Source organism: Molothrus ater, chromosome Z (genome assembly GCF_012460135.2).
Source record: "Molothrus ater isolate BHLD 08-10-18 breed brown headed cowbird chromosome Z, BPBGC_Mater_1.1, whole genome shotgun sequence".
In the NCBI taxonomy this organism is placed as follows: Eukaryota; Metazoa; Chordata; class Aves; order Passeriformes; family Icteridae; genus Molothrus; species Molothrus ater.
Window position 1 is genome coordinate 58,401,971 of NC_050511.2, and position 251,553 is coordinate 58,653,523.

General features: G+C 39.5%; 3 protein-coding genes and 1 long non-coding RNA gene across 20 annotated transcripts; 3 read left to right on the forward strand and 1 right to left on the reverse strand.

The window, feature by feature from the left end:
• Positions 1-11,407: 11,407 nt before the first annotated feature.
• TMEM161B (transmembrane protein 161B) lies at positions 11,408-221,669 on the reverse strand. 9 transcript variants are annotated; one of them, XM_054517962.1, is made up of 14 exons: positions 221,056-221,669; positions 183,742-183,797; positions 182,637-182,736; positions 45,315-45,418; positions 40,756-40,836; positions 36,278-36,375; positions 34,450-34,606; positions 29,521-29,672; positions 28,945-29,005; positions 27,085-27,225; positions 23,909-24,022; positions 22,663-22,837; positions 20,533-20,629; positions 11,408-19,663 (listed from the first exon to the last, which is right to left on the reverse strand). In XM_054517962.1, exons 4-14 carry the CDS (start codon positions 45,386-45,388, stop codon positions 19,386-19,388), a joined length of 1,428 nt encoding a protein of 475 aa, XP_054373937.1. In that variant the 5' UTR covers positions 45,389-45,418; positions 182,637-182,736; positions 183,742-183,797; positions 221,056-221,669; the 3' UTR covers positions 11,408-19,385. The 9 variants fall into 9 exon arrangements, with proteins under 9 accessions (XP_054373937.1, XP_054373939.1, XP_054373938.1 ...); XM_054517964.1 differs by lacking the exon at positions 221,056-221,669 and adding an exon at positions 208,948-209,654; XM_054517963.1 differs by lacking the exon at positions 221,056-221,669 and adding an exon at positions 208,871-209,654.
• LOC118699851 (cyclin-A1-like) lies at positions 95,505-98,143 on the forward strand. Its single transcript, XM_036404042.1, is given in 2 exon segments — positions 95,505-96,174; positions 96,176-98,143. Coding segments are annotated over 2 exon segments (1,116 nt in total). The 5' UTR covers positions 95,505-95,956; the 3' UTR covers positions 97,074-98,143.
• On the forward strand, positions 141,908-200,398 carry LOC118699074 (uncharacterized). Of its 4 annotated transcripts, none has more exons than XR_004982023.1 (6): positions 141,908-142,272; positions 148,382-148,538; positions 153,614-153,763; positions 156,675-156,869; positions 162,304-162,396; positions 198,516-200,398. It is a non-coding gene; the product is annotated as an uncharacterized LOC118699074 (long non-coding RNA). The 4 variants fall into 4 exon arrangements; XR_004982021.1 differs by lacking the exon at positions 198,516-200,398 and adding an exon at positions 176,292-178,754; XR_004982022.2 differs by lacking the exon at positions 198,516-200,398 and adding an exon at positions 162,563-164,500.
• Positions 213,620-231,970, forward strand: LOC118699073 (uncharacterized). Of its 6 annotated transcripts, XM_054517969.1 has the most exons (5): positions 213,628-213,874; positions 214,615-214,694; positions 214,953-215,020; positions 215,213-215,866; positions 227,582-228,856. In XM_054517969.1, the coding sequence occupies exons 4-5, from the start codon at positions 215,693-215,695 to the stop codon at positions 228,014-228,016; spliced, it is 609 nt and encodes a 202-aa protein (XP_054373944.1). In that variant the 5' UTR covers positions 213,628-213,874; positions 214,615-214,694; positions 214,953-215,020; positions 215,213-215,692; the 3' UTR covers positions 228,017-228,856. The 6 variants fall into 6 exon arrangements, 5 of the variants coding, with proteins under 5 accessions (XP_054373945.1, XP_054373944.1, XP_054373942.1 ...); XM_054517967.1 differs by lacking the exon at positions 214,953-215,020 and having other exon boundaries at positions 213,631-213,874; positions 215,098-215,866; XM_054517968.1 differs by lacking the exon at positions 214,953-215,020 and having other exon boundaries at positions 213,631-213,874.
• The last annotated feature ends 19,583 nt before the right edge of the window (positions 231,971-251,553 follow it).

Here is a 251,553-nt window from a genome sequence, read left to right on the forward strand (position 1 = left end):
CCCAGCTTCAAACTAAATGGGTAAAACAGCAACAAGTGAGGTTGCTGTGAAGGCATATGCCCCAGAGTTCAAATTGCTAGGGAACAGCTTCATGCAGCTCTAACCAATTTTTAAATGTGCTTACTCTTGGTTTTTACAAGTGAGTTTAAAACCACATATTGAGCACTAATTTCTGAAATATATCTTTTGATTCATCAGGGACTAAGAGAGCATCTGTCTTGGTTTGAAAGACAAGTGTCAGCTAAGGAAGGCAGGAGCCTCCCTTGAAATGGAAAATGTAAACCCCTTCTCACCAAATTACTGTAATTTTGAAACCAAGGGGCTATCAGGCAAAGATACGGGAAAAAGGAGTAACAGTTATTTACTAGTATGTGTAACAAGGCAAACAAACAACAACAATGGCAATGAAAAATAACAGGGCACTTTCCCCTTTGGTGTAGTTACGGTCACAGCCGGCAGGAATGAGCAAAACTCCCGGGGTGGTGGGACGATTTATGGGAAGCACCGCAACTGTAGCTGGAACCACGGGGCGTCTCAGCAGGCAGGGGGTGCAGGGCTACAGTCCAGCAAAGCTCTGAGCACTGGCAAAGTGGCGGGGCGGAGCAGCAGGCAGGGCAGGGAAAGGTGGGCTCAGGATCCGGCCACCCCAGCCGATTATGAGAAGTCCTTTTTTCAGTGAGGCAGCTGTCAATAAGGTCCCAGTTCAGTGGCTGCTTTCATGAGCGGAGGCTCACCCCACAGCAGAGAGAGAGAGAGACAGAGAGAGAGAGAGAGAGAGGGAGAAAGGGAGAGGATATCTCTGCCCTACGCTGGAAACCTCAGGTAAAGAATGAGTAGCCAGCTTCTGAGTAGTACAACTTCTTTTCTATTTATTATGTATCCAGTCATTAATGTCTCCTAGCGGCATGTATGAGGGAAAATTCCTTAAGTGGAAAAATCCCTTAAGTGGAAAAATCCAAAAGGAAAACTCCTAAAACCCCAACAGCATCTGTGCCCAGATTCCCTTAAAAGCTTTTCACACATGAAATCTGTAAAATGTGTGTCTTTATTGGTGAAACACAAGTTAAAAAGAAACAAAAACCCCCAAAATAATGAAACCAAAACAAACCAGAAAAATCAAACAAAAAAAAATGCTGTAAGTACATGGCAATTCTCTCAAAGAGTAAGAAAAAGTATGGAATAAAGGAAGACAAGAACAGGAATTTTTCAGAAGGTTGCACACAAAAAGAAAATACCTGCAAAAGTAAACTACATGACATTCCTCAACTATACGACAAAACCAGTTCTGTGAAAAGGAACCGCATGTGCTACATGAAACAAATGAAGTAACTCTCATGTAGAGATGGATCTCATACTCATCTTTGTCCAGAGCATAGAAGGGGAACCTGCTGCCTCCCCGATTGTTCGTCACCCCTGGGGCAATATCCAGCCCTCATATAAAGGGTGACTGTTCATGGGGGAAAATAAAGGAGAATTCAATTGTGATTTGCAATGGGCTAAACACTGCTACATGTAAATCCAGTATCAATGTGCTTCTACTTAACCAACAGAAGACCAGTTAGACACATGCCTGAGTATAAATGTCTGTGGTAATCACATATTCTTTGAACAGAGAGAGACATAGCTGTCCCAGTATTTTCTTGGGAAGCTGTGAGAAGCTGTGAGAAAGCTCAGAGAAATAATTTAAACAATTATTATCTCTCTTTCTGTAACTGTTGTTTATAGATGTGATTCTCCAGAGTGTGCTATTCATAGTTCACCAATAGTGTGAGAGAAGATTCCTAAAGGCCAATCAGGTCTTAGGTCCAGCATTGTTTCTAGATGAACCGTAGATTTCTAATAATAAATTTTTTTTTCATGCCTTCTGATGATGGGGTCTCTGTATCACCTTTGTCTGTCCCCCAGTACCCCTTCGGTGATAAACGTCTTAGCAAAACAAGACCAGGGCTTCCACAAACATTTAAGAACTCACTCTGAGGTGGACAGGCTTGAACACTTCACTCTGTAAAACTCTCTCTCCGTGTTTCTAACCATGTAATGGTCTAACATTTACCCACTAAACAATTTAGTTTTGTTCCTCACACAGTGGGCACCAATTGTTCAGGATACAGAAAGATGGGGTCAACTGACTAGGCAATAAAAGAAGGTTTATTGGAAAATCAGTTTCATGGAAGGGTGAGGCTGTAAGGTTGTTACATCCAAAGCCATCACATCAGAAGCCATTCTGATAGTACAGCGTACAATTCATTGTAATTCTAGTTACAATGTCTTTTATAAATTTCTTGTCCAATCAGCTACTTCCACAAAACTCCCTAGCATCTTCATAAATCAATTGCTAATTGCTACGTTTTACACAATTTGCTGCAATGCATATTTTTCTATCCAATCATATAACTCTACAAAAACTTATTGCTGTATCTTCTACTTTTTACCACCTCTATAACAAGTTCTATAGGTAGACTTTAAAACTATTTTTTTGATTTACAAATTTATTTGCTTACATGAGGCATATTTCTACTTGCTTAAAACATTTCTGCTTAAACTACAAATCTTTATTCGTATTTTATGCTTGTTTGACTATTCTATTTTAAACCTTCAAGCCTTCTCCAAGGTCTTAGGTGAAACTCTGTATTCATTCTATCTCTGAGCTTGTAAGTCTGAGGCCTTAGGAATTCTCTGTTCTTGCTCCTTCTCACACATTGCTAGTTCAGATTCATTGCAATATTGCTTGTTCAGGAAATTTAATGTAAAAACCTTTTTAATTGAATGACCTGCTAGAAGGATATTAAAGTGATCTCATTATTTTAAAATTTCTTAAAAGAAAGGTTATTTGCATAGTGATAATTTTTCACATGCAAGACCAGTGGCTTTTTTCAGCATTCAGATTCCACATCTTCTTTCTCACCTTACATTTAATTTTTACAGCCAGTAGCAGACAGGTTAAAGAGACACCACAACCATGAAATACAGTCAAGTAATTTTAAAAGACTTTAAAATACAGCTTAAAAGCTAATTTTATATTTTAAGTCTATGAGGCACTTGTATGTTGTCATTTTCTCAGATGACAAGATATATATATATAGTACAAGATATATATAGAAAGATATATATAGTACATTGTATCTATATCTATAAATATACATATGTATATACACAATATATATATATATATAGTACGTTGCCATTTTCTCAGATATATGTATATATGTCTCCCAATAAAGACTTTGCCAAAAATAAAACCATTACTCTTCTATGTAGTTGAATCAAAAGGTACAGAAGATAGAAGTAAAAACAGGATTGTAGAGACTGAATGCAAAATGAGGAAATAAATTTTATTTAAGCAGCATATCCTGCCCACTTCAAAACTTACTCTTCAGTATTTCAGGTTGATGTTTACATACCTAATTGATTTGTTAAAAAACAGAAATACTACTAAATCCACGTAAGCAAAGAAACCAATTTGCAGGGCACTTCTTCTGTCCTGCTGAAGAGCTGCTCTATTTAGCATAGCTGGGCATCAAAGGCATCAGCAGCTGACATTTGAGCGCATTTATCTCTAATGCGCATCACAGATACTGCATTCTTGGCAAATGCCGCCTTCCTTGGTACAGCTCTGCAGTGGAGAGAAAATACCTAGAATTTTTTATGTTGATTAGCAAGTTAAGAGAACACAGACTGAAAGCACTGTGTTAATCAAAATCTGGTAAAAATAATGGTAAAGCTGAAATTAACTATTAATTTTGTAACAAAAATTCTTTTTCTGTGAGTTTAGAATAACTGTGTTTTGTATAGATGCAAACATCAGGAACTTATGGAGCTGCCAGAGATGGGAGGTTTTTACAAAAGGCAGCAAGCCTGGACTTAATACAATTTCCCAAAATGATTAATTCATGCTTGTGGTAGTTTGACAGGAAATGTGTTTTTTGGGATGCTGTGTTTCTGGCCAATGGATATTCAGACTTTAATATTGGCATTTAACCTAGCCATTGGGACATGGACACGCCTCTGAGAACACGGGGTTAAAAGCAGAGCTCTCCCCTGGGAGGGTCCTCTTGGGTTTCCGGCGGGAAAGAGTTCGGGTCTCTCCCCCGGCCCAGCTGCTGGCTGGGCAGGGGGAGGGGAAAACCATGTGGCCGAGAGAGGTAGGCCTGAGCCTGGAGGTGGAAGGGTGGAAGAGAGAGAGAGAGAGAGAGGCACCGGGAGCCATCGGGCAGCCCCCCCTGAGAGACACAGAGAGTGAGAGAAAGAGAGCCGCTGCCTGAGACTGTAACCTTGAGACTTGATAAACATGGGCCTGTGCCGGCAGCACGGCTGGGACGGAGAAGAGAGGGGGGTTCAGCCGGCTGCTTGTAAGAGCTTTTAACCCCTTTTTGGAGAATGAGAACTTTACAGATCATTGACTTTTTCTAGAAGATAGAGTGGAAGATGAGGAAGGAAATGAGCCAGTGTGAGAGAAGTCTGGGCGAGTGAGAGATAGTAGAAGAATAGAGAAGAATCCTAGTAGGAAGAGATGATGGAGTGGCTTTTGCTAGACTCTTTTTGTATAGCCATGGACAGAACCATGTTCCTTGTGATACAGAGACTGCATTCTAGGAGGAGGCAATGGCCTCAGAACCAAGAGGGTTCAGTGTTGGTGCCCCTCGGCCCCAGGGAGTGAAAATATGGGGGGGACAGGTGTCCCAAAAGAGAGATTGTGAGGACAGGTGTCCCAAAGGAGAGACTGTGCCTTTTTTAGAACGGAACAGAGCATCCTTAAAAAAGACAACCCTAGAAGCAGTTCTGGTCCATGTTCAGTGGTGAGAGCACTGGACATGGAAAGGAAGAAGTCACGACAGCAGATGTACTCCGGGCGGTGCCACGAGTGACACAGAAACACACGAGGCTTCAGCTGTGTTTCCAGGGGAAGCCCATGGCACAAGAAAGACTCCTCTCCTCTTGATAAACTGAAGATTGATTGTCTAAAAAGTGGTGCTGGACCGAGAGTTAGTGATTTGAAGAACCAAATGTATTGTGTTAGAAATTTGGTGGGGGGAGGAGGAAATGCATTTGTGAGGTTTTCATTTTCCCTGTGTGTGTTCCTTTTTATCTGTAGTTGTAGAGTAGTTAATAAAGTTCTGGTTCTTTTTCCCTAAGTAAGAGCCTGCTTTGCTTATTCCTGGTCACATCTCACAGCAGAAACCAGAGAGAAAGTATCTTCATAGAAGCACTGGCATTGTGCCAGTGTCAAACCATGACATTTTTGGTTCCCTGACCGGGAATCGAATTTTGAAGGAATGATAAGATAAAGTTGTGAATAAAGCTGTGAAATGGGACCAAAGAAGAATAAGAACAAAGCATGTATTGAGTTAAGGTAGATGCATAGTAAAATCTGGGGATGAAAGTTTTCTTGTTTTGTAGAAGTGTTGAAGTGTTTTGTAATTTTGTTAATAATTTTAGAAAGTGTGTTCTCAGAGGCGAAGGGTGGAATGTGGTAGTTTGACAGGAAATGTGTTTTTTGGGATGCTGTGTTTCTGGCCAATGGATATTCAGACTTTAATATTGGCATTTAACCTAGCCATTGGGACATGGACACGCCTCTGAGAACACGGGGTTAAAAGCAGAGCTCTCCCCTGGGAGGGTCCTCTTGGGTTTCCGGCGGGAAAGAGTTCGGGTCTCTCCCCCGGCCCAGCTGCTGGCTGGGCATGGGGAGGGGAAAACCATGTGGCCGAGAGAGGTAGGCCTGAGCCTGGAGGTGGAAGGGTGGAAGAGAGAGAGAGAGAGAGGCACCGGGAGCCATCGGGCAGCCCCCCCTGAGAGACACAGAGAGTGAGAGAAAGAGAGCCGCTGCCTGAGACTGTAACCTTGAGACTTGATAAACATGGGCCTGTGCCGGCAGCACGGCTGGGACGGAGAAGAGAGGGGGGTTCAGCCGGCCGCTTGTAAGAGCTTTTAACCCCTTTTTGGAGAATGAGAACTTTACAGATCATTGACCTTTTCTAGAAGATAGAGTGGAAGATGAGGAAGGAAATGAGCCAGTGTGAGAGAAGTCTGGGCGAGTGAGAGATAGTAGAAGAATAGAGAAGAATCCTAGTAGGAAGAGATGATGGAGTGGCTTTTGCTAGACTCTTTTTGTATAGCCATGGACAGAACCATGTTCCTTGTGATACAGAGACTGCATTCTAGGAGGAGGCAATGGCCTCAGAACCAAGAGGGTTCAGTGTTGGTGCCCCTCGGCCCCAGGGAGTGAAAATATGAGGGGGACAGGTGTCCCAAAAGAGAGATTGTGAGGACAAGTGTCCCAAAGGAGAGACTGTGCCTTTTTTAGAACGGAACAGAGCATCCTTAAAAAAGACAACCCTAGAAGCAGTTCTGGTCCATGTTCAGTGGTGAGAGCACTGGACATAGAAAGGAAGAAGTCACGACAGCAGATGTACTCCGGGCGGTGCCACGAGTAACACAGAAACACACGAGGCTTCAGCTGTGTTTCCAGGGGAAGCCCATGGCACAAGAAAGACTCCTCTCCTCTTGATAAACTGAAGATTGATTGTCTAAAAAGTGGTGCTGGACCGAGAGTTAGTGATTTGAAGAACCAAATGTATTGTGTTAGAAATTTGGTGGGGGGAGGAGGAAATGCATTTGTGAAGTTTTCATTTTCCCTGTGTGTGTTCCTTTTTATCTGTAGTTGTAGAGTAGTTAATAAAGTTCTAGTTCTTTTTCCCTAAGTAAGAGCCTGCTTTGCTTATTCCTGGTCACATCTCACAGCAGAAACCAGAGAGAAAGTATCTTCATAGAAGCACTGGCATTGTGCCAGTGTCAAACCATGACAATGCTGTGGGGTAACTTAGGTATGTTTTAAATCTTGCAACAGCTCTTTCTCTAAAATGTCTAAGAAAAGTGACTTTTCTAGTGGGAATGAAGAGAGGTGATAAATAACAGTGGATAGGAGAAGTAGTAACATGGAAGGAGAAAATTAATGCAAGAAGAAAGCTGTATTTCTTTCATAACCAAACTCAAAATGAAAGCGGACAAACAGTACACAAATAAGAGGAAGTATAAGAAGAATCTACCACATGAAGACAGGGGAAAAAGCTAAGAAAGCTGAGAATGTCTAGGGGACAACAGAAATAAGAAAGTTTATAGCTGTCATTTAAGAGAGATTAAACAAATAAGCTGCTATGATGCCAGGATGATTTTCTGCCTTTTCTTTTATATACCTTTTATGTTGCTTTCATGTATCCTCAGTATTCTTATATGCATATTTGTAATTCCTTAAGTCTGATAACAGCATAGTCCTAGTATTTTGTTAGGCCAGGAGACCAAACATCCTAAAGGTCTTGTAGTATAAGGCCAGAAACCCTTACATTATCTTGAGAAACTGAGGCCCCCTCTAGAACACATCCTGTAAACTAGAGATTTGGCACATCCAGGAGGGTATTCCTCGGACGGGGGAGTATTATGCCATTCATCCAGGCCTTCCACTGGGGCATCCTTGTTAGATATGCTGATTTGTAAGGTCTATAAATTGTACATGCAGTCTATAGTGTCTGTGCTTTGCAGCACATGTCACCTTGGTGAAACAGAGCACCGTAAGTATGCTTACTAAAATACAGAGGTAAAAACCCATTATTCCCTAAACCATGTCTGGCTTTCAAATTTTTTCAGACCAGGATGAGGCATTAGCTGGAATACTCTTGTTTGTTTTTCAAAATGGCAGGCCAGGATACAGGAAAAAAACTAGGGAATATTAAGACAAATTAAATGTATAGACATAATCAGGAATGCTTGAGGAAACTCACTGGGTACCATGGAGTTGGTGGTTATATCTTAAAAGACGTATATGTAAACTTACACACAATGCATGTGTGCATGCACTTCTGTGATGACAACACATTTCAGTGTTTCCTTAAGATCTTGGGGACTGGACTGGATGACCCTTAAAGGTCCATTTTAGCGCAAACTATTCTATGACTATAAGATCCTAGTATGTTTCTGTAGAAAACAAACAAACAAAAAAAGTTAAAGTAGTTTGAATTGAAGTAACTTTGATGCATTGGAGAAATGGTCTAAAATTAGTATTTCTTTAGAAAGAAACACAACAAAGTACTAAGTACTAAATTTAATAAAAATGAAAACACATATATATACAAAATATGGGAAACAATTGTTTTGCAATTAGTACTGTCTAAAAGGAGCTGAGAATTATCAAATATCCATGAAAGAATCAGAGCTTCAAAGTTGTTGCAAGACAACAAGTAAAATTAATTGTGATTTGCATTAATAAGGCTACCTTATTAGCACTTGAGAGGTTATTATCTTGGTGGGTAGCATAAGGGGTCGCATGAAAAGACCATGAACACAGCATTCACCAACATCTTCAACAGTACTATTTTGTATGAGTATACACAGCGTGAGTAATAGTTTTGTAAATCTGTAATTACAAATTCATGTAGGAGCATTTGTGCCTGGTGGACTTCTTTGTCGGAGACGATGACAAAGGCATGGGATGCAAAGAGAAATGGTAAGTATATACCTGGGCTGCCTGGCCCACTGTGTCTGTGGGAGGACACAGCTGGCACCTTTGGAGATTGCTCCACTGAAAGCAACACTCCTCACCTAAAAACTGTGGTCAATAGAGTTGAATTCAGCAGCATTTAGAAAATGAGTTTTCATAGAAAGTTTTGCCTTTTAAGATATCATGGTCTTTAGAGCAAAACTTTTGTATTACCTTACTTTATATTTATTTTCAAATTTGTATTTATTTTCAAATTTATATTACCTTTTTACTAGACGCCAGAAACATTTTAAAATCTCTTACCACTAAAACTTTTTGAAAGCATTAAAAGCAATGCAGTATAAAAAAATGATGATGCATGGTCTGTGTTAAAGAAATTAGATTTGTGCCTTTAGTGTGGCAAACCAGCCACAGTTGTGCCAATCCAAAAGTTCGAAAATTCCAATCCTAAGAATAGAAATTGATTAAATAGTCATTTATTTGTTGATCGCTGGTGCCCTAGTTTTCCTAGAAAAACACATGAAAAACAATACACACCACCTCATCCTACAGTTTTACAGCATTAGTCCTACTTGTTCTGCAGTACACAACATCTACTCCTGCTTGCCCCTTGTGTTTTTTAGTAACTCTCATTCCTCACATAGAGATGATGTCTAACAGCATGCACTGAAATGACAGATAACCACATCGTATTTTCCTGTGGAAAACAAATCCCGGTCCAGAACAACTGTTTTCATTTTGTAAATTGCAGCCCAAATTTCTTGATATATAACTCAGCTGATGTCCCTTTTCTGTGAGCTCATGCTCTCTGTGGAATGGCAGCAACAGCTTAATCCCACTCCATGAAAAGAGGAAATGGCAATCCAGAAAATATACAGATGTTAGGGCTGAAGATTTTTGTCTTTTTCTCTTCTTGTCAGGCTGATACCTAGATTTCACTCAAAGAAAAAAACAGATTATATGACCAAATCTTGAAGGTTTGTCCTACTCACAATATAAGCCAAATGAATAGGAAGCAAATGGACATTGCTGATGCTTGAAGACCAACCTAACTCCAACTAAGAGCCTGGATTCTTTTAGTTTCTGACAATGCACAAATTCTACACAGTATATTTCTATATATCTATAGAAATGACAACGTTGGGAAATCATACAAATTTTATACTTGTTAAAAAGCTGCTTTAAAATCTGACAGTTGAGAGGAATGAGAGGCTGGTTATCCAGAACCACTGAAAGTAGCTTGTAAAGCTCAAAATTCAGAGAGAAAAATTCTTTATTTTCCTGTCTGCTTTAAAAAGAGACATATCATGCTCCCATTTCATAAAAAGCTGACCTTCCCTCAGAGTCAATGGTGCTGCACCCCCTGGAAAACAACACTTTAATCTCAACTCCAGAGTTATGTATAAAAACTACTTTCTTTTAATATGGAATGGAGCATGAATACTCCTCTAAAAGAGGCTTTTCTGGTCCATTTCACGGTTCACCAGGTAACAGCCTATTAAGGATGCAAGCAACAATAATTGTGTTTCATATTCTTTAAAAAATTGTCATAAAATCCAAATCAAACCACCAACATCTTCAACATTTTCTCAGCCCTACCTAGACCAGACAGCACAGGACAGGTGCCAGATGCTTACCCTTTTGCCTGGAGGATACTTCCAAGCTTTCCTCTTCCATGGCACATACTCAGCTAAAATAAACATTTCAAAAATTTGAATACTCCCTATGGAACTACACTGAATCATGCATGTTTGCACACGACAGCAGAGGTCAGCTGAAGACCTTTTAAGTCCTTTGAGTTACAGAGTCTGGACCTGGTGGATTCAAAAGCAAGATTTCATGTGACCCTTGAAATCCAAGGCTTGCTTTTATCCCAGAAGCATACTGCCAAAGCTTTCACTCTTGTATTTTGGGCTAAACCATTCTACTGCCTTTGGATTCCAAAGGCAGCCTGAAGCTTCAGGCTGCATGGAGAAAGCAGAAGGCTAAGCTGCCTTCTGAGACATAACCAGATCTCCCACTATAGTTCTGTTCTTTCCTCTTAACCATCACTAAAAACCATTTTTACACTTTCAGGAAAGGGTCCCACAGCTCAAATGCCTTGTAGACTTTCAAATTCCCATCCCAAATGGCAACACTGGCTCTTCTCAGCACCACACCACACTTGGCTTCTGCAACACAACTGATGGCTATTGCTGAAGGGGTCTTTGGTACCACTTTGGGTTTAGGCTAAAGAAGGATGTTTCCTTAAGGATTTATTTTTTGCAACTGTGGAACTATTTGAGCAATTTTGGCATAATTCACCTGCATTTGTTGCATACACAGAAAGAAAATACATGCATAACCAAATCTGGTATTCCAAAAATCAAATTCAAGATGGTTACAAGATTATTAAGATTATTAAGTATACTCTTTCTTAGTGCTGCTATGATCAAACAAATAGGAGAGACAATATAATGTTTTTAAATACATTTCTTTTTATAAGATGCAAACACAACCCCTTTCTAAGCGCTAGGAAGGGCAACAGTCAAGAAGGGTGACAAATCCTTTGAGTGTAAAACCCAGAATTTCCTCCACTTATCATGGTGTACCACGAATCTTTCTCTAGAAATGGATCAAAAATTTAAATACTTAAATACACAAAAATAGAACCACTCATATGAAATCTGTAATGGTTGTGATTAAACTGCTGTCCACATGAATAAGACACTACCTGCATTGAGACTCAAAAAGTATTTATTCTGCTACGCCCAAAAGGAGGAGGGAATAAATAGCCTACTCAATTACTTCTATAAGAAGTAAAAAATTTACACTCATAGAAAAACTGATAAGAAGCCTGGTTATTACATGCTCTTTGGAGATTTTGCAAGCTGATAAAGAGTAGTATATATCACAAAAAGTAGGAAAAAAGCACACTGGTAGACAATAAACATTTATTGATCTTTGGCTTTAGAAATTGTCTTATCTTGGATATGGGAAAACCTATGTAAAAACTGAGTTTTTTTTAATTCTTTACAGTGCACAAGTGCAAGGCATGCAGAGTACATGTAAGGATACTAAAATACTATAGGAACATTACTGCAGTAGATATTATATGTCCAACATGGGTTAACGCTTTACAAAGGCAAACAAGTTGATGGAGCCACTTGATAAACAGCAGATAACATAGTTTCTCTTAGATTTGCTGTGGTATTACCATGAGCAACTAATAGACATAAATTTCATTTTAATAATGTATGCATTATAAAAGCGGAGTTAAGCTGTAACATTTCAACAAAATGAATAGGGAATAAGAAAGTACAACCTTGCTTCAGTTTTGTGAAATTAAGTGTTGTTAAAGAAATTTAGGCATTTAAAAGACAAACCAATTCTTATTATTTTCACATTAATACAAAATGAGCAAGGCAAAACTAGCTTCTTAAATGCTCTACAGTAAAAAATGTAATGTAACTTCTTACAAGTGGTGTAAGGAAATATTTAGCAAGCTTACTGTACCAGGTTTTCCCAAAGAGTCTACTATATACAGTACGGATTTCTATAGCCACTTTTTAGAGCTAAAAGCTCAACATGCTGTGACAAGCCTTCCTCAGAAGAAGGCTTCCTTTGGTAGATTTGAATCAGCAACACCATCTCAACTTAAAAGCACTTCACATGCAGAATGTATCATTAACGCAGGAGCAGGGGCCTGTTGTTTCCTCACTTTTTTAACCTCCTTGCTGTAGGTTCTACCTTCAGCTCTTGCATTCCTGAAGGTGGACAAGCAGTTTTAGAGTAAGGGTGGTTTCACTATTGAATACTCTCTAACAGAATTCTACAAAATTCTACAAGGTTCAACTTTTGGAAGCTTGGTGTCAGTCAGCAGTATCACAATTGGTACTATTTGTGCTCCAAATCCATAAGGATTCAGCGACCTTCAATGCTGCCTTTCTGAGCCCAAGCAGGACTACTTACCTGGCTGAAATCACCCATGTACCTGGGGTATAATTAACACCCAGGAGTCACTACAGAACTTTGTAAGTCAAACCATTCCAAATCTTGTAAATATTTGCCCTCAGTCATATAGAAAACATTGCAGATGTGGCAGAGGGAGGGGTGTTAATTTAAATTAGGGGTGTTCAATTATCAGTCATATATGGGCAAAATTGTTAGATTACCACTTAAGTAAGAGGAAAGGAAAAGATTTCTTCAAAATCTTATTTGTTTCCAATATGTAATAGCAAAAAACCACACATGGATATTACATAAGCCAAAAACTGTATGAAAAAAATACTTTCATAGCAAATCCTATTTCAAGGGCAATCAGAATCACCCACGATTAGGCACTTTACAGTATACAAAAAGAATATTGGAGGTTGTTTATTTGCTGTAGTAGTTGTAACCAAGTATTATCCACACCACTAAAAAAACCCAAATATAACCAAAAAAACACCCCAAAGTGACATTTTTCAACTTGTGCTGTGCTTTTCTGATCACAGATTCTGATGAACATTTAAAAGCATAGAAGCCAATATGTTTTTAAACAACAGGTAACGCAGCACCATATCCATTTAACGCAAACACCACTTGACACCATCCTCATTGTGAAGCATGACAGTCTTAATACTTGTAAAGCTGTAACTATAAAAATCATTTTAACAGTATTATAGCAGTAAGAGGAAGCTAAAATTTACATATATAACACCAGAGTCTTCTCCATTTAGCAAATACTGAAATGCAGGTAGGGGAATCTTTTTGTCTCAGGTCTTTATTCTAGAGTAGAAAGTATTATGTGCTTTTCACTTAAAGACAAAAATAAAAAACACTATTTACCGATAAACAACATTGAGTTTGTGTGTTCCCAGTAACAGTGAGACAAGTAGAAGATTTAAAGTAAAATATTTACAACTTGGAAGATGTTCCCTGTGCAATGTGTAATATGTCTACCTTATGAGAAATTTTAGGCTGAAATTATTCAATAGCATCTTTGCATTAATATTTGCTCACATAAATGGGAAGACTGAAACATTAGACAGCTTTCAGTATCTTCTATTACAGAATTTTTTCCATGTATATTCCTCCTAGAAAGCCTTACATACTGTTAACAATGGAACAAAGAAATGACCAAAGATAGGAAAAATAAAAACTGTTGGCACATCATGACATGGGTATGAACTGCAGTTATGAAATATAATTTTTGGTGCCTTTTTCTTTGTCCTATGCTTTTATGAAAAATACTGTGAATATGTATTCTGGAAGCTTGGAGCACATAAGGGAGGCAGAGTTACTATGAACAGAAGAAGAGAGAGTAAGTCTGACTTTAAGGAATTTTAAGCCAGGTTTTAAAAAATATAACGCAGCACAATAAAAGAAGAATGACTTACTACTAAGGAGTTTGTAAAAAGCTATTCAAACTATTTTGAGAAATGTATTTTATAGACAGCAGGGTCATATGGATAGTATGTTGTTGTGAAAAAATGCTGCAAGTACACATTCTAAGGGCTCTTGACTGATGTGTAATCACATGGAAAAAATCTGGTATTTACAGGTGGATTTTGGACTTTACTATAAAACTGCATACCTGTTAATACGTCAGCCAAAGCATCAAGCTTTAAAAAAACAGTGTAGAAGTTTTTGACTTCTAGTTGCAGGCACCGATAATAATTTTAAAAAATGAAAATATGAGCCATGGTATTAGGATTAAAAATAATTTCCATTAAAAACACCATTGAAATCAAAGGTATAAAAATACATATACACTGGCATGCAAAAACAACATCCAGTGCAATATTACCCTCCTGGCAGTCCACAGTGAGAGAATGGAAAAGTTAAGTGCAGCATATACAGATGTCAGTAAAAGCAGCCTGGAAATGACATGTTGGCTTCATGATCTCACCTAGAGGTGGAAGACCTTTCAGTCTAGTACTCAGGAATGCCAATGAGACATGCCATCTACTTCATCATACAGCACATGACTGTATGTGCCGCACAGGTCACAAAGCATGGCAGGCCTTCCGAAAAAAGTAGTTGCACAAAAATCACTCTGAAGCACAGACACCAATCTGAATCAGCCTGCTTAGTGAGATCAGACATCTGCCTTCTAAGCATCTGTTGCCTAGATGCTCTTTAGAGTAGGTATCTGCAAGGTCAAAATATTGCGATTTCTTTACCATTTTGGATTTAGGCTGTAGATGCTAAAAATAACAGTCTTACTCATAATTCACATTTAATATTTTATTTCAGATACAAGTAAACTGCTGCTGCCTTCCTCCATTAAGATTTTGCTCAGGCATACAGATTCCTCCAAGAGAACACAGAGTATTCTTTGGCCTTGTTCTTGTTCAATGTCTCCATTTTGTCTGGGCACTCAATTCTTAAACTTTTAGTTGAAGTATCTAGGAACTTTATAGTGACAACATTAACTGTGGGGTTAAGTCTGAGTGTAGAGGTGCTGTGTGGAACACATTAATGTGCAAAATGTGTCATGAGAAAAATCATGAAGCATAGTATTTAAAAACTGATCAAAATTATCTCTGTGAAAAGCACAGATATTTGAGAATAAAGAAACATAAGGCCTTTTACCTTGGAGAACCTTCCAACAGCTTTAATACTTTAATAATCAGATATGCTCAATTTTCTATTTCATACATCCCAAATGCCTATTACCACTTAGGTGTAGTTATTGTAAGGAAGCACAGCTCTTTGAATTGTTCCTTGAAAGTTAGCTGAAATTTCTGTGCTTGCTAACCCTACACAGAGTGAGGTGATGCTGCCTAAATGTTGTGTTGATGTCTTGGTAGCATTTTTGTTCTTAAGACAAATTTGACTTTACAATCCAGGGAAGAACGCATCTCTGTTTAAACACCTTGCAGTACTTGTGATCAAAATGAGAAGAACAACTGCAACAGAAATTAATTTTCTGTAAGTATCTTCTGTACAAGGATGTTCTCTTGTACTGATGCTACTATTTAACCTGTGGATCCTTTATGCAGGCAAATTCTGGAGGAGGGAAAGACTGTGCAGCTAAGAAAACCTCAAAAACTGGCATAACCTACAGTTTGAGAAGGAATTAAAAGAGGACAAGTGCAGCCTGAGAATGTCACCTACAAAGTGTAAGAATAGGCTTTCTATAGTCTACTCTCCTGTTCTTAATCAATGTCTCTTAGCTCAAAAATAGCCCAAGTGTTATGTTTGGACCTCTCTGAACTTGCTGGAAGACTTGGATTTTTTTGCTGTCTTAACCTTTTGTCTAAAGGGACCCACATAATAAAAGTGCAGAGTTGAAACAAGTAAGAACAAGTTTGTTCATGTTTCAGATGGAATTTTAAGTTATTTGAACTATTTAATGGAACTAATCCTTCAAAAATAGATAAATTTAAACTAAACAGAAGTCAAAATACAATCTTGAACTAGTTTAGCCTACTTGGTTCTGAGAAGGGAACACAGGGACAGTACTGTAGATCGCCAATGGAAGTCACATCACTAGGAGAGGAAGGGAGATCAGAATTTAAGAAGAAACAGACATGGACTCTTTGCCAAAGGAACATTTCCTTCTAAAATCTCTCAGAAACTAAGGGAGATCTCACTGTGGCCTCCCAGTACTTAAAGGGGGCTTATAATAAAGAGGGAGAATGATTTTTTGCACAGGCAGGAAGTTATAGGACAAGGGGGAACACTTCTAAACTAGGAGAAATTTAGATTAGGTATTAGATGGAGACTCTTGCCTGTGAGGGTGGTGAGGTATTAGATAAGGTTACCCAGAGAAGCTATGGCTGCCCATCTCTGGAGGTGTTCGAGGCCATGTTTGATGAGGCTTGGAGCAACCTGGTCTGGTGAGAAGTGATCCATTCCAGATTCATTCCAACCCAAAACATTCTACAATTTTTTTATTAAGTAGTGGGCAAAAAGCAAGACAAAATGTTTAAGAAACCTGAGTAACACCTACCAACCTTTCAGTCACATTTTATTGCTTTTCCATTTCTGCAAGATGCTTTCCCCCCATTGCCAGGTGCCGCTAAAGGTCTTCATGAAACAAACAAAAAAAAGCATTTGCCAGCTGCTGTTTCAAAGGAACTTACTACAGCAGTAAGCAGATATTCCTTTGACCCTTACACAATATATATGGAAGTCAGGACTATCAGGGTTGCTACTTTACTTTAAAACACATTTTTGATCATATCACATACTTGTCTGAAGCACTGCTCACAACCTTAGCAATATGGTCTCTCTGGTTTCACTGTCACCACATGTTTCAAAGGCTTTTATTATCATATTTAGGTTTTCATAAGCCTTCTGGACTCATGTCAGGATTAAATGGATCCAAAGAAAGACCATCTCCCACTCACTGCTGACCAGAAGGTCAACCATTCAATTCTGCACAACATTGGTTTGTAGAAAAATGGAACAGCTCAGTGGCTACAAGCACTGATCTTCATGTTTGTAACACTAGGTGCCTATTTTTCACTGTGATCAGTGTAATGTCTGAATAGTAAGCATGAGCTCTTAGCAAAAGCTTTGTGCAGTTCAGCTACATGATCCTTATTACTTTGCTGAATGCATTATTATATAACTACAGTTCACTTTTGCTTATAAGCTTCCAGAATGACTATGTCAGCAAAAACTGTTGCTTAACATTATTTTGAAGTATTCTCAAGTATCCAAAATTTAATCCTTCAGACTTCAACAACAGGTTACATCTCCTATACAGTGAGCTTCATCATGCAAGTTCATGATCAGAATCAAACTGTTTTGCATTGTTTTATTTTTCTGAACAAAAGATTGGCATTGAACACCTAACTCTAACTTAAAAGCTGGCCTTACTAATTCTGTAAGTAATGATGTATCTTGTAATGATATATCTCGAACTAATGTGAAAGTGGGTGCAGTATTATTGGACCTGTCATTTTTGTCATTCAATTATTCATGTGAAAAATACTTCCAAGGAATGATTGAAATTTGAAACTATGAGGTCAAATATTATTCTTTAGGCCAATTCACAGTTAAGCGCTTGTCCCTATTAGTTACAAAAAGTTGGTGTGAAAATAACAAAGCTTGCAGTCCCAGTCGCACTGAAATACTGCAATGAAACCAGTAGCATCATGCAAGGTGTTCTCAGATGTCCCAAACACATGCAGTAGGTACTATGCTGGTGTACACAAATCTTTCTCCAGTAAATGCAACTTAATAAACTAATAAATAACTTTAAAAGCTTTCAACACAGCAAGATAGTTTATCACCAGCTTAAAATCTTGACTTTCTGCATTCATTGAGTTTGTTCTCCCATATGGTAGGTTTGCTACATATTAAAAAATTAGTTAAGCTTTTCCATTTATAAATGCTTATTATATGCCAAAGCTGTACACAAATTCAAGAGAAAAAGAACAGTAACATAAAACCAGCTAGTATTAGCTAAAAAACCCACTGACCTCTGTGAAGTTTAATATTAACTGTTTAAAAAAGCTACGGCATATAAATCCCCATTCCTGTTTTGCAAATACATAAAACATCTGAAAAACTGTAAATAATTTTATGACTGGAATATATCTATCCAGTTAAGCAAAAATTGTAAAGTTAATACTTTGCTCTTTTTCTTATTACACGGCTGTTTTATTATACAGAAAATCTATTTCTGAAGCCAAGATATCTTAATTGTCATTATATGGTCAAGTTAGCACAGATTAAAGTGGCAAAAGATGATGATTTGACAGAACAGAAATTTTAAGATTAACAGTTTAGGTAGATCTTTTCTTCCAAGACATAGTAAGTTCTTTAGTATAGCTAAGTACCTCTAAAGAGGCACAAAAACCAAATAGCCCTTTCAACTGAATTGAAAAAAAAAAAAGAAAAAAAAAAAAGAGAAAAATTTAAAAGTTTAATTTCAAAAGGGAATCTTGAAATTATTAGATACATATACACCCTTCTCCTATAGCACTGTAAGATACATTCAGGAATTTAAAAGAAAGATTCCATATTTCATACCTTCATATATATTATATATTTAATATATAATATACATGTACATTACACATATACATACACTATCAGTCAGCAGGATTAAACTGTTTGGTTTTGAAATACTTGACTGGTGTCACTGATTATTTTCTATTCTTTTGTAAACTCAATGGAACTTATCTACTACCTCAAAAGAAGAAATTTAAAAGATCCAGACACAATGTGTGGATCAATACTAGCACCAATACAGATGGCCATTATTTCAAAATGACTGCAGGGACTGAAATAATATAATTGTTGTAACTCTCTTCTTACTGCACAAGCACTCCTGCAAAATACGTAGGCAGCAATACTTGTCAGGTACATACATCTACTCCTGTTAAATTTATATTTTATACAACTTTCCTTACTGTAATATACAGTATCTCTTTTGTCCTGTTGGATTTTTAATTTTCCAAGGAGAAAAGTGATCAATAGCTATCCAACAGATTTTTTTTTTAAATCCCCTCTCTCTCCTTTCACTTGTATGGCTCAGTTTCAAGACTTAATCGATAGGCAGCCACCATCACTACATCCAGTACCCTTTGAATACAGTTCAGTCAGTGACTGTTGATGCTTAAAAACCAAATTTTTGAGTTTGGCTTGCTGTTTATGGAAACCAAGATACTCAGAGGTCATATCTTTTCAGCATGCTTATCACCATCTACAACACAATAATGTCAGTCAGTCCCAGGACTATAGCTGAATTAGTTACCTACCATTTGGGTAACAAAAATAACCAACCCAGTTGCAATTTTAAACATTTTAAGATTATTCGCCCTGAGAACACCAAGGAAGTCTTTAAAAATAATTCTGATATGTTTTCTCTTCACATATATAGTTTTCTTTTCTCTTCATCTCCTCTTGGGTACCTGGGATACCTTGTATCTAGAATCTGACCTCACACTTGCTCAGTCAGTTGACTTGTTCATGCCACAGTCAAGTACTGGTGATAGAAGAGACCAAAAAGGCTTGTAGAAAAAAGGCAAGCAGCAATCCACCAAGTGAGGAAAGACAGGAGTCCCCGGAACAGGAGAGGAGTGAAAATATTCTTTAGGCTTCCCAGAGCCATTGTTATTTGTACTACAGTTACTTTCATCTTTCCATCAGCAGGTGGAGACTCAGAATAAACAGAATTGGGAAGCAGACTGTTTTCTACTGGAGTGTCAGAATTCAATCCTGGGTAGATGCCCCAAGAATAATTACCTGTTAAAAATAAACAAGTTAACAGATTTTTGTAGAATTAAATTCAAGTTCTGTTAATTCAATCACTCTACAGTCTTTGATGTATATTTTAATACACACACAGAAAATGCTGTTTTTATAACTTAGTAAATACAAAGTATATTCATCTGCATGACTTCCTGGTCATACCAGGAAGTAGGATGAATCAATCCTACTTCATCCTGGGGTAGGATTCATCTTGTATTTTGACATCCTAACATCTACATGTGATATAGCTGCCTTGAAACCTCTGTATGTCCTGGGTATGACTGATCTTACCAGATGGAGACATCTACTCCAAGGCAGGATGAATCACAACTTACTAAAGCCAATCTCTATCCACTGCCTTTTTGCAAACAGAACGATACAACCGCATGGCAGGCTATGAAATACAAGTCTTACAGGAAAGAAAGACCCAAACCAGAGCTACTTCAGATCTCCCACTAACTACATGAACCCCCTATCGCACAATTTCCATTCTAAAAGCCTACTAATGATAAAAAAAACTGAAAAATTCATGTATGAGATGCTAATGAAGTAAAGTCAATCATATTTTATACAGTCCACTTTTAAAATACTTCTAAAAAGACAAATATTTCAACAGAAGTAAACAGTTTAATTGGTTGCATTACACAATCTCTCAGAAATAAATAAAACAAATTAGCATGTAATTGGAAGATATCAAAAGCAGCAACAGAAATAAGTACTTACAAGCCACATATGAATGTTTTAAAGTACATGATCTTTTTCTATTGCAAGTACTCATGAATTCCAATTCTCTTTAGTCAGGTGAAAATAAAAAAAGCCCCATGTAGAACAGAACAAACTACTGTTGATCCAATTTTGCCTACCTAGCGTTTTCAAGAGCAGAGTTGTGTGAAGAAGCATTACCAATGGTGCAACATACTGCAGCGCAATTACACAGAGATAATAGAATACCCGAGCCACCTAGAAAAAAGAAAGAGTATAAGTTCATGATTCCTGGTTGATCAAAGCAGAGTTTTATGAACATGTCTAGAAAAAGCAATTTATTAAAAAAACCCAGTATTTGTGCATTAAAGCTGTTTAAAGAATTTTCTAGTAACTCTTGGCATGTGACATATTGTCTTCAAAAGACCTAATAAAGAAATCCCCATAATGAATTCTAGTTTCAGGACATTTACAGATCTGAGAAGAAGGGCTGAAAGGAAATAATTAAAAGCATCAATTCTGTTAAAAAATAGAGACTCAATTTTGCTTCTGCAGACTGTATGCCATTCATTATTCAATGACTCCTACTTTAGTACACCAGAAACAAAATTAAACATACATGTTTAATTTTTCAAGTTCCCAGCCATTTACAAGCTAAATCCTATTTCAAAAATGAAGTAGTAGTCCAAAGCCCCATAAAAGGTAAATGAAAGCTTTGTTAATATTACAGTCCTTTTTCAAAAGTGAGATATTTTTAAGATTTCCAACTGGAAAACACTTGTATTTTAGAAACAATGATAAGTTGAGTTTTCATTAGATCAATAACAGCATTTAAATGGTCTTTATTTCAGTCATACACTATGTTTCATCCTAGTCCATTCAGATACATCCCTCCCCCTACTCTCTCATAGGTTCCATTTTTCTCAAAATTGTAACAGTACATATTTTTATAAGCTATTGACCTAGAAGATTCAATTAAATAAAGACAGAAAAAAGTGATAAAATAAGAGCAAGCAAGCAGTGAAATAAAACTACCCATGTTTTATAAAAGAAGAGAATGCGGGTTGGCAAAAATGATGAAGATAGATGTGACAGTTTTGGGAATACCTCTCAACAGGCTTCTTAATGAGCATGCATCAAAAAACTAACATGAAAAAGAAAAGTAGTAAGACACTGACAGAAGAAATAGCATGAGACAAAAAAAATTGTCAAAAGATTGATGGAATATGACAAAAATAACAAATTAAAAAGTAACGATCACTGTAGAATGACAGACAGGAAAGAATTCACTGGCAGAAGTTCCTAAAAAAGGTAAAGCAGATATGATTAGTAAAACAAAACAAGACATAGGCCATCTAGTAACTATGGCCTTCTCAAACAGAATATATGAAGATGGAGAAATGGATATAAGAAATGCCACATGGAGAAGACACTAATGTTTAACAGATAGGAAGAAAATTCCCAGTATTAAAATAGCACATTTACAGCAACTGGCACAGTTCCATCCTAACCAGCTGCTGCTACATGTACTCCCTAGATTTTTTTCTGGAGCAAATTCCTAGCCGCTTTGTAAATAACTACTGCACCTTCAGACTATGACATTTAGACACTTAGTGTAACTACATGTAATAATGACAATCCTAGAAGAGGAATTTCTGTCTTACGGCATGCTACAAATATTCCTCCTGCAACAGACCCCAACTCTGCAGAATCATTAGACAGCACGCTCATACAACAATAGAAATATAAGTTTATTTTGCAGACAACACACAACAGCCATTTGTTCAAGGTATGCTTTACAACTTTTCTTTAAAAAAAAGAAACCTCAGAAATTTTGTCTCGTCCACAATATGGTAAGTAATTTTTTAACTAGGCAGGTGCACTTCTAAGAGGTCTGACAGAATTAAACATCTGTCATTTTATTCCAAAATATAAGCACCTTGTCATAAATTTTCCCTCAATTTAAAAATCATAGTTGGTAACAGTATATTACCCTTCCATAAAAATTCACTTTTTTCTTTCCCATGTTGTAGTTACAGATCACCACTCATTGGAAGGGATCTTTTATAAAAACTTCCAAATAACCAAGGAAAAACTACCTGCATAACAGAGATGATACATCTCTAAGTATTTTGGTTTGCAGGATTTTTCTGTATTTTTATAGGAGATATAGTCTAGCAAACTTCATTCAGATTTGAGCTCTGCTGCCACAGAAGACAACAAATTGGAAAAAAAATCATTTCCACAGTCAAAATACTACAAATATATAATCTAAGTGCCACCATACTTACCATTTTCTGTAAATCAACCATACTTATTCTACCAGCTTCCTTTTTCATCTGGTCCACACTTTTCTGGGCTAAATTCAGATAGGCCTGTAAATGATGACGCATCATAGCCAACCGTAAAACACACAACAGGATTATAATCCACAATCTGATGGTATCAAATGTATCTTCTGACATTCTGTGGATAAAGAAAAAGGGTAATGCCGTTTTCCAAAGACCACCTACTACTACAGTTATTTGTTTTTATCATCTGTAAAGTAATTTTGAGACAAATTGTCAAAAACAGTTAACACACAAACTATAGTTATGAAGTTCACATGCAAGTAATGCCTTCTATGTCTCTTTCCCATGACTTCTCAGTAGCCCTACAGCATAGATCCAAATTAGTATTCATTTGTCTGTAAACAATAGCAGTTCTCAACTGCTTAAATTCTAAGAAATGAAGGCTGGACACTAAAACCGAAGGTTGCTCAGATAATTACAGGTTTTTGGACACACAGGACTAGATAGCAAATAGTACTAGATTGTAAATGGGTACTTCAGTTACCTGAGATACCCAGTAAAAGCTCAACCCTCATTTTAAGACAAACTGAGGAACAGAAGACATACAAAATATGTATATCTGTTGTGTTTTATGTAATAGCTCAATGGTCACAGGATCACTTTAGAAGCTTATCTCACCTCTTTCAAGTCTATTTTGAATTAGCAAGACTAATTGTGACAATGACAATCAACTCTACTTATACATCATTTCAAATACCACTCTTCCTGGAAACTCTTTCCCTTTCTATATTTTAAATATTTTACCTATCAATTCAATACCACTTCATCAGTATGTAAATATTAAGACAAACCTCCTAGCTTAGTTCTCATGCCAACATATCTTGACTGTTTTCACTGAAACCAGTTCTCTCCTACACCAATATCCAAGATATAAGGTTCCAGCAGGTAAATAATTAAATAAATAAATACCAGAGAGGTGGTATTCCACCCCTACAAAAAACAACACAATACTGACAAGGAGTCATCAAGAGACAGCAGTTTTTTGGGAACCACCACCTCAACACTCAACATTCTGCTACTCATTCTTTTGAAATAAGAGATGCTCCTTATAATTCAGCTGCACCTTCCACAATAACTCTGACAGCCGATGCTACTAAAGTCTTTCACGTTTCTTCAACTTGCAAAGAGCGCTAAGACAATGTTTTGTTCTCAATACCCCAGAAAGAACATTTAAATGAAATCTTACAAAGGAATGCTCTCTTTGCCCAAAGGTGGGCTCATAATGTAGTCCTTAGTGATTGGTTTTACCCACAGTAGAACCATAAATAAAGGTGCCAAGAAGTTTATATGTAGCAATGTTCTGAAAAAGAAAAAAAACAGGGAACTTAGTAAATGAAAACAATGACCACACTGTTGAAAGTATATACAGATTCAAAACGAGAAATATTAACTTTAAAATAATTGGAAGAAAGATAAATAAGAAAATTTCTTCCCTATTTTATAGGTATGCCTTACATTTCAACAAAACAGTAACATTATATATTGTGAAATCACACTGGATTTTGGCTTTAAAAAGAACAGGATAAACAGTTGTCAGAGGTCAGATTACACAGTTTAATGAAGCATTTTATTTATAAACCCTGATTAAAGTTGGTACTTACATTAAAGATACTCAGACAAAAAAAAATACTGTAGAAAACTGCACAACGAAAATAAAAGTAGTACTCTTTAGTAAACTTTGAGTACAACCTAGCTGAATTTTAAAAGGGGATAATAGTTTTTGGAGTTCTCTCTTAAATTAATATCCTTCTTTATTTCTAAACTTCTGAATCTTATTCTCTATTTCGAAACCCATTTTCCCCAATCATTTTTTGTTACTAAAATGAAATGAGAACAGTGGAAGGGATTGGGTTGTTTTGTTAGTGCAGTGTTTCCTCACTAACAGAATCAGGTTTGTCTCTACCTTCACTACAGTACTTCTGCACTACAGAAAAAATTATGTAATCAAAAATTGTTCTAAAGAACACAAGACCTTCTTGATTACTAACTATCAAGCTTCCTAAAACCACTAAAATGTTTGCATATTACAGAAGCTGTCATCAAACACAAATTTAAATCTTCTGTTTCAGATGAAGAAATAAGCCCTGCTAGCTATTAAGTAGTGCTTGGGAATGCAACAGCACCAAGGATCAGTCCAAAGCATTTAATTAGATTATTAAAGCCTTTTACCTGAGCTTCTACTTATTTAGGAGATCCTACTGAGTTAACGGACTGGAGTGATGGACTGCAATGTGCCAAAGGGTGATGGGAATCTCTATTTTTTTTGTTCTTGTTTTTGTTTTGTTTTTGTTTAATGGAACAGGAGGTAAGGCTGAAATACTCTTGATGCAGACTCTGGCAAAGGAGGAAACGTGTATGAAAATTGTACAACTTTGTTAAGAAGACTCCAAATATATGCAAGTAAGGATACTACTGCCGAAGAAAAAAAATCAAACTAGTTCTCAAAACCAAAAGGGACACCAGATGATTTTTATTCTGTTTACCTAAAAACAATGAACTTACTTCCTACATTCATAAAAGAATCACAATTAAATTTTGAACATATTAGTAAGATGGGTCTTGATCATTAGCCTTTAACTTTTGGGGCTTTTTTTGGTCAGTGCTTCCTGCAAGTTAAGTGTTCCATTCCATTATGGAATAGATTTTGTGTTTGATATTTTTGAGTTGTTTAGTTTTGGTTCTTTTGTTTTAAGAGAGATTTGTGGGTTTTTCGGGCGGCTTAAGGGATGTAGGGGCTTTTAGTTTGATTACCTTTTTTTTCTTTGGTTTTAGTTGTTTTTGTATTTTGTTTAGTTGGTTGGCTTTTTCTTTGCAGTTGTTTTGGTTGGGGTTTTTTAAGTAGAGTATGTATCTGACTGCAAAGACAGACATTGTTTTAGTACCCAACTTAGAGAGCTTTCTATCAGTGACAAGTCATCCTCATTAACAACCCCCCTCTTTAATCCCTGTCAAACAAGTGTAGTCAATAACACTAACAAAAATGCATCAGCAAGGACAAGTTATGTTGTTCAGGTTTATCAGAACCTATCACTTGACAAATATTCTTTATAATGGCTTTATCTAATTATATGGATACCTTATCATGTATCCATTTAATACCCATTTAATGTAATTTTCACATTGTTCCAGTTGAATAGTCAAAATATTGCTAGACTTTCAAAAATAACTTGGTGGTGCTGAACAAAATTATCTTCAACAACCAGTTCCAATACCGTCTAAAGAAGCTAGAGAAGTTTTAATTTTCATAACCACACTTCAGTGGATATTTATTGCCCTTCAGGTCTTAATTAATGGATTTTTGTTTCAGAGGGTTTATATTTCTGCCTAGGATGTTATGTCCATTGATCACGGAAGATGCTGGAATACTTAGAGAAAAGACATAAAGAATTTTAAAATAGTGAGAACTATAGCAATTAAGAACTAAGTAGTTTATCTGTCTGGAAAGAACAGATTAAGAAGTGACTCAGTCACAGTCTACACACAGACAAAAATGTAACAGCAGATAAAACAATCCAATAGCTGGCTGCTACATAGAAAACGACACTGAGTGCAAGTGTACTTGCTTATAAATTACCAAGACTGATGGACTCACTTCAAACAGAATAATTTTTAAGCTGGGCATTCCTGAAGGGAAAGGAAAAAATTGCAATTTGAACAAAAATTATTTTCCTACTGGAAAACATAGTGGTTCTCTTAGGAAATTTACCAGACTGAATACCTAAACTGCCCTATGCTGCAGAATCTGTTATTATCATGTATTAAACATCAACAGTCAAGATCTCTGAAAGCCACTTGGAGTTTCACCCTCTCAACCAGAGAATGCTCAAGAGAAACAGTTAAATTGGACAGAACATTTTACTACCAAATGGAAGGGTGACTGAAAATGAAAATACTCCTTTAAATCGGTATTAGCATATGACCCTAATTAAATATTCTGGGTCATTTTTGCATTTTATCGTATGGTAAATTTATTAAAGGAATAATGCCCATCTGTAAGTGTGGGTGGAAAAAAAACAGTCTGTGGTCATATTTGTACTTCCTGAAGATTATCTTAACTTCTGGAAAGACATGATGGTGGAAAGAAAGCTGGACACGGAGACATTCATGGTGGAGCTTTTGCTGGAGGAAAGGAAAGCTCCTTTAATTGAGACTCTTAATTACGAGGCAAAGAATGTAAGACTGGCAAAGCACAGGTTGAGCAGAAAGTGGCAGGTGGCAAATCTGCTCAAGATACGAAAAGCAGGCAGCAACAGAAGTCTTAAGTCACTACCTTTTTTTTTGGAATAGTTTGCTTAGACATTTTTAGACATAAAAGTTTTAAGACTGAGTAGCATATACCTATTTGCATATATTTTCTCTTACTGTGTTATTTTTTCTGTTGCTAAATTCAGAGCATCCAGATGCATTTGAGCCAGTCGCAAGCCAGGGAATGTCAAAAAAGCACCAATAAGTGAACACAGAACAGCCAGGAACAATTTGAAGGTTAGTTTAGACACAGGACCCCTAAAAGAAAAGAAAGGAAGTAAGCATTTTCTTGGGGAGGACGTTGGGGGAGCGGGGAGTATCAGAGACTACTTTCAATCCAACAGTATCTAATATTTAATAAAAAAAGCCAACAGTATTCTATAGGCTTCCTCCAAAATACTAGCATTATTAAAAACCAATCAGAAATTAAATTTTTTAAAAATACTTTCAAAACCAAACCAATAATCTATTTATTTCCTAGAAAAACAGAAAACCTAATTTACTGACTGTGAGATATTAATTTGTTAGTAGAGAAGAAAAAAAAGAATAATTTTATGTTGTAATTAGCAACAAATTATATAACAGAAATAGCTGAAATAGAATGAATTTCATTATTGTCTTTTTAAGAGGAACCGATGTTTCCTAAGTTTAACTGCTTGAAGACAAAATGGATACTTTAGTCTACCATTATCCATTAAAAATCTCTATCAAACTGTTATTACTGCAACTTTTCACAGATTTATCTGAAATGTACACATGGTCGTTAACATGTCACTTTTAAGTGATTAGTATTGTACATAAGAAAAGCTACAGGAAAGGTATCCATGATCAAAGAAATCACAGAATTAATCACATAATTAACAAATACAGGTTTACACAAAGAAAAAAAGAGAACAAAACAAAACCCTCAAACAAACAATAAAACCATCATAGTTACAGTGAAATGTAACTAGCAGATCAAAGAGAAACAAAACCAAATCTAGTGATTCAAATGAGTTTCAGATTCTTTCTTAATCTATATCACCTAAACTATCAAGCGACACCATCATTAACTCGGGTACTGCTAAAAAAGGCAAAGCACTGCAATAATTTATAACTAAACAAACAACATGAAAGTGAATACAGAAGGTAGTGACTTTGCAATAGTTTAGGAAAGCATATTGAAGAAAGGCTAAGAAACATATGGGGTTCAGTTAATGGTTTCCCATGAGTTTATTCATAAATTACACTGATCTAGTTTGAGGAAGCTTCTGTTCCTCAAAAATAAAGATATGCCATGGCTTCTGCATGATACTTGAGACCTACCAAGCAAGACATTCAATGTGCTCCCAGTGATGAAATGGTCCCTATATTTTAGCACACAAGTATAAGGAACTGTAACAGAAATCCATTTTGCAATATACAAAGCCTGCCTATGACAGTGTTTGTGTATTTATGTAACATCACAAGATACGGCATGCTCCTTTAACAGTCTATATGAGGCTTGGATGTCCTGCAGCAAGCAGATGTTTTTGCATGACCGGAACACAGCTATAACATGAAAACATGAATAACACAATTTATTCCTAATGCAAAATTTAACACAAACTCCGTCTTGTAGCTTTTGCACACTCCTCCTCTTACGTGCCATAGGAATGACAAAAAATACTTCTCTATTTAAACAATCCTTTTTGAAGGGAAATACTGTGGAAAAAGTGTTCACAGTTTTGAACTATATTTTATGAACTGACAATCAAAATGTCAGTAATTATCTCCATATTAAAAAGAAAACTTAAATGCAATTTCAGTTACTTGTGGGTACTTTCAGATCTTTTCATTAATCTCTTTAAAGTGTTGTAGGGATTATAATCATGTACAAAAGCAAAACACGCAAGACAAAGGCTTGCAAAGAAAATCCAAATGGTTCATAAATTCACATATAGACAGACAAGTTGTAAGTTGACATATAAACAGACAAGTGTATTTTCAGAAACTTACTGGGATTCCAAACCTTGTTTTTCGAGAAACTGCATAGCACTTTCTGAGAAATTCGAGAATCCTGCAGGGACATATATATTTCTTTTATTACAGTACAAACAAAGAATCCCTTTTGTGAAATAAAACGCTAGGTAACAAGTAATCTTTTAAACAATTTTTCATATGTGTAACAGGGCTCTTTCGTGTGCTAATTAGTTGGCCACAATAAAGTAAAGCTTAATTAACAACATCTGTAATATTTGAACATTTTGGGAAGATGAAAGAAGATAACTTTTTAAACTCTTTTCCAGTAAGGGAGCTACACTTTACTATGAAAGTCAAAAAGGGCTAAATCTGTAACTGGAGGGCAAATACAATTAACAAAACAAACAACCTAGGCAAAAAATAGACTATTTAAGAGAACGGTAGGAAAATGCACAGGATATTATCTAGAATCTTCATTCCAAAGCAAATTTCCTTAGAAGCACATAACTTACAGCATTCATTTTAACACAGATTTTCTCAATAACTCTGGAAATATTTTATTCAGATCATGCAATCACTACAGCTATTTCAAACACTAAAGAAAGGAGTTACCTGATTCCAATCCAAACTCTAGATAGTTTTCTGTCACAATGAGTATTGCCATGGCTTTCACAAAGAAGAAAAATCCAAAGGTGACACAGACTGATCTTTCACCTCCATCTTCAACTTTGAAATAGTGGGTAGTCAATGAAAACAGTACCTTACTACGTAATAAAAAAGTCAAGGAAAATTAAGTTTGTAAAATAACAAAGAATCTTATAACTAAAAATTTTATTCTGTTCATCTACAGGGTTGTTCTATGATGTGCATTTATTTCTTTGGAAGGTATTATGTATTCAGCTGATTTCAGGTTAAATTACAGAACACATTAAAGCATAATAATCTCATAATGCTTAGCCAGGAGTACTCTGGAGTAGCATTTTGATCTAGGCTTACTTACAGTAAGAAAGAAGACACATGAAAAGATGAACTTATATTTCTCCCCTTTCAGATAAATAATTTTGTTTGGAAAATACTTTTAGGATCAAATCCAACCATCATCCTAAAACCAGGAAGTTCACCACTAAGCCATTTCCTCAAGCATCCTTTTATCTAGCTCTACTGCCACGAAGACAAATATTTAAGACATCACCTGCTCTGTTATCAGGGTGTTTTAAAAATATTTTTAAAGTATTCTTTTTTACACATTTCTAAATCAGTTATCAAGTGTAACAGATTAGGATAAACTTTTCATTATACACTCTTATTACTACGAACTGCAGCTCATTATAATTTAAATGGTATGCAATATCCAGCCCAGATTTAAATAAAGTATTTGGAGATAATTCCAGGCATTACGTGATTTGAAAAAAATACAGACAAAAAGGAAGAAAAAAAGATTTTAAGTGTAATCTGTAGCACTTTTTTCCTCCACTATGCAATAATGCAGTTGAATTTACCTATTTCTAATACTGAAATAATATTAATATGTAGAGTACATGAAAACATTTTTGGTTGTATCTATTTAGTAAAACATTTGAACAGTCATCAATCTCTCAAGAAACGATGATTATGCTTCAACAGGCAGCACACATATACACTGCTGAATTTCATGTATATGCAGAGAGATTCTAATGTGCACAATGCGGTCTAAGGACAGCATCTAGTAATTCTAATCTCATACAGTAATCACCTTCAGACCCCTCTATACTTTACAGAAAGAACTGATACATCAAAAGGAAGACTTAACTCATCCCAAAAAGAAGTACATAATAGATCATACAGACTGTGTTCTGGACATTGTTTCTCTAATAACACATGCTTAAACCAAGGCTCTTTTTACAGCTAGCAGCATTAATCACAAATTGAAAACACCCTGAAGTTATACAAAGGACTTAATAAGTTTGTGACCAACAAACCTAATCTATCATCAGATTTATGACCCCCCAGATACTTTATGACTTCAAGTATGGATTGTGCCTGAAGGATTTGGAAAATTCAAGGAGGAAAAAGAAAGCATGCTAAAATTACAGTGCAGATTCAGAACTCAGTAAATAGATCCATGATTATGCAAACTACACATGACTGAAACCCTCTGTTAGTTAAATAATCACCACTGTTTCTATTTTTGGGTTGGAGAAGACTGAAGCATTATTGCTTGCTTCATCGCTTCCTTCCATTGCAAGACCCAATATTCAGGATGTACTGAATGAATAATTTAGAAGTATTTAGTGCAAAGTTAATAGAATGCCTGCACCAGTTCCCCCCTTCATTTAGTTTTTTTTCTCCCACAAGAGGCATTATAGAATTGTATACTTTGCATATTGTATTTAGTTGCAGGCATTGTAGAAATCATGGTATGCCCTTTTACAAAAATAATTTTATTTTTTAAACTGCTGCGATTATGGAATTCTTTAATTTTATAGTTCATATATTGAAGTGAAAAAGATACATCTTCTGTTCCTACTAAAACACATGAAAACTCTGAATTCACAGAAGCAGAGAACATTCTGAGTTGGACAGGACCCATAGGATCATCCAGCTCCTGGGCCTGCACAGCACCATCCCCAGGAATCACACCATGCGCCTAGCATCACTGTCCAAATGCTTCTTGAACTGTCAGGCTTGGTGCTGTAAGCACTTCCCCAGGGAGCCTGTTCCAGTAATCAACCATCCTCCATGTGAAAACTTTTTCTTAATATTCAATCTAAACTTCCCTGACTTAACTTCAGGTCTTCCCTGGCCTCACTTAACTTCAGGCTATTTACTTGAGTCCTGTCACTGGGCACCACAGAGAAGATATCAGTGTCTGCCCCTTCTCTTCTCTCACAAGAAAGGTGTAGACTGCAATGAGGTCTCCCCTCAGTCTCCTCTTCTCCAGGCTGAACAGTCCCAGTGAGCTCAGACACTCCTCATACAGCTTCCCCTCCTTCATTCTCCTCGTGGCTTATTTAGCCACTCTCTAATAGCTGAATGTCTTTCTTAGCACAGGACAAACTGGCCAAACTTAACGCAGGACAAACTGGCCAAGCTGGTCTCACACTCTTGCACTGATGTCTCACACTCAACTTTCTGTCAACCAGCAGCACCAGGTCCTTTTCTGTGGCACTACTTTCTAGGCTCCTGTTCCATGGTCTGCCCATACAACCAGGGCTGCCCCATCCCAGGTCCAGAATCCAGCACTTTCCCTTGTTGAACTTAGAATAGTTGGTGATTGCCCATATCTCTTTGGGTTTGAATTTGTTGAGGTTACTCTGCAGGGCCACCCTGCCTTCAAGGGAGTCAAAAGCTCCTCCCAGTTTTCTATCATCTGCAAACTTGCTCTGTATCCTCAGTACAACTTTTCATCTCTTAACACACTGGCATGAAACGGAAGAAACCCTTGTCAATAAAACACAAAATTGCTCTATATTTAACAATACCATATCATGTTAACTGCTTTCTGTCAAAAATACGTAGGCAACCAAATTTTTCTGAATCTTCCGTTATCGTAGAATAATTTCTGGTCTCGACATACTGAGATAGTGAGTAGTTGAGTAAGTTTTAAGTATTCTCTGCATCCCAAAAGCCTAATGTCACAACACAGGAATGAACCCCTTCTGAAACCTCATCTAACTAGGTTCCAGTGACCACAGGAATTGTTACCAATACCCTCTGTATTGTACCTCCTCCTACAATATACAATTCACAACCCTGTTTCACCTAGAATTGCAATTACTATAGGGTTGTTTAAATTGATTACTCCTGAGATACAAGAGATGAAGCAAACAAGGCATTGTCACCAATAAATCTAAGAGTACATTGTGGCTTTTGTATTAGAAGCTTTTTTTTCCATTAGTTCTATTAAACTCCCCCTCATCCTTAAAAATCAGAGTGAAAGTGTTGGTGATCTTCTGATTTTTGAAACAGTAGCCACCTCTTTCTCCTTCCTTCTGCAGAAACTAAACTAAAATTCTCAACCTCACACCAAAAAAATAAAACAAAGGATGTGCAGTAACAATTATACATTTATACATTGTTACTGTATACAGTAACAATATATAATATATATAACAATTATACATTGTTACAAATATACATTAACCTATACTATACCTATAATACAATTAAAAGGTGCCCAAGAGCCAAACACTGATTTTCTTCCCACAGCAGACTAGAAAAACACCTTTTGGACCATGGATCTGTTCACTGACATGTCTAAGGGCAAATACCTGATCTGGAAGCATGCTAACTGACATTCTTTTTCCCAAATGTGAGTTGACATTCTCTTCTAGCAAGTTTTTATACATTACAAGGAAAAAATTCTGGAGAAATTCTATGATTTGTGCTCCAGTCTACTTAGAAAAGAACTCCTGTCCATGCTATAAAGGCATCACACATTTTAATAATTATCAAGGACAGGCAAGCATGAAGCATATTCAGAACTCTTAGCCAAATGTAACCAAACATTAGAGTTCAAGATTTTATATAACACCAGCAGCTACTGCTGATATTACAAAGCAACTGACCAAATGACAACACATTAAGAAGCTTTAAAGCTGCCATTTATATAGAGGAAACAATTTTGAATATTCAAGAGGTTTATCAACTGTAACTTCGCATTTTATCTGTTCTCAGCTGCTGAAGGAGCAGAGGAGCTGTAGCAATTCACTTTCCAGTTCACCTTTCTATAATTTGCTCTCTTAAAAGCCCTTTATTCCATTCCACTGCTTTATCTCCGATCGTATCTTTAAACTGCAACTTTCCTCCCTAAAGCACGAGTCTGGATTCATATGGGGTACACAGTTAATTACCATGCAAGCATCTATGAGTGATAATGCCTTCTCCAGTAAAATAAATTTAAAAATTAACTGCCTCCTCCGTAACAAAACAAACATTTTATGGTTTGATAATGCCTGTTTCCTAAATACTCCACTTCTGTTTCCCTCAGTTTCAGAGGTGAGTTTAGCTTTTCACAGAGCTCAGTTTCTACAACTGTTTACATACCTTATTTTCTGTAAGAATACCTTGAATGTATTTTAAAATTATGAATTCACACATGTATTTTTGCAGTAAACTAGTATACACATCACTGTGCTATTCTGATCAAGAAGCATCAGGTTAAACATATAGGAAAAAAAAAAGGCACACTAAATTTCCAAACTTCTTCAAAAGCTGTACTTTCTGTACACATAACCATTTCTGATTGCCAAATTGAACAAAATCAAGTTAGTTTAGAACCACTACATACTACAGATGAACACTAACTATCTTTGCATACATGCATTTTTCTCCTAAATGGTCTGGTATTAATGTTAGCAAGCTAATGATACCAGCATTTGCAAAGAGCACGTACAGCGTATATATTATTCAACAATAACATTAGCTTACAGGATCCTTTTTCCAAATGGCAAATATTTTTGTGTCCTGCCCAACAGTGGCATGGAGATTTATATGAATTGCAGAATTATGTAAACTATTTGGAACCGGTAGAGGGGGATTCAACACAAGAGAAAAGGATACATTGCAAAGCCCAAGACAAGCAGACACCACACTATGCTTATATTCATTTCTTGTGAGGGCTTCATAATGCTGTAGTAGACTTCTGTCACCACATACACAACTGTAGCTGCAACAGTAAAATCCACCAACCACTGATATTCTGGAAAGTAATGCAATGCTGAAAAATATATGTTTGTGAATGTTAAAGGTATGTTTTAAGGCAGTTACTGATATATATGGAATGGAGAAGCAATTAAAAAAGGTTTTAAACTATGTATTAAGTGTATTGAAATGAAATTTAGGTAGACCGACATTGACCAAGTGAAATGTAACAATGAAAAAGTTACTCAACAATGTGAACGTCATTCTTTACTTCTGTCATCCAATACTTCATAACTACTCAAATTTATAAGGCTGTGAGGTTTTACTATTTTATCACCTCAGCTTTTATACATTAACATCCTAAATCCAAAAAGCATACTTAATTTAGATTTCACAACACAGAGAGTAAATGGTTTTCCAGTTGAGTCTGGCTGCAATTCCAGGTAAGATGGTTTGTTTTGACCCTTTGTAAAAGATTGATATCTCACTGGCAATCATTTACTATAATACAAATAAACAGTTCTTTTTATTTTACAAACCCCACTATCTAAGATAACTGATGGATTGCTCATCAAGATTTTGTTAATACGTCCTATAAAGCAATAATCGTTGTGTAAACTTCACTGTAAAAATTCTGGGAATCATACTGTGTTGCATACAGGCTAGATGTTATGGAGAGAGTTCCTTCAGGTGTTGGAAATTCCAAAGAACCATTTGTGACAACACAAATTGTCTCCCCCAAACACCTTCCCTACATGTACACAATTTTAAAGTGAGAAAACACTACTGAACGTTTGACTTGACTACAAGCTACCTGTTGGCAAAGATACGAAACTGGGCAAACTTTAATATTTCCAAGTCCTACGCTTGTTATTTTGAAATAACTATCTGGTTAGATTTACAAACAAATTGTATATATTATTTTTCAAACACAGTCAAACCCTATCATTCAGTTTGACAATTACATGACATAATTTCAGGTAAGTAACACTAATTGAAACTTGTGAATGTTTTGTTTATTTATTTCAAAAACTTCATTTATGTTACACACATGCTGTCTCCTACAATTTAAGCTGAGAATATACATACTTTCTTTCTATATTTATCCAGAGTACACATAAATATAAAAATGTAGGTAGAAAGAAAATATGTATCACATACATACTCATATATGACCTTTCTGTACAGAACGACTGATTATGATTTAATAATCAAAAATTACCATCTAAAAATTATAGTCATACTTTCCATTTCCTTCAAAACACTTAATGCTGCATATTTCTGTACTGTCGCTTGCTATTTTTAAGCATTTTACCTGAATGCTTGAGATGTATGGCTGAAAGGGCTTAGGTTCCAATACGATAGCACATACCCTATGTTAGATGAGCAGAAAGTATGACTTGACATCTACAAATTATTATTTTCTTGTACAAAGTTAAATGCTCTATTTTGAATAGACAATTATGTGATTGTTTCAGTGCTGTCTCATATTGCTATAACTGATAAAGTTGTGCTTTATGTTGGCTTTCATCTACTCATCCTTTTCCACAACACCGCTATTAACTGTCACTCATAGAACAATAAAGGAGACTCAGCCCTACTACGTGCTTTCTCATTTATGACCAGCTGTGCATTCTATTCATTCACATTCTACAAAAAGGACATTTCAGCATTAATTACAAATAAACTCTTGATAGAAAGAATCAGGATATATTCGAAATAATGTATTATTGTTGCATACTCTTACCAATAGTGTCCCTTTCTGTTACAGATTTTGTTTCCAGATGAAGATCAATATCTTTTGGAATGGTTAAGGGTTTGTTTTCAATATGACCATTATATTTTCTGTAAAATAAATAAATAAATAGATAGTACAAGCATGGGTATGACAAAATAATTTTTTTCAATATAGAATGACATTTCAAATTTTAGAAAAATGTAGAATGCTTTTTTTTCCCCAAATACAAGTATTTTTATCTTTTTAACTAAAAGTAGAACTTCAAGTTAAAATCTTGGAAAACAACCAGATATGTCAATGGCTTCCAGCTATAACTTGAAAGACTCTGACATACTACTGTGGTATGGATTTAAATGGCTTCCAGCTCCTTCAATCCGAGCATGCATTGTATCAAGGTCCAGGAGACAGTATTTATTTCAGCCAACTAATTTTATCTATTTAGAGCTACAGGGTGATGTCAAAAAAAAAGAAATAAAAAACTTGCATCAGTCCTTCTTGTCACAACAAGGTACATCACATGAGCTGAGCTAAACTAACCTAGATCTTTGAAAGGTCCAACCTACTAACCATCAAGCAAGGCAATTTAAGGCATCTTTCTAATCTAAAAGGATGTGTATTTAGACCAAAAGGTGCTTTTCATCTGGAGCTCTCAAACTATACCAATATCATGATTTTCACTTCCCTGAAATTAAGTCATACTGGAAGACTTTAAATTTAAAACCCAGCACACTCTTAAAAGAAGATTAACGAAGTTAAAGAATTTAATCTGGGAGTCCAGCATTAGTAACTAGTGTAAAACTTCCTTCTCAAACTATTAAAAAGAAAATCATTAAAGGAGATCAGAAGATGTTTTGCTACATTAAAAAAACATACCTAAAACTTAAGACCTCTAAAAGGCTAGAAGAAAACAATAAACTGCCACATTTTACAATATCACCTCTGAAATTAGAAAAGGAGAGGTGGACTTTCCATAGGAAAACAAATTATTGCAATATAAGCATTAAAAAGAAATCAAATCAATCACAAACTTAGTTTTCAGGAATGCTTTCATCTCAGCTCATATGTGAGAGGAAAATACGAGCAGAAAACAGTAATAAAAATTTTCAGGTTATATTTATGCCTAGGATAACCTGAAGCATAAGAATTTTAATGGACAAACTATATATAGATAGCAATCTAAAGTATTACCCAAAAAATTGAGTTATGCAAATCTACAAAAGAAGTCCCAAACACTGCCCAAGGACTAGACTACCTGCAAGCTCCTGTGTACTTCCATGCCTGCAGCTGTACTCCTGATTTTTTTCCTACTACCTGTATCCAGGAGTACTATCATCTTGAGCCATATCACTGAAGCCATTTCAGATCAACAAAACTTGGTGTTCCTACACTTTAATTATCCCAGGCAATCCAAGAGGCACATACAGAACATACCTAGGATCATTGAATGGTTTAGTTCAAAGTAAAACACAGTAGCTATGGATCTTTTCATAAGCCTAACAATTTTGTATAATATAAACAATTCAGAAGCAGAAAACCCACCTAATATTCTTGTGGTCCTAAAGCCTACAGTATAATACACTGAAGGGTAATATGCACTGAATAAAATTAACTAAAATTTCACACTACAGCTGTTTCTAAGGCAAGTTTTCAAGCAAGCTCCTTGTATCTCCTTTAACCATTTCTCTTTAAATTAGTTCAGACTGAGAGTGTGTGTATTTAAGGAGCTGGTAATGCACTTTGCAAGACTGTGGTCTTGACAAAGCTGATTCTTTATCCTGCAAAGTATTCTTTATCATGGGGAGTATAAACAAGATGGATCTTTATTTCTCTAACACTATCTGTTTCACATCTCCTTGTTGGGATGATTCAGAAGATGTACATTCCATTTTGTGCAACCTGAATCAGTAAATCCAAACCAACTCGACAGGAACAATTCCCACTTAACCATGGCTCTTCACAAACAAGAGTCTCTTCTTTCAAGGACACAGAGGTACACTCATTCATTAAAAAATAAATTATTATTCAGTCAGTGGTTAAACAAGTAAAGCAAACAAAACATCATTTAAGCCCCCACATTACTGCTTCAGTTTCTTTGAAGTTTTATATTCCCCTTTGATTAACATTCACCCTGGTACAAACACGTACTACTACTATTGCAAAAGACTGGCAAGGCTGAGGAAAGGCAATAGGAGCAAAGGCACAATTATTATGTGGCAGTACAATTGTGTTTTTCAGTTTAAGGCTCCTATGGGTGGACTTAAACTTATAATTACATAAATTAAGTTATTTCACATATGAATAAATATCACTGGTTACATGGATAATTATTAATTATGTTCTTATTCACAATTATTTTGCCTCATTTTTGTCACAGAAAACTGTTAAGATAAAATGACATTCTTAATTTTAAGGAATGTTGTAAAAAAACATTACTACTTTACAAGGAACAACTTAACCCAGAGAATGGCGGTGAATGATGCTGCATCAAGTTGACAGCTGGTCACTCATAGTGTTCCATAAGGCTCAGTACTGGGCCCCATCCTGCTCAAGATCTTTATAGATCATCTGGACAAGGGGATGGAGGGCACCCTCAGTCAATTTCCAAACACTAAGTTGGATGGGCATGTTGATCTCCTGAAGGGCAGGAAGGCTCTTGGGAGGGATCTGGACAGGCTGGATTGGGCTGATACCATGGCATGAGGTTCAACAAGTCCAAGTACTGCGTCCTATACCTGAGTCACAACAACCCTATGCAGTGCTACAGGATGGGGCAGAGTCACTGAGTACTGCCCAGCGGAAGAGGATCTGGGGCTGCTGGTTAACAGTGACTGAACATTAGCCAGCATGGGCCTAGAGGACCAAGAAGACCAAGCACATCCTGGCCTGTGTCAGACATACTGTGGGCAGCAGGACCAGGGCAGTGACTGTATTCTGTAGTCAGCACTGCTGAGGTCATACCTAGAATCCTGGGTTCAGTTTTGGGCCCTTCACAACCAGAAAGACATTGAGGTGCTCGAGCAAGTCCAGGGACAGGGAACTGGGGAAGGGTCTGGAGTACAAGTTAGATGAGGAGAAGCTGAAGGAGCTGGGGACTCTCAGCCTGGAGAAAAGGAGGCTCACAGGGAGCCTTTTTGTTCTCTACAACTGCCTGAGGGAAGGCAATAGCTCCGTGTGGGATGGTCTCTTCTCAAGGTTAACTAGTAACAGGATAAGAGGACCTAGCTTCAACCTGTGCCAGGGGAGGTTCAGGATGGACCTGAAGAGGAATTTTGTCATGGTATTGGAATGGGCTGCCCTTCTTGGGCAGTATTTTGTGGAGTCATCATTCCTAGAGGTTTTCAACAAATGACTGGATGTGGCCTTCAGGGCTGTAATTAACGTGTGATCAAAGGTTGATCTCAGAGGTCTTTTCCAACCTAAAAGAGGCAAATACAATTGCTAACCATGCTGCTTAAGAGCTAGGAAACAGGAAGAAAAATTAAATTACAATTAACGTTGTATGAGCAGTGCAGAGATTAATTCAAATCTTAAGATTTATAAGGGAGTTCATACTGGGATAGAAGAAACAGAGCTAGAAAAAACCTCCTGTGTTACTAAAAAGAAAACCACAGTGCATTGTCTGGTTCTAAACAAAGCCAATTTAGACATATTTCATCAACATGAACAGCTCCACCACCTCAAGATGTCTCAGTTCCTGATGCAGCTGTACTTTTGGTACAGTTTGGAACTTCATGTCTGAATACCAGAAATCTATTTCCAGCTTAAGCTGATAGAGAGCTATTCCATCCCCTCAGTTGTCTTTTGATTCAGAAAGCCTAGCTCTTTTAGCCCCCTTGAATAAGACAGACTTTGTTTCCTGGATGATCCCAGCAGCTCTCTTTTCCTGTTCACATACAAATTTTATTTTTCTTGAACACAAGTGATCGGAACTGTATACAGTAATCCAGATAAAGTTCTACATTGGTGTCTTGTCCAAGAGGATTAATATTTCCCTCTCCCTTCAGTAGAAACATTTAATGTAATATATCCTAAGAGCCCATTTGCCTTTATCACAGCTGTGTTAAGAGTGGTGGCTTACAGTAATCCTATGTTAAACTAATATACTCAAATCTTTCTTCTCTCACTTCAAGATGAAAAGCTGCAATCCTAAGATTTGTTTCCACAATTTTTATCTAAATGCATACACTCACTGAAAAAACTTGTCATTGAATTAGCATTTCACAGACCGTTCTGTGGGCAGAAATTAACCAGTTCTGCCCAATTTGGGAATGTCCAACTCTGTTAAACTGATAAAACATGTTTTGATAAAGAACTGTGACAATTAATGCAAGAAGGGCAGTCATATGCAACTAGCAGTTTTTAACTCATGCTAAGACAAAAGTAGCCTGGTGACAGACAAAAGTAGTATGGTTCATTACTAGATGAACCATATAATGCTGAAAAAAACCCAAAAGGTGGGGGAAGACAAGCTTAAAAGGAGTATTTACCTATCTTTTTTACTTTTCCCTCTTTGCTTCCCTGCAAGAATCCGCAGTTCTTCTTCAGTGGGATGTTGATACCACCGTAAGCTAAAGAAAAAGAAAACCTCAAGTAAAACAAGACCATTAGTAGCAATTTAGAGCATGGCTTTCAAAAAATTGTATAACAACACAGATTTATATACTTACTAAGACACCTAATTTGTCACTCCTAAGCAAGACACCTTTGTGTGTCAGTACCAACCCTACCTGAACTGAACAACAGCTAGAGTTCAGTTCTCTACAGCAAATGAGGTATTTATAAATAACTAGAAAGCTTTGCCACTTTGTAATTCACATGAAAGCCCTTCAAGTCTCTGAACAACAACTTTTAAAGATATCATCAAATACAGCAAACACAGTCATACAAGGTGGGAAAGTTCACTAGAATAATTATACCACTACAATTACTCATTAGAACCATATTCTAAACAACTTAATAAAGTATATTATATCCCTGCCAAACCCAGTAATTTCCCAGAATCTGAAATATCTATTATCTAATAATCATTACCAAACATAATCAAATGTTTTTTCTTAAGCAGAGTACATCGTAACCCCTTTCCTTAAACAACTTCTACTAGAAAAAGTGCTATTAAAAAAATCACTAATTTACACATAATTGACCTACAAGTCTTTTCATTTTCATAGATCAATGCAAGTCTTTTCACTTTCATAGATCAATCACTTTCATAGATCAATTAATTGCCCATTCATTTCAAAAGGCAAGAAATGGCATGGAAATTTTGAAGAGGACAAACAGAGATGGTTAAGTGTCTAAAATGGTATCTTTTACCTAAATTTCTAAGTATGGCAAAAATCTTAGTAGCTGAAACAAGCATTTTCCACATTCTGTCCAGATGCGGGAAGTCACTATGATCTCCCCTCTGAAATGCTGCAGTAAAGGAGACCAAGTATTAACAAGGACAGACATGAGAAATGTGTGTGGAAGTAGAAGACCACTAATTGTCACACATGGTGATGCAGGTCAATACATGATAAAGGAATCCTCAACCACCACCTCACATAAAGAAAACTTCACCAAGTAGGACCATTCAAATCCATATTGGTGAATTAGAGATGATGTCAGATGCAATTTCAAAAAGTTAGCAAAGGCAAATTTGGAAGGCATCAAAACTCAAACAATCTCAAGCCATTTAATAACACTTGATTCCCAGCTCCGTTTTAGAAAGGCTGCCTTCATCTTGGGAACTCTTCAAGAGAAAAGAACGCTAATACCAGCCAACAGACCATCAAACCATTGCACACTGCAAATTTCCACTAAAGGAATTCACTGCCAGTTCCAAAAGTGAAAATGGCAAATATTACAAATTTTGCATGAACACAGTTTTGGATGGGGAAAAAAACGAACTCAATTTTGTATAAGTAAGAGTGAAAGTTACTTCGTTAATTTATTTTTATTATGTATAGTACAGTTGAGGGATCTGTGATTTGCAAACTTCGCTGCAAAAAAGACTTTAAGACTGAGACACAAATAAATCAGAGAAACAAGCTTTGCATCCAAGTCAAACTACTCTAGAGATGTTAACTTCTGTCCTTCACATGACCCAAAGCAACTGTGAAAAAGCAGAAATATATTCTCCTGTTTTGTCATTTACCACATCTCCCTGATCTGTACTTGGGATGCTAATGATGAAAGCCACCTATGTGGTAAAGAAACTTTTCAAAATCTTTCCTGCACAGACAGAGAAATGGCACCTTATGCAGCAGAACAAACAAAATTCTTGTTCTGTGTAGCATGCTAACACAAATCAAACCACAAATTATACCACAATTTGCTCCTAATTATACTACAAAATGACATTGCAAGTGATAGCCAATTAGAACTAATAGGATAAAGAGTTTTGGTATTTTTCAGTTGATAAACCCTACACATCTTGCATTTAAAATCTCAAAACCAAAAGACTTGAACAAACATTTTCATAAAGACAGAGATAATAGAAAGTAGTTTATATCTGTTTTAGCTTACATATGCTTAAAACTGAAATCCCACAACTGATTACCTTATGGCTTTGACATATCCAAGTCAGTCTGAATAGCAACCGACACACAGACATGCCCTAGTTAATTTGAATAAAGGTCATTAACGAATCTACAACAAAACATCCATTTTCCCCTGTATCCTGACATGGCCTGAAAACATAGTAGCTGAAATAGCTGAGTAACTTAAAAAGCAATGTTTTGGTAGAGAATGTTTTATTAGTTAAAAATGATGCAAGGCCTATGCAGATATTTAGGCTGCCAAATATTTCAATAAATCTATTTAATTGCATTCAAGTTCTGAAAATAGCACTGATTGAAAAAGTTTGTATTTCTTAACAAATTTATGTAAATTGCTCTTCAAGAATCAATGATAGCTATTTATTCCATTAGTAAGTAACTACCTTAAATCTGTCTATCCTAACAATTCTTTTAGATTTTGAGAAGTCTTTGTTTCCTTTTAACAAACTTCCCATAAACACAAACAGCCATCCTTAAACAAACAAGTCACTTAATGTTTCTGTCTTGTCTGATAACATGTTTATCCTCCCTCCCATTTAGTGAGGACTATCTACAGACATTTCAGATCCGTCTTGCCTGCTAATCCTTTGGAAGCAGGACATTCAAACAAAGTCACTTAAAAACCACTGTTAGATATCAAAGATTAGTTGAAGTTTACAAACAAAGGTTAGGAGGAGCAGGTGATAATTTTTTCTTAGACAGATGGACTGCTTTAGGAGTGTGCCTGTACCTGCATGCTTACGTCTATAAAATCCTCTATAAAACCCACCCCACCCACACAGGTCTGTCAAATATCACTGGGAAAAAGACAATGGAGAAATGGGTTAAAGATAAAAGATAACCTTAGTTATCAGGTTAACTAAGAAAATAACTGCTTTTCTTTCTATCATTAAAATTCAGATTCTTGTTGCAGTGAATCTTCTGACTTATTCTTATTTCTAGACCACAGGATTATTTCTGACTCTTTATACAATTCCTGTATTCAGGGAATTATTCAGAGTGCCTGACATTACAATACACTAAAATAGCTATCAGATATATAAAAGAAAACTGAAAAGCAACAACCAGCTACTAACATGGAAGGCAATAATAAAATTCCCACTGACTTCAATAAGAGCAAAATTACCCAAGCACAAGTGCTGAAATCCTGCTTGAAGTATTTATCAATCTGCAGATGCGCGAAGATAAATTAAGAAATGGATTTGAAAAATATTTGAACAACAAACTTCTCCCTATTGCTGGTACGTGGCATGCCTTAAAACAAGGATACTTGTTTTCACTTGTAAGTGAAAACTTCACAAAAATGAAGAACGTGGGCATAATACTGACAAATTATTTTGCAAGAGCAATTAGATATTTAAATTTTCAAATAAAAGTTTACATCAATCTTAGACATAAAAGGTACAATATGTAATTTGGATAATTGCTGATAAAAAATACTCTCACACTGACACACACTAAAAATAAATGGTAGCCAGTTTCGTATTGATTAGTGTCATGTTCTTTTTGGAGCACAAGAAAGGTGATCAATATCCTGCCAATATGGTTAACAGTGAAACTTCACACAACAATTAAGAGTATGATTCCTGTTTGTGTCATCCACCTGACAATTACTGTTTTCTGTTATATCTAACATACATCTAAACAACATTTACAGTCACTTTTCATTAGCAACTTGATGGGTGATGAAATCTGGAATATTAAAAAGGAACAAGTTGATAATTATGAGATGCAGAGAAAAAAGACAATGCAAAGATTTGTTAATACTCCTATGGAGTACATTATTATTCAAGGATACTCCTTCAGAAAGTAGGCAGTAAGGATCTGATATTCTCAAAATTTTAACAGTTACAAAAGACAGCACACTACCTGCTAATCGTACAAAGTGTTCCTCTTACCAAATGAAATCACACAGTACCTATGATTCTTTTTAATATTTAACATAGTGGTTTATATTCAAAACAGCTGCTGTTTTAAATTGTTATTATGGATACAGCAACACAGGGAATGCTCCCCTAGGAACTCACTATGTCTGTTTGATCTATTGCTACAAGGAAGTAGTGTACTGAAATTTATATTAATCCTGTCCTTTGACGTATTAAAAAGGAATAGAATTTTTAATAAATACCTAAGCACTCTTCATATGCAAGGCTAATCAGAAGGTAGTTTATCAACAACACAGAGACAGTGCAGAGGAAAAGAAAACTCTTTTATTCTTCAGTATATTGTATTGAATTTAGCTTTTTAATATTAAAGGATGCACCTTGTACCTTTAATAGAAGAGTTGAACAACAATTAACTTTGTGACTGATACAATTAATAGCAACAAACAAGTATGTTCTTTTACAGCAACACTGTCATTTTGCCTTGAGACCACAAATCAGGTGTAACAATGCTATGGTAATAAATTTAATAAAAGTCAATTACTTAAAAAAAACCCAAACAAGATCAGTATGTTTTACTTTTACCACCCTGTTGCATAATTACCATATTCACACTTATCTTACCTGCCACTACAGAGAAGCCAACGAGCAAGAGAATAGTGAGGTATGATCTTCTGTATGACACTAGCCATTACCATGGTAACCACCAACTGTACACCTATCACACCCTGTGGAGAAATAAGTTAATAACAAGTCAGTATGTGCTTCAGAAAAGTGTTTAAGTATCTTAAAAAAAAAACAAACCAAACTTATTAACAGTCTGTATAACAGGCATGATAACACTGGGGAGGAATGGGGGGAGTGAGGAGGCAAAATACTAAAGTTGTTAAAAAAAATTCTCTGAAACTTCTACAATAACTTACAAAATTCATCAAAGGGAAAAGGCATTCTCAGGTCACCACAGCTAATCTCCCTGAAGAGGAGATCCTCCCCCTAAGATCCTCCCCCTCATAATGCTGGCCTCATTATGTATGTACAGACATTTCCTCTTTGTTTACCTAAATATGTGGGTTTCTATCTTCTCTGATTAGTCATTTTCAAGGACTCCTCTCCACATCATCATCATCCCTACTATACCAGCTCAGTCCACCACCTTTTCCTCTTGATTTAAGGGTCATCAACTCTTTCCTCTCTAAATCCTAGTCTAAATACCAGTTTGGCCAGACTGCTGGCGAAGATGCTCTTGTCCCACTTCATTGGGTGGATACTGTTCTGTCTTACCAATCCTTGCACCTCAACAGAGTCCCATGGTCACATAAGCCAAATACCTTCTACCAACACCTGCTATGCAATGAGCTGTTAACCTACAACTCTACATCAACCCTCCCCCTCCCTACCAGCAGTATAATCTTTCATCCTAAATAATGCACTAAGGAAAGTACATGCACTCTTTTCTTCCTTTAATGCTTTCTTCCTTAGTAAAACAAAATTGTGCAGATACTGCTTTTATTAAAAAACATAGGCAGATGAAATGTTTTGGATATACATTATTATCTGTAATTCAACACGATTGAGGGAGATAAAGACAGAATAAATTATCCTTTAACTATTTATAAACACTTTCAATATGTTACCATACGTCTCACAAAAAAGTGCCATGTATCAATAAAAGGATGTACTACTTTTTTATACTTTGAAGTAACACCTTTGGAGGGCGTCAGATACCAGCAAGTTTCTTTGGTGCTCAAGAGTCTCCTCACCTCCTCCTTCTTTGGAATTTCTACTGCTTCTACACTTTGGTGCCATCAACTCCTTGAGGTATCTCAAAAAGTAAAACCTCACTTTTGTTTATGTTCTGTTTCACTGATATCAGGATCAGGAGCTGTACATATTTGAACACTCAATCTTTATTAAGGTTATGCAGAGTTCTGCACATAGATTACTCAAACCAATTCCACCAGCTTCCTAGCTAAGACAAGTGCATTCCTAACAAAAAAGTGTTACCAGCTGCATGCATAATATATATGCTATACTTACATTACTAAATTGCTAAGTATATACTCTTTGAGTACAAAACAAACCATTTTAAAAGCAAATGTTTCTTCTGACCATCTTACACTAAGCCCTATAACCACTTCCACCCAATGTAAGCGAGAAATCACTGTCCCTTCATCTAGCCTCTCTACTAAGCCATTATTCTCAGAATTCACTCTCTCAGGGTGAACTTACATTAATATTCCTCTAGAATAATGCATTTATTAGAAGCACAGCCTAATCAGATGCCAATATGTCTCTTCATTTACTCCTAGAGCTTCCTATCTGTAAGGGAAAGAAATTGCCTTAACTCAAGACAAGAGAAGGGAAAAAGATGCAAAATAGGCAGTTTTTTTTATATAGGGCAGCAGGTCCACTAGCTGAGCTAAAATACTTACAATTCAAGAGACTACTTAAAAGTGTACCCATAGAAACTAATTTCCTTACTCAAATAAAGTCTGCACATTGTAACAGAACCCATCAGGAACAATTCCTCTTAGCCACTGAATGCCTTGCTGCACCCTATATACCTGTTTCCAGCAGAAATTTATAGTGCTTAATCCCATAAAGTTACTGATGTATTTGATAAAAATAGAAATACCTGCAAACCTTTCGGTGTACAAATAAAAATAACCTAGCAAGTTTTAAGCCATTTGAAAAAAAAAAAAAAAAAACAACAACCAAACCTAAAACCCCAATGATATCTCTAAACTTAATTTTGACTTTGTGGAGGAAATATCCTAATATCCTTCTGGTATTTTTCTACATTTTAAGCAATTAAAAAATGTATATACATCCATATATACAGATATGCCATATGTGGGCATTTTTCTTGATTCCTGAAAGTTAGTATTTAATCACAAGCAATATACTAATAGAGAAAAGCTGTCACAAGAAATTTTTTAAAAAATCCACTGCATTAATCGTCCTGCAATCTACCAAGAATACTAGTCACAGGAACACATTAGACAATACAATGAGTCAAAATAACACGCTATGTGCACAGCACAACTTTTTGCAAACTCTACCTTTCTGTCTGGATGTGTTTACACTCTACTTGTAGGTTAACTAACACACTCCAGGAAAATCTACAACACCCCAAACTACCCCCATATTACAACACTAGAACACATTTTCCCTCCATCCCCAAATACAGGGTTCAATTCAGGCTCTGTCTAGAGCCAGTCACCCTCAACTTCTGAGTCTTCACTTTACACTAATATCAGTTTAAATTCAAAACAACTAATTTCAGAACCATAAATGAAGATTAGGTGCTGATTTCCACAAATATCATACATCCTCTACTTGCACATTAGAGGACACAGGATTCAGATCTTCATCAGAAAAGTACAACTTTAAAAATCTAGAGTATAAGAAATAGAGTGATAGATATTTGAGGAAGGAGATGCTCAATGTCAAGGCTGACACCGCAGGGGGTTTTGAGGATCTGTGGTAAACAAACCCTGGAACCTACCACTTGATGTATATTGAAGTAATAAACACACAGTTGGTGACTGGGTTGACTCAAAACTAAGAGAAACACTACTCACTGTTAAGAGATGAGGAACTGCTGCACAGATTAAATAACATGTCTGCAGTTACAGAATAGTTTGTGGAATTGAAACCATTTCATAAGGCCTCCAACACTGATTCCACATACATGCATGTCCATAATTATCGTGCTTCAGCTTTGCAGCTTGAAACTTGAAACCAGGTTCAAGACACTAGAGAGAGAGGTCTGCATTCTGCTGATCAAGACATTTTTGTCAATCTCTCTAATACTGGGAAGCATAGGGACTAAGTCAGTTTTTCTGCAAAACACAGGCTGGCAAGCAACCTCCTGGTCAAAAACAAGACTGAAATGGTACAGCCATGCAGCAACAACACAGTCCAATAAACTGCAGTCTGTCTTTCTGCCACAGAGGAAGATCTTTGATGGAGAAGATCTTGAGGTCTATGTTCACTTCCTGACCCTCCAGTAACCATGGCATTCCCACCTTTGTTTGAGTAACATAACACACTTTACATAAAAGCTTTAAATAAAACATAGCAGAGAAAACATTAAGTAGTCCACAAGAATAGTTTCAGCAGTTACTCTAATGTGAAGCTTGACAGATTTCTTAAAATTGGTAGGAAAGAAATGGCAGGCTGAAAATGCAGAAGTGTAAGGTTGAATAAAGTATAACCTGGACTTTGGTTTTCACAGTCTTTTATAGTACATACCTGGAGACAGACTTGCTGATTAGTAGAAGGACAAAAACTAAGAATAAGCAATTAAGATAAATTTACAATACTCTTATCTACACAGTAAGTGTACTTATAAAACACCAACAGCTACCTCACAGTAAGAAAAAAAAACACAACAAATTTTTAAAAGTACTTCTACCTATAGAACATTTTTCTTTTCATCATTACTTGATTTATAGAACATGAAATAAAAAGATAGACAAGGTTGATTGTATTATGCAAAGACACCACTCCAGTCTCCTTATTTTGACCTTGCCCAAGGTTATTCCTCCTTACCTGTAGTAAAAGGGCATGGTTTCCGTCTTTTCTTCCTTTTACCACTTATCTACCTATTACAAATAATTCAAATATCAGCTTTACACAGGACTTTAAAACTACTTGTTCTCATACAGTAACCATTTCCTCCATTACAAGATGAGGGCCTTGAGCTGAAGCCAACTGCTGTATGCACCAGGACTGCAGTAGGGATACAACTGCACAACTGAAAAAAAGCTGGTAGAATCCCATTCACAACTTTACCTTCAGAAATTTAATGCCCACTACTTACTTTCTGAAGTGGCAAGTCTTGTAAAAACAAGATTTTAACACAACTGTACTTGAGTATCCTACAGATGTTAATACAGGGCATAATAATATCTTTCAATGGTAGCACACAAACACACTAATATGGCTGATGATTTTTCAAGTAAGAAACTGAAAAGGTATTGTAATAGTAGTGGCCACCAAGATTTTTAAGAGAATATAACAAATATTCCTATCTCCTGCAATTTTAAAAGTGCGATGGTATTTGTGAAGTCTGGAAGATAAATCCGCTTTGAAATACCATTTAATAGCTGACACATTACTGCTTTTCCTGTAAGTGAGACTTCCCCATATAATTTTTTCTTCATATGAAAATTTTTCTCCTTATGTCCATGCTAAAGCTCCAGCTTGCAAAAGCAAAACAGTGTTCTCCTGAAACATAAATGCAATTCAAAATTGTTTCCTAAATAGTAGAAAATATTATATAGGATGGCCAAGAAAAGTGAGCTTGCTGTACAACATCTTAAAGTGAATGCTTCCTGTGAAAATGACTACTTTCACAGAATACCTTTAGTCATTACGATAATCAGCATCCTGAGGCAGTTCAAATCCTACGGTTTGTAGAAATCAGACATTCATACAGCTAATTTTGAAAAAGAAATCTACACAAAGAGAACTTTTTTAAAAAAAATCAGATTTTTACTGTTTTTTCTATTCTCAGGACCAAGGCTTCCCTGAATTAGAATTTTCACACACCTACCACTGTTTACAAAAAAGTTGCTTAAAGGGGCATAAAGAATATACAAGGTGTTCAATAATATCACCTAACTGCTCACCCTCACAGAGTCTTTCATACCCAAAGGTCACTTCTCTCTTGACCAGTGTCTTTCCACAGAGACAAAGAACAACCATAAACTGCTGCGTGGAAGGACTCAGATGTGCATGACTCCCTTTGAAACAAGGTGATTTGTTTGAAACCAAACAGTTTTAGTCAGTGAACAGCATCTTACCTGACAGTCTTGCTTCATTTACCACTGAGGCTCTCTAAGTACAAGATTACAGAACTAGTGGTCATTAGGCCAACCACGTTATTCTACAGAAATCTTATGGACAGAACAAGGGCATTTATAAAAATGCAAATTTATCATTATTACTGAAGAAGCAATACAGAATACCTGTTGCAGTGAACACCAATATATACAGAATATATTATTAAATTATAACTAAAACTAGTTCAGAGAAATTATGTACTACAGAGGGAAAAGAAGGTTATACTCCATTATTACTTTTCCAAGATTTTCAAAATTTAGTTTGCCCAGTATTTCCACAAATAAGACAAGCAGAAACTACAGGAAGTTCCCACTCTCTAAAAGACTGGCTTTTTAAAGAACAGGCTCTGTCATTACAGGAATTATTCCAAGTATGAAAAGTGAGAAGACTTTAACGCCTCTCCTGAACAGTCTAAAACACCATGGTCTTACAAAGTGTTAAGACACTTGCGCAGAGCTTGAAGTCATGGCCTAACTGGCATTGCAACTGCACAGAAGAGTCCTGACAGTCCCAGCCTGGCAGGTGTTGATGTTTATAACCTGATTTCTAAGCTCTTGGTACAAAAGAAACTGATCTATGTTTCATTCTCCTGTTGCTTTGGAACTGGAAAATACAGCTTCCAAACAGCACAGAAGTAGACTACCATCTTTTGCCTTCGCTTATGTCATGCAATCACACACAAAGATTATTTGCCCACACTGCAAGCACACAGTAAAGAAAACCGGACCTGATCTTTCAACCCCATTAGGCAACACAAGCAAGCACTCAATTACTTTAAATAAGGACCTACACTGAAAGGAAAAACTTTTTTGCTTGCAATTTTCCAAATATAGCTTCCCATACTAGACCACAGCACTCATGGACTCCTACAAATGAGAGGAGCATCTCAAGGCCTTTTGAATAAGTATTCTAACCCCTGCGGAAAAGAAAAAAAAAAAGAAAATAGGAAAAGACTTCATGAGAAAAAAATACAATTTCTTTCATATACAAGAATTTACACTATAAAAACTACTTTAGTGGAACAACATGATTAAACTTCTAAATAGGAGAATAGCTAAAAGGCAAATTTTATCAAAAATATACTTGTAAAGTGCATTTCTTAAGACTTAGATCAATGAACAAACACTGGTGCCATAGCTAAAATGACATATTGACACTTACATTCATATAGTCATATGGAAGAGCAATATATTAATGGCACATGCAAAATACATTTTTATACCTGCAGACTCTGTTCCTTGTATCTCAAATATAAGTACATTCAAGGCTAAGTAAATCAATTCCAGTGTTTTAAATGCTAAGACCTAAATACAAAATTCAGCATACCTCTATAGAAATATATCTTTATATAATTTAGTATTCATTAAATACTTAGCCTGCTCTATTGAAGCAACATATATCCAACAAGGCTACATCGTTAGTAGGAATTAGACCAAACTTCATTCTACTGTGTTACAAGGTCATTTATTGTGCACTACATTTAGCCCAATAAATTCTAGCTGTGCTGAAATACTTGCTGCAAAAAAGCAATTTGAGGTGGGACTCTTTTCATGAGATCCTCTCCAGCCCAAACTGTACTGTGATTCTACGACACTCATGTGCTGCCATAGTACACATGGCTGCTGTGACATGATCCAGGGCACAAAGAGTAAACTTGTGGCAATGAACAACAAAGCATCTGGCAAAGGTTTCTGGATATATCGAAGATCACATACACGCTCCGTTTACAGAGGATTTGAGAAGACCTGACAAAACAGTTATACTCACAGAATCAATGCCTGAAAAGAACTTAGGATCATCAAGACCAAATGTCAACCCAGCACGGCCACTGTAATCCCTGAACCTCTAAAACACACCACCGAGCACCAGGTTCAAACGTTTCTAAAACACTTCCATGGATCGTGACTCCACCACCTCGTTGGGCAACTTATTCCAATGCCTGACCACTCAAACAATGAATTTTCTTTTTACTAGTATGTGTAGAAATTTTTATTTCCAATCTCTTAGCTTGAGGCCATTTCCCTGCATCTCACTGCAGGCAGGGTAGAAGAGACCAGCCCCCACCCCACTACAACCTCTGTCAGGTAGTTATAGAGAGGGAAAAGAATCTTGTGCATTTATACAGACACATCCTAACCCCATTACAGAGCACTAAGTGCAATGGCTCACTCTACTTCCCAACGGAAAAGCAGCAGAGAAGGAAACAACCACTGGTCAGTGGAACCGTATCGGCATTAGACCGCGGAAGGCTGCAGACGCCTCGGTGTTCTGTTCACGAGCGCCAACTGCAACGCTCGATGGTGTCACTCCGCTGCGTCCCTGCCCCCGACGCACCCAAACCCCCGAGCTGTCCCAACAGCCAGGGACCGGGGCCTGCAACAGCTTAGCCCCGATTCAAGGGAGGCGAGCGGACCCAGCCGCCCCGCTCACCATGGTGCCCGCCTCGGCCCCGCCAGCCGCCGCTGCCGTCCAGCTCGGCCCCACTCCCGGCACATAAATCCGCCCGCTCGCCGCTCCCGGCCAGCGGACCCCGAGGTCACACCGCGATCCCGCCGCGACCAAGGCCCGCCAGAGCTGTCCGACCAGCTGCCTGCGCGGGCGGGGCTCCGGAGCGCTGAGACGGCGCCGCGACGGACAGTCCCGGCCTCACCGCTCCATCCTCGCCGGCCAGAGAGAAGCGGAGAAGGTAGAGACGCCTGCCACGGCGCACGGCCCGCGGGCCCCTTGGCGACAGCCCTGTCAGGCGTCGCGGGGCCAGCCTGTTCCGGGCAGCGCACCGCCGCGACCCCAACCACGTGACGCGGGAGGTCGCCCCGAGCGCGGAGTTTCTCCAACTCCCGACCCCCCACGTGAGGCACGGCACCGCTGGAGCACCGGGAGAGGAGCGGGCGGAGCGGAGAGAGGTCTGACACGGAGGCAGCGTGAACGGAGCCCGGCGGAGGAGTGGGGGGAAGCAGGGAGTGCGCATGCGCCGAGGTCACATCGCCCTCTCCCGTGCCGTCGCTGCGCATGCGCAATGGTGCGGCGTGAGGGCGGAAGGGTGGGGGGGCCGGCTTGTACGCGGTCGTGGCTGTGGTTAGCGGTACCCAAGGGAGGCTCTCCGAGGAGCGAGGCGGAGTCGCTTGGCCCGAGGGAAATAGGTGTTCTCCTTGCAGAATACTCAGTACTGCGCACTACCTGGATCTGTCCGAAAGGGATACACCTGGATAGTCCGTCCCAAAACAGCCATGGGGAACAGTCGCGTTGCTCAACAGTTTTGTCGTAAATCGTGCGGTTTTAAATGCGTCGCTGTGGTCCCTTATGCATGAGTTAGATAGGAGCATTCTACTTAAATAGATAAATAGTATTTCTGTAGAAAATACTTAACGTCTGTTCGTATTTTGTCAAGCTTTATCTGCCTCCTGAGAAACCTAGGAGGGTAATTCATAGAATCACAGGATGGTTTGAGCTGGAAGGATCTGTATGGATAATCTCATTCCAAGCCCGTACCATGTCAGGGACACCTTTCATCAGAGCAGGTTGCTTAGAGTCCTGTCCAGCCTAGTCTTCCAGGGATGGAGTGTCCATCCAGTTTCCCTCACCACCCTCACAGTAAGGAACTTCTTAACATCTAATCTAAATCCATCCACTTTCAGTTTAAAACTGCTTGTCCTGGTCCTGTCACTAACTGCCTGTGTAAAAACTCATTATTGCTCTTATAACGCCATCTTTAGGTAAAAGGGCTCTAAGGTCTCCCAGGAGCTTTTTCTTCTCTAGACTGATGATTGCCAACTTTCTCAGCGTGTCTCTTTTGCACAGGTGCTCCAGTCCTGTGATCACCTTTGCAGACCTCATCTGGACTCACTCCAGGAGGTTCCTGCTTTTCTTGTGCTCAGGACCCCAGAGCTGGACACAAAACCCCAGGTGAAGGTCTCAGGAGGTCAGAACAGACCTCCTCATCCTTCAATCCCCCTCCTCCTTCCATCTGCTGACCAGGCTGGTTAGGATGCAGCTTGGGACATGGTTGTCTTTCTATGCTCCACATGTAACTGGTAGGCTCATGTCCAGCTTTTCGTCCACCAGAATCTTGAAAGAAGGATCTCTGCAGGGCTGCTCACAGTGAATCTAAATCTTGCTCCACACACAAATCCCTAGGAAAAGCTAATGTAGTGAAGTCTCAACAACTATCAGGAAGTTACAAACTCTCTAATTCTGACATTTTTAATTCTTCCTTTGAATTATGTCGCAGCTAAAAAAAAAACACCAAAAAACACTCAAAATCACATTTCTAAAACAGTAGAACAAATAGATTGCAAAGAAAATAGTCTCTGATACTAGAGATTATACTGCCAAAGGCAAGATGATTCTGACCTATTCAAACCATTTAATTTTAGTCAACAAGTAGGTCTTTGACCTCCCAATTTATTAATGCTTATTTGGTCACATTTATGGCAAATGTTGCATGTCAAGAAAATAACAAATTCTAAAGGCATTTGTTCTACTCCATGTGTTTCTTGCATGCAGAATACTAAAGAAAATCAATAAGCTCTTTAAAAGGCAAATTTACAAGAAAAAGGTATCAATCTTATTGCAGAGATGGTAAGAGATGAGATGCATTTGGACACCAACTGATTTGAGGCATGTTTACTTGTGGAGGTAAGAGTCTCAAAAGTGTTTTAAACAAAATTCTTAATCTGGAACTCTTTGGCATAAGATATCATCACTGATACAAATTGGTGGCATTTTATGAAAAATAATCAAAATTGGAAGTGAGCAGAACTGTTTAATTAACTGAAACAAGAATTAGTCAGCTTGAACTCTAGCAATCACAATTTCAGAGCTCTAGTATTTTAATTCTAGTGTTGTTTGAATTTGTATTTCACACAAAGACAAGGCCAAAGTTGTTCTAATCACTATGGAAAAATGTATTTTTGGATGGATGTATATGAGCTGAGTGGACCTTTGCAGCAGCGAGGTAAAGAAAACTTCCCCATGCGTTACTGCCAAACACCACTACTGGTACAAACATGACCTGACCTGTGAAGTTACTCTCTTGAGCCCTCTTGTCTCAAAGAGTGAGTAAGTTTTAAGAAAAGCATTAAAGGAGACAGGTTTTTACTGCCTGTGCCAGCTGAATACAAGGCAGTCTTAAGTTGCATGTATATGCCCCATTATTCAGAATATATGAAAGTACGTATTTTTAATACATTGGTTTGCACAGCTAAGCTATGCATACAATATTAATGTATGCATGCACCTCTATATGCATAGAAAACTTAATGCTCTCTAAATGTGCTGTTTCAAATGGAACACAACATAAAACAGACAAATCAAATATATCACTGCTAAAACTAGGCACTCCTCATTTTATCTACTGTGTGACATTTAAGTCATTACTGTTCTGTTCAATTAACTTGAAATATGCTTTCTGATAGCACTTTTTGTTCCCCTAAAAATCATATTACCGAGCAAGTGCCTTCTTGCTGAGCAGTTCATCAGTGCTAAAAGGTGTGTTGTGATTGGATTTAACCACTATTAAAAGTGGATAAAACTACTTGTTAAAAGAATTTTAAAATACATGTCTCTGATGGTAGTATTTCCTTTTAAAAAGCACAGAGAGGTTTTGATGCATTTTTCTCTGTATTGTATCTTGAGGCTTCATGTACATTGTTTTAATATACAGTAAAGTATCTGAAAAACAAAGTCATAACAGCATAATCAGAACATAACTATATCAGCAGTGGGCTGGTACATACTGCAGTGTCCCAGAGTGGCATTTGTGTGTAAAAAATCTTGTCCTGAGTCAATGGGCTACAAATCAGCAAAGCATTCGAGATGTGTAATGCAAAAAAAAGGGGAAGTTCTTTGTTATGTTGGTATTAGAGCCAGCAGTAGATGATGATGAGTGGACTGCAATCTGCAGTGCAGCTGGGGAAAAGATCTTGTGCTTGTGTGCAGGAGCTGGACCACTGAAGGTCTTGCAGGTCAGAACAAGAATTTTAAAATTAATATTCTGCTTCTCAGAGAAGCAGAGTAGTGGGCAGAGTAACTATGGTAAGTTGGAGCCTTGGAAGCAAGCTAGCAATCTGTCAGGAACATTCTTTAAATACTTGGGGATGGTGCCACAAGCCTTTACTCTGTCTCAGTTCCTTGGGCATTAGGAAGTATATCCCAAGCACTTGTAAGTATTACAAACATGTTAAACAAACAAACAAACAAACAAAACACTGACTAGAAGAATATTCTCCTTCTACAAATCAGAACATAAAGGCAGCATTTGTAAGACTCAGGACTAGGAATTCTCCAACCCCTCTTGATGCTCTGGTCAAATGCCTCTCATTCCTCACAAGAATGATGATTTGTGCAGCTCTAAACCATAGCAGAGGCCCCAAATAGACTGACCATGAGTGGGTAGTGATCAGGTAATTACTTATGCTAGTCCCATGCTGTCAAAGGGGAGATGAGGGTCAGAATGCAAGTTCTGCGCCCCCTCCCAGTCCCTCTGACCTCAAGGTCAGTGATGAATTATTTACTTTCCTATGCTTTCAGGGAAGGGAACAGGTGAGGCTTAGTCAGCTTTGTACAGAGGGCTGCATGCACAGAAAACCAAGCAGCCCCTCATTTTTATCTGTTGTTTCTGTCTACCTTTCAATGCATAAACAAATCATATGTGCAATCCTTTCTTCAGAAGAATCCCCAAAAGACTAGCATTGGAAAATCTGTAACACAGTCAGCCCTGAAGAAGTTAGCTGTTGTTATAGTGCAAAGCACTACTGCTGTCTAATAAATGAGAGTTAATAAAATGAAGTGGTAAACCAACATGTGAGTTATGAAGATCATCCTTCTCTAATGGGTGTTATCTAGTGTCCCATAGATGCTCAATATGTGTTGTTTGTATCAAATAATAAAGTCTTGTGTCAGTAGCATTAACTGGAAATGGTTCTCTGTGATCATAGAATAAAAGCTATCAAGGAGTTTTGTTGCCTGTACTTAGTTCTCTCTCCTTTTTTTCCTCACTCTTCTCTGTGCTTCCTGTCAGAATGGTATTTATAGGAGCAATTCTTCAATTAGTTTTAAAAAAAGCTTAAAAACATCTTGATACAGATGAAGACATAGGAATGTTAGTGTAATAGGCCAAGTTAATCCCCATTGTAAATCCATTTTTTCAACGCAGGGTAAATCTGTGTCAAAAATGTCCAAAAAAAATTTAGTCAAGATGTAAAGCTCAAATTAAAAAGTGCAACAGAACAATGCATCTATTGAGTGTTTCAAGTGTGTCTTTGTATGCCTTATTGTGATTCCAACATAGCTCTGTGGTAAAAATGTTAAGAACTCTTCTATTCTTCTGTAATTTGAAGTATCACATTCTTCTGTAATATGAATGCAGAGTTACCATTAGATCTCTGGTATGCAAAGGAGAGATCAATTAATTTTATAAACTGGCTTTGGACAAATGATGCTGAAACAATCAGTGTTTTGGTGTTAACAGGAGTTACACAGTTTTGAATGCCAGGATTCTTAAATTTTGGGACATATTGAAAAAAGCTGAATGTTTTCAATTGTGCCCTACTGTTTCTCTGAGATTAAAGGGAATAATAAATTAAAAGTTGAAAGATATTTATATTAAAAAAAATTACTCTGTCAAACTCTGCTATAGTGCTCTAAAGTGATTCTCTAAAAGCCAAAATACTGTGGGGAACAGGAAGGCTAAAACATACTTAAAGTAAACATGTTTTTATATCCTTTAACATTTTGGTCTATTTGCTAAGGAATTCTGGTGGTTTTAATCATTCTATATTTCCATGTGAGTGTGTGCATGATAATATCATAGTTATTTCACCTGGTTACTTTAGGCCTTGTTGTCCAGTTCCTACCTAAATGCCCCGAAACAAACTAACTTCTTACAAGTCTGATGAAATTGTGAACCCTGGGGATTCTCAAGGAGTGTGTTAGTTTTGCATTACTTGATTTTTTGGTAAGGAGGGAAGAAGCAGGAGGCAGGAGATGCTCTGGTCATCGGAGCTGAGATTCTTCTACAAGCCATGATGAGGACTAATACAACAAATTGTTTCCCTGTAATTCATAAAGTGCATGCGTGGATGCAGAGACCCACCCGCTGCCTTTGAGAAAAGGTGTTCACACTGGAGTGCATGGATCTGGAGCGCATGGATGCTGAAAAGCTGTATTCTAGTAGGAAACTCAGAGAGAAGATAGAGAAGGAGAACCCTTGCTTCCAAACTCATCCTTAAAAACTTACAACAAATCATCCTTAAGAAACTACACCCCATGAACTAAAATGACCCACGCCATGTAGTTAAAGAAGACTATTTTGCCCATGGGAGAGACTCACATTACAGCCAGTTGGAGAGGACTGCTACTCCTAAATATTAGAACCATGCTGGAGAAGTCCATGGAAAGAACCCTATGAAGAGACTCTTCTCCTTAAGTGAACTGAAGAAAGATTCTAGAAGTGACAAACTGACTAAACCCCCATGTTTTGTCTCCCTCCACTATCAGTGGGAAGGAAAGTAGGGCTGGGGAGGGAGGGGAGGCATTCTAATGGTTTATTTTAGCTCTCATTATCCTTTTATTATTTTAATACATTTTTCTTTATACCTATTAGTTTTGAGTTGATTTTGTCCTTAAAGTGTTTTCTCCTAATCCTTATCTCACCCCATGAGCCTTTTGGTTTTTCTTTCCCCCTCCTCTGCTCAACTACAGTAGAGGAGAATGAGTGAATGTTTTTTTGTTGGTCCCTAGCTTCTAGCCAGTGTCAAACCCCAACAAGGGGAGATCCTTATTACTGCTACAAGCAGGGAGAGTGCTACAGTGTGAACTCTCCCTTATTAAAATTTATGTCTAAATGCAGACAAAGCATCAGCTGGCCCACATATCTTATTCAGACAGGAGCAAATCCAAGCACAAGAAACAGATACAAAGCAGATGAGGGCTCGTTAGCTCCACTGCTAATATGACATTTATACTCAATTGAGTTTGAGCCTCTTGTTCAGTAGCACCCTGGACAAGAAAGTTGACTGTTTCAAAGTGTTTCTGACAACTTATGCACTCTCTTTAATGCAATAATCTCTAAAGTGTTCTTCACAATTGTTATACAGGTGGAACCTGGCCGTGCAGATATTCAGAAGTACAGAGAAAGACAGCATAAATAAATATATATCTATATATACACATGTGTGTGTGTGCACTCGTCTATAAATATACATACATTTGAAAGGTCTTTAGATATATGTATATATGTGTGTACACATATCTAATGTGTGTTTGTGTATGAATATGCGAGTCTATATTCTACGAATATCAGTACTTAAAAAAACTTGGTAAAATGGTATTGCGTCATTCTCAATTAACACTCTCAGAATAGTCCTCAATCGAGGACTTCATAGTTAGACTCCAGTGAACACTGGTGAATTTAATATTTTAAAACTCAGCAACTAAGGAGACCAAAAAATACATTTATCAAAATATATTTATCTACCTATGGAGCAAATATTGGACTTCAGGCAGAGGGACAATATCATGCAAGTGCTTCCCTTCCCTTCCCTGAACCTTCCCTGAACCTTCCCTTCCCTGAACCTTCCCTTCCCTGAACCTTCCCTGAACCTTCCCTTCCCGGAACCTTCCCTGAACCTTCTCTTCCCTGAACCTTCCCTTCCCTGAACCTTCCCTGAACCTTCCCTTCCCAGAACCTTCCCGGAACCTTCCCGGAACTTTCCCTTCCTGGAACTTTCTCTTCTCCGAACTTTCCTGGAACCTTCCCGGAACCTTCCCTTTCCTTCCCTTTCCTTTTTCCTTCTATTTTTCCTTTCTTTTCCAAACCTTTCCTTTCCTTTCTGAACCTTTCCTTTCCTTTCCAAACCTTTCCTTTCTGAACCCTTCCCCTTACCTTTCCTCTTTCCTTTCCTTTTTCCTTTTTCTGTTTTTTCTGAGTGGATGCCTGAACAGGGGTTATTATTCTGAACCACTACAGTCATTAATTATCTGTGTTCTCTGATTTGTTAATAATAATTAGCACTTCAATGTGCTTTGCATTCAACAAAAAGCCGATGAAACAAAAGACAAGCCTAATTAGTGTTGTGATTCTATTTTACATTTTAGGCCTTTTCCTTTTTTTCCTTTTTTTTTCCTTTGGAAGGGAAAAGTTTTTAATTTTCAGCAAGTTTTCAAACTAATTTAAACTGACTACGTTCAGACTACTACTAAAAGTTAGTCACTAACTTGCCAATACCAGCTTAATCAATTACATCTGGAGCAGCTACTGCGGAACTGAACAGTATGCATGTTAATGACTGTTGCTGATGGCATTTATTTCATTGACAAATTGCTTTACATTCTTATTTTCAGGTTTCTGATGGCCAAGTTGTGAATATTCAAATTTTACTTTCCTTCTAAAAAAATCTAACCAGGTAGGAACATCATAATACTCATTTATGAAATCTAAATTACAATAAGCAGATTTTTTGGGGGGGGTTTGACATTTTATTTTTGAGCCTACCTCTTTAAACTACACAGTATTTTAAGTACAAAGATAAGAATTGCATTAAATATTTATTTTGTTGAAATATAAGCAACATTAACAAGTATCAAATCTCTTAAACTTTCCACAGTGACAATGTGAACATTTAAAACAGTAATCAGTTTTTTTCAATAAATATTAGCCAGAACAAAGTTAATTTAGGGGAGGGTTCATCCAGGAGATTTCCAGGAGCACTTGTTTTAGTGTTCCTGAATGGCATACCTGCACGTTACTTTGCAGGGAAATTGATCTTGTTTACAATACTAATATTTTGTCTACATATTTGCTTTGTGCAAATACATTTCCACAAAGGGCCACAGAATGCAAGAATTATTAGATGTAATTTCCTTGTAACCACTAGACAGTGCCTGCCTGAAGTGGCAAAGGGGAATACTTTTGCTGCATATGGACCAATTTTTTTTTTTTTTTTTTTTTTTTTTTTTTTTTTTTTTTACATCAAGTACTATCTTTGTGGTCAAACAAGGTAAAAGCAAATACAACAACAAAATAAAAGAAGGGCTCTGTGGAAAAGAACCACAGAGTAAAAGTGCAATATGACACCTACAAGATGGCTGCCTTTTCATTTTTTGTCCATGATTATAGACCACTTTCTATAAGAAACTTAATGGAAAATGTCCATTAACAAATGTCCTAGAGGAACTGCAGCTACATCCCCCTAACACTCTTGCAAAGAGTAACAAAATATATTAAACATATTAAGCTTATATACACAGCAGAACATCACACACATTTGTCTGGAGGAATATCTGCACATGAGTCATCACACTGATATCAACAAGTTTGGGTGCATGAAGAGGACAGAAAGACACAGATGAATATGAATAATATAAAAGAAATCCCTTCACAGATTAATAACATAGAAGAAATCCCTTAAATATAATAGGCAAAATTAGCATAGATTTATCCAACAGTGACACCATTTTAGCAGATGATTAATATTTATATATATGTACGACTAATACATATATAGTGTGTTAAAAAGATCTTTAGGGAGGCTTCTCAAATTTGCATAGAAAATACAACTTTGTATGAGGTATTAACACCTCTGCTCTTGGTTTAAAAGTTATGGAAACAATATGAAGATAATGTTCAACATTGGATCACGAACTTGCTAAAAAAGACCACACAGTCTTACAAAACATTAGATCAAGTCCAGCAACAATTTTGTGGACAAAATTAAGGTTTCTTAAAAACTGTAAATAGTTTGGTTTTTAGTCTATTCAGCAAAAATTGGTAGGTTACAAGGTTACTCAGTGGGCTGAGACTGCAGATGAAGAACAAAGCAAATGGTTCAGTTTCAATGGGAAATATAATAAAAACCCCTTTATCTAAAAGCCATCAGGGACAAGCACTAAATACAAGTTAACAAGCAGGAACTGATAAGATAACATTTATGTGAGGTCAGAAGTCAAATGCCAGTCAAAAGCTTTTAGCCTCTTGGGTTATAAACAAGAATAGATAAAACACAGATAGATACTTATTGGATTTTAAAGGAATCTGATAATCGTGAGTGAATAACTCGATGATTTATGTAATTGGGACTTACAGAATAGGAACTTCATCATTAATATAAAATGCAAAGCTTCTGGTCTGTAATTCTCCTGGGTTTTCGTCTTTTTCTTCTTTTAATTCACTTTTCTCTCTCTTGTTAATCCATACAATCCAAAGCAGACAGGCAATCAAAACGATAATAATTTTCTTAAAACAGGTGCATATTTTGTCAATAAGATAATTGATCTGTGCAATCCAAGGTTTGTCTGAGCATTCAATAGGCTAAATATTTACAGTCAGCATATATAAAAGAACAATAGTCACCCTCCCCATTGGGGTGTTAATACCAATGGAGTTCTGTTTTGTTGATTTTCTTTGAGTCCACTAAAATAAAAAGCAATCTCATTTCACATTAAAGGGATGTCCCTTTAAAGAGATGACAACAAGAAAAAATCAACCAGCATCTGATATTAAAAGAAATCTAGTTTTACATGCATAAATGTTTCATGTGGATTCACAAAAACTTTAATTACACTTCTAATATATCCAGGGAATAGTAACTTCTCCTCTATGTGCTACTTCATGTAGTTTAAATCTTCAAATTCTGTTTATTGCCTGTATTTTTGTCCAAAAGTAATTCTGAAGGTAACGCTAAAAAAAAAAACAAATAAAATGTAATATTCACCATCCAAGAAAGAAACAAGGATTGACGGAAGGCCTTTCTAGGCCTACTTACTGTTTCTTTAAACAGAGTTCACAATTCACTAGGCAAACACTGTGGATTTAAAATGCTTAAAAATATTTATCAGAAGAATTTTATCACCAGATTTAAATGATACCTGGAGCGCATTCACCTTTATTGACAATCTCTGTTCCAAATGTCCATTTGTTCCACAAGAGATCCCAAAGCAAAACAACAAGGACTAACTGTTTTGATTCAGTCAATGTTTAGTAAAAAAACCCAAGCAACCCTAATCAGCATATTGATTGCATTGTCAACCAACAAATCTGAGCATTACATGCCATTAAAGGCTCATTAAATTTTCTGTTCTACAATGGGAGCTTTAGCTTTTGAGCTGCATGCTTTTTGCTCCAAATTATTGCTTAATCCATACTTTTTTCACTTCCTGACTGTCCCCCTGTGTCCCCCCCCCTCCACATCATAGGCAGAAATTTCAATACCTAGATACATGAAAGCAAGGTAAATAGAGCTCAGATTTTTATTTCTTTTCTGAATTCAAGCTGTTTGGGTGTCACGAGTGATCAAGAGTGAAACTACTTTGCTAGATTCTCACTCTGAGTGGTTTAACTTCAGTGAAGCATCCCTCTTCCAAGGACAGGAATAGTAGGTGATTTAGGTATGGGAATGCTTGAACAATTTGGTGGGTTGGGAGAGAAACACTTAAGACAGCAACATTTTGTCCTTTAAATTGGAAGTGATTGCTTAATGAGAGAGAAAAGCAAAAACTTGTCAAAAACCTCCAAACCCTTTCTATTGTATTAATGTAAACACTGAACAAAATAAAGAAACCCACCCTTTAGGTTACAGAGCACAAAATTTCTTGTCTGTCTCAAATATCAAGGACTGCAGTTAGGACACTTTGGTAGGGCTCACAGGGGAGTAAAAAGTTTATCTGCCTCCGCCTTGCATACTAAGGAGCACATAATCATTATTAAAATGCAAGCAAATGTCAGCCACTAAATTAAAATGCATCTTTGGATTGCTAATTGTGCTTATTGCAAATTTGGGTCATTTTGCATGAGTGATGACTCTAATGTGGGGCTGAGATTGCCATGTAGCACAGTGAATTCCTGATTCCCTGCACTAATCCTGAACTCAGTGATTGTGTCAGGTGCAGTTCTGTATGCTCCAGGAGCTGGTTCATCTGTATCAATACAAATAAGGCAACTCCTACAATCAAAGCCTCATGAGTCTAAAGCCTGATTGCTGAGAGCAGGCTTAAGTGCTACACAGGCTGACTTTCAAATCATGCTAACTGGCAAAACAGCTGTAATGTCCCCCCCGGTTTCAAAGCCAGCCTTTTGCCAAAAAAGACCAAACAATGCAGGACAAGCATCGTTTTGGGTGCTTAGAAAATTCATTCATATATATATATATATATATATATATATATAGCCAGTGATTCCTGGCATAGCCCGCCTCTTTTCTCAAGGACGATCCTCTAGGTCTTGTGGTTTCTCCACCCCTGCCCCCCCCCAGGGTGCATTGCACAGGGTGCATTGTCCCTGCCGCCCATCCCAAAGAGGAGCTGTTTTTGTCATGTCTCTCACTCACTCACCTCTTCCTCCTGGCTTTCAAGAAAATCCTAAGGAAACTCCTTACTGAAATCTTCTCTCTGTCTGCTCCCTAGTTTTTAGGCCTTGTTCTGTCTGCCTTTCCATTAAGTCTACGAAACTGGAGAAGAATGCTGCCTTGAAAAAGAATAAGGCAGTGAAGGGGTTATAAAAATCCAAAGGCTGCTCCAGGGGATCTGTATCAACGTATATAATACGTGAGCATACCCTATAAATATAATACACAGAGTACTATAATTGCAAAACAGGAGAAAAAATAGCCTTTCCAGCAAGAGCAAACCCCTTGGGCAGGGCAAAGAGGAGACCTACATCCCAAGTACCCTGCCCAGAAGCTAAAAACTCTGTCACAGCCAACATTGGTTCCAGAAAACCAGAGTTTCAGGCAGCAGGAGCTGCACTGCTTTCCTCACTCCAGGCAGAGAGTGGCCACTTGTAATAATCAATTTGAAGGATTATTTTTTTCAACATTCCACTTCATCCAGAGGCTGGTAACATGGCAGCCCGGGCCTTTGACAAGGCTTCGACATCACTTTTGGATGGGAAACTGAGCAAAACCAAGCAACCTCTATAAAGTATGTGAAAGGAAACACCAGACTTTCACACTTCCCTCCACATCTTACCCCTTCTGTTTACTCTGTTCACAGGTCTTAGGAGGCATGGGCAAGGCCAAAAGTGCGACAAGTAAATCCAACCTCAAAATCCTGTATTCCCACAGTGGCTACAACCAGACACCTGGTCCATGCCCACTAGCGCCTCACCCTCTCCCGTCCCCATAACAGAATTAACAGATATTTTCCTAAGAGCAAATCAGAATTTGGCAAATTGTGTGTGACAGTCAATTTGCTCACAATATCCACTCTTTCCTAGAGTTATAGATGGATAATGAGATGATTGGCTCTCACAATTAAGGGATGAATATTGTGTGAATATTAAGAAAATCTTTAGTGATGTATAGTTATGTTTATTGTACTTTAGATGTCCTCTGTTCTCCCCATAGTTCCCTTTCCCCCCATCCCCGTATTGTTGCCATCAGACAGCCTGGGTTGTCTAGGACGGGTAGAAAGAAGGTGTGCACATGTGGCCCTGGCATGGGGCAGTTGGGAATGGAAAAGCTTGTTGCTTACTTTCTTTTAATTTTATTGGAGATCAGGTGTTGCAGCATGGCAACATGTGATCTCCAATCAAATTAAAAGAAAGCAGTCTCCATTGATAAATGGCAAAGAAGAGCTGACTGACTGACTTTGGGAGAGGCCAGGGCTGGCTGATGCAACCCCCCAGGACTATAAAAGACTAAGCATCCATCTTAAAGATGAGCTAGCCACACAGTAGCCAGCCATAAGGGCAGCTTCCAGGCCTGCTTTTCCTTATGTGGTCATTTTGTTGTATTTTTGTTAAGGTTTAATCAACCCTTTAAATTTTCTAAAGAGCAGTCATTTCTTACAAAATGGGGGCTTGTCTGCGAGCATCTGGAAATGTCAGATTGAGGATCACCAGATTTAAACGGTGTTAGAGTGATGGCGAAAGTCACCATTCAGTAGAAATGGTGTTCGTGTTACGACAATTAGTCACAGCACATGGGGAGGGGAAGGAAACCGCGTAGCTACTCCACTTGGAGGAGCGGGGTGCACAGCACCCAGTGCAGTGAGCTTCTGGTGCACGAGCAGCACAATAACTTCCAGAGCTTACCAGCCAAGACACGCGCCTGCCTGCAGTGACTTCGTGGTGGCTGGTGCCAGCGGGGCCGCTGCTTGGGGTGGGCAAGCAGGGTTTCTCAGGATGCTATGGTGGTTCTCCTGACCCACGGGCATGGAGGAGGCCAGGGGCCAACTCTACACAGAGTCACATTTGTGGCCACACTTGGTAGGGCGGCTTTCATGAGATCAGGGTATTGGGTGGCTGGCAGTGCCCAGAAGTGGTGGAAAACCGTGGGAAGTGGGGAGGCTGCTGGTGGCAACCATTTTGCCAATTATTTTGCTCTTGCCAAGTGCATAGAGTTTCCAAGCCAGGGACCACGTGGGCCCATGTGGCCAGTGGTGTGCTGGGGGAGGTGCCTGGCATGGGGACTTTCGGTGCTGCCAGCCAGTTTGGGGTTGGCTGCAGCAGTTGGGGGCATTGGAGCCTGGAGTCACCAGTGTGGGGCTGCTGGTGGCGAAGGATGCACTCGTGGACCAGAGGAGTTTGGAGGTGTGGGGCCACCAGTGGCAAGAGCTACGGGCACCAAGAGCCTTTGGGCTTGGCGCTGCTGGGGAGTTGGGGCGTTGGAGCCCAGAGCCACTGGTCCATCAGTGCAGGCTGCTGGCGGTGGGGGCTGTGCTCCTGTTGACTGAGAGATAGGGAGGCATGGAGCTGCAGGTGGCGGGGGGTCGCTACTGGGTGCGGCGGGGCATGCAGGGCACTTCATGACGAGCGTTGGGGATGGGCTCGGTTGTGCAAGGACCTTGTGGACACAGGTCACTAGCCCAGCAGCGGTGCCATGGGATGCATTCTGTGTGGAAACTGCTGAGAGTCAAAAACACCTGGTTGTGCAGGGGCTTCTCTGTGACCCATCAGTATTGGGCTGAACTGACCTGGAGCAGGGATGCGTGAAGGTGTGAGAAACGACTGCTCACTTTGAAAATTTAAAAAGGTTTTTTAAACCTTGACAACAAAAGGACTACATAAGGAAAAAGCTGCAGCGCTGGGAACTGCCCCTCGTGCATACCACATGGCTAGCTCATCTTTAAGATGGATGCAAGAGTCTTTTATACCCCTGGGGACTGCATCAGCCAACCCTGGCCTCTCCCAAAGTCTGTCAGCCAGCTCTTCTTTGCCATTTATCGGTGGAGACTGCTTTCTTGTAACTTGATTGGAGATCAGGTGTTGCCATGCCGCATCCCCTAAGCAACAAGCTTTTGCATTTCCAACTGCCCCATGCAAGGGGCACATATGCACGTCTTCTCTCTACTTGTCCTAGACAACCCAGGCTGTCTGATGGCAACAATACGGGGATGGGGGGAAAGGGAACTATGGGGAGAACAGAGGACATCTAAACTACAATAATATAGCTATACATCACTAAAGATTTTCTTAATATTCACACAATATTCATCCCTTAAGTGCGAGAGCCAATCATCTCATTATCCATCTATAACAAGGAGCAGTACCAGCTCAACGGGGAGGGAGCAGCGACTCAAGGATGCCGCTCCTACCGCTCGGGCAGGGCTGGCCTGGGGGCACCAGGCTGCGGAGACTCCCCTGCAATGTTCACCAGCATGCAACTGTGCTGCTACAGGTGGATAACAATATTTGCAACTGATGATCTTTGGTAATTTGGGGTTGGGGGAATGAGACAGGTACATGTAACCAAAATGACACATTAACTTTTGAAACATAAAAAAATAGAGTGACCCACATTTTCTGAATAATTCACAGTGAGATGACAGAGCAGTAGCTCCATAATTTGCAGTTTTGAAGAATGTGGTATAAAGGCTTTAACCATATCTAGTCAGGGGATACAACAGTGCATGATCGTGTCTTTTCAGCAAGGGAGTCCCCCACCAGCAGCAACCTTCTAAATCCATTTGAGGAGATAACAGGTAACTATTCACAACATAACCTGAGAGCTGTATGGCTAACAGCTTTCCAGGACTAGTAAACAGACAGCAAATGAAATAAATTCCTCTCTCTAAGAAACACCAAAAGCTACCTTATACTGATCTCCACAAGTCTCTTAGTAGGCTTGGTAGGCTCCTTGCAGCTTGACCCAGCTCCCAATCTCCCTTCTGACTAGCGCTGAAATAGACACTTAGTTTTCCCTGCTTTTTATACTATCAGCTTAGGATTTCTAACTTGTCCCACAGTAAAGGCCACGTATTACTTTTTCACTGGGGGGGGGGGGGAATGGTGGCAGACATTCATGCCATTGTAAACTCATGAAAACTTATCAAGAGCCTGCTCATGATCAGTGACTGTCCTCAAAGAGGTTACCTGAAGGTATCTTGTTAACCAACCTGTTTTAATAAGGCTCCACATTTGTACACTACTTACCTCTCAGAGCCACCTTATATAGGTGATGTTCATAGCAAAAACTCAGTATGCTCTATTGTGTACTCACACTCCATGACTTATCACAGGCATTACGCTTTAAGAATTGGGATGTCCATTCAGTACAGGCTAAACAAACAAACCAGAGAAACTAAAAAATAGCAATATAGCTAAAAAACCCTCAACAAACCAAAACCAAAAAACCAAAACCACAAATAATGAATATATGAAGATGGCCTAATGTTGAATGTCTCAGTGACACCCTAGCTCTAGATAACAATACCATATTCCATGGTAAGAGTCATTGTTTTGGTCCACACAGGTTATTGAACTGGAGTGAAACATAAACTTGAAGCTAAATTTAAGAAGACAGCTGCCACCCAACCTCTCAGCTAGCAAAAAAAAAAAAAAAAAAAAAAAAAAAAAAAAAAAAAAAAAAATTCAGCCCTGTACAAGAAAAAAGGAGAAAATACATGCCAGAACATAAAGCTGGTTTAGGTATATATTATAATCTTTAAGATTATAATCTTTACAAGTACAGCCACAATCCTTATGTATTCATGGAACTATCTCACTCTTCCAACTGATATTTTCTACTGTTTTGAATTTATCCTACTTGTACACCAAATTTTTATTTGAAATTCAAATAAAAACTGTAAAGTGATCACATAATAACTGTAAAATGATCATAATTTTAAATGTGCCAGTTCTGACCATTAAGTGATAGATACTCTGCTGATAAACAAAGAGGATCAATTCTTGCTATGAAGAAGCAATGTGTCAAATCAGAGCTATGAAATCAATTTCATTTTCCATGATATCCTCATTTTCTGCTTTTCCTTGTACAGACAAATAATGAGTATTTAAAGGAATATGGGATGGTGGAGCTGATTGTGGCATATTTACTCAATGAATATGTATTCGGGTATTGTAATGAACTTGTTTTAAAATATTCGTATTATATAAATGTTAGTTGAAGTTGACACTAAATATTGAATAAACGTATCAAAAGGGCAGTACGTCATCTTCACTTCTCCTGTATTGTGTAACATTTGGGCTGCTGTTTGCTCTGGTTGTATACATTTTCTTATGGAAAATTAATTTTTTAAACTTATACTGAAATGATGATTGAGTATGACAGATGAAGAAAGAAGGAGGGAGTATAACAGAGGGAGTTTAGAGACTGAGCCACCCACAAGAGATTATGATAAACTTCCCAGGGCTACTGTTCTATTTGTCTCAATTAATACTATTTAGTTAATAGGTCTCTTTCTCTGGACATTAGAATGGAAGACACAAGGAAGACTGAGGTTTAAACCTATTCCAATTTTTCAGCACAAGGGAAGAATCAGGAACATGCTGTTACTAAATGTCTTGGTTTGGAAAGACAAGAGTCTGCTAAGGGAGGCAGGAGCCTCCCCTGAAATGGAAAATATAAACCCCCTTTCTCCAAATTGTTCTAAATTTTAAAAATTCAGGGGCTCTCAGGCAAAAATATGAGAGCAGGAATAACAGTTCTTTACTAGGGAAGAAAATAAAAAGATAAAATAATCTAAACAGATAAAATAAACTAAACACTGACAGAGTCAGAACTCAACCTGACGCCCTGTTGGTCAGGGTGTTGGTAGCAGTCCAATTGGAATTGTGGCTGCAGTCCTCCTGGAGTGTCAGGTGTGGTTCTGTTGGAGCCGGGATCCTGTAGAAAAGGATGTAGTCTTCCTCTGAAGATCCAGTGGAAGAAGCAGCTGTTCGTCTGGGAAATCCAGTGGAGAAGCCAAGCTGGTGTTCCAGAATCTCAAGATAATAGCTGGGTAGGAATGCTTGGCTCTTCCCTCTGGGCAGAGCATCTCAAAATGGGATGCTATCATTCTTATCAGTCATGCAGTGACATTCAGTAGCCTGTTATCTGCAGATGGCTCCCCAGAGGGAGGATTGGTTGGGAAAGAGATAAGGAAAACTGCCCACTTAACAGAAGAAAACTGTCATACAAATGGCAAATAGAATACAATTTGCTTAGCAATCCAGGACACTAAAAACCCCAAAAACTTTCATAATTTTTTTTCTTAAGGGCTACATGACAAAGAAGTGTTTCATAAGCATTTGTGCCAACATGACAAAGACTAAAACCAATAGGACTAAAAGCGTTGTGAGAAAGTACCCCAGCTCTATATTTTGTTTATGTCTAAATATGGTATTCTGTGGGAGACAACCAGGGAGCAGATGAACCTGGAATACCGTGGGAGAACACCTCTGTTTAGTTAGGGTGAGAGACTGGCACAATTCCCCATAGTTCTTTGCTTGCTAATGCTAATGTACTGTTGTCAATTGACTGCTGTTCATCCCCCAGTTCCAGAAAGTTCTGTGTTCCCTGTTCCTCCATTGGCTTTCCCTGAGAGACTCCTCCCACTCTGCTCCCCCATTGGTGTATCCTGTCTCACTCCACCTTAACTCCACCCCTGACTCCCTTCCCCATTGGATAAGTTGTGCCCTGTCCCCTCCTACCTTCACACAGTTATATAACCTGGCCCCACCCCTGCTCCTGGCTCTTCAGGCCTGATTCCTTTCAGCAGGGCTTGTGTTCCTGCTTGCTCCTGTTTCTCGCCTCACCCTCACCTCACCTGGACCCTTGGATTTTCCCTTAATAAACCCTGCTGGATCTGCTATGCGAGAAGTCCTCTCACAGGACCATAATTTTCTCTGGTGAGGCGTTGATTACACCATCTGGGCTCAGGTATCTGGTGGGCTGGGGGAGTTCTCAAAGCAGCCTGGAGACATTTTAGGTACTGCAGGCACCCAGACAGCACCTGCCTGGGGAAGCTACTCTGGCCACTTGCAGTATTCTCCAATTCCCTCCCATTTTTTAGAATATGGCTTTTAAATACATTATTTGCCATACTTTCTAGTACTACTTCATTTTTATCTCAGGGAAAAGAATTCTCTCACACTTAAGAGACCTTAGTGTAAAAACATTTACATTCCTAAAGACACTGTGTACAGGAGTGTGAAATAGAGGATGGGTTTACTGGCCTGAAATACAGCTTACGGGATGTGAGCAGACATTTGAAGAGGGAAGAAATAGTGCCATCTAATTTCCTCCTAATTTAGTACTGACATAATTCTGTCTGCTGCTAGAGGGTTACTGCAGCTGGAGTTCATATTCCTCATATTCTTTTACTAATCCTTCAGAATTTATATGGGCGGATTGTATTGAGAATGTTGAAATTCAAGCGCGTGGATCATCAAGTTTCATTGCTACAATACTTTTCATTGTCATTTGGGCTTTACAGACTTGTATATAACTGTTGCTACTATTAACAAAACACTTCCAAATTAATGTCCCATTATGAATGCCTCCTTGTTCTGTAGGCAGGCTGAATTCAAACAATTTTTGTAGAGCACTTAGTTATGGTAGCTTTTTTTCTTATTTTTCATTCTCCTTATTCTTATTTTTCATTTTTCCTTTTCATTCTCAAATAACCTTGAAACCAGACAACCAAACCAAAATACCGTGAAATATTTACAAAACCCTCCCTAAAGGAGGAAAAAAGCCTAAGATGGTTGCAGTTAATAAATGAGTGTTTTGAAAGTCAAAAAGCTATTAAAACATTGTCTTAACTCTTCTTTTTTTCCTACAAAGTCTGCAAAGTTTTACTATAGTAGAATTCTAAAAGAATTCTTCACTCCAAGAACAGTTTTGGTCAGAGACCTGCTATTAACCTATAGTCTTCCAACTGTCTTACACTAAGAGTGGATGTAGAAGCACATACTTGTCAGGAAATAACACATGGAGCAAAAATTATTTGTCCTGGGCAACTCTTGCAAACAGCAATTTAATAATTTTTGAGTGTCAGATTTAAACTATTTCTCAGCTGTTACACATGGTTGTATTCTTTATGCTGTAACTGAGAAAACACACATTCTTTTGTAAGCATTTTCATGCCACAAAATTGCTGGACTCTTCTCCCCTAGCTGACAACATAATGATCCAATTCTCTACTTGCTTAGCCTAGAGGAGATGGAAGATGATGGGTGGGGAGGAGAGTTCTGGGAAGGGAAATCATGGGAAGTTCCAGGGAAGGAAGTGGTGGAAGTGGCAGAAGGAAGTGGTGGAAGGAAGGAAATAGCAGAAGGAAGTGGAGGGAGGAAGGAAGGAAGGAAGGTGCGTGCTTACAGCTGCAGATGGGTAGGTGATGTGAAGGAAAAAGGAAAATGGAATTTATTTCCTATCTAGCAGGAAGATTTGTAGATTGGGTAAAATACCAAGTGACAAACCAATTGTGTAATTGAGATAATAGGAATAAAGCATTCTTTGAAGTTTGTGAGTTGTTGTTACAGGTGCTGTGTAAATAGGTTGTGTTTCATTCACTGTTACCCCTTCAAATTTTGTTTATATAAATTTCCAAAATACATACTCTGCTTCATGTTTTGAATTGATTGAAGCAGGTTTTTTCATTTATATATTTCCTCTGTTGTCAGAGAACATGGAAAAAAACCATTTTCTCATGTAAACCACAAATTTACAAGCAAAAGGAGTCCTGCCAGTGAAATGAAAATCTACAAGCAAAAACAAAGTTCAAATTAAATAATCTTAATTTTTCAAAACTAAAACAGAAATGTAGGGGGAGGGAAAGTGGAAATCACAGAAGTTGCTTTTTTGATTGTCCTCTTTAAAGTTTGTTCGTGTTTCTACTTTCTTCCCTATAATCAATTTGCCTCCCTCCATTACTCATCCTGGTGAACCTCTGTGTTGAGTTCAAGGTATAACATCCATGCAGGACTGTGAGAGGTGTAGGAAAAACAGAGCTTATATTTTTTTATCACCATGGTGGAAAATGTAGCAGACTCTTGAGAAGCAATTAAAGAATTGTATACATTGGAGATGATTAAAATTGTGATCAATAACAATGAATTAGCATCTCTTTTTTACTTAGGATCTCTGATTGATACCTATTGAGATTGACAAAGAGGTTATACAAAAACCTAACTTACTCCAGCAGCACAGTCAATTCCAATGTCTTCCAATTTTTTGCTCTTTCAATAATAATATTGCCCAAGATGGAATTCCATATGTTGCATGCTGAGGTTTAGGAGCTGATAAACATTGAACGATGCTAAGCACTAGAGTGCACACATTGACATGCAAAGCCATTTATGACAGCTTGCTTCTTTTAAATAAAATCAACATGGAAAGTTGAAATATTGCCATATTGACAGTGTCTAAGTAAACTCTTCTATGTTACTGTAAGAAAACAAAAGTGTAAAGAATCAAATGGTGGGAAACATGGTTAAATTGCAGCTATCTGCTGTTTAAACATGACATTGTCATCTGTCTTGAGACTCACTACAATTTTTTTAATATGGAAAAGCAGATTCAAGTCTTACCTTATTTATGTTTAGGTTGAAAGAAGTTCCATTTTTCTCAGCATTTTACTATGCATATTGCACAGGAACGTTTCCATGATATTAGGTAATTCAGTGTCAGATTAATTTGTAATTCCAAATGGAATAGTGAAGTTTGATCTGAATGCAACTATGACAATCACTGCTAAATATGTGTTGGATTATATTTTCCTGCATGATCTATGCAATCAATTCTCCAAATGTACTCTTCAAAGAGTACATCCAGAATGTCTCATCATTAAACATCTTCTTAGTGTTTGTTGTATTTCCCACTTCAAACTGCTGCATTTAGTTGTGAAATGGTCTCATGTAGGAGAGGAATTCTATTAACCCTTCAACCTGATGGTATGGAGATGAAAAAGCCAGTGAAAAGGGAAACATAAAAATGTACAGCTGTGGGCTGGCTCATATGGTAGAATGTAATTGAACAAAAGTAAGTTCTCTGGCTAAGTGATTGCATATTGGTTACTATTGCTGACATAGCTTTCACCCTCCTAGGATGTTCCAGGTCCATATGCATTTCTCTTTTTTCTTTCTGTTAAGTAAAGCGGGACTAATTTTGTCTTCAAGTATGTGATACACCTAATGGTCAAATTTTATGGTTTTTGCCTTTTTGCTTTGTATTGTGCTATATTCGTTACATATATGAAACCAAATTTACATATTTTATTAATTATTCACAAGCAGGCAGGATTAAATGAGTTCCCATGTACAATGCTCTTGAGAGACTATGTGTCACAGGTGCACTCCAGTCCTTGATTTTGTCTCTTCTAAAGTGGAAACGAGACTCAGCAGCCCTTTAGCCAGCTGGTTCTGATGATTCCCTGTTCAGATGATTCCTTGTTCAGTGCTGTGTTGGCATTATTGCAAGCGTTTAGAGGTCAGGGAAAAGATTCTGAATTAATGGAGAGTAGGATAGCTGTCCATGGGCAGATTTTCCACTTTTCTGTGTGGTTACCTGGAATTTGTCTGATATCAACACTGCCTTACATGGAAATGTAGCTGGACCTGCAGCTAAATGCACCAACTGATAACCCCACTCTTAATTTAGGCAAAGAAGCACTGAAAAGCTAAGCTGCTTTGCTACACTCTGAAATGATCACTGAGCAGTTCAGCTCTGCCCTGGGTGTGAAGAAGCAATGCCACAGATATCTTGGATTGAACTATTGCCATCACGCAGATTTAAGCTCTCTTACTCTATGAAGTAAATTCCCAGCTCTCAAAGCTGTGATAAACATAGTATGGTTGCATTGAGAGCCATTCAGGAATGGGAGGTGGAGCTTTCTTTGTTCCTGAGTGACTGATTATAAGAGGCCTCTGGGGAGCGTGGTGAACAGGAACAGACAAACAGGTCACAGCATGGTCACGGCAGTTTGCGTGGCAGTTTGCACAGGCAGGGCAAGCAGGTAGTGTTGTAGATCTTCTTGCTAGTTAGGTGTGCTGTGTGTTGTTTGAGGTGTTTCTGTTGGCTGCTTGATTTCTGGCTTTCTCCTAGTAATGGTTTTAACACAGTCGACAACTGTGGCTGGTACAAGTGTTTGTGACCAAGCCCTCCAAAAAGGATGTGTCTGTACAGACCTGTTACTTCCTGGAGTGTTTGAGCTTATCCATGGTTTCAGGGGTGTTGTGGAGCAGGCTTACCTATGGTGTGAACAGGTGAACAATGTCCTTTCACTGGTAGCTGAGCTTAGGGAGGAAGTTGAAAGATTAACATGTATCAGGGAAAGTGAAAGGGAAATAGACTGGTGGAGTTCAGCCCTTACATCTTTAAGGGAGGCCCACCAAGAGTCAGAGGACTCATATGCCTCTCACTCTCAGGCAATAGAATGGTACCTGGTAGATGAAGGGGAGTGGAAATGGGTCCCTGCTTGGGCAGGTAATAATAAAAATTCCTCCCAACCCCCATCCCCTAGCCAGGTGCCACTTTGGAATAGGTATGAGGCACTGGATCTAGAGAGCCAGAAGATGTAGAAGAAAATTATCTGTCCAGTGAATCTCCCAGTTATGACTCATCTGTAAGACGGATCACCACCTCTAACATCAAGAACAAAAGAAGGGTAATCATGGTGAGTGATTCCCTTCAGAGGGGAACTGAGGGCCCCATATGTTGACCGGACCCATCCCACAGGGAGGTCTGCTGGGATGGGTATAAAATATCTGGTCTGGGACCTAGGTATAAAATATCACTGAGAGACTTCTTAGGCTGATTCAGTCCTCTGATTATTACCCACTGCTGATACTACAGACTGGCGGTGATGAGATTGAAAAGAGTAATATCAAGGCGATTAAAAGGGACTTTAGGGCATTGAGTCAAGTGGCCAATAGGACAGGGGCACAGGTAGTGTTCTGCTCAGTCGCTTTGGTGGCAGAGAAAAATTATGAAAGAAATAGGAGAACTCACATCATTAACAAGTGTCTTAAGGGTTGGTGTCATTGGCAAAATTTTGTATTCTTTGATCATAGGGCAACTTTTATGGCATTTACTCTACTGGAACCATATGGGATACATCTCTCTGTTAAGAGCAGAAGGTTTTTAGCTCATGAACCGGCAGACCTTGTTGAGAGGGCTTTAAACTAGGTTTGAAGGAGGAAGGGGATGCATCTGGGCTGTCTGGAAACAGGCCCAAGGGTGATAAGACTGAGTTAGGAGAGAAATCAGTAGCCCAGCTGAGGTGCATGTATACCAATGCATGCAGCATGGGTAACAAGAAGAACTGGAGGCCGTGGTGCAACAGCAGAGCTGTGATGTAGTCTCCATCACAGAAACATTGTGGGATGACTCACATAGTTGAAGCATTGCACTGGATGGCTACAAGCTCTTCAGAAGAGACAGGAAAGGGAGAAGAGGTGGAGGGGTGGTCTTTTATATTAAGGAGGCTTTTGATGCTATAAGTATTGCAACTTACGGAGTTGAATGCCTATGGGTAAGAATTAAGGATTAAGGGGAAGGCCAACAAGGCTAATACCCTACTAGAGTCTGTTATCATCCACCCAACCAGGAAGAAGAGGTGGACAACTTATTCTACAAGCAACTAGATACTGTTTCAGGATCATCAGCCCTTATTTTCATAGGTGACTTCAACATAGCACACATCTGCTGGGAACTTAATACAGGGGAAAAGAGGCAGTCTAGGAAATTTTTAGGGTGTAGGGAGGACAACTTTTTGTTGCAGCTGGTGGGTGAGCCCATGAGGGGAGGGACTATGTTAGACCTGCTGTTTTCAAATAGAGATGGGCTAGTGGGAGATGTTGTGGTTGGAGGCTGCTTGGGGAAGAGTGATCATGAAATTATAGAGTTCTCGATATTTGGTGAAATGAGGAGGAATACTAATAAGACTTTTACACTGGACTTCCAGAGGGCAGACTTTGGCCTATCTAGGAGACTTATTCAGAGTTCCTTGGGATGCAGCCCTTAAAAGCAAAGGAGTTCAGGAAAGGTGGGCAAGCTTCAAAACAGAGATCTTGAGGGCACAGGAGCAGGTCGTCCCTGTGTGTCGAAAGATGAGTTGATGAGGTAAACGGCCAGCTTAGATAGGCAAGGAGATTTTGAAGGAATTTAAGAATAAAATGGAGGAGGGCCAGGTCTCTCAGGAAGTATTTAAGGGGGCTGCTAGAGCATGTAGGAAAAAAATTAGGGTGGCCAAAGCTTAGTTTGAACTTAAAATGGTGATTTCTATAAAGGACAATAAAAAATGCTTTTACAAATATATTAATGGTAAAAGGAAGGGTGAGACCAACCTTTGTTCTTTACTGGATGAGGGATGGAACTTAGTAACTGCAGATGAGGAGAAGGCAGAAGTGCTTAACACCTTCTTTGCCTCATTCTTTAGTGGGAAGACAGCTTGTCCTCAGGACAACTGTCCTGAGGTTGGCTGATGGTGCCAGGGAACAGAATGGTACCCCCATTATCCAAGAAGAGGCAGTCAGAGAACTTCTGAGATGCTTGGATATTCATAAATATATGGGACCAGATGGGATCCATCCCAGAGTGATGAGAGAGTTGGCAGATGAGCTTGCAAAGCCACCTTCCATCATTTACCAACAGTCTTGGCTCAGTGGTGAGGTTCCAGATGGAAGCTGGCCAGTGTGACACCCATTCACAAAAAGGGTGGGAAGGAGGATTCTAGTAATTACAGACCGGTCAGCCTGACCTCAGTACCTGGCAAGATAATGGAGCAATTTATAGTGAGTGTCATTATGCAGTACCTACAAGATGGCCAGGGTATCAGACCCAGTCAGCATGGGTTTAGGAAGGGTAGGTGGTGTTTGACCAGCCTGGTCTCCTTTTATGACCAGGTGACCCACCTGATGTATGCTGGAAAGGCTGTGGATGTTATCTGTTTGGACTTCAGCAAGGCCTTTGACACTGTCTCCCACAGCACACTCCTGGAAAAGCTGGCAGCCCATGGCTTCAACAGGAGCACTCTTTGCTGGGTTAGGAACTGGCTGGATGGCCAGGCTCAAAGAGTGGTGGTGAAAGGTGCTGCATGCAGCTGGGGCCTGTCACCGGTGGTGTCCCTCAGGGGTCTGTGCTGGGGCCAGTTCTAGTCAATATTTTTATTGATGACATGGATGAGCGTATTGAGTCTTTTATTAGTAAATTTGCAGATGACAATAAGCTGGGAGAATGTGTTGATCTGTTGGAAGGTAGGATGGCTCTGCAGAGAGACCTGGAACACTTGGATAGATGGGCAAAGTCTAACAAGATGAAGTTTAATAAGTCCAAGTGCCAAGTCCTGCATTTTGGCCACAATAACCCCCTGCAATGTTATAGGCTGGGGACGGTGTGGCTGGACAGTGGCCAGGCAGAAAGGGACCTGGGGGTACTGGTTGATAGCTGGCTGAATGTGAGCCAGCAGTGTGCCCTGATGGCCAAGAAGGCCAAAGGCATCCCGGCCTGTATCAGGAATAGTGTGGCCAGCAGGAGCAGGGAGGTCATTCTCCCACTGAACTCGGCGCTGGTGAGGCCCACACCTTAAATACAATATTTTAACTTCTCTATTGCTATAGGATGGTGCTGCACAGACTCTTAGACTTTAACCATCAGCATAATACCCAGACGAAAAGAGATCAAGGTCAAAAAGAGAAGCCTAAGAAGTTTAGAAATGGGAATTTAAAATAATTTAAATATTCTAACCAGAAATCCATGAACTCTTTATTTTATTAGAAAATTTGGAAAAACATACACATTACGTACATCAAAAGTTAAGTTGTATTGGTGGAAGAAGTGTTCTCACCAGACAGAAGAACACAAAAGTATTCTGAGTAGACATGAAAATGATCAGGAGCTGTGTTACGCACACAAGACCAATCTCAAAACTCCATTTTATAATCATTTCAAGCAATATCAACAAAGATTTTGTCTGCAAAGGATCTACAGGATTTCTAAAAGATTATACTTGTTCTGGATACAAAGTGAATGGGGTCAACTAATGAGGTGATTAAAAGACGGTTTATTGCAAAATCAGACTCCACTCATATAACTCTACAGAAACTTACTGCTGCATCTTCTACTTTTTACTAACTCTTTAACAAGTTCTATTGCTAGACTTTAAAATTTTCTACTATCTTGCTTAACATATTTATTCTCTTACATGAGGCATATTTTTACTTGCTTAAAACATATTTCTGCTTAAACTACAAATCTTTATTCTTACTTCATGTCTGTTTCACTTTTCTATTCTAAAGCTTCAAGCCTTCTCCAAGGTCCTAGGTCAAACACTGTATCCACCACCATCTCTGAGCTTGTATGTTTGAGACCTTGGGAGGTTTCTGTGCTTGTATTTCCCACAATTGACTATCAAAATAAATACAGTAATGCACAGCTCTGGGCATATCTGGTGGACTTGTCTGTTTGTGATAGCCTGCTCTACTATTTCAAGAGCAACTTTTGCCTCTGTGGCTAATTTTCTGGGAGAATTTAGATCAGGATCACCTCTTAGGATATTAAATGAGGGTGCTAATTGTGAGATGCTCAATCCTATATAGGGTCTGAGCCAATTTATGGTACCCAAAAGGTTTTTGCACATTGTTTAAAGTTTGAATTTTTGTTAAGACTTGTTGAATTGTTTGTGGCTGTATGGTCTGATCCATTATTTTGAGTCCAGGGTGGTTGCTGCTGCACTTTTCCCCATGCTACTCGCAGCCCAAATGTTCTTAATGCTTGCATCAGGCTTGGCTGAATCTGTGAAAGCTCTTTTTGGTTGGGGTTGCTATCAAGATGTCATCCATGTAATGGTAACAGTATGCCCCTGGAAATTGTTCTCTTACTGATGATAATGCTTGAGCAATGTACCATTGACTAATTGGTGGGGCTCAGTGGCATACGTGGCTCCACTGTTTGATGCAGCTTCGCCGCAGCTAGGTGCAACATCACAGCAGCTTGGCTCAGCTGGTGGCAGTGTGTCCCAGCACAGGCCAGCGGTGCAGCTTCACGTGGCTGCAGGACATTCCTTGGGCGATGTGTGCTGGCACGGGGCAGAGGCAGGGCTTCATAAGGCTGTCTCACCCATCCTCCTCTCCTGCACACCCAGTGCACTGTCCACACCTCCTGCTGCCCCACCCAGTGCCCTGTCCTCACCACTTGCTTTGGCAGGCGGTACCTGTGGCATCGCCTCCCCCATCCTCATGTCACATGGTCTTTACTACCTAATAATTCCAGAATGTGCCTCCTGGTCTTTATTACATTAATGGAGGTCTCATCGTGATCTAAGACAGTTTTAGCTGCCTGTTTTTAGACAATTAAATTCAAACACTTTATCCCATCACTTTCAAGTAGCATAATTAATACATTCAAATTATTTAAAAACTCCTACATCCTAATTGTCTTCGTCATATCCTTATCTGTTTGCACCAGATGGTTCTGTAAAACCATCAGACCAATTAAAAACATAAAAAAACCCTTATATTTTTTCTTGTATCTGTCCCTGCAAAATATAATCTTAGTATAACAAAAATATCTGTTGAAGAAAAGAAAAAATTACTCATGAATTTAAAAATTGCTTTTCTTGAAATTCTGCACTTTACATGATCAAAACAAGAATATGAACAGAAATTTTGGAAAAAACTAAATTAAAATTGCACATCTTTTACGTTTAAGGGTTTGAAAAAGGAAAAATACAATTCTGAACTTAAATGAAGTTCCTTTTAGTCTTTATGAGACTTCTTGAAAAACTGAAACCTAGTTTTTTTTCTTTGCTTAGGTTTGACTTTTTAAATGTGATACTTACATGGATAGCTTGCATCTTTGAAAATGGATCATTAATTATGTATAACGTATTCCGTTCATTCCACAAAAAGGTATAAAGTGAAAAATCACCAGTTCACATTTTTTCTGGTTAATAAGAGATTATATAGTTCTAGATCTGCAACTGCATAACTGCAAGTATTAAGCCAAGTTTAAAAATTCTTTGTTATTTTCTTGCCATGTAAATGTTACAGATGTGCATACAACAAGCAGCTAAATTAACTTCTAGACACTGGTAAAAAATTTTGTTCTCGTCCCTTACCTTTTGAGTACATAACATCAGCTGAGGTGTTTGTCTAATGGGTTGTTATCAAACAAAATCTTATGCACATGCCAACACATTTAGCACACTGTGTTTATTAACTATATTTTTCAGTGAGTAGCAAATGCTCACACTGAACCTTGTCATTAGGATATGTCTAAAAAAAACTTTCTTAAATTGCCCTAACATAGTTTATAGGAGAGAGAAATTCCTATATTTACTGTTTCCACGCTTTGTTATCGCTCCAATCACTATCAGGAATACAAGTACTGAGTTCCTCAATCCTTCTAGTAAAAAGGAACAATATTGATAGGAATAGGCATATATATAAGTCAATGTGTGTTGCCCTGGTTTTTTTTAAGATTTTCTAAGCCTTCTGATGTTTACATTATTGTAATGAACTTTCTCACACACTTTATGTAAATAACTTATTGGTTTGCATTCTTTTATGGAGGAGGAGAAATTTGATGGACCGTTGGTTTGTCCAGTGTCATTGGAGATGTGGCACTGTCATCCTCCAATCCACTGTCACTTTTGGAAATCTATAAATGTTGGAGTCAGAAATTAAAAGTTCTCTTTTTTACCTTGGGAGAGCTGCATGTCCGTGTCGTGTTATTTTGTGTCCTATAGCGACAAATATGCAGCTCAGAGCTCAGAGGTGGGTATAATTGGAAAAATTTGGGTTTTTTACTATGAGAAGGTCTATTCAGCACCTGGTCTATTGACATCTCACAGGATGTCTCAGAACGGAAAAAGGTCTCTTGCACAGGAGGTAGCGAGGCTCATTGACAGTGCTTTTAACTAGCTTGGCAGGAGAAAAGGGACAAAACCACACTCACCCGTGAAGAGCAATGGGTTGCTGTGTCAAAATTTGAGGAAATTAGGGCACTAATGGGATCCCCTAATCTGCTCTAAGAGGTCTTGGCTACAATGTACTACATGTGAAATGTTTCTGTTCTGGCTACTGAATCCCTCTGAGTGCCACTGAGGGAACCCCGGCCAGCCCAGAGAGGGCAGTAAACAGCGGGCGGGGAGTGGGGGGGCACTCTTCCGTGCCCCGGGGGTACAGAAGGCAGCTAGGCCGATCGCCTGAAGAACGGCGGAAGATGAAGGAGCCGACTCTTAGCCAAAGTTAATCCAAAGTTTATTTCAGGAGCTCTGGGAGCCCCTACAACCTTAGGGGCTTCCTGCTGAGAGCCCCGGGGAGAGGTGCCAAGGTTACATTTAAAGGGAGGTGGAAACCTAAAGTAGATTACATTTACTGACCAATAAGAAAGCTTAAGGTATGGATACCGGGGGAATGGACATTTAGGACAGTGTATGGGGTAATACTTGGGGTTGACCCCTAGCCTATAGCTAATCACTCGATGTCCTGGACTGAAAGTTCTAGGTGGAGGGGATGGGATGCTGAGTGACTGACAGAGAGCCAGGGTGGGGATTTGGGGATGATCTCAGCAAAGGAAAGGGATTACACAGGTAGAGGGAGAGGATACAATCTGGGGTAAACCATTTGGGGAAAATAAAGGGATACAAACACAAAACCATTATAAAACATAAAAAAACACTACAACATTTTCTACAATAATGCACAGAGCACGAGGAACACACAAGAGGAGTTCAAGGCTTTTGCTGTGTCCCAGAGATTTGACATCACTGGCATAAGTGATGGAATGAGTCATGTGACTGGAGTGCCCTGTTGGAGAGTTCCAGGCTGTGCAGGAGGGATAGGCAGGGCTGTATGTAACAGAAGGGTTAGAATGTATGGAGTTCACAATTGGCAGTGCAGTTGAGGGCCTCGGAGTTAGAACCAAGGGACAAACAAATAATATGGATGTCCCTGTAAGAGTCTACTATAGACATCCTGGCCAGGACAATGATGCCAAGGAATTATTCTATGAGAAAGTTATGGACAGTTCCAAGTCAACTGCCCTTGTCCTCACGGAGAACTTCAACTTGACAGAAATTAACTGAGAGCATCATACAAGTGGTACAAACCAGGACAGAAGATTCCTAACACACCTGGATGACAACTTTAAGGAATAGATCTTAAGGGAGACAACTTGCAAAGATGCCGTCCTTGATCTTCTTCCTGTCAAAGGATCTTGTGAGCTAAGTGGAGATTGGCCACAGCACCCATGAAGTGGTCAAGTTTAAAATCTCTTGAGAGGAAGAAAAGTGCCAGCTAAACTTTAACCCTGGACATGAGGGAAGCAGACTTGAGGCTGCTCAGGAACTAGTGAGTAAAGTACCCTGGGAAAATATTTTTGCAGTGCTGCTCTCTTTTTAAACATTGCCTCTTAAGGGCAGAGCAGCAGGAAATTCCAAAATATCAGATGTCAAGCAGATGAGGTAGAAGACTGATTTGACTGAACAGGAATCTTCTTTTGCAGATTGGCAAAACCAGAATGTCTATACCCAGTGGAAGCAAGGTCAGGATGTCACTGAAAACTATGCAATAAACTCTCTGATAGAAAGTTGATACTTCTTTATTAGCAGTGCTAGAGGCATGTGGAATTCTCCTGATATCATGGATGCTCAGTAACCTAAAAGACCAGGCTATATTCCTGAAACTAATACACATTTATCGAAATTCCAGAATATCCATATGCATATATGTTGATTTTTTTCTATGGACTTGTTTGGGTTTGGTTCCAGATATTCTGATGAATCTTTTCTCCTTGAAAATATTTCAAATATGTTGTCAAGTCATAATGTACTTCCCTTACCATTCTTTGATGACACATTTCTGTTCTCAAAACTAAGATGTCAGCCAGTATATATGAAACTGATAGAATTACACAGAGAAAAATTAGCCTACAACAAGACTTAATAGTCACAGATGCAGGGAGCTAACATAAAGCCACATTAATCTCTGGCATTTTTACCAAGTACTGTATGGTACAGAACTAACAATGAATATAGGGATCATACACTATTGTGCTAAAGTTTAAAGGGTTTTCCAACATCTCCCCTCACTGCTGTGTAGACTTCTTCTTACAGAAATATAAGCTGTTCAGTAACAAGGTGATTTAAGAAGAATACAAAAATACTGATGCCACTGTACAGAGAAGATTCATATGGCCAAATTGGAGTGGAACTTAGCCAATACTGTGGGGGACAATAAACAGAGGTTTTTTTTCAATTGTGTCAATTACAGAAGGCAATGCAAAAATAATATTGATCCACTTCAGGATGAGGATGGTCACCTCACACACAGAGACAAGGCAGAGGTGTTTAATTTATTCTTCAACATAGTTGATAAACCAGGAGGGTCTCAGTGCCTGAGCTGGAGTACCATGAATATTAACATGGGAAAGCGCTGAATTCTGCACCTAGGATGGGGCAACCCTGGTTGTGTGTATATTCCAGGGAATGAGAGGCGGGAAAACAGCATTGTGGATAGGGATCTGGCAGTCCTGGTTGATGGCAAGATAAATATGAGTCAGCAGTGCCCTGGCAGCTAGGAGGGTCAACCATGTATTGGGGTGCAATCAGGCCCAGCACTGTCAGCCAGGCAAGGGAGGGCATTGCTCTCCTGCTCTGCACTGGATGGCCTCCAATGCTGGGAACAGTTTTGGACACTGCAGTATAAGAAAGACATTAAGCTATTAGAGAGTATCCAAAGGTGGGACATGATGAAGGGTCTAGAAGGCAAGCCGAATGAGGAGCTTTTCAGAACAAGGGGGAACCTCCTTGGGGTCTTCAACAACTTCATGGGAGGAAACGGAAGGGCAGGTCCTGATCTCTGCAATCTCTTGACCAGTGACAGGACTCAACAAAATGGCATGAAGCTGAGTCAGGAAGGTTTCAGTTGGATATTACTAAAAGGTTTTTCACCTAGTGGGTGGTTGGGCACTGGAACAGGATCCTCAGGAAAGTAGTCACATCAGCAAGCCTATGACATTCAAGAAGTGTTCTGACAATCCTCTCAGGCCCATGGTGTGATTCTTTCAGTGTTCTGTGCAGGCCTAGGAATTGAACTTGATGATCCTGAAGGGTTTCTTCAAACTCAACCTACTCTATGAATCTATCATTTTTATCTATGAAACACGTTAGTGGCTGGCATCCTGTGAGGAAACAAGCAGTTAAAAATATTTGATGAGAACTGTAGGCCATACCTACATGTTTTCCATAATTTCCATATCATTTTCTGAACTAGTCAAAACACATTGCAACACATCACAAATCAAAAAGGAAGGTTTGTTATCCACTTGGTTTTTTGTCACTCACACTAGCTATCTCACTTTTAGACAATACAAAGAAAATTTACAGTATTTTATGTAACTTTTCCCTATTCCTATATTTTTATAGAATTCCTAAAACTGCTATATCTTTTTGTGTCTGTATGAATGGAAATAAGTTGAAAATAAAGATTTCATCTTAATTTATTCTTAAAATACATTTCATTTTCAAAAATTAGCTTTGAAGTATCACTTTTAAATTTTAGTTAGTGACTTTTTCACTCTCTTCTAATTTACTGCCTGCTTTCTGCTGGTGGGTTTCCTGCATTTCAATCTATTCTTGAAAAAATATATTTACAAACTATCATTTACTGTCATTGTGCAAGCACACCAGAGATATCTGATTTCAGATGCATAAATATAGCTGAAAGAATGATCAAATCTTGCAGAAGTTGCTAAACAATTAGGTATTTTTTAGAAAAAAATCAATAGCATGCACAAAAGAATTCTGGGCAATTTATTCATGACATAACAGATCTTCAAATATCCCAGCTCAGCTGTAGGAAACAAACCTCCAAAATGCTAATCATGGAGTCGCAGAATAGTTTGGGTTGAAACAAACTTGAAACATCATTTGGTTCCACCCCCATTGCCATGGGCAGGGACAACCATCCTCAAGACCGTGTTGCTCAAAGCACCCTCAAACCTCCCCTTGAACATTTCCAGATGTTCCGCGCATTAGAACTGCACAATATGCCAAAAACCAAAAAGATAACCATGTCTCTTAAAGGGAAAACAAAACCAGGAAAGCAGATGTCAATATAGCCATTTCTTGGAAACCTGCTGCTTCTTTAGTTAACAAATTTTCTGTTTCAGATGTCTTATCCACAACTTGAAAAGTAATCCTATCATCTTTTTTTACCTAGAATCTCAAACTCACTGCACCCAAACCACAAATTTTCTCAGATTAGATGAAAACATATCTAGAAGCTAATTCTCCAAGGGTTGATGATCTCCATGGCCAGAAGAAATAGTTATTTCTGGCCATTCCTGAATGTTTTAAATCATCTCTGCATGCAGAGCCAGGAAATCCAAAATGATATATGAGCTCAGAAGATTAATCTGCCTTTTACACAGTCTGAACCAATTTCAGTAGGGCATCTTACTAAAGTGTCAAGTGAGACAAATTGTTATTGTCTTCATCTACATCCCTCACAGGCTGTAATATTCTTAACCTGCCTCTAAATGGCAATAGGTAAGGTGTTCTTCCCTCTAAAAGGCAAACTTCTCTCAAAAATGGTAAAAATTGCAAAAAATGTCTGAGTCTCTTCCACCTGGTTAAATTCTTGTCAACGAGCATAAAGGAGGGAAAAATCCTGACAGGATTGTCAGGTTAGCCTTAAACCAAGTCAGGTTGGATCATCAGAAATGAACAATCAGTGAAATTACTTGTGTGTGAAATTTGTGCTGTTGTATAAATATATGCTAATATCAGAATGATCAACACTGTCCAAAGGGGACTAACCCCATTGCTCACTCTTTGTGTTATGGGAACAAAAGAGGTCTCTGCTTTCACTAGGTCTCAATTTATACATTTCTAAGGAGTTTTCTCTGACATTTCTGTACAGTAGCATCTCAGAATTATTTGAAGGTGGCAGAAAAATAGTAGTTTGCAAAGTGTCATCTGAAAAAAGAGAAGATCTGGCAAAGAGGAATCTGTATACTAGATGGATGGAAATTTGGCACCCATATGAAAGATAGAATCCTGAAAAATATTTCTAACAACAAAGATGTCACATTAAGTTAGCCTGAAAATAGAAGTTGTCCACTCCTCCACTTCTTTTCGAGCTGAAAATGCAAAGCATTGTCACTCTAGATGGATGCCATTATCACAAGGCTCTTTCTGACCTCGCAGACTGAGTAAATACAAATCCCAAGAGCAATAAGCCCCTGACAAAATTAACAGCTTAATTTGTATAGATGTGGTGGATAACAGCTGGCCTTAAGGCCTCACAGTTATAAATAATCCTAATTTTATACGTGAAATATAACTAATTATATAACTAATTATGTAACTACCTTAATTATATAACTTGACCAGTCTGGACAGCTGGGGAGCAGGTCTAGGCTGTTGGGGACACAGGCAGCTATTGGCCAGTTAGCTGGATGGCAACTAATTCAGCCAATCAGGACTAACTGTGTGGACCTTCAAAACTATATAAGGAGAAGAGCACTCAATAAAAGTTGGCTGTTGTTGCATGAACCTCGGTGTGCTCTGTCATGTACCTGTCTCCAACATCAGAGACAAGTGGTGACTGCTGATGTGACACAACAATCTGCTGTGGGAAATGTGGGGAGACAGAGGGCAGTGGGGATTGCTGCCTGCAGCCTATAGGGCCACAGAGAGCAGTGGGGAGAGCCACCGTGGTAGCCCTGGCAGAGCAGTGGGTATAGATGCGAGCAGTGAAGAGAGTTGCAGAAGGCAGTGGAGAAAGCTGCATTGGTCCAGACCCTTTGTGAATAGAAGACGCTGCCAGGAAATATGGAATCATGGGCTTCGGTACAGGAACATCCTGGTGTCAATGTATGGACTCTTTAAAGAAACGAGGGAAAAATATGATGAACAGGCTTTCCTAGCTTTGCTAATGTGGTCCAAGAACCCTGGATTTAATGCGACTGAAGGAGCCTCCCTGGACTTAAGAACATGGGGGTGGGCTGGCAGATTTATAATTGAAGCAGCCTCCATAGACGATGAGACTTCCATTAATGTAATAAAGACCAGGAGGCACATTCTGGAATTATTAGGTAGTAAAGACCATGTGACATGAGGATGGGGGAGGCGATGCCACAGGTACCGCCTGCCGAAGCAAGTGGTGAGGACAGGGCACTGGGTGGGGCAGCAGGAGGTGTGGACAGTGCACTGGGTGTGCAGGAGAGGAGGATGGGTGAGACAGCCTTATGAAGCCCTGCCTCTGCCCCGTGCCAGCACACATCGCCCAAGGAATGTCCTGCAGCCACGTGAAGCTGCACCGCTGGCCTGTGCTGGGACACACTGCCACCAGCTGAGCCAAGCTGCTGTGATGTTGCACCTAGCTGCGGCGAAGCTGCATCAAACAGTGGAGCCACGTATGCCACTGAGCCCCACCAATTAGTCAATGGTACATTGCTCAAGCATTATCATCAGTAAGAGAACAATTTCCAGGGGCATACTGTTACCATTACATGGATGACATCTTGATAGCAACCCCAACCAAAAAGAGCTTTCACAGATTCAGCCAAGCCTGATGCAAGCATTAAGAACATTTGGGCTGCGAGTAGCATGGGGAAAAGTGCAGCAGCAACCACCCTGGACTCAAAATAATGGATCAGACCATACAGCCACAAACAATTCAACAAGTCTTAACAAAAATTCAAACTTTAAACAATGTGCAAAAACCTTTTGGGTACCATAAATTGGCTCAGACCCTATATAGGATTGAGCATCTCACAATTAGCACCCTCATTTAATATCCTAAGAGGTGATCCTGATCTAAATTCTCCCAGAAAATTAGCCACAGAGGCAAAAGTTGCTCTTGAAATAGTAGAGCAGGCTATCACAAACAGACAAGTCCACCAGATATGCCCAGAGCTGTGCATTACTGTATTTATTTTGATAGTCAATTGTGGGAAATACAAGCACAGAAACCTCCCAAGGTCTCAAACATACAAGCTCAGAGATGGTGGTGGATACAGTGTTTGACCTAGGACCTTGGAGAAGGCTTGAAGCTTTAGAATAGAAAAGTGAAACAGACATGAAGTAAGAATAAAGATTTGTAGTTTAAGCAGAAATATGTTTTAAGCAAGTAGAAATATGCCTCATGTAAGAGAATAAATATGTTAAGCAAGATAGTAGAAAATTTTAAAGTCTAGCAATAGAACTTGTTAAAGAGTTAGTAAAAAGTAGAAGATGCAGCAGTAAGTTTCTGTAGAGTTATATGAGTGGATAAAAAGAGCTGCATTGCGGAAAAATCATATAATACATAGCAATTGATGACTGGTTTATGGAGGTGCTAGTGAGCTTTGTGGAAGTAGCTGATGGGATAAGAAATTTATAGAAGACATTGTAACTAGAATTAGAATGGCTTCTGATGTGATGGTGTGTGTGGATGTAACAACCTTGAGGTCTCACCCTTCCATGAGTCTGATTTTGCAATAAACCGTCTTTTAATCACCTCATTAGTTGACCCCATTCACTTTGTATCCTGAACAGTCAATTTTCATCCTACCAGGATTGTTGGACAGTGGGATATTCAGTGGTCTGAGCCTTTACATGTTTTAGAGTGGCTGCTCCTACCTCACAAATCTAAAAAGACGGCACCTGCCATCTTTGAGTTAATTGCACAATTAATCATCAAATGCCATCAGAGATGCTTACAATTAAGTGCAAGAGATTCTTCCAAAATTATTATACCTGTGCCACAAGAACAATTTGAATGGTGCTTTGCCAGCAGCACAGCCTTGCAAAGTGCCTTGCAAAATTTCTTGGGACAGATTAGTTACCATCTACCAAGCCATAACTTACTGCAATTGAGTGGGACCACTGAATTATCCCTAAAACCACTGAACAGTTGCACATCCCTGAAAGGTGTTACAGTATTTACTGATGGTTCTGGGAAAATGGGAAAAGCCATTGTAACATGGAGAGAGTAAAATGAATTGCAAATATTGGAAGGTTGTGAGAGTGGATCACCTCAACTGGTAAAATGCTGTAGTTATGGCTTTTCAACATTTTCCCCATATTCCTTTAAATATTGTCACTCACTCTGCCTACATTGCTGATATCACATAGAGATCAGACTGAGCCCTGTTAAAATAAATTGACAATGCACAAGTATTTGACCTACTAAAAACTACATGGCATACCATCCAGGCATTAGAAGTCAAACAAATTTACCAGGTTTTATTGCAGAGGGTCAATGCTGAGCAGGTTGCCTAGCTAGCCCTGCTTGGACAGCACCACAGCCTTGCACAAGCAAAAGCATCACATGCCTTCTTCCATCAAGACGTTTGAGCCCTGCAGCAACAATTCCTGCTGTCAAACACAGAGGCTCGTAATATGGTTAACACCTGTACTGACTGCCAAGGCCACACTGCACCACTGCAGATGGGAATTAACCCTCATGGTCTGAGAGCCTTACAAATCTGGCAAGCAGATGTCACACACATCCCTGAATCTGGACATCTAAAATATGTGCATGTGTCAATTGACACCTTCTCATCAGCCATATGGGCTTCAGTACATACAGAGGAAAGGAGTTGGGATACCATCACACATTGGCAATCAGTCTTTGCTGCTTTAGGTATCCCCCATACCATCAAAACACACAATGGCCCTTGCTTACATTTCACAGAATGTGAGACAATTTCTACAACTCTAGGGTGTGTTACACCACACCAGTATTCCCCACTCAGCAACAGGATAGGCCACTGTGGAATGTGCACGTGGCACTTTAAAATGTATACTTGATAAACAGAAAGGGGGAATGAGTGGTGAGACCCCACAGAGTAGAGTGGCTAAAGCTATATATACTTGGAACCATTTAACAGTATTAGAAAATTCCCAGAATCCAGTAATTTTTAATCACTTTTTATCATTGCAGTCATCTAGTGATGCCCAATCACCTAAATCCAAAGTAATGGTGCAAGATATCACTAGGAAATAGGAAGGTCCATGGGATCTGCTTATGTGGGGACGTGGCTACACTTGTGTTTCCACAGACACTGGAACACAATGAGTTTCTGCCAGGTGTGTACACCCTGCTCTACATCCTGCTTGGGACCAGAAGCAGCACCTTCCTGATGGCCCTCCAGCAGATGTCATGGAGCAGTGATTTAAACAATTTGTAGACCTGCTACATGGAGATCTGGGACAATCTATTTAAGGATTTTTTAATCTATTTAAGGATATCAAAATTTTATCTAGTTAAAGATACAAGGACTTAAGGATTTTACCTATTTAAGGACATGAATTGCAAACCCAAACTAAGACAGATTGTTTCTCCTGTTAGTTGGCTTTCTAACGGTTCTACAGAAAGTTGTAAAATTGTAACTTCTAAGTAGTGAGCCTTCACCATGCCATTTTGAGAATTTATATTACTGGTAATCCCATTTGACAGCTCCTGGATATGAATGTTACATCTCCAATGATACATGGGATATATCACTACTTGATAGGGGCTAGGCTTGTTGAGTTGGGTGGAAATCCTCATTCAACCTAGGCTTTTGTTTGTGTCATCATGATTGTTTTGTACACTGTGCTGTATTTGTAATCCTGAATGCAAGGGCCCTGCAGAGGATGACAGACTTTGTATTTAAAAACAAAATGGGGGAACTGTGGTGGATAACAGCTGGCCTTAAGGCCTCACAGTTATAAATAATCCTAATTTTATAAGTGAAATATAACTAATTATATAACTAATTATATAATTACCTTAATTATATAACTCGACCAGTCTGGACAACTGGGGAGCAGGTCTAGGCTGTTGGGGACACAGGCAGCTATTGGCCAGTTAGCTGGATGGCAACTAATTCAGCCAATCAGAACTGTGTGGACCTTCAAAACTATATAAGGAGAAGAGCACTCAGTAAAAGTTGGCTGTTGTCACATGAACCTCGGTGTGTACTGTTGTGTGCCTGTCTCCAACATCAGCAACATGTAGGTACACACCTGAATAGCAGGTGTAAGCAATCTCCTGTCACCCTAAAGTATGATGTTCAAAAACCACTCAACAGAAGATAAAAACCTGTTTTCTAGCTGAGGAGCAGGTACTTTCAGAAGCAGCTATTTACTAAAGCAACTGCTGCTTTGTTTCTTCAAGACATGATTGATCATGGGTCTGTCCAGTGTAGGATAGAAAATAAGAAAAAAACACATTGTCTTTATAAATCTTTAAAAATCCCTATTTTTGCTGTTTTTCTGAAAGTCAGATATTCTATGCAGTTCAGTCAGTGTTTTCTGTATAACTTCCAGAGTTATCACACCCTGATCATCATCTTTTTCACATAGAATGATGAGCTGGCATGAGGAGCCAATTTAGTTTTGAGTTGTCTCAACACTGGTTGTCAGGGATGCACATGTGCCACCTGCAACAGGAAAATAGAATATAGGAGGAAGCCTTGTCTCTGAGGAGATTTTACCTGGCAACAATTCACATGGGGCAAACAGTCAACAGGAGAGTACTTACTCCCCAGAGAGGCTTCTCCAATTAGATGATGATAGGTCTCCACCAATGGACTGCCACTGAAGGTTGGACTGGACCAATAGTCTCCTGTCAGGAGGCAGACTTTGGGAGGGGCCAGGGAGCATAAAAGCAACTGCACGACAAGCTCTGGGGGTTTTTGCACCTTGTGCATTTTGCTTTTTGGCTTGGTGACTGGGGCTTTTTTGTGTCTCATCTTTTGGGCTTTTTGAGTCTTGGGGCCTCTCGGGTCTTGTGTTTTTGCTTTGGCTCCAGCCTGTGGAGGCTCACTTGCTCCTTTGACCTGGCCCTAGCCTGTTTTTTGTCCTTTTAGACCTGGTCCTAGCCTGCCTTTTGGCTCTCCTGCTCTTGCTGGCTCTTGCTTGCCCTCACACCTGTCCTGCCTCCCTGTGTCCCTGACCGCCACTCTGTTGTTTCACCCCTACATCCCTACCCAAGCCATCAGCATCCAACCCCAGCTGCCTCCAATCCAGCCCATCGCCACTATCCCCACTGTGACCCTGTCCAGGGTTCTGGACCTCCTGCCCATGCATGCACTCACCATGCGCCCAGCTGCTCGTCGCCACAGCAGCTGTGCCTGTGGAGCTGTGCATCTCTGAGAGCTGCACAGGCTGAGCAGCAGGCAGAGTGCAGTGCAACCTCCCACCTTGTGGACATTGACAGCACTCCCCAGCCCTGTTAGTGGTAACACCCACTTTTTCCCTCTATCTCCCCTCCCTTTCTCTCTCTCCCCCTTTTTCCTTTTCCATTTTTTCTTCCTCCTGCTCTGTCTTTTCTAGTCCTCTTTAGTAGGGTAACTCCATTTTTTTGTGTTTTATTTTTCAATATCAACAAATGGTACTCAGATACAATGTTTGTCTCAGTTGACTTGGTTTCATTCATGAACATCTATTTTTAAAAGAACTCTTCACAGTTCCCCACAGTGGATGAGGCATTTAAATTCGTGGCAGCAGTGGGGTGGTCTTGAACAAAAGCCTTGTATCTGTTCTAATCATTTTGTATGTATCTTGGGGAGAGATTTCATTTGGGTATTAAAGAAAAAAAAAAGGTGTGACGCTCCCTGAAACCTTGTGCCTGCTGATCTAACTGACTAACATATATCCTTTCAGAAATTGTTTTTTCTCTCTGGCAATTTGGAACTCATTACAGTGTGACCCTTTATAAGAAGAATTTTGTCCTGTTATCTGTAACTGCTGTGATATTTTAACGTCTGTCCTCTCAGAAACTATTTTTCCTTGGGGCAATTTGGGACTTCTATGGTGCAGCCCTGTGGGGAGATATCACGAGGTCTCAAGATATCGCGAGGTCTCAAGATATCGTGATGTTACACTTAGGCGGAACCCCTCCCCTTTTACCGTTAACTGACCGTTACCCCCTGTTATAAATTACCCTGTCTAACTGTTAATAAAGGCCAGTTACTGTCCACCACATTGGTGTATGCGTGTGCTTGGCCCGTGTGGCAGAGGCGCTGCCACTGAACTGTCCTTGACCCGGGACGCCACACCCTAAGCGGTGGCAACAAGTGGTGCCGAAACCCGGGATCGATCTGGGAAGCAGGAATCGCCTGGGCGAGCAAACGGCGGCTGGAGCAGCAGGACTGTCTCCGGTGGGGAGGACGTTCCCAGAGGACTGGCAAGAGGGGACGGTCTCACACTGAGATTCAGCAAAGGAGGAAGGCTCATTCCAGGAGCTGGCGAAGGAGGAAGGTTCGCGCCTAGGACCGATGAAGGAGGAAGTCTCGTGCTGGAAAATTGGCGAAAGAGGAAGGCTTGCGTCGCAGCTGGAGGAAGAGGAGGTCTTGTGTCGCGATTCGGCGAAAGAGGACCTGGTGAAGGAGGAAGGCTCGTGTTGATAGCCAGCAATGGAGAGGATGGAGCCCCTTGCTAAGGTCGTTTTTAAAATTCACAGAGAAAGGGGCATAGATTGTGAGCCGGGAGATTTTTTTCCTCGCAGTGTTGAAGCTCCTGCGCATTGGGGCAATCAGGCATCCGGAGGATATCTTCTGCCCGGAAGTATGGGATAATTGTACTGGGGCCCTAGCGGAGGAGCTATGTCCTCAGGCTTGGGGCGGAGTCTAAAATCATGGGGCAAGGTCATGCGGGCTCTGAAAAAGGCTCAGCCGGTCCAGCGGGAGCGGGGAAAGTGGAAGGCCACCCAGGACTGCTTGTGGGAGGAGCCCCGGCAGGGTGCGGATGATCGTGGGTCCGCTGAGTGTGGGGATTCGCAGCCGTGGGAGCGCTCTTCGCAGCTCCCAAGCCCAGGCACCCCATCTACGGGGAAAAAGCGGTCATTTTGGGACGGACTGCTTGAGGAGGCGCGGAACGCAGCCGTTAACTCAGAGGCGCAGAGCGTGGCCGTCGTTAACTCAGAGGCGCAGAGCGCGGCCGTTGGTTCAGAGGCGCGGGGTACGGCCGTTAGTTCGGAGGCGCAGAGCGCGGCCGTTGGTTCAGACGCGCGGAGCCCCGCCGTTAGCTGGGAGGCAGGGGGGCTGCCATTGACTCGGAGTCTGAGGGAGCCTGGGCGGGGCCTCGGCCTCATGCGCCACAGGGTGACGAGCCCCAGAGCGGCGGAGGGGGTCACCATGGCGACCCGCAGCCGGCAGGGCTGTTGAGGCGGCGCGCCAGGGCTTGAGCCACCGGGCTCCCAACTGGCCGCGCCCAACAGCCGCTGCCTCCAGCGGCTGCGCCTATGCAGGGCCGGTGGGCAGCCTGGGCGGCGCAGGATGGCCAGACCGTTCCGTGGGCTGGTGGCAAGCGGAGCCGGGCAGCGCGGTACCGACATTGGGGCGATGCATCGCACCGGGGAGAAGGGCCGTGCAGGGCGGCGGGAGTCCTGCCCCCCCGCCCTCCGCAGCAGTGGCGGCTGGGCCGTGCTGGGGGTGCTGACGGAGAACAGGCAGCAGCAGCAGCGGCCCAGCGGCCAGGGTGCTGCTGTTAACAAGCTTTTCTGGCTTTGAAAACACTATCACTTCATGTAGAAAAGATGAAGTGCCCAACTGCATCATCAGTGCTGCATCAAAGCAAAGTTTTGCTATCTACATAGATGATTCAGAAGATAAAGAAAACTACAGCTGCCAAGTGTCTGAAGAGCTGGAATTAAGCCACTGTGAACTGGATACCAGTGCAATGACATCCAGTATTCATCGGCGGCTGGATCTGAGTTCAGGCTCTCCTATGGTAGTGGAAGATGTTGTAACTCTGGCTGGAGAGTATGCAGAAGACATTCATCAGTACCTCCAAGAGGCAGAAGTAAGATTTAGGCCCAAGTCCTACTGCATGAAGAAGCAGCCAGATATCACAACAGGAATGTGTGCTATCCTGGTAGACTGGCTGGGGGAAGTAGGGGAAGAGTATAAACTTTGGACAGAGACTTTGTACTTGGCAGTGAACTTCCTGGAGAAGTTTCTTTCCTGCATGTCTGCTCTCAGAGGGAAGTTACAGCTTGTGGCAACAGCAGCAATTCTTCTGGCTGCTAAGTATGAAGAGATCTACCCACCAGATGTGGATGAATTTGTCTATATAACAGATGATACCTACACAAAGAAGCAGCTGCTAAGAATGGAACACTTGCTTCTCAAAGTGCTGGGTTTTGACCTAACAGCCCCAACTGTCAACCAGTTCCTCCTTCAGTATATTCAGAGACGTGGAATCTGTATGAGGATGGAGAACCTTGCAAAGTATCTTGCAGAGCTGAGTCTCCTTCAAGTTGATCCTCTTCTGGAGTACCTTCCTTCACAAATTGCTGCAGCAGCCTACTGTTTGGCAAACTATACAGTGAACAGATCTTTCTGGCCAGAAGAACACCTTAACATTGTGACACTGGGCCACCCGAGCACTTGAGGAAGGCCCACAGGTCATAATTAAAAATTAACTAGGGGAATGGGAATAGGGTTGGAGACTGCTACTCCCAGGGCGAGGGTATGCAGCCATTAAGAAAAATAGTAAGATCAAAAGGTGCCCATTAAGTCGATAAAACCGGACCTTCAGGGCAAAAACTAATGAAATTTGTAAAGTTTGTTTTTGCAGGACTGAATCCTCAGACACCCCTGCAGCCCGTATACCCTGCTTGCTAAAGACTGTGACGAATCATCAAGCAGCCCGATGGCAGACCATACTGGGGTTGTGAAAGAACTCAGTGACCGAACTAAAGGAGAGGCCAGTGCAGAGAAAGACGGGGGGGGGGAAAAAAAAAATAAAAAAAACCACCTCAGCAAAAATGTTGAGAGGTATCCATCAAGTGGAGTTCAAGCTCTGGCCAGGTTCCAGGTTCTGGCTCTACTTGCCAGAATGCCAATTAACCCACAGTTTTTCCTGCGTCAAAGGATCAAAGGGCGATTTGGAGGGGACATAAATCTGTACATGAACTCTCCAAATCCTCTCTAGTTTAAGATCAAACAGGTCACAGACTGTTTGAGAGAATAATTCGGTGCTATGAGGTCAACTAAAAAACTGAGGAGGTCCTGCAGAGATATTCAAAGTCATGGTTCAGTCAGCCCCCATGACTGATCACCTTACATTTTAAACAAGTTTGTGTTGTTTTTTAGAAAAAAACAGTTAGAGATAGTTAGCTTTTTGTTTGTTAAACATTTGCAGATTACAAGTTTATTGCAGTTGTGTTACATTGTTCAAGCTAAGTACATTTTGCCAGTTACACGTTTCCTACTTGTCAGTTTTGTTTTAACCTTAGAATTTTCTATGTTTTTAGTTGGTCATAAAAGGGGGGGGAAATGTGGGGAGATATCGCGAGGTCTCAAGATATCGCGAGGTCTCAAGATATCGCGATGTTATGCTTAGGCGGAACCCCTCCCCTTTTACCGTTAACTGACTGTTACCCCCTGTTATAAATGACCCTGTCTAACCGTTAATAAATAGTTAATAGTTAATAAATAAATAATAGTTACTGTGCACCACATTGGTGTATGCGTGTGCTTGGCCTGTGTGGCAGAGGCGCTGTCACTGAACCATCCTCGACCTGAGACACCATGCCCTAAGCGGTGGCAACACAGCCCTTTCTGAGGAGCATTTTGCCCCCCTTTATGTAACTCTGTGTGCAGCTGCCTTTGTGATTTAAAGTGTGCTCCCTCAGGAAGCATTTGGGGCATTTTTGGGTATTTTTATCGTGTGGCCTTTCCTGGGAAGTAAAATGTCCCATCTCTGCAGCCAGTTGGCTTGTTGCTGTGAAGTGAATACTCCTGGGGAATGCTTTTCAGGGCACCTGGAAGTTTTAATAGTGTGACCCTCTTCAGGAAGCTGTTTTGCCACTTCTCTCACAGTGTGTACTTTTTTAAAAACAACACAAAACCCCCACAACCTTTCGTGTACTTTTGGAGCACATAGAGATTATAAGGTGTTACCCTCCCTGAAAGTTGTTTGCCCGAAAAACAGTTGTGGATATTCTCAGTTAGTCAAAGAAAGAACAGAGATAATTTCTCCCAGGCTAAGCCTGGGAAACTTCGAGAAAATAATTAAAACAATTATTATCTCTCTTTCAATACCTGTTGTTTATAGATATGATTCTCCGGAGTGTGCTATTCATAGTTCACCAATAGTGTGAGAGGTTTTTCCTTTGAGACCAACCAAGTTTCCCCTTAGCGAGTCACATTATAAAAGACACACTAATTTTCATTAAAGCCTTCTGACTGACCTTCTGAAGACTGGAGTCTTTTCTTCCCGTCCCTGACTCAACAGCATCAAACAGTAGTAATAAATGTAAGTGCTGTAAAAGGAGAGTGGGGCAGAAAGCCATCTGCTCCCTTATTGGATTTCTTAGGAGGTTTTAGAGCAAGACTCTCTGTGTCTGGATTAGAGTGGGTTAGGGACCACTGGCACAGCATCCAAAGTGTTATAGACCAGGTCTTGGCTTTGCAGGCAAAAGCAAAATCCAAGCCTGGGAATGAGAAAGCAGCCATGTGTGTGGTATTGGGGGTGCCTCTGATGGCTGCTATACAGGAGAGGACTGCCCAGTGTTGCCAGGAGACGACAGTGATTGAATCACTATGCTAGTGCAATTCTTGCAAATCTGTATTGTGAACTTGCAGAGAAATTTTGAGGAGAAAAAAAAAGCAGAATGACAGCTTGTGGCAGGTTTTGGGGGACGGTTTAGCAAGGGAAGCCACTGGTCCATGCACTGCTGGTCTGTGCACCCTTGGTCTGGTGGCTGCTGGTCCCAGAGCCTTTGGTCCTGTAGCCTCTGATCCCACAGCTGCCAGTCCTGGAGCTGCTGTGGCTCTCCTGAATGATGTCATGGCCAGAGCTGTCACTCCCTCAGAACTCAAAAGAGAGCCCACAGCAGCAGGCCAAGCTGAGCTGGCACCACAGTCTGCGCTTGCCCCTTAATAAAAATGGATTACACATATGAGAATGATCAGGATCAGTCCCCCCTCCTAACAACCAAAGACCTGCCTTTCACAGCTCTGGAACTGGGTAAACTGAAGATGGAATTGGGCTGCCATCCTGGCAAAACTGAAACTGAGTATGTCTTTCGTATTTCCTTAAGCAGAGAAGGCCAAATACTGCTTAAGGAGAAGGAGGCAGAAGGTTACTGGAGTCCAGGTGTTTTACTCATCCCTGAAGGCTGCCGGGAATCATGGAATTTGACCCAGAGGGCTGCATATTGGGCTGGTGGTGTAGATCCCTTGGAAAGAGGTGACCCCCTCACTATAGAAAGGACCAATTACCAGAGACATAAAGCAGCCTGTCTACGAATGATGTAAAATTGCAAAATTCTGCCTTTCCAAGAATCCCCTATCTTGCTCTCAGTAGATCCTGAGAGAATGACTTCTCTAATTTGAGGGCTTCTCAGCTCTCTAAAACTGATAGGAATTCAGTGGCAGGGAAACTTACAGGCTTTGGCCCCCTTAAAGAGAGTAATTGCTGGTCTGAGAGGTACCACCTCCTCCCCTACAGGGGATATCCTGGCCCAGGAACGCAAAGTGTAGGTCTGGGGAGACGTCACCTGGGAATGAATCAATTTTTCTCAAAAATACGGTCCTGTAAAAACAACAGTAGACCAACCAGGAACTTGTGTGGTGAGACATTCCTGGCATAGCCCCAAACTATGATCCAGGATTCCTCTCCCCTCCAGTCTAGGTGGAAGAAAGCAGCCACTGACCAGACAAACTATATGAGCACAAGGTTGGCAGAAGGGAGGACTGAAAAGAGTGATGGACTGTGGAGGTCCAGCAGCCTGGCCTGGCCAGTGAGCCAGCCATAGCTGCGAACAACCCAAGGCCATGGAAAGCAACCCTCTAAGTGTGGGGACATGGTTTCAAGTTAGGGAGCGAGAGTTCAAGTTTGTTTGAAAGGGATCATAGGAGTTACTATGTTAATTTAGGTTATTTTTTTTTTTTTTGTGATTGACTAGAATGTTTCTAGAATGTTCCATAGTAATGTTTATAAGTAGGGATTACCCCTTAGTCTTGGTCTTAGAGGTCGGGTGCATTCAGGAGTGCTCCTGTGATCTCAGCATAGAAGAATAAAGGACCCTCAGATTTTCGATCTAAGACCCACTCTTTCTTCTGCACTGACCCCGTGCTTTGCCTATGCCCGTCCTTGCGGATGTGGACAGAACAACACGAAACATGACAAGTGGCACCTGAACACAGACCCTTGAACAAGGGTCCTGGAAGGCTCTCCAGCGATGGACCTGCAGGACAGCTGTCACTGGACATAAGTCCTGGTCAGGAAGTCTACTACCCTGAGAGCATGAGTCCAAGTTTTATTGGACTTGGCTGCAAGGGTAGACCAAGCTACTTCTGACTGGGGGGAGCCAGTCTGGTCAGCGGGCCCCATAGGACTTTCTAAAAGTGCTGCCAACTGGAGTTGGACAAGGATTGTGATCCACCCTGCAGAGGAGTGCAGGTGAGCTATAGTAGAGGAAATGTATTGTACTTAAATATCTGTATATAGGCTTTGCCCTGGGAGGTCCCGGTTGTCCTTGATGGGCTGCAGCTGCGATGTGCTTAATTGGGCTGCAGCTGTGACTAGTGAAGATAACTGGGATAAAAGGGGGCAGGTTAGCCAATCAGGGAGAGCCTTGAAGGAGCCCTGAACTGAGAAAGAACAACATGCAGAAGAAGGAGTCTGTGAAGATCTGCAGCCATAAGAACATGCTGAGGAGGTATGGACTTTAGAAATCTGATAACAACAGTATGGGACTCTAGAAGTAGAACAACAACAGTGAGCCTACAGGAGAAAGTGTGGTTTTTTGTTTTAGCCATGGGACTAAAGCTGTCCATGGCAGAGTGGGACATATACTTGCAGTTTAAGGGGCTTTTAGTTAAGCATAGGGAAAAATTTTCTAAGAGAAAGCTTAAGGCAATTATTAGGTGTATCTTTTGTAATCTTCCTTCTGTTACAGAGGATATTATTTTTACTGTGGGGTTTTGGAATTCTGTTGGGGACAAGATTTATGATTTAAGTTCCAAAAGGGATTTTGGGGTTTTTTGTTTACTTCCAGTATTCCAGGTTGTTTATAAAGTGGTTGTTAGAGGTTAAGCCCGATCCCCCTGATAACCCCATCTGTTCTCTACCCTTGGTTCCTGGGTATGAGCCAGTCCTTAATTCTTCCCTCAACCCTCCCACATGGGGTTCCGCCTCCAGATTGGGTAATGCCCCTCTGTAGTGTTCCACCCTTTTTGTCACCCTACCTCTTCTTTTTGCACCCCCTCAAGCTTCTTCTTCTCTACCCCTGACTCCTCTGACCCTGGGACTGGTACACCAGAGCAAAGCCTGCTGAGTGCATGGGAGCCCATGCCTTATAGAACTCTCATTCTTTCATGCCCCTATCCTTCTTGTCCTTTGGACTACCCTGGAATGGGATATGGAGCTGATATTGCCAGCATGCTTGGAGGAAGTGTTGGTTTGCTGCATTACTCTATTGCCCCATATCCACCACCAACTCCTCCAGCAAGGGCCCAAGATGGCAATGGTGCTTCCATTTTGAAACTTTCCCACTCTGACCCTCTCCTGCCTGTGCTCTCTCCTGAATTCCCTTCCTCTTCTGCCAACCACCATTTTGCTGCATCCTCTGCCCAAGCCAACACGTTACAACAAAACCAAGGTCCTTCCCCTGTCACCACCTCTTCCACTTCAAGCTCCACTGTGGACCACGACCCTTCCATCTCAGGCCACACCCCTTCCGGGGGAGCCAGATCCATGCCCACCTTGGTTTCTGAAGTGCTGCCTTAAAACATGGCAATGCCTATGCAGCCCAGTTGTCCCTCCTCCTCAGAAAAGGATCTCAAACCTTCTGAAACCAGTGACACTGAAGACCTGTGGGAGAGGATCTGGAAGGAGGCGGTAAAGGAGGGAAACTGGGAGGTGATTTCTAAGTTTACTGCCTTTCTAGTGCAATACAGAGGCGGGGGGGCGCAAACTGTGATAGAAGCCACTTGCATATGGGGAGGTGAAAGAGTTATGCAGTGTGGCCAAAGACTATGGGAGAGGGTCACAACATTTTAATGCAGGCTACCTTCTCTGCACATGCCTTGACACCCCATGACATGTGATATGTGATGACTATGACTATATATTCTGTCCCCCATGGAATACACCCTATAGGAAGGGGGGGTGGAAGAGACAATTGAACCAACTATTGAATAATTGTGCCAGGGACCTAGCAAGAGCACTACTAACCATCAACCACTTAGGAAGAGAAGGACCATATAGCCAGGCTGAGGACCAAGCTGAAATCCTCTGTGGACAAGTGCTAGAGGACATTTAAAACATGGCCAGAAAAGCACTGATTCAGGTGCCTGATGGTAGTACACCAATTCTAGACTTTGCTGACATAAAACAAGGGCCTGATGAACCATACCTGAAATTTGTGGACAGACTCAAAAACAGGTTGCCGATGAAAGGGACATCATTCTAAAGAAGCTGGTGGTGTCAAATGCATCCCCGGAATGCAAAAAGGCATTGTGTGCTCTCCCATTTGAGCCAGAACCATCTTTGACCCAGATGATCGAGACTTGCTATCACCTTGGGACACCAGAACATTTCACTGCCTCACAAGCACAAGCCATTGGACAAGGCATTGCAGAGCCTTAGCCACCATGCAGGTCACCCTACAAGGACATTCATGTCAAGCCCAAAGACTGTGCTTTGAGTGCGGAAAACCAGATACTTTATAAATAAAGACTGCCCTCAGTGAGGAGCAAAACCTGCTTCTAAGACCTGTGGGTGTAAAGGACATTACAAGAATAGCCAGTCTCACCCAAGATAGGGGAGCCACAACAGACACCAGCAGGAAACTTCCATTGAAGCATAGGATGACTCCACATGATGTTACAAATTACCCAGCTATTGATGCCTACCATCATTGAAGGGCAAGTGGCCCAGAGCTTAAGTGCACCATTTCAGGACTCCCATCAATCATGCCCCCAGGTGCCAAACTGGATGTGGCAAGTACCAAGCCAGTAATGTTAACAGATGTTATGGCCCAAACTATATCTATGGGTCAGCTTTGGCCCAAAGATCAGCTTTTAGAACTCCTAATACTAGGTAAATGCAGGTCAACAACTGAAGTATTTTTTGTCCTACTTCCAGTTTTGTCTGTAATGTCTGGACAAGAAATGGCGGTATTGGTTACGTGTCCCGATCCACCTTGCTTCATCCCCAAAGGACTAACAATTGCTCAGGCAATCCTGTTCCCTAAGTATCATCCCTGGTGATGTCAACCAAAATAATTAGTAAAAGTCAGCCTAGATTAACAGTCAAACTAAATAACAAGAAGATCACCCTCACAGGACTCATAGATACAGGCACAGATGTGACAGTAATTTCACAATCTCAGTGGCCTCCTGATTGGATGCTAACACCTGCTACAGGAACATTACTGGAGGTTGGAGGCAACAGTGACAGCCTGAAGAGTGTGCAGCTCATCAAATCTGAGGTACCCAAAGGCTGCGTTGCTACCACCAGACCCTTCGTAGTGAGACCCCCCCAAAATTCCACGGGGAAGGGAAATTCTATCTCAATGGGGGATGAGGCTAGCAATGGGTTTTTAATTGGAGGCATTGAGCAGCATGACACCCCTAAGTTAACTTGGAAAACTGACAAACCCATATGCATAAATCAATGGCCCCTACCTGCGGAAAAGCTTGTCGTGCTCGAGTCTCTAGTCCAAGAACAAGTCCAAAAATGACACATCACTCCCACCATGCCCATGGAACACACCCATCTTTGTGATCCAAAAGCGTGACAGTGACAAGTGGCATCTCTTTCAAGACATATGGAAGATCAATGATGCAATAGAGGACATAGGCATTTAACAACCTGGATTACCGTCACCTGCAATGATTCCCAAAGATTGGAAATTGACTGTCATTGACTTTTTTCATATCCCTCTCTGTGATGTCCTGTTTTTGGTTTGTTCCAATTTTCCCCAGATTGTATGAAATGGTTTGCCCTAAAGTTCCCTCCCTCTGTCAGTTAAATCGCCCCTCCTATGTAACTATGGTTTTTTGAATGTATCCAAGTTTTCCCCACCCCAGTTCCCTTGTCTATCACCCGGCAGTCCAGCCTTTTCTTCTAGATTCTTCTCTCCAGGATGTCGGGTGATTGGGCGGGAGCTGGGGGCCCCTCCTCTGTTCTGTTTTAATTCGCTAGATAAACTTGTCACTCAGGTTAGATATGTTAATTTACATATCCTTATTCGCTGTTTGGGGTTTACACCCCTACCCACCCCCTGCCTTTATAAGTTACTGCATTCCAGTTTTCTCTGGTCTCAGGTAGCTCCCCGCTCCCCTTGTTGTTCCTCCTTGTTCCGGTTTCTCGCCTTGTTGGACAATAAATCCAACGTTTTCCATACCGCTGCCTGAGCCCCTCCTTCCTATCCGCGCGCTCCTTGGCTTCCGCCCTTGTGTGAGGCTGCGACCCACAGGTGCAGACCTGACTCCGAGTCAGGCAGGCACCCTCAACTGCGAGCTGGGCTGTGAGCTGCCGGGTCTCCGATCACTAGCACGGCCGCACCTCTCCAACCTGATGATGGTCCACGGTGTGCATTCTTCATTCCCAGTATCAATCGGCAAGATCTGCTTCAGTGAAACTACTGGACAGTGTTGCGCCAGGGCATGAAAAATTGTCCAACCATCTGTCAGTGGTTTGTAGCCAAAGTTTTAATGCCTGTTTGCAAAGAACATATGCAAACTATCATTTACTGCTACATGGACGACATCTTCATTGCAGCATAAACTGACTCAACCCTAGATGTTGCACTACAACCTACTATCACAGCTGTCCAACACACAGGGCTCACCACTGCAGAGCAAAAATACAACAAACATTGCCTTGGAGATACTTGGGATTTAATATCCTCTCCCAGACCATCCAACCACAACCAATACAATCAAACAATCCAGAGATGCTCTATGACCTATAAAAATTGCTTGAGACTGTCAGTTGGGTTAGGCAAATGGAATGACAAATGGAGATTTGGCACCATTATTTAATCAGCTAGAAGGAGACAGACCTGAATTCACCCACACACCTGACCAATGAAGTAAAAGATGCTTTAGAAAATGTGTCTCAAGCCATTTCAACTTGACAGACTCATTGAATGGATCCAAATTTGTAATTCTTGTTAGCCATTCAATGTGAGAATGTGAGAAATGGATTAGTAAAGGATTCTTAAAACCTGATGGATAGCTCACGCAGTCTTGTACATCTGTATGCAACCTCTGAGATAAAGTGTGCTGACTTAGGAAGGCCATGAAATAGAGATGATAGTGTTGAGAGAGAGATTTAGCTAGAAACAAGTTTCAAAAGCTGGCCTTGCAAAAAGACCAGATATTTTAGAATATTAGAACTGTGAACGATGCATTTTAACAAGATCATATGGGTATAATAATAGGTGATTGATGTTAGAAGTATTAGCAGCATTATGTGGCAAAAGTTAATAGGCTGGAAAACATTTATAAGACATTGTAACAAGAGAATAGGTTGGCTTCTGATAAAATGGCACTGAGTTTTACATCTTTTATGTCTCACCCTTCTGTGAGACTGATAATGAAATAAAATCTTTCAAAACACCTCTCAGTTGCCCCATCTCTGTAGAGCTGTGATTTTCCAACACTCCCAGACCATACAACCACAACCAAAACAGTCAAACAACAATCCAGAGATGCTCCATGACCTACCAAAGTTGCTTGAAACCATCAATTGGTTTAAGACTTTGCTTGGAATTACAAATAGAGATTTGGCACCATTATTAAACTGCTAGGACACACAGACCTGAATTCACCAAGACACCTGACCAATGAAGCGAAAAATGCCTTAGAAAACATGTCTCAAGCCATTTCAACTTGACAGGCTCATCAAATGGATACCAATTGGACATTCTTGTTAGCCATTCTAGGAAAGGAACTCCAACGTTATGCCTTAATTTTTCAGTGAGATCCTGGTTTACCTGACCCTTTATAAATCTTAAGATGAAATTGCTTACCACACAAACTGGGGAAAACGTTTTCTACAAAATTAGAAAATGACCCAACTTGTTATAAGAGCTCAGTCACATCCAAATCTTCTTTCAAAGATTTTTCTATAGTATTTTGAAAGAAATTGAAATTGCGTAGACCCTTTTTATTCTCTCTCTCCCCCTCCCCTTTTCCATTTTTCTTTCTTCTGCTCTGTATTTTCTAGCCCTTTTTAGTAGGATGACTCATTTTTTTTCATGTTTTGTTTCTCATTATCACTAAACAGTTCTCAGATACAATGTTTGTCTCAGTTCACCTAATTTCATTCCTGACCATCTATTTTTAAAAGAACTGCTTGCAGTTCCCCACAGTGGAATGCAATAGCTGGTTCCAGCTAAGGCTTACTAATTTTTTCAGGAAATCATCTCTAATTTTAGTGAATCAACTGACAGATTCAAGTAACATGCTTAATATTAAACCAGAAAACTTCATGCTGTGAACAGAATATAGGTAACATATTAGTCTTGTGTGAGGAGAGATAGGCTAGAATTGAGTTACAGACTGTGGGACGCATCTGCAGAATGCCATGGCACCACAAAGAAACTTATCTCTGCCTGACCTTGGGGGCAACATGGTGCCATGTGGCAGAACCCTGCAGAGAGGAGCTTGGTGGAAGCTGACAGGCCCCTGAACAGTGCGTGATCACCCCATATAAGAACATTAAGAAAGTGTGTTGCTGACGTTGTGATGTGTGATAGATGAGAATTATCATATAAAGAAATACTGAGTCTTAAAGGACTGTACAAAACCAGCTTGTTTCTTTGAATAAAGGATTCAGATTCTTTGCCAGTCTGACTCAATGCCTCTGTCATTCACAGTCTTGTACTTCGATTTTTAGCCTAACTTCAAGTGCTCCTGGGAAAAACAATATACTTGAAGGATATCTGGTGTATCTAATCAAAATCATGTGTCATTTAAAAATCTATGAATACCGGGAAACCTATGCTAGAATTTGTCCATGTTATTTATTAGATGTTAGAAGAAGATTAATCTATTCTGGAGCGTGTTGCTATCTAAGAAATTCCTTCTTTATTGTATAAATTTTCTTGCATAGAATTATTTTATTTAACTTTTCAAAGTGCAGTTCTAAACTTTAAAAGTGAGCAACCTCTCTCAAGACAATGGTAATGCAATCAGGAGTAACAGAAAGAAAATAAATGGCTTATAAAGAATTGAATTTTCATTTTATGTCTAAATTCCACCACATATACAAAATGTGCATCTCAATCATATCAGTCTAACATATCAACACCACAGCTAACACAAACACACTGAGATAATGTACGGATTTATAAATATAAATAGGCAATTACAGTACTATTCCACTGGATCATATAACTATAACATCCTTAATCAAAGCATTTGGCATGAGAACAAAAAATATAAAAGAACCTGTAATACATTCCATGAAAAAAAATTACAGCATTTGAAACAGGTATTTTTAATAATTTAGTAGTGACACTGATGAACTGCAAGGTTTTATGTTTCTTCATATGTTAACATGAAGCATTATTTACAATCAATGGAGGAAACTAATGAAAGTGTTGAAATAGCACAAGTATATTAGTGTGAAAAACTATCATAGGGACCCATAAACTCTGTTTTATCTTGTGAAAAGCTGTGGGAATCCTTAAAATTAGAGGATTTTGGGAAAGTTGCAGAAGGCAGGCCTTAGAGACAGCAGAACTGTGATTGGAGCTAAGCAGTAGCCATAAGATTTGTCAGCAGAAAAATTATATACAAATTAGAAAAATAAGGACAAATAGAACAATGGTCTGTGTATTAATACTTGCCTAGAATAACTCCCTAAGCTACAGAAAAGTATATCTAGCGAGATACTAGGAAGTTCTAAGCTTAATAATGGAGCTCTGTGCATTTTGTTTTAAGGCTCACAAGCAGGTATTGTATTCAAAATAAGCAAGCATTGTTTTAACCAAAGGTAGATGTGCTTGTAGTGGTTGGATAGAACTACTGTCAATATGCTTTTGCTTTGTGTGATTAGTCAAAAAAACTTTTAAATTAAGTTGTAACATTAAGGTCATTGTCTGCAGCTTGGGATGTGAGCTGCTGGCATCTTCCCATTGTCATAAACATGTAATGAGAATGATCCTAGAGAATAAACAGCTTGAGACACGTTCCTCAGCAGTCCCATCCCGTTCGTGATTTGTACATAGACAATAAATGGTTCTCCTCAGTGAGGAGGCCTAAATGAATATAAAAAATTTAAAAAAAAAACCCATTTAATAAGATTTCACTTCTTACTTTCCATCTTATATTGCAGGAGCAAGAAAAGACCTGGCCCTGCTCTGGCTTGTATGCAGTATTGTCATAGATACACTAGCATGGTCCATCACTTCCACCAATAAATAAACAAGATTCTCAAAGACTGCTTGGCAGGATTTACTAGCTTTGTAGTATTGTTAGCTTCATAGATCTTTAAATAAGTAAATGCTTTTTAGCTTAAGAATAATATTCAGGGCTGCACTGAGCATGCATATGTCATATCGCAGAGTCACAGAATCAGCAGGATTGGAATGTACGTATTTTCCATTGGAAAAATCAAAGGGTAAAACTGCTACAAATCTTTACTCTCACCACTTTTAAAGCCAGTTCATCTTTTAATTTTCTTTTTCAGAGGGCATTTGTAAATTACACAAGTGATCATTCTATTATGTAGTAAGGAAATTGATATAGTCACCTGCTAAATGCTACAACAAATGAGTATCATTACATACCTGAGAAATAAAATGCAATTTGTCCCTTAATTAGAAAAGAGGTTCTTTTAATGTGACACCTCAGTGTTTGGTGGTATTGTCAAAGGTGTTACTGAAACAAAATCCTCTCTCAACACAAAGACCATAAAGATGAAATTCAGTCTGAATAACCAGCCCACATGTCTACAGCTACAAAATTTTTAATTCTAAAAAATCAGCATTTATATTGACGAAGAGATGTAGACAAAACCCCCAAGCTTCTGTTTCAAGATGTAAAAGCACAGATAATTAGGAATGCTTAATTTAGTACTTTTTGTTTTCCCTCCTCAGTGACTTCATTACTAATGTTCAAAACCTGTACTGAATTCATCCGTTGCCTGGAGAAGTCATAAACTGCTGTACCTGTTCTTTATTTTTGGAGCTCAAAGGTGTTTGATTTCAGTAAGGGCTAGAGAATATCTCAAGGATCTGGCCCAAAGTACCTTATAATCAAGCACAGGTATTTTCCTGCTGAGTTCAGGACTGTCCAACACCTCCACCAAGGATGGGCACCAAGTTTCTAGCAAGCAGACTTCTTCTCAGTATATGAAATTTGATTTGACAAATATTTTACCATTGGCACTCAACTGTTACAGCATTTACTGAAAGCAAGTAGCAGTAAGACATGAGCTCAGTGAAAGTAGATTGCTATAATGAAAGGCTGTTGGTGAATCTGGGTGTTTGTTTTTACTGGTTGGGCTTTGCTACTTAAGAGGTGGCATCTCAAGTCCCATGTCTTGTGTGTGACAAGCCATATGAGCTCCTACAGGCATTGGCATCTTTCCTGTTCTTAGAAAGCAATTAGCACACTGGAATGCTCAAGGAAATAAAAAATTACAACAATTAGTGCTATCTTCTCTTTTATCAGTAACTCTCCAATATGAGAGGAGTCACAATGCAGTTATACCTCTAAGGATTACCAGTGCAAGTAAAAGCTCTGGGGACATACTCAGCTGTTGCAGGCCATGGTTCTGAAAAATACAAATATCTTATGTTGCTAATTTATGTGTTTAAACATTTGAAGCTCCATTTCAGGGCAAAAAAAAAAAAATTGTGAAGGCAGCCAGAGAGCCAGGGTGTACTTGCAGAAAAAAAACAGCAGCAAGTATTGATTTGCTATTTTTCTCCCAAATTAGAGCTGAAATCATTACCTTTTTTTTTTTTTTAAAGGGAAAGAAAAGAACAGAAGAAAAAAGATCACTGCCACTATGCCTTCTAAGAGAGAACAAAGTATAAAGATACACCTCAGAAATCAACCTTTTTTAGGTAACAGACTACTACTTTTAAGGCCTAATCACAGGTACTATTTCCATCCTTTGCAAAATAACACTACAGCTGGTGAGCAGGCACCACTCCTTCTCCCTCAGACAGTATGTATGGTCTGCAAAGCTATGCTTCAAACTATGCACCCTGTACTGAGAGAGTTAATTTAAATTTGATAACAAATAGCTCTGCTTTTGGAATGAATGTAGCCTGGCAACTTCAACTGAGAACCATTTATAGGGCCTCAATTCTGTATGCAACCTCTTTGCGAAATAGTTTCACGTATCTGACCCAAGGCCTGTGATGCTGTTGCCATGAAATAAAACTGTACATAGGCACTGGTTTATTTCTGTGGAAGCTTCTTGTTTCTGTATTCCCCTGCCCCAGGTATACACATAAAAAGACCACACAAAATTGCTTATTCTGGACTGAAATTTTGCATTTCTTTAATAATCTCATCCACTATCATCTGAATAAAAATTTAACACACCTTATTTTTGTATCAACATTTAACCTGCATGCTCAGGTTTTATTTTTTTAGGAATTCCAGCCAATCTGCCTGGCTACTTTGATCAAAATTGCCACTTGAAACCAGAGAGGAAAACAATGGTTTAAACACCCACGCCATTTCATTTAATTTTTTCCTCTCTCCCCCAAAATGGCTGCTTTGTCTGCGCACGTGCACCAATAGCAAATGTCCCTCTATTATTGTACAACCAATTTGATGTGTCAAGTCTTCATATGCTAATGGGGGTACAATTTCTCCATTTTTCACAGATACATGGCAAGAATTGCTACAGACAGTGAAACACAAGAATAAACAGCTTTTATTTCAGATGTGATAAATTACTTTTCATTCAAATAACATGCCACACATGCTATTGATCATTATTAATTGTTTCTATTAATTGCAAGTTAGCCTTCTGTTTTTCTGTAAGAATGGTTAGAAAATGTTTAGCAGATATAGCTAGAGTTGATGAAAATAATTTAATTTCCTTATTTTGCATCATGATGCAAAGATAATTTTTCTTCAGTGTTCACTGGTTATGAAAGTTTTTGGGCATAATCATTTTTCCCTGTGAAGCATATATAATTTTTTAAAGTGCAATAGATGAGGTTTTGAAACTTGGCTATTTCCCTTTATGTGTCAACAAAATATGCTATAGTATGGATGCCTAGAATCCATTACTTTGAAATAATCCTGGCAAAGGATTCCCTACACATAGCACAAAGCATGAAGAAAGAAAATAGCACCCAACATCTTTTTATTCTGTTGAAAGATCAATATCTATTCAGAACCCCAAAAAATTATAATTTAATTATAATTATATAAATTATTATTTGTAAATTATAATTAATTATAATTTATATCTAAATTATAATTTGTATCTTACACCTGGAGTAAAAAAGTAAAATTTGTATTTTATACCTGGAATAAAATACAGCCTCAACTGTTTTTAGAGTCTGTATTTTATAAATATAGAAAAAATATTTGGCATGGGAAAAAACCAAACATGTTTGTTAAGCAAAGACTATTATTTAAAATCATAAATATTGGTTTGCATTTTTACAATTAAATATATGTGGGTTTATGTAATATAGTGAAGGATTACATCTGTGTCCTTGATTTGGAAATGAAAATACATTTATATAATTATGTTGTTCCACAGTCAATCCATAAATGTAAGGAAATTCTGAGTTAAACACAAGTGAGAGTCCAGATGAACATCCTTAATTTAATTAGCCACTGTCAGATACCTGTGCCACCCCACTGAAGTCCATTCTAAGTCAGTGTACCCTGCCCCAGCCCAGAGACAAGAGTATGGTCACCTGCAAATAAATGACATGCCTAGGAGCTGTGTATGTTGGGAATTTTCCTTGCCTAGGAGCTTTGTGTGTTGGGAGGTAGAAGGTAAAATATCAATTCCAGCTAAATGTTCACAACATTAGGTCACTGAAGACATAGAATAAGGAATTAGGCAATGCAGAAAATAAGGTCCTTTTATATGCCATCAGATAATTTATAACATGTCACTCTGTGTACTTATGGAATAATTTTAATCAAAGACTAACTTTACATTGGATCATTTCTTTGAAATACAAAGCAGTGTGAAATCCTACCAATTCATAACAAGCAACTGTTTGCTGGGAGTTTGTGCAGAAAAACTTCATTTAAAAATACATGAAATATTTAAAATAAGAAATACATTTCTTATTTTAAATGCACTTTATTAAGATTGCACTAATCTTGAGGATCAGGTACTTCATAAAAGAAGTTATGGACAGGAGTTGGTCAATGTGGTAACTGAAGAGGGATATTTCATATCATACTTCAGGCAAAAGTATTAAACTGACAATCATGAAAACTGCAAAATTACAAGAGAAATGAGGATGAAAGCCTTTGCTGATCAGTTGACATGTAAGTCACTCCTTTTCTGCTTCATAACAAAGCAATCCTTACAAAAAATCATTGCCCAGGCAGAACCCTCAAAATTAAATGTGTATTTGTGGAGAGATGCATCCATGTACTTTTAGCCTTCCAGAAGTACAGACTCTCAGAGTAAGCTCTCCTGTTCTGCCTGCCCACAACTGGACTTTTTATAAATACTTTGGTGTTGCTGATATCCTCCAGGTGTTACCCAAAAAGAGTAATTTTCTGCAACTTCCTTTTACAAAGCAATTGTGCTGATGTATGTGGATGCCAGACTGAAAAACTAATTAACCAGACCACTCCTAATTTCCTCTGAGAAATTTTACAGGTGTCTGAAACCACAATGGTCAGAGCACAAAGAAATGTCATAATGTCAGGAAATGTGAGGAAACTGAAGAGAAAAGGGCATTTGGAATTTTGGTGTCTGACCATGTTCCAAGTAGCAGCTGCAGAGCTATCTACACTGCCCTCAGGGTGTAGATATGACTCATTTTTTCATTCCATGCTCTTGCAGTCAAGCTTATTAAAGGGCCTGGTTCTGCAAACACTTTTGCACTTGCTTGACTTTGAGTATGCAAGCAATTTTATTGGGGTAGGTAACTAGTAGTTACTGTAGGTAATTAATTTGGGGAGCAACAAGATTGCCAACATTTTGAGACTAATACGAGAACAAGAATGAAAATCTTAAAGCCTCAAAACTATGTTGAAAACTGCTTTTCAGCACTTGGAGTTTGGTTCCCAGCTGGTGTTAAAAGAAGAACAGTTACAAATTGATTTTTAAACTCATGCTGAAACTTTTTATTTTATTAAGATGTGAGCATTAACAGTAATGCTTACAGTAAAAGCAGTAACTAGTGATACGAATACCATGGATAATATTTTTTTCTGGAACTGGTGAGGGATCAGCTCTAATTATTAGGTAACAATTAAACAAAGTAGCACATGCAAGAAAATATTTTAAAATCATTAAATTTTAGTTAAAACTTCAATTAGCTATTACATAACAACATGAAATACCATAAATTCAAATTTTCCAATTTACTATGTAAGATGAATTAAAAGCTTCCATTTTTCTTAACTTTTTTTTCTGCTAGTAACTTCTTGTTATCTATTCAAACGCAATTTCATACAGTCCATAGTTTTGAACTCAGTTCTCTGTGTTCAAATTCCTGCTTCATTGCAATTAGCCTCTTATTGAAAATATGTAAATGTGCACTTTATTTCCAAATACAGCAGTTGTCTTCTATTCTAAATCTTTTTATCTCTTAACATTCAAGGAAAAATTTGTTGGCTGTTGGGACTACCTTTTAAAAGGAATAGTTTAATATGTTATATTGAACATGAAACAGTGGCTATGAGGTATCTTGAGTCATCTCTATGAGCTATTTGATCTCCCATATTTAACTAATGTATATGAAAACCAAGCAAAGTGATCTGTGTTCATGTAACAACACTCTGTCCTCAGCAACAATATTTTTGTTAAAAGTAAGGTCTCAATTAAAAGGAAATAAATTGAGACCAAAGTGTACCAAAAGACGGGTAATGGACTGCAGCCTTTAGGCCTTCATTCTTTTTTCAAAAAGGCGCCGGTTCTGCGTGTCAATTACAAAACATGAGAAACTTACCTTGGAAGTAAAAGTTTCCACTCATTGCTAAATACAAAAAAGAAAAAATACAAGAAAGACATATGGTGTTGGATGGCCTTAGAGAGTCTTTCACCTGAATTCAGATTTTATAAACCATACATCTCATAAAACAAGAACCAAAGTTTTCATCTGACTTCAGACATAGTAATGCCACATGTGACAAGAAAGAAAAGAAATGAAAGACAGGATGTTAGAATGGGAAATGAGAAACACTGAACCTCTGGGTCTCCCCAGGAGAAATCATTCTCCTTGAAATGTGACCCCTGTTAGCATCTCCCCCACTGCTCTGTAAGTGAGGAGAGAAGACAAAGGACTCCCGCATGATTCAATGTGAATCAAGCAAAGGCCATTTATTGTGCTTCTAAACATTGTTTATATTTACTTCTTATCTTGGTCTACACAATCACGCATTGTTTCATTGGTAGCTCCACTTTGTCCACATGTCTCTTGATTGGCTCTGCTTTGTCCATGAGGCAAACATACATCTTTTTCTTAATCTAATTAGTAGATGCTGTAAGTGTCATTTTACTCAGGTTGACACCCCTATGTTTGTCAGCAACTTTTCTACTTCTTTCTTCTTGCAACATCAGCTTTTTTATCCACAAAAATGACCTCATTCCTTAGTTCCAGAAGGTTAGGCCAGTTCATTTAGTACATGACCACTGTCCTGTAAATATGATCCTACCCTGTAGCATGTAAGGATGCTACCTGAATGATAGGTAAGTTCTCTTAGATTACTTGTATTCACCTTTAATTTTGTAAGCGAAGATCTTTGGCATACTTTTGAATAACAAGAAAACTAACAAAAAACCCAGTGCACTACTTTCCTGAAGGCCAGACATGAAAGGGGCGAACTTATGATTCTAGACTTTTAATATTGCTTTTTCCTAAGCAACAGGAAATAGTGCTAAATTGTACTTCTCAGTATTTCTCTAGCATGTAAAACCATTGGTGTAATATTTATAAATTACTGGCAAAATTATTAACTTGGTCTTTCCAAGTGAAAATATGAACCATCTAAAGTAATTTTCCTCAATTTCTTCTAAACAGTATTTACACTGTTTGGCTTTAGAAAATTAGTTTGGATGCTTTAAATCAACCCTATAGATATTTAACACTTTTCATTGACTGCAGAATCAAAATACTGCTATGTTAGGTGTGTTGATTTATGTCTGAACCTCATGCTGTATGAGGCCTTTTCTTCAGAATCTACCAGCAGTGTACCCCAATAATTCTGTCTCTTTGTTTTTTTATTTAGTAGATTTAAATCCAAAATTCAGATGACCACAACAACCAGGACACATAGTATCTGCTTGAGATACAGACCTCAATGAGGATCTGGAGCCTGACCCTAAGAGGTGAGTGGACCTAGTCTGCCGTAATGATTTGGGACCCATTCTTAACCCGTTTCACAACCCACAGTAGATTTTTTGTACTTCAGTCATCTCAAGCTTGGTGCCAGTGGAAAGGCTTGTGGTATGCACCTTCTGTAACCCACCAGGAAAATGTCTCCAAGGGTACCATTTGGTGAGACTCAAAATAATTAGTTTCATTTTCTGTTTGCACTTGCACTGCAGCTGCTGGAAGAATGGTAGCATAACTTACCTAAGATTGAGACCATCAGCACTTGCTTGGCAAGTGCTCTTACTATATATACTAATAGGTTGCTTTTCAACCAATTACTAGAGTCTTGTTATTGGAGATGAGTAAATAAAAATGTGTATATAGCATGTTCATATGGGAAGTGCAATATTCCTTTTTTAATGACTATAAGTGAAACTATTTTGTGTGTGTGCCTGATTTAGCTCATTGATTATTCTTATAATGTGCTTTACTGTGTTTCCATGATGGTTTTTTTTTTAAAGAAAGAAAAATACCCCCCCCTGTTTGATGATTTACAATTTCATCTTTTGCTTAGAAGCTGCTGGTGCTGTTGGAGTACACGGGTCCTAGGCGACAACTGTTACAGATCATCCTCAAATGAATGAAACTTGGGACTGTGCAAGGTATATCTTGCAACAGCAGTATACCTGCTAGGTCACTCCTCAACAAAGTCCTCATTTATTTGTATTTACTCAATACAAGTAACATTTTTGCACAAGCTGTCTCAATATTTGCTGTATATATTATGAAAAGCTTTTGCCAAACACATCTGTTCTGTCACATTATCAAGTTGCTCTCCTCTCAGTCAAAAATGATGACATTTCCAACTTAAACATCCCATAGTTGAGGGTCTCCTCCTGGGAGGAAGCAGACACTTTGCCCATAGATTGTCCAGGAGTAATTGCAATATGCAATTAATACTGCTGTCATGAAAAAGGCCATAATTAAGCAACAAAGTCAGAATTCCATTAAAATAATTGCAGAACCTCACTCCTTTTATAGTGGTGTTGTGACAATTCTGGTATAGGAAATATATCCAATATAATCTGAGTATGTAATTTTATGTTGTAAAGACTAATTTCAAAGAAGAAAATCAGAACTTTTTTCCCCAAATCTTCTCCTAAGCTTCATCTTATAATATTTCCTGCATTGTATTCATACCTGAATTTTATTATTTCTGTATTTAGATCCATTTCTTTGTTCATATTCATGGGTGGCAATGGAAGATCAAAAGGTGAATATTTTGAAATACTCATTTTTCTCGCTGCTGACAAATGGAGTCTTTAGCAGACTGCAGTATGATGTAAATTTCATGAGCCAGTTCGTCCCATCAGAGTAGTTTGAATCTAGCCTAATCTAAGCTAAGCTAAAGCATCCCACATAGCTTCATTTGTTCTCTACTGGCAGAAAACCTTAATGCTTACAAGGACAGTCAATGTACAATACGCTTCAAAAAAAAAAACCCAACATGGTTAGTATAATGGTTAATATAATGGTTAGTATAATGGAATCTCTGAGCATGACACCATAACTAAAGATATTAAAACATTTATGAAGTGGAGGTAGTTCTTCATCTATGCATAATTTTCTGACCCAAATTGTTACCAGACACTTGAGTGCTGTAGAGAGAGGGGAAGGAAAGAAAGAAGGAAAATAATGTCATTTTGCTCTATTTATCTTGATCTACTTTTATTTTTCTTATATATACAGAATGTACATTTTCCTAGCTATAGAATATCAACTCTGCAAATTCTGGATGGAAAAATAATTTCCCATTTTTATTTAGTTCCCATGCAATAACATTCACTGTATAAGGTCTGGAGCTGAGACCAAAACATTCAGGAATTCTGGAAGGACCAGAAAGGTAGATGGAGAAAATCCTCTCCAGCAACATCTCCAAGACATGTTTTGCTGCCACTATGTAGAATGTTCAGCCTCTGAAAACAGAGAATAGTACATACAGTGCAATGATATCACACTGGGTACTTGCAGATGAAAAAAAAAGAAGAGATTTTCAGCACTGTCATCCTTGTTATGACCCACTTCCATGAAAAAGGAATCAGGATAAACCAACAAAAAAGTGAATTACTAAGTTTCACAGGAAGTCTGTGTAATGTTTTTAATCTTATTTCTTCAGTTTCAGAAAACCACATAATTGTAGTTCTTCATGTTTCTATAAAACTGCACAGTTGTCTTTAAAAAAATCATTTTGAAATTGAATCTTCCTTTTCATTGGAAATATCAATTCTGCTGCTCACTACACAATTGTCATGGTTAAGTGACAGAAGGAATTACCTGGAAAAATTGAGTGATTCTTTGCTTCAGCTGACAGTGCACCTTTGCTATTGAAAATCTAGATTTTATCTTCCTGAAAAAATCACATTTTTCTACCACAGGCAATCTAGAAATGGAGCTCCTGAGTCTACCCTGGCTGAACGCTTCCATTATGCAACCTATGGCTTAAATTTTATTTGCTAAGCTTCTCTGCAGTTACATTTTATTTTCCTTTAAATCTTTTCTTTATCCAGCTGGTGTACATATGATATTAAATTAATATAGAAAATTATGTTGCTATCTCTGCTATTTTGTATATATATGTCCAAAGAAAAGTAAGGCATGACAACTCTAACAAAAGACCTGTCCCTGAAAAAACTGTGTTTCACCAGATAAGTTCTCCTGGTCCCTGGCATTTTGTGGGATGCACTACTCCTTTTAGGTGGTATTGGAAAAAGGAAATAAAAATATATGTTATACATTTGTGAGGCAAAAAGACAACTCTTTCCTTCCAAGAAGATTCATAATTATTCCAGATTACGTGTTTCCTACTTCACTTTATTCTCTGGTCAAAATACCCCTCATCTTGCTGGATTAAATTTCAGAGATGTGTTTACTTACCTGTGTAGTGATATCACTTTGTTTCATGAGCTCAATAGGAATGGAAACACTGATTCCTGAAGTGAGAGGAGAGATGTAGATGAGCTGGGGATGGGGACAACATGCATTCTCGACTTTTGGACTGCATCTGGAGCTAAATGGTCCTTATTGTTTTCTTCAGCATGGCCAACTGATGTTAAATGTTTCCAGTAACCTGACACTACCGTAAGTTCAATTATCCCATGGCAGCAGGATTTATCCCCTGGTCTGCACATGGCCAGGGAATGCAAGGTGATCTCTGTGCCAGACTTGATCTGTGATTTAGTGGAAGATTGGAAGATTACAATGTATGATCTATCCATATTGATCATATTCATATAGATTTTAACCAAGAGCCTGATTTGTGATGTGCCCGACTCTCATGATTTGGCTGGCTTTGGACAATATTTCAGGCACTGTAGAAAGAAGTGCAATTCTGGAAACCAAGTGACTGTATGAAAATAAGAACTTTGGAAATTACCAGAAGAGACAACCCTTTTTTTATCTTAAAAAAAAGGGTTTCTAGTCTTTATGGCTGCAAGGAAGAGCTGGATAATGTACCCAGATACAGTCTAGTAACTTGAACTCTAGATAGAAAAAAAATTGAATTATATTTTTAATTCTAAATTAATCTTTAAGATCTTATAATAAGGAATTAAGAGATAACTGATTCCTGAATTTCAAAGTATCCATTACCACTATTGGCATGTTTTCTCCACTCCACAATTTTCCAGAGACTACAAGAGGATTTGAAGAATCTGCTGCAGACTTTCATTAAAAACTTTTCCAGTCAGTGGAGAAAGATGACCCAGTTTTAAGTGTGTCCTTGCTCTGAAGCACCTCCCACATCCAGGGCACAGTCAAAACCAACAAAGGCCCTATAACAAACAAACAAACAAATAAACAATAAATAAATAAACACACACCCACTCCCAAAGTTATAATTCTGAAAAGAGTGGGAAACCCCAATATTTCAGATTGGGTTTACTTGTTTTAAAGCACTTCTATGCACATATTGTCATCGATGAACCAGCAGAAGACAGATGTCTTTATAGCCTCCAGAGAGAGGATGGTATTGACTCTTAAGAATGTCACAGACATCTTTTCATGAAAATCCTTTCCTTAGGATTTTTTCCTCCTAAGAAGCTGAGAGGCCTCAGGAACAAAATGTAAACAATGGTTATCTGCTGCTGTGGAATGCAACAGGTGGATCTTTGACTGGCCCATCTTGGATGTTTATAATTAATGGCTAATCACAGCCCAGCTGGCTCGGACAGAGAGTCTGGGACAGCTGCCTTTGTTATCATTCTTTCTTTTCTATTCTTAGCCTAGCCTTCTGATGAAACTTTTTCTTCTATTCTTTTAGTATAGTTTTAATGTAATATATATCATAAAATAATAAATCAAGCCTTCTGAAATATGGAGTCAGATCTCCGTCTCTTCCTTCAACATAAGACCCCTGTGAACACCATCACATAAGAATTAAGTGCAGGGAACTAGATGTCCTTTGCCTGATCACCTGGCTTGACCCACAAAGTTTCAGGAGGCTTGCCAAGGCTGTGCTGTAGGTAAGGAGAACTAGACTGAACTGAACATGAGCAGTCTCCATGACACAAAATTACATCTAGATTTCTTATCACTGGGGAAAAATTGAACTTCATCACCCACAGCACCAGATCAAATAAGAGCATGTAGCCATGCTAGCCATGTAGCTCTCATCAGAGAGCTGAAATTGCTCTACGGAAAAGGTAAGAAGGACTGTGATTTTTGTCTCCTCAGTATCACTACTGATGATCCTCAAGGACTAGACCCTTCATGAGAGAAGCAGTGGATGTCCTGGCTTTTCAGGACATGGGGAACTGTGGGAATCCTTAAAATCAGAGGGTTTTGGGAAAGCTGCAGAAGGCAGGCCTCAGAGACAGCAGAACTGTGATTGGAGCTAAGCAGTAGCCATAAGATTTGTCAGCAGAAAAATTACATACAAATTAGAAAAATAAGGACAAATAGAACAATGGTCTTTGAATTAACGCTTGTCTAGAATAACTCCCTAAGCTACAGAAAAGTATATCTAGCAAGATATTAGAAAGTTCTAAGCTTGATAATGGAGCTCTGTGCATTGTGTTTTAAGACTTACAAGTAGATATTGTGTTTGAAATAAGCAAGCAGTGTTTTAACCAAAGGTAGGTGTGCTTATAGTGATTGGATAGAACTACTGTCAATATACTTTTGCTTTGTGTGATTAGTCAAAAAAACTTAGTAAGTTGTAACATTAAGATCTTTGTCTGCTGCGGGGATGTGAGCTGCTGGCATCTTTCCATTGTCATAGCCATGTAATGAGACTGATGCTAGAAAATAAAACAGCTTGAGACACGTTCCTCAGCAGTCCCATCCCGTTTGTGATTTGTACATAGCCTCCCTGGCCGGCTGTGATAACATATTTTAAGAAGAGAAAAAAATTATTGTGCAGTTACAGATATGCTGAGATAAGAGCAGAATGAGAATATATGAGAGGAAAAACTCTGCAGACATCAAGGTCAGTGAAGAAGGAGGGGGAGGAGGAACTCCAAGCACTGGAGCTGAGATTCCTCTGCAGCCCATTGTGCAGCCCATGGTGAAGCAGCTGTGCCCCTGCAGCCCATGGAGATCCACCTGCAGCTGGTAGAGGAGCCCCACATTGGAGCAGGTGGATGCCTGAGAGGAGGCTGTGAGCCTCTGGGAGGCCTGTGCTGGAGCAGATTCCTGGCAAGGACATGCAGACCTGTGGAGAGAGGATCCCACACTGGAGCAGGTTTCCTGGTAGGACTTCTAATCACATGGGGAACCCAAGCTGGGGCAGGCTGCGTCTGCAGGACTGCACACTGTGGAAAGGGACCCATACTGGAGCAGTTCATGAAGACCTCCTGTGGAAAGGACCCCATGCTGGTGCAGGGAAATGACTCCTCTCCCTGACCAGTGGCAGAAACAACCTAGGATGAGATGAACATAACCCCCATTGCTGTCTCCCTGTGCCACTAGCAGGTGTGGAAGTGAGCCCTGGAAGGATGCAAGGGTTGGGGGAAAGGTGATTTTAAGATTTGCTTTACTTCTCATTTCCTGTTCTGATATTGATTGGTAATTAATTCAGTTAATATCCCCAAGTCAAGTCCATGACAATAATCTGTATGTGAATCTCTCCCTGTCCTTAGCTCAAGTCAGGAACACATTTTTCCTCTCTCCTGTCCACTTGCAGAGGGGAGCCTAGAGTGGTTTTGGTGGGTATCTGGCATCCAGCCAGGGTCAGCCTACCACACCAAGGCAATTACACCCTCAAAAACAAAAAAAGAAAATCCCCACTTGTGAGTTTTACTTTGCAATGGATTTCAGAAGGTCCAACTTCCAGTGAAAGATACTAAACTTGAAACTAGCTCCAGTTTTAGCATAATTCCTCTGTGGGTAGTTAGATATCTCAAAAACACAAGCCCAAATTACTTCCCCATGTAATAATTGAAAAGCGTGCCTTTCCTCTGACGTTGCTTTATCTGTGATTAAAAAAGAGCTTTTCACTCTAACATAGAGTATCAAATATTTTAGTTAAGCATCTGGTTACTTTCTTAACAACAGTGTACTTTCTCAACACAGACATGGTTCAATCACCTTACCCCACTTCCCTTTTTAAAAATCTAAAGAACAGTAAATATTTGGAAAAATAAAGAACTATGCACAAACTGAGGAGAAGGAGAGGAACCAACAACAAAAAATTAAATATGTTTCATGTAATTAACAAAGTTATCCTCCTGAAAAGTTTTTAACTAGCTAAAGATAAATGTTTCCTCTGAAATACCATTTTTATTTTTGACAGAATAGTAATTCTTTTCCAGTAAAACAGAAAATAGTACTCAATCTCAATCATCTGTTGTTTTCTGACCAAAAAGTTAAGAAAATAAGTTGCTTTTTCATGTGCATGATCATTCATAGTACCTCTAAAAAAGTTCATATGAACTATGACAAGAAGAAGAAAATATAAACAATTTATAAGATTGTGGAAATAAAAAAGATTACCCCATTCAGACAAATTTCAATTAAAATCTTTTTGAATAGAAAGGGAAATTGTCGTTTCTGTATATTTTGCATAATAGAGAAATGCTATTATACCTAGGAAAAAAGTTGTAGTTCATATGGAATAAACAATTTATTTTTAAAAGTTTAATAATTCAGGAAAAAGTATACAAAGCTTTAAATTTTGCAACTAAAAATTTCACCCAGAAGTAATTATTTTAAAAGGTACAGAGACCTCACTGTATACCTCGGCATGTATAGATTACCTCGCAAAAAATCGAGCTGTCTACTGTGTAGGTGATACCTCAATTGCTTTCTTTTTGTTTTAACAACTACTTGAAGGATGCTGAAAAAAAGTTTAAAAATACCCTCTTCTACATGGCTCAAAGAGTTATTGCAAATTAAACATTATTTAAAGAATTTATCAGAAGCATGAAAAGATTTCAAGATTTTTTTCATTTTGACTTCACTATCTTTTCATGGGGAAATATGAACTCATAGAGGAAATACCAAAATATAGGCAATTTTATGATATTTAAGAGTAGCATCTATTACAATTTTAATGTGCTCACTAGTTGTTCGGGGGGTGGATGGGTTTCTTTCTTTTTTTACTTATAGATTTTTTTTCCCATAAGTTGCTGGGAAACTAACTACTGGGTACTTATGGGTACTGAAGAAAAAAGAAGTGGTCAAGGTTGGGAGGAGAGTGTAGCATCTGGCTACACTTCTTTTTCTCTGGGAGCTTCTCTCCGAGGAGTAAGATACCACAAGATTTGGGGCAGATAAAGGATGGAACTGGGGGCAGCTGAAGTCTCATTTTCTCTGGGCTTCAGAGGATGATGGTCGGACGTGCGGCTTGGGGAAAGGAATTTGCTGTCACCACCATAACCCAGCTGAGAGCTGCCTTTCTTCTCTTGCTGGGCCCTGCATCCCCTGCCCTGCCAGGACGCCCCACAATTCCAATTACTGCCACGGAGTTTCTGATAGATCTTGTCCACCAGCCAGGGATTTCTCCTCATTCCTGCCGACCCAGCTTGCTGCTTCTGAGAGTCCTGCTGGGGCACTGGGATCGACTGCCCCAGGGGGTTTGGGAAGCAAAGCCTCTCCTCCATCCCTTTCTTTTCTAGGACAAAGCTGCCATTAACACGTCCCTCCCAAGCCCGCACTGGAGTGCCTCCTGCAGCCATGTGGGGATCACTGCACCTGCCCTGCCCACCGGGAGCCACCAGCGCCCCTGTCGTCTGTGACCGGAATTGCACCAATGGGGAAAGTGCCGGTGGCCAAGAAGGACACTGTTACTGGGTTTCTGGTTCTGTTTGTTGTTAGTGACATAGTCATTGTTGTTTTGTTTGCCTTCTTATACATACTAGTAAAGAATTGCTATTCCTATCCTCATATCTTTGCCTGAGAGCCCTTTAATTCAAAATTATAATTCAGAGTGAAGGGGTTTACATTCTCCATTGCAAGGGAGGCTCCTGCCTTCCCTAGCAGACAAACCAAGACAGATTTTGGCACCCAATGTGAGGCCCAAGGGCACTGAGAGAAAAAGGGTGACAAAGGAGTAACAGTTCCTGAGTAACCTATTTTTTTGTGTGCTGGATATAGAAATCTTGTTAGGTGGAACCATGTGGTCTAGCTTACCCTGGTTTGGGTAGCATCTGATCACGGCTGTATTTCTCCCATTTGCAGCCCCTTATCTAAATATGGGTCCTATAACTAAGGCCAGTGTGGCTGTTATCAATTTTGTTTTATGGTTGATAAGGTGAGGAATTTGTGAATTTTTAACTTCCTCTGGAAGATGGGCATATAGATACATGGCTGCAGACTAAGTGTGTGTTTTTGGGATCAATTAAAGACTGGTACCTACTGTGAGGAAATGACAGTGGGGAAGTTTTCTCCCAACCCTTCAAACACTTCTTTGTGCCTACTCCACCAGCTTTTGAAGGGTTTGATTTTCCTCTAGATACTAACCAAGTGTTGCTGATAGGCCTAGTCTATTTAGCATTCAGAGATAAGGTGAGGTCGACTTGGATAACTACACAGACATGTTTTGACTATTTAGAATTCAAAGAAGAAAAATAATAGAATATAGGAGACAATTGTATATCAGGTAAAGGACATAAAATCTTTCGCACATAAACAGTTTTATCTAATCCCACTTAACGTAAAATCGTAAAATCCAAAAATTGCTTGGCCTATTGAAACATGGGGAATGATCAACACCTAGGCACAGAAACAGTTTTATCTAATCCCACTTAACGTAAAATCGTAAAATCCAAAAATTGCTTGGCCTATTGAAACATGGGGAATGATCAACACCTAGGCACAGAAAAACATCTGCAGTTTTTGTGAAACATATGCTGAGCCATTATCTGTCCTTATATGTGATGAAACACCTACAACAGAAAAGGCATGGCAAAAATGATGAATAATATCCTAAGCTGTTTCACCTGCCAATGCTAATGCAACCCATGACATGAGCAAAGATGTCAACTGCAGCATAAACAGAATTTAAATGGCCAAACTCAGGTATTTTTATAACATGTTTGCCCTTCTTACAAAAGGAGTAGGTCTCTAAGACTGGTACCATAATATTATAAAATATGAGTCATATAACAATCAGGACAAGAAGAAATAATTGATTTTTTTCACTTTGTGACAACTTAAGTTATTGCCATGGTGCCTAAGCACCTTGGAAAAAAATTGACAAAATAACACATTAGGTACCATTTTTATTGCCAAAGCAGCCATTAGGGAATCCACATTGATCAATTAAGGAGATCTTTGTGAATCATAAATTCATATTCCCAACAATCATCCTTGTTCCAAGGTACAGCAACTTTTCTAGTTTTTCCCCAATCCATCTGTAAAAACTGTTGTACCTTCCACTGGAACAGGAGAACAAATTTGTTTCCCCTAAAAAGGAATGTCCCTAGTCAAAGTCAAAATAGGATGAGAAGGTAAATGATACATTATTTAACCAGTAAAATAAGATAAAGCAGATTGCAATTTATTATTATTTTGAAGACCCCATTCAAAATACTATTATTATACAGATATCACAATATTTACAGGATCATGGCCTAAGATTTTATCACAACATCTGACCCTTGATAATGATATCTGCAAAAACCTCATAATCCTGAAACTGTTTTTCAAGATCTGAAAGATAAATATACCCATTCTAAAATATATAATTTATCTTCCCAATCATCATTCCATTGACACAATAGACCACATTATATTTTTGTTCTTTCACAATAAATAATTACACACCAACAGAAGTACTTATCCTGCCAACAAGTTTTCATGGCAAGGCTATTTCAACTTTTTTCATGACCTTTTTTTACTATATCAATCAAATATCTCTCATCAGTAGAAGTAATCCCTGACAATAATTCAAACCGAGGTTGCATCTGATAATAAGTTATTCCTAAATATGACCTAATCCAAGCTATTGCATCAACCAATTTTTATACATCAGTAACAGTTTTTACTTCAATGTCTAATTTTACAGATTGAGACATAATCCAAGTATTTGTTATTATCAACCCCAAGTATTTCCAGGGCATCTATTTTCATACATTCTCTGAGGCAATAATGAAATCTAAAAGTTTTCAAATTCCAAATTTGTTACAGCACATTGTTCAAGATCTCACAGCTGTTATTTATTATCAGAACCCAACAAGACATCATCCACGTAATGATTGCAATAGTAATTACTAAATTGCTCTTGCACCTTTGATAGGCCTGTGCCACAAACCATTAGAACTTTCTATTGATGTTTTTTATTAGATTCAGCATGATTTAAACAGGCATGGTAAAAGCAAATTTTTCCTTATCTTGTTCAGCCAATGGAATGGTAAAAAAGCAATCTTTTAAATCAATGATAATCATCTCCCATCCCTGTGGAATCATTGTAGGTGTTAGAGGACCTGGTTGTAAAGGTCCCATTGTAACCATTACAGCATTTATCTGCTGTAGATCATGCAAAAGTTTCCATTTTCCTGATTTCTTTTTTATCACAAAAACAGGGGTATTCCATGAGCTAAATGACTCTTCAATATGTCCTCACTCTTCGATATGTTCTGCTACTAATGCTTGCAGGGCAGTAAGCTTTTCAATAGGAAGCGGCTACTGGTCAATCCAGACAGGTTTACCTGTTAACCATGTCGAGGTTACAACTGGACGCTTAAGGCCTTGCATCACAGCGGTCCCTACTAAAAATCCATAGTAATTTGAACACCCCATTGGGATAAACAATCTCATCCCCATAAGTTACATGGGGCATTGGAAACATAAGGCCTGATGTTAGCTTGTTAGCCATAAGCATTTTTTACATTAATCACAATGGCAGACAGACCTCCTGTAGCAGAGCCACTGAGCCCCATGATTCCAAAACCTGCTTGAGTGAGAGGCCATGGCCGAGGCCAAAAAAGTTGTGAAGGTCTAGTTACATCTGCTCCCATGTTATTAAAACCTGTTATTATTGTGGTATCTGGATAATGTTCCTTGGCTGTAATAATGCATTCCTTTTCCAAGCATTGATCTGTCACTTTTTGAGTCCTAAATACTTGAGGTAGCCCTGTAGATCAAAGACCTCCTTGGTCCAGGTTCTTCTATGTGGAGCAGCAACACAGAGCTCTGAGCAGCTCCCAACACTTTTGAGAGATCTGAGAGAGGTCAAAGGCAGCCATCAGCCAATGCGGGGGGCGGGGGTTGGGGAGGTGGGGGTGGGTAGAGAAAAGGCACAGGATGGCTCCAGCCCTCCCCACGGACTTCCTCCAACTGCAGCAGACATGGCCCCCCCCATCAAGGTGCAGCTCCCACCCCCTTTGCACAGCTTCTGGAAGGGCAGCAAGGATGAGGGAGAGGTCCCGGGGGTTTTGAGGGGGGCCCGAACAGTGTTGTCTCTCCCTCACACCCACAGCACCCTGTCTTGGGTGTCGGCAGCCGCTCATCGCAGGGTGGGGAGAGGGAAGGGTAGAGGCTTCTCCAGGAAATCTTATCACCGGCATTTCAGGCAACAAAAAATTACAGATTTAATTAGTCCATTCTTCAGTTCAGCAGGGAGTGGGGGGGACAAACATCTCAGCTTGTTCTTCAACTTGTCTCTTCTGTGAATGCATTTTGGTAGAAGTAACATGTTTTAACTTAGCATTCAGTTCGATTAATTGTTGTGCCAAAGAAAGACACACAGGCTTAATATAGTCCTTCAGAGACATACCGAGGAGCACCACCTGTCTCCCATGACAACAGACCCCAGAAAAATCCCCACAAAAGCAACTCCATCAGACTCCTCTGGGAAAAACACATTCTCAAGCTGAATCCCATCTTTCTGCTGTTCCCCATTAACTCCCATTTCTTGTTCTGTCTTCCATATTCTGACACTTAATATTAAAGGCAATACTAGCATCACTTTAAAAGTCCTATGATTTTTCCACAACAACACACCATGAAGGGCACGATTAAAAGCTTGAAAATCCTTCTTCTTCAGCAAAACTTTGAAGCAGTTTCTCTTCTCTTATTAACTGATTCTCCATTATGTTCCCCAGTGGCTCACTTTTATTACAGGTATCAAAGTTCGGTCTGGACCTACAGCAGCTCCCCATGCTGCTTTACAGTTTACTGGAGATCCCCATTGTTCCCAGTGGCTTACCTGCATTCCAGGTGTCAAAATCAATTTTGTCCAGACTAACAGCATCTTCCTGCTGCTCTCAAAAGCTACACTGGGGGCCTGTCTCCGGCTGTGCCTCACCCCACAACCCAGCTGTTGCAGCTCTCCCAGATGCCATCAGCCCTTCTCAGCTGCTCCCCCATCACTTTGGCTGTCACCATTTGTTGTAGTTGAGACAGTCATAGTTGACATGGAGACAATACAAAGCAACACTCCATTTCCAGAAGGCTTCAAACCTGCTTTTGTTCTAGCATGCATGCTTTTTATACATTCTTAAAAAAACTCCTAAGTTTGCACTTTACTCATTGGTCAGAAGAGACAAAGTGCTTATTGGAATAGACAGTTGCAGGTTTCTCTTATTTACCCTTCTTTCTTGGTTTCTATGTCAACAACATTGGTAGGAAATTCTTTCAAGGGTAAACATGGATCCTCTTACCAAACTTCTTTCTGGCTCACAGAAGTCGTTGTAAAACCTCTTTATACACCTGGATTTGGTGGGGGTTCTGCTGAAGGAGATACATGAGATGGGACTTCAGCAGGTCGTGGGAAATCCTCCCCTTGCCTCAAAGAGGGAGAGTGTAATGGTGGAGCAGTGGAACCCACAGACACTATAACCATACAGGTTCCACCTGTCCCGCAAGAGCAGTCGCAGCCAGCTGCAGTCGCTCCTGTGGAAAAGCAGAAGTCTAAGATCAAACCAGCACATCCAGTTAATAATGATGGGAAACGAGGGAGCTCACAACCCACAGGGGAGCAGGAGTCTGAGATCATCATCGGGTCCCTGTTGTATGACAGTCCCAGTAGTATGTGAAAAGACATTGTACAATGGGGACGTGAGGCTTATTCAACCTGGTTACTTCAGGTCTGGGACCTTATGGATACAGGTGGGCAACTGAATGGTGGTGAGGTAAAGAATTTGGGACTCTTGACCCAGGACTCAGGTATGAATCAGATTTCTGTAAGGGAGCCAGGCTCCCTCTCCCTCTGGGAGTGGCTTTTAATGAGTGTAAGAGAGAGGTTTGTCTACAGGGAGAGAATGCAGGAGCACCATCATAGAATGTGCTGGAAGACCCTTGAGGAAGAGATCCAACAGCTGAGAGAAGTGGCAGTATGGGAGGTACTCTTTGGGAGGAACAGGCAGCATGATAATGACCCTGACAAAGTCAAGTCACAACAGGGCAAATGTTGTGTAACCTGGCAAAGCTTAGGGCCATCCCAATACACCACTTCAACAATTACAATTAATGCCAAGGACAACTGAGAGACAGTGGATTCTGTCACCAACAGGCTCAGAAATTATGGGAGTATGATCAATGGCCCGATATAGGTTCATGTCTCTGCTGTGGTTAAAGGACTTCAAAGCAAAGATGAGGGAGATGCGAGAGGAGATGAGGGAGATCAGTGCTGCACCAGGGCAAGTTACAGGCCCCAAAGTCAGAGCCCAACATTCCCCAGCTAGAGACACAGGGTACACCTCACAAGCTGACCTGTGGTTCTATCTGCGCAACCATGGGGATGACACGAGAAGGTGGGATGGGAAACCACTTCTATCCTGAAGCACAAGTGTGTCAACTCAAGGAGGGAAACAGTAACCAAGAGAATTCCACTAAAGTGAAGGTAGCCTCCGCCTCCCATGACTGAGCTGCCAGGTATTACAGAAGGGAGGATGATCTGTTGGATCCCCTTGAAGGAACCTCTTGAATGAATGTTGGAAGTTGAGGTGAGCCTGACTGGGAAGGAGTGGCAGAAACATCCTATTGTGACCGGCCCAGAGGCCCCATGTATTCTGGGCATAGGCTTCCTCTGGAATGGCTATTACAAAGACCCAAAGGGACTTAGGTGGGCTTTTGGAATAGCTGCTGTAGAGGCAGCATTTAGCAGTTGAACACCTTGCCTGGACAATCAGAAAACCCATCTTCAGTAGGACTCCTGAAGATGGAGGAGCAACGAGCACCAATTGCCACCTGAATAGTGCATCACTGGCAGTACTGGACAAATTGAAATGCGGTGATTCCCATGCACAAAACGATCTGTGAGCTGGAGAGCCAAGGGGTGGTCAGCAAAACCCACTCTCCCTTCAACAGTGGAATTTGGCCTGTGCACAAGTCTGACAGAATGGAGACTGACTGTGGAATATCATGCCTTGAATGAAGTGACTCCACTGCTGAGTACTGCTGTGCTGAACATGATGGAACTCCAGTACAAGCTGGACTCCAAGGCAGTAAAGTGGTATGCCACTATTGACATTGGTAAAGCATTTTTCTCCATTCCTCTGGCAGCAGAATGCAGGCCTTAGTTTGCTTTCACCTGGAGCGGCATGCAGTACACCTGGAACTGACTGCCCCAGGGGTGGGAACACAGCCCCACCATCTGCCATGGACTGATCCAGGCTGGACTGGAAAAGGGTGAAGGTTCAGAATATCTGCATTACATCATTGTGTGGGGGAATGCCATAGATGTTGTTGTTTTTTTACCTTGCTATACATACTAGCAAAGAACTGTTATTCCTATCCTCATATCTTTGCCTGAGAGCCCCTTAATTTCAAAATTATAATAATTCGGAGGGAGAGGGTTTACATTCTCCATTGCAAGAGAGGCTCCTGCCTTCCGTAGGAGACATCTGTCTTTCAAACCAAGACACTGGTGTAAGTTTACCAGGATTTCTTTTGAAAGGTTGTCTTTTCAAAGATTCTTTGTTCAGAAATAATACTGGATTTGTAGTGTGTCTTGGACATGATATATTATAGCACTTTTGTAGACCATAATGTTCTTAGTTATATATTGAAAGCTTGATTTCTTTTTGATAGTTTGACAGTGATACTACATTTTTATATTATTCCTAGTATTTCACAGATTTTTTTCCTGGAGCTGCCTAAATGCAAGCAACTCAAATCACTGGATCAGAGCAAAATTTTTTGAGCTAAAAAGCTAAGATACTCAGGCATGAATTCAAGATTTATTTTTCAATTCCAAAGCAGAAAAGGCACACAAAATGAGCATAAAAACTGCAGGAAATGTTTCACTTTCATAACCCTTTGTTAGATCCCTTCACAATTTAGATTGCTGCATGTCTTGCCTCCATGAACCAGCACTTAACAAATTCAAACAAGTTTTGCTTGTGATCCTTAAAAGCTTTCTACTGTGTTTTCTACAGGCTTTTTTTGTCTCCCTCCCTATCATGCCTTTCTGCATATTTCAGGTTCAGACCTGGTTCACTGGGGCAAATGGAAGAGTTCAGTCACATGGAAGCTGTTGCACAGTAGTTCCCTTATTTCCCTCACTGTTTGAGCTAGGCTGGCTTAAAAAGGAGCACACCTTAGCTTTTCAGAAAAAGATAATTGAAGTTCACCTGTTTTTTTTTTTTAATATAACTGGACCCACCCCAACTTTTCATTTTAGACCATCTTAAAAACGCACTTACACTGTAATTTCTACATCAGAAGATGAAAGCAGTAGTTTTCACTCGTGTCACATTTATTCCTATTTTTGTGCTGTTTTCCAGGAGAGTATGCTGTATTTTATTATCAGTGATACCAGTTAATAGAAAGGATTCCTTTATTGTAGGTCAATTAACATGCTGTCAATTTTAACTAAGCAAAAAAAAGTTACGCAACAGTGAGAAAATAGGTTTTCAGGGATCTCCCGAAATTAAATTCTTCCTTGAAGCAAAGCTATCTTCATCCATGTCACTGGTGAATTTTTGTTGCACAGAGAGCCTGTACAACATCCTGAACACTTACATACTCCTTATTTTCTTCAGTAATATGTTTATTTATATTTTGTCTTTGACATTACCTAAGTTTCTTTAATCATTTTTCCAGGTGAGATTCCTTGTGATGTTTCATGGCCAGATCACTGAAGCCTTATGAGTCAAGGACTGCTCTGCTCCAACTTTACCTCTGAAGGAATACTGTCATTCTCAGCAGGCTAGATAAATACAACAATTTTTTCACCTACTTTTTACTTTAGGTTTCACAATTTCTTCTTCCCTTCTCAAAGAGAAGATGCCCAACAGCCCACGACCTTCTGTTCTTTCTCCTCTTCCTTGTGTGAAGAAACCTTAATTCCCAGTCCATTCCTGAACTAGATCTATGAATTTTAACAGAGGTACTTTCTCTCCTCAGCACCTGTCAGAATAGCCTGATGCAAGAAAGCTGAGACTCATACAGAAAACGTGAGGTACATGTGCATCTGTGTTCTGGTAGGATGCTGAAAGTAGGAGGTCATATTCTTATTAATTGCATTTATAGCAAAATGATCATTACTGAGCAAAATTATTATTAAATAGTCATGTTCCACAAGTCTGTCCGCAGTGATTTTGTGTTTATCAGGGCTTGACATTGGCTAGAAGACAGGGACCCATGAAAAACCAGTCACTCATTCTCCTCTGCAATAGCTGAGCAGAGAAGGGGGAAAGAAAAACCAAAAGGCTTATGGTGTGAAATAAGGATTAGGAGAAAACGCTCTAAGGGCAAAACAGGCTCAAAACTTAAAAGGTATGAAGCAAAATTTATTAAAAGAATTCAAAGAGGATAATGAGAACTAAAATAAACCTTTAGAACACCTCCTCCTCCTCCCCCCCCCACCCCCCACCCCCCAGCCCTTCTTTCTTTCCCACTGGCAGTGCAGGGAGAGAGACAAAGCATGGGGGTTTTACTCAGCTTGTCACTTCTAAAAATCTTCAGTTTGCTTAGGAAGAGGAGTCTCTTCTGTTATATTGTGGAGAGACATGGGAGACAGTTCTTTGAGAGCTTCTCCAACGTGGTTCTAATTTTCAGGAGTAGCAGTCCTGCTCAACCTGCTATAACGTTAGTCACTCCTATTGTATTGTATTTTTGTATGTTTCAGTTGTAATGGTTTTTACTTTGGTTTGTTCCACTTTCCCCCTGTTATAATGGTTCTGCCCCTGTTGCATCCACCCTCTTTAGTGTCAATCACCCTGCCTCCTCCCCCTGTTCCCTATAAACTGCGTGTCACTCCTTCAACCCCTCCCCAATGTCCTGTCTGTCACTTGACAGCCCATCCCCTCCCTCTAGAAACTTCTACCAAGGGCATCAAGTGATAGGTTCTGGCACTGGGGCCCCTCCCCCAGATTATCCCCATTGGTTTCCCTAAATGCCTGTTCCCCTGCTTCCCACACCCTCCTGTAACCCCATTAGCAGATGGGTGAGTCCCTCCCCTGTTTACTCCCCCCTTTATAATATCGTGCACAGCCCAGTCCAGCATCTATTGTTGACTGGACTCCTTGGGTTGTGGATTGATTTGGTGCTCTTCCTCAATAAACCCAGACTGAACCCTCAACAGAAGTCCACTCCTTCTACCTTTCGTTGCACAGAGCCTCGCCTGTGCAAGGCGAAAACCTTAGTCGGCCTCCCGAGGAATGGGAGAGTGTCCCTGCTGCTTCCTGTGTTGGAGCAAGCCAGGGTGACTCCAAGGGGACACTCAGAGGGCCGCAGTGACACACTCTCATGGGCAAAATAGTCTTTTCGAACTACGTGGTATGGGTCAGTTCATGGGGTGTAGTTTTTTAAGGATGAATTGTTCTGTTTTGGAAGCAAGGGTTCTCTTTCTCTTCTCTCTCTCTGAGTTTCCCACTAGATTACAGCTTTTCAGCATCCACGTGCTTCAGCATGAACACCTTTCCTCACGGGCTGTGAGTGTACCTCTGCATCCCCACATGTACTTCACAAATTACAGGGAAATGTTTTGTTATAGTCCTTACCATGACTTGTAGAAGAATCTCAGCTCTGATGCCTGGAGTACCTCCTGCTCCTCTGTCCTTTCGCTGACCTTGGTGTCCCCATGTTGCTCTCATGTGTCTTCACCTTTTCCTTTTCTCTGACATAGGAAAGAATTGGGGTCCGTAGGTTTGGTTGTTATCAAGTTCTGTGAGTTGAAAGATTCTTACAGGGTTGTTCCCATCCAAGCTCTGCATTGGGGAATTGCTTGTCATGACTTTTGCTGCTGGCCATGTGGTCCTTGCCAGCACAGCGCAGGTGGCACCAACCGCCGCAGTGCCAGCTCTGTTCAGCACCTCTCTTCATGTGGGGCACTGAAAGGAGCAGCTGCTGCTGCTGCCTCTGTCCTTATGCCCTCAGCATGGCTAGTTAAAACAGCCAAGCAAGCACAGTTTGCTGTGGACTGTGCTGAGATAGCCCTGGCCACATGGGCGCTCCCAGTGCTGGCTCCAGCTGCATGGTCCAGGCTGTGTGGCAGCTTGCGGCACCAGGATGGCCCCTGTTGGCATGGCCCCTGTGGCCACATTGGGAAGGGCCCTAGTGGCCGCCTCACCACCCCTTGGAGGAGAAGAAAGAAGAATTGCATGTGATTGTTTTCTTTCTTAAGTATGTCATCACAGAGGTCTTACCAACTGCTTTAATTGGGTTAGCAGCATGGTTATTTTCAGAGCCAGCCTGTGACTGACTTTGCCAGGCACGGAGGAAGCTTCTAGCAGCTTCCCACAGAAAAAATTACTTCCATGGTTGGTTTCTTCCCTCCTTGCAAAAAAACCAAGTCATGCAAAACCACAACCAGTGTGCTACACTACCATTTGCTATTTCTTATTGTAGGAGTGGTTGGTTAGGGAGGAATCATGACCAGACAGGTAAGGCAAGGTAAAATACTTAGGTATTTCCTTTTCTTTACCCAATGCAGGGGTTCCCACTGGATAGGCAGAGGTCATTGAGATCATCTTCAGGCTGATCTAAGTCATACCAAACCTATTACAGTCCCCAGACAGTTTGTAGCCGGGGCTGTGCTAGGCTGCCTCATATTTTATTCTAAATTTGCAATTGCTGCAGTTGTGGAGATCATACCCAATTGTTTTGTTTGAAGAAAAGCTGAAATAGGAAGTGCCATTCAAAGTGTGACTTTGAAGGAATCACTATGCAAGTGGTAAAATGGCATTACTTAATGAATTAGGAAAAAGGATTGGAGACCTAAAGTCTACTCCAGGACAGGGAGAGACAGACCATTAGCATTTGGATGTCTTCCTCTTCAATTTTTCATGAGTAAATAGAGGAATTAATCCCAGAGAGTTGAGGTGGTTAGATGTTGAAGTGCGCTGTACCACGGTAAGAGTCCTGGCCTGGAGAGGAGCACAGGAGGATATTATAAACTGTGGAGAGTTTTGTGGATAATTGGCTAGCTGAGAAAGGCCACTTCGATGTGATACCGTTGGATAAGGATAGGGGAAACAAGCTGGGGATTAATTAACCAGTGTCCAATCACTGACAGAGGTCATGGTGACCTTCGCTGAAACAGGAAGATGGGGGAGAAAATCGCTTGCCAGAAAATGAAGATAGCCTAGGTAGAGAAGCTATAAGAATGTAAACATAGAAACAAAATAATCATTAGAGCATAGAAGTAGGTGTGGTTGATCTAAGTGTGCTTTAACCAATAATGAGCTCAGCTTTTGCAATATGTATAAGTTTCATTAATACCAATATAAATATGTGTGAGCTATCAATAAACTTCGGGATTTGCTGTTCACGCATATTGTGTGAGGCAATTCCTCCGCCGATCACAACAATAAACAGCTGAGACAGTCCTCCAGAAACTCCATTCATCTTGTCCATTAACTGCTGCCCATCCTCTACTCCAATGAGAGCATATCATGGGCCTGAAAATGGCAACAGGATAAGAGCAAAGGTTTTAGTAGAGCAAAGATTTTAGAAAACAAGATAAGAGCACAGCAGGGAAGAACATGACTGGGCATGATGGAGAAGGAGGGAAGAACCCCCAGTGGCAGGGGGGTTATACCTAGATGCTCTTTAAGGTCCCTTCAAATTCAAATTATTCTGTGATTTCATAATTCTAAGAACTTGCTGAATCCTCACATGGAGTCAACAACAGAAAGACATGAAGCTGCAGAAAAGGCAGAAAAGACTGTAAAATCAGCACTTGAAAAGGGAACAGAAGCACAGTAATACTAAAGAGGTAAAAAAATAATATTTGAAAAGACATGCAGAAGAGAGAAATCACTTGGCCTTCTTAATTCCATGGCAAAAAGAACATGAGACTTCAGAGACAGAAGATAGCGTTTCTGATCTCACAGAAGGCAAAAACTAATGATGAAATGACCAAGAGTTTACAGTATAAAAGACCCTATAACTGTAGACAATAATCCAAATACATATTACACTGTCAGAAGTAAACAGTAAAAGCATTGCAGAATTGAGAGACACTGTCAAATTGCAAGTCTTGGGAGGGGCACAATTGCCAGGTGGCGATCAACAGGGAAAAGAGATCTGGTGTGGAAAATCACAAAGAAGGATAAGTTCCAACTGGAGGTGAGGTTGAGAGCACATCACTGGAGTAAGATGTGAGAACCAATGAACTATTTTAGGACAAATGATAATATAAGGAGTAGGAAATAAGAGGCATTAAAATGGAAGTGCTAGCTGACTTGATGATTATAAAACTAACAAAGGAGATATTGCAGGACCCAAAATTAAAGGGGGTGTGAGCAAATCAAATCAAAGAGGAGTTAGAATAAAAGATGTGTAGTGATGCCAGCCACAATGGAATACAATCAAAACAATTAAAATTCAGTCTTTACAAAATTATATTTTCTGACTGCTTCTGCAATAAATGTTTTAATCCAAGTCACTCTTTTACATTAACTGAAGATCACAACATCTTATTCTTGTTTGACAGATAGACATCTAACATAGACAGGTTGTCAGAGCTACTTAGAAGGCAGAGAGGTTTGAGGTGAAAGTGGAGACTGGCTGGCTGAAGAACTGAGCACATTGGCCTGGAACTCTCAATTTTCTAAAAACTGCTAAACAGTTTACCCTTGTTAAAAGGAGATAATTTAAAAATATATATGTTTTGTTTTGAAATGCTAAATGTATGCTAATTTTAACACAGTCTTTAAAATTATCCTTATTCTAGGATTTTTACCCTATGCTAAACTCAGATCTAGTATGAGATGCAGAGAATAATAGAGAAATCTAGGTTGGAAGAGGCCTTTAGAAATCACCTGATCCAACTTCTTAGTCTTTAAATTAGGTTATCCAGGGCCTTGTCAAACTAAGACATGAATATTTTTAACAAGGTGGACTCTACCACTTCCCTGAGCAAACCATTCCAATATTTCAGAGTGTTCTTTGTATGTTTTTCTTCTATCCAGGCAGCAGTTTGTACCCTTTCCCTCTTGTCCTGTTACCATGCATCACTGTGAAGCAAGAACAACTTTTACTCTATAAATACCTGTTAGATACAAGATTCTTGGATCTTCTTAACTTCATCATGCCCTGGCAGAGCAAACACAATTCCTTCAACCTTTCACCATATGCCAAGTTCCCCAGCACTATGATCATCTTGTTCCCCCCAAACTGGATCCGCTCCAATTTTCCAGTGCCCCTCAAAACTTCAAAAATCCTTTTGAATGTGAAAGTGGGAACAGATTGTCTGCTGTGAGTTGATGAAGAAAGGATGCCTTTGTATTCTAATCCCAGTAATTCTTTTTGATATCTCCGGTAGCAATCTGCTTCTTCATTTTTACCATCAGCTGTGAAACCCCATAGCTTCTCCATGTCCTTTCTGAGTCTTTTCTCCTCTGATAGCACAGTACATTGAGGTTTCCTGGCACTGAAGTCCCCTCAGTGTTTACTTACATCATCATACCCCATTCTTTACTCAGCTTTGTTTCGCATGTTCAGCTAAGATGCAGCATGTGCTGAGTCTAATGAACATCATGTTAGCTTTCTTATTTCCTAAGGGGTACAGAGTGCTTCTTTTCTTTGCAGAGAACTGTTTGCTTTAAGAGTTTGGAGAAATAAGTTCACACTTGGGAGAAGATTCCTTTCTCAAAAGGTTCTTTATTGGATAAATGTAAAAATGTCGGCAGTCCATGAGAGTTAGAAATTAAAAGGTTAAAGGTGAAAGTAAGAGAAGACAGGAATGGTGGAATTCTAGCAGAAAGCACCATCTGCGTTCATAGCAGCTAAGAGAAATTGTCAGCAAGAATCCAAATCTATAGTTCAAAAAATATGATATCACAGGATACTTGTGTCTATGATACTAGTCATAATCGATTGCTCTTACTGATGACCTAAAGAATATGCAGAAACCAGGGCAAAAATAAAAATAGAAAAAATGGAAGATGGGGGCATGTTCTAGGTTAACCTTCAGCAAGAATTTCTTTTTATTCATTATTTTCAGAGCTGAGATTTAGAAGGAAAAAACTGTGCACTGGGTACTTGAGTGGACTTTGAATGGAAGTAGGTTTTCTTTCCAACTTTTGGGCATCTTTGTTTAAGAGAAGCTGTTACAGCTGTGATTAAGCACAAAATGTAATGCCAATGTATTCACAGGGCTGTTTCCCAAGACAACTGAATGCATTTGTTACCCATATTTGGCACAATTTTAATACAGATAGGAAATCTAGGTTTGTCCTCGTTCAGAGCAAATTTGGGAGAGAATCCCCAAAGGGGCTCCTCTAGGAAAGCAGATTCAATCGGTCCCTCCCCGGGTTGCAGCTGAGCTCACTCAGTCTCTGATCAGTCCCTCCGGTGCTGGAAATGTCGCAGGCCAGGCTCGGCCTGGGCCACAGATGCTAGCTGATGGTGCTCTTCTGGGTGTTCAGTCCAGAGCAGGTTTCAAGAGGTCCAAAGAAAAGGGAAAAAAGAAAAAAACCCACAGTCCAGGGAACTTCTTTGCCTCAGCTAGCTAAACTAACTAAAAGCCAAAAGAGAGCTCTATCCCGCTGTCTTGTCCATCCGCAGACAACACAGTCCAGGAGCAGGATTGTGGAGGAGTGAGTGCAGTGTCTGAAAACAAACTGTGTGCTTCTTCTCTCCCCCCTTCACTCTCCGGAACAAGGCTTAAAGGTGCAAAACTTATTATTCAGCATAAACAGAACAAGATGATTGGGGATAAAAGCATCATATAGTCAACCCAGGACAAGGTTCAATCAACACAAGGTTGTCAGCCTACAGAGGAAACAAGAAGTGATCTGGAACTGGATAATAAAACAGACTAAGATGGAAACGTAGAACTGTGTATATCTGGAATGAGAAAATGTAATTTAAGATATGAAGAACTGAATACAGAGTTTCTTCTTCCTTATAAACGTGTGGTTTTACAGGGAGAGTTACACCACTTTAGTAAGCATACCAGGTCAGAGATCTTCAATGCACAGAGCGATGCTCTTATTTAATACTATGATCTTATAAGAAGTGACTAAAGGCTGCTGTGAAAGTAGGTAAGCCCATATGCTGCCACCAAACTCAAAAAATAGACAATGAAGCTGAAGGCAGCTCCAAAGCCAAAGAGGGACTTACAGACCTCTGATGTCCTGGAACATAGAAGAAGAGAGTTTTCAAGGAGTGTAGAAAAAGGCATTTAGAGTGACTGCCTAGAGAAAAAGAATGAGGGTATTTTTTTCTAGGTTCTAGGAAAAAAACATATCAAAAATAGAAGAATCATGTGAGACAGAACGGTTTTTTTGTGGATTGTTAGCTTTGTGATGAACCTACACTACATATCTGTATTAAAATTCTGCCAAAGCAGAAAAATTTTAAAAGGCTGAAGGTGGAGATGTGAAAGTAATATATTTAGTGTAAACAAGAGTAAAAAAGAAACAAAATTGGAATATATGGTAGGATAATTCATGCTATTAATGTATGGTATAAAAGTTTGTAAAAATCCAAACATATGTCTCTGATCACCTCGGCCGAGAGCAGCTGTCTATTCAGATTACAACAAATTCCCAGACACAAGCTAAGATAACGATCGATGCTTTAATGTAAGAACAGAAGCTTCCAGGGCGATGATCACCGGTATCTTGAGTCGTTGGGAACCACCTAAGAGCGATTATCGCCTTGCCAATTGCATCAATCAAGAGCCAGCAGCGCCGAACTTACACATCTGAATACACAGCTTCCCTGGAGCCCACTAATGCTGACTGCACACCTGGAACCAACCTTTGTCCAGCTCTGCACATTGAAAAGAACAGCGATGAATGTGAAGAGTTACAAAAGAAATTTGGTCACCTTTGCCTCAGGCACAATAAACTGTATAAAACCTCACCATAAGAAGAGGCATTTGTGAACGGGGGAGACTCTGACACACTAGGGGGTCAGGTCCAGGTTCACCCAGCACCGATCCCAGGCTCGATGTTGTCGCTTTGGCTGTGGTGGCATTGGAGACCGAAATTCAGTCGTGCAGATAGATTAATAAATCCTTTTGAAATTTTTGATAATTTGACTCATGATTGATCATTTATAACAAAATGACCACTTTTTACCTCCCAAAACCGGGAAGCAGTAGATTCTGTCCCCTATTCCTGATGGTTAGTAACTTACAGAAGGTTTTCTGTTTAAGTCTTAACTTATCATCCAATGTAAATAAAGATGGCAAAATTAGACCGTACTGCAGTATTTTCCTAGATTTAACCTGCAATCCTGCAACTACTGTACTCATTCAGGTATATGTACTGGTGTATGAAGAGGGCTGTGCTGGTGAAACCATGGAAAGATTTGGTGCATATGAAAATATCTCAGGATTGTTGGTAGAAGGAGAATGAACAATCTTCACAGTGAGGGAAGATAGCTGAAGTGTCTGTTTTAGAAGCTCACTGTGTAGCAGAAGACAAAACATAGGGTACTCTGGATATACAAGCCTGATATTCTAAACTAGGCTTCTGCAAGATCTAAAAATATTTGACTGTGCGCTTGAGTAATATCCGTCTAATATTTTTACCAAACTAGGTAACTGTCTCGGTTTGAAAGACTGTCCGTAAAGGAAGGCAGGAGTCTCCCTTGAAATGGAAAACATAAACCCCTTCCCTCCAAATTACTTTAATTTTGAAATTCAGGGGCTTTCAGGCAGACATATGAGAATAGGAACAACAGTAATTTACTACTATGTTTAACAAGGTAAACAAACAACAACAATGGCAGTGACCACAAACAGAACCAGAAACCCAGTCCCAGCCTTCTCGGCTGCAGGCACTTTCCCCTTGGGGCAGTTCGGTCACAGCTGGCAGGGGCGCTAGTGGCTCCCGGTGGTCAGCGCAGGGGCGGTGATTCCCCCACGCCTGCAGGGGGCGCTGTGGTACGAGCTCATGGAGCACGCTGTAATGGCGGCTTGGCCCAGAGAGGAAGGGACAATGGCGGCTTTGTCCTAGACATGAAAGGGATAGAAGAGAGACTTTGCTTCGCAAATCCCTTGGGTCAGCCGATCCTAGTGCCCCAGCAGGACCCTCAGAAGCAGCAAGCTGGAACAGCAAAAATCCCTGGGGACAGTAGCTGAGATATATCAAACTCCACAGCTGTATCGGGAACCACTGGACGTCTTGGCAAGCAGGGTGCGGGGCTACAGTATAGCGAAAGCCTGGAGCAGTGGCAAAGAAGTGGCGGGGGCTGACCAGCGGCAACCCAGCTCCCAGCAGGGCAGGGAAAGGCTAGCTCTGGATCCCGGGATTTTCCCCTGACGCACCTGAGCAGATGATGGTAAGTCCCTCTTTTAGTGAGGCAGGCTGTTAATAAGGTTCCAGTACAAAAGCTGCTTTTAAGAGCAGAGCTCCGCTCGTGGTAGAAGAAAGGCAGCAGGAGACGGAACCCTGCAGTGGTGACGAATTCTCCCCACAGCGACCGACTGCAGCCTCTCTTCCCTCTGAAAGCTGAGAGCCAAGGGACTGCACTCAACCTCATTTTCCCAGTCCAAATCTCGGGCCTGAGCTCTGACAGCTTCTTTTGTCTCTCTTAAGTATCCAGTCATTATTGTCTCCTAGCAACATGTAGGAGGAAAATTCCTTAAGAGGAAAAAAAAATCAACAAAAGTACAACTCCTGAAACCCAGCAATAACATAATATATGACCACAAATGATTAGGGACTTCTTGAGAAAGGAGTTTCCCCATCTAACCCTGCATTAACCTAAAGTTTGCCTCTCTGGAACTTCTACATACACAGCACCAAACAGTAAAACAAATGCTGTGAAACCGTAGCTGTGCTGGGATTCTGCTGTCCTCCAAGACATACACTGGCATGCATGAACACGTTGACATGTTTAATGTGCTTGTGCTGACACATCCAGGAAAGTGTATGACATCTGTGATTTTAGCCCTCCCTCACCAGTTATTTGCATATCGTTGTCTGAGGTCATCAGGAGTGTGCATGAATTCTATGTATTTGCTGGAATATACAACACACATAAGGCTTCTCAGATGCACAATGGGGAGTTCACCAGCTACACATGATTTTACATTTTTTGTACCAATTTTAGAGTTTCAAATAAAACAAAATGGATTAAATAGGACACTGGATAAATTTGTGACTACAACTGAGGAACCTGGGATCCATAAACCAGTGAATGGATATCCCTCATCCATATGCAAATTCCAATTTCCAAGTTTCTGGGAATATTTCCAATGATAGTCCCTCTTAAATAACAGCAATGCAAGTATTCAATACAGGTCACTAATAGCTACTAGAATTTGCATTATTTTTAACTCTTTCAATTAATTGTTGAGTAATTTCAATTAAAAGTCAAAAGTGGAATTGCTAGGAGAAAACAAAATGCAAGTTTTTCTTTAAAGCAGTGTATCTTTCAGTTAAGAGGAAAGAATCCCATTTCAGTAATGCAGCCTTTACTTCACTGAGCATTAATAATACTTGACAAAAATCCTATGAATCTGATTCAAGTTTTGGGTCATGGATATTAAATCATCTATATATCTGCCAAGTTACACCAGGATAAAAAAAAAATCTCTAAAACACACAGAAGGAGCAAATGTGCTTACAAGGTGCAGAAACATAAAGAAATTGTGTAGAAATCCGATCTTATGAGAGATTTTGATATGCAATGTTATTTCCCAAATAATCGTAAGAAAATTCTGATGCAAATCTGCCATGCTATTCACCTCACTAGAAAATTTAGTCCCTGAAACAAACCAAATAATAATTGTATGTGAATACAAAACAATTGAAATTGTTCACAGATACTTTGCATTTTTTCAAAACAATTTATTGTGAGAAGAGTTAAGATTTTAATTTCTTCTGGACAATAAACTGACCAAATTAACAGACAACGTGACCATAGCGTTCTTTTAAAATGCACGGAAAGATTGGTGACAAATGTATTTACTTGTTCATCTCACATGGTGATGAAATAATTTCAGCAAACACATTTATTCTGAGATATTATGTTGCTTTCAAAGTCAATTTTCATCTATGTTATATCTAATATGCAGAGGACAAGGACCATTTTCCTGGGACTGGACAGATCAAATAATCAGTTCATGAGTGGAACACCAATAATATACAAAGTCTAACAGTGTATGTGGTACACACAGAGAGTTACAGAATTTGGAAGTTCTTCTAGAGCATCAGCAAAACTGACATACTCCATAAATTTCAGCTTTTTTGCACTAGTGCAAATTTTCCTTTCTCTTTAAAGATGTTTACCCTAATAAAAAGCTAAAATTGTATCTTGCTGCTCTGTCATATGCTTATTCAAATGTAAATCAAGCGTTATTACCTCCAAGTTTAGTTTTAAGACAGTAAAAGTGTTGAAAGGAACAGTGAAACTTCCCTAAAAATATTTTTTCTCCATCAATGTGGCAAGGACATTTCTGGAAAAATGATACATTCACATCAGTGAATACAACATTAATATAAAAATAATGTTTTTCTAATAAATCTGGATAAATCTAGACAACATGTATCTATTCAAAGTCTTATCTTTGAAATAATTCTGTAAGGAAAAGTGAATTGACTCCACTTTAAATTAAAAGTTTCTCATGGGAATGGAAATTGATACAGTAAATTGAGGCAGCTTATTGTTGTTGCTCCCCAGTCTTTGACTTACACAACTAGAACTGTTTCTCTGAGCTCATCTCTCAGTGCTTGTGCTTAATAATCTTTCAATGTTAAGGCTTCCTTTTGAAAGTTAAGGCTTCCTTTTCAGTTTTGTGTTCTTTTTAGTATGCATTAGATCAACTAAATGAGAAAAGTCTCTAAATATATTTTATATGGACAAACAAAGCAAAATCAGTTATTACTGAAGTTATTTCCTGTCTCCACCCAGTAAAAAGTAGAGTCTCAGGCTCAAGCGAAAGATGAAAGAAAAATGCACGTTAATCAATTATGAAAAAGAGAATGCTTCTTTGAATGAGGAAAAGCTGATTGGAATTAAGATAGGCTTTGTTCATATCTGCAAGTGGCATGAAGAATACTTTTCAGTGGAACAGAAAAGGGGGATTTGGGAGTGTTTGCCTGCTTAATGCTATAGTTCTTCAGAGCCCATGTGAAAATTTGCTGCTAGCTATTAATCATCATTGTGTCTCTGCAAAGGAGCTGTTACAATGATGACTATATGTCATTATATTTCCACTCTTAAGTAACGAATCAGAGCGCTGGGAAAGTTGGATAAGAGTGGCTGGCAAACTTTTAAGCTGTGGAATCTATTTAAATAAATTTACATCACATTTGCTATTTTTGCTGGTACGGGAATCATACTTAAACATTAAACAATATGCTGTGTTCATAGGTCCTGGTCTTTTATTCTCCTGTCTCTGAGCCTACTTTCCAGGTCAGCTTTTGCCAGTGCTGGCAGCACGTTTTTCTCATAGCCTCTCATTCTCATAGCCTTTAGTTGCTTTCAAGTTAAATTAATCACAATGAAGGTTTTATGCATGACAGTTTGGAGAGCAGAATAGGTGGTGTCTGAGCCTGCTGTGTTGCTGCAAAATGGGTTCATTCTCTGCAAGCCAGCTCAGTTACTGAAGCCTTACTGGTGGGACATTACAGTGAACATCCAGATGATCCCATCAAAATGAAAACAATTAGCTTCAAACTGCAAGAAGCCACAGGGTCACCTTTTGTTTCAGTGAGACTGCACCATTTAATGTGCTGAAGTGGATTTCAAATTTACGTTGATTTATCCTGTTGTACTCTTCTTTTATGGTCTTTATTTATAGATGTGTAAAGCAATTGGGAAAGTTTGAGTCTCAAACAGTTCAGGAATTGTATGAGAATTGTATGAATCTAAACCATTGTCTTATGTTTATTCTACAAAGTACTAGACTTGAAACATGTCAGGCTTAATTCTGTTAGGCTGAACTGCCTAAAACAGCCCTGAGGTTCCTCAAACCAGAACCTGAAAGTTTCTCTTCAGCTAACCATCAGCAACAAGCCAACAATAAATAACCCCAAAAATGTTCAAGATGCCAGTATGGATGTCTATTACAAGAATACTGAAAAGAACTGGTAACCATTTATAAATGGAAAATTATACAACCATTAAAAATTAGCTAATTTTGAGCCTGTATCGAGGTGCTGCAAGTCACCTATTCTTGCCAGGCATAGCTGGTCGTGTTCATTGCTAAGAACCTTGTAGGCCACTGAATTTAATAGTACAACACAGCTGCTAATCCTGCAGGGTAAATATTACTTCATTTTGGCATTAACTTAGCTATTAACACAATGATAGTTTCTTATTTTTCCTTATCAGGCTCTCCTAGCACTACTACAACAAAACAAGCCAGTTGCACACTACCTGATTTTACACTAAGAGCCAAGTACCTGTTTTTCAGATTACCCAGGAAAAAAGATTCTGTTGTCTTGATTATATATTTTGGTATTTAGTAGATAAACCCATCAAATAATTCTTATTCTAGATCAAAACTTATGGCAAAGATTATTTAGAATAATATGATGCTTCCACCCTCTTTGTCTATTGCCTTCCTTTCCACTGCCCTCTTATTTTCTTTCTAATTTTTTCTCGTTTTAATCTGCAGGAAAAAAATATTATCAAAATTCCTCCCTTGTAATCTGCTTGGTGTGGCTTTGTGTTTTTGAAAGGTAAAATTAAATTGTGCCATCAGGCCTTTTATGTCTTAAAATTATTTCTGTTTATCAAAGGACCAGATAATGTATTTAAAATGTCTAGTTTTGAACAACATAAAATGCATTTATTACAGATACAAAAAACATTACAAAATCTGGACTAATTGCAGTTTGAATTTCAGAAGTCTATTTTTTCCCTACTGTTTATTAACCTTCCTTCAACAATGCATGAGTACAGCTTGGTGCAATTAGTAGGCTACAACAAAAATGAAAATAATTAGTACTACATTTAAGGCCAGGTATAGACTTCTTGGTCAAAAAAATGACGGAATAAGAATATTTGACTTCTGGATATAATTTATTCAAATTATATAGGATATTATATATTCAAATGTGCAGTGCTATTCCTAACTATTGGATACAGATTTTTTCCTTATCATGCATTCACAAAAAGGCCAGACATTATTTTTGCGATATTGCCACAGCTAGACATTCCCTTTATCCATGAGTGATCTCATGCAAAGAAGTTGTGATACGTGATGGTGTTTACTCCTTATTTAAGTAGAGAAGTGTAATGAGTTTTGTAGGTAAGGAGGCAGGTTAATCTGTTAAGAAAAGGTTGCATGAACCTGCCTTTAAAATCACATGAAGAACCTTTGCTTCATGTATTTTAGTCAAGAAATATGGCTTTGTTGTACTTCTTCAACCACCAGTGACATAGGTCACAGTGATTTTATCAGTAGAAGATTTAGGTCTACAAAATGGAAAAAAGCCACTGAAATAAAAGGTTTCTCAGGACAAAATGGAATACAAAAAGAAAAGAAAATAGAAAGAACCAGAAAAGCAACACAGCCTTGAAGCCAGTTTAGTTTGAACACATGACCACTATAAATCATGAATGTCCTAAGCAAGAATGTACATGGTTGTGTCAAAAAACAAAGAGCCTAATTTTAGGTCAATAAAAATAAAATATTTAAATTCTCTTAAGTCAGTTTTATAATAATTTTATTGTGGTTATCATGGCCTCACTGCAAGAGATATAGTTTGCAGGAAGTTTGTATCTCTCATGTGACTGGCATGTTAAGAAATGTTCACAAATTTGAAAGCTTCCCTTTTCTTTTATCCTCTCAGTTGAGATAACAAAAGATTTTACATCTCCTGTAAAGCTGTGTAGGGGTTTCAGAAGACGTTTTGCTCCTAATTATCCTGTTTATTATATAAATTGACTCTTGCAAAACCTACTGATACCAATAGGGATTGCTGGCTTCACAACATATCCAAACCAGGCGAAAACAGACTCAGAAGTCTTGAGAGTTTTGGTATTTATTAGCATGGCCTTGTAAATCATCCATAATTACGGAGAGTGATGTTAGAACAATATCCATACTTAAGCTAAGTAATGTTGCAATGTTGTAACATATTTGCATTTGCATGCACATGCATACAAAGTGGTGGAAAATTTCTTGTGCAAAAAACCTTACTGTACTACACTGATGGTCTTTGCTGTTGTGCTGTTATTTCATAGTCCTTTAGTATTGCTTTCTTTTTTCTTAATTTTCCAAGAAACATAGTGCAAAGAGTAGTGAGAGTAGATTTATCTGGGTCCAAGCCCATTGCTGTCCAAGCATTTCTTGGAGTAGAGTCACTATGTTGCCTAAATCTTGCGAGCAAAGCCAGATGCACAACATAGCTAGTGTTTCCATCTTCTTGGGACTCAGAGGGGTGTTCCCTGTAATGAAATTCATATTTTAATTTTCTTTTGTATTTTGCAGAGTGAATTTGAGAGGGACGAAGCATGAAACATCACTTTGGCAATTAGTATCCTCACAAGAATATATGATTTCTACCTGGACCCGGGTTACATTGAAACCCATGAAATTGGAAACAACCCAGAAAAGACATGCCATTCCAATGAAACCCAAATATCTGGTAAGGCTGAGTTGAAGAAGTTGACTAACTCGTTCTGGAGTACTGAGAACTCAGTCAATGCCTAAATTCAGATATTGAGTTTCTAGCAACCTGCAGGACATCATTGACGTTGTATATACATCAAAATATATTGTCTTAAAAAGAACTGGAAGAAGTGAAGGAAAGGTTAATTTAAACCTTTTCAGCTGCATTGGTGTAGTGTGATGTGAAGTCAAGTGCTTATGCACTTGTAAACACATGGAAACAAACTTGGGAGCCCTTGGGTGCATGACCATGATTGATTTACAGTAAGTCTTTCACAATACAAGGGAAAGATCACACGAACTAAGTGGAATTAAATAACCTCACTTTAATTTATAAGCATTGCAAAGGAATCATCTACTACTAGATACTGTAGCTCTAAGGAATTTGTGGTTTATCTTTCAGCTGTACATTTTTTGACAAGTTAAAGCTGGGTGCCTGTTTGAGCCATAACATTTATATGAGTTAGGCCTCTGGTTACCAAGGTTTTCCTATGATGGCTGTGACAGAGACAAAAGCTTGTCTGCCAGAGCCAGATCTTTTTGGCCATCACTCAAGTCTCTCCAGACCTGCTGCTAGACACTTTACCAGGTATCTGATCTGGTCATTTAAAAGCTGCTAACTGACCCAGAAACAGTGGAGAGATTCGGATTGTATTTTGCACTGGAGATCCAGACTAAATGATTGAGACCTGGGTAAGATCTGGTTGATAAAGTGTAAAGCCAACTGGAGGTAGATGGAACTCTCAGCAGAGAGTAAGTCAGTGGTGTCTGTTACAGACGAGTAATGTGATGGTTGGCTCTCACAATTAAGAGATGGATATTATGTGGATGTTAATAGAAATTTTATAGATGTATAATGATGTTATTGGAGAAATTTTGTAGATGTATTGGAATATGTCTTCCCAGAGTCCTCTTTCGCCTTCCCCTTGTAATAGCCTTGGTAGTCAGGGCATTTGGGGAGGGCCGGCCTACTACTAGGAGGCACAGCATAATGACACCGGACCTCCAATCAAGATGTAAGAAAGTAATCTCCAGCAATGGATGGCAGAGAAGAAGTTGACTGACAAAACTTTGGTAGTGGCTTAGGGTGTAAAAGGCAGAGCATACGTTTTGTGGATGAGCACATGGCTGCTGGTCACGGAGACTCCGAGCGCTGTAATTTTTCCTTATTCAGTCCTTTGTTGTATTTTTGTTAAGGTTTAGTAAACCTTTGAAATTTTAAAAGTGAGCATTGTTTCTCACAAACAGGGGCTCATCCAGGATAAAAATCTCATCTCTGTGACCCTGGGAGATTTTGAGAGGGAGGTGCAGCTTGCCAAGTTTGGCAGCTCGGTCGGCTTCTCTTCAGGTCACTGGATAAGTAGCAGGTTTACACCCCAAAAACAGCAAAAGACTAAATAATTAAAAAGAAGAGGGGGAAATTAAGTACCATCCTGATCATTGTTTTGGCCAGATTGATTGTCTGTGATCTGGGTGTACAAATATCAGCTTCAGACAAGTAGTACATGGGATCCCTCCTGGTTGGAGCTTCAGGATATTGGATGATTGGACATATAAGGCGGGGGGGGAAGAAAGTGGGGACCCCGTGGCCGATGGGACATGTGTGGAGGAGGGGCAGAGAAGCTGCAAGCTGGATGCGTAGAAGAGTAAAGTGGGGACCCTTGGGCCAGTGGGACGTGTATGATAGAGACATATTAGATTTAAGGGGACCCAAAAGCCTAGAAACACCAGATTGAGGGTCACCAGATTTAGAAGGTATTGGAGTGATGGTGACAATCGCTGATCAGAAAAGACTGCCCTGTATCAGGGCGGAGAGTCATGGCAGCTTTCCCAACCCGCCGGCACACCTGCTCCATGTTGGGCGGCACCATGCACACCGCTCAGCGCGGTGGGCTTCTGGTGCGCACTCAGTGCGTTAACTTGCAGAGCTTGCCAACCCAAGCTAAGAGGGGGTGCTGCCACTGGTAGTGGTGGCTGGGAGACACTGAGTGCGGGGATGTCCAGTGCTGGCCCAGTGGTGTGGGGTTTCCTGGGTGGGGGCCGCGAGCGGACAGGTTTTCCTGAGCGAAGAAATGCCAGTGGGACCTGGTTCATTTGAGACGCGGCCAGCAGGGACCCAGCACAGTAACTTCCAGTTTTTGCCAACCCAGTCTGAGGGTCGGGAACTTCTGATTGTGTGAGAGCGACAAACCACGGGATTTGCTAGCTCAGTGGTGGTGGTGTGAGCGCTGGAGGTGTCAGGAGACAGCTTGGTTGTGCTGGGGTGTCAGAGAGTGCAGCACTTGCACCACTGGGGTTTGGAACTTCTGGTTGTGCAGGGGCTTCTCCGTGACTCACCAGCATCCAGCCGAGCGGATGCGGGGGGGGACGTCCTGGGGGAGACGCTTCCCTGTGGCATCCGGCGGCGCAAAGCTGAGCAGGTGCAAAGAGCACTGGGGTGCCATGTCGCCAGCTTTTTGGCAGTCGCTCCATGTTAGCAAGCTGAAAGGCAGTGGGAAGGGGGAGTGTGAAAATGGCAGCACCTCCCCTTTAACACCCTTCAGCATAAAGCCATGGGACTGGGGTACCGAAGCCCTGCGCTGTTGTCCCCAGCACTGCCAGCTCAGCGGGGAGGGGGCAGTGGCTTGGGGGCATGGGGCATGGTTGCACACAGCATGCCTGACGATCGGTGCCATTTGGAGGGGGCCCTGATGCTGTGGGCTTGCCTGTGCGGGGCTGTCTGCGGTGACTCAGGGATGCTGGGAGCAGTGGCGCTCAGCAGGACTGGCCTAGGAGCTCTGGGCTGAGGAGACTTCGCTGTAGTGTCCGCTGGCATGTGGAGCCATGGGGCCGCGGTGTTGGACTGGAAGGCTTCTCTGCGGTCCGCCAGCGTGGAGCCGCACAGGCATGGGGGTCCATGTGGGTAGCTTGGCTGCTGAGGTGCAGAGGCTTCCCCTGACCTGTCAGCATAAAACTGTATGAGTGCGGGACCACGTGAGCGGCTTGGCAGCTGCTTGTGCTGCTCTGCCAAGGGTGCTGAGGTACCAAGCCGAGGCAGGAGAGGAGCAGCAGAACCAACCTAATGGTAGGGTCCCCGGACAGTAAGCAGGTCATTTATTTGCTTTTGTTTTCCAAGAAGAAGGTAAAGCTTCTTTCTGTCTTTCTTTCTTTCTCTCTTCCTTGTGGCTAATCAGCAAGGTGGGCTCTGTCAGGAGAGCCTGTGGTTAGACTGATGAGGATAGGACTGGGAGCAAGTAGAAATGTGTAGTAGAGATGTGACCCCAACACTGAAACTATATGTAGTAGCCATGGTGTGAGTCAAGAGTAGATGTATCGAGTTTTAACTACCTTGCACCCCACTATGTCCCAGCAAAGTCCTGGACTCAAGAAAAATGCTAGCTCAGAGTGTGCTTTGTTTTCATCGTCCCATTTACCACCTCATGCCTTCTTGTTTCTTTCTCCATGAATACTAATTTTTGATCAAGTGTGACTCAGAACAGTTGTTTTCCACACAAATTTAAAACTAACAGGTGCTACTTCTCTTTCAAGTTAAGAGAAGTGCTTGAGTGTCAAAAGCTCAGATATTTTTCCATGCATGATGCAGATACCTTTCCCTCTTTCAGTCTGAGATGAAATCTTGATGAAAAACTGTTTCAAAGTCACTGTAACCCCTGCAGAGAGGCCTGGATCTTTTCTTACCATACCCCCAGGCGACTGTGAGCTGTCCTCCATAGTAACAGAGGCCACAAGTACCCCACCTCAGTTAAGAAGGTGCCCCTTGACAAAACACAGGCTTCTAGGGCAGTGGAGTAAGGCTCTTGTTAGTTCCTACCACATCATCCCATGATAATGTAAGGGGTGAGAAATGTTGTGTGTGCTATGTACTGCCAGTGATTCTCAAAAATCCTTCTAATCCTCTCCTTTGTGCTGGTCTGGCTCCTGGAGAAGACAGGACAGCAAAAGGTGCTCAAGTTTTGCCCTTATAGAGTGAGAGGCAGGAAGCAAGAATCCAGAGTGGTCTCTCTTTGACCTTTCCTTTAAGGACATGCCTGTCTGTTCCCATCCCAAAGGCACAGAGGATGCTCTTTAAACTGTGCCACAATGTGCCACCCCAAAGGCACAGAGGGTGCTCTTTAAACTGTGCCACAATGTCCCACCCACACTCCCCTCTCTTGTCCCCATCCCCACCATGTCATGATCTCACAAGGAGAGATTCATAGGGGCATTGGGGCCAGGAGAGCTGTGGGAGAATACTGTATACATGTGTGCTGGCGTGCATGGCTCTGTGTGCACATGTGTTTTCTAGTGTGCCCAGATGTGAGTGTACACGTCCTGCTTTGCACAGTGTACATGTGTGCTGGTGGGCACAGCACTGTTCACATAGATAAACTCATGTGTACACATGATTTGTACACTGCTGTTTACACATGTGTTAAATTGCACAATTTCAGGTGTGAGTGGGTCTCTGCACAGTTCTGTGCTTGTGAGTGTGAACAAGTTCTGCAGGTGTGAGCATGGCTCTGTGTGGGACATGTGTATATTAATGTGTATGACACTGCACACGTTGGTGTGCAAACGCTTTACGCGCAAGCAGGTCTCACGCTTGTGGGTCCATGTGTACTGGTAGAGATTGTACATAGGTGAGTGTCTGTGTAGCACATGTGTGCTGGTGTGGCAGGCTGGGTGTACACAGGTGCTACTATCAAGTACTGTGGTGCACAGGAGCTTTTTGCAAGTGAGCAGGTAACTGTGTATGTGCATCAGCTCTGCACATGTCCCTGTGCGCACACATGGGCTGGGGACAATCAAGGACATGGCTCTGGATACACAGCTCTGTGCATCCATCTGCTGTCCCACCTGGGAGAACAGACATGTGTGTATATGGGTGTTTCTTTGTGTGGCACTACCTAGCTCTGCTGGCTGGAGTGGCCCCTGGCTCTCTGTGTACGCGCTGTTCTTGTAGGGAGAGAAATTTGCATCTACATATAAATTTGCAAAAAGGTTAAGGTTTATATAAAGTTGTGTACAGTGAATTCCATCAAATTTAAATTTCCATTAAATCCCTATAAACAGGTGTTTCTGCAATCGCTGTGATCCACTGCTGTTCTAACCCACATTCCCTGGAAACTGCTGCCATCAAAACGGGATGCTAAGCCAAGTATTTTAAACCTCTCTGCGATTGTAATGCTTCCTAGGCCACGCTGTTCTCTTGTGTCAACAGTGGTGGGTAACTACTTTAAGACTCAATTACCCTTTCAAATAATGAAACATATCAGGAGGCTGTGCTATGTGCATTGTCTTCAGTTTAACCCCTGGTCGGGAGGTCCCTTTCAGGTTCTGCTAACTACTGAATCAGCTGTGTGAACTGCAGAGTGAGAGTAGAGAATTAAAGGCCTGATAAAAGAACCCAAAGAATAGGCTAGGTGAGAGATAACCAAAGAAGCTCGAAGATGTCCAAAAAGTAGTCAAGCTTCCACCAGCCAGCTCGAGGACTGTTTTAACGTAACACTTTGGGTGGGGAGTTTGAACCATATTAGTTATTGATGTAATTGTCCTGTTTTAATGGATGGGAATTACAAGCATCTGTTGAGGGGAAGTACACAGGGAACTGTAAGGTATTGGTGCAGTTTCCTTAGGAAACAATTAGAGTAAGACAGGAAATAGAGGGCAAGAATGGGTTGTCCCCTGTGTTCGCCACTGTGAAGATTAGAGCCCTGCTGCAGGCAGCAACCCTGTAGGCATGGTAAGGGGGGGCAAGAAGGCCTTATCATTCCTCAATTGTCTTTTAATACAATAGGGACTAGAGGGCAAGACTGAGTTGGCCTTTTTACTCACCATTAAGATAGACCTGCAGTAGCAGGGTAGCAACCCCATAGGCACTGTAGATGGGGGTAAAAAATCCATACCAGACCTCTGAGATCCCATTTTGTCCATTCCAAATAAGTGTGTCTAAGGAAAACGTGAGATTTTTTTCTTCTTTTCCCACTGTCCTTGCCCACATCAACAGATGCTAGTATGACTCATTAAATATATATATTTTTTGAGTAGTCAGAGTAGATAATCTGAGTAGAAAATGGGAGTTAATTGTTCGAGCCAAATAACCTATAAAAAAGAAAAAAGGGGATTTGTTTTAGATGAGTAATGTGATAGTTGGCTCTCACAATTAAGAGATGAATATTATGTGTATGTTAAGATAAGTTTTGTGGATGTTTAGTGATATATCCTCCCACAGTCCTCTTTTCCCTCCCCCTTGTAATAGTCTTGGTAGTCAGGGCATTTGGGGAGGGCCGGTCTATTACTAGGAGGCATGGCATAATGACACCTGACCTCCAATCAAGATGTAAGAAAGCAATCTCCAGCAATGGATGGCAGAGTAGGAGTTGACTGACAAAACTTTGAGAGTTTGGTTAAGGGTGTAAAAGGCAGAGCATACGTTTTGTGGATGAGCACGTGGCTGCTGGTCATGGAGACTCCCAGTGCTGTAATGTTTCCTTTTGTCCTTTGTTGTATTTTTGTTAAGGTTTAGTAAACCTTTGAAATTTTAAAAATTAGTGCTGTTTCTCGCAGTGTCTCACATGGAGACAACCATTGCCCTCCAGGGCTCCTTCACATCATCACCAGAATATCTGTTGTTACTAACATTACAATATATATGTTTTCCTGTTCTGAATATGTGGGAATCTTTAAAATCAGAGTGTTTTGGGAAAGATGTAAAAGACAGGCCTTAGAGACAGTAGAACTGTGATTAGAGCTTAGTAGTAGCTATAAGATTTGTCAGCAGAAAAATTATGTAAGAAGTAGAAAAGTAACGACAAATAGAACAATGGTCTGTGTATTAACACTTGTCTAGAATAACTCCTTAAGTTGCAGAATAGTATATCTAGTAAAATATTAGGAAGTTCTAAGCTTAATAATGGAGCTCTGTGCATTGTGTTTTAAGGCTTACAAGTAGGTATTGTATTGGAAATAAGCAAGCATTGTTCTAACCGAAGGTAGGTCTACTTACAGTGGTTGGATGGAACAATATGTTTTTGCTTTGTGTGATTGGTCAAAAAACTTTTAAAGTAAGTTGTAACATTCTTTGTCTGCTGCCTGGGATGTAATCTAATGGCATCTTCCCATTGTCATAACCATGTAATGAGACTGATGCTGGAAAATAAAACAGCTCAAGATGCGTTCTTAGTGGTCCCGTCCTATTCGTGATTTGTACATAGCCCCCAACTAGCAATATGAATACAGGGCTTCATCATTGCCAACAAAGCCTAATGAATCCTTATACCAGGCTGGTTAAGATAGCTGGGATGTAACTAAAGACTCTTGTCACCTGCTGCCTATTCATTGGTTTCTGTCAAACTATGTAGTCTTGGGCTGGCTCCCAATGAATAGGTGTAGATATCAAAGAATCATGGCAACATTTGACACTAAGTGGCACCCATGTCAACTGTCTTAGCTGATTTCAGCCTCTTAATGTGGTCTCTCCCCATGAGGGGGATGAGGCATGCTGGTGGTAAGTTTGCTCTCTGCAGCCTCTCCTGCAGGAGCTCTGTGACAAGTAGTTCAAGCAGACAGAAAAAAAAAACCATAAGGAAATAGTTTTGTATGGTAAACCCTGTATTTTTGAGCAGAGTGTTTAGCAATCAATAGCTTTTGATATATATCTAATGCAATGGCAAAAGTTTATGGTGCCTTGAGATCTGGGTGTACATGCTTCAAGCCCTTGATCAAGTTTGACAGATGAATAATGCAATGGTTGACTCTCACAATTAAAATGCAAATACCGTGTATATGTTAAGAGAAGTTTTATACATTTATAGTTGTGTTTTCCCCCTCCTTGCATTGTTATCATGGGGTAACCTGGGTAGTCGGGACATTTGGGAGGGTCAGCTTACTGACAGGTTACTCTAGCAGCACCTGACCGCCAATCAACATTTAAGGAAGTAAACTCCACCACTGGACATGGAAGAAGGAGTCGATAGACAGAACTTTGGGAGGGGCTAATGGGTTAAAAGGCAAAACCTCCATTGTGTGAATGAGCATATGGGGGGGAAAATGCTCCCAGCACCATAATATTTTCTCTATTCAGTCTTCTGTTGTATTTTTGATAAAATTTTAATAAACCTTTTAAATTTTTTAGGAGTATAATTTCTCATAATGGTGGGGGGCTTCCCCCAGGATTTATACCGCACCCCGGTGACACTAGTTTTCAAAGGGGGCGCCCCCTGCTACAAATTTGGCAGAGTCTATCAAACTCTCCGAGGACCACTGGTGGTTGCAGAATGGAAGCCCAAAGACAACATGAGGCTGGATAAAGAAAAGAGGAGAAGGGGCGGTGAGTACCATCCTCATAACTACTTTTGCCAGATTGTGACTCTGTAATTCCAATATATAAAAGTGAGCTTCACACTAGTACTATACTCGATCTGTCCTAGTCCCTTGAAGCATCAGAATATTGAACGGTAAGAAGAAAAAGGGAAGAGTGGGACGTGTGGTGGGGAGGAAAAGCAGAGATCCCCCAAAGAGGACCCTGTGGCCGGCAGGATGCGTGAGATTGAAGAGTTTGTGAGGGGCTTGCGGCAGAGGTCGCCCATTGGGGGAATCGCGTTTGTGTGGGGACGGGGACCCGCAGCGGGATTCCCAGATGGCACACACAAAAGGGGCTGGTGTGCTCCGCATGACTCAGCGGCCTGTGCAGGGTGCAGTGGCTCGTGCAGCGCTCAAAGCGGGGGCTGCCTCTGGGGCGCATGCAGTGCTATAATTTCCAGAGACCGGACTGGAAGCGGGGCGACCGCCGAGGGGTTTGTGTCGCCCAGGAGTCATTGTGCCAGTTCGCACACCGCCTACCCGAAGGGGCCCACAGGCAGACTGACGCCGAGCCGAATCGGGGTGGGTGGAGCCACCGAAGCCGCGACTGAGCCAGGCCAGGGGTGCGACCACAGCTGTCAAGGCGAATTGGGCGAGGGGTAGGCCACAGCCGAGCGGAGCCAGGTGGGGCTGGGAGCAAAGTGCCACTGGGGACCAGATGAGGGGGGGAAGGGCAGGGACAAGTCTGGTGATACAGAAGTCCCTAGATCATAAGTGTTTTTCTTACTTTTCAAAAGAGAAGTACAGTTTGGGGGTTTTTTTTAAGGTTTTTTCCCCTCTCTCTCTTCCCTTTTCCTTCTCTTTACTCCTATCCTTCTTTCCTCCCCCTCCCTTTTGCCTTTCCCTTGTAAGAGAGGCAGGCTCTGTCAGGGGAGGGCCTGTGATTGGTCGGTCAGGATGGGACTATGGGCAAGTAGAGAATCCCTAAGGGGAGAAGTGGAAATTTAAGAGATACCAATAGGTATCTCCAACACCTCCAGATAGCCCACTAGGAAGGAAACTAGCCCAGAGGAAATATGACCCCAATACCAGAGATAAAGACAAACTCCAAATGAGTCAGTATTGCACAGTAGAATACACCAAAGGGGAAATCAGGAGCAACCATGTATACTGGCCGAGATGTAGATCAGACAAAAGCTAAAGATCTCGGGCAGGCATTCAACATCTGTGTAAGAGCTAAGGAAGAAAGTGACTACCCTCCCTGCTGGGAGGGGGAGACCTCATCCTCGAAGGTGATCCTGTTTAAAGTATCATAGAATGAGACCCTTTAAAATACTTGCCCCCTCCACCTCCAGTAGCCCCAGTTGCACCTCCCCTACCCTCTGTTGGGCCTAGCCAAAACACCAGAAACAGGGTGGCACAATGAGAGGAAAGCAGATCAGAGGATATGATTATATCCCAATAGGATACCTAGGATATAGAGCAATAGAATTATATCCCCTGAGGGAAGTACTCTTGTGGGAGCTGCAGGGAAGAATTGGATTTGTAGTTGTACCTCTAAGTTCCTCTGATGTGAAAATGTTCAAGAAATAATTAAAAGGATTACTAGAGGACCCCATTAGATCAGCAAAGCAGTTACACCAGTTTCTGGGACCCAATATTTATACATGGGAAGAAATGCAATCAATAATGACCATGCTGTTCACACCAGAAGAAAGACAGATGATCTGGGTGGCTGGGATACAGATATGGGAAAGGGACCTCCAGGGGACCTGAAAAGGTCCATAATGTGCCCCAGTTGGGACCACAAGAGCTCTGGGGGAAGGCAAGACTTAAAGGAGTATAGAGCATTAATTACAAGATATATCAAAGAGGCAGCTCCACAAAATCAAAATGCTTGTAAAGTTTTTGATGAACAGCAAAAGAAAGAAGAAACCCCAACAGAGTGGCTAGAAAGATTGAGGAAGAATATGAGGCAACATTCAGGACTGACCCAGATACAGTAGCTGGACGGATCTTACTAAAGATAAATTATGTCACTCAAGATATATGGAGAAAGTTAGAAATGTTAGATAGTTGGCAAGAAAGGAGATTAGAAAATCTTTTAAGAGAGTTACAGAAGGTATATATGAAGAGGGACAAAGAGAACATCAAGGCAAAAGCCAAGGTAATAGTAACCACCAGCACGTAAAGAGCAACCCATGTAAGGGAGGGGGACCCTGAATGTGAGAAGGTGGATGGAGGGGGGGTGCAGCTTCTTGGGACTGGACACAAAACGGATAGTTTGGGAAATGGGGAAACCTAGGACCAGTTTGCTTTTACTGTAAAGAGAATGGGCATATCAGAAAGAATTGCCCCCCACAGGGAAAAGGACCTGAGGATCTATGAGACTGAGCAAAAAGGAGAAGTGGGAGATTAGGGGTGTCAGGCTCTACCTCCTAGGGACAGAATACCATCAGGAGCTCTTGATAACTTTAGAAATAGGTCTCCAGGAAGAATTTAAAAGAGGAAGAATTTGAATTCTTAGTAGACACAAAAGAACTTGTGTTTGTAGAATTCCAAAGGGTTGCAAAAAAGGTCAAGATACCATGCTGGTAGTAGGTGCAAAAGGGAAAGGATTCAAAATTTCACTTATAAAGCAAGTAAAGTTTGAAGGAACAAATAAAATAGGAATTGGGATTCTATTAGTTCCAGAAGCAGGGTACAATTTATTAGGATGGGATTTACAGGTGCAGTTGGACGTTGGAGTACTCCCAGAGGAAAGGAAAATGGTAGTTAAGCTTCTCCAATTAAGGGAAGAATATGAGGAGAAAAGTCATAAAATGGTGTGGGCAAAATTGAAAAAATGAGGTAAATTGAATATGAAACCTGTAGTAATAAAAGTAGTTAATGAGGACCATCCAGTTTCCAAGGAGGAAAACTATTGTACATTGATGGATCTTAAAGAGTAGTCCAGGGGCACCGGGTATCGGAGTTTGCTATAGTGGATGAAGGGTTGGTAGCCACAGGAAAGGGAAAGTTACCTTCCAAATGGTCAGCTCATGCATGTGAGTTATATGCCCTAAAGCGACCTCTGGAAATATTAGTACAGAAAAGGGGAACAATATATACAGACTCAAACTATGCTTTTGGAGTAGTGCATACATTGGAAAAATTCAGGAAGAGAGGGGGCTATTAAATTCAAAGGGAAATTCACAAAAATATACAAAAAAATTTATTTAAAAGTGTTAGAAACTTTATAATTACCAGAGGAAATGCCAGTAGTGTACGTTAAGGGATGTTAAAAAAGGCTGATTCAAGGGGAATGAAGGAGAAATTTAGCAGATTTAGAAGCTAAAAATGCAGCTGAATCAGGGACACTCTCCACACCTGGCACAGAGATGCAGGGATTGAAGGGTAATTTACTACTAGAAGAGGTCACCTATGGATTGTTAGTATTCTGAGGAGTAAGAGGTGACAAAAAAAAGATTACATTATTAGCTGAGAACATTTAGGAATATAGTTAACTTTCATCATATAATCAGTCCCACAGAAGTCAACGAAGCTTTCTGTTAGCAATTCTGGGCACTTGGTGCTCTTTTTATTTTGAATCATTGAGGTTTATGTGAAATGCGTTCTGTCTAGAAATATGTTACCTAAAACATATTTTTGTATTTATATTGACACAATATACAATTACAGTGTGAATTTTATGAGTGCCAGAGACTAAAATACCTTTTACAAATATACTGACATTCATAATGAACTAATACCTTGCAAACTACTTGTGTTTCTCTCACATTTATGTTTTTTGTGTCCAGGCTTAGCCCTGCAGGCAATTATTTACTTCAGTAACTTTTCCACGTAAGGCTTCTCAAGGCAGTCTGAAGGCCTATTCTCACCTAAAGGACAGCTGTTCGAGCCCTTCCCTAAGGTTGCTAAGTAATAATTTCCACTTGCAGGATTTTCACATGATACTTATAACTAAAAATAAACTCCTTCATTAAAATGCACAGACTACCAAAAGCAAGGGTGTCCTAAGCTCTCCTGGTAGAGCTTTCTTTGGATCTCTTGTCCCCAAAAGAACAGCCACATACATCTGTGATTCTTCTCTGCATAGAAGAATGCCTCCCAATTAGACTTCAAGATCCTAGAGATTTGCACCACTCAACCAAGTGCCTTATTGTGTCCAGCTGAAGTAAAGCCTGGATATGAACAAATGAGCAAGGGGCTACTGTGAAGTGAATTCCAGGGACCCAATGAGAGCAATAGTGTCTGTGAATGCAGATCAACCTAACACAGCTGCACGAGTAGGGAAAACCAGAAGATGACCACACAAAAGGAGAGTCAGAATGTGGGAGGGTGGTTGAAAAATAGGGGTGTGGGAGAAAATGCAGTGGGAGGAAAAGGAGAGGGGAAAGGAAACAAATTGAAGAAAACCAGAAGGCAAGGAATGAAGGCAAAGACTGACAGAAAAAACCCAGCAGTGGTGAGCTAAGAGTAAAAAACAGTAGTAGGAAATAGCAAATTACATCTTGGAAAACTAATAGAAACTTTATAGGACTTAACAAAAAGCTGAATGATACACACAAAACTATGGGGATGGACAAGTCTGTATCATGGCCCAGTATTTAGCACTAATCTTTTTGTTAGAAAGTTGAACAAGATAATTGAAGTTTCTGCTGGAAAACAGAAGATCTAAAGGTGGACCACACAGCTACACAGATTTCTAGACTGGTGCCAAAATTGAAAGGGTGGCAGGAAGTTGCTGTGGCCTCCAGTATTTCATGTCCTCCTCTGTAAATTTCCAGACCAACGCTGGTAGGGTTGACCTTTGTTCTTAGCTCTTAAAAAGTAATTGTTTTTGCCTGACAAATAGAGTACAAAGAGGATATTTCCAAAATATCTGTCACTGCAGAAACACTGAATTTCTTTAGGGAACTGCAAAATACCTATCCTCAGCTTCTGTGCTACTTTGGACAGCAATTATTACAATCCTTGCTCAGCAAAACACATAGCTGATGCTTTTTGAATTTGCCACTTCATTATTCTTGAGCAGAGCTCATTGGATGTGGATAGATACAACTGAGAGTAGTATTAGATTGTATATTAGGAAAAAATTCTTCTCTAGGAGTGTGGCAAAGCACTAGAAGAAATTACCAAGAGAAACTGTGGATGTCCTGTGAGGGTACAGGACCTGGTTGGATAGGGCTTGAACCAACCTGGTCGTGTGGAAGACATCCCTGCATATGGCATGGGAGTTGGAACAAGATGATCTTTAAGGTGCCTCTGAACCCAAGCCATTCTATGATTCTATGATCAAACTGCCCAATGCCTGTTTTCCCTCCTTTATCTAGTTCTTCACTTACTCTATGCAGTCAGTTGGACTGGTTACTCTGGAAAATATCAGTATTGTTCTGTTCAGGGTTGTGAGAGATTGGAATGTTAATGGTGAATGACTTAAAGTATTCCTTCATTTGTAGAGGCAGGAGGGTGCTTTGCTGAAGCCAGATTTGCACTCATCACTCAACTGAGGGAAAGGCAGAGACTTTTTTGTGTGCTGCAGTTTGAGCCAGGTAAGGGAGAAGTCTGGTAAGAAGTAGATCATGCGGAGAAAGGATAGTGCTTTTTATCATGCCAATCGTTTTACAGCTGGTTCGGTTGTAAAACTCCCTCCCTGCCTCGCCTCACCTCGCCTTGCCTCGCCTCACCTCCCCTCCCTTCCCCTCCTTTCCCCTGTAGGACTGAGATTAATTCGTCTCTTCTGATGGGGAATAACTGGCTCAACTATGCTGATGACAGAGGTAGCTAACATCTCTTAGAAAGACTCATAAATCATCAAATACCCCCACAGTGCCCCCTAGACTTTGCTCCTGAGGTCTGCCACCAGAGGACTGCACAAGTGTTACAACAGAAACACAGTGCTGAAATAGACAGTATACTTCTTCTTCCTCCTGCCCAGGGGAGGTACATTCCATCTAAACCTAAATGTACATTAACCAATTCATAACTGTGTTTCATGGGTTTTTCCGTGTCCTGATGGATGAAGATTGTGATCATCTCTACAAATAGACACCAAAATTGCAACAATCAAGGCAAGATCCATGGGTGGTGATACCTTTCCACTCTTATCCTTTCTTTCACTTTCTTTCTTTTCCTTATATATTTTTGTCACTGTTCTTTTTATGCTTTTATGTTGCTGTATTACTATAGATAATGATAACAAAAATGCCTACCTGCTTTCCACTGTAACCACTAAAATAAACTCACACATATATATATGTATATATATTTATTATACACATCAGTCATTCAGTGTCATCTCACTTGCTCTGCCCCAAGGGATCTTTTAAAAAGAACCTGGGTTACCTTTACCTTCTGGGGCAGGTGATAACACAAGTTCACCCAGGACATCCTTACAGCCACTGTCTGGTCTCAACACTTCTATGCCGTTACTTACATGAGGGTTTTTTATGCAATGCCCATATTGAAAAATTGAATACTTCCGTGGTTTTATAAAACTATAAAGAAATTTTACTGTCTGTATTTATTTCAGTGGGCATAAATCTCCTTAATCAGAATGAATCTGTCCTCATGAGGCAGACCTTCTTCACAAAGAAGTCTCTGGCATGGCTGAGAACAAAATATAAGTCCTATATATTTGTTGAATTATTTTCCTTATTCTAAAAACCATTCTCAGTGCAGAAAAATACTGTTCAAAAAGCTACCAAAAACCAGGACAACAAAGTTCTATTAATTTTCTCTTCCACTTAGCAGATCAGTTAAACCTATGCATATCTTTTAAGTGTGAGTAAGTTTATCCTGCTCATGAGTCTGTAGCAGATTAGCTTCAAGGTACTCAGTATCTTGCAAAGTTGCTCTGGTGATTTTGCTAGCATTATTAATATTCCTTTCAAAGTCTAATTGCAATTTTCACTTACCTTGTGTGTCGCTGACTAAGTAAGTAGTGCTGGTGAAAACTATTCACAGGACTACTACAGAATTAAGTAAAATATAGCATATTCAAAACTTTATTAAAGATTTGTTGTAAACACATGGCAATATTTCATCTTAGTAGTTTTTATTCTCCTTTATTCATTAATATTCCTAGATAAGGAGAAATGAAAACTCAAAATTTACAAATCCTTGCTGGGTGTGTTTTTCCTTAAGCTCTGTAAGAATTAATCTGTTCTATAATATACTAGGTATTTTTATATTATATTTGATATATTCATTTTTATAGCAATAGTGTAGTAATACATGAAAAGCATGAAAATTTGCTTATGGAAATAAAAATTTGATGCATACTCCATGTATTTATATGCATATTTATATGTGTGTTTATTGAAATAGGCACATATTTATCGATGTATATATGTACGCATGTATTTTATATATTTATACTGAAATTTTAACATAATGTGAACATGGCAAAATTATATATAATATGCAATATATATTTTAGTGTATGTGTATGTATATATACATGTGTATACATTCTACATGTTCTACATGTACATATTGGATACTGCAAGCATTGTATATAGAGGTATGTATGTTGCAGACATCTTTTCACTAAAAATCCTTTCTTTAGGATTTTTCCTTCTGAGAAGCTAAGAGTCCTCAGAGACAGAATGTAAACAATGGTTTTCTGCTGCTGTGGAATGCAACAGGTCCATCTGTGATTGGCCCATCTTGGATGTTTATAATTAATGGCCAATCGAGGACTGAGCTATCTCGGACAGAGTCTGAGAGAGCTGCCTTTGTTATCATTCTTTTCTTTTCTATTCTTAGCTTAGCTAGCTTCTGAGGAAACCTTTCCTTTCCATTTCTTTTTAGTATAGTTATAATGTAATATATATATCATAAAATAATAACTCAAGCCTTCTGAACATGGAGTCAACATTCTCGTCTCTTACTTCACCTGAAAACCCCTGTGACCACGGTCACATATGTATATATGTATTTATTTATAAACACACCCTTTCATTAAAAAAAACCAAACATAAAATAGGAGGGGAGGCATTATCAAAATATTTATTTTGAAAAAGTTTCAATAATGTCCCCAAAAGGATTATGCTTATGCAGTCTAATTTTTCTCAAAAGCTGTTTAAAGCATAGAATACAAAGAAATATTGGCTAATTCTCCTGAGAATTTGAAGGCTGCAGTATTGCTGACTGGCAAGCAACAGATTTTTCAAAAATAGTGGCTATCTTAATATTCTCTCTACAGATCTAGCACTAACAATCACATATTTAAATGAATGAGATAAAAGCCCTGTATACATGAACCAAAGAGGATATTTAATTTCTATATGATACTGATATGTGTTAGGACCTCATGACACACCTGTAGCAGATAGTATAAGCTGAACAATACTTTCGTGTGCTGTTTTTATTTACATTATAATTGCATATTTAAGTAGAAACTCTTAAAAGGACAAATAATCACCTATGAGACAATGCAGGTGTACTTTGCATAATTCTCACACATACTTGATTGCATTAGCTACATGTCTAAGAATATATATAACTGTTCCGTAATGGGTAACAAACTTAGATTCTGTTATTACAAATTTCACTTGTTTATGTAAAGAAAATGATCATCTTGTAGTTGCAAACTATTATTTTCCTTACAGACAGACATCATTTAACTATTTGACCCTACCTTGAAAATGGTGCTGCTCAGTTTAACAACAATCATGTTTATGGTACTGAATAAGCAGCCCCAAAAAATAGTACGAAATCACTGGGCTTCTGATTAGTAAACACAGTACCATGATATAAGGATTACTATTACTATATATTACTAAAAGTAGGATTTTTTTTTGCCTGTCATCTCTCTGAATCGGCAGAATCATTTCCCAAAGAAAGACATTTTATTTTGATAGGTCTTAAATCAAAAAAAGCTTGGTAAAACACTAGACCATTATATGCTGGAAAGGTACCACTAAGCCTCAACAGAAAGGCAGTTCTTAATTTTTGTGAAATCAAATTAAATTAATGATATGTTAATAACCTCTCATTGGCGTTATTATAAAGCAGAGCAATAGGGCTCAGGAGCTCAGTCCCTGAGTAGGGACTGGGTGCCCGAAGCTGGCTCACTCATGCCAAAGCCGTGGGGCTACCATCTAGCAAGCATGGTGATTATCAGCTCTATAGGGATTGCAAGCTCTTAGGGTTTCAGCTTTGCTTGCTAGGTAGTGGTGCCCCAGGCTTGAGGCTGCAGCAGACGGAGAGAGAGGAGAAGGAGAAGGCGCAGGCTGTTCCTCGGAGATGGCTTTATTTGGGGAGGTCCGTGAAGGGTCTCTGCTCTTCTTCTTTCTCAACTAATGGGGTACAGTATGCTTCTTTTATAGGGTTGGAAAGGATCCAAGCTTGACCAATGGTAAGGGGTTAACATGACATTGCCTTATAGGGTTACAGAGATAGGTTAAGGGCGGAGGACAGGGAAACAGGAATTTTCTTTTGCTGTTTCAGCATTCCTGTTGTTCATATTCTCCATGGTGCTTTTCCTAAATCTCTGGGGTTTACTACAATATATGATAACAGTACTAAAAATTGCAAAAATGAAACAGAGCTTATATTACCTGAGATCACAGAGGGTTGTAAGGGAATCCTTGTGAAATAGGTCTTGTTTTGTGACTCAAATGTATTACAAACGCTTTTTCTTCTTGCCACCAAGTCAGGAGAGAGCCAATATTTAGAAACATCTTGAAATACAATTTTTGGTAAATGTAACATACAAACAATATTTTAGCCTATTGGAGACCTTGTTTACATGCCACCATTCATCCTAAAACTATGTGGTTTTATATACTTCAAATATTTACACAGTTTGTTATGGTAGCAGAGCATACTTTGAAGGGAACTGAACTTTGCAAAAACATCTTAAATCATCCTTATACAAATTTTGGCAGTACAAAGCACAAAATGTAAAGGATTTTTGGTTTTGTAAAATTGCTGTTTAAGAATCAGATACTTCTCTATACAAAAGACTGCTTACGGCCTTCTGCATCGTTGTTTTATGGTAAGAATCTGCCTTCATCAAACTTTTACCTTGGGTTTTAGGATAGGGATTTATTATAGACCTTTCTTGTAGAGGCTCTACGCACACCCTGTAGCTTGGCAAATGGATCATTCAATTAAGATTCCCATGTCTTCTTTAGAATATTAACATTTAAAACAGATTTTACCAGCATCTTATGGTAGATAGATAGTTAAATGCAGCATAAAAAAAGGGAAACTTCACATTGCATCTGTGAAGAACACACTCCTCTGCAGATGACTGAATACTTACAGGAATGACAATAATTGCACCATCACGCCTGTCAAACTTCTTGGACACTTTCAGGTAAATATGAGCACAAGTCTGTGCAAGAAACACTTGAGAGCTGTTTCCAGGGTTTGGCTTTCTCTCACAAATGCTCAGCTATAAAAATATGAAATCCCTGACACTGAAATAGAAATATTTCTTTGTGCACCCAAATCTACCTTTATCTTCATAATTTATGACTATAAACATTTAAATTACCTTTAGATTACAAATTTTCTAGTGATACAAATTCAACAAATGGCTATATGTTTTCTCCCAATTTGTTGTTTTGGTGATGTATATTCAAGTACACAAGTACTCACGGGTTTAGGTGAATCTTTACATTTAAACATGCCTAATGCAGGGCCAGATCCTGAGTCTTTGCTGAGGAGGCTTTCACAAGCCATATTACACATATTTCCATTGTTTAATCCCAGTCTTTCCCTGCAGACAGTGTAGTTTACACAGTCGCAGACCAGGGCTTTAACTCGTCAAACTGCAAACACAGAACTTCCATTGGCTCCACAACAAATAGGATATGCAAAAGGTTCTTGTGTTGGGACCATGATTAGGTCACCTTGCTTTGAACACGGGATGAAATGGAACTGGAGAACTAGAATCATGGAATGTCCTGAGTTGGAAGGGACCACAAGACAAAGTCTAACTCATCACTACTTTCTGATTTCTGTTCTCATGGTGAGCAGCATTTGGCCCCAAAAGAAGCAGTGGTAGATCAGTGGAGTAGCCTGTAAAGAAGCATAATTCAGGGAGAAAATCTTGGAACCTGGTCGAGGAGTAACTTGTGGCCACTATGTGTTCATATTGATCCTGAAGAGTAAATTGAGTTTAGAAACACGAAAAGATGCACACAATTGTTCATCCAAAAGCATGCAATCATATTAGTAGAGTGTGAAGGAGAACTTTGGATGGAAGCTGTGCAGTATCAACAATATCAGTGTTTTGAAAGCATAGGTTTGAGCACTGTGGATGTTGACAGAGTTGCTGCGAATGCAATTGTAGAGAACTGCAATTTGCTGGGCTATATGGTCATCGTAGGTTGTCTAAAAAAGCCACATAAAACACCACCTTGCTCATGTTGTGCTCCTGCCTGTAAAAAACCTGATAAACAACAACAACAACAGCCCTCTACAAATGAAGCATCAAGTGCAGTGGTCCCTCTCTGGTGGAATCACAAGTGTTAAAGAGGCCGAATCTTTACTTTAGGGTTTGTTTCCTTGTTAGGCTCTAATAGCAGTTCTGCCCCAAACACTGAAGTCTTGATGAGAACATGGTATGACAGGTTTGGCTTCTTCCCATGGAGCTGGCACCCCTGATACCAGAAGCTGGCATCTGCTGCAGTGGGGTCGGGAGAGGCTATTCTGGAATGGGGTCTGACTGTCAGTTTCCCACCAGCAACCAACTCCTTCTCCAAAGGCACTCAGTGAAGTGGAGGACAATGCCAGTTGTTGTTCCTATTAGTGAACTGGTGGAAAGAGGAATCACTGTTTGCCCAAGCATTTGTGGTGGTCAAACACTGCCAATAATTACTTCTAGAGTCTCTGGTTAATTCTGCTCTCCATTTTAACATAAAATGCTATTAAGCCAGAGGCAGGAAAAACTTTCTGTCCCTCCCAGACTTTTTAAGAGATTTCTTGAATGTTTTCTGGGCCTCATCTGAGGTGCAGATATGAGGATACACTTGAATCCATGATGGACTCACCTGGATCAGGTGAACATTTGCTGGAAATGCAACCCTTCTGCCTCCAAAAAATAAGGAAATTTTGAAAAAGCACACCTCTGATTTCTCATTCTTGGATTTCTTTACAGCTGTCAGTAATAGGAAAAGATGTTTCTAATTAACATGTGTATCCCTCAGAAACTTATCTAGGCTAAATTTTTCTGGCTAAGTATGGAGTGCTAAACTGCCAGCAAATTGAAAACATCACAGGAGTGGTGCAAGGCAAATTGCTTTGGTTTTGTAAAATAAGCAAAACAAAAGTGTTGCTGAGACAGTTTGTAGGATGCTGGTAATAAATTTTGTCCTCTTGACTGTTCAGTTTTCACCCATCCGCTTCCATTCACAGTCCTCCCATGCAAATTGCTACTAGTGCTATGCAAAATACCATCATAAATATGCATAGTTCTGGATATTTATGGTAATTTTTCAGGATTATCCAATATGACATTTGTGGGACAGGAACATACATCAATTTAAATGAGTGACAAATATCTTATCCTTTTTATTTCAATAGTATTTTTAATATTTCCTGGAACTCTCCTGAGAACAGTGTGAGCTGGGAGGAATTTGAACAAAATATTTTAAAATTCAAATACTTTACTAGTGTACTACTTTTTAAAGCTTCAGGTTTTTAATGCATATCTGGTGTGCATTATCTTAATGCAGATTATTTATGTGCAATGAGAAAAACTGTTCCTGTAGGTATTTTATATGTGATTGTTCTATTCCCTATAGATTAAAACAATCTCATGAATTGGTCTAATTTCTGAAAATGAATTTGATCTGTCTAATTACTTCAATAATGATTACCCACGTGATAGAACAATTGAGCAAGATTTTCCTCTCATTTTTATTTTAACCGCAGAGAGATACATTTGCTGCTATGGCAAACTGCAATTACATTCCAGATCTGTTGTATGTCATAGATGTTTGGATACATTTTTAGTGGAGAAATTAACTGAAAAAAATTACTGCTTAGTTACTAATTAGGAGCATTTTTGTTCTTGGTATTTTGTGTTTGCCAGCACACCAGCTAGATCTTCAAATTCATGGTTTCAGTTAAGATTCGTAAAGTTACTTGTAAATGAAGGTGCAAATCATTCTGAGACCTCAAAGTATCAGTGGATATTTACCACACAATAGCATACAACAGAAAGTTTGAGAAAACTAGGTTTTTACAAAAAACTATTTAAATTGCCTGTTACATTGCAAATCACAATGTTACTGGATATTGTTTAGAATTAATTAATTTGCAAAACAAAATATTTGTTATTTACACTGCTAAATGCCTCCAAATATTCACTAGTAAAACATGCAATATCATTGTTCTATGAATCTTTCAATCTTAAGAGAAATTATTCTATTCTCATATGGTTAAACAGAACAAATGTTGTAGACCACATAAAAGGGAGAACACAATTTTAATTGTGTATGTTTTTAGTAAAACTTATTTACTGTTCATATATTTCAAGAATACATTTCATTGTGTCTCTTAAATACATAAACACACCACTGCATTTGTACTTTGAAAAATATATGTACTTTTTGCTTTATTCATTAATTGTATGGTATTTCCATTAAAAATACAATACCATTAATGAATGATATTACCATTCATTAATGGTATGGTATTTTTAATGGACACCAACAAAATCCTGTCCTCCTTGTGGAACAAGAGTGATAGAGTTCACTGAAAGTCTTTCATTATTGTGCAAGGTCTTAGATTTAATTGGGGAAATTAGCCAGAAGGTAATAAAAAAATGTGAGAAGTTTTCACTTTGCATTACACAGGGATGTCAAATCAGGCATTTTACATTTATTTGTGGACATGTATATACCCAGTGTAAACCTGACTGTGACACACTGCAAATATAACTTACAGCGGTGTTACTCATATGAAAGGAGGGAATATTTTGCACCCAAGCACTCAGGCTCATGGAGGTGCTCACATATCTGCACAAGGGCATCGGTACATGAGCCTCCCAACTGCACAGACCAATATGGTCCCCCCAAACACTGCATTTTCAAAATGGCTAAAATTTATAATATGCCAGAGGATCTTTGAAGATTAAATTGATGTCTTAAACATGTGCTTCAGAATATATGGATATGCATAGATGTAAGTATAGGAATTTTCTCTGAATAGATATTGTGTGACTGTGTTCACAGGGGTTCTTGGATGAGGGGAGAGACAAGAAAGTTGACTCCATGTTCAGAAGGCTTGATTTATTATTTTATGAGATATATATATTACATCATAACTATACTAAAAAGAAATGGAAAGGAAAGGTTTCCTCAGAAGCTAGCTAAGCTAAGAATAGAAAAGAAAAGAATGATAACAAAGGCAGCTCTCTCAGACTCTGTCCGAGGTAGCTCAGTCCTCGATTGGCCATTAATTATAAACATCCAAGATGGGCCAATCACGGATGGACCTGTTGCATTCCACAGCAGTGGAAAACCATTGTTTACATTCTGTCTCTGAGGACTCTTAGCTTCTCAGAAGGAAAAATCCTAAAGAAAGGATTTTTAGTGAAAAGATGTCTGTGACAGATATTGAGCTTTTATCAGCCACAGAAGGAGTGACCAAGGTTTACCACCATCTCCTCCCTGTTCACAAAGGTTCTATGCCCAGAGACCTCTGTACAGTCAAGAAAGAGTCCTGCAAAAACATTTAGTGTCTTACAGACATGGGGCCAAAATTAATATCAAGGCATGGCTTCTGGATAATCTATTTCATCACAAAGTTATTGAATAAAACATAATAGGAAAACACTAAGGCTGTGTCTCTGTGTGCTCTCAGGGCATATTTTTTCCTGTTAGCATACAGTAGCTCTTGTAGGAGCAGCACAGAGACTGAGCTGGTGTTTGTCCTCTGTTCTCACTCTTCAGACCAAGCTAAGGTTCAGGAGCTGTTTAGAAAAAAACGAAGATTTGGAATCCACATTTAAGTGGATATGTCTGCTAATGCCCTGATCCTGAAAAGCCACTAAACAGGTAACAGAAGGTATTGGCATAATAGTTCCTGGGAGAGCCTTTTGGAGAGCAGCATTGGTAAAAACTGTAATGTGTTACTTTAAATTAGTAAGATGTCAAAGCATTGTACTATCTCTCAATAAAAATGAAGATCTGGTGTTACCGGATAACATACACCAAGCCCCAGGATTCACTGACAGGGGCTTCTCCCAACCAGATCTCTTATGAAGCTGCAAGCATTTCACTGGCCAGATCCTGAGGGGGCGTGGAGTTCAGACCAATGAGAAAATCCAGACTGTGTCTTTCAAAAGTCTTTATAAAGGGTAGGCTGGCGAAATAAAACCCTCAGTGCCACATGAATGTCTGGGGACAAGTATCTCTGCCTACTTGCCCCTCACCCCTCCCCACATGCAACCTAACAGTCTGGTTTATTTAAATTTTCTTAAACTATTGGATTATGTGTTTTTATCCCTACCAGCTATTAAGACAGGAGTGCTAAGCATCACCAAAATACTTTATGAAGTTATTAGGTGACAAAAATCAGAGAGTTTTTCTGTTATAAATTCACTACCTGCACACTCACATTTAGGAGTTACTTGTATCTTTCATGCTGCTTGGGAAACACTAATTGATGCATAGAGCTGGTGGAAAATTGCCTCTCCCTACATAAAAATAGAAATATGTAAAATCTTTGTTACATATCTCTTCAAGATTGTTTTAATTTCCCTCTAAAACCATAATTAAGAATTTTATTTATGGCAAGTAAACTTCTGGAATTAAACAGAGGCTTTTTCAACTGGAACATTATAGATGTTGATAGATATTTCTTTTGAATTGCCAAGAAGCAAAATACAATATTTTGATGGCAAGAATCTGCCTGGTTATCACATAAGATAAATTTGTAAGGAATATAACAAAGATATTTACTTACTACTGCCGCTAAACCAGCTTTATTTATCTTAGAAAATTTTTCCATCTATGAAGGGAAAACAAACTTTCCTTTGAGAGGTTTGTGAACTAAATAAAAAACGTCAAGTCTAAATCCCATGTGGAAATCCATTGGGTTTTATCCTGGATCGTCTTCAGGATACAAATGAGGATGCAGTAAAGCAATTTAAGAATGGAGGATATTTTTAGATTACATTAACTGGTAGAGGGGAAGGGAGGCAGTGAAGTAAGATATATGAATTTTTAATTCATATTTGTACTCTGAGCTCATAGCTGTACTTGGAGCTTCCATCATGTCTGAAACTGGGAGCTGACATCCAGGCAGTGTAGCATGGCTGTAAAAAAACACTCTCACCAAAGCACAGAGGAGGGGTTCTCTCTCTCTCCTCTATTACTGCTGCTAGCTATTACCATGCTGATTCTATTTAAAAAAAACAAAAGCAAATAAGCAAATAGCTGTGGGTCAGAGAGACATATCTGGACAGTCCGTTAAAGAACACTGTCAATCCTTCTGGTCCAGAAAGAGATCTTTTCATTTCTGGTCTTTCAGTCTACCCATTCAAAAATGTGACAGAAAAATAAACTGAAATGAGCTGGCACTAAACACTTCAATTCTCTACTGCTTTGTTGTTACACTTATGACCATGGTTTAAATCATCCCCTCCTCCACCATACTTTTGCTGATTTCACCTCATTTGCATAACTTATTATGCATTTAGCCTTTGTTCTGATATAGAGTGCAGGATGCTGACAAAGCAAACCTATATACAGAGTAAACATTTTCAATTTTTAAAGTTTTCCCTCTATCCAGTATTAACATTTGATTTTTCAATATAATTCAACACTAAATCAGATCTAAGGTCTTGCTGATAAAATAATTACAGATTTATTATTGCTTGAGAAAATAAGAAGTCAATGTCTAAACTGCCTCCAAAAGTCTTTCACTTTTAATTTTTCGGCTGACAACATTTTAGGCAAACACTTTAGTGGCATGTAACAATTAAGAATGTTTATTTTATTATTAAAATAAAATACTACTATTAAAATTTTATTTTATTTTATTTCTTGTTTATTTACGACAAGTGAGATATCTGCTATATGCCTAACTATATATGTAGCTTGATAAAGTAATATTGTAAACTGCCTAATTTGACTGATACGGCTCAACATGGACAGCCAGGTTTCAATTCCAAAGATTTCTGTTTGCCTTGCATCTGAAAATAGGGAGACTCTATCCCCTTACTATGTTATTACTTTCTGGTTGTTCTTATACTTGCAGCAGTTTGTTCAGTTTGTGTTATGGAAATTTCAGTCTGATTCATCCAGTTTTCCACTGTTTTCATGGATCTGCCAGTGAGAGGGAAGGTTTCAGAATAAGTTTTTTGGTTGCTGTCCAGAAGTAGGTGCACAGTCCTTAAAGTCGTCCCCTTGAAAGGGAAAAAATGTCCCTCTGGCTGCTGCCAGAACACAGCTGGGCCCACCTTGCAGGAAGCCTGAATTCTTTTAAAAAAGAAAAAGTCTTTTCCTTCAGTAGAATTCTAGAGTGTAAAAAGGAAGGAATAATCTTGATGAAGCTTGAACTTCATCTTGTGATTCTGTAATATTAAGTACCTTCCCTGCTGAAAGATTCCTACATGGGGTATTAACCATTTTGTTAATTTCTAAAATTTGGTGAAAATAGTGGAATTATTCAAATACAATATCATTAATTTTTTTTCTAAACAAGATTTTAGTAGTGCTCAATTGTTACAATACCACCATCATCACCTTCCCATTGAAACGAGAATGCAAAAAGGTATTTTCTTTCTCAAAGGAGGGTGTTCTCACATCATTCTTAAGGAACATGATGCTGTCCTCATTACCTTGTTAAAGAGCTTTTCCAGTGGTAAATTTGGTTACATCTGATCAACATGATGCAGCAAAAATATAAGAGCTCCACAATATAAGAGAGGAAATATTACCTCTAAGAATTGTTCATGCCTTTCTGGTAGCTGCCAAAATTAATTCAGGCAGCTTTGTTTGTATGTCACTATTTTGCTTAAAAATATGCTTTACACATTTTTAAGCAAAATAGTGAGATACATAGTGCTTTTAATTGTTACAATTATTTTGTTCCGATTGTTTCTTCTGCTGTGTAATCTGGTCATTTTTCATATATGGAAATAGCAGCTGTTTATCATTTTCATGGCACGTTTTTTATGGGAGACTTTCTAGAAAAGCTTACAGATACAGTCTGGGAATATGCATATGGGGAATTGTCAAAGCATCACTCAAACTACCAAACTGTCAGTGAGTTCTGCACACACATCCATACCAATGTTCTGTGTGCTGTCTTTCGCAAACCAAACCTTATCAGGCAATAGTAACTATAAATGATATTTTAAGGAATCTAAACGACTTTGTCATCTGATGCATACTATTGTGCTAGCTTCTGTCTTGCTATGTGTGTGGTTGGCACAGAAATCACCACACTGAACAGGCAGTCTATGCAACATCTTCCTCTGCAGAAGATAGGAGTTCCTTCCTGGCGCAGACATCTTTTCACTAAAAATCCTTTCTTTAGGATTTTTCCTTCTGAGAAGCTAAAAGTCCTCAGAGACAGAATGTAAACAATGGTTTTCCACTGCTGTGGAATGCAACAGGTCCATCTGTGATTGGCCCATCTTGGATGTTTATAATTAATGGCCAATCAAGGACCGAGCTATCTCGAACAGAGTCTGAGAGAGCTGCCTTTGTTATCATTCTTTTCTTTTCTATTCTTAACTTAGCCTTCTGAGGAACCTTTTCTTGCTTTTCTTTTTAGTATAGTTATAATGCAATATATATATCTCATAAAATAATAACTCAAGCCTTCTGAACATGGAGTCAACATTCTTGTCTCTCCCCTCATCCAAGAACCCTGTGAACATGGTCATACCTTCCTGTTGGCTGCCCACCATGAGCCCTCACCAAGAGGTGACCATCAACATGACCCGAGTTAGTCCCCCCGGGTGTCTCACTGAGGAGACATAGTATGAAGGATATCCTGTAAACCACTGGTTTTACAGAACTTTAATGTGAGTTACCTAGAATCCCTTCAAGATCTCACTCTAGACACTTTTCCTATGTAGGGGAAATAAGATCAAAGTCAAGTGTTATGGATAGATCTTGCAGGAGTGGGTTTCATTGAAAGAGATTCAAAGGTCAATTCACACTCAAATGTGAAATAGTTAACTTACACAGTCTTTTGCAATGGTGCTCTTTCACACAAATACATTGTTCAGGATGACAAATCTGCAAGTATAGGAAGTCTAAACTCCTGGGAGCAATGTCAACAGGGTGCTTTTCATTCATTAGATACTTATGAAGCTGACAGAAATCAGCTGTGGAAGATTTCTGAAGAAAGCATGGTTATGAGTCATCACATCCCAGCTGACAATTTTGAAAATAAACTAGAGATGAGGAAACAGACCTAAAAGTAACCTATTCATACCTTGCCTTTCCATACCCATCTCCAGGACAAGCCCACAAGACAGGGAGAGCAATTGTCTTCATAGGCATGAAGTTCTGAAGAGTTTCCTTGAAGACTGTCAGGTGCAGAAATATATGAGCTTCCCATGGTAGCAAGAGGGTAAGATTGGAGACAAGGTGTTTTGAGATTTGTTGGTTTTTTTCCCATTGTTGTACTCTGACTGGATTGGTAATAAATGAAACAAATTTCCCTAATTAACTGTATGTTGCTATGGTGAAGCATCATACCAAATATCTTTGCAAATTGTCTTCCCTTATCTTTGAGGTACTTATATCAAAGACAGATTTGATATATTTTATTATTTAATAAATAACTAATACTTTTTATCTAAAATAATTATTTCTAAATCAATATCCCTATTTGGTTATATAAGTAACATAAGATTTTCTCTTGCTGGGCTAATAATATTTTGGAATGAGACTTTTAATGCTCATGGCTGTGAATGATAATTTCCACATCATGAGTGTTTAGTAATTGTTTAAAATTTTCTGTTAGTGATTGTTTTCTCCAATAAACTACTTTCTAAGACTATTCATACACAGAAGAGCAGAGACAACTACAGCAAATCACTTAAAGATATGAACAAACATTTCTTGACATTGATGGGTGTTCACCAGCCTCTAATGCAGAAGGGAAGCAATAGCTATAGGCATTCAAAGTCATCTCTGAAGCTTTCAACAGATTTCAAACAGGAAAATAAACCTATTTAGGGTTGGTTTTGGCTCATTCATCAGGTAGAGTGTATACTTGAACTGACTCACTTGCTCTGATTTGCTGTTAGTTTTGGGTGGCTCACCACTGCAGTTGCTTTCATCCTACCTTATGTTGCTGGAGATGGTGAGTGGAAGTATTGTTTCAGTTTCAGCTGTCAAAATCTGATTTTTCTTTATATATGTACAAATATTCATCCAGATCCACGCATTTTCATGTGTTGATGTTGTAATCAAATACAGGCATTTTCTCTCTTATGGAAATTTAAAAAAATTTCCTAATCTACTTTTTACCAAAATGAAAAATTAAAAAAAAATACTATTTTTAGACAAGTATATGCTAAGATTTTTCTAGAAGTCAGAGAAGACATTTTAAGTCAAAAAATGTGTCTGTTTCCCTGCTCTTCCCCTGTGCTGATGCATAAACTGCAGCCTAATATTGGCCTGTATTTAAACTGGGCCTTTGACACTTTTATACTGATTTTTCAGAAGTCCAGATTGATGGTGGCTGAGCTGTAAAAAAAGACTGTGCTGCAATGATACTCAGTGGATTTGGAATGAATCCAAATTAAACATCCATCAATGATTTTCTCACAGCTTTAGCTTTGCATGATATCTTGAACAGACTATATAAGCAATGAAAAAACTGTATTTAATAAAAATATTTTACTCCAGAGAATGAGCTAAAACTGAAAAGATCATCACTAAAAATAAGAACCAACCTTGCAATCTTCAGACAGATCTCTCCAAGGGTATTCTTGTTGCCCTATGCCTTTAAATATGCCATGTTCTGTCCCCTACTTTTATTTAAATACATACATACATGCATATGTTTGCGTATGTTTATAGCACTCCCGCTATTGCAAAGGGATTTATATATAGCATCTAAGGGTAAAACCCCCAAAACACCATGAGCTTTAGAAAGTTGATTTATGGAAGGAAAATACACTCAGATGTGATTTAAGAAAAAAAAGGACTCTTTTCATTTTCTTTCTGTCTTGTGGTCATTTTATGATGGTACTCTATTTCCTAATCCTCTGCTTTATGCCCAGTACAGGTTGCTGTATCTCTAGGGTGGGTCTGGGAGAGTGGGAAGCCTTGGCATTCTGGCATGTCTGTTTTTTTTGAAGCCTCATTCCCATGGCATTCAGGGTGCCGTGCAATCTGGTTTTATTTTGCTTGGCTAGCTTGGCTTTTTTGTTAGTCCAGGCAAGGAGCTTTCTTATCCTTCCATGTCCTTGTAGAGGCTGCAGCAACAATCCTTTGGCATCTTTTTCAAAGTGAACTGGACGGTTTGGTTTTGGTCTAAGATTAAAGAGGATTACTGGCAGGAGAGGGGTTCAATTGGAACTGGTGGGAAAGGCAAGGGGCTGCTCTTTTTTGGCTCCACACCTCAGAAAAAGCCCAGCCACTGAGAGAAAGCACACAAAGCCCACCTGCTTCCTCTGCTGTGAAGAGGGGAATGACACCAGAGTCACCAGGTTCACATCTGTTTGCCTGAACTGCTATTTGGATCTCATATTTGTTTTCCTGAATGCCCATGCCATTTTCTACCCACTATGTGGCAAGCTGCTGTTGTTTTTTTCTTTCCCTGGCGTTTTTGGGTTTTGTTCCAGGGTCGGGGTGGGGGGGGAGTAAGGGTCTGACATTTCAATATCTAGCATTTCTTTGCCTTTTTCCTGTACCATGTGGGCAAATTGTCAATAAACAGCTGTTTATTTGGGGTTTTTTCACTTTCATTCACTGGTATTCATTTCCTGTTGGCAGAAAGGGGTTGTTGGATCCTTTTAGAGGGAACACTTATTTCAGGGTGTTTTCTCCTCAACTTGTCTCTAAACTGAGACATGTCTCCATTATGCTCAGAAGAATTCTTCTCTGTTTATATAAAGCCTTGTTCCTCAGTATGATTTTCCCTTCACAGCAGCCAACAAATACCCACTTTGCAAATAAAATTTTCATAGGATTACGATTCTTGTAGAACTGCAGGGCTACCAAGCCCACCCCAACTCCAGATGCAGAGCCCAGCAGCCCACCTACCCTAAATTCCACTCATGCATATCTTGGAGGCAAAATATATGTGATACGTCTCCAGGCACTGCCCATGTACCGGAAAGTGTCTGACCACAGTTATTGGTTACTCTATTGGCTCAAATGAATGCAGCCTATGCTACAGCTTTGAAGGTCCTACCATCAACCTCCGCTAACTGACTAACTAAGAAAAACACTATGTGACAGTATCATAATGGTTTCAAAGGAAGCTTTCATTCTTACTCTGCTAAATGTTCAAAAACTCAACTGCACAATTCTCTTCTAGTGAAACTTTAAGACAGAACTCACAAACTGACAGTTTTCCAAGATTCTAATGCAAGAGGGGGTTGTCTTTTTATTTTTGCCATATATGCTCCACTACCTTACACACTTTTTCTGTAAAATGGTGGCAAAACAACTAAGATGTAGACCCTGGAAGAAGAGGAAGACTATCACTTTTTGTGCTGATCAGTTAATTAAAACTGAAGAGCATCTATGATACAAACAGTAGGTAAAGAGATGTTTGGGTTTGCTGCTAACATTTATTTTGCCACTCGCTCTCATCCCAGTTACTGAAATATTGCCCTTTCTGAGTAGGATAGCCCATTTTATGACACAATTTAATAAAACAAAAAAACAAAAAGCCTCCCCTCTCCCCCCTCAAAAAAACCCCCAAAATCAAAAACCACCAAAAAACCTCAAAGCATAAAATCATCAAGTGATGGGTCGTAGTGGTGGTTGTGGCAGGAGAGTGGAAGATGCTGTTGACAGAGCTTTGCTCAGGACCCTTACTTTCAGGAAAAAAAAAAAAAAGAAGTCACCTTATTTAGAGCATGTTCAACTCTCCAAACATATCAAATTGACCACCAGGCTCTGGCCTATCAGACGTAAAGCTAGAGGAGATGCCAAAACGAAGGAGTTACATAAATAAAGCTGGCCTGGATGCAGCCTGCCTAAATTCTACCTAAATCCTTCTGCCTGCCCTTATAATTGGCTGCCTCTATTTCTTATCTCTACAGAGAAAGTCAGAACTATTCCCCTTCACCAGGAATGGACAGTTTCTAGATTAGGACACTCAGTCTTGCTCAACTTGCAAAGTTGATTTGCCTCATTGCCTTATTCATGATTGCTTCATTCATGAATCTCACAAATTCAAGATTCATCAGGCCATAGAGGCAAAAAGTAGAGCAGCTAATGCTGCCACTGTACAAGTTTTATGATTTCTAAAAAGTAAAAAAACCCTGTTTCTATTATACAAAAATGATCTATTTTTTCAGAATATGAAACACCACATCAACTACACCCACCTTACTGATCCAAGTCAGCTGAGCTGAACATAAAATTTGTCCCATCCAAACCCTTTTCCAGCGGGAAGGCACCTTGATGCTATTGGCTAGCTTGGTGAGTCTTTGCTGTATCCTTAAAAACTAGGATGTACCCACACTAGAATTTACACTGAAATCTCAAAGCTTTCTTGAAGAAATGGTTGCATAGAATAGTAAGGTAATATGTTTTCCTGTGTTCAGCTTAAATCAGGTTCTTTAATTAATTATTAAGAATACCTTGAGTTGAGGTATTTTCTATTCTCTCTTTCCAAGAGTCTTAATTGTTATGGAATACTGTTTTTCACCTTCTTCTAGATAAGCTACCTTTTCTGTTGTCTTTAGTCCCTTTTTACTGGGGAAGACCAGCACCTGAGGTACATATATCTAAAATAAGACTGAGGTGAGCAACGACAGCAAACTCAGTCTGAGATCTTATGGATGGCTTCACAGATAGGAGGTAGCACTAAAATCCTGAAGAGATTAAGCATTTTGTTGAACTTCATATTAATAAAATATTTCTTAAATTAGATGCTACTTGTATTATAGAATAATGTACGTTTTAATAAAGACTTTCAACAGCATAAGCATTTCATTCTTCTAGAATTAGGGACCACTAGAAATTACAGAGGCATTTGCATATATACCAATCTGAATACATACCCAATTTTGTGCATACTTTCTCTTAAAGAGAACTGTATATATATAAATATATGTATTGTTACATATTTTAACTTATCAACAGATATGCAATTGAGAGAGTTATTAGGAAGTGCAGCAACTTTTGTCTTTAAGAAATGTTTAGATACCTATAAATCTTCCTAGTACATAAGACATTTATTATCTTTGAATTAACTTCTGTAAACATGAGTTTTGACAACTGAGAGGAATTACTGACATTGACAGACTTGTGAAAAACATTTTTGTTCACGCTTTTTCCTAATATCAGTTTCATCCTTTGTCTTACGTATTTTTGGAGTGAGGATTTTGATATTAAGAACCTAGATTTTCAACCCCCTGTTTACAGACTTCTCATTGAAATCAGGTCACACCTTTGGAGTAAATGGAATTTCTGAACATGAAGCATATTGTTTGCAATGGGTTTAGCATTTTAATTTGTTTTCTGATAGTAACTTGAACACCCTGATTTTTTGGGGGGTGCAGGTTTTTCAGGTTGCATAATGCCAGTAATGTTGGCAAGTTATTCCTCCTCCCAGCAAAGGTGGCAGAAGCACAATGTACATATAGCATAATTAAATAATTGAACATAATTAAACAATAATTAAACATAATTAAAATGGTACCAATTTTGTCTTGCTGAAATTATTAGGAGAGGCAGTATTTTATTTTACACTACAGAGATCTTGACAAACAGTGTTGATCATTTACTCTTTTCAACACAAAAAATTTTTTAAATCCTCACAAGAGAGAAACAATGAACAATTAATGAACAATTAATTTCATAATAATTGATATCTTTCTAAGGCCAGACTACTATCCATAATGAGAATGCCATACATAACTTATGTAACCTTGATGAAACAGAATGAGACAGATGTACCTCCAGGTATAGACCAGGGCATATTTTCTGCTTCTTTCTAGCTAATACCATTTAAAGAAAATGTTTTAAAAAAATCATTCCATTGGAAAAAAATTCATTTTCATGCATATCACTTGGCAAATTGTACTTGTCTTGTCTTATTTATGTGCGTAATCCTAATGTAGCTGATTTTTGGCATCATTTTATGTCAGGTCCACCCTGACAGAAAAGACTTGTTACCAAAACCTGTTCTGGTGAAGAGTTAAAGAAAGCAGAATTTGTGAATTTTCTAGCAGAAGGCTTAGTAGTAACATGCTACATAATTTTACTGCCCACACTATCATTTTAAATTGTCTGATTTTCTGATAGTGAAATTTCTGAGGTTTTAAAGGCTCTACAAACTAACCAAAAGCGACACCACTCCTGTGTTTGCCATTATGCTGAGTATTGTTAGGTAAATAACTAGTTAGTTAACCTCCAAGAAGGTACTTCATTATGGCAGAAGTCTGGGCTATCATTGTTAATAAAACCTGGACCTAGAAATTACCTAGAAAAGCTTTTGGCTTCACCAACCAAATATACCTCAGAAGAGACTGATGTCCTCGGGTTTACCCATTCCGACTGTTTCCTTTGGCTCCAGGCATGGGGAACCCTTTCAGCAGTTGACATTGTCAATGCACAGACAGTTGGACATACATCACTTCAGATTTCTTGCCTTTCAACAGTATTACCTCAGTTTGGTAGAGGAGATCTCATGCTGGTCTCATTCCAGGAATAATTTCAAAGACATCTCAGCCATTCTCCTCAAGAAGATGGGTCAATAGCCATGCTCTGAAACACAGAATTTTTAAGAACATTAGAAAAATGTTTGCTATGATGCTTAGTCATTTTTTAAAATTTAAATCAAACTTTAAATGACAAAAGCTCCTTTCTTTGATTCTATGTGCAATACACTGATGCAGATGTGGTGCTCCTCTACCAAGAGATGAATCACGAATTTTAGAGGTAGAATGACACACAAATGCTTACACAAAGGTGTTTCTGATATTTTGCTTTGACATTCTTGTCTTAATAAATTCATTTGTACTAGAGTAAAAGGGCAAATGAAATAGAAATATGCAGTCCCTAAGAAAATGAAAAGCACTTGAAACCTCCTAGTTTTAACCCGAGTTCTGATAATATCTTTTACTTTACCTATAAATAAACTCTACCTCTGTGTATACCTCTATTGATGTGAAAAGGGAATAAAAACATAATTTGCAGCTTGCCAAGGTGACTGTGAGGATTTTTACTCAAAGCAGCTATTCTGTTTTAAGGCATTACATGATAGGTATCACTATTAGTGGAGGTTCATGCAGTAAATCTCTTTTAGAAAAATATTTGCTAGACAAAAATATCAGCCTAGAGAATGAGCAATACATAAGATAATTTTGCAGGGGTGAGCAGTATCTGTTTAACTTGGTGGGGTATTTTTTGTACTTAGCTTGCTACCATTTTACCAGCTGAAGTTCCAAACTATTTGAATCTAACCAAAAAGACCAGACTAAACTCTTTTTCAAGGGCAAAAATACAAGCAACCTGGACTGAACCTGTCCCATTTTGTCTCAAATACAACTTGAGCTTGGCTTTCCTTTGTTGTTTCCATAGCCTAAGAATAGGTGATAGGTTGCAGACTGTTTCAGGCCAGTATCTTGTCTCATTGCCTCCTCACCAGAAAGCATCACATATAGGTTGATGGCTGACTCTCACTTTCTGGCAGCCAGGACAGAGCAGGTTGTGCCACACAGTATTTAGATACTTAGTGAGGATGGAGCTAAAGATCTACACAAGTCTTACCTGTCTTTAGCACTAAGCCAAATATATCTGCAGTCTTGCAAGCAGCCCTTGAGGAACTGGGGAAAAGAGATGGAGGCTTTGATTAAGGAGTGTGGGAACACAACTTCCAGTAGCAAGTCTATCTGATGGCACCAAAACTCCCGAGTTAGCTGTGTGCATCCCGTGCACATAAAACAGTAGTGCTTCAAGACATACTCCAAAGTAGATGAGATAAATAAAAGAAGAAAGCAAGACTACTGGAATGTTAGCTGCAATCTGTGGCTAAATGTTGAATATTGGAAAGCATACCACAGAGATGTAAGCATACAAGGAAATTTAGGGTTATGAAGTATTATTTTTAGAGTGCACACTAACCTAAATGATATGAGAGCGCACATATTTTCCACAATTTATTAGGTAAAATTATAGGAACATTAGTATTACATATGAATATTGCCTTAACATAATATTTGTGTGCTTTGCATGTCTGGTAAAAAATAAACTTCTGATAGAAGGAGTGCTGAATTATTTTATGCCTGTGGTTAGCACAAGTTGTTATTCTGAAGCTGCAACAAAGTTCAGACAGTCAAAAGAGAAATGGAAAGACATAATTTATAATTTAAATGCAGTGCCATTCATAACCTCAAGATATTAAATGAAACTGTGAAAAACATCTTTTTTCAAATTTCAAAGATACGTAAACATATTATAGGCAAGGACATTCACTGCCAGATACTGTCATATCCTCCAGATACTGTCATTCTCTGAAGTGAATACATTTTGCATTTTAAAATATGTAATGACATGAAATACAACAGCACATTTTTGCAGAAAGTATTTCTCAAAAGTGCTTTGCTAATCATGTTAGAAACATACTAGTTGCTGGCTTTTGTTTCTTTTCTTTAAAAAGTTAATCATATCCAAAGGCTGCATTATGTAGTTAGGTGCTGCTAATCATTCACCTTATCAATTTGACTATGTCAAATTAAAGGTTCTTATCATTTAGCTGTCTTTCAGGTTGTGTCAGGCTGCAATGCAAGATGTGCTTGCAGAACAACCTTAAGAATAATGTATTGTACATCCCTGATGTAGCTGTTTCATAAGGTCAACTTCCTCATTTAGGTTCATTGGTATGACGAATGCATGTAGAGTTAGGTATGTGCATTCAGCCCTGAGCCAGCAAATATTAGCACAGTGGCAGGGAAGTGAATCTATGCAGAAGTCCCCTGTATTCAGTATGGGGATACAGAAACCTGCCACGGTTGGAAACAAGATGTTTACAGGACAGGAACCTTTGAAATAAATTAAAACACAAAGCAGTTCAACTCTGCTTTCATAACAACCCATTAAACATACACACAAAAAACCTGTTTACTTCATTTCCTAGTAATGTAATTTCAAATAGCATCAAAAGACTATGTTGAGAAAAAGAAGGACCATTCAAAAGAATTATGTCTAACTCACTTTTTAAAAAAAGAAATGCAGGATAAATCACTAATATGGTATTCTCTTTGTTGTGTTTATCCTCAGATGATTTCTACAACTGTGTCATTCTACATAAAGCACTTTCCTTTTGTGAGGACTGCAGTCCTCACAAACATGTTCCAGTAGCCTACTCCTGAAAATAAGTTACTATCTCATTGGAGTAACTGCTTCTTCAGCAAGAGTTGCAATAGGGTTACACTTGAGTAAGGGCTGTCTATAGTGAAGAAATTTTCTATGTGCATGAAAAACCTTCCAAGAAGAATTTAACAAGCAAGACCTCAGTACTGCAATATTGCATTTAGTGTTCTGCATATGAGCCATCTAAATACCCTATAGGGGACCCTTGAGTGCATAAAAATTTGAAAAATTGAAAGTGAGCTTTTTTTGATGCACAAGAAGAACAGAATTTTATTTTTTTCAATGTTATTGCTGTTGTAGGTTTCTTCCTTTTTTTCCTTTTTCACTCCAAGTCTTTAGTTCAGTGAATTAAGCCATACAGCCAAGATAACAGGGGTAATTTTTGTTCATTCTCACTGCCAAAAAGAAAAAGGTAGGGTGAAAGAGGTAGTGGGGGGCAGAGGAAGAGAGAGAAGAAAATTGGGTCCAGTCAGTAGATCAACAGATACGTATGGTTAAGTGTAAAATCTACCCTTTTATAAGTTTAAATACGTAAGTATAATGCTTATATGTAGACATATTCATGTGTGTGTATACATATATACACACACATTAATTTGGTATATGCTAGGTTCCAAAATACTACAATTTCTCTCTCATGAAGGAGAAACACAAAGACTTATTTCACTTACTAACAGCATTTAAGGAATTGCTAATTTTTATACCATGCATATGTTATTCTCCTGCTATATGAACTGAATGAGGAAAGTTAAGTTTCTAGAGATTTTTCCATATAGTATGAGAATTTATTGAAAAGTTAAGCTCTTGTTACAACTTCAAACTTCTGAAAACACAGTGGTCAAGTCAGTATTTTCCCACACACAGTCAGGCTTTATAAACTAAGTGTTTCTAAAACTCCTTGACTAAATATGAGAACAATTTTTAGAAATTGATAAGGGTCACACAAAAAAGGCTTTCTTTCATTAACAATTTTAGCTGCAAGTGCCACCTTACAGAGCCTGGTGAGACAGAAATTATAAACAAGCTTGAACAGCAACTATTCAAAATGCTAGATTGTAATTTTTAAGACTGATTTTTAAAAAGATCAATAAAGGTAATATTTTCCAGTCCAAAGGAAACAACTTTCCCATTTCAATGGAGGCATCAACTGTGCTCTTGCCAGGCTGCTTAACAATCGTCATTCCATTACCAGCAGGTTGAAGAGTTACATTACTCATATCCTCATCTCCTGGGCAAAGGCCCCATAAGCATCCTCCAGCATGTCAGCACCCTGCTGCTGCTGCAGACCCTGAGCCTCCTTCAGAGCTTATTCTTGCTCTGACAGCAGCCTCAGGCCCTTGCTGAGCACCCCTTCTCCTGCTCACATCCTAACTGCCTTGCAACAGCCCAGCCCCCAGAAAGCCCTGTTACCCAGGAGATCTGGCTATCACCACACATCTTCTATCACTCCAAGTCAGAACAGCTCTCCTTGAACTCCATGGCCTGGTGTATCCTTGATTTGTCCTCCTTTTGTGCTGAAGCACCACTTACCCCTCTCACAAGCTTATTAATTATACCCTCCCTCCCTTACCCCCCCTCTCCCCAGGTGTGATTTCAGGCACTCTCCTGAGCTCACCATTTCCAGATGATGCTGACAGGTGTTAGTGATGCAGCAATTAGTCCACCACCACTATCATAGTGTGCTGTGGGCAGCTTCTGTGTGAGGAAATGGCTTCCTGGCCTAAAAGCACTAGACTTTTACAAGCAAAAGAATGCCTTCCAGCAATTTAATTGAGTTATTGATGCTGACTCTTGTTTTAAATATTTTTGTTCTTCCTCCCAAATTCTGCATCAAAACATCCCTCTTTTTCATTCCATCTTTCCAAAATGTGTTTTCAAGATGACACTGCAAAAACTCCTGCAAGCAATCCCCTCAATCACCTGTGACATTTTCTGAAGCTTCACTTGCCTGCTTACTCTGAAAACACAAGAAGAAAAAACACCTGAAAATAAACTCCTAGTAAGATGACTGATTTTACTTTTTTTGCTATAATCTCAATTGTAACATAAACAGCAAAATGACACTAGGCATAGATAATTTCTAAAATGAAAAGAACCCAAGCATTCATATATTAATACTTGAAAATCAGATTTCTACAAGCTCTGTTTTTCCATTTATTTCAGCAGCAGAAATAAGTGCTTATCATTTCTGGAAAATGGGTCACATTGGACAAGAAATCTAAAGCAAGATTTTCCATGAAATTTGGCAGGGTGAAAAAACCCCAAACCCAAGCTCTGCTATCTTTGTTTTCCCACAGAACATCATTAAATCCCAGGCTTTAGAAGTACTACATCTCTTCTGAGTAGAATGAAAGATACCAAAATTCTTATTAATTGTGTGTCTGCTACTGCATGGCAGCTGTAGCAAAATATTGCAAAGTTGCAAATAACAGTAAAATGAAAGACTCTGTGGGAAATGTTTATAATATACGCAGAAGGTTGTGTAAAAGCACAGATTGTACCGAGGAAATCAGAATAAAAAGTTGTAAGGACTAGGCTGGGAAAAGTGCTGTTTAGTGATACAACAATGTGTACTTATCTGCAGTCAAGCAGAGTACTCATATTTCGCAAACTCAGTGAAGCTGGGCCATGTCAGTGACTATGATAAGAGATAGGTGATACCAGTGGTAGTTTTTATGCATCAGCAGCTGGCTGAATAAGTGGGCATTAAATTAAACATTTAGGTGAGTATGTTAAAGAATACTTTGGTTTCATTTCAAATAAATTACAGAGTTGTATATTTTTTCATATTTATTTCAAGGGTAAGGACACAGGAGAATTCTGTTGTACAAATAAAAACTGTAGAACAAAAAGGAGCAAAGGACTCCTCTTAGTTTTTAAATTATTGCTTAATTTTATGAAGCCCAAGCTATATTTGATGTTGGAAAATGGAAAATTGCAGATTTTTTTCTCTCCTGGAATTTCAGGATCCAATACTACAACTGTTTTACTACTTGTCAGATTATTTTCATTAAATAGAAGTATCTGACTGAAATGAAGAAAAATCAAATGTAAGATAAACAAAGTGAATTCTCGTATACTGTTGAAAAGTTTCCTGGGGCAGTAGTGGGCTCCTGTTCTTTTCAAGATAAAACATTTTAAGGAACAATCCCTCAGTGGCATAGAAAGGTGACCTATTAAGTCTTCGCTATGTTTTATTTCTGTGGAACTGAACTGATTCAAAGCAATAGATTCAAAGCATTAAGAAATCACAAATCCTAGTTTAGGGCAAAAACCTTATTCCATCAATGTTTGTGTGATCTGTGAAAATGCGGGTAGGTAAGTCTTTGCTACCATGACAGAAATGGAAGTACCATTTCTGTACCATTAGCAAAAATGCTAATGTTGGTGCTTTTACAAATATGTGTTAATGCAGATGTCCTAGTGCAGAGCAAACTATACATCTGTTTTAAAGACTCCTACTTTCATGAAATAAGAAGCATGAAATTTCATTAAATAATTTAGGTAACATAACAAGAAATAAGGCAATACCACCTGCTATACAACACAAATGTTGTATTAGAATATAAAGCATCCATGTGAAAGTACAGTCAAATGCCTGAGAATTATCCACTGTACTAACTTTATCTGAGCATAGTACTGTTTTACAGAAAATTGCTGTGAAGGAGCCACAATGGAAACTTATCTATTCATTACTGAATTTTTTTTCATTTTGAGTACTTTCTGTATAATTTTGACAATTAGTTTATCACAGAATACTATGAAAAAATATTTTTAAAACATCATTATGCTAAAAACCCCAATTAGAATAGTCATTCCTGTGATACAATATGAAGCAACAAAGAAATCTTGGTGTGAAGTCCAGCCAACTAAGTTAATATCATCCCTGGATCTGTAGGTTTACAACCAGAATCCTCAAAGAGAAAAGTGAAAAGTGCAACAAGCAATACTGCTGTGTGGATTTCATTACAGTCATTGTTCTGATCTATGAAAAGGAGGTTGCACTCTTCCTTCCACCTTCCAAAAGTAAAACCCTACAATACTGTAGGAGCAAAGAAGTGGTTACATAGAACAATTATCACCCTGTTCTTCAGTGTTAGGTTTTTATTTTGATAACATTCTACCTAAGAATATTGTAAGAAATGTCAAGTAAAGCTCTTTGGCCCCATGCATGCTCTTAAGGTGTCAAGGGTAGAAGTAGAGAAGGGTTTTTAACAATATTGAGGGCTAAAGATTGGAAACAGTGCAAGAGCCTGATTGTAATTATGGCCAGAAACCCTCACAATGGCATATCACATGTACTATTCATCCTGCTCTGCACTTTCGTAATGTTGCTTACACATCTATTTCAAAAAATACCACAAAGAAATTTTCAGGGGTCTTCCCTGAAAGTGGGTGCAGCTGCTTTCCCAATGTAACACTGTTCTTTCTATGTATCTGAAAACAGTATCTGAAAATCTGTATTTAATGGGACAAGTTTAGGTCTTTTCCATAATCACTGCATTCCATTTTCAACTCCTTCCCTTAATTAGATGTTTGCAGATAACATTTCAACACATACCTGATTTGCTATATTTGATTTTCCATGCATTAATTTTTTCCCCTCATTCATCATATATTTATGTATCTCATAGTACTATAGGAGTTGGAGATACAGTCACTTGAAACAGAGGTCTAGATTACATGTTTGTTTCTAACATAGTGATTTTCTTATTGCTATTATCTTCACTGAAGATATTATTCATGATCCCAGTACATCTCTATAATAATAGTCTCTGTATTGCAAAATTAATTGCAAAATTAATTGCAAAATTATTACAGAAACATGCTGTTTCTGCATTCCTTTATTGTTAGAATCTGTTATTTTTATTTCAGAATGTGTAACTAAGTCTATAAAATGCATTTTTTAAGGAGAAATGCCTAATCCCTATGCATATAGCAAAAATAAAGGCCAAAACCTGAACAAGAGCAGTGGAAAGATGGTAAATTATATATTCTAGAGCAACATTATTTGTCTCTCTCCATCTCTTACCATGTGAGTTATAATGCTTCACAGTAACATCTCACCTTAAAGAAAAATTATATAGCAACCTAAAAGGTTTTTGAGTGATACTGAGGCTGACTTGGCCTTTGTGGATAAACACATTTCAGAAACTCTTCCTGAGCCTTTTGACACTGACCAAACACTGTTTCTCAACATTCTAAACAAAATGGAATTCGGCATTTTGGTCAAGAAAGGGTAGTATGAATGTGGGTAATACAAGGTTAACAGATTTTTTTTTCCTTTTAAATTTTAAGTACTTTTAATTTCACTTTTTTTCCCCTCTATTCTGTGAAAAAGGGAAAAGGTAGAAAATTAAATACTTAGCATCTCAGCAAACCATTGGTGTGACACCAAACCTGAGCAGGACCTTGGGACAGCTAGAAAAGGATTTAGTTCATCTAATGGCTGTGATTTCTGTTTATGGACACTTTGTATTTGACTGTGTGTTGTGTCAGTAGTCTGAGATCCTCAACAGACACTTTCATTAATTTTAATTTTTTTTTATTTAGTACATAATGCAGATAACCCAAATTTCAAAAAAATATTACTTCTTAATCAATGGGAAACATATAGTAACAAGAAAAATGCTTCCTGGGTGTTAAAAGGACACCAGTTTATTCTGAGACATGACTTCCTAATTTAAATTTGATTAAGAAAGATCAATAAATGACATCCTAAAAACAGTGCTCACAAGACAATAATGTCTTATTTATGTGTATATTTGTACATAAACAGAGTTGATTAAGAAAACTTAAGTATACATATTTTTTTGCGGAAACTGGACTGAGTAGAGCTGAAATTATTTAATCCATCTTTAAAATCTCCCATTAAAACTACTATTCTGTGTTTCAGTATGCATATGCACACATCAATGTGATTCTTGAGATATTTTATACTCTGCAGTATTGTAAATTCACCTTGCCTTTTACTGCTTCTATGATAGTTAAGCATACATAAGATGCACTGTAATTTTGGTCCTGTGATTCTTGTCACAATGGATAAAAGTCTTTAAATAATGATTCCAGCAATATCCATTTCCCACTCACATAAAAAAAAAAGAGCAGGTTTTTCTCTTATTTATGCCAATTTAGGTACTAAACCAATTTAGAAGAGTTGGCTGGAGTGACAGATAACCATATAACCACACAACACAGAGTTACTTCACTGACTTAGGAGAAAGATCATTCATCATACTTGAATGATAAGTGTAGGAATGTAAAAGGGTGTTGGAAAAAAAGAGGAAGAAGAGGTCTCTGAGACTTGGGAAGAGGAAACAAAATGCATATTGGAAACCATAAAGAAAAACTATATGAAAATCCAACAGAAAAGAAACCAGAATAATAAAAGAAAATGCATGCAAAAGACTTGCAGGAGTCTTCCTCTGTCTCAAAAGAGGGTTGATAAAATTTTGCAGAAAAGGGCTACAAATGCAGAGCTTACATCAGATTTTACAGAAGAAGGGGCTTTATGCTTTTACAGTAGTCTTAGAGATAAATAGAAAGCTTAATTTTTAAATTCCAATAGAGTATTTGATCTAATAAATAGCCTTATCAAAGAAAGAATACCTTGAAAGTACCTTAAGGAACCTTGTATAAATCATATTTTCTGAGATTTAACAAACCATAGTGCTAATCTTATAAAATTATTGATGTATAAAATATCAAATTTAAGATATCTCCAGTTTATAGATCTGAAAGATCATCTTGGTTTATGTTCTATATAAGAATACAGTTTCTCTGAGGATTTTTTTGTTGGGCATTTTTTCATACAAAACCTTTAATCACAATCCTAATGAATTTGTAATCACTGTTGTGCCACGTGTAATTTCCCTTAGTTCTGTGGGAATTAGGTATCCAGTAGAAAAAATAATTGGAATTTAAATCCTTGATCAGATTGACTTGACTCTCCAGCTGCCCAGCATTATCTAAATTGAAGAAAAATAATTTACAAATAGCAAAGGCCCATGATGAACTTACCAGCCCAGAGGAAAAGTTTTGCTATTTGACTTGTTGATTGTTTATCTGTATGCAGTTTACTTCTCATATAACATAACTGTGGCTAATTGAGTTGTCATAAAATTCCTAACACTCTGCTGGAGTTAGGATAACATCCTGGTTATCACTTTTGGAAGTGACTTCTATATATCAGTTATGTAGCTTCCCTTAAGAAACACCACTTCCTCTCATCTGGTTTAAAATATTCCTTTCAGGTTTTGAGAATTATCCCATTTATTAAAAGCAGTCTGCCTTGCTTTCTATGGCAGGATTTATTGTATAGCACCCATGATTTTACTTTTGCAACTATTCACAGGTATTTGATCAAGATTACTTAAAGGAGCAGTTAAAACCCCAATATATAGAGAAATATATATTTCTCTATACAATATATATATATATATATATATATATATACACACAATATACAATATATATATATTTCTCTATGCATATATATTGATATATGTATAGAGAAATATATATTTCTCTATACAATATATATATTTCTCTATACAATATATATATATTGTATAGAGAAATGAATATAACACTGCTTTAGAGTTTATGTGCTAGCAGGTTACTTTAAAATATTAATGGATAGGCAGAATTGACAGGTTTTACATGTAAGGGACTATACTAATGAAACCAGAAATACTATGGAAGCACTGAATTATAAGGAGTATGATTTACATTTTATTCCAAAGCAAATATTATCTATGTGTAAAATTTTAATGTCAGAAAAAAATACAAAAGCATCTCAAACTTTAAATGGGAGTGATTATATGAAAAATTGCTGTTTTTTTAATAAGTAAATACTAAAAAATCAATGCAAAATGTATTTTCATAGTAGACAATACTTAAATCTAGCTTAGTTACTGTTTAAGAAATTTCTTAAAGTGGCCATATGCATTTCAGCAAACACCAGTAATTTTAGTCCTTGGTGTATTGATATTTAATAAGTATTGTTTTTCTCAGTTTCTTTTGTTCAAGATTATTAATTCCCAAACCTGAAATCCTAATAACTGTCCTTGAAAAACAGCTCTGAATCTCAGCTACATTTATATTGTCATTCTGTAACCCCGGTCCATTGCTAATTGGGTTCGTTTCCGCTTTTACCCACCAGAGCATTTTCTGGGTTCTTCCCTTATGTTTGCTATGTAAACCCACTACAAGCCTCACACCCCTGCCAGTAACACTCTCCCCTATGCAAGATTTTTGGTTATCTCAAAATTTATAATACAGTGATATTTGAGTATTTTAAACCTCCTTTTTATTTTTCCCTGGATTTCTTTATCTATCACAATATTTTCCCTCCTGCTTTCAAATTTGTCACTTCTGTACTTTCCCTAAGTGTGGTGGGTTTTTTGTTTAGTGTTTTTTTTCTGTAAAATGTTATGCTCAGTTAAAAAATTTGTCTCCTTTTAGCACAGCAACAAAATTATTTTCAGTCAACCAAACTGAAACAAATTAGGCCTAGGAGAAAATAGAATAGTCCTAAGCCACTGTATATTTTTTGTCATGGAAGCACTCATAGCTGTGTTTAGTTCTCTAATCCAGTTTTGTTCAAGGGCATATACTGTATATATACATTATTTGTTTTTACCTAAAGACATAGCTAAACTAAGTGGAAAAAAATAATGTTAAAACACTGATCTTAGTGATGCATTAGTTAAAGTTTGTTCAATATTTTGAATAGATCACCTGGTAAGTGTGCCAAGTATTTTTTTTGGCCATTAGTATAACCAAAAAAAAAAAAGTCTTTTGAATTCTTCTGCAGGAGGCGCATAGCCTTAGGAAGTCAGTGTGATTTCCTCACTTTATTTTGAGGAAATCAGAAAGATGCATCCTCTGTTTTCTAGGCTGTCATACATTATGCCATGAATGTCACAGCCTCCACACACTTAGGGCCACATCTGCCAAAGGTAAAACCATTTTTAGCAAACAATGCTGTCAAATATACTACAGGACTGAGTCTATATAAGACCTCCATGAGAAGAAATGGACTGTCATTCCTAATCTGGTGAAAAAAGCTAATATTTTTATTCCTCTATCTATGCATACACTATCTCCTCAAATTCAGATTATTTTAAAGTGTTTTCATTTACATATGAATTATAAACCACTAACTTACAGGAATATGTAAATTAAATAGGCATCTAATATTAGACATAAAACTCAAAATTTTTATCTTTAAGAGAAAACTTAGGTGCTCAAGCATGTAACCTTTACAGGCATAAAAATTCTTATGTGAATATATCCTATAAGGTTTTACTTATGCTGTTGTAAATCTAACGTAACTCCTCTGACCTTAATAGCTTTACTCAAGATGTACCCCTTGTACAGATGAGATTAGAATTTGGCCTTTTAACCTCAATTAAGCTCCATGCGCACATAACATCATACCATGAAAGTCAGGATAGCTGAAATAGGTCGTCTGCATGAAACACTATCAGTAGGAAAATGTTTAGACAGTGATTTTTTGAATGTTTAGGACTAAGATTGCCTTAGTTAAGTCAGTGGCAGTCTTACATATTCATCAGCAGTGTCCCTGGGCAGAATGCTGAATTTAGAGCAAATCTGGGTGTATAGTTCCCAGAGCCAGTTTACTTAAGAAAAAGTTACTTAGAACATATGCTAAAGTAAAAAATGAGATTAGGGGCAATGTTGTCTTTGAGGCCTTTCTCTGGCCGAAGAATTAAAAAAATACTACTTTTTCACTTATGGCCTAAAGAAGACCCAACAGCCAAAATATCACCTTTAACTTCTATTTCTGAGTATCACTTCTATTTGGTGTCAATTCTTCTTTCATTTTCCAACTTTCATACAGCTACCTCTCTATCAGTATCCAATTTTTATGAGACATCAGGTACTTTCTTCTGTAGGAATCTCACAGTGATGCCCACCAGGCAACTGATATTTTTAGCAGAAACTACTATTAGCGTCAGTGGGAAATTCTAATTAAAAATCCATGTCACAATCTGACCCAAAATGAGTGAAAAATTCTTTGTGAAAGTCAAAAAATAAATGACATTTTAATTCAAAATTGGATGCTTTGGATGAGCTCCTAGAAGTGTACACTGAAGAGTATGCATCGTCTTTGGCTTTTGACTACTTTCCAGGTACGTAGGGAAGAACAATCAGATTATAAGTGGATTGAGAAGCAGAAAAAAGAAATTCATATCAATTATCTGTGTGGAGATTTTTGCCCTATTTTCTTCCACACATTTCATGCTTTGTAAAAAAAAAGAAATGCAATTATCAAGTATTTAATTTCAATTGTTATTACTTTAGAGGTATAGTTTACATTCTTAACATATCCCTACATACTTTTAATTTCAAACAACTGTTTCACCACTGACACATTGACAATATCATATTCACTGGCATCTATTTTCATATTGTATGTTGAAATATTTTTCTGTTAACTATTCAAAAATACCACCTTTTTTAAAACACTATTTTGATTTTGTTTAAAATTAGTAAATTAGATATATATATATATATATATATATATATATATATATATGCTGATTTTGGTACCTTGTAGCTTCATTTTTGAGATTAATTTTTAAATTGTAAAATCTATTGATACTTGTGAAAATTAGAAAAATCACTGTTGTGTAACAATGAACCTTTTATTTTCCACATATTGAATTAAGTGTGGAAGTAATATTAGAATACCTAAACCACTAGTTTGAAAGATTAATTTGGAAATTAATCTTTGACACAAAATACATTCAGCAGCAACAAATTTTTAAACCTTTTTATTTACTCCTGAACTGGAACGTCTATAATTTTAAATTGCCTTTATGCCAAACATGGAAAAAAACTTTGCAAAATGTTGCACTTCAAGTGGAAAAATAATTTCCCTCCTTACTTTAGACACTGTAGTCTTACATGAGCATGTTTCTGACAATATTTTTCACTTTATTAAGTTAATAAGCATCAAGCAAGTAAGCAGGATTTATTTTGTGGTCATGGTGTTTGGTATTTGGGTTTGGTGAGGGGGCATTTTTTTTTGTTAGTTTGCTTGCTTTTGTTTTCTTAAAGATGGTTGTTTTCTTTTTTATAATTTAGGCTCAAGTTCAGAACAAGCTTTTTCAATGAATTAAAATGGCCACATTTAATAGCCACAACAATTTCAGACTTGCAATCAAAAAATGTAGGGACTCTGCTCATTGAACGAAAGTGCTGTGCAGGGAGAATCAAACATTGTAAAACTAATTCATTAGAACTAATGTAGAAATTTGTGTCTGCACTACTATCTGTATAGAATAATAGGTGGGAATCTAGAAATGCTGGCTTTAGCTCAATTTTTACTCACATGAATTACCAGAAAATATTGCCAAGCTTTATGGTGACTGCCATGATTAAAATCACTTTTTAAAGAAAGATGCAATCTTTCTTAGCTCTTCATTTGTATAGGCTGAGAATCTGCCAGATTTCTGAGCAGGGGAATCAATAGGTTTGCTTAAATTGCTCGTTGTCATAATAGAATCTTGCTCTTTATTACTCAGCTACATTTTATTTTTTAGTCACCTAATCACCAGTCTTGACTTAATTCTATTTTCCAAACTAATAAAAGTGATGTTTGAAGTAGAAATATAAGTGAGGAACTGTAAAAAAAGGGAAATTGATGCTTAGTTTTCTGATTAACTTAGGCAAGAATACATCTACACAAAGAAATTAAATTTAAAGTCACATGCCATGTATTAACTCAACAAAGATATTTTTACTTGAATTTAGTATTTATTATATTATACCTAGTATAAACTAGTTATGTTAACTAGCATGCTCAATTATAATTTTAATTTTTGTAATTTTAAATTATTTCTGATTTCTTTCTTTCATTTAAATCTATTTCTCATTCTTTTCTTTGTGAGAAATAAGTGTTTGTGTTTCTAGAACACAAATGCAACAGTAAAATTATCTACATTCTAGAATTAATAAAAGTAATAATAAATTTATAAAAGTAATGATGAATTAAATAATAAATTTAATTTAATAATAAAAGTAATATAATAAAAAAGTATTTAATAATAATAAAAGTAATTTCCCTCTTATTTCTTATTTTGGCATTTTAAAACCAATTGTAATATCAAGTATTCCCATATGCAAATATTGCACCATGTTTCCTTAAAAGTCTTGCAGTGCTGTTATTTTCCTTTGTATAAAAGACTGTTAAGTGTACAGGCACTTTCAGCCATGCAACTACAACAACATGTCTAGAACTTGATTAGACAGGAGAGAACTAATCTTACCTTTGATGCCATGAAAGAATATTAGAATGCAGAGAGATATGTTTTAATAAGAGTAAGACCAAATATTTTCGTTTCTTTCCTTTTTTTTTTTCCCTGAGTAATATCAAAACACTTCAGCAAACATGAAAATTTTCAATAGTAGTTTTTTTTCCCTCTCCAGATGTGTTCTCAAGCAATTCCATTCTTATGTTCTTCTCTTCTGACCTCATTCAACAAAAACACAGTGTTTGTCCCCAGTGAAAGGAAGAATTCTTCAGTAAAAGGCAGGATAGAACCATGTACAGCATATAGCCAGGGTATCTGATCTGATATCCTGCAGCTCAGCATTTAGGTTCTGTGCTTGACTGTTTTATCATCAATATTGCAAGACTTTAGATATTCACACAGTACATTTCACAGTTAGGAGAAAGAAAAGCCACTTCATTGCTCACTAGTAAACTACAACAATATTTACAAAGAGCAAATCAATACAAACCTTGACATTTAATATATGTCCAGGAACATTTTTTTGACATGCTGGATTTGTGTATAATAATAATAATCACAAATGCAAAGTAGAATTCTTTGGTTATTTTAATATTGCATCTAGTAAACTAAAACTTAAGAGTATGTCCTTCTTACTAGGGAAAGGGTATAGTTCAGTATACAAAAATAGTTTTTATCTCTGTGGAGTGTTTAGGATAAAGGCTTCAGCACCAAGAAAAAATAAGGAATTTTAAACTTGACTCAGTTGTAAAATAATCCCTACTTTCTGTCTACATAAGGAATGCACCATCTAAGCTCTCCCAGACTGATGGGAGATTTGACCACCCAGTAACAGAGCTGACTGATTGCCCAGTATTTAATTGTACTCATATGAATTTCTTCTAGGTGCTCCATCAGAAGACTGAGATTGTCGGATGGAAAGTGGAAGCATACCCCAGCTCAACTAATGGCAGTCAACTAAAGAGCTCTCACTTATCTATTTTCCCGATCTGCTCTGGTTTTATGGAGACTGGTATTAAAGCTCAGAAAGGAACAGTCAAGTTTTATCTGTGGGCTATTCTGTCAGAAATTCCTGATATCCTACATGATATTTCACTGATTGCTAGATTTGGGTCAGAAAAGAAATTTTCTTGAGGGCACATTGACTCTGTCTTGAGATTTGATTTTATTGTTCTTTCCTCTGCATTTGAGAAGGGAAATTATGGTCTTTCAGCTGCTGAATGTCTATTACAAGATGCTGAACATTCTCAGCTTCTATTAAAATTAAAATCAGCATATCACAGAAGCATGAAAGTTTTGAGAACTTCAGTTGATCTACCTAACCTATCTTCACTGAAAAGAGAGTTGTCACCTAAATGTGCAGCTAACATGGGAAAAAATGCAGTTACCAGTACTCAGAATGATAAAACATAAAATCAGACCAAGATCCAAACTGGCTCCCAAGCAGTGCTGAATATGCTCTTGAGCATATATGTTCTTTGAGGCCATGTCTGAACAGAAGACTAATTTTGGCAAAATAATATAGCAGATGTTTACCAGTTATTCATAAACAATGCTGAATATTCCTTAATTATACATGTATAAATAAACTCCAAGTTAGATAACTGCAGTAGCAACTCAGCTGTGCCCATTATTGACTCAAGATGATGGCACATTAGGAATTTCCCAGTGAAAATATGTACATTTAAGTCTTTCATGAAGAATTTCAAATTAAAAAGAAAAATATTTTGAAAAAACAATAATTCCCTCAAGCTTTCTTAATATATAGAAAATTACTTTTAAAAAGACATATAATTTTGGAGGAAGGTTATCTCTCAAGGTCTTCTGAAAGACAGTTACAGAGTTGAGAGATTACCCTGCTTAAAAAAATAATAAAAGCCTCCAAATAGTGAGCTTCACAATGAAGTGTACCTTATATTATTATTAATAAACATTTATGAAGAATTTTACAAATGAAGTGCCTTCTCTCCATCTATGTATACCTATACATTTTATACATTAATGTAAACATTTGAGACTACACATATAATTCCTGACATACACATATATACTTGGTAAGCATTTAGTAAGGATACTGTATTACTTTCAATATCTTCACAAATAAAAATAGGAAAAGGGTTTTTTTTGATCCTGATTTATAAGTTAAGATCAACAGATCACATTTTGATATTGTAGAATCTCCATAATGTTATATTTTATTTCATTACTACTTGAAATTTACATTTTATGGAATATTTTAAATGGCAATTAACATACAAAGACAAGTTTTAAAATATGTTAGAATTCTTCCAGTATTCTTAACTGATTAAAGGAAATTTGATGTTATTTCCTTCAATAGGTTTTTTGCCTTTGTGAGGAAGACTTGTTTGTTTTGTGAAATATTGACTAAAATGTAGTTTACCGATCTATAATCTGCCCCAAATTTTCTGTACAGAAAAGCTTATAACTAAGCTATACACACATTTTATACCTAGCTAGAAGAGAAATCATGTAGCAAAACCACAAATTGTGTTGTTTTGTTAAATTTACTCAAAGTAAACTTTTTCTTTACTTAGTAAGTTTCAGACCTTAGCATTTTGGAACAGCAGTTCCAAAACTCTACATTTTGTTGTAATAATCCATTTCTATCCAAATCCATATATATTAAGTATAAATTTATCTGGAACTTTAACCTAGATTGTAAAAAATAAATTTCACAAATGCATTGTAGAATGAGTCTTCATGGTAAGATTATAATAAAACTTATTGTAAATTAATGTGTAAATACACTCAATTGCTGTATAAAGTTTATTCTTAGCTTTGCAATGCTTTACATTCTGACTTACTGAAGAGCCTCTCATTTTACCCATCATGGCACATTTTTTTCCTCTTTAAGAACATACCCTTTATAGCCTTTCCTGCTGTTTGGTAGAGTGAACCAACCAGAGAAACTGGATGTACATAATATATGTGGGGCTATTTTTTGACAATCTTACGTCCACAATCCCTACCATATTAGTTAGGTTGACCTTAGAAAACAAACTTTCCAACCTTAATCCTCATTTAAATACTGAAAAAATGCATTAAAAAAAAATTTAAAAAAAAATTTTGTTGTTGTTATTGTTGTGTTGTTGTTTTGTTATTGTTACTGTTATTGGCAAAACAGGGCTGGCAAACCTGAGGGGAGAAAATAAATAATTTGATTCTCTTCCCATTTTTAAATCACGGCAAATACAAATTAATTCTATTAAGTGTCACTAGGGACAGCTAAAGTCAATAGGTCAGACAATGCCCTGTTTTTTTTTTCTAACACTGATGCCCTCGCTACAAAAAGATCATCTTCTCACTTAGTTACCCTAAAGGACAGCAAAGCTCTCATCCCAAGACCAGCAGCTATGCTCTCTGTGTTTAATTCTGACAGCAAAATCATCCTCTGCACTGGTATGGAGGAAAAAATAGCAAGCACAGAATATCTGAGGGGGAACAAGAAATGAAATGTGGAGAAACTGCAAGAGACAGATCGTGTGAAAGCTATGCCCACACTTTCACCAACCTTTTGTGACATCTAATACACACCAAGATATAGTTGATATAGGCATCATGAAATGTCAAGGCAGTATTTGAGCAAAAAAGACTGTATGAGAAAATGTGTAAGACAACCCACTGATTTTGTCATGCCTAGTTACTATTGGAAATTATAAGGAAAAAAAAAGTTAAAATAGATTCCCTTACAATTCAGAATATTCTCTGATACTGTGATTCTGTGATTTAGTGTTGATGGCTCTTTTTTCCCACTTCTATTTCCTTTTTAAAAAACATATAATTTTTTATTATTTTTTAATGTGGCCTCGGCCAGGTTTCGGGGTATCCCCAGTGGGCTGCCACAGGGTCCTGGATAGTGCAGTCCTGTTCAGCAGAAACTGTCCAAGTTCCCAAGCAGCTCCCAGGCACAGGCTACCTTAGCAAGCTTAGGTGATATCAGCTCTTTTGTGATTATCAGCTCATTTTGCAACTTCAGCTCTTTAGCTTGCTAAATGCCTTAGGCAGATGCAGGGAGAGAGAGGAGAAACGCTGTATTAGGTTCCGCAGGGGTGTCTTTATTGAATCTTCTGCGAAGGTTCTCAGGGACAGCTCTTCTGCCCAACTGGGCAAAAGTAGGGGTTTTTAAAGGATACAGGAGTTTTAGAAATTGTCCAATAGTAGGGATCAAAAGGAAAGTGACCTAAGCCCTTTCCTAAGTCAGAAAAAGGAGCTTCTAAGGTCCAGTCATCATGACTAGGCATTTCCTATCTTAGGGTGCTGACCGCCAGGGAGGCCTTGCAGGCCCTGTGCCTGCTACAATTTTTGAAAGGTCTTTTTTTTTCTCTCTAATTTGGCAAACAATGACCAAAGAAGTTCTGCACTAGAATAAATTCTCTCTAGGTAGTTCATTCTATATTGTACATAAAATATAATCTATATTGCATATAGTCTATGTACATGTGTGTATAATTATAGACAGATAGATATATGTATGTAATTATAAATGATGGACAGCAGTGATGGTGCCAGTAAGACATAGAGAACAACTCAGAGACACCAAGTCAGCTCTCATAGCATACTGTCAAAGTGCTTGAATTTGGTGGGCTGGATTACATTCTTCTTATTGAACAAGGCAGATAAACATTCCTGCTTTGCTAAAACTGAAAGTTAAGGATGAAACCAGGACAGATCTCTCTGAAAGTAACCTGGCCTGGTATTCTGTCAATGTCTACTCAAATACAATAAATATTTGACACTCAGTAATTTTAACGTTGTACAGACATTCATAAAGAGATCTTGATTTTGCAATAGTACCAACATCATTCATTGACTTCAGTAGAAAGATGCAAGCATCTTTAAAAGACAGTGCAAACTGCCAAACCACAAAAATTTAAAGATACCTTTTTTGACCATTGTATTTGTAATCATGTTGCTATAGCCCACAATATAATGACACACAATATGTTGTATTTGTACTTCATGCACTCACAGAAAGGACTAATTCATACACTGTGTTACCAAAAACTGTGAAAAAAAAGACAAAGGCAGTAGATATCTATAGAATGTCAAATAAATGGGAGTAATGTGCCCATATCTAATATAATTAGACCTTTGAGATCAACACCTCTTAATTTCTGATTTTTAAAATTTATATTTCAAGATAATATTTGTATTCCTATTACTCCAGTGATGGTGTCTGGGCAGCAAACACTATCAAAGTAAGTCTCTATTATATGCACTTCTCAAAATGAGCATGCAGACAAGCTGTCCACATTTATCTTTAGAAAACATTTTATTTGAAGATTAGCCTGAGGTGAAAACATCACCTGGAATCAAATCTAAATCAAAACTATCTAATATAAAACTTTAGAGATGAAAATAAGATTGAAGAGCTGATCTAGTCAATCCTCTCAATTGTAACATACAATAAGTTCTCTGGAGTATTCTTTACTCTGGATTTAAATGGATCAGTCTATGGAGTCAACATTATTTTCTTTCAATCTAACCCACCATCCACCTCCTCACTAGGAGTTTTTTAGATACTCAGACAACAATCTCCTGTGCTTACATTCTTAATTACCTTTCCTAGGTACATAGTTGATCACATCAGCATGGCCCTAATGTTACATGGTGTTTTGTGTTTTATTGGCCAACTTTTGGTTAACCTTAAAGAAAACTCTGGGTGTATACAAAAAATGACCAACACAATGGCTTTTGGCTGCTGAAATTATTCCTTATCCAAACACCCACACATATTTCCCTTGATCATCAGTTAGTCACTTCTCATAATCTTTTCTTTTGAAGCAATGCCTCCATTCTGTTATTTTTATAGCTTTTTCCATTTTATTCTCTGCATCTTCTCCATTTGAATTACTATACATCTTTTTTAACGGCAAGTTGTATTCTAGATAGTCTAATATTCCTATGCCAAAAGTATGGGGTCCCAACAGGATGTTTTAAAATACACTGCATATGAGGGGTTGCAGCCATTTCTTTTTTTGTGTTTGTATTTTTTTAAATCACATTTTATCCTTGTAACTTGTTCTCTTCACCCTTTGGTCTCTTTCAATTACTCAGTATCTGTATCTATTGAACATTTATTTCTGTTTCAGATTTTTTTTCCACTCACATACTTATTGCCATTTTTTTACTTGTTAAATCTTACATCTAGGTTTCCAGAAAATACTGATAACCTGTCTTGATTATGATGATTCTTTTACTTTTCCTACAAGTTTTCATAGCATCTCAAAATATAGTAACCTGAGTTGTTTCCTTAGCACTCTCCAAATTATTTAATAAATATGTCCAGATTTAAATTCAGTATTCTTATACCTAGATAACAAACTTTCTTAAAAATACTAGTGTCTGTAATTATTTAAGGGGTTTTTTTGAGAGGGGGAATATTATTAATATTTTTTAATTATTAGAACATTAAAATTGCATGCTCTTTAGCTTATTTTTGGGTTAACTCATCATTTTGTACTTGAGAGTTCAAATGTTCTGTGGTCTTTAACACTATGTAACTGGTGGCAAGTTAGACACAGAATTGGGATTCACCTGAGGGAGCTAAGCTACAGGGATGAAACATTAAAAACCAAACAGTTTAAAACTGAAAATACAGAAGATTGTATCCATTCATGAGAAATACCAATTTTATGTATGATAGCATGAACCTAAGACTCTGTTTTAGCAGCTCCTTATTATAGGAGATGCTGAATTTAAAAGACACCGTAAGACAATAAAGACCGCCTGGAAAGCAGGGACCTTACAGGATTGGGCTCAATGACTGGGAGCATATTTTTTATTTTTTATTTGATAGGCCTGTATTTGATAGACTACATTCCTACAGATACTTGAATATACACTGCTTAATAAACACTTATAAAAATATATACAAGCTTATTTTTTTATAATTGCAAGTGGATTGACATTTTTAATTTCACTGAGAAATTAAACCTTTATGTTATATATAATATCTTATGTTTCTTGTGTGTATAGCCAGGGAATGTTTCTGTATATTATATGTTTCTAGGAAAAATGTGATGAAATGGCTGACTTTCATTTCTATGAACTGGCATATATCCTCAATGATACTCTATCCATTTTGCAGGTGTTGAGAGACAAGAGCAAAACAAGCGAATATTTCTAAGCAAAATGCTTCCAAATGGTATACTTTTGAAGAAATATTTCAAAAATGTACCACATTTATGCTCAAAATTGAGACTTTCCCTGGGAGAATTTACATGTTTCAGCATTGTCTATCAGCAGCATTTAGAGCAGGAGTGGTACCTTTCAAATGCAGCATTTAGAATTCACCACTTGTCATTACATGTAGCTATATGTTCAAGAGGCTTGTAATAGTAGCCTTTAAATAAACTGCAGACTGTTAGAGGTTTTCTGTTACCCTTTGAAATTCTTAATGATTAGTTGTATCCAGTCTTTTATGCCACACTTAAGGTTAAATTAAATAACTAAAATATACCTACAAGAGAAAGAAAGACTTTATAAATTTTAATTCAATTTCTGAATTTCAAGGTTTTTCAAAATAATAACAGATGTTTTGATTTTCTTTTGTTGTCACACTAGAATGTGACATACACTTAAAAAAACCAGTAGATTTTTATGGGAATAATCAGTAAGCATGACACAAGTAAATGAGCTATTTTCTATGCATGGCTGGCAAAAGTGCTAATTAAATAGTTGGTATTCAAGGCTATGCTCCTTCATTGTTTAGTGACATACAAATCGAGTGATGTGTGCCAGCAGACATTTTAAGTTGAATGTTTTCTCCTCTATCTTCTTTGCCATGAAATGGAGGCACCATGATAAGAACACTAGTGTAAGCAAAACACTGAAATATGCTTTAGTAATGTTTTAACTATGTAGTGTCACTAGTAGTCTAGTTTTCTAACGAATTTTTAATTTCTTTCCTCACATGAGGACATTATGAGTTATTACTAATGCATATTAGATCATATACAGGAATCGTTTTGTCACTAAATTTACATAAAATGGCTAAATGCCAATGCACCAAGTGGGGCTTACTATATCTGGTACAGTAAGTATGCCTCTGCAGGTTTTCTGCAATCAATTTCCGGTATTTCATCAGCAGCCAGACAAAGGTCTTTTCTGAAAAGGGAAAATAAAAGCTATTGTGCGTACCCTGAGATCTGATGATGCTACAGGGTGATTAGAACCCAGTCTGGAATTAAAATTTGCATGAGACTGAAAAGAAAGTTCTTTTGCAGATATAGCTAAATGGACAGCCTAGTGCTTCTAATAACCACCAGGCTGCTTATTGAGGCTTTCCACATTTAGTACTGAATACTGACTTGAAAACACACATAACCCATTGTTTTAATTTTGCAATTACTGATGTATCTCTGACACTCCTCTTAAATCTACAGCCGCTGAAATCTTGCCATCTCCTCTCTGTTCCTCAGTGTAATTTAAAACTGCTGTTCTTCTCTTACTATAACATACACTCACCTTTCACCCATATTAACTCTTCCCTTCTTGTCCTCTTTCTAATAGAAATTCCATATATTAGCCAAAATATATTATAATTGATAACAAGTTTACAGTAAGAATGGCACCATTGTTGTAATATTATTAAGCCAAAACAAACTCCTTACAGCTAATGAAGGAAACTTGGTTCTCTCACTCTTTTTTATTTTTGATATCTGGAACATTTTTTGATCTGGTGCAAAAAAAAAGTGCTATTTAAAAATAAATGTATGCTTTTCCCTACACTTATTTTGAATTAGTCTTGATAAATAATTAAGTAATTCATAATATATTATTTAGATGCAATGGTTTTATGAATTCCAGAGGTATTTCAACTACAATTATAATAATTTATTTATCAGTAAAAAATTTACATAATCACACTTCCAAATCCAGCAGACTGAAGAGACATCAGAAGGACATCCAGGAATGTGCATAATGACTGTGGGCATTAGATTAACTTAATAATATAGTGCTGTGCAAAATGTTATAATATATTACATAGCTGTATATGATGAATAATTTTTAAAATATGAAAGCAAATAATCACTTTGTCTTTTCAGTTTTATTTTAAGCAAAAGACAATATTTGCACACAGACCAGGAATTAAACTATTCTATAGGAAATACTTCCTACAAAACTGGAAGAAAACAAACTAAAATATAATTTATAATATCATCCTAGAGTCTCTCTCCAACTATTGTGGGAAATGTCAATTTAATTGTAGTATCATTAAATGGTTGCTTGATTTTTTGTAGTTTAGTCTATCTCATTAATCATCAGGGATAAAGAACAATGCAGGGAAAAATGGAAGTTTTTGATACTGTCAATACTCACAGTCCAGGGACAGAGGTGACTTACTTCTGGTAACTGTGTTATGGATCTGTGTTATGGAATTGTGTTAACTATGAATATTGCCTCAGCACATGAAGTCACAGAATCAGAGAATCGCTAAACTAACTAAGCTGGAAAAGACCTTTTGGAGACAAATGAGGTAGACCATGTGGATATGATGGAACATAGTAAACTCACTTCATGACAGTGCAAATGCTGATACAGATTGTAGGTTTCCAGATTCAAAGTTATGAGTTTGTATATGCCAAATGTCCATGTAAATAAAAAAGGATCTGCTTAGCTGTCATATGAGCCCAGCCATATAAGAATTATGGGAATTTAGAGGAAGACATAAATTCAATATTCATAAATTTCCTGCAATATATTTATATCCAGTGGTAAGATATTGGTAACACTTAAAATCCCAAGTACTCAGCTGAAGAGGAATCTCTACAATGTATGCTTACACTAGTTACAGCCATAGAGAGGTTGTCTATTTTGAAACAATTTTCCAAAGTGAAAAATAAGTGAAGAATTATCTCTTGCTCTCTCAGCCTGTACCACCACCAGCTGTACCTTCCAACACACCTAGAGTGAATTCTGACATGATACAGCAGCAATTGCTTTCTGTGATAGAAAATAGCAAAAGAGAGTAATTCATATATATGTATATATATATGTGTATGTATATATAAAGAGAGAGAAAGAGAGAGAGAGTGCTAATTTAAAAAAGAAAGCTAATTTTACCTTTTCTGGTCTACCACAACTGCTGCTGAATTAGATGACAGGAAACTGTATATGTGCAACACCATCCTTTCTGTGCAGGTTTTCTGTTACTGACTCCAGCTCTCCCATACAAGGTTACTGTAGGTTAGATTCCAATTACATTAAACCAGTACTGTTATTCTGATGATAATTATATTATTTTATTACACCCTAAAATCTTGTTTCTTAAAGATAGTATTCTACATGACAATAATGCTGGAGTATTTTTTATGTTAATGTCCCTTTCAGCCAACTGATATTATTAACAGAGACATATTTTTTTAAAATCATTGTTAAATAACTATTATATGCCCCTTTTAATTGACACTTGAGAGCTTATTCTGAAGGAAAAATTATCCCATTCAGACTATACAGGTTCTTTTTCAAAAGGTGAAATGCTGCTCCTATTTGAATCACAGACAGATTTACCAGGTTTTGACCCAAAGCACAAAATATTAATTTTTCCCAACAAACTATTCTAAGACTTTAAAGAAGACAAACTGCTGACTGTCTCACATACTCATTTACTTATAAAGTTCATTTTGACCTGGCTACTACTTTCCCCATGCTGAGGTACAAACGAGAGGTCAAAAGGTTAAGCAGAAGGGGATTCCTTATCACAATTCCCTGTGCACTGGCAGTTTCCTTACTTTATTTATTATGTTGGTGTGCTGATCTTGCTCCCTTCGGCAACCCTTCTCACCCACCTCACAGTACCATCAAAACCATAATAGTAATTAAGCAAAAATATCTGTGTTCTTATCACACACTACACTTTGGCACAGATATTTGAATAATCAGCGTTGAGGAGGAGTGAATACCCAACCACTATTAATCTTGGGCCTGTCCTGGCCAGTTCCAAAAGCTGGACTTAAATGATCTTTGTGGGTCCCTTCCAATTTAGGACATTCTATGATTCTGTGCTTCAGATTTTAGTAATAGCTGAAGGAACTGAGAAATATGGCAACAAAGCATCTACACCTGAAGGAGAAAGATCAGTTTTGCCCTTAACTCAGTGCATCCCATACATTAAATATAAGTGTTTACCATTCTTTAAAATGTGTTTTTATGGTGTAGGCCAGGCACAGAAATTTCAGAGGCAGTTATGGATTTTTAAACGAACAGCAAAGCACCTTGGGTATGAGGTGACAGCAGGGGTCTCCAAGGAACCTTTTAGTGGCGTATGCAGAGCAGGTGGGTTGAGCCGTACCTGACAGTGCTGTGGAGCCAACATGGTATCATTAGACCTGTGTAGCATGATTTCTCCTTAGTCTTTTCTGTGACTTACAACAAGTTAAAATATCCATGCACGATGTCATTAACTGGCTTTAGTAACTACTTAAGACCTGGACTTCGTTGTTTTGTTTTTTTTTTCCGAATCTCCTTTGTCGGAGGAGCACACCGGCGCGGCGGATCAGTCGCGATAATACTTTAGTTACTCGGCAACGGGGCGGGGGGAAGAGAGCTCTGACTGCCTCCAGAGGCGGCTCCTCGGCGGGCAGCGCTAATTAGAGGTGGTCACTTACAGCAATTAATGGCGGTAATGCAGGCCTGCGGTCGGAGAGAGGGCAGGAGCAATGAGGCCGGGCGAGGGGGGTACCGGCTCGGTACGAGCGGGAAGAGGAGAGGCACGGAGCACGCATCGGCGCAACCCGCCGCTTCCCACCCCATCCCATGCGCGCCGCCACCGGTCTCCTGGAAAACTCCAATCAGAGCGGTCGTCGAGCGGGAACGGAGCCCGGCGACTGGACTGCGGCATCCCCTCAGCTGGGCTGAGACTGCGAACGCTGGGGATGCTCTTCGGCGGCGCCGCCGCGGATCTGGGTCGGTGGCTTGCGCTTCGAACCAGCAGGATCAGCTTGGGGAGCCCTGGAGGGACGTGCGGCCTGGCAGGGAATCCGCGGGCCAAGCGCAACCTCTTCGTTTGCCAGGGGAATTTCCGTCCCCTCCTATCCCTGCCCCACCTCCGCAAGCATGGATTAGCATTATTTGCACGGAATTATGGGGGAAATAGTTTTTTGAGCATTAGATTTAAAGACACAAACTGAACATTCCCTTTCCACTGCATTACTGCATACATCCCTAAAATAAGTCTGTACAGCTTGGTCTCAGCCTGATCTCCACAAAGTGGATGACACAAGTTCATCCATGTCAGACTCTGACATTCACAGGGTCACACCAGCTTTACACCATAAACTATGGATGTATGTGTATACATACACAAATGTATGTCTATAATTATATGTTTATACACCAATGAGAGCTTCAGGAAGAACAAAACAGGCACTATTGACAAGCAACAGCACAATCAAAGGGCTCCTTTCTCCTCTTTTCCCACTCCCAGAAAAGGCGATAAGAAATGCCCTAATATTTACCTCATGCACTTGCTGTTTAATAGAAAATCTAATCATCAAAGTCTGACATTTTCTTTCTTCTAAATTAAAATAATGGAGGATGTAAGGGGTAATAAATATGCTTACTCCAGGGTGAGCAATCTCTGGAAGTGGGGCATGTTTTAAAAATTTTAGTGGACTTTTAAAATAGTGTCCCTGTGGGACAGCTATGCACATATACCTCTCCTTCTAGCCAAAAGAAGTCAGAAAACTGTTTTTAATTCAGCTGGGAAGGGAAGGATCTGGCTAACAGGCAGTGTGTCCTTGGCTTCTCTACAAAACAAAATATTTCACAATTTATTTGAAACAAAAATAATGAATCTACCCTATGCTATTGCATATTAATGGAAAGTTCAGGAAAGTAGAGGTGTGGTCATGAATAGATCCATTCATACAAACTACACATCTTTGGTTGGTGAAAGGAGCTCCCTCCTCCAACAGGTGCCAGCTTTTTTTCAGTAGGCAGGGCACTAGTGAAGGACTGGCTTCTCTTTAAACCTCCCCATCACCTGCCTGCCATTGCCCTGCTTCTGCTCCCGATCCAGATGGCCCCAGCTGCCTCTCTTTCATGAGTGGTTGCATGAGCAAGTAAAAAAATAATTTATCTAGCACCAACACCTGCCCAGTTACCCCACCAGTCCTCTGCCTGCCCCATGCACCAGCATCCCCAGTATCCAGGGCTGCAGCGATGGAACTGCTGAGAAATGCAGCAAGTGGAGCTGCTGAAGAGATGTATTACTCAGCACAAGGGTAGTTGCTCATCATTTCAAGTTTTTATGCCAGGAACTGTATTGTGCTTTATGAAATGCAGACAGAATCATGGTCACCTAGGTTTAAAACACATTCTAACAAAGCACATACAACTAACTCTTCACCATGCCTTTGAGCTGTTTCATAGTCTTCACTGTGCATGAATCATAAGCAGAGGACTGACCTGAACAGCACTCATAACAGAAACCACTATAAAGTGAGGTAAAAAAAGTAGTAGTTAAAAAATGAGAGAAGTGAAAACTGTCCTTCTGGTACCTGTGCAAACACTGAGATGCCCTGGTGGATTTCCTCCAGCACCTGAAGAAATACATTTCTCATTGCTTTGCTTGTGCCATTTCTGCTTAACATTAAAGAAGGAATCATCTGCTAGACTCACACAAAGTGATCTGTGTACTGTAAAGTGCATCTACTAATATTTTATCAGTCCTAAACTGGAGGGTTAAAATAAATACGTTAGTTTGCACAATTTATTTTTCAAATTTCGTAAGAAGCAGTTTGGTTGCTTGAAATTTTCAGGAAATTATTATCCAGCTCTTTGTGCCGAAGTCATTGTAAGAAAGTTAAAGTGTTTGTCTGGCTGAAATAACTTGTAAATGAACTCATTTTTTTCCTCTGCCTTCTTTTGTTGTATTTCATGCATTGTAGGCACTAGCAATGATATTAGTTCTAGCGTGGAAAAATATTATAATTGAGATCTGGTAAATTATTTGCAGACTTCGAGTTTTTCTTTACACCGTGCTGACATTTAGTACAGCCCCGTTGAGGAAAACAATGCTGCCATTCATAGCTTTAGACGTAGATTTCAATCGACTTAAGCGGGTATAATGAAACTTGGTCATTCACCAGTTACCCATAATGTGTTCTCAAATTTTCTCTCAGCAAAAGTATAATGACTCAGTATTGTGTGGTTGCATAGACAAGGACACAGAACAAGAGACACCAGTTTTGTCTGACGGTGTGAGAAAGTCGTCAAGGGATCTTTTCTTCCAGATGGTGTTAAATTCAGCTGCCTTTTTAACATTGGCCTTGCACAGCAATCTGCTGTTCTGTTTTCACAAAGAATAAGCCCCAATCCCTGCTAGTTAACATGCATACTCACACAACCTACAACTACCTTCCAACTGTTCTACAGTGCACTGGTATGCTAAATAAACTTGATCCGGTCTCCTTCAGAGCTAGAACTGGCTTGGAGAGAAATGCCCACTTATAGTTCATCTTTTTGGGTTTGGGTTTGGTTTCATTTCCCTTAACATAAAACTTTTTCTTTGGTTGATAGAGTGACTTTTTTTTCCACACAGGCTTTGAGGGAACAACACGTAAAAGGTCGATAATTCTAGGGAAGGATTACCTTTCCTAGTTACTTGCTGCGTGAGCCTGTTAAAGCATAAAATTGAGGGCCTGCTACCACATTACCACATTTCCACATGCTCTCTTTCCCCAAGTCAGAAGTTTACTGTGTAGAAAAAAAGGTGCAGAGAAATGGGTCTCTGCTCCTGAAGAAGAGGAGTAAGAGCAGTAGTAGTAATAATAGCCAATAATATTTTATTATTCATAATCACGTGACATTATTAAGATACAAAACAATTTATGATGACAATGGCAAACGCGATTATAATGCTGCTGTTTTTCTCTGATGTTTTCTTTCACAAATTTACAACGAAGACCTAGACGCAAGCAACATCTTAAGTAAATTAAGTAAATTAACCCCATTCATGCCTAAGTAAACAAGGGGTTTCCCCAGAAGACAGCTTATCGCCTTAATTGAAGCTCGTTAAGAAACAAGGCCCCGCACTTTGTCGTGTAATGTTAATTGTAGTAGACAATGGCTCGAGGTAAATAGCACCCTTAGACATGCAGTTAAATGAGAGGCGGGCACTCTGCTTTGAAAGCCCGGCTGCTCAAACACAGTTCTGATGTAAATAAACACAGCTCTCCTCACCGGGCGCTGCAGCAGTAAAACTTTGAGCATACGTAGCGCAGACAAAACAAAGGTTTAACCTGAAAAGAGCCTAGCCGGGGTCCCAGCCGGCACTGCTACAGCTACAGAGAGGATGGTCTAAATTTTGAGGCAAAATTATTTGGTTTAGCTACTCGGTGCTCCTGCTGCTTCCAGAACACGCTAGCTGGATCCTTGTTCCATCATTCTCACAGTGCAATGTGTGGCGGGAAGGTAAATATTCCCAGTATAAGCCCCAAACCAATGTTTTTTATTAGCAGTTCAACAACGAAGCGAAAAAACAAGATAAAATTAAATAATTATAAAGAGCGGCGAGCAAAAGTTTTGCCCCAGACGGATGGAGACCGCTGACCCACCTTCCCTTATTGCTGATCTTATTTTAATCTGCAGTGGAGAACGTTCGGTTACTAACTCAGTATCACATTCGAGCGTGCCTCTGGACAAACCTTTAGGTCGAGTCCAAAGAAAATATGTTACCCTAAGCAAAAAAATATGTTACCCTTTCACTGCAAGAGGTGCCTAAACAGCCGTAATTATGAAGATAATATTTGTTAAAAACACAGGACTGTTTGCATCCCGACACATCTGCCCTGACCTTCCCTTTCTCCATCGGGACCAAAACCCGCGTCCCCTCGCGACCTCCACTGGAGAAGGGCGCAAGTTCCGCCCGGGCGCAAGTTCCACCCTTCTCCCTCGGAGGGCACGGCGGGGTGCGGCGCAGGGGAAGCGGGCGTGTTCTGCAGCCCCGTCCCTTCGTCCAGCATTTCTGGGATGGCAGTGGGTGGGAAATGCTCTCGCGGGTGTCGGCGGTGGGCTCCCCCGGCCCCGGCCCCCGCCCCCGCCGGGCTGTCTGTCACCGACCGCCGGGGCACGGCGCTGCCATTTGCCCCGAGCGTGGGAATGGGAGCACCCAGCCGTTCACATCTCCTGCACATCGTTTGACGGAATCAATTAGGCAAGACAGACCCTCCGCTTCTCCACCTCCTCCTCTCCCCTCCTCTTCGTGTTTTTGTCAGGTCTGTATACGTCCTAATTATTTCGGTGTAGGATGCTAGAGCTGTTTCCAGGATAGACCTGATCATCCTTAAACAAAAAGAGAGGAGGCGCACACGTGGGTTTTGGAGTGAATATCACTTTCATTTCCGAGCTAGGTGCAGAGCAAGGCGTAGAACATTTTTCCACACATTGACGGGGGGAGGGCGGTCTCGTCTCCATCATGTCTTTCTGCTTCAGTAGCTTCCTCAAGGAAACCCTCTCGAAAAAGAGAAGCATCTATGCTGGCGTTTCGAATAGTGGAATAAAAATCGGCCATTACTTTTTTCTCCATTTTTGTGCAACTCCGCCGAGTTCTAATTAAGCTTGTCTGCACTTCGGTGTAAACTTTTTCTGAAAGCTTGCTTTCACATGATTTGAAATTAACCTCAATGCTTTGTCTCAGATGCACACAGACAGGTTTTGGGTTGGATTGTTGTTTTTTGTTGTTGTATTTGGGTTTTAGTTTTCCTCAGTTCAGTAGTCAGCTCTGTATCACCAGCACCACCATCTTCATCACCAACTACCATCTTTATTTTTCAAGGCCATTTCATTGCAATGAATTACTTTGCAAAATGAAACTCATCATTAGGTTTCTAATAGAAAAAAAATATCCTCTTAGTCTGGTTTAATGCTGACTGTTCTTAGTTTCTCTTTATTTATTTATTCAACAGCAATAGTTGCGCATACGTTGTTTACCATCAGTACCATGTTCTCTCTGCAGCGGGTGAATATCCATTCTGTGCCATGTGACAACTTCATATTTTGGAATAAGTGCGCCATCAACTTTGTATTTTGGAATAAGTATGCCATTTAACTTTCTCCAGTCTCATCTTTAGCTCTAAAAATGTTAGATTCAGTAAGCATTTCTGACCCTTTTCGATTTTTACTCTCTTGTAGCAATCTTTAATTTTCCCATGCTGTACGATGACCTTGAAGGAGTTTTTACTTTCGGTTATCTAGCTTTATGAAGACCGAAACACTCATACAGCTAGATAACCAAAGATAACAACTCGCTTCCCTCAGAACTTTTTTTTTTTTTTTGTCCTTGCTACAGTCCAGATTCTTTCTGGCAAAAGTATTGTTTCCTCCATGAGCACTAGCGCTGCTTTAAAATGTCATCCTTTTATGTAAGTATTTCTGTATGTATGTGTAGCTACAGAATGACCCCTTGCCTTCAAAGTTTGTTCCTAACTTTTTGTTTCAGCTAGTAATTTCCGGCAAGGGTAGACATCAATTCGTCTCTTAATACTAGAAAATAAAACCAGCTATTAAGTTGGGTCAAGCTGCATTAAGAGAAAGGAGCATCCATTTCTTTACAGGCCCCTAATTTGCATTGTGAATCGCTTCGTTTCCAAGAAAGACACCTTAGCCTCTATAAAGATGAAAAGCCTTCGGCAATTTCCAGCGCAGTGTAAGGAGGAACAAGAAGGTGAGGAAAATCCATTTCAATAGAAAGTAAAAAGATGATCCGAGGATGCGGCTCCTGATCCCCTTACATTGTACACGGCATAGAGCTCTTTGCCAAATGGTGGCAGCTTGATTGCAAATACCTTGCCTGCGTGTGTATTTTAGAAGGGGGAGATTCGCCCTTTCTCGGAGCTCCTAAAACCAGGGAGAAGTAGACGGCGGTCTTGCCGGCTGCTGCCGCTCCCGGTCTGAAAGAAGGAGAAAAGGGACATCATTGGAGGGCTTTCAGTGCCAAAATGCGGGCCAGCCCGGCAAGGTCAGAGGTCCTGGACCGCGGGAGACCAAGATAATGATGATGTCATGAGAAACTACGAGTACACACGGCTATTGATATGCATGAGCCACCAGCGGCCGGCGCCGGGACGGAGTCTGGTCTGGCCTCCAGCGTCGCCGCCTCCGCCGCCCCGGTGCGGGGGATCCGCCCGCCGCCGTTACCTTTCTCCTCCTCTGCAGCACAGACCGCTCTAAAATCCAGAGGCCGGGCGAGAGGACTCTCCCCGGGGACGGTAAGCAGCCTGTCCGACCCCAGGGAGCGCTGCTGCGCTTCTCTTAGGGCAGCCCCCGCTGGTGAGGAGGGATGCCGCGGCGGGGAGCGGGGCCCTGCGCTTGAAAGCCGGGAGGGGGGGCTGTGCTACGCAACGAGTCGATGTGTAATTACACTGACAATTTGCCCTGTCCTTGTGTGTCTATGAGGGATTTTTTTTTTTTTTTTGGTTGGTTGGTTAGTTTCTTTGGGGAGAGAAGGGGTGTGCATTTATTTTTACTCCGCATATCTGTCGTGCTTGGCTCCCATCGTGGTTCAGGTATTTACAGCAGGACTGTTGTGCGAGGCGTTCTCCTCTGCCTGTCTGTGCAGGAAGCTGTAAGCAGCAGGCTCAGCGTATTCTGTAGCTTCTATAACCTCTGTTCGCCCTTCTTCCCACCCCCCACTCCCTCCCAGCCTGTGTGTGTTTCTGTGTCTGTGTTAGAATGCAACACAGGTGAACATTGCAGCAATATTTACTAAGACCATACATCATCTGACAAAACACCTTAATAAAAAAGCTGATTTATCGTTTCTTTCTATTGACCTCGTACTAAGAGAAAAAACTGCATGCTGGTGTTACTCATGGAACCGACAGAGAAAAGTCTTGATGAGTGATGTAGAGTTTTAGAATTTAAGTCTCTCAGCTCCTCCTCCTCCTCTCCCAGCCCCCCCGCTAAAAGAACATTGTACTTTGAATTATTTAACAATATAATTTGTATAGAATTTTTTCAAGTGCAAACATTAAAGGTCTCTTGAGTATATGTGATAAATTGAACCTTCTCACTGTGATCTACCATGTTTACTATTGAAATTAATAAATGCACTTCAACAGCCCTTGTGTGCTGTGTTCAGTGAGATACATAAAAAAAAATTCATCACAGACAGACTATAGACTGCTCAGAACTCTTAAAGGAATACGAGGTTAAAATTCATGCTGCTACTTTTCTAAGCTGCAAAATAAAATATGTGTCCAAGTACAATCACAGTCTATAGGTCACACAGCATTTAAATGCATTTGTTTGTAAATTAACCTGCACTTACATACATTGCTAATTTTTAGGTCGATTTTTTAAAATTCAAGGGGTTAAACTGAAGTTGCTGATGCTCTATGTCGGCTACAGACCTTGCTTGTATGATAAAGCTTATGTTCCCTTGTGTGTGCACAGGGGAGCCATATGCATATGTGTCAGTCTAGGCGCATGTGTCTGTGTTTGTATTAAAATATATATGCAGGTGTATGTGGTTACGCTGTAAAACAACAACTGCATCAACAAGCCCATTTTTATTGCAATTACTGAAACATGAAAATGGGGGAAAAAAATCCCATTTGTATGACACAGCCCAAAATTAATACTGCCACCAAGAAGTAGCACACAGACATTGCTAATCTACTAACTGCTGAATCTGAATTCTGCGGGGACATTATCAATTTACTTGTGTTTTCAGATTCTAAGACTTTGAAGCTAAGCACTTCTGTTTTAAACAGGTATTATCTATCCCGGTATAGACTGTTTTTTTGCCACCAGGAAAAAGAACAGTGTTTTTTTACCTGGGATACATAAGACCTACTTGTGGCAGTGTTCTTTGATGAAAATTCAGAACCTGGCACAAAAATGGTTAGAATTTTTATGATGCTGTGTTATGTCTTACTGAGCTGCTTCACTATCTCTTGGATTGTTCAGGCATAACAGGGTCAACTGAATCAGATATCTGAAGCAACCAGAGGCATATGATCACCTTGATTAATATACAAAGTTCTAATGAGTTTATACGAGTTTTTCTGAGTTGGCAGATAGGCAAAAGATTTTTTTGTGGCAATTAGTAGAGGCAGTTTTTTTGGTGATCAAGCATGTGTTGCACAGGACAAGTTTGTGAGCTTATGCATTAAATTCTTTCAGTCAGAGGCATGAAATTACAAGTGATCCTTGTGTATGTGTGGGTGTCTGCATCTGTGCTTACATAGAAGTGCATATGTACATATGTGTATATTAACACAGATGCATATGTACATGTTAAATGCAGCCATGTCACCAGCTGTCACACCACCAGATTTAAATGCAAGATATGTTAATGTAAATTGGTGTTTTTTCAAAGAGACAAAGCATATCTCTAAAACACCAAGCTTTCTTTTCACTGCCTCACTTACACACTAACTTGGGAAGTAACTGCAATACACCTGACATATTTTGTTGATTAATCATTGGAGCCTAAGCACATCAAAAGAGGCAATGTGGTGGTTATGACCCAGCTGTTCATTAGTCTTATTACCAATTACATTTTCAAGCTCTGAGACATCAAGAGCCTCAAAATCATAATGAGTTTAACTTTTTTATTATTCTGAATATGAAAATATATTCAGCAGTTGTAAAGCACTTTTCTAAAACTGGACTGTTGCCTAGCATGTCGAAAGTTTAAGAAAAGCACAGTTGTGAAAATTCTGCCCAAAACATCACCTGGATTGTCAAAAGCAGCTGTTAACACTGCCCACTCTCTTCCAGTTTACATAATTGTGTAAAATTTACTTATTCCAAAGTCACTGTAGAAATACCTGCTTATTGGAAGTTATGGAATACAAGACACTAACCTTTTCCTTCTAGCTCCCTAGCAGATTTCTGCTAATGGCTTGTAGATTGTCATACTTGTTTTATAATCTTTTTTTAAGTCTCCAGATGGCTGTGATGTAAAGAAGAAACATCCTGTATGGATTTCTTAAGAGCAAACCACCTCTATTGACTTTAAAGAGGAATGCTTATGATTCTCTAATTATTGCAATCAGATCCCCATCCTATCTCCAGCAACACCACCTTCTTTGGGAGGACACACAGGAATCCCACTTAAGCTGCTGTGACATACATAAGAAGTGTGTTGCATAAATTCCCTTTTTGCACTAAATTATGACAAAATTCATGTAAACATTGTGGCATGCCAGTACAGTCCAAGCCATTTTTCTCTGCAGAGCAGCATCCCTTTTCTCCCATTCAGGTAAGTCATTGAACTGCCTCACCCTCAAATGAAGGTGGCTTATAATTTCTTTTGTGACCACAATTTCATTTTACAAGCAACAGATTATACTTCTCTTACATTAAACATAGAGTATGCAAAAAGGTACAAATCCAAATTCAGATATAAGAAAAGACAGAGTATCAAGAATTCAAAATCACAGGAAAAAAAAATCAAACCCCCAAACAGTCAGTTTACACGTGGAAACCATGTGCTGTTAAAGGATATGTTTTCTGTCGGTAATGTATACAATATCATCTGACTTTTATTAAAAAAAAACCCCAAAGATTACCATTTCTTGTTGCAACTGTAACTATCTGTGGTCCAAATTGTTTAAACCTCAACAATAGCCCCCTAAAAAGCAAAGGATCATAATTTAAACATCTTGTTCCAGAAATATATATGAGTGGATAAATCCATGTGATTAGAAGGCACTGAGTATATTAACTTTTGGGATTATTAGATAAATCGCTAAAACACTTGACCCTAGATTAAAGGTGGAAAAAACTAGTTACATTTCCTACAGATGATTTAAGATGAAACAAAACAGATGTGAGTGATATACTCCTGTGTCTGCTAAAGATGATAAAAAAGGGTTAAAGACGGCAATCAATACTTACCAGAAATATATAATATAATATAATATAATATAATATAATATAATATAATATAATATAATATAATATAATATAATATAATATAATATAATATAACATAACATAACATAACATAACATAACATAACATAACATAATATAATATAATATAATATAATATAATATAATATAATATGTGTATTTTAAACTGCATTCTTATTTCTGAAGAATTGCACTTAAAAATAAAAGGCTAAAAATATTATCTGGGGCTGCTGAACAGGAGGGGTGAAAACTATAGAGACAGATATCGAATGGAACTGTAGAGGCAGATCTAGAATTTTTGTACTGTAAGCTGCCAGTTACTTAATAAAGGTTGGAGGCTCCACCTAGCCTTCAGTTCAAAACAGGCAAAATATATTATACCAGCATTTTCCTGCCAGATTTCCCACAGATTTCCCACATTTCCTGACTGATGATGTCCTGAAATCAGAATTACTAGGAAGGCATAGTCTCTATTTACAGCTCTGCAAGCTTATCAAGGGCCGCGGGGGTAAATAAATACAATGTAAGTTGCTGGTTTTCATCGTATTATATCAATCACAACAGCCTCAACTAAAAAATCATTATTGTTATTGTTATTAATGTTGTTGCTGCTGCTGTTGTTATTTCCCAGGCAGCAACACTGTTCTTAGATGTTGCGATGAGGCAGTTTCACCCAACGGACACGAGTGGACTGCGGTTGTTGAAAGATGACATTGTTTTGCTGGAAAGGATAGGGGGATGCACAGGGGCATCCCTGGGCCAGGGTGAGTGGCCGGGCGGCTCTTCACTGGCCCTCCTGCAACTCCATTGGAACTGTCCTGTCCCGACACTCCCTTGCCAGATGCGTTCCTGTGCTGAGCAGAGCCATTTTGGCAGGGATAGATTTTGGAAAACCCAAGAAGTGATGGTTGCTTGCTCTGAGTGACCCACTGTGTGGGAGGCAGCGGATGGACTAACTGCTGCGAGCAATCCTTTGCACCCTGACCAGCTGCAAGATATGTCTCCGACTTATCTTTCCTCTCCCCTTCTTTTTTATTTTCCCTCTGCATTTCTTTCCCCCACCGCCCTCCACCCCCCTCCCACCCCACACACTTTGTGGGGTTTTTGTTTGTTTGTTTGTGTGGTCTGTTAACTGCTATTCTTCAACTCTGTGTTTGCTTTTGTGCCTGCACATCTTCCGAGGGCAACCAGGCACTGCAAAAAAACTCCCTGAGAAGCCACGGCTGCTCAGCATCCTCTGGCAGTCTGCTAGATAATTAACATTTCCCACAATTAAATACAGCCCGACGACCAACAGGTTTAGCAACAGACACAAAATCGGCTCACCGGTGTAAGCCGCTGTGTCTAGTCATAAACCCTGCCTTGTTAATCAAAAGTCCCTTGCCGAGAGTGAGCGAAGGCAGCCAATCAACCTGCTCCAGCTACCCGAGGAGGCTACCCAGGAAATCTCCATCTGTCGGGGATTCAGCATCCAAATTTTGCAGGGAATTCAGGACACACACACACACATACATAAACACTGCAGTACTTACATATCTTCGCCTTTATCAGGGAGTGATTTTACCCCACATGTAGGGGGATGAGTTGAGCCTCTGGTGGCAAACAAAGATTCCCACAGCCAAGGCCCCTAGGAGCAGAAAAACCTCTTTCAATTCTCCAGAAATTCAAGTGTTTCCCCTCTCCATCTCTATTTAAAAGTGTCCCTTAGATCCATGGTGTTGTTCTTGCTCCAATGACTCTAAAATAGTTTAAAATCTTCCATCCATGAAAACGGGGGAGAAATGGAGAAAGTTGGCTTGGGTTTGCCATTATTTTTTTTTCTTTTTCCACACTTTTTCCCACGCCCTGGAGTAGAAAGTGAACTGTTGTATGTGAGGTTCTGCAAGATTTTGGGGGTTTGGCCAAGGTCTAGTCCAGCCTCTCTGCTGAGAAGGACGTGCTCTGAAATTCAACCAATTTACCCAACGCTTTTGTTGCTGATGAACTGAAGCTCTATTGTTCTTCATCCATTGCCACGGTCTTTTTCAGTTCCTACTATACGTTATGCATTGCCAGAGATAATGAATTTGCACCAAAACCTCTCATAGTCCCGTTCTGACAGACAGAACAAATTAGCAATCTCTAGTGCAGAGAAGACCAATAAGTACTTTTTTCCTAGAGAAGAAGGGAAGCTTGCATTTCTTTGGAAACATTAAAAAAAAAAAAAAAAAAAAAAAAAAAAAGAAGAAGAAGCAAATGGTCGAGCTTCCTAAGGTGTTTTCCTCCAGTTAACTTCTGAAGAACAGTTTCATCTGAGTCTTGTTTCGGGGAGGCACTGATATTTTGTGCAACTTTTGCCAAAACCAAGCAGCCGGTCAACAGCAGGCAAAACAACAACAATAGCAACAACAACAACAACAACCAAAAAACCCCCACCAAAACAAAAAACCCCAAAAAACAAACAGGAAAAATCATGGTGTTAACAAAAAACACTCTTCCCACTCCTGTTGTCAGGCAAACTTGTAGCGTGATCTCTCGTCACTGGAAGGAGGATGTCCTAAAGCACTGCCATTTCCTTCTGCCCCCTCTCATCCATCTCTCCGGGTTTGAGAACAGCATGAAAACACCAGTAAAAGCCCCACCTAGCTTTTAGGGTGCGGGGGCCGACGGGAAGAAGTTTGGGTTAGCGCCGGAACGGGAGGTGTGCTGTGAGGGAGGGGTGGAAGGAGAGATGGAGGAGGAATAGAGGGATAGAGAGAGGTATGCAGGGTGAGGGGATGGCAGGACGGCTCATCCCTGCTCTAGCACCTGTCTAGGGGCGTGTGGGGTGTGACTGAGGGGGGCCGATGTCGTGCTGGCCCCTCACTCTGGGTCGGTTATACACGGCGTCCCTCGGAGGGGGGGGGGGGGCTGCCAGGGGGCTGCTGTTGGCGGTGGGAGGAGCGAAGATAATTACTAAATACATATATACACATATACACACCCTACAGATGCCCTTACACAGACACATGTGTGTATGCATGTGTATGCATATGTATGCATCCATCATCCATATAAATATTTATAGATATGATAACAAGCCTATGTTCCCCCCGGCGCTTGACTCCAAGGAGAGGGAAGGCGCTCTGCCATTCTCAGCTACAGACTTCTACGGAATGTTTCCACGGGGAGAGCACCGCAGAAGCCCCGGGCAGGCGGGCACTCCCTGCCGGCACAGCCTTCGGGGACCTGGCGGACAAAGAGAGCTCTGTGAGGATCCAAACGCAAGCCCCGAGCGAACCGAGGGAATTCAGCACGAGTGCCCGGCTGAGCGAAAAAAAAACAGAGTAAGAGTCGACAGCGGTCCCCCAATCAGAAACACATGTTTCCGCTTCTTGGAGAGGGCATTTAAGTTTAGTTAAGATACTTGAAGGGAGATGCAGTGCGTGAGTACGCGGTGTGCAGCCCTAGGAAGGGCTGTGTCGAGGTCCACAGAGATGCTCGGGAACAGCTCATAGAAGGTTGAAAAAGTGTAAATAATGTCAGCAGAAAAGGAGAGAAACTTTGGTCCTAACAGAGAACATCACTCGTTTCTAAGCCACCGGCTACATCTCACCCTGCCGCCTCGTTGTCTGAAGTTTCCCGGGAAGTTCTCCCAAACATCATGACACACCGCAGAGTCTCCAAAAGGGGAAGGGAAAGAGGAGGACAGAATGCTCTAATCTACACCCCGCCAGTACGGTATCTGTAGTTCACCGAATCCCCGCTTACACGGCGTCTCCTCCCGGTGGAGTGAGAAAGCATCACTGCAAAGCCGTGAGAGCGCCTTGGACTTGCAGATCAGACGGCAGCGGTTGCGACCCGAGATGAGGGCTACCCCACCCCTCCGGCCGCCAGCCTACCTTCCCCCACTTCCTCTCTCCAAGCCCAGTACCTGCGACGCACTACAGAGCAGCGCCCGGATGAATGCTGCCCCCTCCCCGGCTCAACGCTCCTCTGTCATGCAACGCTTTGGGTAGGAAGGAGGGAATTTTCTTTTTATCTTTTAAAATTGCTTGAAAGTTTCTATTTACGGCTCGTTTCCTGATGAAAAGAAGCAGAAAATAACGTCCAAATACCACCACTACTACTACTACTACTACTACTACTACAATTACTACTATATATATATGTATATAGATATAGATATAGATATAAATTGAAAGAAAAAAGATAGAAAAGGCTGGACGGACTCTGCTGCAGTGCTGCGGCGAGGTCGGCATTCTTTTGGGGCCAAGCGTTGGGTTGAGCAGCACTGCTTCTGCTGCTAGAGCTTATTTCATGGGGTAGAGTGCGGGCGGGAGCCTGCGCGCCCGCGGAACAGCGCTTAGCATCTCCGCGGCTGTGCCCTCGCCCCGAGTCTCCCCATCCCCTCTTCACGTTCAAGACTTAGCGGAGAGGTCGCGTCTACTGACGTCAGCTGAAGGCATTCTGTACATCCGTCTACACTTACATACATTAACGAAAGTAGGGCAATAAAAAAAAAATAAAAAGAAGACAAGAGTATGCAAATCCCCCTGTTCGGAGAAGAGACCGCGGATCCTGGGAGCGATCGTCCCTATGTGAGAAGATCCTAATTAGCGGGAATTAGTGGGGCCTCCCCTTTTCTTCCAAATATCATCATCATTGTCAACAAAACAAACATCCCCGAAACGAGCGATCGGGGCCGGGCGGCGGCGCGTAGAAGAGCCCGTATGGGAGCGGGCGGCTGCGGTGTGTGAGCCGGAATCCACTGTTGTGCCATTCTTTTCTCCTCCTCCTGCTCCTGTTTGCTCCAGCGTGTGTTACTTTTAATACTGATGCGTGTGTAAGGTATATTTGCATTATGTTTAATTTACTTAATATTGCAGCCTACCACTTGTCCTTTGCTCCTGTCTTTCTATTTCTTCAAATATACTTCTCCTTTTCCCCATTCCCTCCTATTTCCCCGTGTTTTGCTGAGACTGAAGTGTATGTGTCTTTATATCCAGTTTCTTCCATGCTTCTATTCTGTATAAGATTACAGATTATGAACAATGCTAGTTTTACAAATCAAAGTGCATAAGATGTTTATTGGACATTAAAAAGGCTTGAGGATCTTACTACCCTGCTCAGTTATCACAACGCTAGCTGGAGACGGGAAGTTGATTATCTAAGTAACTTCATATTAAGAAAAGCAAGTTTTAGAAATCACCAACACACCCCTCCTCTTCTGTCCCATTTTAAGGTATAAAGCAATATAGATAAGGGGTGTAGTGGAGGCAATTTAAATGGATTTTAAAATTTCATTGCTGTTTTGCAGCCTCTAAGTGTACTTGTATCTGCCTTTATTTCAGAAATACTTTATTTCAGAATTCTTTCTTAAAATATGCAGAGCCAGGTACGGAGACCTTTCTCTGGGGAAGACATTTTGTAGTTTCTGTCTTAGGTGCCGCATTATTAAATGTGTGACATACGGTTTCTAACATAAGCATGTTTGAATCCAGCACCTAATTTTTCATAGAAAGAGCATTTAGATTTTTTAAAAAAATATTGCTTGTAGCCTTACACCTGCTTTATCCGAAAATCCATAGGCCTTGAATTATATGACAATCACAGGTAGGACATTTCAGTTTACCTTAATGTGTAATGAAAATAAAGAAGAGTAGTTTAAATAGTAAAACCAGAAGATTACTCTGTTTTTATAGTCCAGGAATGTTGTTTTTAAACGAAAAACGTCATTCCACTTAAAAAAAAATAAAGCCCATGCATAGTATTTTTTTCTTTTTCGAAAGCTCAAATGCGTAGATTATGAATGACTCACCTGAATGGACATATCGGGCAAAAGTTATCCCTCCCCAAAGACTGTTATGCATGGATTTTTATAATAAAGATTAGAGTGTCTTTTACTCTGTGCCGATTTCATCACAAGTATCTTTTAATTATTTGCCGTTTCTAACGTTATTTCCAGCGCTACTCCTCGCTCCAGTTTTACAAGCCCTACGCTCACATGTCACCCAGTAAAAAACAGTCATGTGCCTACACGTAAAACGTGTGAAAAAATAATATTCTCCCAAAACGGAAATCGACACCGTCATCCATCAGATTAATTTACCACATATAGCAGCAATCCATTAAGAAAGCACCATTTCTACACATTTTTACGAATAGTGGGTGCCGGGGATTCCCGGCCCGCGGACGCAATCCATCCCCCGCCCATCTCCTTCTTTTAATGAGCACACGTGAGTGCACGTGCAGCTGTCGCTGCCTTGAGGAGCCGCATTTGCGTGTGCGGGGAGGCAGTCAAAAGTGAGCGTGGGTCTGTCTGTCTTTCCGTCCCTGCAGCGCATCCCGCATCGTCCCCCGCACCCCATGGTGGCTTACCCCGCGCCTCGCTGCAGCCCTGACGACACGGGGGTAGCCCCCGCCTCCGCCCCCGGATCAACCCCCCGCCAGGATGCCGGGGGTCCGCCTCGCAGCTTCCCTCCCCCTCCTTTCCCCTCCTTGCCCCGCTTTACTGCACGGCGGCCCTGCGAATCACAGCGGTCTCTTTTGTATCAGCCCTAGGGCTGGAGGGGTGGCAGCGCACCACTTCCTCGCCCTGCCTGCGCCTCTGCCGGGGCCACGGGCAGAATAGGGAGAGCTACGTGTCCCCTCAGATCCCAGACACTTAAACATGGCGGGTGGAGTACGAACAATAAATACAGCCCCCGCCCCCTCCTCAGCCATCCCACATATACATTGCCCAATATCGGCCTAATACCGGATTTACCGCTAAAACCAGTGGTGCCTATGTTCTGCTGCGCATCTGCACGAATCATCCAAGGTGACTAAAATTCCACCGAAGTTCGCGATTTCTTGGATTCCCGTCCAAGGATAGATAAACACATTAATATATAACAGTGCTAATAATGCTCTGATTTGGAGTGGCCGCTGCGTGAGACAGATTGCTGGGTTGTAAATAATAAATGTCTGAAATAAATCCTTTTCTCCATATTCTCATTCATTTCCTCCATCATCCCTTTTTTTTTCCTTCCCACCAATGCTTTTAATACCTATCCTTCTCTAAACCCAGTATTCAGCATTTTACACTTAAATTTTCTCCCACTTCTCTTCATCCCTGTCTTATACTATATGCAAATAATCCGAACTGCATATTGTTCTACACATAAACTTTATTTTTAGAAAAGTGAAGGTGCAAGTACTGTGGGTATAGTAGAAGTATTTTCTCATTTTCTCTTTATTTTCTCTTTACTTTTCGTTTTGTTCTTACTTTTTTATTTCCCCTGCAGGACTGAAATATTGAAATGAAAAAATGTAGAACGTCAAACAGATAATATTTGGTGAAATAATTAAAGTTTGGCATGACAATTTTTTTCCTGTAAGAGAAAAAACCCCAGAATTTAGAGTTTTATCTGTGTATACACACACACACACACACACACACACACAAACACGAAAATCTATTTTTTTACACACAAGCTTCCAGTGAGTATACACCCTCAATGTGTACCTCCTCTGGAAATAATAATAAAAAGCCAATGACCATTTTTTTGTGGTTCAGAACATGTCTCCTTATTAGACGTACAAAGGCAGAAATCAAGAGAAGAAGAAGAGGGGATGGAAGTTGTGTTTCTTTTATCCAGAATTCATGTGATCACTAAATGTTAAGGTGTTCAGAGGTTGAAGTACTAAACTCTTTGTTAGGTGTGTTTTGGCGAGCATGCAGAATGCTAGTTTCAGCTCCAGCCCGGGATGACTAGCCAGAGAAGCTGACTCTGTGCAAGGCATGGTTTTGGCTTGTGGCACGGGCTGAAGAGGAATGAACCAAATTTCCTCGATGTCGTTTCTGTTCTTTTATTTGAGTATTCAGTTTTTATTTAGGTGTAAAATAACTGACCGAAAAGACAAGGTTTGGAATGCACTGAATGCACAGCTATCTCTGTTTCCCACGAATGTGTTCCCAGCCGGGGAGTGAATTAGATTCTTATTTTTTTGCTGCTTTTATGGGTTGCCTTTTTTTTTTTTTTTTTTGGTTTTTTTTTTTTTTTTTTTTTTTTCTGTTTCAGACCTTGCTATATTTTGATTTGATTTTAAATTCAGTCCGCAGGTACGAAGTTCATATTCACCTTTCCCGAGCCGCCCAGTGTACAATGCCTGGGTAGGCCGGACTCCGCCTCTGGGAGGGGAGAAAAGGCGGGAAGGCGGCGGGAGGACATTCAGTTCCTCCGTGGGATCGGTCCCGCCCAAGGCCCGCGGCTGCCCGTCCCGCTGCCCCGAGCCCCGCACCCCTCATCCTCCCCGGCGGCCGGGGAACAGCGCCACCTCCCGGTGCCTGTCCGTGGGCAGGACCCGCGCCGAGAGCGGATCCTGCAGTCCGTCTCCAGTGCTGTCCTCCTGACACCCTGCTGTCCTACGGATACTCCACTGATACTGTACAGGACGTGCCCTTCCAGTGCTGTCCCACTGATACCCCTGGTCGCCGTGTATGGACTCTGCTCCAGAAAAAATTTTAAAATAGTAATTAAAAAATTTTAAAGTGGTAGTAAAAAACACGAACTATTTATTGAGAGATACCTAGCGAGAAGAAGCTTGCTCCGCAGATAGAGCATCCCTCGGGTGATAGGCATTCTCGGCTCTCCGCGCCGTCTCTACTCCTCGTCCCCAGAGGGGGCGGGGTGTGGTAATTATAGCCTCCTTCCCCTCCCTACACCGCGTTTCGCATGTTGTTTGCCGCGATCAAAATACGGTGTCCGTCTGTGGGTGCCTGTTTGAAGAGAAGTTGGGCTTATGAAACGCAGGGGGCGGGAGCTGCAATATCTCAGGGAACAACAATATTTTAGTATTCCTCCCTGCAGAATGGCCCTCCGTTCTTTATTGAATTTGTACCGGTGTTGCGTGGAAAGACCTCTTTCTCGGAAGCTCTTATTAGCTGATCGTAGTAGGCTTTTATCTTTCCTCCATTCTCCCTTCTTTTTAAAAAAAGTAATGAAAACGAAAGGTTTGATGTTACAGAAATGCAATTCTTCAGCGAGGGAATGGCGGCGAAGAGCTCTAAACGCAGTAGGCTGTTAGGAAAAAGGTGTACTCCCGGCAAGTTAGAGGTCGTGGTTGATTGGATTAACCGCGTCTTCTTCTTCTTTATTTTTTTTTTTTTCGGTTTCTTTTCGATTTTGGTAGTTCATTAGTGGAACTTTCTCCATGACGATGTGTTTCTATGATTGACTTTTTTACATCTCCTCTTAGGAATTTGTGGTTTTCTCATATCTCAACAGACTGTGAACAAACAGAAGAGTAACCTGTCTGTCTCTCATAGGACGATTCTTCTGCACCTGCAGGAAATGATTTCAGAAAAATTATAAGAACATAAGAACACGATGTGTTGTGTGTGCGTTGGTGCTTCTTTTTAGTTGTTTGGGGTGTTTTTTTCTTTTTTTTTCTTTCTTTTTTTTTTTTTTTCCCAGTGGGGGCTTCAGGCTTATGTCCATAAAATATTTAAATTTAAAAGCAGCGTCGCTGCTAAATGTTGTTGCAAAATCACGCGAGATATGTCTTCCCTTCGCATGTTTTCGCTGCCGTGCTGCATGTGCCGATGGGTACAAGCAATGCACACGGAGGGAAATACACAAAATTCGGCTACATCTACCACATAGTAAAACCCGAGTGTAAATTTCTCCTCCCGTCAATAGGATAACAATTTCGAGTTATTTTTCTTAGCATAGGCATCTCAGCCAAAGGACCGAGTAGATTATCTGAGCGCCTCCTTCACTCCAGGCGGTGGGAAAATAAAGATTAAAAGCAACGACAAAACGGACGGGCTGCAAAGGTTCTAGGGAAGAAGAGTGGTGGTGGCCTTTGCCCGTTTGTCCTTCTGGCAAGGGTGTTGTCCCTCTGTTCTGGTAACACCTCAAACTGCGATGACTGTTTTGACACCAAAACGTTCTCACTCATTTTTGCTCTCTGCAACATATCACCGTCCTTACAGGCGTCATCGCGTCTCTACGCTGTGCCGCGCCTTGCAGACGAATGCACGAACAGGACAGCGCTGCTGGCACCGATTCCAACGCTGCCGGAGCACCAATCCCCCTAGCCGGGACACCAGCATCTTCATGAAAACCTCGCAGTTTTGATGCTTATACGCCTGTTGACAAAGCGTTTCGGAGCTCTCCCAGCGCATCCCCCGAACCGAGCATCGAGAGGAGAGCTTATCGGGCAGCCCATCCCACCCGGGACATCGACCAGGACAGAGACGCGAGCCCCTTGCCGTGATAGCCCACTTCTTCTCCTGTTTTCTTCTCCATCTTTCAGTAGCAACAGGGGAATCGAGAAACAGAGCTAGGGTGATGCCAGACTGTTGTTCTGTTGCCACGTTGTGGGACCTGTGGAGGTCTGGCGGGAGAATAGTTTTAAAGCGAGATGCAGGGTTGTCACCACACCTCCCTCTGACCCTTATAGGACATCAGATCCCCTTTTTAACCCCCACGAGGACGCTGAGCGGGAGAAGACAAACCTGTACACAAACCTGTACCTTGTCCCCTGGCGCAGGCTGTGCCCCATCCTTTTCCGGTACAGACCGGCACACCCCAAAAAATCACTGGAATGAGCCCACCACCTCGTTCCAATACCACTGATTTTGATTTAATCCCGAGGGACACTCGACGTCCTGTCTCTGCTCTCTAACTCCCCATGCCTGTGAGGTGCGATATTCAGGGTGTAGATATGCCACGGACTCCCTCGCGTGTGTTTAACGAGGCCTATGGGCCCGTGGGCCCACATCAGCTGATCAGGTTTGAAATCCAATAGCTTCCCCTCACGTGAATAAGATTTGTCATTGACGGCAAGAAATTAGAGGGCAGGAAGATGTTAAAAAAGGAAAAAAGGGCTGCGGCGCAGGGAATCCCTCCGTCCTGAAGGGATGCCTTCCTGGATCGCCCCCTCTTTCCGTTCGGCCCGGACCCCAACTTTCCCCGCCACGCGTTATTTCGGAAGACAGAGACATGAAGATGTGAGAGGGGACGGGGAACAGTAGGGTTTCCCCGCCTTGCCCTCAACCCCGGACACACTTTTCCCGCCTCGTAGTGACACGGCACGGCCGGACCGCTCCGAGCTCCCCCTACATCCCTCACCGGGGGCTCCCCATTCCGGTACTGTCAGCGCGGTCTCCGTTCCGCAGCCGCCCGCCGAGCACTATCATTCGCAGGGACGTCAGGAGAGGCTTCTGCAGACCAGTCCCTCTCGGATGGGCGGGAAGAAAGGAAAAAGCCACATGGGGAAGGAGGCCAGGTTGCTTTTGGAGAGGGGAAGGCGGCCACGAACGCTGGCCCACACCGGACTGCAGTGTGCCTCACTCCTCCTCTTTGCCCCGGTATTTCCCACTCACTTACCTCCCCCGTTCCCCCCCAAAACAGACAGCCACCAGCAGCGGGGAAAAGTCTTTCTAGGGGGCGTTCCTTAAGAATTCCCTCCAGGCATGGTGTGGAGTCAGAGCTTAGCCTGTGGGCCTCAGGGATACTCGAGACTGGGACAAGAGAGGGAGAGGGGTGTCGGGTGCTGCTCGCGCCCCACGCCGAGGCTACCGGGCTCGAGTAGTAGGCGGCTGGGGTGGGTATGGCCCCCCGCGCCGCCCCTAGCTGTCGTTATTAACAGTATTATTCCTACTGAGGCCGATGGTAAATTTAAGAGGCCTCTGCAAGCGGAGGCGGGCGGCGGGGCTAGAGGAGACAGAGGCCATGGGGAAGAGTCTTCTGGGGAAGGTGGGCTCTGCTGGCGGCCAGCCCCCCAGGAGGGCAGCGGCCCCCTGAAGAACATTGCCGCGCGTCCCTGCTGAAGAGCCGGCGGTGCCCGGCACTTCGGGGCACAGGGGGCCAATGAGCGGCAGCTGCCCCTCTCTGCCACATCGGTGTCCGAGGGTCCTGGGTCGGAGTATCTGGATCCGGACCCCCTCGAAACTTTCACTGCTGCAGATATACCGATAGCTCTTGCAATTCCTTGGCCGGACCTTTATCTGGCCATATTCTCCCAAAGCTTTACCGAAAATTGTTGGCATCTCAGTCACAACCGGACAGGTACCTCCCTACGGTTCTGACTGAGACATCCATCACGATTTGTGAGCCATTTGCATGCCAGGATGGTATCATTCCAAGCCTTCTTCCCTCTGTAATGCCAATGACGAGACATATTATTTGCCATACAGCTATTTGGAGCAGAATGCATCAGCCAGACTGCAGCTTCTGTGGAGTTTTGCAAGTTTTGTTAAACAGAGTAAAAATAGGCCAACAGTGATATTTGTCAACATATTCATGTTTATACCCTATATATACTATACCTCAAAACCCAAATAACGTAATGAGAAGTTGTGTTAATGTTACCGAATTAAACTAATAAGAATTACAATATATTAAAACTCAGATTCTACTAATATGAAAATAAGTATAGCATAAACAGAAAAAACGTATTTTAAGTATCAATCAAATAAAATGTTTGCAAATTGTCTTTCGTTTCTACCGATTATGGTTTTATATCGTTATTATTATAACAAAAATAGCTAAGCCAAACCATGTTAGAATTCCTATTACTTAAAGTACCTCAATAAAATCCTTGAATGATGCTCTTCATTCCAACGAATGCAGAAACATTTTCTTTTTTTAAAACAAAACCTAAAACATATTAGAGCTGACTTCATTTCAAAATAAGAAGAGTTGGCATTATCCTTGTTTTAATGTTCCACTACCCGAAGCTGATGAAAAAGAAGGAAACTCCTGAATTTGTGTGGTTGGAAGTTTTGGGGTTTTTGTTCCCTTACCCAGTTTATGGTTACTGCTGTTAATTACATGTACTCACTTTCTCGTATGGACCATTTCTTTTTTTGTCTCTCTGCATGTGTTTGGAAACACTCAAGCCCAGGTTTTCTTCTTCAGCAGTTATTTGGGTTGGGGTTGTGGTTTGTTTGTTTTTGGGTTTTTTGGTTTTTTTTTTTTTTTTTTTTTTTTTTTTTTTTTTTTTTTTTTTTTTTTTGTGGGGTAGGGATTAATGAAAATTGCTTTTGACTTCAGAAATCACCTAAGTTCTTTCTGGGCAGGTCAGCCCCAGGCATGAGCTGTTGAACTCTTAAGAATTCAGGAGGGATAAAAAGCAGACTTTTAGATAGGAAATCATCAAATTGGTTCTAATCCATTGAAATGGGTGCACCGGATTTTTAGAGTAAGAATTTGGCCCAGTTGTTTAAGTTACAAGGGTGTGTCGCTGCTTGTTTTAAAATGTAGCTCTCAAATTTATCTATTGTTAACTTATGTATAAATATATGGCAGGTAAAGGCAAGGTATCCAGCTTTTTCAAGGGATTTTAAAGGGGCAGGAAATCTGCTGAAGTTAAACTAGTTTATTTCCAAATTTATTAGTGCTCCAGCCATGCAGCTGTACGGAACATAATTATTAGATTAAAAAGTCTTGTTAAGAGCCTGAAACCATACAATAGGAGATGAAGCACTTAAAATCCTTCTTAATGATTCTGGTCAAGGGAAATGCTTAGTTCTATTTCCGTCTTTCCTCTAAAGGTTTTCTCTCCTCAAAATTCTCATTGAGAATAACACACCTGGATTTCTAACCATAAGAATAGGACATTCTGAAAACTGCCCGGGCGGGCAACAAGAGCCGGAATCAGGATGCTCAGTCTGTAGCGCTTCCTGAAGAGACTTTGACTTTAAACAGGACACTCGTGCTCCTCTGCCCCAGACATAGTCGCTTCAAATGCATCGTAAGTATTAAATGTAATATTTTTGCTTTAGTCATTTGAACAGCTCAAAGTAGACTCCAGACTCCAGTCCTGCAACTGCTACTCAGCCAAGACTTCTGTTATGGGGAGGGGACACTTTTTCTGGTGGAGAACGGAACGAGGTCTCAAAATGAGGATAGAAAGTTTTCTATGTTATTTGGAAATAGCATCCTTTTTTTTTTTTTTCAAACTCTAAGCAGAATGTTTTTATAAAAATGTGCTTAAGTAATAGAATGAGAAGTTCTGAACATGTTTTGGCTTAGCATGTTTTACTTGAAGTATTTAAAATAGGATAAGGTCCTGCTCCCACTGCAGTACCCATCCAATGATCCTGTGATTCCGTGATTCTAAGATTCTGTGACTCTACGAGCGGGCAGTCCGGCTTGTCCACTGGGACACGGGACGCCCCCCGTCGGGAGGGACACAGTGATAGCTTCCTGGTTTCTGTGTGGGTGGGAAAGGAGAAGTGAGCCTGTCCGACCTCAAAAATGGGGTGGGAGTCTCCCTGCTGGGAAGGTACAAATAGGCTCATCCCAAACAGCTATGTGAAGAATAAGGCAATTTTTCCCTGAGCTCCACTGACTCATTTCAGCTGGGATCATTACTCCCATTAGAGGAAAACAAAAAGCGATATGAATTGCCTCAGTTACTTCCCTTTTCTTTTCTTTTCTTTTCTTTTCTTTTCTTTTCTTTTCTTTTCTTTTCTTTTCTTTTCTTTTCTTTTCTTTTCTTTTCTTTTCTTTTCTTCTTTCTTTACTTTCTTGGTGTGCATGTATGTTTTCCAGACATGATAAAAGGGGATGTTTTTCCCAAACAACTGTAGAAACAACAGGATGAATTTTCTTCCCCCCATTTTTTTTTTTTTTACGCCTAAATGACCAACTACCAACTACCTAAGACCAAGGGATTGAAAATTATCTTAAGAAGTAGTTCAACTCACAGTGATCATGGACCTGTGACCTGGGATCCACCAGGAGTTGGGATTCAACTGTGTGTAGGAGCAAACTTGAAACCCTCATGTAGGTGTCACACCCCACCACATGGATTAGGTGTCCCTATGTGTCGGCAGACACCCCCGTAACCTGCAGCACACAAGTCTCTGTGTCTGTGTGTTAAGGGTAGATGCTAGTGAGAAGGAAGGACTTTGGTCACCAGACGCAAAGTGGCTTTGAGGAAGAGTTTCCAGGCACAGTCCCTGGTGGATGAGGAAACATTCTCGTCCTGAGAGGACAGCTTCCCTCCAGACACAAGCTGCACATTGCTTCTTTGCTCCTACTTCCAGAAAAACAACCTTTTGGACAGATTGTCCAAAGCAGGGACGGGAAGGAGAGAAGAACGCAGGGACACACCTCCCAGAGCAGGGAAAACTCTCTTTGCTGTGGTTTGCCAGGATGCAGCACCAACCAGAGCAGACTTTCGTGCAGGATGATGGAGACCCCACCTGCTTCCTAGCTGTCACTGGGACCCCATGTCCACCCTGACACCACCAGCGAACTTCACCAAGTAAAAACTGCAACATTAGGGAAAATCACTAACAAAAACATATTTCTCCGCCCCACCCCCTCCGGCTGGGTTAGTATCGTGCTTTCATCACGATGTAACTGTTTCAAGCTGTCCTGAGGTGCTGCCTGCACCTTACCCGTCTGGCGCGGGGGGGGGGGGGGGGGGGGGGGGGAAGGGGAGAAGAGATAGAGATACAATAACCTCCCTCCAAACAACCAACCTCCAAATGGTATATTACAGTATATCTGGTGTTATTACCATTATGAATATGATTATTAATAATAATCATTTGCATTGTTAGTAAAAGAAAGGTCGAAGAAACCAACCTGCAGAGGTAGAGCAGTGCACTCTCCCCGGAGCAGAAGGACAGAAGGTAAGACGGACAGAGAGGGAGCGAGTGGCAGACCCTTTCCGCTCAGTGAGAGTCACCCCTCGCCGCCGGTAGGTGCGCGCTGCGGTGCTGGGCCCGGGGCGGTGCCAGCGGCGGTCCCTCGGGAGCGGCGTGCGCGGCGCGGGGCGATCGGGCGGGACGGGGGGAACGGCCGATGCCCTGCGGGGCTGCCGCCCCCTGGCGGCGCCACGCGGGAGCGCCTCACCTGGCAAGCGCGCATCCCACATCCTGGCGCGTTCCCGGGGATCCCACACTACCGTCCCCGCTGTCTCGGGGAGTGGAAAAAAACGCGGCAACATCCAAATAGGCAGGAAAAATAGTGTTAGGAAGAGTAAGGCCCGCGGCAGTGACGCGTGAGAGAGAGAGCAAGTTCAGCCTCACCACCGTCCATGTCCGTGCTTTGCAAGGAAAAAAATCAAAATCGGAGTAAAGTCTGAAAATAAAGGAGACTTTCTTCTTTTTAAGAGATACTCGAAACTCTGGAAAATCATTGGGAAATGTGGCGGTGTGTCTGTGTGTGGAGGGTGACTCTGGATCAGCCAAGGCCCAAAGGAAAAAATAGAGCAAAAAGGTGAACATTTGGAAAGGCTAAGGGGAAAATGCAAGGGAAGGGGGGAGCAAATTTGAAGAAAATGCAGTGGAATGAGACCAAGGAAGGGGATTGTACAGAGAATAGGTGTGGAGACAGGAGGACTGCTGAAATAGACGTGACACAAAAAAGATGAGACCTGAAAACACCTGTAGCATGGAAAAGAGGAGTTGTGGGTTTTAGTTTGTTTATTTGTTTTCCTTTTTATTTTTTGTAATATATATGTTTAGTGGGGTTTTCATTATGTTTATTTGTTTTGGTTTTTTATTGTTTTATTTATATATTTATGTATTAAAATTTTATTTCAATAATTTTATTTTGTCCTCTGTTATGGATCTGCAGTGGTTCTGTCAGCCGGGTCCTCCCTACCCCGACCTGCACAACCCCATGGAGGTTCCACTGCTATCCAGATAAAGAGGTGAAGGTTTGAATATCTGTATAAGGGAAAGCTTCCTTTGGGAAGCCCAACCGGAAAGTTCCTACCAGTCATCCCTTTAGTCACTGATCACCAATTCTCACTTGCATCAGAAAGCACAAGCAGAATTAACCCTTGAAGGGAAATGCATGTTTATTAATGAACATTAGCTTTCTTGTGCCTAACAGAACCCTCCCAGTGACAGAGTTCTGCTGCTACTGAGACTAAAACAAAAACTTTGGGAGATTGGCAGAAAATTGCTATTTAAGGTATCAACTGACCCATTTCAAAACTCTTTTCACTGTGATGAAGAATTAGGGTCTTATTTTTGCTGGCAGACTCTGATTCTTAAACAACCCTTTTGCTTTGCTTGTGATTACTCTTCTCAAACATGTGAAATAAATAGGTTTTCTTCCTTAAATACTATGGGGCTTTGTTTTGTTTTTAATTGATTTTTAGATGAACCTATAAACATGAAAAACATTTTGTCTGGTGTTCAGCAACCAACATTTAAAAGGCAAGTGCAATGGAAAACAAAGCTCTAATTAGTTGCAAATAAAATAATCTTTCTCTTGCCTAAGGATCAAGATTAGGTTCTGGACCAACCTTTTATTTGTTCACAGAGATGCATACAACAGCCCTCATCTGTGACTTTATGTTTGACAGTTGTTTAATACAATGGTTAGAGGCTCAATTCCTTCTTTTCAACTCCATCCAAATGCCTATCATATAATTTTTGCAAACAGAAAAGAGGCAATTAATAAAACGGAATTCAAAATCTGTTTTCTATTGGACACTTTAAAAAGAACAAGATTGAAATATATAGAAGTAACATGTACTTTTTTTCCCCTCTTCTGTCCAGAGCAATAGAAATAAATGTTGAGATTAAAAAAATTAAGCACACACTTAAAAATTCAGGCTATATATTTTGTGATTTTGTGAAGTGGATGAAAACAACAGTTTATCTCTGTGTTGGTCTCAGTGAGAGAGAGTGAGAATCTGTCAGACAGTCAATATTTCAGAACCTTATTTAAGAAGTGAAGAGATGAATTCTTTTGTTGATGGAATTAGCTTAGGTGGAAGAAGGAGCTATTTTAAACACAAGTAAAATAATGTTATTTTTTCTACTTCCTGATACTTGATACAGTTCATATTGACAAATTTTGGGTAGGCCAGAAAGCAGCAAGTATTCCCTCTTTGTAGTATAACTGAGTATTTCAATAAATTTTTTTTTGGCTGCATTGGAAAAAGTAATATCTATCATTATCCAGAAGAAATTTACAAAATCAAGCATCTGCCTTTTAGAAAATATAAGGGTTTTTTTCTTTTAAAATCAATTTCTGACAACAGAAAATCCTTCTAATTTTCTAAAAGTGACTACTTGTCTCCCTTACTTGCCCCTAAAAACAAATCACCTTTCAAAACTGGAAGAAAAGAATGTGATTAAGAAACAACAGTGACAAAAAGAGAAGTCTGCTTACATTCTGTGCTCTCAAATGGGAAAGACCAGATAGTCAAATAGTTATGATATCATTAGCAATTTCCCCTGAAGAAATAATTAAAGTATTGCAGTACAGACAGCACTACTGGAAGACAGTGCTGAATTAAACAAGTAGTTTAATTACCTATTTAGTAAATGGAAAAATGAAGAAAAATTACCCTTTGTACAAATCTTTTCACAATCACACACATTTCCTGCTACACATATTGTCCTTATGGCCTGACCTCACTGTTTTAAAACGAGACTAGCACGAAGGACTGAGTTGTTCAGGAATTCTTCTTGAACAGTCCTTATTTTCTACTTTGAAGAGTTTCATTCTTGGCCACAGGAGTTTTTTATTCTTGACAACAGGGCAGTGATCTCTCTTCAGTCTTGAAATTTAGCATCATTACATGATGTGCTTGTGTGTGTGATTTGGAGGGACAGAATGGCAGAGCCTGGTTTGTCCCTGACATTTTTGGGGATTCAGGAAATGATGGTAATTACGAGGGGTGGTTCAGAGACTCTACAGACTGAGCTGTAGAGACATTGATTCCCTTCAGCAATAGAAGGAAATGATTCAGTGAAGATGTATCACACATTTTCTCTAATACCATTACTGCTGTTTGTGACAAGCAACCTCATGTGAGATCTTGGTTTGTTTGCAAACCCCCTCCACTGTGTTACTAAAATAGGGATGGAGTATATGACAACCCTTGTTTCCCACCAATGTGCATTTGCATTTTCCATTCTTTTCAGATGGTACTGCTGATTGGGTTTTCGGATCAAGACTAACTGTTGAAATTTCCCTATAAAACTTTTCTTCCCTCAGTTTATTGTGCTGGTGACAAAAGCAGCCTCTCAATACTTCCCACCATACTGTAGCCATATGATAGAAACAGCAGCAACCCTCCCTGCTGAATTGTCCAAACACTGATTCTCACATTTTCTACTGCTTGGTAAATATATCACATGTTAAACATTCAGCATTGGATTTCTTTCCTGTTGCCCACAGCTTGTCTGGAAGGCAGTGTCTCAAACAGATGACAAGCACCTGTCCTTTGATCACGCTTCTGTCCTCTTACAGGAAGTACTGGGTTTCTTCGGTGAATGGTTCACTGTCTCCCTCTTCACTTTCACCCATCCAAATTAATTAAGCCTACATTCATCTTGTCTGCTCTGCTTTTGGGACCGTATTTATTGTCTACTGTGTCAATAAAGACACACCAAGAAGTCTCACTCATGATGCATTTTGAAATGAGTAATTTTCTAGGAGAGTGTTATATTCTATATGACCAAAAATTGATGCTGTTTTTTGGAAAACTATTTGAATTTGCATATAGACTTTTGGGTCTTTTCAGTCTCAGAACAAAGATGACACTGGCTTCAAATAGAAGGAGAGTGGGAAAACTCAGTGCTTTCCCTATGATAATTTTTAAAACTATATTAGATACATTAGTCATGCTAGTCAGGACCATTTGTCAGCAAGGGCTTGAGTGTTTGTAAATGACAATTTACATTTCTTAAAAGGCATATATTACTGCCAGTAACAACCCTTTTTCTACTCAACAAAAGTACCAAGAAGAGTCCTGAATCACTCATGTTAAAGTTTCTGTCTCAGTGCATAGTCCTAAATTTTTTTTATTACATCAAGTTACACTGGAAAAACGAAATAATTAATGAGCAATCTGACACAGCACAAGGAAGAACTGGTGTATGATTACTTAAGAAGAAACTTCAGGATTGGCAGCACAAGGGGTGCCAAGTAATGGTTTTATGGAAAATTAGTTTAATAAAAAATGTGGATTTTTTTGTAAGATATCTGGGTTGACTGATAAGAGTTACTGATAAGAGTTGTAGTTCTGCACAGGGCAGTTTGATTTAGCAATGCCTGACAGTCTGAAGATTATCAGGTTATCAATACACCACATGCTGTAATGACACAGGAAATGGTCAACCAGTAGACTTCAAAAGTTGGTGTCAGAGGAAAAATTAAGTGTTTTCCTGACAAGAGTCTTATTGCTCAATTGATGGCTCTGTCTTTTTCAATATTTTATTAACTATTTGAAACTAAACAAAACACCCTACAACTGGCAACTGCAGGGACAAGAGAGAAATAACATTAGTTACATGGAAGTCACAGAGTGTAGTCTAGCTGTGACTTGTGTCAGTCAAAGCATTTTCTAGCACATGCAAGTCAAATGCAAAGTCATGCATCATGGGTCAATGATTGCAGTCACCAGCAGAGTGGAGCTTGTTTTGAAAAGCAATAATTTTGTTGAGCATCTACAGTATTTCTCATCTTGAGGCTATCAGAAAAAAAAACCCAAACCCCCTTGTTCTCAAAAGGTGATGTGCAGAAAGATTATTTTCCTTTTTTTTACAACTCAGGAACAGTACGTCACATGAGTGTCTTGGTTTGGAAAGACAGGAGTCTGCTAAGGAAGGCAGGAGCCTCCCCTGAAATGGAGAATGTAAACCCTCCTCACCCCTCTGAATTGCTATAAATTTTAAATTAAGGGGCTCTCAGGCAAGAATATGGGAGCAGGAAATAACAGTTCTTTAATAGGGAAAAGAAAAAAAAATAAAGGATAAAATAAACAATGCAGTACACTAGAACAACACTGGCAGAGTCAGAACCCAACCTGACACCCTGTGGGTTAGGGTGTTGGTGGCAGTCTGATTGAAAATGTGGCTGCAGTTCTCCTAAGTATCAGGTGTGGCTCTGTTGGAGCAAGGGGGATCTGTAGAGAAGGATGTATTCTTCCTCTGAAGATCCAGTGGAAGAAGAAGACAGCTGCTGTTTCTCTGGGGAATCCCATGGAGAAAGCCATGCTGGTGTCAAAAACTTCTGGATTATATCTGGGTAGTAATGCTTGGCTCCTCCCTCTGGGCAGAGCATCTCACAAGGGGATGTTATAGTTGTTATCAGCCAGGCACTGACATTCAATAGCCCGTTATCTGCAGATGTCCCCTCCCAAGGTAGGTGTGAATGTGGTCACTCAAAGAGAGAGATAAAGCAAACTGCCCACTTGACAAAGGTAATCTGCCATACAGATGGTAATGGAAAACAACTTGCATCGCAATCTTCAGCGAGGACATTCCCTCATGAAGATGTTCCCTCATGTTCACATATTCTCAGATCCATTTTTAAAAACAAAAGCAGAAAAATTGTGGATCACATCTAAAAGCTATTTGAATGCTGGGGAAAACAAAAACCTAAGGCAGATACAGGTTTTAATATAAGTGTATATTAAAAAGCATCGACAACAACAACAAGAAGAAGTCTTGTCTACGTAACAAAAGTAGCTTTTGTTACGTAGTACCAGCTGCAGAGCACTGAAGGGGTCTTCCTTAAGGGAAGTACTTGTATTTGTCAATAGTAGGCACAAATCTTTAATGGATAGAGGATGTCACAAGTACAAGAGAACTGAAGTGCTTAAACCTTGTCATCCTGCCTCAAAGGTGTATTTTAGCACAAGAGTGAGGGCAGTGCAGTGTTATCTGAAAATCTACTTCCCACAAGACCCAAAAAGTCAGTTGAGATGATCTCAGATTAGGTCTGTTTTTCTAATCTGAAGTGGATCACTTAAACCATTTTTCTTTAAAAAAATTAGGAGGCTATTCCCTGTAGGTACTCAATAATCATTGGAGTGAGACAAAGTTCACTCTGAGAACATTTAAGGACTGTTTTCAGAAGGAGTATTTTCTGTTACAGCTGTACAGCATGTCCAGAAAGAGAACTGTTTCCTGATACTGATAGTAAGGCAGAAGTGACTCAGTACTGATGCATGCACATTGCTGCTCAGCAGCTGGAAGCACCTCAAAGTGCTCATGCAGGCAGGAAGTGGGACAGAATATCTGAAAAGTGCTGTCCCAAGTACCCCAGGAAGCAGTCTCCTGGAAGAGGATGGACCAGGAGCAGGTGGCATTTCAGATGCAGTTTCTGCACAGAAACAAAGCAAGACAGTGTAACTGAAAGACAACTTTGCTTTGGAATAGGTGCCATGATAAGTGGCATACTTGATTGTTTGATGCCAGCTCCACAACATCAATTTCTGAGACGGGTGTCAGACAGCTAGGCTGTGAAGATTCAGTTTCATGTGTATCTGTTGTTTGGGAGAAGTGGTTTTCTGCTGCAAAGGGAGACAAAGGGGGACAAAAGCTGGTAGCGCAGTAAGAATCCAACTTCTCTGCATGAAAAACCAAGTAAAACTCTGTTCCTGAAGAAGCAAAAATTCCAGCTTCCAAACCATGTGCACCTCTATACAGCAAAGAAAATCAACATGTGGATACATTACTGTGTTTCCATGTTACAGGCAGTCTACAGTTTGGGATTGAGCCCTCAACAGGCCTTGGGTGGCCTGATGACCCCTCCAATGCCAGCAGCAGGACCTGGTGGAAGTACTATCCATGGCTACACTTGGTAAGCCACATGGTAAATAAGTGAGCTGGGAACAGCAGCTTCTATCCCACTCTACTTTAAGATGTTAAAAGATGGTGGTAGTAGAAAGGAGTTACCTCTTTGGATTTCCACTAGACCTCCTCTCTCAAGATTTCTTGTCAATATAAGCTACTGCTTTCTGAAATTGGACATATTTGAAAAGGAGAGTCTTGTCATCTTCTTTTAGACTTTCTTTTCTTTGTTTTAACTGACATCTCTCTGATGACATGGCCTTCCCAACTTGGGCATATTTTTTAGTGTCACCTCTATTTCTTTTGTATAGAAACGTTTCAGGTCATGTCACCTCTCCCTGCATATCAAAGGACAGGGGAAAAAAGCCACTGCAGTGCCTTCAAAATAGTTCTGTGCTGTATCTTGGCTTTGCCCTGAGGAAATGCAGGCAGCAATATGCTCTCAGGTTTGGCTTACAGAGATGGTAATTCAGCTTGTTAGCTGATTATTCTATTTCATGACTCAAAGTAATACAATCAGGTGAACATCCTGAACATCTCTGAACACATTTTTTCCCCGTAGCCAGCTTTTTTTGATATGGATTGTCTGGTGACTTATCTTAAACACATGCCCTCACAAACACTGAGGAGGTAAAAGAACAGACAGTGATGATAAACTGTCACCTGCTACTGACTTTGCACAAAAGATGGGTTTTTTATTAGGCAAGTAAAATCTTCTACAGGTTTATATTCAAGTTCCATTATTGTGTATCATAAATGATACACTTAACTATAATACAATTATGTACTTAAGCAAAACTACACACTTAATTTGCCTTACTTAGTCTTAGTAAATTATGGAAAATATTGACCATGTAGTGTTTAACTGCAAACCCACATATAAATATCAGTGATCTTCAGAGTTTCTTCAAATACACCACAGACTTCTTTGAAGAGAGAAGATAATGTCAACTCATAAAAAAATATCAAAACAAAACTTTCCATCTCTGCATTCAGATATTTGAGGTCACAAAGAACCATTTGTATGACACAGTCAAATGTCTGTTTCCAAGATGCAGAAGGAAGATAATGTGAGCTGCATTTTTACCAAAACCTTGTGAGCAGAGACCAGCAAAACAACACTTAGAGTTTCTATAGCTACTCTATCTGATGGGAGCTGCTGCCACATGTCTATCAAAACAGTTACTAACACAACCACACACAGAGAGGAGAGTGCTTGATTGATCACACAAGCAATGGATTTGTGTCATAAGACTTGTTCCTGTCTTCCCAACTTTGTTAAGTACCTGATCCTGTAGAAGGAGCTCCTGCTGTTCACCTGGGAGCTGGGAATGGGAGCACTAAGGAGGGATGCAAGTTTAAGTTCCCCCCAGGAGGAGGAGGATTCAAAAATCACTCTTTAACTGCTTTGGCATTTTTTAATTTGTGAAACCCACACACCAGGAGCAGGGATTAACATACAAAAGGACAGATCGTGCATTCAGGGCACAGTTTGTACTAACAGGGTCTGTGAAACAAAACTGGCAGATGCATAAGGGAGATGCTTAAGGTGCTGCTAGGCAAAGCACATTTTTTTCTGCACACAGCAGTGGTCAGGCAGCTCCTGATGTCATTGATATACCTTAAGGAAGAACCTTTTAACATAAAGGTTCTACTCCAAAGCCCACTGAAGACAAATTGAGCCCTTTCGAGATGAACCTTCTATGCAGTTCATCTCGAAACATGCACTGCCCAGTCAGTTCAATCAAACTGGTTATAAAGCTGTGCACACAGCTGTGCTGTGTCTTGATGAAATGCTTTGATTAGGCTTTAATTTCACCTTTCTTTGTCAACACAGCTGGATTGTTAGCTCCACAAGTGCTGTCAGGTCATCAATTTCTGTGCTTCTTCACAGATATGGAACAAATTCCACCAACAGACAGGTTTTTCTATTTCAGCATGCAAGCCATGCAAGCCTGTCCTCCTCCCTCACCAAGAAGATAGTCTGTATGTCCCCATTTGTCCTTGTTTACTTACACATTTGCCATTGAAAAGGCCTTGAATTGATTAGAAGTATCTTTGAGAAGAAAACTGAGATGAAGAAAGAACTGCTTGCCTGTCAAGATTTATAGAATTTGTATTCCTTTAAATTTAAATGGTAATTAAGGTGGAAAGATTGCCTAGAAAAGTTTCTGGGTATCTAACATACAACTAATAATTATATCAAATCCTCTGATCTGAAAATATCTTACTCTCAGTTACAAAAGATTTGTTGCTGTCCTACATCACTTCAGAAAGAATCTTCCCATTGCTCTCCAGAGAAATTTTAATTAATAGATATATTTTGCAACATGCCCAGAAGAGGGACAGGCCCAAATCAGACATGTTACACAATAGAGACGAGATTAGGTGTATCAGGGCAATGTTCACTTCAGCATGACACCTATGAGCTGTGGCCTGGCATGACTTTGAAGACTCACAGTCTTTTGACAATGACTTTTAAAACCATTTCTGTCTTGTTTGTCTATTCACTAACTTCGCAATCAAAACTATAATTTTAGTCTCCTAGTATTCATAAAGAGTTACTTTGGAATTATCAGAATGCTACCTGCGCCTCCATCACCTGAGTACCCAACAGAGCAAAGCAAGTTGCTTTTTCTTCTTTGGGCAATGTGAGGACAGCATGAGATTTTTCCATATATTTTAGCCACAGAAAAGAGTTTTGTACTGTAAATTAAACTCAGTCCTGCTGAAACTGTACTCTGGTATAAAACAGCATTAACTTCAGGGAAATCAAGTCACCCAAGACTGAGGCTGAGTCAAGGTGCTTCTGTGCAAGGCCTGTGTGTCCATCTCTGGCTGACTATTTGCATTTATTGACTAAACCCAGTATAGTGGGACCACTTACTGATCGAGAGCATGGTTCTCCAAAGATCAGGAACTCCAGGGAGGTAGTGGTGAAGTATGAGGTTCCTTTAAAGTAACTGGATGTAATCCAATAAGAAGAGGCTTTTAAATTATTTTAATTGGAAAAAAAAAAAGCAGAACAGTCTGGGATCACTGACTGTCAAAGAGCAAGATCAGAGGAAATCCAAATGCCTGGGAGTTGGAAAGGAAGGGTATTCCTGAAGCCTAACCTAATATCCTCCAAAAGACAGGATAGAGAACTGGATAGGAGAGATACATACTTCTCCTTGCTAGCAAAACTATAATCTAGTATAACACTTTATAATCCAGTAGGTTGGAGAAATCTGTTGCCTTTCAGAAAGTGGGAAGAGAAAAAGTCTTGATGATGCCTGTCTCTTCCACAGCTATTGATGTGAATATCTAAAGGAAGACTGATGTTAACATTAGCTGAAGAACTATCCAAGATCAGCTACATAGCCTCACTACCTGCCAGCATGGCTATACAGGTTTCTCAGAAATAGCAGATGGTCTGTTTGGCTTTGTTAGAAGAAATAAGGGCAAGTGGGCAGCTAAGACTCTCACAGATATAAAAACTTTCAGAATAGGAGACCATATTGGATGAAAATTATCTGAAGGGTTATAGTGTCTACAGAAAAATTACTCTTGGATTAAGATATGTTAACTAATTACCCCTGGATTAAGTCTTAAAATACTAAACTATCTTTCCATGTTTGGCAAACAGAACAAATATGATGTAAACTGCCTCATAGAGTAAATACATTTTATTCATTTTATTGTGTTCTTTCTTCCAGCTTCTGACTAGGGGAAAGTAATTTTTCAGTTAGTAAGTGTCAAAAATGCCAATCACTTGTTTTCAAAGTTTAGAAGTTTAATAGTAATAAAATGGTTATAAAAATAGTAATACAATTAGAGTAATAATAATTTGGACAATTTGAATTGGGACAATATGAGACAATAGAAACAAAGGAGTTTTGGACTCCAGGCACCTTTTCTTGGGCAGCCCGAGCCCGAAAAAGGGCACCTGCTAACAAAGGATTAGCCCTTAAAAACAATAACCTGTTGCATATTCATACACTTTATACATGATGCATAAATTCCATTCAAACACAGGATTCTGTCTGGTCATTGTCAGCTTCTTCCCCATAATCCTAATGGTGCCTTCACGCCTGAGCAAGGTGGGAAGAAGTTTGTTTCCTCTGATAAGAAAGGAATAAATTCTTTTTCTCTGAAAGATTTCGGTGTCCTGTGGCTGCTATCTCACTGTGAGTCCTTTCTTTAAAAAAGTATCTACATAGCATAGTTTCTATTTTAACATTTTGTTATAACCTGAAACTATATTTAGCACACTACTTAAGAGAATTAATATAGCATAATTTTCTAACACAACACATATAATATTAATATTTGCAAAAAGCCAATCATAAAATACGCATTTTTCACAGTAAGTTATAGCCACAGTAAGCCAGAAGCTAAGTCTTGATATCCTCAAACAGGTGTATGATGAGAGCCTTGGCTTAGCTGAGCTTTCAGGTAGCACTGTTTGAATTTGTCTTACTGTGAACATTCTTATTAGTGCTATCACTCAAGCAAGATTTTCTTCAAAAGTTAATTTCTAAATACAAGACAATTTTAAAACACAAGATATCAGGAAGAGATACTAAATGAGAATAGGTGAACTCCCTCTTCCTTCTGTACTTTCTAATACTGTGATCTTCATTACTGGTCTTGTGATCCATTCCAGTAGCAACGTACACTGTACAATCTTCACACAATTCCCCTCAGTCTCTTAGGAAATTTTCCTGCCCTCTTTCTTTTTAGTATTTTCTGAGTGGATACATGATCAGTAGTACCCCACCCCTGCTTAGACTCCAGAAACTCTGCTCTTTTTCTCCCAGAAGAGGCTCTGTTTCCCTATTTTTCCAGAGGACTTTGACTGTAGTGGTTTTTATTTGCTAATTGAGATTTCTGAGCTAATGCACTAATGAGTGTGGTGGTTTCAGTGCTGGCTAATTACTAGTGCACTCACTAGAATTTCTGCTGTGACATAAGATTAGGAGAAAGGCAAAAACTTTAAGAAGTTCAGGCTCAAAACTTTAAAAGTGTATAAAGAAAAATTTATTAACAGTAACTAAGGAATGAGTAGTAAGAATCAGGACACCTCTCCCCCTACAACCTTTTCTTTCTCACTGACAATGTAAGTAAACAAAACTTAAAATTTTAGTCAGTTTACCACCTCCAAAATAGTCTTTCTTCGGTTCACTTAGGGAGAGAAGTCCTTCTTGTAATGTTATGGAGACTTTTCTACAAGAAAACAGTTCTCTTGTGGCTCTCTCCACAAATAGCAGCTGCCTGGGGAAATCTGCAATCGTGAAACCCCTCCATTTTCCACAAGCCTTTCCGACAGCTGTGTTTATGGGCTATGTCAGCTTATGGGATACTGTTTTAAAGATGAGATGTTCAAAAGCAAAAGTTATCATCATTTATTTCTGAAATCATCTTCTTCCTGGGGGCAATAGAATCTTCATCACTCTTTTCTCTTTCTCTGTTCAAACTTCTCATAGGACCACAGCTACTTGAACATCTGCTTACTGTAGTATGGATGCGATATCTACAATTTGAACACTTTCATCTCCCCATACCTTTATGCATTATAGGGGAAAAAAAGTCCTTCTCTATATCTTCTTAAGAGGACTTCAGCCTAAAACAAAAGGCATCTCCTCATCCCTCCCATCTGGGACTTGACTTCTTCGTCACTGACCTTGGTGTCTTCATGTTGTTCCTTTACATAGTCTGCATTTTGTTCTTTTCTCTCACTCGTGCGAGGATTGAAGCACTGACAGAGTTTATATCCCGCCCACGGCCTGCAGGGGGTCACCTGACTCCGGCCAGGCTCAGCAGCTTGCTCCGGAGCTGGGGCTGGGGGGGCCGCCAGCTTCTCCTCCTCCTGCCCGGTGGTTGTGGAAAAATCTCAGTGGTGGTAGGATCTTGGCTGAGCCGGCCTGGCCCCACCTCAGCCCTGTGGCCTCCCCTCTCCCCGCCCATCAGCTGATGGCGAGAGGGAGCACCCAGGAAAGGGAGCCTGGGCCCGGGGCAGGGGCCGCCTGGCTGGATCCCTGTTATCTCTTTGCCGACCGGAAAAGAAAGAGGAAGTTTCCTGGTTTCTTTTGTCTTTACATGTGTTTTTCATAGAGGTGTGTACAGCTTTCCATTGGCTGGCAGCTTTGCATAACTTCTGTGAATGCCTCCCATGCAAAACCACCCACACTAAAATAGTAAGAGACATGGTAAAGCAAACTGTTGTTTTTTCACAGTCCTTCAGACAAAGCATACAGTAACCTGCAAGCAGATAATATCTCAGTGCTGCAGAAGGTGTATAACCTCTGGGGTACATGATTCAGTAGCAGAGGAAGAACCCAGTCAAAGTAATTATCTAAGGAAAATTTCTTCGTAATTTAGAAAAAAACCCTTGAGAAGCCTTGGAATTGTAAGCAGTTGATTATAATTTCCATGTTTCTTCCTTCAATACCTTCATTCAGATGTTATTAACCCTGGGAATAGACAACAACATATTCAAACAGTGTATCCAAACAACATAACTGTTATAAATTATCAAATCATGAGCCAAAATTATAAAAAATTTAACAAAGATTTATTAATTTGTCTGCAAGACTGAATTTCTCCGAGACTACCACAGCCAAAGAGACAGCACTGAGCCCGGGATCGGTGCTGGGTGAACCTGGACCTGACCCCTTGAGTGTCAGAGTCTCCCCGTTCACGTTCACGAATGCCGCTTCTTGTGGTGAGGTTTTATACAGTTTATTGTGCCTGAGGCAAAGATGACCAAATTTCCTTTGTAACTCTTCACATTCATCGCTGTTTCATTCCATGTGCAGAGCTGGACAAAAGCCGGGTCCAGGTGTGTAGTCAGTGTCAATCAGCTCTGGAGAAGCTGTGTATTCAGATGTATAAGTTTGGCGGCTATCTTGATTGATGCAATTGGGATACCAGTGATCATGCCCTGGAAACTTCTATTCTTATGTTAAAGCATCGATTGTTATCTTAACTTGTGTCTGGGAACTTGTTGAATCTGAATAGACAGCTGCTCCTGGCCTGGATGGTCAGAGACATAGTTTTTGGATTTCACAATATTTTATACCATACATTAATAGCATGAATTATCCCTACCATATATTACAATAACCAAACAGCCACATGTAGACTGACCATGAATTCTCAGCAAAAATTTTCCATTAAAAATTATATCTCTCTATAGAAACATGTGGCTAATTCTCTTGATAAAAGCATTCTTCCCTAAACTCCGATAAGTTACATAGAAATATTGTCACAGACATCTTTCATGAAAAATCCTTTCTTTCATGAAAAATCCTTTCTTAGGATTTTTCCTTGTGAGAAGCTGCAGTTTCAGCAACCAAAAGTAAACAATGGTTATCTGCTGCTGTGGAATTCCACAGGTAGACCCGTGATTGGTCTCCTGGATGTTTGGATTTCCTGGCCACTCATGGCAGAGCTGGCTCTTGCTCTCTGTCTGAGACACAGATCTTTGTTATTCATTCTTTTCTATTCGTAGCTTAGCTAGCTTCTGAAGAAACCTTTTCCTTTCTATTTCTTTTTAGTATAGTCTTAATGTAACATATATCATAAAATAATAAATCAAGCCTTCTGATCATGGAGTCAACATTCTCCATCTTCTTCATCCTGAAAACCCTTGTGACCACGGTCACAAAATATTACCAGGAAAAATTAGAAAGGAGCAAACTGGAATCTTGTATATCTGGTATATGAAAAAAAAGGACAAATGACAAGAAATTTGGGATATCACTTTGCATGAGGAAATATTCTGAAAAATTAAATTCAGACAAAAATGCTATTACATTAAATCTTGTATCTTTTCTGTCCTCCATCTTAAAACATGTTAGAAGGCAGTAAGGAACTCCTTAGGTCCAGTATAAAAACCATGTGTTTCAGAGTCAAGGCTCAGTGCCAGGTCACAATAACCCCCTGCAGTGCTATAGGCTGGGGAAAGAGTGACTGGAAAGCTTTCACTTTGGTGAAACTGGTGAGATTTCTCTTTTCCTGGTGGGAAAGGACCTGGAGCTGCTGGTTGACAGTGGCTGAACATGAGCCAGCATGGGCCTAGGTGGCCAAGAAAGCCAATGGGATCCTGGCTTGGGCCAGCAAGAGTGTGGCCAGCAAAACCAGAACAGAGATTGCTCCCCTGTACTGGGCACTGGTAAGGCCACATCTTGAGTGCTGCATTCACTTTTGGGCATCTCATAAGCCAAAAGACATTGAGGTGCTGTAGTGAGACCAGAGAAGGTCCATGAAATTGAGGAAGGGTCTGGAACACAAGTCTGATGAGAAGCAGCTGAGGGAGATGCAGAGGACTTAGCCTGGAGAAAAGGAGGCTCAGATGTAACCTTGCCACTCTCTACACATGCCTTAAAGGAGCAGGTGGGTATTGGTCTCTTCTCCCAGAAAACCAGTGATAGGACAAGAGGAAATGGCCTCAAGTTGTGCCAGATGAGGTTTTGATTGGATATTAGGAAAATTTTTCTCACCAAAAGGATTGTCAAGACCTGGAAGAGGCTGCTGTCAAGATCTGGATACTAAGGTTCTTAAGAATACCCTTGCCTGAATTAAGGTGCAAACAAGACTGTATGCCAATGTCAATAGTATGGGTTTTATTTGATAGTAAATAATGGGGGCGGGGGGGGGGAGGGGAGAGGGGAGGGAGAGAGAGAGAGAGAAATAGAAAATAGGACAGAAAGGGGTTGACAGAGACAAAATAAGGAAAATATCACCACTGTGTAGATGCCAACTGTGTTCCATTGATCCTGTCCTTGGTGGTGAAGGTTCCTCCTGAAAAGCACAGGATTGGATGGTAATGTACTGTATGCTCTGGCCAGGTAGGAAAATCCAGGCACCTCCTTGCAGGGTGGGGGGAGTTTGCCATTGTCTCTTACAACAGTCTCCACATTTGTTGCATCACATGCAGTCCTATGGTACAAGGCCTCTGGAATGACTCTGGGAGGCACTTAGGGGGACCTTTGATGGATTAAGGCATCCCCTCAGCTGCCCCTCACGTGAATGTCCTACATGTTTCAAGTGATTGAAAAATGGGTTTTCCCTTCATCTAATCTCAGCAGCTTTCAGTCTAAAATTGTAAAATTGTTGCCACATATCACAGTACAAGCTGGCTTGTACTGTGTGAATTAACCAGCCCCTGGGTTGACTGACAGGGGCTTCACACATCTCTCCTAAGGCTGCAGGCATTTCACTGGACAGAATCTGAAGGGGCATAGAGATCAGACAAATGAAAATATCCATACTGGGTTTTTCAAATGCCCTTTAAAAGGAAGGAGAATAAGTTGAGAATAAGTTTTCTCTGTTGCTCATGGACACTGAGGTGAGCGATATCTTTCTCTCCAACCCACTCCCCCCCGCAAGCTGACATTACACAAAGTCCAGTCAGGTATCTTCAGGGAGTCTCCTTTGGTTGTAGCTTCTTTATACAGTTTTTGTTATAATGAGCAAAACTTTATTATCAGTGTTTGAGAAATGAACTATTTCAGTCTATAACTGC

Coding starts and splice junctions, on each gene's coding strand:
- TMEM161B (XM_036403000.1), bottom strand. CDS start 51,384: ATGGGAAGCTATATTTGGAAAATTGCAAGCAAAAAAGTTTTTCCTTTC. Junction 27,226..28,944: donor AAACAAGGTTTGGAATCCCA/GTAAGTTTCTGA, acceptor CTTTTCTTTTAG/GGGTCCTGTGTCTAAACTAA. Junction 20,630..22,662: donor TGGTTGATTTACAGAAAATG/GTAAGTATGGTG, acceptor TCTTTTTTCTAG/GTGGCTCGGGTATTCTATTA.
- LOC118699073 (XM_054517969.1), top strand. CDS start 215,693: ATGCATGAGCCACCAGCGGCCGGCGCCGGGACGGAGTCTGGTCTGGCC. Junction 215,867..227,581: donor GAGGACTCTCCCCGGGGACG/GTAAGCAGCCTG, acceptor TTTTAAATTCAG/TCCGCAGGTACGAAGTTCAT.